Source organism: Rhamphochromis longiceps, linkage group LG17, assembly GCF_057381845.1.
Source record: "Rhamphochromis longiceps isolate RC_006_pf linkage group LG17, R_longiceps_female_GT1.1, whole genome shotgun sequence".
Lineage (NCBI taxonomy): Eukaryota > Metazoa > Chordata > Actinopteri > Cichliformes > Cichlidae > Rhamphochromis > Rhamphochromis longiceps.
Window position 1 is genome coordinate 34383687 of NC_140573.1, and position 248333 is coordinate 34632019.

Genomic DNA, 248333 nt, shown 5'->3' on the forward strand with positions numbered 1-248333 from the left:
GAATTATTTTGAATTATTAATGGAAGCAAGCACAGGAGATCCCCTTTGAAATAAGAAAAATCTCTTCACATTTTCTGATCGACTTTTTTGACATCCTCAGTTAAACTTTGTAACACTTTAAACCTTTAACCTGTGGCACACAGTGCTATAGAAAACAAAAGCATATAGTTTCCCTTCAAATGTAAGTGTTGTCTTTTTAAATCAGCACTGCTTTTTTACACCTGATGCTGCATCTAATAAAAGACACCGAGGGCTCAAAAGGAATGACTACAGAGCTACCGGAGAAGAAACGGTACCTAGCTTGAGCTGGGCAGCTGTGAAGCAAGCGGATACATTTTGACCCAGTTCTGACTCGACATAACACAACAAACCAAGCGTAATCGCACTAAGATGAGGCCGGTTAGGTTTTGTTTCACAAAACAAAACCTAACCAGCCTTTTGTCTTGCAATAGTAAGAAATAATTATGAAATAATTGTGACCTCTGGGCTTATTATCTCCTGACAGGACAAAGGAGGATCTAAACGAGAACACAGTAGAACCAGACTACTTCACTTTCCTTTTAGAGCCTTAAATGCTTGCACAGTACTGCATCTAAAGTGTATACACATAATTTGTAGTATGAGAAACAACATGTGGGATATGGTTCTAAAGTTTCAGAGATCAAGATTTCTGTCAGACTACAATAATTATTTAAAACTAATATTAGAAATTTAAAAAGAACAGAAAAAGGATGTGTTGTTTCCTATTGATGACAGTAAACATAGACAGCAGCCATGGCTCAAATTGGTTTGTGTGATTATTAACTAACGATCTAATTATTGAATGTTTTGAGAAACCAGGCCGAGCTCATTATCGTTAATAAACAGAGACAAAGAGACAGGAAAGCTAAAAAAATACCCTCTCTCCTACCTCATAATTGGGAAAAGGGGACAATTATGAATAAATACAAAAATAAGAACAGATATGTACACATTTTTAATAATATGAACTATAATAATACTTTCAACATTTCTTCAAAATGACATAGAAATCTTTTTTTTTTTGCTGAAAAAAAACCTCAAACCCTCAAAGGTCAAAAACAAAAACAAAAGAATGATAATTTATTATACAAAAAAAGCGCCATCCAACACCTTAATATTAATAACAATAATTCCATTTTTGGATGCAAGTCCAGGAGTTTCTTGCAATGTTTAAACCAGGACGAAGGGGAAAAAAATACAAAAACATTCTTAAATTAAATCTGACTTCTTCCTATATTGAAATACAATGCATTGATGTAGCGTTGTTGGTAACACAGATGTCTTCTTCTTCCCTTGTCTGAACAGGTTCTTGTGTGGCACTGCTGGAGATGGCTCTGGAATCAGCGAACAAGGAAGGAAGGTGAACTGAGGGCAGTAAGTGCACTTTGAACACAGGCATGCTGGGATGAGCAGGGAGCATTGGGGGGCAGGGGGACAGTAAATAGAGAAATGGACAAAGTTGTTTGGTACAGAAAGAAAGAGGTTAAAGAAGAGGTAAATGCTGGATAAAACCCAGCTCATCTCTTTTTAAAGCAAAAGGAAAAGAAAAAAAATACAAATAAAAAATAGAGAAACACAAAAAAAGGGGTGGAGCCACTGAGGTGGCATAGCTGAAGTCTGAGTCCTACAGTAGTCGTGTCAGTAGGTCCTTTAAACATCAAACTCCCCCAAAGAAATCACAGTTATCTTTCCACTCAGATTTCTGAAAATAAACTCTGGTTATCCCCCTGCAAAAGTCAACAGTGGTGGTGTCATTAACAGTGCCTTAAAATTCCCTTATCAGGAGGATAAAAGGTTTTTGAAATCCTGTTCTGTAAAGACCACAACGGCGCGGAGCAGCTTTCCATCAAAATGATCCGTACTGAGGGATAAGTGGTGGAAGCCACTGCCAGCCAACTGTGGGCAAAGACTTCAGAGTCCCGCTGTCACAGCAGGTGAACTGAACTGTTTTTGGATAAAACAGATGTGACATGATGAAGCAGTCTGATTGGTGCTGGAACTGGAAGAGCGGTGAGGTCAAAGGTCACAAACGGTGGTGGCCTGAACAGCTGCCCAACATTCTGTCCATTAAACAGGTTTCTGTCAGTGATGCAACTTGGCCTGTGGAGAAAAACGCACACTTGTCAAGTGATTTTAATTTCTTGCCTGTAAAGCAGCAGTTTCACAGCAGATGGAAGTTTAATTTGTAATTTATTAATTTATTTGCACAACACAGTCATTCATTCTTGAGAGCTAATGATGATATCCATTTAATAATAAGCATATATTTAAAAATCACTTATTAGCTTGCAACTTTTGTTCATTAATCAAAATCTGCAACAGTTTATGTTTTAGTAGAGGCGGTGACAGTGGTAGAGGAAAAGTCTAGGATCATCCCCTCAGGACAATGAACCAAAATCCAAGTCTAATGCATCAAAGAGTGACAAACATAGGCGTGACACTCAGATTTACGGAGAACATCACCTAAACTGGTGGGTCTCCCAATTTCTGAAAATAATTAGAATAAACAAAATTTTGACCACGCATACAGAGTATTGAACCACCCCTCATACCTTTTTTACCTTTATTCTTATTATTTTATTTTAGGAAAATGGGAAAGAGGTACAGCAATGAATTGAAATATTTGCAAAACACTTGAATATGTAATGCTGTATATAAGACAAAAAAACAAGTTGTATAATTCTAACAAGGCAGCCCTTCCAGTGAGACCATTTCAGATGAGGCTTCAGTGAACAAGAGGTGGATCAACTGAAGAGCCAAATGCATCTCTCAGGTCCTGTGTCAGGCCTTTGCTGGGTTTTTGTTTTTCCTGTTTCTTAAGGACATGACTTTCAGACACTGCTCAGATGTTGTAGAGAGTTTTTAGGCCTGACACTTCTTTTGTGCTTTTGCACAAAACTGCATCTACTGTCATTCAAAAACAAGATGGAACTGAATTTGCTCAGCTGTCATCACTGTAACTTATATCTCTCACTATTTCAAGGACCACCTGATTTTAAGTGGTCACATAACAACTGCGCAAACTTCACCTGCTCATCTATTCACCACTGAATGGTGAAGTATGTCTTTGCTGTTGACCATGGGTCAATGACTGGAGCTTCTTGTAATAAATGCTGAAGGTCTCCTACACACCAGCTCTTAGCTGACTATCAGACTTCCTTGAGAATTCAAAACTCAGCACACTAAAATATATTCCAGGTAGTAGATGACTGCTTACCTGTCTTGGGGATTCAGGCCCTGAAGCTAGTATCCCCCCGCTATCGCTTCCATTCCCAAAGAGGCTATCTAACCCACCCAGTCTGCTCAGCTTGTTGCCCTTTCCTCTGTAGGAGCTGGGACTTCGCCTCTTCCTCCCTTCTGCTCCTCCCCCATAAGCTAAGGGTCCTGTGGGAGGAGCCATTGGTTGGTGGGCAGCTGAGGTTGGTTCCCTGTTAGGTGAGTAGGGTATACTGGTGCTGCCAAGTTCACGACTGGAGAGAAGCAAAAGAAGGAAAACAGTATGTTGTGTCTACATACACAATAAGTATATTACATGTTATATGAATATACAATATGTTGAACTAAGTCTGCATTCCCTCTGACTACAATCATGACTTGTTATCCTCTAAAAGAGAATTTAATGGCATAACATGTAGGTATAATCAAATATTTTTGGGAAATAAAACATTTACTTCTAAAGTTAAATATCAAAGTACAGTTTTTACAAGTTTTCAAAATTGTGGCCTCTTAATGAAACTTTTTTTTTTTTTTTTTTACATTTTACTGGGGACTCACCTGTTTTGCGATATGTGGCTTTGAGGGCCATCAGCTTTAGATAGCCAGCCCTCTGAGCTTCCCCAAAGTTCGCTATCCCCATGACCAAGTCCCTTTTTCTTGGCTGGGGAGGCAGCTGTCCCTCCCGAGCTTTGTAACTGTGAATGAAAGCTCCTGTCGTTCCTTTTGTAATTATCCACAGTGGGAAACAAGGAAGAAGAGGAAAATGAGGAGGAAGAGTAGGACGTTTTTTTTCTCTTCTTAGTTCCCGCTACGGGTTCCTCCACGTCTTTGGATGGACGACTTGCTTTATGTGTGCCGTTACGGGCTTTGCCCTGCGCGAAGACTTGGGTGTGGGGTTGCGGGGAGTCTCGGATGTTAAACACCCCAGCTGTGGATGCAGACTGAGGAAACGTGGCGGTGTACGAGAGGGAGTTGGGGAGGGAGTTGAGCAGACAAGAGGTGGGAGAAGGGGCTTGATGTGAAGGTATGGAGGATGTACCAGATGGGGAGAGGAGGCTCTCAGCAGCCAGAGGCACCTTCCTGAAACATGAAGAAGAGAATCTTACAAAAGAGAAATGTACCAATAAAGTTGTTTTACTGCCAGAATAGCTTGTAGGAGACCTTAAGTAACAATCAATATGCAGTATTTTACTGAACAATGGTTTTCTAAGCTCATTTTAGTGTCTTCCCCTCATTTCATCAGCCTCCTCGGCTATTTTTACTTTACTTCCCACGATTAAAACTCAGAAATTATTTATCTATTGTGATTGTGCAATCATTAACTGCATGCAAACCTGTTCTTTTTTTCCCCTCTATTGTTGCTAGTTTTGATCTTTGATTAAAAACTTACAGGCTTCATGTGTGATTTTTTTTCACCTTCTATTGTTTAAAAAACAAAACAAAAAAACCTTCCCGTCTAAAAAATGAAACAGAATTTGAATCTGTTTTCCACAGCTGATGAGTTCATCCCTTCCTCTCACATCTTTCCATTAAAACATTACATTTTGCTCATCTTTACCATTTCTCACCCATACCTATTAACCTTTAAGCAAAATATGGTAGTAGAATAATCAAAGAATACACTCGCCTCCACATCTGGGCGTTGAGGTGTTTCTCCACCATGTTTTGGAGTGCCAGCCTCATCCTGTCCCATCGCCTGTCAAACACATAGTGGCCTCTTCCCATCAGCCTGCTGCTGAATACGCAAAACTGTAAGAGGGAGAAAGAAGACAGCTCAGGTGAGAATGTTATGAAAGAATCATAAAGGAGGCAAGGCGAACGATTCTGAAAAGAAGAAGAGTGGAGGAGTAAAAAGCAGTAAAAGAGGCATCAAATGATGGAACCAAAGAGATAAGCTGTTTTCACACATCAGCTCTGGACAACATCAGGGGAATTAGGTTGGGACACTGCACCAAGTTGTCCTTTCTGATACTGAGCTCAGAGCAGGAGGCAGTCTGGTTCAGATTTGTTCTCAATCCAGGAAATAATTCTTTTGGTTTAGGCGAAGGTGCTAACTGGATACAACGCATTCGAGGCAGGGCGAAGGGCGTGAATTCTGGCCATCAGGTATCATAAAGACTAAAAAAGGTGTTAAAATAATGTAATTTTAGATAAAATTACATCAGATATTTGTGTTTTCATGTCTACGTAGGTTGGGTAATGTCTCAAAGTGAACTAGACAACAGTCCATATGTAAAAAATGCCATAGATGAAGAAGAACAGATGCCTAAGAGAAAAACAATGTTAAAATATTTTTAGAATTTGAGAAAATAAAAAATATAACTGGAACTTTTAACAGGAAATATACAGTACAGTGTACAATTTTTATGGATAATGGTAACTTTTAGAACCTCCCATTAATCTAACCGCTCAGGTCAAAACTGACTATGAAGTGAGAGCTCTGACTTGAAGAACTATAATAATCAAGCATTTCTTTAAATTTAGTAAAATGCAGACTTTAGGAGTAAAAAAAACATGTCTGCATCAGCTTTCCATATATTTTAATAATATTATGGGCACTTAGTACTCGCCATTTTAAAAGGAACAAAAGCACATGCCTGGCAAACTTCCAATGTCAGCATAACTTCAGCAAATTAATACTCCCTACCAATGAGCCTATACACAACCTGCATGTGCGCCTGTACAAAAACGGTGGTGCAAAAAAATGGCAACACACTTTATTTAAAGGTCTTATTTCTAATCTTTATGCCAGGGGTCTCAAACTTAAATGAGTTGCGGGCTACTGCTGGCACTGTCACCTAATTGGAGAAAACACCCACAAATATTTCCAAAAATGTAGTGTTTTGGTTTTTTTTTTAATTTCAAATATTGTATAACAAGAAAAAACTCAAAATTGTTATGTTTACACATAACTCTCTCCCTGAACTAACACAGCCATTCGCTCATCATGTTTGTACTGTCTGCTCATATTGCCTTCATATTAAATAACTTTTTGCTTTTAAAAGAACCTATTTCAACACTGCACTCAACAACAAACAAATTCCCTAAACTTCAAGGGCCAAATAACATTATATTTCTTCACGTCAATATATGGGACCCACATAGTGGTGACGTGGGCCGTGAGTTTGAGACCCCTGCTTCACGCTGGCTGATTGCTCTAGCTTTAAGGATAATACAAACTGGGTAAGAGTGTGAGATCAACCATTTAACATAGATCACAATCTCTTTTCCAAAATAGCAAACTTTTCCTTTAACACATACTATTAAGCTACACCTGAGGCTGAACTGGAACAAAAATATTTCCGCTAAATGACATATAAAAGCAGACCCTGCAGGGATAAAATAGGAGATAGGATGACTAAAACTTTTGTGAATTGGTTACTGAACGCCCTGAGGTTATGGAATAAGAAAATGCATGATAGTGCAGCATTACTGGGTCCTTCTATTTTACCCCTAAAGGCTGCGGGTGATGACTGGAGTAGTGAACAGCAGGTCTGTCAGCATCCTCTGGATCTGCATCGCCCTCGTCGCTGGAAAGTCGACTGCTTTCTCCAGCAGCGGTCACCCAGCTGTGGGGAGCTGGTTCTGGGTTAGGGGCCTGGACAGGAGATGCTACCGTGAGCAGAGGACCTGAGGTGGAAGTGGAGGAGCCTCCTGGAACCCTGGGACAAAGGGGTGAATAAAGTAATGAGACAAAGTGGGTTAAGGATTAAAGAACTGGAAACATATGGGACAGAAAAACAAAAATTAAAGAAAAGAGACAGAACAGGAGCCGTGAAAGGGAAATTTAAATGTGAATGCAGAAGACGAAGAGTGTAAACAAAGAAAGAAGGAAAAAGGAAGCAAACTCCAAATAAGTTCATTTTTAAAGAAGGGTTTTGTGCTCTAAATAGAAACAGGATATACGTTTTTCACAACAATTTGACATAGGGTGATTTTTCTGCTTGCTCACTTCTAGCAAACTGTGTCTATAGCATCCCCTGGTGGAAAAGGGTGCATCTGTCTGAAGAAAAAATGCTCAAGTATGCAAGTGAACACAATCTTCTCAAAATGACAAGTAAACATACTTAAGACTAAAATAAATAAGCCATTATTTCTGTTTAGAAAGCATTCCCTTTCTCTAAAAGAGCAGTTTAACTTCAGTAGCCAAAGTTTAACAACATAAAAATGGCAGAAGTACATAGAAAACTATATAAAGTAGGCATTATAATATACAATGCTCCTGAAACACACTCCTCATTTTTAAAGCTGATTAGAGTCCTAAAGCTTTTATTATTTGCATATTTAATACTTTTCACATCCTTTGTACCTTGGTATGTGTGCATTTGCCAGCCGCAGCTTCAATGTGGAGAGAGGTCGTCCATTGGGGCAGTGAGACTTGCTGGGAGACGAGCTCTCTTTAGATATAATACTCTGGCTGGAGCCTTCCTTCCCTCCCTGCGCTCCGTCCTTGTCCTTATCCTTTTCTTTCACTCCATCCTTCTCCTTCGCCCGCCCCTTGTGTTCAGCCAGGAGGATGTCAAAATGTTTCCTTCGGCCAGGGACAGCCCGCCGGTGGGTTAAAGAGTGAGTCTGCAGCAAATGAAAAAAAAAAACCAAAACAAAACAATTATTTTATTCTTTTATTCCTCTGACCGTTTAGAAATACTGGGTTATTTCCAGAGAGACTTTGTAAATGAAAATATTGATCTGTGAAGAACAGACTGTACCACAAACACACTTCACTGGGATTGAATGCTGCATTGAGAGAGGCTCAAGACACGACTCTTTGGTTTCATGATAGTTTCCATAACCTCACACTGTATGTGTCTACGTCACACCACACAAACACGGGTAAATATTACCTGTGCCTATATACCGTTCCAGGTACTTTGGAAGGTAACCAGCCATCAAACATTTGGTTTTCCAATAGATATTTACCAAACAAGGCAGAGAGGTTGCTTTAGACTGCCAGGCCTGCGTTTGGAAAGAAAAATACTTCCTGCACTTATTCAAAGGGAGCAGCCAAGGTCTGTGCATCTTTAACCACAAGGTCCCAAAGGTTTATGTATCACATTTCTAACTATCCTGACTATTGAATACACATTTGAAAGAAAATAAAACTTTTAAAAACTGAACAAGATGCCAGTGTTTGGCGTGCTAGTCGAAATTATGGTGATATATTAGGGTTTTCTGAAGTTTGAAGTAATGCTGAATTCAGAAAGAAAGGGGAAATCTGAACACTGACAAGTGTCAAATATAAGTTAATTTTAATTTAAAGATCCACCATGACCACTGCACTTTCCTCCCCCATCTCCACCTCATCCTCTTCCTTGTCACCCAAAGCTTCATCCTGACCTGAAATCAGGACTCTAACATCAGAAAATGTCCATAAACATGCCTATTTATTCCTGATTAGATTATTCCAGATTAGACATGTGACATTCCTGCCTCCAGATAGCTGACACTGAGCTGCCTGGTTAAAAGCCAATGTCCCTCTGATCAACAGTTTGATTACATCCTCACATTGTGTGAGAGTTTATTTGCCAATTGCCTGAGTGTGACAACATTAAAATCCATTTTAACATTATTTTTTGTAACGCTGACAAGATAGCCATCATTGATCTGAAATGAGCTCCAGTGACTCATCAGCCCATACTGGACACATTCACAAATTTTTACAGCCTCGGATGCTTCACAAACAGCACAAAACCATCGATATTAAATTTTACATGTTGTAAATATGTTTGGTGTTTTTTTGGTTTGTTTTGTGGATAGTTTGGCAATCTGCCCTCTAGCTTATCAAGACAAAATGCTATGTGTCTAGCGATGCTGGACAGTAGATCTGAACAAGATTACTTTGACAAACCACTCCCACATGAAAAAATGGCAACAAATTAGCCTGATACATCTTTAATTACTTAACCAGTTTGCAGTGATTAGTAAAGCTCAGCAGAGGTAATTATAGGGCAGTAAAATAGAGTATTACTTCTTAAGATGTTTTAGCCTCATCCAACATCTATAATTACCTCATCAGGGGAAGTGTAGGCCCTGTAATGCCTGAGCAATGCTACCCCAGCATTAACTGAGAACGGGTGTACACACAAGAGAGGCAGCCAGAGAGCTAGATATGATCATAGCTGTGGTCGGCGTCTTTCAGTAGCGACATTAATGTGCCCTTTAACGCTATTACTCTCAGAAATTGTGGTCAGACAAAGAGCAGGAGGGTCAGACGTTACTATTATCTCCACAGAAAGCACGCAGAGGTTGAGAGTGTGGGTAACCCTGCACTTGTGCGTTTATTTGCATTACCTTGCAGGTGAGAGACCGTGTGCAGGGTCGTTTGGTCTCGGGGTCCTGCACTCCGCAGTGCTTGTTGGGATCAAACACTCTCCCTGCAAAAACAAACACAACACAGAAACACACACTAGAGTCATCTGGTAATTTCTTCCTTCCTTCCTTCGAGTATCAAATCACATTTGATGGGAGTGGGAGCGCTGCAACACCACGAGCAAATCAATTTTCCTCTTCTGAGACAGCAGTTCACTCGCGTCCTCGCTCACATTTGTCTGTTCACATGTTGATTCATGTTCATTTGATCATTCAGTTGTGGTCTGAGGCTCCTCTAATAGCACCAGTCTATGTGACATTATTAGCAGTCCTTCCAGAATCAAACAAAAAAAACCAAACAAAAGGAAGACTCTTCATACTGTGACAAATTATTCTTGACACGACATGCTGTCAGCCTTACAAGAGTCACTAGTGACTGACAGCCGAGCACACGCTCTCCAGCCTTAACGAACTGTATCCAGAGGGGAAAATTTGCACTTGTTAATGATCTCCACCCCTAAAATTTAAGGCCAATTTCTTACCCGAGTCTCTGATGTATGTTGTAGGAATAATATTAAAATGTATATGATGAAATGACTCTAGTAAGAGTGGATGAAATACATATATGTAGTTTGTGAGGGGCTGCCAGTTATGATGAGGACTCAGCTCCTTATCATAACAGCAGTTTCTTCTGGCTTGAGTTTTAACATTTTTAGCAGTCTCTGTCTTTGTTGTTTACCCACTTGATGTCCAAAAAGTTAATTATACTAATTTTCTCTCTGGTTTCATTCTTATTATTACAGCCAAAATAGCTGATTTGGCTCCTCACCTTTGAAGTCAACTTTCTCTGACTGGCAGCCCTTCAAAAACAAAAAGCAGTGTGCCTGGGATGACAACATTAGAGACACAACACACACACACACACAAAAAAGTACCCGACAAATGATTTTACTTGTTAATGGCATCAATTACACAGATATGCTTAATTGATGAGCGCGTGAGTCTTGAATTGCAAAACAGAATTTTATTTTTGGAATTAATAAATTTAAATCAGCCTTTCAATTAGTGTTCTATTATTTGTCAACTTGAAATGTCAAACCTAACTATTTAAGTTGGGTTTGACATTTAGAAAGAAAAAAAAGACAGAAAAAGCAGTTAGTTCTCTACTCGGCCTACATTTGCAGACAGACAGACCTTTCCTCCACACAGACTTGCAAATAAACAGCAGCCTCCAGTCAGCAGGTTATCTTGAACAGTGTTACTATCACAGGGCTGTAATCTTGTGCTGGCCTTTCCTATAATCCCTGTAATCGTTCTGTGTTTGCAGTATGAGACAGCAGCTCCAGTGGATATATCCAGAGCAACAAACACGCACTCAGACATAAACAAACTCACATGCACGCTCCCTCAGTTCTTACAAACTTGATAAAAAGAAGTGAGAGAGAGAGAAAGCGAGACAGAGAAAGGAAGATGATCGCTGTGAACAGAACCTGAGCAAGACAAACCAAACAACACCAAAAGCAGAAGGTCAAGAAGAGCAAGAAACAAGACGAGTGACGTGCAGAGAGAAAAAGATGCAGCCGGGAGCCTGCGAAATAAAAATTAGGATAGAGCATGAGCTTGTGAAAGAGAGAGAGGAGGAAACAAGGAGGTTGAGAGGCAGGCGGTGTAGAGTGAGAGGATGGAAAAAAAAAAAAAATGTAGACGCACAGGAGGTGGGGAAAATCTCTCAAGAAGACAAGCAGCTTTTTGGCAGTAAGAGCTCGTGAATTAGAGGGTGTAAATCAGAGGCTCAGAGCATAGAGGCACTCGGTGCAAACTGAGAGAAAGACTAGTGACAGGAAAAGAGGAAGAGAAGGAAAAGCAGCATAGAGAGATGTGACACAAAAAAAAAAACCCCAAACCCTGAAATATCAATAGGAAATCTTTAACTTTACAGCCACATGTGTTTTCACCCCTTCTTATACAGAATGATCCAGTCAGTTAACTTGCACATAAATGTGAATATGAAAGTAAAAAAGTTTGGGAGTGAGAATTAGTAAGAAAGCTGAGATCGGCAGGCAAGCAGTGAATAAAAAGAAAGGAAAAAATAAAGGAGAGAGAAATCCATTAAATGTAGGGAGGTGTCTGACCAATTCCGAAGCTCACAGTTTCACACGCTGCTGACCAGTGTGCCGCTAAACACTCAGGCTGGAAGCTGTCAAAAGAATACTGAGGAAAAAGTGCACGAGCTTATCTGGGTGCAAGTGTGCGGTAATGTAGGAATTCTAATGTAAAGCTCAGTAGGAATTAAATGGGCAAAGGCTGAATTATGTAACTCTTGCAGCACAGGAATGTCAATCGTCTAAAGCGTCAAGAATCAGTTTCTTGAGCTGCAGGCTGATGGACTGAAATCCTAAATCAACCATAAAAAAGGCAGGAAGGAAAATGACTCAATATGTCACAGTGAAACACACATGCAGTAAGACTTCTGCTGGATTCCCCCCCCCTTCCTAAAAAAATGAAAAAAAAAGAAAGAAAGTGCTAACCTGAAAGTCTTTTGTGACTCCTGGAGGGAGTCTTAGTTCCATTCTGTTGCTTCTTCTCCAACGGTGACACTGATGGCAAAGCTGGGAGAGCAACAGCTCGGTGAGAAGGTGAGGGTGACAGGGAGGATTTCCGATCCAGCGGGGAGGGAGACGGCGTTGACGCCGCCCTTCTGTCCAGCGGGGAGCGAGCTGGACTGGGCCGCTTATCTAGAGAAGATGGAGGCGTGATGGATCGCGGCGTGGATGGTCCGCTGCTGCCACGACCATTTGTGAGCTTTTCACTCGATCGCTGGGAGGCCTGGGTAGTGAGGGATGAAGGCTTATGCGAGGAAGGGGAGGAAGAGGAAGATGTGAGGCGCACGTGTGTCGCTGAGTCGCCTCGGCTTAGGCACGGCATCTTCTCCAGGCTTACGACTGGCAGCGACACGCTGGAGAATAGTGGGAAGAGAGTTGCAGACAACTTTTTTTTGCAATTAATGAATAAAATGTGGGATTTCATCGGACTTAGTAACAATGTTATCGTATTGTGCACGCACCAGGTCTTGTTCCGTGCCCCCTTGGGCGGGTACACAGCAAGTGGAGCCTTGCTGAAGCGGGAGTGAGGGTAATCTTTAGGTATCCTGAACGCCAGTGTCTCCCCAGGACTGGGAGCCACAGCGGGAGGCACTGTGGATGCTTTGGGCTTCATGGCCAAAAAAGGACTCCTGGAGGGGACTGGGGAGCTGTGCTGCTTCTCTAAAACAGATCAAGCCCAAAAGAAAGAAAGAAAGAAAAAAGCTCTTATTCATGCATGACAAAAATATGAATAATAAAAATAATTTGACAATCAAATTTGACACATTATGACAATCAAGACAGACCAACAAGAGCATGCACTGCTAGTGTGACTTGCCTTCAATTAGCACCGAGTCTTTTTAAACCAACTCTACTCTGCTTAGTTGCCAGATGGCTATGTTGTAACACAGGGGAGAGCAAATCTGTGGCTGAACTTCTCCACAAAAAGAAATTTCCAATCAACTAAAGGATGCTTTTCTCTAATTAGCAGTATGCCTGACACCATCTGAAGTGTCCTTTTCGTGATGACCCCCGACCCCCCCACACCCCACCACAAGAGCCAACAATTACAATATTTTTGACCCAGATCTGATCAGAATACACGAGTTGGAAAAAAGTAAGATGCTGAGAACACAGAAGGAAACATAGACGGGAGTAAATCACAAAGCAGCAGGGAGGAAACACGGAGGAGAGGAGAGGAGCTCACACTTACGGTTTTTGCTATGCATGTCTTTGTGGGATCAGGGTGGGTGGGGGAGTGGGGGTGTGTGGTCCAGGACTGTCTCTGTGTCTGTCTCACAGGGAAACTATATCCCAGCTACCTGAATGAAAACAGAGGATTGAATATATCGTGAGCACTGAGCACAAGGCAGGGAAAAGACAGAAACAGTAAAACGGCGCTTTGGATAGCTAGTAGAGTATACAAATTAGGTGGAATGCCATCCTCTTTTTCTGTTTCCCTTAAGGCACGTCACTTCTACAAGTGAGCTAACTAAAGTTAACCAACATCTGCAAGACTTCGCTCAAAGATAAGCTGGAGAAAAGCTGATGTTAATTTTGGGATGACAATAGTTTGAGATCCCATCACTGGCAGGCTTTACTGTGACTTGACTCATTACCTTCTGCTTATCAAAAATGAACACTAGCATTGTTAAATAGCTGAAACTATACCTGTTCATACGCATTTGCAAACACTACTGTGCAGAGGCACGGATGTGGAGGCAAATATAAAGTTTTCAAAAGTCAGGCATCCGCGAAATATTTTATCATTACTTTGTGAGAGCATAATTTGCATGTGTGGGTGTGTGTGCGTGTGGCAGGTGTGTAAATAAGCCAGTGGAGGCAGACCTCCACAGAGGCAGCTGTCTTCAGAGTACTAGGATCAAAGTCCAGCGACACATTCACAGGTATGCACCTACAACAGTGCAAACTTTGCACATTAAATCTCTCATTATTTTACATTATATTAAGTAGTTAACTCCACTGTACGGTTCGATGAGGCTGCGCTGCAGAAATAGATGGGAAAAAATTGTGTCTAATTCAGGGTTACTCTCCGATTTAGGCATTGTATTATTTTCCCAGGAATGAAAAAGGTAAAAGAAATCTGAAGAAATATGATATCAGATTTCTTGTGATTATTCAGCCAAGCCACACACCCCCAATACTCTGTGATTCGACTGGTTTATACGATGTGTATACTATATTTTATTTGCTTTATTATACAAATAGCTTTTGCTCATGATAAGACAACAAAATAACCTGATATAGAACTTAAAAATAATTCTTAACAAAATGTTGCAAGACTTTTAAAATCTTTTATAGCTGTATGTGACATAATGATCAACTTTTCCCTCCCCAGAACAGCCTCAGATATATATTTTATATCTTATATATCAGAACTCATCCAGGGAGTAAGGAGTCAGTTAGGAGTTAATAACACTAAGTTACCGTACAATACATGGGCGAGTGCTCAGGCAAGGTCACTAAGCCACTCGACCACAAGGGCACCCTCCCTACTACACTCTCAACCTGCTGGTTGTTATGGCAATGCAGAGAGCCCCAACGGCTGCTGATAGGCTCTTGACTCATCCTGTGGGAGGAGCCAGCTGATGATGAGGAAATACAAGTTCTCAGAGCTCAGCTGGGTTTGTTTACACTGACAGAGGAGCAGGGAATAGAAGTAGAGAGAGGAATGGCATGAGAAAAATCTGAAATACAGATGAAGATTCTCAGAGTGTGCTGGAGTCAAAGGCAGTGGACTTGGAATTTTAAAAAGAGCAAGTTGTTTGGGATAAACAGTGAATTTTAAAAAAGGCATTATGGATGTATACAGAGCATGTTTCCAAAAATACCCCTACTGAAGAAGTTCCCAGGAATACGGACAGACTGACATACTGAAGAAACACTTCCTTTTTTTTTTTTTAAAGGATATTTTTAAAATATTTCATCTACCAGAGGCTGAACTTGCATGGTTTCAAACATATCACAATCACAAGCAGTAAGCATGATGGATACAAAGTTATATTGCATCAGAGAGTGGTAACAGCAGCTCAAAGTTATGGGTTGTCATAGTAATACACAAGAAAAGAGCAGTGAGAAAGACTGAGTGTCACAGCAAGTGATGGAAAGATTTCTTATTGTCGATGCTGATCTGAACCCTAAACAGAGTCTGAAAAAAACAACGAAACAACAACGACAACAACAAAAATAGACTGATGCCTAACCTGGGAGGAAAAAAAATATCACTGTGGAACAAATATTCTGGTGAACATGCCACAGCTGAACATTTTTTCAGCACACGATCAAGTGTCTGTCTTCGAAGATGGACAAACAAGTGTTTTGTATATTTAACATATGCCAAGTTTTACCTCTAGATTAAAAATTTAAATCAGTCCTGTAGTTTATCTGCCTCCTGGACAGACACACCAAGCCCGTTCTCACATTGACTCCTGACATTACAAACAGAAGCTTTTACAAATGAGACAGCCACATCCTCTATGTTTAACAGGAAGAGAAAAATGGAGCATGATTTTCTGCAGTTCCAAAGCTTAGATTGCACTGCTGGTTTTCAAAGAATGATTTAAGTTAGCTATCATAATGTTGCGCTACTTGTCTCATTAGATTTTTTTAAGTTCATTTTATACTTTAAACTTCTACTTCTTATTGTAGCGAAGCAGCATTAAAGTACCTTAACTGCTACACTAAGTACTGCAGCCAGTTAGACACTCATGTACATTTTTTATTCTGTAAATATAAAAAAAATTGGGAGCCACTTCTCTCTTGCATTAAGAGGTAAGTCAATTGCTCACTAATGGGCCCTTCAGCTATGGGGGGGGTTATCACTTTCTGTATCTACAGATATGTATATTAGGGCTGCCACGATTAGTCGACTAGTCACGATTATGTCGACTATTAAAATCGTCGACGACTAATTTAATAGTCGACGCATCGTTTGAAGCTTTGTAAGATCACAAAGGACGCAGGAATAATAATAGTAGGATTTAAGAGTGTAATAACGGACTGAAACAGAAGATGGCAGCACTGCATGTACAAGGATGCCAGCTGCCGTTAAACCCCGAAGAAGAAGAAGCTGTGTCCCAGAATTAATAGCGCAGCCCAGCGCAGTTGTCAACAATGGCGGCAGCTAGTTAGTTTTAACTTTACTCTTATTATTCTTTCTGGGTCACAAAATAAACCTTTAACATATTTTCAGGCGAGAATGTAGCTGTGTAAACCTCAAATATCTGCTCAGTTTATCAAGACACCACGTATTTTCAAAAGCGCTCCGACGTTTTCGGAGACGTCTGTTACCCACTAGCTCGTTAGCTAGGCGGGGGCAAGGCTAACTAGAGCCGTGAGAACACTGGACTCCCGGCAAATCGTTTTCAAACCCACCGCCGTCTTTCGCTAGTCAGGTTAAACATATATATAAGTCACTTAGATAACTTAAAAATGTTATTGTTTGGCTTTCTTTAGTATTTTATTTGTTCCTGAGTAAATCGGTTTGGCTGAGATTAAAGTTATAGTTTTTGCACAGCTAAAACTGTCAAGCAGACAGCTGATTATCAGAAGTGTGAGACGCTGGAGAATATACTCCGGTGTCCTGTTATATTTTAGAAAGCAAGGAGTTTATTAAACTTCACCGAAACAATCTGCAAATTTCATTAAAAATTAATAAACTACCATCTTGTCTTTATTTTTAGTTAGCACAAACACTTCAAGCTGTAAGCTAATGATAGTTATATAAGACCAGATGCTGCTGGTGCAATAAGCTGTACGCTGTACGTCCAATGGATGATGATCTGATTAGTCGACTAATCGCAAAAATAATCGGTGACTAGTCGACTATCAAAATAATCGTTTGTGGCAGCCCTAATGTATATAGAAAAACTCTTCACTGTTGAGAAAAGTCTCTGTTAGCATCTGAGATGATGTTAAAAAATATATCAAAGCCATGTCCTTCTCTTCTCTAAAGTGCAGACAAAAAAAAAAAATTAAATGTGAAGACACTTCCTCAGATGTACACTATCAGTTGGCATTTTAATTGGCCCATACCTCAGCTAACAGCATGCATACAGCCAAGCCACAATAACAATACCACAACTGTGGCGTGAACGAAACTCAACAGAAAATCTGTGGTTAAGGGCAAAACTTTCCAACATCAGCCAAATAACATGTGCGCCACAGCCCGAGAATGCACATTTTAACAACAACAACGTCAAACACAGAAGCGGCCAAAACACTTGTTAAAGGTAGAAATGGTTGTGATCTGCTGCTCAATTAATTCCCCACTACAGAGAAAAGTTGGAAAGCGAGTAAAGCAACCAACAGAAACAACATGAACCTTTTCATCATGCACTCAACTCACTCAGACACACAAAAGCACACACAGCAGGGCACAAGCAGGAGCAAGGTTAGAATACAGACGCTCAGAAGAGTGAAGAGAGGAAACGGTAGGAAATGAGCATTAAAAGAAATATCTGAACATACTGTGGAGACCTGATTTATTTAGGGACGTGGCTTCAAAAGCACAGCTCATTTGTTACTAAAGTAGTTGTGACTCTTGCATTTTGTAGTTTCGAATGCTTTTCAAGACTCAGAGGTGCAAATTAAATGCTGTTAGAAACACTATACAACTATAATTACCATAATATAGTCATCAATCAGCTAATGATAGTGGCATTACTGGCAGGGCATACCAGAGACAACAAATAATCTAGCCCAGACTTACTTCCTGTTCCACGTGGAGGTTATTGCTTAGAGCCAAACTATGAATGCAGATAAACAATCAGATAACGCCATTATTTTCCCACCCATGTGTTTCCTTTTTGCTGTTCACGTGCACTTTTATCGGCACATGATCAAAGATAATCAAGTGTCGTTGCCAAAATATCGTCTATTGCCCACAGACACTGTAGAGATAACATTTATAAGATTATAAGACTAAAGTTATGAAATCATACTTTTTTCATTGGGAAGGGTTCATATGAACATCGTGATCTGGTTATGAAAAGCTTTAAGATTCACTCAATAGCATTAAATATTGTTTCCTTGCACATTTTTGTCTTTACAAACTCACTGGAGTGAACATGCTGCTAACACTGCCAGAGTAAGGGATTTAGCTGATATCCCACTGGGCCATTTATGCTAAGAATATACATGCTTGCTTTACTCTAAGGAGATTTAAATAAACAAATCCACTAAACAGAGCAAGCCTCTGATGTATAAAAGAAAGTATATGTTAACCTTTTAGCACACAAGACTCTGCATATTTAAATGCATTCAGTGTGCGTTCTAGCTTTAAGTTATCTCTTCAAACACATCAGAAATGAGCAGCAAACTGGGCATGTATAACTAGGAGCCACTGACCCCTGAGGCAGCCAATCCCCTCCTCGTTCTCTGTGCATGAGTGTGTGTGTGCACGTGCATGCATTTCGGTTTATGTAAGGCCTTAGTGCCGTTTTGATATACAGGTCAAGCATGAAAGTTAATCCCACGATGGATACACACAAAATCAAATACAAGGCAACTGCGATGACTAAAAAAGATACTACTACAGGGTCAAAACATTTAAAGCAGAATCCCCGGCAGGGAACAATGGCACTGTGCTTGTGAGGATGCTGCAGTGACATGATTAGGATCTACAACAATGGGAGGAAATGCATAAAATATCATAAGAATATCCTGACAGCGTGAGCTCCTAGAGGCAATCTACTCAACAGAGGTCAGAAAGAGGATTTTTCATGCCATGACACACAGCGGTTGTGTATATAAAGCTTATTTAGGTATGCAGCAAGCGACTCAACTACAGTAACTGAACTGGAAGACTTACAGGTCACTGCAAAACTAAAACTAAAAGTACATGATGAAATCCACACTGAATTCCTCAAAAACCAGAGTCTCCAACTAGTCAGTATGTGAACTGCCCTGCTGGTCTGCTTGGTGCCTGACTATTATGGTATTGTGGCCTGGAGGATCACTTTGTTTTATAGGGGAGCTCTCAGGAGATTCCCACTCTCGACTGTGTGTTGTGTTTTTGTGTGTGTGCACGAGTGTGCTTCAGACCTGTTGTCACCCGACCGTGTGTGTGTGTCAGCAAGTAGAAATGCTGCCAATGAGAGAGAGGAGGGGGCCTGCAGGGGGCAGGAGCAGGGACAAAACAACACTGGCTGCCAGGAGTCTGTGAGAGAGTGTGTGCATGTGTGTCTCACAATACCACTGACCTCTTTCTGCTGAGAACCAGAAAGTGAGAATGCGTGTGTGCATGAAACTTCACAGGCCTCTCTACTCATAGGAAGAAATAAGTGTGTTAGTGTATGTGTGTGTATATTAAGTGTGACCATGCCCCCCCCACACACACACTTTCCGCACAAACAGAAAGCTCAGGCTAGAAGGAAGCAGCAGCTCACGGGCAGATGTGAGCGAGCTCAGTAGAGCCACAATCAAAAACAAACAAGAGGTAGTTGGACATTGTGAGGGGCCAATGAGGTCTGAACAAACAAGAATGTTTTAAAAAAAATAGACTAACAATTATTTTCAATTTGTTAGTTTCAACAGTTAATTTACTATGCAAATTCCTGTCAGTGTTCTGCTACTGGAAACTGAATTACCCGGAGGAACCTACTGGGGGATTGATAAAGTTCTATCTATCTATCTATCTAATTTAATAAATATAACAACAACTGAGCAACTTTGTGAGCTACTCTCATTGGGCTGCAGTCTCCATAGCGACCACATGCTATGGTCGCATGCTTCCTGCCTGTGCAAGAAGCATATGCAGCTTAGCACAGTATATACGTCATGTTGCTATGATACATATGATGTATGCATCATGGTCTGGATCCAGACACTCACTTCATGTAAGATATGGAGGTATTTTTGAGCCTCATGTAGTCTTGAAGTACTATTGTTTTAACAGTGGAGATGTCCATTAAATCTTTTGTGCATGTGCCTATTGTTTTAGATAAAAATGCATATACACAGTTTCTGTAAATAATTTAGTGTATCATAGCTTTGATCCATCTGCTGAGTGTTAGAGGGCAAAACTGTATGATGTCTATTTGCACAGAGGGAAAGTAGCAGGGAGGTCATGTTTGAAAGTGCCTTGCAGGGATTCACAGAATTTACTTATTGATCTAAACCGCTCTGTGTGCGTTAGAGCAGGGCGATATGGCCAAAAATATTTATCACGATATATATTTGAAAATTTGCGATAACGATATAACCAACGATATAATTGATGCGAGACAAAATACAACTCCACAACATTACTAGCGCAAAAAAACAACCTTCCATTTATTTTCACTTAAACAAGAAGCTGGTTTTTATGTACATTAAAGCTTTATAAAAATGTAACAGTGCAAATGCAAATTCCTTGCTGAAAGTTTAACCAAAAGGCATTTCCAGTATAAATGGGCTGACACATCCTGAGCATAACCATGTATAATATCCACTGAAGTTAAAAAGAGGTGCTTTGCAACATTAAACTGCAGTGTGCAGTACGTATTTTTCGGACCATAAGGTGCACAGGATTATAAGGCACATTAAGCGAAACAAAGCAGTCAGATAAATCAAACTTTATTAAACTCATTCTTCTTGCTTCCTCCACTTCTGTACCATTGATTCATTAATGGTGAATTCTCTGGCAGCTGCTCTATTCCCATGTTGTTGCAGTATATTAATGACTAACCTCGTATTGTGGATGGATTATCTCAGTTGTTCTCCTGACTGAAGTTTGGTCCGTTTACAGCATCCTGCCATGCGATTGCATTTGTCTCTAACTATCAGGAACTTTAACGTTAACTTTTATAGGTGGAAAAGTGTTAGTGTTCGTCCTCCAGCTTCACTGTTTATGTTATGCTAACATAGCTGTGTCGCTAGCGATCACGTAGCACATCATTATATACCAGCTAGCCCAACTTCAGTAACCCTACAAACGTCACTGCTGTTTAGTTTCCTGTCTTCATTTATGTTGGAAGTGATAGCAGAGCTGTACGTTTGATTTTTTTCAGAAATCTCTCAGTCAGAACATGCAATATCATGCTTAGGTAACTAGCGAAACTAGCGAGCTAACTTCCGCTAGCTTCCTGCTAACTTCTAACTCCGTTAAATGTAATAACTTTTGTTTTCATGGATGCCTGGAAGTTAAACTTTATAGTTACACCTGGTAAAGCAGCAATGCTGATCGTTTTATTAAAGATGAAAGAATTTATACAGTTTTTAACTCTAAGTGATGCTGCAGTGTTGTTTGACCTGAAGCATACGGAGTTTAGGACCCAGATTACTCCCAGATTTAAGAGCATCTTAGTCCGACAAATATGACAATAACAACGGCCGCTTGCATGTTCTGCAAAAAAATGTGCTTTGTTGTGTATCTGACGGACAAACACCAAACCAGTTCCACATCACGGAAGTTGCACCATTTTTACAAACCAATTCTGGTTCATCTGTTTCACTCAACAATCGGCCATGTGCGTATGAAAACAAAGGCACTGCGCATGCGCGTTTTACTCCCATTCTATCGCGATATTTCATTTTCCTATCGTTGCCTAACATTATACCGGTATTACCGTGAACGGTATAATATGGCCCAGCCCTAGTGTGCGTGTCCATGTATGCATACGTTTGTTTCGGGCTTCTTGTGGGACAACACCATACTCCCAAGCGTGTGCGTGCAACTTAGTCAAGTGTATGATTATGCCCTGAAGTTTTATGTCCGTGTAGTTTGCCTTAAGGGGTTTGTGTATGTGTGTGGCTTACCATAGTGTGTGAGAATGCCCTGAGGAGTGACCACCTTACTGCAGACATGGCAGACAACAAGAGAAAAATCCTCCAGTGCTGGGCACTGGCTGTAGACAAGCATCTCTGAAAGAGACAGGAAAAGTAGGTGCCACAATTATAGAATGACAGAAGCAGGCAGAGGGAACAGACACATAGACAGCAACTGAATATGACATATTTTGGCAGAACAGGGATGTATATAAAAATAATAAACATAAAGTCAGGATTGTTACACGCAGGATATTTAGAGACACTTGAGCTGAACAATCACTTGTCATCAGCTTCATCTTAACAGAAACCTCAAACACAAACCTCCCATTGCCTGGCACATTCCAAGCCAATGGAAAGAGTAGAAGTCTCATGCCTTCTACAGGTCAGTCATCATGACTATTGGCTAATAATGGGAATACCTTTACAATTTATATTAAATAGTAAAAAAAAATAAAAATAAAAAATCACAATTTCAAAAGCCACAAGACAAAAAGGAACAAATCTTTACAATTTATTTTATTTTATTTGTTAGGAAAAAAACCCTAGTTTGATTAATTAAATGTGAAATGTTTATGTACACATTTAGTGATATTGTGTTTAATATCATCTTTAGACTTCAATACTATATGAGGCTTTAAAATATGCATCTTCGGACCAAATACTAATTATCTAATTTTTACTACCAAAACCAACAATCTACCACAGGCACATGGATAATTAGTGTCTTTTCTAATTACTACACAGACAGACCTTCAAACACACTAGCTAGAACAAAACACTGTAGGTTACACCCCACCCCCTCAGGGAAAGTTGAAGATTAAATTAAATATTGAGAATCCCTCTCCCCCATATATGTCCAATGGAAAACATCTATTATCTCTTCTGGCTAAGCTTTGAGAAGCTAATCTATCTGTACCTAAAAAAAGCTCCGCTGTCAGAAATCAGAGCTTTTTATTAGCAAGGGGCTTAAGCCAGAATCACTCAGCAGAGGTTGGATGTATGTATGTGCATGTTTGTGTAAGGTTGCAAAGGAAAAAATAAATAAATAAAAAAAATTATACATATATATATATATATATATATATATATATATATATATATATATATATATATATATATATATATATATATATATATACACACACACACACACACACACACACACACACACACACACACCGGTATTTATTTTTTAAAAGTGGGGGTGTCTGACAGTGAGTGTCGTCAAGATCTTACATTGCTAGCAAGTTTGTTGTCATCTAGAAAAGCACAGACAGGATGTCATGCTTAATACTAGGGGTGGGTTTTGATGATTGATTTATCGATTAAAATCGATTCTCGCTTGGATAACGTGATATCGATTCATTAAAATCCTGAATCGATTTTTAAATATAAATTTATTTTGCCCGAAATGCCAGAATCTCAGGTTAGACCTCACAAAATTTCAACAACCACCAAACAGCTAAAACAGTCAATGAGAGCAGGTACACGGATTCTGCACAAAGACGTAAACACAAAGCGCGGACCCGCCGAAACATCAGAATCAGTGAGATGTCGCCTTTCTCACCCGACGGCACGGACACGAGCTGAGAGCCGACAGCTCGCTGATTCTGATGTTTCGGCGGGTCCGCTGTTTACGCCCTTTTTGCGCTGATTCTGAAGCTGCAGGTTTTATCTCTCTCCAAACAATATTGACTAAACCAGCAGCAAAAGAAGCAGCAAACTACGCTTCACATAAACATCGTCATGAATTCCCTCTTACCTTTGCTGTTTTGCTGCCACCACGATAAAAATCACACTACATGCACAGCTCTCTCTCTCGCTCTCTCTCAGTGTACTTCAAGAACAGTTTCCCGTCTAATAATCTTTTTTTTGCATTATTCGCTTGCTTGTTACGCACAACTCCGTTCTTACAGCGCTGTCGGACGCTGTTTTTTTCCTTTTACTTGCTTCCGAAAAGAAAGCCTCATGTCTGCCGTTCAATACGCTACTGAACAAGTTTAAACTTTTTAAAATTATGCAAAATTGCAAAACGCTTAGCTATGTCTGTAATAAAACCTCTGTAACGTTGCTCTGCTTCACTTCAGCAGCATCAGGTAATGTTCATATGTTCATTAATAGTTTTCTTTCGTTTTCGATCTACTACAGAATATTTTTATAAAATCGCAGGCCAGGAAAATCACCTTCATGTTTTTCTGTGTTTTATCCTCAGCTACTTTGACACAAAGGCATCTGCTGTGATGCTTACACCTTTGATAATGTGTCAGCTTTCTTTTTATAGATATAAAAATATAGAAATGTACTGATGCATGATCTGAATTATAATATTTCTGACTGTCTGAGGCAAAATTTCCACGATTCAAATTGAATCGAATCAAATCGAATCGAATCAAATTGAATCGTGGATCGAATCGATTCTAGAAATGAGTGACGATACCCAGCCCTACTTAATACATATCAGAGTCTGTGTGTGTGTGTGTGTGTGTGCGAGAGATGTATAAAAGACAAGGTTATTTAAGGTCACGGAAGGCCATATTATACACTATATGTTATGTGCAGGTGGTGCATGTGGGTTTCATTGCTGGCTAGTGTCACATTCTTCCTCGCCCTGAATGTTGCAATTATATTATTATGTTAAACATATACATGCATTTTTGCTTAAAGAGTCTCTGATGAACTTTGTTACTACCAGATGACACGTACAGGCTATGCTAACCACAGGCCTCTAGCAGGCCTGTGCTTCCTTTAACCGGTTTGCACTTGTTTGGTTTCAGAATCGTGCCAGTCGTTTTAAGATAAGATAAAGTCCCACACGTGAGACATTTTTTGGTCACGGCAGAAAGTACAAGTTAAGAGCAGTAAAAATTAAAGAAAAAAGAAAAAAAAAAACAATAGAATAGAATAAGACAAGATAGAATAAAATACTTTGTTATATTGGGAAATTGCACTTGATACTATTACACATCAGGGAGACAGGGAAAGTTATCACTGTGTAGATATGTCTGTGAAGGTTCATTGTGTAGAGTTTGTGTTTAGAACCTACTGTCGCTCACTTAAGACTATACTTTTAAGCACAGACTCGCACACAAAGGAGGAGCTTATGTTTAATTCAGCAAGACAAAACCTCAAGAGACAAATGAGCTGGGGCTAATGGTGGTTCAAACATGGAACGCACATTACAGAACTAATGGGCCAGGCTAGTCTTTGTTGGATACAGGCTATATGCTACAGTTGATAAGAAAAAATAATTCAACTCTGCAGCCTAAAAATTAGAGCTTGAAGCAGTACTCACTTTATTTTAAATGTTAGCAGCAGCAAAAATCTTTGTACACAGTGCACAAATCCCCTGGCACTATTGTATATAATCACTCCTATACCGATACCAATGCAGATGTTTGAATACCCAATACTGATAACCAATATATTTTTTTATTTATTCTTATTGTTATTTATACCCTGCTTTAGCTCTCCAACACACAATGCTTGAACATTTATCCCACAGATAATTAATGCAAATTACATCTAGGACACATATATTACTGACTAATGCGAAACCTTTGTGACCTTTCCAGTTTGGCTTATCTATTTGTGGTTAAGTCAGTTCGCAAATGATGTGGTGTCTTTATTTCTGAGGTGAAACGCCAGTAAATGTGAAAAAAGTTACACGGGGCCCAGACTCATGTTGCTCAGTAATACACAGCAAAACAAAAGCATGGCTATTGCTATTAGGTCTGAGACTGAAAAATACTATGCTCAGAAATGAACTCCCCAGAACATGTCAGCCAAGCCTCATTTAAAAACTTGTTTGACGCTAATAAAAACAATTTAGTTCCATTACCGAAGCCCAAAAAAACTAAAAAGATTTTTAGAGTCACTTTTGGCTTGAGTATGACTTTTCATTCTGTCATTTGTGGTGCAGAACACGTCACTCTGGTGACTGACGGTGCCTCTGTGCATTTGCATAAAAGGTCATTACTCAGTAGGTTAACATACAACATACTGAGGCTGTCATTAAGTGATTACTTCAGAGTAATCACTTAATGCTTGAAATGCTTAATAGTCACTGGGAAGCATATTTGGTGATAAAGCAGAATGAAAGCTAGGATATTGTACTATTAAGCAAATAAAACTGACCATAAATTCCAAGCAATGTCTATTCAATCTGATGAGCACTGCAATGGAAAACAGCTCCACATCTGTTGCTCAACAGTTGCAGTAAAGTAGTCGGCAGATGCTTTGAACAAGCCCATCTGGAAGAGGAGAATATTTCCCACACACAAATCGAACCATTGCTCTTGGATTTAGGCCACAATTCAAACTCTCTTCTTCTAATGTTTGACAAACAAAGAACTCCATTTCATTCACCAACAAATAAATTATACTGTTTGCTTTTTCAAAGAATTGCTTGATTGATACCACAGTATGTTAACAGGCCAGCGGTTCTGTGTGGAAAAGCAACCTTTAAATAATGTGAGTGCTGTCAACACATTGATACGAGGTAAAAATGTAATATAAGCAACTGAAGTGAACCGTTTTTTGTTTACAAGTTGATCAGCACAGTTCGTGTCTTTCCTGTGATCATTTTCGGAGGAAATGAGCACACGCTCTCATTATTAGGAAACTTTTGCCAAGACAACGTAAAACTATGACTCGATTTTTGTTTTCTGGCATTTCGCAAATTCCAATGTATAGAGCAACATCAAAAAACAGAGCACTTTAAAAAAAGAAAACAACAACAAAAAGGAAGTAATTCCCTCTGCAACTGCCAAGTCAAATGCAAACTATGTGCATATTTCTTCAGTCTGAATTATGTCTGTGTGAGTGTGTGCCAACTGCCACAGTCTGCCAAATGACTGACAGGCCAAAAAAGCAGACTCCAAAAACATCACTCAGTAGTGAATGAGTATGTTTCGCGCAACTGAAGTGATCCATCATTAGTCAGTGATCAGTAAAGCTAATCAGTTTACTATTGCAAAATGAGTGTATGGAAAGAATCCTACACAATATTCATTTAAAAAAATCAAAAACAAAACAAAAGTGGTTACTAAGGAAGGGTTGGTTGACTAACAAAGTATTAAGGCAACTGTAACAAGCAGCAACTCTGCTCTGTGGATAAATCAATTAACTTATCTCTGGATCGCGTTTCCATTTTGCACCATTACCATTCCAGAGGCGGCAATGTGCGAGATTGACAAATTCAGCTTAAGTTGTTCTGTGAACAGCCTCACCAGATAATTATTGCTCCGGCACCAAAAGCTCTGATAGTATAAACAAACTGACTAGCGTTGGCAGGCAGCTAATGTTGCAGAACTTAGTCTGCACACACGCACACCCGTACAGCCAAATTCACCTCTTTTAAAAATGTCCCAGATACAAAGTTCAACATGCTGGTTAAACATTTGATTGGTGCCAACAATAAAACTGTAAAGACATAATGTCACGAAAAGTGTTTACAAATGAGCTGTGGAAAGGTTAAGTAGTAGTTTTAAACATTTTATGATTGCAACGCTACTGAAAGCCACTTCTACCTAACGGTACAGTTTAATTCAGACCATTCCTTTCGAAATTATGTGAACATTAAAAAAGTCTGGTTTAATGTAAGAGTAGGGTTGATGGTTTTACTAGAAAATCAATGTTGCCAGAGTGTATTTACAATTTACCATCCAGACTAAAACTTTAACATTTTCTAATAAAGAACAGAGGAATCAAAGTTTTTCACTTGTTTCTTTTGTGCTTACAGACTTTCATTTTGATGATGCTTCTAATCCATGGTGTTTTTTAAAGGTTATATCTCAATCTCAAGGTTAATTTTTATAGTTAATCAATGATTTATTTTCAGTTTTCCTCTGAAATTATTAAAACCTTTATTTCTGGTTAAATATAGACTTTTTAATATTTTTGTCTTTATAAATAACATTTGCAAGCATATTTGAGCATACATCGTGTCTGTGCAATCCGGGTATGACAGGATAATAGTCCAAGGAGCTATCATTCAGTTTTCCAAAACTTTTACCACTCAACTAGCTTATACCCTACTTCTATGGCCTTATCAAACCATTTCGCACAAACTAACAACTTCCTGTCTCGGTTTCACAGCCAGTGCTCTTTTAAGGTAAATAAAAGTTCCCTTAAAGGGAATATGTAGTTTCCAGGCACCTCTTTAGTGTGCCTGGCACCAAGTAACCATTTCCTTCAACCATCTGCACTTGGGCTGAGACCTGCTGGCATCCCCAGTTCAGATGAAGCCATAAAACTGGCAGCTAAGTATCGAAGTCTCTTACTATAATACACAAAATCTCTCTGTCTGGTTTTTGTCTGCAAGACACATATCCAAGAATTGATCAACCCAGCTTTTTAATACAAGTACATCCCAGGCCTGAAACTTCTCATCTATATTAGACAATATGGCGTCATCACGATCCTAAAATGACCTATTTGTAGTGTTTATGCACTTATAAGACCTTGTAATACTATCACAACAGTAACATCTAATTCAGCAAATATTGATTATTTTTGATTGTTAGCTTTACAGTATCAGTATTACTATACATCATTAGGCATGACAGCTTCTGAAGTAAAAGTTACAATAAAAGTTACATAAATAAAAACAAATGAATTTATGGTAAAAGGGATTCTAAGGCATGAGAGTCAGTCTAGCCCACAAAAATTAAAAATAAATAAATAAATAAAGTAAATTAAAAAAGAGACCTTTTTAACCAATATTTCATTATATGCTTTTTTCTCAGGCTCATGTTATTGACATTTATTACTAAAAATTAAACAATGGAAATATAAAGCCATAATGAAAAAGGACAAGCAGACCAAATAACGCAGTAGTGTGGGTATGTACTAGTTTATTTCTTTAGTCTCACTGCTTGGTAGGTTTTGTTTGCTTCACAAGTGACCCCTTTGCCCATTTATTAACCTCTTTGCAGGTGTTTAGAAACTGAGTGACTGGACTGAGTTTCTCTTGTACAAAAAGTTTTTTGTTTCCGTTTTATGAACTAAATTCAGAAATTCCTGCACGGCTGTCAGAAACTCCAGCGGCACACTTCGACATGACTCATGGCACACCACTGACCCTTGCAACAGCACATCTGGAAACAACTGTTCTTAAACTGTGACTTACCAAACTTAACTTAAAAGTTTCAAACATCAGAGGAAGCGCCACAGACAATGCACAGTATTTTATCATAGCTTATACAATATCATAAGTCACCCTGTAGGTGAGAATGCTGCAAACAGTGTTCCCATTCCAGGTAGGTTTGGTGAGGGACAATTGTTAAAGCATGCTTACAGAGATGCTAAATCATAATACAGTGTAATCAATCATTTTTTATAGCAATGAATACAGTCAAAGAACAGCTACATTCACTAAATTGTCACCCAAAGCATTGCCATAATAATGTCATGTTTTAGGCGAATCCCATTTCGAATAAAGTGAGTAGTAAACTGCTATTTCAAGATGAAGGACAGCAGAGGCTGCTGGACTAATAAAACTAAGCTGATTTTGGTTGGCATTAACTCCACTGCACACAGGGAGTGAAAGAGAGACAAAAGAGACAACCATAATGACCTGCACCACACATCAGTCACTGCCAAACTGGCCTCCGTATTTAGAAATGTGCACACATGCAGATGAAGTCAAGTGGGTTAACACATAATATATGAATCAATGATGAATCACTTAGTAGTTGATGCAAATTCACAAATAAAACATTAAAGCAATGTTTCCCTGTGTTTGTGAGGCTCGTGAGACTTGTGAGGCTCGTGAGCGTGTGTCTGCATATCACTCTCAGCAGCACTCAGTGTCATGTTGCCAACAGACCAGCAATTCTGGAAACACCGCTCTAGTCTGGCTCTGAGAGAGGGGAAGAGGAGGCATGTGAGAGTGTGTTTGATAGAGTGTGTGTTTGATAGAGTGTGTGTGTGTGTGTGTGTGTGTGTGTGTGTGTGTGTGTGTGGGGGGGGGGGGGGGGGGGGGGGAGGGGGCTTTTGGTATTTGACCAGTGAGACTGAGAAGAGTTTCCCCGGCTCTGCATGTGCGTCAGTGTGCTCCTACGAGGGCTACAGCACGCTTAACCTCTCAGGGATGACTCAACTGTGTTAGTGTGCAGCGCGTGCTCCCATGGGTATTTATACATGGTGAGGTGTGAAGGAAGCCCTTTGGCTCTGTCCCTAAGGAGGGTAGCAGGGAGGCACATACTGCCTGCTCAGGGGCACGCTCTTCACATGCACAAAACCGACGGCTGCACACAAGCTAAGCCAATCTAACAGATTATGAGTCACTGATTGAAACCATCACCCTCCAACACATAGATACAAATACAACAAATAATAGCCCATCACATTCAAGCATAGTTGTTTGCTGTTGATGGTTTAGGCAGTGTAAATATGTGACACAGGAAGCAAAAAATATTGATCCTATAATTTGCTATAGCTTTGCCAAGACTCTATAGATCACTTAGCAGTTTTTCAATTATATACCTTCCATAATGTTTCAATTAAAAGCTCTACAAAGACATCATCAATGCAGTCTCTTCTTTTGCCTTGTTTGGGGTAAGAATATCTGATGATGGAAGATCCAGAACAACATAGTAGATTCCATTTAATTCCCTACTTTAAGGATTTCACAATTTTAGTCTATTTCAAAGTTAGAAATCGAACAAATGTGTTTATGGCTTCTCAAATCTGCAGATTTAAGCCTTTTCTTGTATTATATGCAAGTAAACAAGACTCCCCTTGCTTCTAAACTATATGTCAGTTTCAGTTAAATATCTAAATATATCTTCTTGGTCTCTAATAAATTTGTGTCGGTATTTTTTCATAATTCGAACCTTTTATTTTGAAGCGATTAATCGATCAAAGTAGAGAAAAAAATCTTTTTCAGTCCCAGATTACTGTAAAACACACCTGCAATCAGAAAAACACACACACGACCTGTAAATATAAAGTACAGCAGCAGCCATGCAAGATAAATAAGATTTCTGAGAGAAGTGGTCAAAGATGGCACCATTAATGCTCCACAGCATGTGCAACAAAACAATAACAAACAACCACCGTATCTAGTAGTCTAACTTCCCTTACCTTCTCTGCGGAGCTTCACGGCTTCACCAAGGCAGTAAAGCTCTTTCTCGCTGTTATCCAAGGACGGGTCTGCGTCTGAACAAACAAAACAAGCACTTAGAAACACGCAGGGGCTTTCAGGAAACTTTGGGGGGCCCATGCGTGGAGCCCTACTGCCGCTCCTCCTGCTCCGGGGCTGGCTACCACCAGAGGATAGCATTAGCTTGCTAGCGCCTACGCTGGCTTCCTAAATCAAGTGGAGCTGTCAAAGCTAACAAACTTACAGCTGGACAGTTGGGGGATAGCATTACTGCACGCGACAACGACACAAACTCCGAGCGGTAACCGATAGCTTTGCTCGCGCGCATTTGTGCACGACTGTTAAAGCAACACATCAATATTGCATTTCGTAGTAATATTATGACAGTTACTTTGCTGCGCTCTGACAGACACCCTGCATGGTGGAGGAGCTTACTCAACTCAATCACAGACAGTTGGACCACGCACTTCCCGACAGTTTGTCCGCAAAAATAACAACGCTACCCGTCGTGCGAACTTACAGTCAACAAAACGTAATTTAGCCGCACTGACGAAGGAAGACCAAGGCTCGCAAAGGAATGTATCCGGACTTGGTATTTGGCGATCCAGTGTCGCCATTGCTCTTCCTTCTTGTTGCTTTGCTGAGAGCCGTTTTTTTCTGCCTCTCCTTCGCACGCAGCAGGCGAAAAACGAAAGAACGAGATATGCTGACGTCGTTCTCGTCAGGCTTCGGCGTTGTCCGGCAACTATCGGCGGGGGCGGTTGAGGGGCTGAAAGACAGGTACAGTATGGTTATTCACGAGTTCAAAAGTTCAGCATAGTTCAGGTAAAGCCAAAAACCCATCATCACCATTTCCATAATTTAAATATTACACTAGGCTTCGTTATAAATAAATAAATGCCTTTTTTTTAAAAGTATTTTTGCAATAGCATGTTTTAGTAATATTTGCCCTTCAAAAAGCTAAGAAAAACTATCTTCATGGGGGGAAAATATTAGAAATTACCTCGATGTATTCAGCCAATACTGCTAAATTTAAAAATCTATATTTTTAAAGTCCACCTGTCTCTCTACAGTGTTGTGAAAAGTACTCATTATGTCTGAGGTTGTCACGTTTACATGTTTCAGACAATCAAACTAAGTTAATATCAGACAATTTTTGAATATTGATATCATTTATTACAGCAGAAAAGCTATATACACAATTATTATTCAACAATTAGAAATAGACTGGGCAAAAATGACATCATGGGAGAGTTCCAAGGAGAAAACAACTGCTGAGCAAGAAGAACACAAAAAACTCTTGATAATCCCCAAGACAGCATTTCATAAAAATAACATCTCACCAAAAGGCAAAAATGGTGTTGGCAGTGTGATGGAAGTTTTTGGAGTCAAAAGTCGATTAAAATGCAGATATAAATGCTTTTCTGTGACCTTAAACAAGCTGTCCAAGTCTCATTGGCAGTTATCACAAATACTTGACTGGAGTACTTGCTGCCATGGGTGGCACAACCAGTTATTAGGTTTATGGGCCAATTACGTTTTCACTCAGGGCCTAGTAGGTTTGGATTAAAAGCTGCAAACTAAAATTAAATTAAAAGCTGAATTTTACTCAGGTTATCTTTGTCTAATATTACGATGATGTCTGGGGAAAGATCCTTGGTCTTAGTTTATTGGAGGGACAGCTCAGGTTGAGTGGTTTGGGGACAAAGTTAGGGAGGCAAGTTGAAATGGTTTGGAGATGTCGAGAGGAGGGGTGGTGGATATATTCATATATTCAGCCAAGGATGTTGAATATGGAGCTGAAAGGCAGATGGAAAAGAGGAAGACCTCAGAAAAGATTCATGCGAGAAGAGGATGCTAGGGATAGGGCCAGATGGAGGAAGATGATCTGCTGCTATGGTGAACCCTGAAGTGAGCAACCAAAAGAAGAAGAAGAAGAAATCTTTTTATGTTTTATCTCCATTCATTATTTATCCTCATCTTCTCTGAAACACAGTGAACATGTCAGGAACCTTGGCATTATTTCTGGACATTGAATTCAGTTTTGACGATCATATCAATAGGATTGCTACAACTAATGTCTATCACTTAAAATCTATATCTATGGTTAAAAAATTCTTACCTCAAACTGACTCTGAGAAATTGCTTTCATATCAAGCAGGTTCAATTATTGTAATGCTCTCTCCAAATCATTCATAGGATGATTTCAGCTCATTCAAAATGAAAAATTTGACTACACTACCCAGTAATCAAGTTACATCATTTATTCCAGTTCAATATAGAGTTACCTTTGAAATCCTTTGATTAGTTCACAAAGCTCTCAATGCTTTCACCCTCAATTATATACCCGAACACTAATAGCTCAATACAATAGGCTTGTGCAGGTTGAGCTCATGGCATTACAATGACCTCTTGTGGTTAAAAAGAGAAGCTGCATTCACTGTGCAAAGAAGTACCAAACAATCGACTGGTGTACTTTTAAAACATTAATAATATCTTCTGAAGTAAATCATGTTTTTACTTATAAATGATTTTGGATGATCTCAGAGATGAGGTGCTCTTTGTGAGTTTATTTTAAGGTGTGTGTATATATATATATATATATATATATATATATATATATATATATATATATACATACACACACACACACACATTTTTTGCCAAAGAAAAATAAATCACGATTGTGTCCCTTTTCTCACAATATGTTTGTCGTTTCCAGTATGACAGCGATGATTAGGGATTAAGTACTCTCTGTTACACTTCCACTCCCACTTGATTGCAAATCGGTCTTGTGTTCTGAAACCTGAACAGAACAAATGGATTCAGATCACACACAACATACAGTCATCTTTTTAGGCAAATCAGAGGGGGCGTGAGAAAGACAGAGAATGGCGGAGATTACAAGGAAATGACAGCTCAGAAATGAGGGCAAGGAAATTGACTTGATTAGTTTACGCTGATGTGTCAATCAGATGAGATACAGACACAAGCACCGAGTCTGTGCATTCTTACATTATAATCTGTGCTTAAACACAATCCTTCCTGTCTTGCTTCCTGACACACACACACAAAAGATGACTCAGTCACAGTGTTGTGTTTATTTCCCCACATCGAGGTCCAACGGCCGATCAGAAGGTCACAGGACAATATAGGAAACACAGAGTGCTATTTTTACACTCAGCAGAGGACACGCTACTGGTTTTGTGTTACATGCTACTGGTTTTGTGGGGGGGGGGGGGGGTTTCTTATATAACAAAAACTTTAGTGACACAAAAGTGAAATAGTTCTTTTATTTTAAAAGGCTTCTCTTGTGGGAATGAATGTAGGCTTGCATTCATACAAAGACTAAAAGAAACGTCCTCATTTTTTTGTTTTTTTATTGGAAAAAAGTACATCCAAATTGTGCATGTGACAGAGTGCATTGCATAAGAAAAATTGGCAGGTTAAATGTAAAGGAATCATTAAAAAAAAGAAGAAGCTATAGCTGATTACAGGAGTGCAGTGGCATAACCAGTACACCAGACACTTGCTGTTTCACTGAACTTTAAAGTTAAAGGAATAGAAGGAATGAAACCACCCTACACAGAGACAGTCAAAACACAATAGAAAGGACAAGGAGAAAAAATAATAATAATCAAAAAACACATCTGGATATACTGAAAATGAGAAATGATACAAAAATACGACACAGTACTTAAAACACAATACCAGCTCACCATTTGGTCTGGGGAAAAAAAACCAAAACAACTATGGAGAACAGGATGGACTAGTTTAAACAACGGCACAATAACAGGCTTAAAAATCACATAAGAGATATGTAGGAAGCTTAAACCAGGATAAAAGAAAATAGCGCTTTGGCTGAATATTTTCGCTGCAAAAAGTGATGAAATTAACAAGAAAGTTGAAAATGCTTTAACTGGTACCTTTGAAGAAAAGTGTGACTGCACTGCATTTGGATTAAAGAAAGCAACTCTCAAGTATTCTTCATGGATTTATGCTCACAGTGCTTAAAGAGACAATTCACATCAAAAATCAAATTTACATATTTGCTTAGCTGACTGACACCGTGACAGGATGTAAACAGACAGGTTGTGCCCTGTTTGTTGGACACATGGTAGTACGCCTGGGGAAAAAAATGTATATTTGATTTTGAGGGTGAATTGTTCCTTTAATGCAACATTGATAAAATCACACAAGCACCTCATCAGTGCAAAATAAAAAGGTCCTAGACTACAGTTATTTTAACCTTGGAAATAAACTAGGTCAGGCTGCTTGCCTGTTTTTTACAAAGAAAAATCCGTAAGGATAAATGGTTGGCATGAGTCGAGTTTCATAGAGACTTCAGTGATTCCCTCTTTCTGACACTAGATGGTATGAGGGAGTCAGTTAACTGATGTAAAAGAAATGGTTTTGGAATGAGGCATATCTTTTTAATCTACAAATATTTTTGAAAAATGTGCAAATACAAGGCAAAATGTATATTACATTTTGCAATATCGATCACACTCACTTTTGTAAATAAACACATTTAGTTACGGTTAACAAGGAGTCATAAAATGTGCTTTTCACACTGCCCTTAAAGCAGATGATCTTAGATCTTAGAAAATAAAATGTCCAAGTGTGGTGTCACAGAGAAAGGGCTGAGCACCTTATGTTCATCTGTGTAAAAATAAGTGTAATAAACCTCATAAACTCCAATACTTCTATGAAGACCAAATCAGGTCATAGGATTCGATCAGCGGCGCATTTAAAAGGATTTGGCATGCTTGTTGCATTGGTGCTGCTATTGTGTGTGGATGGCTTCTTGTCTACCACCTGATACCACATCAGGTCATATTGGGTTACAAAACACCAATGCAAATCTGTACTGCTGCAAAACTTAACTGCAGTCAGCAGTTTAATATGAGCTACCCATTGATCCTTCACTTTGTGTGTCTTCATCACTTTCACAGAGTATTTGTGTGTGTGTGTTTATGTGTTAAAATCTCTTCATTTCTCCACGTGTACTTAACATGCACGCATACTTTTTGTATGTGTATGTGTGTGTATGTGTATGTGTGTGCGTGCGTGCACTTAAGGGTGATTTTCTGTATGTGGCATGTGCATGTTTTCTGTGTTTTGTACTGAGTCTTTGTGTGTATCTGTATGTTAGATTGGCGCAGGGACCTGGTGCCTTCCTGGTCCAGGTTGGGATGAAAATTTCCGGGAGTGCCAGCGAGTCTCTTTGTACACAAACCAAGCATTGAACGCCCACACAAGCATGTTAAGGTAGCCAAACACCTGGATAATATAGACAAAAAAATAATCATTAGAAATATTTTTTTTATATCAATGCAATATTTAGTAATGTTAAAACCAATATTTTTTTAGCTTTCAAACACACAAAGCAGAAACAGATTTCCCGAACATTTGTTGCCATTCCAAACATGCCCTCTGGTGGACAAATGATGAAACATCAATCAAAGGTGCTGCTCCTGTCTATTCTATGCTTTACACATTTTCATTTATTGGCACTTATAAATGCTGATAATCATATATCAGCAAACAGTTAATATCAGCTGATTATTATTTCATCTCACCACAGATATATTGAGGGTCCGCATGTTAGCAAACTCCGTGACCTCACAGGTGATGTTGCTACCCTTACAGAGTGCCAGCGTGCCACTGATGCCTTCAGTGTCTGTGGCACTCTTTACATTCTGCAGGCCTTTAGCCCAGGCGGATGAACACACCAGCCACAGGAAAACCAGGATCGCTGTGATCACAAAGTCCTGGAGAGGAGGGTAAATACATGAACAATTTCAATACATTTCAAATCAGGCCTTGCATCAACTGGGACAATTACAGGAGGCAAGATCAAGACTCACAAAAATGGGTCCAAAGTCAGAGTCCTTGTAGACGTGCATGTAGCCTAAATACACCAGCAGAGCTGCCATGCTGTAAAGGAAGCAGACAATGCCAACACCTACAAAGAACTCCGCCGAGGAGGCCGAGTCTCCCATCATGTGTGTTGTAGTGACAGAGTGGTTACAAAGAGTCGTATTTTTATCAATGAGCGGGAACTGGCTTAACCTGGGAATGATACAGAATAGACAGAATAAATGGGTAATTTCTTATATAATTAACTTAAACTGTACGTGAAAATTAAATATGTTGAAATGCTCACCTAAATGGGTATTGATACATGGCATTGAGAGTTTCATTACTGCCATCGCCACAGAGGATAGATATGACGTTCTTCCCTGAAAATCCACCGCAGCAGCCAAAAGCAAATATGGCTGTGAGCTGTTTGGACAGTAAGAAGATAGTGGCATGAGAAAAAAGTTATTAATAACATCAAAACCAGGAAAGCATAGGCTCTGGAGAATTTCTAAGTGGTGGGATTATGATCAGCATGTTCAATATAAAGAATTGCCTGAAAAAATACAACAACTGAGCAATTTTTACAGGATCATAAAAGAAGAGTTTCAAGAATTTGAAAGAGAGGATCAAATATTGGGTCAGTGACTTTCTATTTGCCATTGAAAAAAGATACAGAAAAAAACATCACAGCACAAATCAAGTATTTCCTTTAAAGAACCACATCATTTTTTCAAAACGTAAAAATGTGACTTGCATGGTTTCACTAATCCTTCCACTCAGCTCTTAAATTCTTTCTTGCAGAAAAGCATCTGATTCAGCCTGCTGACCATGTGACACTAATGCTCCCCTTTAAACCAACACAAACAGAATTCTTTTAGTGAGGGTGGCTGCCACTCAGCTCAACCTTTAAACAAGGTTAACCAGTGATAATAGAAATCACTGAGCAGCATGATGGGTAACAATGATTTCAAGTGAAAATAGGCACCATGTGTCGTGGAAAGCTTCGTATTTCAGTGCAATAAATAAATAGCTCTTAGATTTATGACTTTTAGATTTTTGACTGCCCTGTGACCACTAATGTTGCATTTAACAGTTAATATGGTGAAGATCACAGCAAATAGAGGCTTCCATGTTTGCACATCTAGCAGACATGCTGCAACGATATGCAATAGTAACTTACATTTGGAATTCTGTATCTGGCTACACGGTAATCTTGAAGTAAAGTTCAATTTCCTTTTTCCTCTGTTTTGGTCTCCACCGACTATTTATGGAAATCTGTGGGTCTTTCTTTGGCTAATAAATATTACACTAAAATTATTATCTAGTTACTAACTTTGCTTGTCTCTTGTGGTAATCTTATATGCAACCATATTTTTGTCCTAAGCTACTTTAAACTATCTCTTGGGAATGCCTTGGTGTCCCCCTGGAAGAGCTGGAGGTGGCAGAGCATTGGGGTGTCTGGGTACTTCTGATTAGGCTGCTGCCCCCACAAGAAGGATGATTTTGTAAAAGGCTGTACATAAATGATGACAGTGGCTTTTCATGTCTTTAAAAAAAGGGTAATTGAGGAAGCATTTATTTACTCAAATGCTAGTTTCCAGCCTTTTCAAATACAGGACAATGTTAATTCTGTAAGTGCAGTCCCATTGGGTGCGAAATAGGAGATAAAGCAGGGTAGAGTGTTTTTTAGTTACAGTGGTCCCTTGCTATAATGCGGTTCATCTTTCGCGGTCTCGCTGTTTCACAGATTTATTTTTTTTTGGTGCAATTTTTGCACGTTTTTTTTTCTTTCAGCGCATTGTGTTCTGTGTCCTGATTGGCTGTAGACCATTGTCAATCAATCTCGTGCCGTGTCTCCTGTACAGTACAGAATGCGTTCAGTTTGTCAAGTTGACATAAATCTTTGATCGCTAGTAGTTTGACTCTGAAGAGCTGTACTGTATGTTTGTAACTTTTCTCCCCAACGAACACAACAATGTCGACGAAATGTTTTGCACCCTCAAAGGCAACCGCGGGTGCCTTTGGTTACATTCTATAATACTGGACTTATTTTTTTAATTAAACAACTACAATAGAATGATACACAAAAGCCTGCTGCTTCAGGTATGCAACTCACTCTTTGATCTCTTTTATACCATGTTTTCAAACCCTTTAAATCCATAATTTAGTCCAGATGAGTTTGCAAGCAGGAGGCATAGTACCATTAGCTAAACTAAACTGAGACCAGTGTTGTAACATTGCTTCACAGCCCAGCTAGCTCATATGGCAGAGCATGAGACTCTTAATCTCGGGGTCATGGGTTCAAGCCCCATGTTTAAATAATTGAGTGACAAAGAAAGGGAAGAATTAGTTCTTGCTTCCACTATGAGACTCAAAGCTATGTTGCTGTCAGGCAGTTTATCACTATGTTGATATTTTTCTATGACTATAATGAGAGAATGAATTGGAATGGAATGAATGGAATAAATTCTAGCTGACAAAGACAGGCATGTCAACATTTCCATTTTCCCTCAATCACGTTTCGTATTGATCATCAATACAACCCCAGAAGAGAGAAGGGCTAAAGTTAGAATTGTTTGCTTGTTTTTGTAATGTCAATCTTGACTTAGATGACACCGTCAGCTAGCTTGTCAGGATGGCCGAGCGGTCTAGGGCGCCAGACTCAAGGATAGATACCGTCCACAAAAAAAGGGACTTCTGGTCTCCAAATGGAGGCGTGGGTTCAAATCCCACTCCTGACAAAATTTTTACTCTCCAATTTCAATCAAGCTGTTTGATTACAACTCATGGAATGATTGACTCTTCTTAAAATGAATCATCAGCTCCTTTGTTTCATGGAGTTTGAGAGGTTTTCTGTCCACCACAATGCAACAATGTTGATTTCCTCCTGAAGATGGAGGCGTAGTCTGCAAACATCAACACAGGTTTCTTTCCATGTCTGTGAAAGCAGTCAAGGGTGCACAGAGTGAACAGGAAGAGGGCTGAGCATACAACCCTGAGGGGGTGGAGGAGGTTTAACTGCCTGTGCAAACTGTCTGAAGTCTGTTTGTGAAGACATCCAACTGCAAAGTGTGATACTTAACTAGAATGTGCCACTTATTTCCATGGAGAAACATGGACGAATGCTTAGCTAAAATCAGCAAAAGGATTTTTGGAGGGAAATGGCATACTCTGTGAATTTGTTGAGTTTTGAATGAAAACGGAGCCCAGCTTCTGTAAATATGTAGGCACAGTAGTTTCTGATTTCAATCTGTTCAGTGATTCTGAGTCTTATTCATTTTATATCCCTGCTACAGAAAACTGACCATAATTAGAAAGGATAGAGAATAATGTTAGATTAACTCTTATACCAGCCCTCTACATCCTTAGTCACAGCAAAGTGAAAAATACATTGAGATTGTGCAAGTCTTTAGGTGTAGTTGTGATGTCATGAGTCCTTTTGACAGCTGTCAGGATGGCCGAGTGGTCTAAGGCGCCAGACTCAAGGATTCACTCCTTCCTCATGAAAGGGACTTCTGGTCTCCAAATGGAGGCGTGGGTTCAAATCCCACTCCTGCCATGCCCTTTTTCTTCTCACATTTAATTTACGTTTATAAAACTTTGTGAGTAAAAACATATTAAAAAAGGTTCATCAGCTCTACTAATCTACATCAAATTGCTTTCTTTTAGCTGAAATCAGTAGTCAGATCCTTAGTTTTGTTTTCTGTTAAGCAGTAGGTTGTTTTCTGTGCTCTATACTACAAATTGCTGATTTCCTCCTGATACAAAGTCTCATTATTGTCACTCTGGATGATGTAGTACATAAACCTTCCCAACAGGTTTCTTTTCTGGGTGCCCCATGATTCTCTGAGTGTGCAGTGCCCTCAATTTCTAACTCACATCCACACCTTGCTTGTTTACTGTGAAGTTGCACTAAAATATATAAAATATATATTGCACTAAAATATATTCTAAAATATATTCTAAGTTGCACTAAAATATATTCTATCCGTGCTCTGAACGGATAATTGGAGGTGAGCTTCCCTCCCTCCAAGACATCTACAGGAAGCGGTGCCTGAGGAAAGCGTGGAGGATCATCAAGGACTCCAGTCACCCCAGCCATAAACTGTTCAGACTGCTGAACACGTCATAGACACCTCAGCTTCACTACTGGAACTTCAACATTATGCACTCCACACTGTATATAAATGCCACTTGTTTTGCACATATTCAACTCTGTATATTTTATATATTTTATTATTATTATTATTATTATTATTATTATTATTTTATTTTTTTACTATTTAATTTGTAAAAATGTGTATACACACACACACACACACACACACACACGTAGGAAAATATTTAGTATACACATCCAGAAATGCATACACTATTATATATTGTACATATATTTATTAGTTTCAGGTTGGCCATTCTTGTATTTTGCTCGTTTGTGTTGTTGTGTTTGCACATCTCTGTTGCTTGTGGGGCTCGCACACAAGAATTTCACTCGCATGTGCTGTGCCAGTGTGCCTGCACATGTGATGTGACAATAAAAAAAAAAAAAAAGTGATTTGATTTAAGGGGAGGGATGTTCAGTTTTTTAATGATTTATAGCAGGGGTATGGAACTCCAGGCCTCGAGAGCCAGTGCCCTGCAGGTTTTAGATGTGTCCTTGATACAACACAGCTGATTTAAATGGCTAAACGACCTCCTCAACATGTCTTGAAGTTCTCCAGAGACCTGGTAATGAACTAATCATTTGATTCAGGTGTGTTGACCCAGGGTGAGATCTAAAACCTGCAGGCTCTCGAGGCCTGGAATTCCCTACCCCTGATTTATAGCCTGCATGTATTTAATTAGCATCCCATTTAGTTACAGATGCAGTTTGCTAACCCTCTTGATCATAGATGTTCATCAACATGCTTCCTTGGACTATGAGGATTTTTTTAAATAAATGCTTTTTAAAGACCAAACAATCCATTCGTTTTCTTCCACTTATCAAATTCAGGATAAGCAGATGAAGCTACAGCACTCTGAGAACCCAAAGAAGCAGAACATGACATGAAACAAACTGAGGTTCTTTCCCCCACCATCACCAAATTAATAATACCTGAGATAAAGGTGGATGTGAACTGGCTCTGTATCTCCTTGTACAGGGAGTCTACAGACTGAAGGCCAGGAAGTGGTTTGCATCATGAAAACAAAGAAATGGCCTTTGAGCCCATAGAGAATGTTTCCTTATACAGAAAAACATACAAAAAAATCGGCCCATTTAGGAGGACACACCAACTAAAACCTTTACAATACTTCAAACTCACTTCCTGAATTCTGTTTTGTCAGCAAAACTGTATCACACACGGTCACGCTGCAAAGTGCTTTCAACGGGGGCAGCTGTCCTTTAACGCTTTATGTACACCACAAACCCCCACACCTCTAGACTTCTCTCCAGATGTTTCTCCAGATGTCACTGACTGCCACTTCCTGTTTTTTTTCTCTTTTTTTCTTGGCTAAAATTACATACTTCTCTCAAATTGTCTCTGCCTTTATGAACTACTGCAAGGGCCAGCATAGCCCAAACACACATTGGCATCTTCTTAAAACACTGTGACTCTCTAAAAACTGTGGCAACACAGCAATACCTTATCAGTCCTTAGTCTCCATTTGTTTGGCATCCAAAACATCTGCAAACCCCTCAGTGCCAAATTATGGACATTCCTGAAACTAGAGCTCATAATCGAGCTGTGAGGGAGAATAAACAATCCACACACACAGCACCTATTCATAATACGCAGAAGAAGCTACCATTTATTTGTTTTTTTGTATGTTATAAAAACGACCTGAACTGATAAGGAAAGAGAATTAAGTGCTTGAAGAAGGAGGGGTCTGTACTTTGACAAGCTGTTAAGGAAAGACAAATTTCCCAAAAAGTTAGAAACGTTGGCAGAAAAGCAGTATAATCAGCACTTCATTTCTCACACAGTAGTCGCAGAGCTCTGGTCAGTCTGACCACGAATCCCAAATCCACTTGAGTGTGTGCACGCCTACTCGTGTCACTGTGTTTCCCTCCAGAGGCCCTGCACAAACTGGCTCTCCATATTTAGCCAGAGAAATGTGGTGGAGTCACGAGTCCATAAAGAGAGAAAAAACGCTTTATTATCATTCTTATTAAACAACGATGAGGGAATGGGGGCATCCTTGTAGCGTTTGTTATGCTGAAGACTCCTCCCTGTGTCCTACTGTGTGGGAGATAACATCTTGGGTGGTACGACTGTTCAGGACGTGCCAGATATGAGTACAAATAAAGTGGCATTTGATTCAATAAACAATTTATAAGGGAGATGAATTCTGGATAAAAAACAAAACCTGTTTGATAACCTTCAGTTTTCATGTTACATTAAATTTTGTTCTTAGATCTACTGAACGTGCTATCACCTGAAGGCAGGATACTTTCTGTAGGCTGTCTGTAGGATTGTGTGTTTAAGAGTTTGCGGGGGATGCCCACACACACACACACACACACACACACACACACACACACACACACACACACACACACACACACACACACACACACACACACACACACTAATTCCATGTTAAAAATATCTTTTAGTGGGAAAAATTTGGTTAGGATGTAGTGTTTGTCACAAAAAGTGTATCCATCCATTCTTTGTTGCTTATCAGAGTCTGGATTGTAGAGTCCAAGTCCAGGAAGATGCCCCAGCCAACTCCTTCAGCTCTTCCAGAGATTGGTCAGTGGGGGGGCATTCCAAAGTCAACCAAGAGATGTAATCTTTCCCGCTTGTCCTAGGAGCTCCTCCCAGTAGGACGTGCCCAGAACACCTTTCACAGAATAACCTTCATATTGTGTCCATGTCCTCTCCTGGACTATTAGCACCATCATGTCGGTTAAACCTCTTTATTATTGTGTGAATACCTGCACACGTTTCATCATCTAGCCCCACGTAAATGAGAAATGACTTTGTGTTGTATAAAACCAACACTTTCTGAGTCAGATGACTGAGTGTTACTGTTGCCATAAAGCTCTTCCAGCCTGTGTGTGTTATGAAAAAATAGAACAGCTGAGGGAAAGCGTTGCCGGGCTGGATTCCTGACCCAGTTATGCAGAGAACAACTGATCGCTGGACTTTCCGCAAGAAATCTCCTGCATGTTTAAGTGAGTGTACGTGTAACTGAAACGTTTCAGCCACAAGCAGTCACTCGGAGGTGAATTATTGGTAAAAGATGCATTAATATGTAACTGTGTTGTCTGAAGGGCAGGCAAGTCCAGCTGCACTAATCTGCACCACTTCAGCAGACTTTCTTGTGTCCTAGAAAAATGCTGTACACATTTGTCTAGAGGCCTTACATTATTTCATTCTAACCATATTAGTGCTTTTATCTTATTTCTTCTAGTGTTATAATGAACAACAATTAACCTTACACATATATATACGTTCTTCTTGGCTTAAATTCAAACCTCAACCAATGTTTAATCAAGTTGTAGTCATGCTTTTGAGGCTTAATCTAATAATCTGCTATAACGTTCTAACTAGTGTTTTTCTTTCTTCTGTAGGGAGAAGGGGAAACCCAAGAATCAAGGAAGAACTGGACCTCCCTGTCCTGTGGGTAGGACCCACACTCTCCCTGAAAACTCAGAAAATACGCGTACAATAGTTTGCGTCCAACTTACCCACTCCACCAGTTTGACGAAGCCGAGGGGCTCCTTCAGGGGCGACAGGTTTAGTCGAAATCCGGTCATCATGATTGTGCTTTTCTGATCCAAAATCTTTATCCAGCTGTTTCTAAGCTGTGGATGTTGCTCCAACAAGGGAAGGAAAAGGGGGAGTAGACAGAGTGACGTGGTCTCTACTGCTAACGCTGCAAAAAAAACAGGGAGCAGATTCAGTTTTACAATCCAACTTCTCATCCCACCAAAAAGGAGATCCAGTGTCTCTAGCGTGGAAGATAAAACGTTCCACTCGTTTAATAATCTTTAAAAAAAACAAATATTAATTTGAATGTCCTTATTCGTCATCTTTTTTTTTCTTTTTCTTTTTTTAAATTTCCAGTGTAGATCCGCTCTGCGCTGGTGCTGATGCTCAGATGGAGCGGATACGCGCGTAAAGAGTGCCAAAACTCGCTTTGCCTTTGATCAGAACGCGTGCCGTGTATTTGGTTACAGGAAAATCATGGCTAAAACAAAAGAGAAAACCTTTTTAGTTTGGGGGGGTTTTTTTGTTGTTGAGAGAAGCGTACTTTCCCCCGAGCCAGGTAAAATAAAAAAAAATAAAAACCGCAAAGACAACTTGGAAAACCCTACAGCTGCGAGATAAGTACCGGGGTTTTACCGCAGAAAACCCATGCAAATTCACACCAGGAGGCACGAAAGTTATCGTTAACTCACTTCTGAGTGCCAAAAAGTATCGAAAGTGTCCTATTGGGTTCTCACTGGATCCATTCTCCAAAAAGCTGCCGCCCCTTGCGCCGTTTGCACCAACTGTGCACCGCCCCTTTAGTGCTGACTGGGTCATATGACTCTTAGCAAAGTGCAAGGGAAGAATTCTTGACATTTATTTACTATTAAGGATGCGGTGCAAGGACCAGTTAAAATAAAGGGATATTACGCCACATTTTCCACAGCAAGATTCAAATCTAAGGCGTTCAGCACATGTTTGGAATCACTGGACAAAAGCAATCAATTTCTCATCATATCATATCAAGTGATCTGGGAGGTGACTAGACTCTTGCACCTCATCTCAGATCACTGTTCAGACTTTTAAAAGTAGCGGACCCAGAGTAGCGGTGCGCTTCTAAATAAAGCTGGGGTTTTCGATTTTCTTGGAAGGTTGAATGTCTGACCGGGAAAATTCACGGGATGGGAAAGCGACTGGAACTGTGGTTCCTGAAGTCATTCTCAAGCTATTAGGCTGATATCAGGCAAATATGCTAGATCATAAGGTGCCCCAAGTTATTCTCTAGCAGTAACATATAATTAGTAACATGCTCGTGACGATTTTTTGTATTAGTTTTTAGCTTTTTCAATCAAACCAAGGAGCAGTCGCCAGAGCTATAAAATTAATCGAATTTAGAAAACTGCAGTGCCTGTAATGACCACTCGGGGTTGGCTCTAAAAGCAGATAGAATCACATACAGTAGATCGATTCCTGTCAAAAATGTTCAACTTTACAGAATTAAAATTATAAGAAAAAATCCAAAACAAACTGATGCAGTCAGAGTGGCTACATTCAAATCCATCCATCTGAAAATTGTATTAATGGAGTGTGAGGAACACAAAGCCTGCCTGCTCATTTAGAGGAAGAAACTGCAGGAGAAGGAATTCCTATGTTCAAATCTTTACCGCAGATAATATAAAAGCTGGAAATAACCACCACGATGTCACCCATTAGTTAGTGAAATTCTGTTATGAAGCCTTTATCTTGGGCTTTCTATTGTGAAACCACGTGTGATGGACGAGGAGTTGTTATAATTGGCAAGTTGTTAGCCAGTGAGAATATCCTGCCTAAGCCTTAGAATGACCATAATTTACAAAATGACACTAACGCCCTGTTCAATTTGACTTTAAACTTGTGATTAAACTTAAGTTCGTGATGAAACTAGGAAAGTGTTTTCTGAGGTCACAGAAAGGGAGAAGAGGGATGTTTTCCAGAAGTCTTCCTGCACCCCTCTGCTGGTGATTAAAGTGAATGCAGGTTTAAGGCACATTTGAATAGTTTTTTACTTTTCAGTACTAAAAGCTGCAGTCATCTTTTATACTATTAACTTTATCAGGATTTTAAATTTTCAAATAAACATTATAAAGTCAGCATTTTTAACTCGTTGAATATACAAACTGTTCCAACCTGTGATTAAAGATTTACTAGGTTTAAAGAAACATTATGATTCAGGAGCTGCTGTCACTTGGAGAAAGAAAACAAACACCAGCCTCCTGTGTTAAAGTCTGATGCCTGGTTGACCATTAAAGCTCCAAATGTGGGCTCACTGTTTAATGCCTTCCTACGTTGCTGCTGTAAAAATATCTAAGGCTTTATCATTAATTTCAAAACAGTGGGGATGCTGTGTAAGATGTAAATGAAAATAGAATGCACTGATTTGCAAATCCCATTAACCAACAGTTTATTCACAGTATAACACAGAAAACATCAAATATTTAAACTGAGAAATTTCACTATTTATACTAAGGCTGGAAGAGTAAGTAAATTTTGAAAAAGATTAAAAAGATTGAGAGACTCTGAAGACATCTCTATGCAGAGGGGACAAGGCCAGAAATCAGTACTGGATACCTGCAATCTCTGGGGCTTCAGGAAGCCCAGCATTAAAAATATGACATGATTCTGTCCTTTAGATCACTGCATGGGCTCAGGAACACTTCCAGAAATCACTGTTTATTAACACAGGTTAAGCCTCTAGCATGCAAAGAAGAAGCCATATGTGAATGTGATCCAGAAACACTGGCGTCTTCTCTGGGCCAAAGCTCGTTTAAAATGGATTGAAGCAAAGTGGAAAACTCCCCTGTGGTCAGATAATTGAAATTTGAAATTCTTTTTGGAGAACATGAACGCCACATCCTCTGGAGTACAGAAGGACCATCCAGCTCGTAAGCCTGCATCTCTGTTGGTATTGGGGTCCATTAGTGCCTGTGGAATTAACAGCCTGCACATCTACCATTAATTTGAAATGTATATACAGGTTCAAGAGGAACATATGCTCCCAACCATACATGTTTTTCAGGGCAGGCCTCACACATTTTAACAAAGCAATGTTAAACTGCATACTGGATCAATTACAACAGCATGGCTTCATAGTAGAAGAGTCCGGGTGCTGAATTGGCCAGCCTGCAGTCCAGACTTCTCACCAGCTGAAGCCTTCAAACAAGAATTGGAAAACATTCCTCTCCCAGAATTCCAGCAGCTGGTCTCTTCAGTTCCCAGACTGTCGTTACACAGCAGTAAACATGGCCGTGTCGCAAGTATTTTGTAACGCTGCCATCAAATTCAGTGAATGTGACGAGCCAATACTTTTCCTAAAATGGTATATTTGCTCATTTTTAAACATGTGATGTGTTTTCTGTGTTCTTCTGTGAATCAAAAGCGGCTCTGTAAGATTCCATATTCACGACTTTGTGTTTTCAATGTACATTTCACACAGCCTCCCAGCGGTCTCTGCATTAGGGCTGTTAAGTCGTTTCGGAGGCACTTGTTGGAAAGGCCAACGCTATCAATGGAAAAACAAAAAGGAGGCGCGATAAATGAAGCACTTCAAACTGACAGGGTGGCATCTTTAATCAATGTATTGTTGACAACATAGCATGTTATGTTAGTTAAAATATCATTTGTGCTGGGAGAGAATTTGGAACAATCAACATATACATACAAGTAAAACAACAACAACAGAGAGAGGGAAAAAAAATAGTATCCACAAACACTTTCATTCATTACACGCGCACACAGAGCACTCCCACCGGACCACACGCCCACACAAACAGAAGCTAAAAGCTCGACAGTCGCACTGCTAGGTCTGTCAAGCAGTTTTGGATATTCTTCTGTTGGTACAAAAATGATCGTTTTGACAAAAATAATAATTTCATCAAGTGTGGTCGTCTCCCCTAACTTGCCCTCTCCACTTTCAGTCAAACTACTTGTTTTTATGTACAAGTGAGAAGGCAGCATGGCCGCATCAGTTGTAAATAAGGATATTTACCGCTAGATTTCTGGCATATTATTGGTTTTGTTTGTTTTTTTCCTTTGTCATACAAAATAATATCTCTCTGAGGTAAGAACCGAGACAGTATCAAAATAGTAAAATGAAAATTTTACTGAATGTAAAAGGACTACAGGTTCATTACTTGCTGGATGACATGACCTCACGGATAACAGCAGCGGGAAGAAGGAAAAAAACAAAACAAAACAGGAAGATTGAATAACGGTCCGATGTTGTATCAGTGTGTGGTTCGCTCAGCTTGTCTGTGTTTGAGCGCGATGGCTCTGAGCCAGTGGAGAGGAATGGGAGTTGGTGACATCACAGGCGTTATCAAGGTTGGTTACATTGGGGGGGGGGGGGGGGGGGGGGGGGGAGAGCAGGGTCAGTGTCTGTGAGGGAACCTTTAAGAAAGAAAGAAAGAAAGAAAGAAAGAAAGAAAAAAAAAAAAAAAAAAGGAGGTCGCTGATGCTCTAATAGCTCCGGTGAGGCTGCTGCAGCTCTGTGGAGCTCCCAGAGGGCGTAGCGTGTGAAGTTATGAATGTGAAGCAGCTGAGTGTCTGAAGAGCGGGAACAAATTACCACCTGGAGGCTTTAAAGTTTAAACAAGACAGCCTACAGCCGGGGCAGCAGCTCTGTGAGAGTGCCTTTGAGCCTGAATTACCAGCAACGCTCACGATTACAGTGTCATGTGATTACGACTAAATCAACCCCGTGGAAGGAATCACAAATGGCAATCCACAAACCCGAGAGCTTCAAATGTAATCCTTTTGGTGGCGCTACGTGAATTATGAGGAGCACCAAAGGATTTATCTCCTGTGGACTGTACTGAGATAAGTCACTCTGGTACTTTCACAACTTGGCGACTGCTATTAAAAAAAAACAAAAAAAAACGCAACTCTCTTTGTCCTGTGATGTCACCAGCTCCTAGCGCTCTACTAGAAAAATCCCTTCACTCTGAAAAAGGCCAACTCAGGAAATGACACCCACCACAATCTGGCTAAGATGCTCTGAATGGAAAGTTGATCAACTCCGAAAGGCATTAGCAAGCGAAACCCCCATTTACACCAGGGCAATAAATCCAAACCATTCCTCCCCTTCAAAAGTTAAGGCAGTGATACTAAGGGGAAATGCTTCTCTGACCAGCAACTATGCTCCACCGACTACCAATGCATAGCTGGTGCATGTTAGTGTCAGAAAGTACTCTCGCTTTTTTAATTTTTTCATTTATAAACCTCTTGTTTGCCAAAAAGTTAAACTAACTCTCCACTAGACTGTCACAACGTCTCCTTTCAGAATAAAAGGCCGGGAAGAATGTTGTTTTATTCCCACGACAAACAAGCACATTTGCAGAAAAAGGAATAGCACACAGTCGTTTAAAGGAAGAAAACGTCTCTCTCACCCCCCCACACACACACACTCACTCACATTCACACACACAAAGACATCAGAACCAACACCGAACAAACATCTCAGCCAAGGCGCCACATATATGCACGTCATCTTTCAGAAACACATAAGGTTTTTGTCCTCTTCATTCCAGTGAAGACGATTTCTGCAATGTATATTTTTTTCACATCAACTCTTGGTCTGATTAACAGCAAAGAGTGGCCATTCACCATCATGAAGACCTAGTCCAAAAAACCCCACTCGTTAAAGTTCAGTGGGAACCATCTAATCTCTGGGCCTTTTTAATTTCCGATCGATTTAAATGTCTATTACTGAATGATTATTTGAATGTAATCAAACCTGAATCTGAAAAATCAATAAGAATTACAAAGAAAAAAAAAAAAGTGATTTATTAAACTCCGTCTTCCTCCATTTGTGATTTTTGTGGTGTGATTTGGATTGTAGATCAAACCTTCATGATGGGAACGCGCTGTGGGCAACATAACAGTAAGTAAATGATCAGATATACCTCCAGAGATGCACCAATAATTTTGTGGTGGGACAGTGGGAGTACTTGACTTAAATATTGGCCTACTGTAATTCGTTTTGTTTATTTATTAATTGTAACTATTAAAAAGCAAGAACTGTGGAGGAAATTAACCTTTCATTACTCGTGCTCCATGAACGCTTGGTTCATGATTTTTCCTTAAGTCCAAGTGTAATCGGTGCATTGTGATATACCGTGATCGTTTTCTTGCTTCACATAAAAGACAACGCTAAGTAGATTCAGACATGTATTTTTTTTCTAAACAGTTCTGTACAGGATACATGGAGAATGTTAACTCGTGTGGGTGTGGCTTCCGCCAGGTTCTTTCTCACTCATCTCAGGTGCATTCGGCACGTGGCCGTCGAAATGCTCATTCAAAAAACCTACAATCATCTCAAGCGCCCTCGCGCGTGTGGCGTCACGGGAAAAGGTCTGTCGCCACGCCTCCTACCAGCAGCCGGACATATTCATTAAGCTGCAATGTAGCCGGCCTATCAGTGCAACGCGCTGGTGATCAACTTAGGGCAGTAGCACAAGGATTTGAATGTTCTAACATCACAATCACAACTTCTCTCACATCTTTTTCTTTTGCTCACAACAACACATTTTCCTTCTGTTCCCGACTCCCACCCCCACCCCCCGACTCTAAAGGGCTTTGTCACTGATCTGAGGCGTTTTTAAAGCTTCCCCACTCGGCTGGAGAACAGAGGGTGAAAATTCAGGAATTTTAAGGAAATCTGGAGTTTATAGGGACATACTGAGGGATTCTCAGGCTTAAAAAGTGGGGTCTATCAACAGTGCACACTACCTCCATTCTCTAGGGTGACAATGGAAGCCTACAGGTGAAAGATTGAAAGGAAAAGGATATTTTTTTGGAGGGTGGGGGGTTTGGATATTATGTGGGGATTAGCAGGACTGCACTCAGTGCAGCAGCTCTTCAAGCTCGCTCTCTTTGAGCTTAGCATTGTCTCTGACTTCGTCAAATGTGTACATCTTCACAATCTTCCCATTACGAAAGACAGTGTGCAACAGGTCCTGGAGGAAAGAGTAAAGACAAAACAACAAAAAAAGTGAGAACGGCAGTGTTCGTATGAAATCAAATTACATGTGAACAATCAAAACAATTGAGTAAAGAAAAGGGTTTATAATAATAATAATGGATTGGATTTATATAGCGCTTTTCAAGGCACCCAAAGCACTTTACAATGCCACTATTCATTCACTCTCACCACGTGGTGTGAACTCACCACGCCATACTCCTCCAGATCGCCCTTGCCCTCCTCCAGAGTGACAAAGTCTCCGCTCTGGGTCCGGTGTAGAGACAGACGACCTTTCTTCGACCTCTTGTTGGGATCTGCCACCGGATCCTTGAACACGTTCACCTGAGATACAGCACAAAAAGATCTATGTCACACTGAAACAGAAAGGACATCCCTGAAAAGTCTGCCTGGGATCATGGCTGAATAAATAAAGATTTCCAGAAAGTGCACTTAAACAGCTACAAAGCCACCTAACAAATGTAGACCCATTCACCCGGTCCTCACCCCTAGTCCGTTAGTGACCACGTAGCTGCATTTGAATGAGCAGTTGAGCAGATCTCTGGTCAGTTTCTGCAGCAGAGCCCCTCCGGACCCGAAGGTAATGTTCTCAATGGACCATCTGTGTTGCTTCATTCCCTCCACAATCTGGGAAACAAATACACACAATCAAACCTTGCTGCTGCCTTCAAACTTTGAACAGCTGGCGCCATGTGCCTGTACCTCTTGCAGTGTGTTGATATCCACTCCATCTCCTTGTATGACTCTAATGTAAGGAGGGAGAACCTTGAACCCTTTAGAGTTCTCCTTTGGTGCAAACTTCTTCCCTAGAATCTCCAAAACCTGTAAACAGTCAAAGAAGAGAGGATGGAGGAGGAGGTACAGAGAGGAAAAGTTGAGTTTCCTGGCTGGGTTAAAGACTATAAATGAAAGTAAAGCCGTTTGTGTGACCGCACCTTCAAAACCGTATCGAGCGGGTTTCCTGAGTCTGGTCGAACGACGAGCGGGGCGTCTGCGCTGCGCATCTCGATCAGCGCCCGCAGGTCTTCTCCCCAAATCTTCTCGCAGGCGTTGTAGATGTCGTAGCTGTCGCTGACTATGGACACAGGCACGCTGGGAAACTGCTTGATGATGTGCTCGAAGGCATCTTTTTCATGGTCTTTCCCCCACGCTGTGATGGTACTGCAGAGAGAATGGCAGAGCTATTAAATATACATCTGAAGAAGAGTAGACAGGAAAGACCAAACACAGTGATTGAGTGATAATGTCCCAGAGTGTCCAGAAGAGGGCGCTGCACTCCAGGTTTTAGTCTAAGACGAGCCCAAATATGATCTTACAGGTACTGTACAACAGCTGTGTGTACTTCTGATGCTGGCGTTCTTCTGCATCGCCTAGCATCACCAGTGTAGAGTCAGACAAGGAGAAAAAGGTGATAGAACCCACACAGAGCTCCTGATGAATACATCAAATATTAATGTTAATGCATCACGCACCATGATAATAAGGTAAGGTAAATGGAAAAGTGCAGAAAAATATGAAGATCTGGACTTTAGGCTTATTAGGTCTTGGACAGCAGATGCTTGTAATGATCATGTTGCTTTGTTTTAAGGATTTGGTGCTCTCTCCATTGTGTTGTTCCAGAATCCAACTTGGCCCTGAAGATAATTTTAGTTTAATGCGCTGCAGCTCCTGAGCTTCTTGGCACAACCCCAATACATGAAACGTGTGCAGTGTGCACACACTGCTGGCACTGATTTCTTCAAACTAAGGGTGACACACCTTTTCTCTTAAAAAAAAAAAAAAAAAAATCAACCCTCCCTTTTCCTCTGGAATATCACTGCGACTCCTCCCACCGAGGAGGTAGAAACGAAACCGATTTCAGGAGGGAGGCCATTGCATAACAGTTGCTATAACAACTCCAGCCACTATCCCACAATGCACTGGTATGGGGAAGAAGGGTGCGCTGGTGCAGCAGTAACAGCGCTGGCGGCCAGTAGGAAGCTGCTGTGTGTGCGCGCATGAGAGCGAAACAGAAAGGGAGAGGTGTCTGTAAGCAGGATAAATGGAGAGAGATGTGCGCCGGGGCAGCAGCCAATCAAAACTCTCACTTCCAGCTAATTACAGCACCATTCACCGAATGAAATAGACGAACCAGATAATGACTGCGAGGGTGACCAAGCACAAGTCAGGAGAGAAAATTAACACCATCATGAGCCAAATGTTGAATAAATATTCACTCTGGCTGACAAACATCTCTACATCAACAGCTTTGGCACATAATTAGGTGTTATTTGAAGAGAGTTTCCTTCTCTGTGGATGAAAAGCTGGATTTCAGAGTGGGCTCTTGGCCAAACTGTGCACCATTTCATCAAAAGCAGCAATACAGATGAAGACAGCTGAGATTTTCCAAGAGAACAGGTGAATGTGTGGCCTAAATGCAGATAATTAAAACTGTGTGCAGTAATTTAGCAACCTGCATGAGCTGCTTAAAGTTTGTGTAAATCTTGGGAGTCCCTTGAAAGCAGTGTTTCTCAGACACCCGTCATTACATGGAGTCTGGAAGTAAATCTCTAAACTGTGCGGTCGTATCTGCAATAAAACACAGCTCAGAACGGTACACTGCACAGACAAATATTCCATCTCTAAGCAGGAACATAAAGTCCTTTACAGATTAACACTAAATAAATAAGGCCAGTAAAGTAAAGCGTGTGTGTACCTGTGCTCGGCAGCGGGCACTGAGAAGCCTGGCACAGGGTCCTTGGTGCCATAGTACTTCTTAATGACTCCGATGCCAGCGACCGTGTCTGTGCCCTTGAAGTTGACCAGATGGGCGGAGGCTCCTATGCCAGCAGTCTGTGAATAAAGAGGATAGGGTGGGGGTTAGGGACCTTGAAGTGCTGTAAACAACCTTAAAGTAGAAATAATGTTTCCCCTTATTTTCTCATTTATAGATTTGCAATTGCAGATGCTCTTTGATGGCTTTGAGCAGAGAAGCCCCGCCCACCTCCTGTTCAAACCTTGCGTTTGCAAGGGAGAGCAAAATGTGGACTAGACCAAGTCTTAATTTTCTTTGTTTTTGAAATCTCTGATGAGCTTTATTGTCCTTGTCCTTAAATTAACCAGATTTAAATCCTTTAGCTTTCTCCATACCTCTTGTGAGGACACGCCTCTGTAGCCGAAGTCATGTAGTTTATACTCCAGCCCCTCCAAATTCCCCGAAGTCTCTAAGAGGTACTTGGCAAGGATCTTCTTTTGCTCTCTAGAGTTGGTCGCCACAGTGATGGGATACCAGATCTGAACCAGGATGGTCTGACGGAGAAAGAAAGGAGAGTTCAGTTCACTTTACTGGATATTTATAAATTGTTCAGGGTGTCATTATGCTCTAAGTTTTTCCATGTGCATTTATTATAGCAAACAAGCAGGTTATCGGACTAAATATTCATAACAGTTAATGGTAAGCAAAAAAGAAAAAAGCAAGCATAGTCAAGTTTTTTTTCCCCTGCAGGCAACAGACCGGTGAATGTCTGGCCCAATTCTTCTGCTTTCCCAATATTTAAATGGTACTAAAACCCCAAACTAACAGGCTCAGAGGGATCACAGCGGCCTGCTCATTCACCAAAGACAAACTCTGGGAAAAGCACATTCCTTGTTGCTTCATGTCAACTCTGGACCACAGTCAATGACTTTAATATGAAAACAAGTGGCTTATCTGTACTCTCCACCACCTGGGAAATTTTAGGAATACATAGTTCCTGCAGTCTGAAGCATAGAGCGTGATTCTGTGAAGATCTGCCAGTCAGTGTTTTGCCCTCGCTTTCTAAAGCTCTCCTCCTTGTAAATTCAAAATCCATTTTGTCAAAGCAATCATCAGATTTAAGCTGCGGTAAGAACAGATGATGCAGAAAAAGTTTGATAGAAAGAGAAACCTGTGGAATATGGTGACAAGAGGATTATGAACAAGAGCGCTAAACTAACACTATGTAACCGCTTACTGCGATTTAAACATTTCATGTTAGGAATGACAACCAAGTACTATGCTATGTAGGCTGAACCTTATTAACAGCAGATAAACACACCAAGCAAGACTAAAACTCTAAATATAACTAAGGCTATAAAAATTCTCTGTTTACCTAGCTCACACTCTTTGTGCCTCCTAACACTATGCGGTGTGTTTCTACCTTATAACACTGAGCAGGTCACATGCATCCCCAGCCTAATTATAATTCCATAATATGGACTCATGTGACTGCCAAAGAAAGTCCAAAGTCCATGTGTACGCACACAGACATGCATTTGTAAGGCTATCTCTGCGAGGACATTCACTGACATTTAGCCCCCGACCCTGTCCTTTAATGCTAATGCCAGCCTTAACCTTTAAAACGAGTCTCAGCACTTAAATAGCTCTTGTAGGGGTTTCAGGAAGACCAAAATATCCCCACTCTCCACCTCTGGAACGCATGTCTTCATAGAGGTACACATAAAGCTTGAGCTGTAAATTTCTTACAATAAAACAAAAATGCGCATGTGCCTGTTTGTTTCCTTGTCCGCAAACTCCTCCTCGACTATAAGCAGTTGAGCAACCAAACTTTGCACAGGCCACTGAAAGTTCTTATTTATATCACACATTATCATGTCCCTTTGTTGCCTAGAAGGAACAGGTTAAAATGACCCACTGGTAGCATTTATGCACTAATAACACTGTTTAAAAGAACTGTATCATTTTTTTATTTCACAACAGTAACATCTAATTTATATCTTAGAAAAGTTGAGTTACGCATGGGATTTTATGATGTCAAGATGACATTGTGTTGCATGGCAACAGGCTTAATCACCCTGTTTTGAGCCTTTATACACATATTATACCTTATAAAAGCATCTTATGTCATTTTTATCTACAAAAGCCAAATGATACACACCTAGCGGGGTGCTAAAATGCCTGTTTTTAATCATACAAACGCCATCTTTTTTCAGTGTGATTAAGAGTATCGGTTTGCCAGCTGCACAAACAGATCAAACAACACTGTAGCATGGGCATGTAGTAGTTATAACCAATTCTACATTTGTGTGGTAAAAGATTAAGTACAGTGTAAGCATTGTTACACTGCAATTTTTCTATCATTGTCAGGCGACAGTTTGTAAAGGATACCTGCTGCCACGGTAAAATGGAGGGGCAGTAAGAGCAACACTAAGAAGGAATGCACACCCTACACACAACAACAACACAACTACTCTGTCAATGTCCCAGAACAAAATGGACGGCGATAAGGAACCACAGAGCGGGATGAGAATGGGGAAGGCAATGGCAAAAAATAAATAAATAAAAAGGACAAGAAAGCAATAGAGAAGAAAGGGGAAAAAATGATGTGACAAAGAAGAAAATGAGAAAATCGAAACAAGAAGGGACAGCAAGAGTGAAAGGGAAAGAGATAAATAGAGTATGACCTAGTGACGCAGCTCAAGGACACCAGTCTGTGGCTAATTTTACTTCACAGCCATGAAGAACGACCCCCATGTGTGTCTGTTTATGTGTGTATTTAAATCAACCAGAGAAACTTACCAAGTGTGTGTATAAATGGGTTTGTGGACGTGTCGTCACAGTGCTCTTGGCTGTAGGTGACCTCAAAGTACTATGCCATTACAGAGTCGAGAGTGCGCGCGTCACATAATAGCTCCAAACGCAGACCACTTTCAGGATACATTAGACTTTCTGAACATACTAATATGCTGGTAAGTGTGTGCATATAGATTATAAAAAGGTTTTTTGCATCAACAGACAAACAAAAGAATGCCGTTTCTGATTAATCACGGCGTGATTCATTTGTAGGAGCAGTCAAATGTGATATTTATGAACTGGTTTGACATGGTGAAAAAAAAAAACCAGCACAAGACACGACAGCAGTCAGAAGAACAGAAAGTGAAAGTGAAGTGCAAGAAAGTGCTTGTTCCGCCGAGTCATTGAGGACAGCCTGTTCATGCAGCATTAAGTTCATGATAATCCTGATCTCAGAGTCACACTGTGGATCAGCTCAGTGTAAAAATGCAGTACTCAAACTACCAGAATAAAGTCACTCAAATCTACTTAACTTTCTCTGGAATTTTATGTGAATTATTTGTGAAACCTACAGTATGGTTACAAGACATTTGCTAAATATGCTTATTTGTTAGATGGAAATAGTGACATCATTCGTCTGTGTAGTAAAAAATAAAACTAAAGCTAATTAGATCATCGTAGAACAAATAGTAGAATCAGGAAAAGCACAGGTAGTCTGGCTGTGAACAAAGGTAAAATATGACATCATTACAAGACAAAATCAAATATGATATAATCTCAAAAAACTAGATCTTCCCTGCTATTTAAAAGCTTCTTCACTGACTTTGGGAAAGTCGATGACCTGCTAACATTAGCTAATGAACGGAGTCCGCAAATCAACAAGCTTTCACCGCCAACAAACACTGAACAGAAAGACAAGATAGCATTTTGCCAGAAACAACTTTAGCCAGGGAGTAAGCTAAGATGATCTAGCCAGCTGCTACATTTGCAAACTAGCAATACTGCTATTAGCTATACGATAACTAATATTAGGTTAAGTTTTTATACAATGAATCTCATCTAATCAGATGAGTGACAAACACTGGGAAAACTACAGCAGTGGGGTATTCAACACCTACAGGCGCCATGCTTTACTTCTGAGGGTCACAACAGCCCCCTCCCAATCATCTTTTTTAGTAGCAAAAAATAATCTAATCTAAAAAAAACCTAGCAATAGCTTGCTAGCCACCTAGCTATAACTAGGGCTAACCAATAACTTTAACTTCATCAGCTTTTTGAAAATCTCCATCCTGTATTTAGTGTTGACTCAACACCACAGGCACAAATTTTGGTGACCGTTTAGTTACGTATAAGCGATGTACATAAACGTAATCAGAGAATATAACTTGAAATATAAAAATTAAATACAATTACCATTTTTTACAAACATAATAGCAGCATATGTGACGATGTCTGTGCAAAGATTAGTTGAAATTAGTCGAACCCGTTGAAGAGGAGATGGGTTAGATACAGACATATATTCATATATGCACTACAATCAATACAGTAAGACAACAAATCAATAATTTCCACATTAATGCCCCAAGGCTAACTTTAGCTTTCTTGCTAACAATACTACTAGATAAAATACTAAGTGACCATAGTTCCATGATACTAAGTCATGAAGCAAAAAGTCATGTTCATTTTGGACAGCAATAAATTCTGTAAATATACAAAGCAATAATACTCAAAAGTGATGCAGGCCTGGCTATCCAGCTAGCTCTAACTGAACTAGACACCATATATCTGACATTGGTAGATTTGTTTTGAAGATATAAATAATCACATTAACAGTATATGCTCAGGTTATTCTGTTGATGTGCAGCATATCAGTTCATGGCAGTCTTGTATAGTCTCGAGTGGAGCCAGCTCCTCACCCTGACCTTTAAATAAAAGGGATCACGCATTATGTTGTAGTTAAGGAGTTTAAAATGGGCTGGTAGGTGGCTTTTGCATGCCTTTTACGGAGCCACCAAAGTGGTATCAATATTTTCACCGTGCTCTCAACAAAGAAGCGATTAAGTGTATTTTTCAGAACCACTGAGCTGTTTCAGTCTGCAGCATACAAAACTCAATTTACACTTCTTTTTTTGGCGTCAAAGAAGTGTAAGTGTACAACAATGACCATATGAGCCTATTACTACTACATTCTTTGACTACTCAATGAAATCTCTACACTATACTTTTGCTGCAGTTGTAACACAAGTATGTCTCCAAGTGGGTATTAAGCTATGAACTATGGCAGAATTGCAACTCAGTGAGATTTAAGAAATCATGAAGTGTCACAGGGCATGCTGCCAAACTAAATTGTTTATGGCTTTTATAAAACTATTACCTCTCTATTGTAATAAATGGGACCTAAACGTTGCTAATGTCTTCCTTCTTCTATTAATTATCAAATAACCATTAAATGGTATCGCTAAGCCTAGCAATGTAGTTTTAGTAGCAATGTGATGAGCACATAAAACATTTCACTGCTATTTGAGGGCACAGGGGTATGAAATTTACGAGGGCTTTTAACTTGATAGAGCTCTTCCAGTAGTTACACTGTGAAGGGGTTCTCCTGTGATTTAGCATTACACTGAAAAGCAACAGAACCCCACAAGACAGATTTAAACAACAGTCAAAATTCTGTTTTTTTGTTATAGATTACACATAAAAAGTACACCTCAAATCCATAAATGAATAAAACATGTCATGTCAGGGCCCTCTCAGATCCCACCCTGACCCGTGTCCATGAACCAAACGTACCTCCACCCAGTTAGTGAGCCAGTAGCATTCGGGGTCTGTGCTCTCCACTGTGAACAAAACATTGCCTCGAGGAATGACACTCCCCTCTGGCACCGCCTTGATTTCAATGGGCAGGTGTCCGTTGTATTTCTGTAAACACAAAGAAATGCACACAAATATATAAGGTTACCAGCATCACCTTCCTGGATATATTAACAGATTTATATCTAAGCTATAGCAAAAGATTTTCAGAGGTAAGCCATTTACTTGGAAGGAAAAGTAAATTAAAGGGAAGTATTATGTTCATTTCCATAGTTTTAAATTGTCGATTAGATTTGCATATTTCAGTTTAAATAGAACAAACAAACAAAAAAGAAAAAAAAAACCCCAACAAATTCCATCGAGGACATAACAGTAAGGTACACATTTCTATCAGAAAAAACAAAAGCAAAAAAACTGTATTTTTGGTTGCCTGAGGTTGTGCTGTACTTGGCTCAGCACTATATTTTAATTGCAGTTAGAGTGGAATCTTTAAAGTAGGTTCTTACTATTTTTGTTTATTTGTTAGTAGACTTTAGACTTTTCTTTGCGTCTGTTAAACCTAACATCTTCTACACACAAATAATACATTATCCAGTGAAATGAACCATGTATTAATATTACAAACACAGAAGATTAAAATGTTTGTTTCCTAGCAACAACGTTAACGATATTATTTTATTATTAGCCGTAGCCACTACTTTGACTAACTAATAATTGCTAATAGTTAGATGGCTAAGGCTAACATATACCATTCAAATTAACTAATGTTGTTGAAACTGATGCTTTACTGACCCCTCAGAATTCCTCATATAGTGCTGCTAGTGAGGGGGAGGGGCTGAGTGTGTGTTCCTGTTGGTCTGGTACTGTGATATGTGTCAAACGGAGGAGGCCATGACAGTTTTGTGTCTGTACTGCTGCAAACGAGCATCTGATAGTGGCATCCTTTTTAGTAATGATTTTTTTAAACAATCAGTTTTTAATTATTAAAAAAAAAAAAAAAAAAAAAAATGCCTTAAAACAGTTTTCTAGCAACACACCAAATCTCCTGGTGACCTCTAGCTTCTCTGATGTGCGACACATCAACACCACAGCGTTTCATGTGGTAACATTACGATGTGCTTGTTTACATGTACACACAATTTTTTCCTTAATAAACCATTTCCTGAAACACTCTGTATTGTTTAGGAAACCTGTCTACAAATATACCTATAAAAATGTATCATATAGGAAAAAAGACAAAAATCTTTCAGTAATCTCTTACCTCCAAAATATAAGTCCACCCCTTCTCATTAAAAACATCATCCTGGAAGTGTTCCCTGTAGACCTCCTTCGCCTCTTGAATCTTCTCTGGAGTCACTACTTTTCCTGGAGAGCAGGAAGTAGGTGGGGAATAAAGGAGGAAGCGGGAGACAGTACAGACAAAGAGGTTGGTGAAACAAACACCGCAGCACTGGTGTGCTTCTCTACTGTCCACCACGATAATCAAGTTTGAAGCTGCTGAGAAGGCATCTTTGTTTGGAAAACATGTGACACAAACTACATCCTTGTCTCATTTCAAGTCTGACTAGTTTCTAGTTCATGGAAACTATGAAACACAGCATACCACAGATGGGAAAGGATCTCTAAGGGGATACTGTGGTTTATTAGGAAATGCAAAAGAAAGGTCTGACAGTCTGAGAAATAAAAAAAAGTGTTACATGTGTGTGCAATCATTTTTATCGATATTTATAAAATCATGAAGTGTAAGTGGAGCTAGCTGCTTTCTTTTGTTTCTAGATTTTATACTAAGCTACTTTAATGTAACCCTCTTTCAACAATGCATTATCGGGTTAAATTCTCTGAATGGTGAGGTTTTCTTGTAGCTTTGGGTAAACAGAGGGTCTGTTTTTTTTTTAACTTTCACTTGCTCATGAAATCAATTCTGTTAGAGGATCGAGGATGCATCGCTGGTAGATGGCCTAATCGCTGTGCTCCGAGCGATGCTCTGCCGAGCCAGCTTTTCTCCCTCGGACAGCGAAAGAGCAGCTGTGCTTTTGTCCTCTCCGTCTCTGTTCTCTGTTATCCGTTGCACTCTCTCCACACCTCTGTTACCACACCATGAAATCCGCTTAACAGACATGAGGGAGATTCTTTCGACACTCTCTCTTGCCCTCTCTTTTGCCTCTCAGGACGTGAGCGTCAGCGTTAATCATCTTGAGTTAATTAGGGCATAAAGTGTTTTGGGCTTATTTCAGGCTGGTCTTGTTTTCTCATTTCTTTCCCAACCTGGATTCTTTTGTGGTATGTTTGTTTTGTACGGCCTAATCAATGTGAAGCAGCACGCTGCAGCCTTGCTGTTTTTCGAATGAATAAAAGAACTGTTGCTCCAGGACTCGATAGAAACCACCTGCCCTGCTGAAGTGTCCTTCAGCAAAGCAATGACTTTGAAAAGCCTTAGGCACACTGCTCTGCAACTTTCCCTGTATGCTGACCTTGCCCTGTAGAGGGAAGGCCAAAACAATAGAGTGCTCCCACAGGGACCAATCAAGTACTATAAAAGGCCCTCCAAAGTCTGGATGTCGACTTTTTCAGCTACACTTACCGTAATTGTCGGGCTATAAGCTGCTACTTTTTGCACAAGCTTTGAACCCTGCGGCTTTTAGTCAGGTGCGGCTTTTCTATGGATTGTCCATGATTTTTGTCATATCGTAAGACGATTTGTTTTGTTTGTTCCGCTGTTGTACGGCACTACGTTGCCTGGCGGAAGGATTGGGGTTCAAGAGTGGTATGTTAGTCACATGTCCGTCCGGCTGGACTGCTGCATGATGGAGAGGAGGACTCCGACACTGACAATGAGGATTTCTTTGGTTTTGAAAGTGACAACGAAGGAGAGAAGCGGAGAGTGGATGACGAAGCCATCCTGAGCCTGTTTGTATCCGACACTGGAGAAGAGGACTTTGGTGGTTTTAGTGCGCAGGAGGAAGAGAAAGATGGTGGTGAATGACTGACTTTTCTTCTTGTTAAAGCCGTGTCACTGCACCTGAGCCTAAAAGGTAGTCCGAATCTATTTTTCTGGTGTGCTGTAGGTTACTGTTATGTACTACATGTGCAAATATGTACCCATAACTTGTTTTTCAAAATATTAATAAAAGGGGTGTCTCCAAACAGCCATCTCTTTCCTGACAATTCCCTTTGTGCATATTCTCTTACATATGATAAGTCAACATTGAAACACCTGCGGCTTTTGGTCAGGTGCGGCTAATGTATGTACAAAACAGGATTTTCCCCTGATTTTAGCTTGTGCGGCTAATATTCAGGTGCGCTTTGTAGTCCGGGAAATACGGTAATTTTTTTTTATTAACCAGTAAAAATCTTTCGCCTGACTAGAGACTGAGGCTTGCTGGACCACAGCAAAATAGCGGTTGTGTAAACTGCATTCACAGCACTAGAACCATAACATCATGTGCACAGCTTGCTTCCATGTCTTGGTTGTGTGATTTAAGTATTGAACTGTTACCCTTATTTAATTTAAGTGGACTGGAAGCACTTCTATTTACGCAAATATCACAACGCGGTGGCTGCATGTGACCAGACTCCCTCCCATCTGTGTTTATTTGCCATTGAGAAGCTTGGACTTAGTTGCAAGGTCATGTTGACTTGTTTAGTCTGGCTACAGAGCTTTTACTTAAACAAAAGGCAAACTTACCTTTTAGATATTTGTGCAGGATGTACTGTAGGCCATAAAAGACAGTTTTGTCATATTTGACTTTTCTGTTTTTGCTGGGGTCTGTCCTCTTCTCGCGGCACTCGAAGTAAGAGTACACTTTACTCGTGTTGGGGGGGTACTGTTTATAATGCGTTACCTGCCAAAACAGAGCACAAGACAAATTAGACTGGCCATAAACAATGACTAACCAGTTTAACCGGGTTAGGAGAAAACTAAAACAAGAGCAGTCTGATACCGCATACCTCTGCCACAGCTGAAAATTCCCTAGACACCATGCATGAATAAATTTCTGGATCCAGGAACACTAAGACAACATCTCCAATTTATCTTATTTCAGTCTGAAATACATTGGTGAAGGTGTACTCACTTCTAAGTTGAGTCAAACCCCATCCAAACGTGATCACTAACTACTTTATTTTTTATTTAGTATGCATGTGTTAACATGCCACCTAGAGCTGGGCGATAGAACGATAACGATATGTATCGCGATATAACTTTTACTCGATAGAGAAATTAAGCTATCGCGATAGACCTCGCCGCTCTTGTCCTCTTTAAAAAAAAAAAAAAAAAAAAAAAAAAAAAAAAAAAAAGGTCAGCCGATCCAAATTCAGTAGCGCAGAGCTGAACCAATCACAGCCGCAGCGTCACGTCGCGTGACTTGCTACGTACAGCACAAGTGCCAAGCCGCACGTGTGTGTGTTTGTTTGGGAAGCAGCCAGCGCATAATGGAGGAAATGAGTGTGCCGACTAGAAAAATCAACCGAGCATGACCGAAGAGAAAACCGATGATGGTTCCAATGCCGGAGAGATTGTCGAACGGAAGAGCCATAGAAATTCCGTAGTTTGAAGGTATTTCGGCTATTTCAAGTCTGACAAAAAACAGAGTAGCGTGCACTGTAAATTGTGCCGAAAGCAAGTCTGGAAATACAATAAACTGGTGCATGCGTCACACTGTGCGCCACGTTATTGTTTCGGTGAAATGAATTTCTACAATACTGTTACTGTTAATTCTACTCTCTGCAGTGTTTAAATGCTTACATATACACACAGTTACTGTCCCTCCACACATACGACTCGGTTCTGCTTCTATGCCGCAGCTTTGTTTACTTTTTCCCACCGAGGCTTCTAGACTTCTGATTGGCCAACATTTCTGCACGGTTAGGAATCTAGCGCCACCTGCTGCTTTGGCATGTTCATAGCAGCGTTTTCCTTCATTTCTGCCTTTACGTGTGAACGGGATTATTTTTTAAAACGAAAAGGGAAAATCTCCGTTTTCAAAAATACCCGTGTACGTGTGGACGTAGCCTCAGTCTCTGACTGGAAGCGCTAATTCGTCATTCGGCTTTTGTCAGACTAAAGTAACTGTTAAAACTGTTTGAAAAGCTAAGCTATACAACAAGGAGAGACTGAGAATTTCCTTTTAGTTCTCAGTTTATTTGATATTGACAAAAGTTAGTCAGTTTTGTCTGTTCTTCTGTAAAACAAACTAAGATTTATTTTTAGAATTAATATTTTGTTTCTAAGTGGAATTGACAATTTAGTCTGTTTCATTTGTTCTATTTTGAAACTTAAACGCTTTAGCGGCTGCCTTTTGTGTAGTTTGCAATATTTGCCTTTATTTATCTGAAAAAGTCTCATGTTCCTTAAGTACATCTACCCTGTTGAACTTATGGGAAATAAATATTTAAAAACAAGCTGCTGATTATTTCACATTTTACTTGTGAGCAACGGCACATTTAAATCTTACAAATATAGTTATTTGGCTTATATCGTGATAGATATCGTTATCGCCTGAAATGAAAAAAACATATCGTGATATGAAAAAATCTCATATCGCCCAGCTCTAATGCCACCAGTGCAAAATGACTCATCTAGATTTTATCATTAGTGTCAAGAGGCAATGGGCCTGTACTGTAGCCCAGTTTCACAATGTATCTTGTACATTTTGCACTGTAAAATACTGCACAAGCCCACCATTCGAAGGAACTGATTTTATCTCAATGTGTTTTAAGATTGTGCAAAATATTTAGTGTACAGGGAATTTGGACCAACGCATAATGACCAACACCCTGCTTGATTTCAGGGCGTCGATGGGATTTCAAAGGAAAATTGCAGCATTTTCAAACTGAAAAAAAACAACAACTTATCTTCCACAGAAATGAAGAAATCCCATAGAATCAATAACTTCTTACCAAATAAACACATTTTCACAACTTATCTGATTGCATGAAACATTTCAGTTCGTAAAAGTGTTTCAATGTCATGCATTAAAAAAAAAAAAATTACATTCAGGGAGAAAGAAGTCGAATTTGTCTCTCACACATACACATTTTCTCTATAAAACGGTTGTTTGGAGCTTTATGTGCACTTCTAGTGAAAATTGAATCCCCAGTGTCTGCAATCAAGTCAACAGCTTAAGGCAAGTCCAGACATGTTTCAATAACAGACTCTACTATCATACCCATATGATACAGTCTCACAAAAAGGAGACGATACATAGTCAGTGGTAGCCATCAGTCATTAATTAAATCCCTAAATGAGCTAATGGATTTCTAGAGTGCACTAAAGGTTTAACTCCTACCAGCAACGCTCCTACCACAACTGAAGTGCACTTACATTTAGAAATTATATTCCTGCCTCATCATGTGTCACATGAGAACCTAATGTGTACACAGTCAAAGTACAAGTCACAGTACAAGCAAGAGTCATTTATTATTGTTAGACATTAGACTCTGATCAAACATACCTAGAGACTGGCTGGTGATCGCCTTGGTAAACACTAGTCACCAAGGAAAAATAAGTACTCAATGACCAGTTGGCGAGTTGTTGCTATGAAACTGATTGCTAAGGCCCAGTCACAAAAACTCATAGACAGTGCAGACTCAGTGGTAGCCTTCAGTTGCTAGGGAAAGTTTGATTGCTGACAGGTTGGCAAGTGGTTGCAGTAGGCCGTCTGCTTTCGCTAGGATGTGAAATTGATTCACAAAGGAGTTTACAGCGCTGCAAAAAAAACAAAAAAAAAAAAACACCTTGCGATGGTTTTGGTCACTAACAGCTTGCGTGCAGTTTGTACGCTGACTTTCCTGAAAACACTAACTACTTGATAAGCATTACTGAAACTCTAAAAGAATGTTCTCCATTTCCAGTTTGACTCCCACTTTTTCCAAGTTTGGTGGTTCTTTATCTTGATCATTAATATGCAAAGGGTCATGACCACGACCAAACAACATCTGGCAACAGATGCCAGGTGAGACTGAAGAAGTCACTTGGATGAGTGACGAAACATTTTTCCCAGAAAACGCTACGTCCAGATGAACAGAATCAACTTTTGGAGATCTGGCAACACAGAAGAGCTAATTCGTCAGGCCAGGACTCTACAATCTATTCACACCTACAGGCCAGTGGCCACTCTTTCAGTGATGAGGATGTACACATCCTGGACAGGGAGGAACGCTGGTTTGACCGCGGAGTCAAGGAGGCCATTTACGTGAAAAGAGAAAGGCTATCTCTGAACATCTTTCGCCATCTTACAACGCCGTGATTGCAGCCATTCCCCAACTCTCTGTGAATGATACTCGTGGCTATTGATCAGTGGTTGTTGATCAATGGTCATGACAATATCCATATAAAAGGTCAAGAACTGACCTCACAGCCCATTGTTCATTCATTGGGCTAGTTTCAGTCAATATGCTAATACACTCTTTAAAAGTTTGGGGAAACCTGCAGTCAGCTGAGACTGAAGATGTCACTCGGACAAAATGTTTCTCCCACTGAAAACGCTACATCCAGAAGAAGAGAATCAACTTTTCGGGCGTTCCTTACCCGGATTACTCCGCATGCATCAAGACATTAAATATACAGTAAGATACAAAACTACTTGACACCCACATTGAGTATAGATGAGATAAATGTCAATGAACCACTCAGTTACTCTGACCCCCATATGTGTCCTTTCCTCTGGGCTTTCGAGGACTCAAAATAGAGTCAAGACACTTAACATGACACTGAGTGCAACCACGTGTGTACATATTCATTGGCACCCACTGTATACACACACAAACACACAACCAATGCTTTAGAATGGCAAAACTAATCAGAGTTTCAAAGCACAAGCAGTACGTCCAATATTATTAAATGTCAGCAGAGGACACGCATGAATATTTGATTATAAAACATCCATCTATTGTAACATGAACCTAATTACGACAAACAAGACCAACAACTGAGTTACACAATTCAGTTTTACAGTAACAGTATCAGTAATGGAAGGAGGTGCATGTAGTGGTAAAACCACAGAGTGCCATCACTTATCAGTACCTCTTAACTCTAAGGAGATGTTTGTTAAGTAAATCTTACTATTTTCATATATGAATAACTGGTAAGCAGGCTCTAGGTTCATAAATTTGAGGATATGATATTTTGAGTACTCATTATACAATGACAAGCTCATTCAGTCTGGGTTTTGTACTGAAAAAACTGATCAGACACAAACGCAACTGAAGTAAGGTTTGGGGTTTGTTATCTGCTTCCTCTTTTTCCTTCCTTCCTCCTTTAAAACTCTGATGATACTGAGCTAACTGAGGGTGCAATGATTCCAGGATAATTAAAATCAAAAACACCAAACATACACTGACGCTTATCGTCTATGACAGCGCAGAAAGTTAATGCAATGTCAGTAATTTTCTCACACACAAGTTGCCATCTATAAACATCAAGTAATTCCTCCTTTGCTCTTTCGAGAGACTGGGAAGGAGATGATGAAGGCAGCCTTGTGAAAACGCTTGGACGTTTCACAAAAGTTCCTTAAATCTATTACCACAACCTTTTCCATCATCACCACGCGTGAAATGCAGTACATGCAGGGCACTGTCCCATTACCTGAAGTTAAGAGTTCAATTCAAAGACAAATAATGGAACAACACATACTGACAGTTCAGTTAGTCTGGTTCCAAAGATAAAATCCAACTCTGCAACACTGGGCTTGATCACCTCTCCGTAGTGGCACGTGAAACAGTTCTCTGTTGAAGTGGCTTTTCAGCTTGCAGCCAGTTTTCAAAGACGCAAACAACACATGCAGTTGGTCTGTCCAATCAAGACACGCTGGAGAACCAGGTGAAAGGTATCAAGAATTCTGATTAGGAAATATGAAGCAGGAAGTGCCGGGTTAAGCCGGACAGTAGGACCCGAACTTTCAAAATAAGAGCAAGGGGATGCATTAAAAAAAGAAGAAAGAAGTGCTAAAATGAAACCCCAGATACTTTAATGTAAGACCCTGGATCCCTGCTTACTTTCTCACCACCATTCACTCTGGATTTAAGGGTCAGAAGAGTGTAATATGCAAATGTGGTCACATGGTGACAAACTAATGTGGCTTTTCTTTAAAAATCTGTGCTAATAATAGAACACAATATAACTCCTCCCTGTCAAACAAGCAGAGATTTTTTGAATGCATGCTTCCAGACAATAGGCCGGCGTGCCTTTGGGACAGAGAGTTTGCTTTTGAATTCAAGCACACAAAACACAAAGGTGCTCAGGTGGAGTTTGTTTTTATGTCCTGTGTGTGCCTTCAGTTGTTCTGAGAGACCAGCGAGCATTTCTTTGAATTAACCTTTCCCTTTGGTCATGCACGGCCAAGCTACACATACAAGGTAAAGCTGGGTGACAGGTGTTGCAACACAAGTAAAACTTGCCTGCGCTGCAGTGAGGAGACATTTATCTGTACTGTCATTTGTCAGGCATTTGCTGCTTCTCCCTGGGCTTTAACTATCACTACTTGACTGAAAACACGACTTCTAACACAATGCTGTGCTTTACTTTGAGCACACTTTGTTGCTACCTAACAAAAACATCTGTAGCCTTCTTCTATTTTATATTATGCAGCTCTTTGTGAGCTTTCTTAAGTTACAAGGAAAAACTGTTTTCTGTGAATGAAAATGTGTGTCGGCTGTATTCTGATATTTGACATTGTGGTGAAGCGGAGCAGAAAATGCTGGGTCTTTGTTTGAAATCTACTTTTTGTTTTCTAATAACTTGAATAAAGTCGGGTCAATGAAATATGAGCCTTGTGGGAGGATTTAATGGACTTTATGTAATTGTTGCATCAGGAAATATCCGATACTCTAGACTGAGTTTCCCTGTAGATGTCTCATAAAGGGGTTAACTACATATGCCCTTTATTAAGGTAGTCAATCCAGATACTTTAGACTTAGTTTAAAATGAAAGGAGGTGCCAGAAAGCTAAGACTTTATAGAAACCACTCAACATGAAACTGCCACCTCTTTCAAAGGGATGTTTCTGCTCATAAAAAACAAAACAAAAACACCCACACTATATAATATACATATACATCCACTTAACACCAGTCAGCAGTGGTGCTGGCTGTTCATCAATAATCCCAATCGATCAATACTTCTAGAATCAGGTATACGTTTACTTTCATTTTTTTCTATAGTGAAAGTTAAACTGTAATGAAACAATGAAATGAAACCAAAACCACTCATTTGGATGAAATGAAAGGTAAGGTGTGACTGTGCATTACACACCGACGGGAGATTTTGCAGGTATTTAAGTGAAGATTTTGTTTTTTATTTCCTTAGTAAAAAAAATTATGATATGGCAATGCAGCTGATATATATGGGTACAGAACATGAAATATTGAAGTATAACTGAACAGCACACTTAAGAGATGTTGTAGGCAAATTAAACCACACTAACATTAGTGATAACACAATGAAACACAATGAAAGTACATCCATGTACACATACATTTAAGATGTTAGTTTGTATCATTAGACTACATTACCAAGTTTTTTTTCATTCATTCAGCTGGTGTACAGCTCAGTCTGAGCCTAGGTTTTAGTCGAGGTACTTGGGCTTCCTGCCTCTGCTGGTAGCCCCATACTCCCCTCTCCTGTCATTTCTGACTTTCTTTCCTATCATCAGCATCACCGAATTGCTGAATGGTGTCATGTGGCAGTTGACCTGGCAGCCGTCCAGGCAACCACTTGCTACGTGAGCTTAAACAATACTCTAAGATCATTTGTCCTCTGTTTATATTGCTGGTTATCAGCGGGTTGTTTCTTGTCGTTAGCCAGTGTATAAACACTTACAACCCTTACCCACTGCCAAACATCTTAAACCCGCTTTGAAAGTCTAGCTGCCTTGTGATTCCTTTTTAACTTTCGTTTTCTCGTAAGTTATGAATTGCATTATGAGTGGTGCGAGCTAGCCCTATAGTGGCTAACACGACGTCGAGCTAGTGTGACTGAGCTTTTGCCCATGTGCAGTTCATACAGCACTTGCTAGCTAGGGGCTAATACTAGCTTTTTTTTAAATATCAATACCCTTCATCTCTCTCTTGCGCTCCCTATGCGCTAGCTAGCTAACTCAGCTAGCTGCGGACCATTATGACTAGCAATCCGAGGGGGGGACTGGTATGGTAATAGCGATCTTACATGAAATCTAGGGGAAAAAAGGATGCCTGCATTGTGAATGTGGTACACCGTCTCTGTTGTACCAGCCCTCTTCTCCCTCCCCCAACTAATTTGGCCTGCGGTGAACCGATGGATACCGGCCACACAGAACAGTGTGATGGCCTTGGGACTGATGATGAAACCACCTTGACTTTGTCAATTTTCACTCTTAACGACTCTCCCTTCACCTAATGCCTCGTTCGCCCGAGACCATCACGGGTACCGTACCTTGTATGAATCGGTCGCTAGCAATATGTTGAAGTCGGTGTCTCTGTGCTCCATCTTTTCCCTCCTTGGTTGTGAGTCGCAGCTGTCAGTAGGTTGTGTTACGCGCCGTGCTGCCGGAGACTCTCCAGCCTTGTGTGTAGCCTGGAAGGGGCATAGAGAACGGGCGGGGGAAGGGGCGGGGACTCGGGGGCGGGCGCATACGTCACACCGAAACTCCGACGTTCGTCGTGTATATCCGGAATCACTCGGCTATATTGCGCGTTGGGCGCTCTTACATGCAGTTCTCAAGCTGAGCAGATGAGGGCAGTATTGGCCATCAAATACAGCTCCAACATAAGCTTTTGGACCTGCACCGTTGCTTGATTTATCGATTGATTTATTGTAGGAATTCGAGTAAATCTTAATTAAAGACCCTGCACGTCAAAATATTTTAATTCATTCACCCAGTGTACAGAACATCACATACTAGGTTCTTTCACCTGTAAGAATAGTAATGGTTAAAGTTGTCTCACCTTCAACAGGTGAAAGTAAAAAGGCAGGTCAATGTTGGATAGTGACGAAAACCATGCACATTTAACGTGAAGAAGCAAAAGTGAGTGAAAACACCTAGAGTACCTCTGTAGTGATGTGGAAATCACAACAGCACATTAACTGTACACAGAAGTCTGGTTTCAGAAGATGATTGATTTATTCCCCTTATTAGGTAGATGCTCATTATTTTTAATCTTCTGAATAGGTCTAGATATCACTAACGTACAGATTGTTTTGTTATGTTTTTAGAAGATGATACAAAGGTAGAAACACATTTTTTTTCCGATTTATCTTGATATCAAAAAATGTGTTGGACCTGCTCTTTTCCCACCTTTTGTCTTTTTTTTTTCACTTGAACTTTATTCTCCCTATAGGCTGATATGAGCTCTTTTTAGTTTAATTGACCCCTTTTATCACTTTGCTGTACAGCTGTTCGAGGTTATAAGAAACCATAAAAACTCATTCATGGGTTAATGATGTCTCACCAGTAGGTCTTGAGGTATTTCAAATATTAATTTCATTCAGTTTAAAAAAATGAAGGAATGAGATGGTCTTTGAGAAGTTTCTATAAGCATAAATACACCAAATACATCTATTTCGAGTTTATGGGTGGTTTTAAGTTTTAAAATAATCATCAAAAAGATGGACCTAGAGAATATTAAAATAAAAATAATTTAATCGATTCATAGCTGCATTTTAAAGATCCCCACCAGCCACGCCTGAAGCCAGAATGTATAAATATTTAACTGTTTTTCATTTTGAAAATTCTAACTACAGGATGGATGGTGTTTCTGATTGTTCCCGCTTTTACAGATTTTCACCACGCCGTTGTTCCTTCCGCTTTCTGTTTTTGGAGTGTAGCGAGCAATTAGTGCTTATACATATTACATTTAACATTAAAATGTTGCCATATTGGATTGAAAATACACGTAAAAAGTCAACCCCGTGGGCTCGAATGTACAGAAAAGAGGACACATGTATGACACACCACTGTGAAGTCCCTTGCTCAGCAGGCTGCCAGCGGCGTGAGAGATTCCAACCCTCCAGACTGATGCTCTCCTCGGCCTATGGCAGCGACATACCGGCTCTGTGATCCCACTCGAGGGAGGAGCTACCTTTAGACTAACGCGACGTTTCCGCATGTCAATAAAAACTTTGTGAAGTCAAGAGGAAGAGCTAGATAGTTAAAGGTAATATTTGTCGGAGTGCTCTACTCTACTTTCAGTTTTCAAGTAGTAACAAGTTTCGGTCACATGATATGGAGCCTGAGCAGATCCGGGCTGTAATTGCTGCCTCTTTTCAAGGGAACTAACTGCAGAGAGTATTTTTATTGGTATAAAAACCAAGGGACAGTAGGAGCAGATATGTTGAGGACACAGCCAAAGTTCGACCTGCACAGGGATGTGGTGTCTGATATCCTCAGGAAGGAGGCGTCGGTCTGCAGAGTAGAAGGTGAGGCGTTCAGGTGCTAACGGTCAGCGTCCTTTCGATGACGGCCAGGTTTTAGTTGTTTTCACAGATAAACGAATATCTCACATAAAAGTAGCGGGTTCAAACGAAGTCGTGTTCTTCGTTCTTTCTATGCCTTTATCGCAGCTTTACTGTTATTATAGCCCCCCATAGGCAGTTTAGCCTGCAGTGGTAAAGTTCCTGTGATTTGTTTATTACTTCTTCTTTTTTTTCTTTCTTTTTTTTTTTTGACCACCAGATGGCACTATTTCATCAGTTACCGCACACTTAAATGCAGGGGAGATGAAACAACCTCCCGTTTGCTACAGCTCTTAGACTCAGTAACTGGAGCATAACTCAAAACATCAACAGAAAACATCTAAAAACAAACAAACAGAGAACTTAAAATACATCGTGAAAATAAAATGTTCCATGTTCTTGCTAGATGAAATATATGATAGTTGTTATTTTGTAGACAGTGCATGATGTCTAGTTGGGTTACTTTTAGGGTTGCCAACCGTCCCTTAAAAAACGGAATCGTCCCGTATTTAGAAACAAAAGTACACGTCCCGTATTGAGCTAATAAGGGACGCACTTTGTCCCGTAATACAGTGAGAATCAAAAGTAGTCTATAAATGTTTATGGAATTAACGCTTTGTTTGAAAACATAATTCCCAGCCCCTCTCCTGCTTTGTGACCAATGAGCTGACAGCACACTTATGACAATTCGAGTATGACAATTCAGATTACCGCTCATCTCATTGGTCGAGGAAAGGTCGCTTACGGAGAAAATACCGGAAGACAACAGATGACCACAACAAGAAGCATGGCCAACAGGGAAACAAACGCCGTCACTGCGGTGCAAGTCTCGGACGACAGTACACCTAAAGCTGGGCAGACACTGTGCGATTTTTTTCAGTCACGTTATTCAGCTCCTGCTCAAACTGCACGATTGACTCGCAGGGGTTAGAAGTTGGTAGGTCACGATGCAGGTCTCACACTATACCGCCCGATGCTCTGATGAGACCTGAGTGCTCACACTGTGCCTCCATAAAATGAAGGTTATAACAGAAAATCTGTCGCTCTCTCTCTCTCTCTTTCACTCACACAGACACACCACCACCAACTTTGCTAAATTGCTAATGAAAAACATTGATCAGGCAGCTGTGATTGAGCAGCAGTGTAGATCCAACTATTTTCAAGGTTGTTGTGGTCGTGATAATTTTGTGAGGCCACATCGAAAAGGCTCGGATGAGCTTTCCATAGTTCTACAAGTTGTGCCTCCATCGCTGGTGTCCAGATCACACGCTGCACAGCCGTGCTGCTCCGTCTTTTTCCACAGACGTTTACGTGTTTGCGCGTGAGCAGTGTGAGCGGCTGTGTCACCACAGCCGCTTCTCGTTACCCCACGTATACTAAACGATGCACGATGAAGGCCAAAATCGGGCCGATCACCAAATCGGTCGCACGACTCAAAAATCGTCTCAAAATGGGCCAAAAATCGCACAGTGTAAGCCCAGCATTAGAGCAGCAATGTTTGTTCGCTCAGAGAAAGAAAAAAAAAAGGCTGCAAAAGTACAGGGAGGAATGGGAAAAGGAAAACACCTGGCTGGAAAAGTGCACGATAACACATATAAAGCGCACTGCACTGTGTGCCAGCGCACTTTTTCCATAGGCATGCTTCTATTGGTGGGCACATGAAGAACATGAGGGGCATGAAAGCTCGGGGAACCCTTTACCAATTTTTTGTCCGCCAGGCCAAGGCAGAAGCAGATATGGTATGTAAACATTGGTTTGTTTTTTTTAAACCCTCTGGTTAAGGATATGGGCATGTGCAGTGAATATCAGCGCTATGTGGCCAGAAGTGTGATAATATAATTTATTTTGTGTAATAAACAACTGCAAGGATAGATGATTACAACAAATAGATGACTAATACATAAAAGTAATACATATTTTAATAATGATGATGAGTTATGATGCGTAATCATGGGAACAAGTGGGTTTACAAACAGGAGCAGCTGATTAGCATTAGAAAAGCTGAAATAATACCTCAACTGAAGCCAACTGTACTAAATGCATATGTGCACTGTTACAAGAATATTTTTCGTTCTATTGTTTTCTATTAATTTATATAATTTTAAGTTAAGCAGGACAGTTCTTTTAAAGAAAGATTTACTTATATTCTCAAAAGTTAAGCATGACAGGCTTCTGTTTAAGAAAGAGACCTGTTTTACTGTGTTAATGTTGTCATTGTGAGCTAAAAATAAATGGCTAAATGATCATTTGTTTCCCATATGGTCATATCACAAAGAATATGCATCTGCTTAAATCAAATTCAAGTCAAATGGTTAAAAAATAATTTCACACACAAAAAAAAGAGCTACAAAATTCACCACACTGGGAAGGGTGAACTGGGTTGCCCGGCCCTGGCCACGAGGTGTCCCTTATTTATTTTTCAGGGAGTTGGCAACCCTAGTTACTTTATATATTTACAGGCCTCTGCTATCAGACACTCGTTAGCTTGCGATAACAATCTATTACAGAGGGTAATTCTACTACTTATTTAGTATGTTCTGGATAAGCAGTGGGATGAGATAATAAAACAGGCCAGGCAATAAAGTGTGTGTTCTGTGTCTGAAGAATACTCTGGAGCCGTCGACATTCGTATTGTGAATTTTGAAAGAGATGGGTGCATCCTTTATTCCTGGAAGGTAAGCCCACAGTGAAGGCATTGCATATTATGTGTTGCACATGTTACATACTGGACACTTTATTAGGTATGCTTTAATGGTGCTGAGCCCGACCCCATTTTTGCCTTCACAAGTGCCTTCATCCAACAAGCTGCTGGAAACATTACTCAGAGATTTTGGTCTGTATTGACACAATTGATGCTAATGGCCCATTTCACCCCATCCCAACAGTGCTCTGTTGAACTAATATCTGGTGACTGGAAGCAGTTTGAGCACAGTGAAGTACAAAGTGCACTGAGTGCTCAATTAGAATAAAGCAGCTCTATATAAGCTTCAATTCATTTACCAGTACAATTTTTCTGAAATACTCAGACCAGTCTGTCTGACACAAGCAACCGCAACACTTTTAAAGTCACTTAAATCAATTTCTTCCTCAGTCTGATGCTTAGTTTGAACTTCATAGGTTGCTTTGACCACATCTGCATGCCTAAATGAAGTGAATTGCTGCAATGTGATTGGCTAATAAGATATTTGCATTTGCATGTCAAATGCTCTGTCTTGAACTCACCAGATGTCCCATTTGTCAGCTAACCCCCCAAAAATAACACACTGTTGTGTGGGTTACTACACCTCTTAAGTGGCTGTTCTGTTAAATACAGCATTTTTATGCATATATTTAAAAGCTGCTTGTGTCAGTTCTTCATTGAAGTCGTACTAAGTCAGATATTTATATCTCAGAAGTAATTTTTTTTAATGGCTCCAACAGTCATCTTCAAATGGAAAATATCCAAAGAAATCTAGATTCGTTTTATTTCGCCATGTATCTGCTTGACACATTTAGTACTTTTGTGGAAATCTTGGGCTCCTCGGTAGAATGTAAAATATAATTTTCTGTGTTGAACCACGCTCCTCTGCACAACATAAATTTTTAATGATGGACCCTCCAAGACTGTGTGGGTTTAGGAGGTTAAAGACAGTGTGCAGCCTGCAAAGGGAAAAGAATCTCTCTTTTTTTTTTTTGTAGTGCAGGGTTTGAAATTTTATGCATGCCTGGTTGCACCTTGGGTTTCAGAGCAGACGCCCTTTTATTGAAAACCTTTTGAATGCAAAAATGTGAAAAATGAATCGATGGTTTGAAGCGGGGCAGGTCTTGTCTGGATGATCTGTAGGGTCGGCCATGGCAATAAAGAAGTCAAGGATGACTTTCCATACATGCTGATGCGGTGAAGACAGCAGACTGAAATTAAATACTTCTTCTTGGTAGATTAAGATTGTACAATGTAATATTTTAATTAGTGAACTAATGTTCTCATAGGGAGTAACAGGTACCACCAGGATTGGGAAATATGACCCGAACAGCAAGAAGAATAAGGTACTGTGTTTGTGTTTGTGTGTCCCTATATTACTCCATTAAGTTTTGCACACTTTGCAATCATGCACTCATTCTCATGCGACTGTGCGCATGTGTGTTTTCCCCAACAGCTCCTGTACACATTTGACAAGCAGGTGTGTGTCAGCAGCTGTTCCCTGAACAAAGAGGAGACACTGCTGGGTGAGCCTCTGTCTTGTGCAGATAATGAATTATCAGCAACAACACCGGCTTCTTGAACTCAGATCAAGTTTAAATGCCCGTGTCGAGAAAGCAGTTTCAGATCATGCAACGCACGAACCCACAAGTACAAGACGAGATGATGCTGTTCGGATGCTGATTAGTGCCTGAAGAACCACCGGAGACATTATTGTGGGAAATATGTTCCAATTCAGTCATGTGACATGCCAACTTTGCTTTTTCTCTCCTAGCTGTCAGCTTGGCACAGAATGCCAGAGGAGAGGAGCGCCTCAAACCAAGTAACATCCCTTTTCTGTTTTATCCATAGACTGTGACATTAAACCTGTCTTAAAGCAGTGATTCTCAACCAGGGGTACAAATACCCCAGAGGTTATTTTTGGCAGTAGCCAGAGGGCTTAAAAGTACACATTTAAAGTAGTAAATTTAAGTGTGGCCTAACTGATACTAGCTGAAATTGTTAGCAGTATGGACAACTGAACAATATTTTATTTGGACCCAAATTCAGGATGCTGAATTAGAAAAGTTATCAATGAGAAGAAAACTTTATCCTGCAGAAGATAGCAGGATAATCAAGTAGAAGCCTAACAAAAAGAATCATGCAACTGACAAAAAGCCAAGACAAAACAGGGGATTGGAAATGCCACAATTGCAAAAAGAAGGACAAAGGCAGGAGGTAAAACTTACCAAAAAAATGTGTTTGAATTGCCAACTCATTCACAAGATAAATTGTCAGACTTTTTCATTGCCGTTCTAAATTTCAGCATTAATATATAATGCCCCATAAAGTAGTGTGCAGAAGCAGTGCACACTGCACTCCACTGACTGGGACACATGCACCAAGGCGTGTTTGTGTCAAAGAATGAAATATGCTCTGTGCAGTATGTTGTGAAGTGGCTTGCTTATGAAGTGTTTTTGAGAAGTAACAAGCATGCACGCATGATTGGTACAAAATAGCATTGTAGCAGTTTTCATTTAGTTAGTGATTACAGTGGACCCAAAGTATTGTAATGTGCAAAAGTAATTTCTTTACATTTTATATTTCAGTTCAGACTTTCTTTCTTTTTTCTTTCTTTTTAATTTTAAGTTGAGCTTGAGGTTTTCTAAAGCTCTTTGAAAGTATTTCTTTGGAAATTAGCTGCTTCTCAGTCCAACTCTGGTACGTCTCATTTTCAGAGGAATTTTGTCTTTGTTAAGACACTTAACACTGACCTATGAGTCACTCAAACAGAAAAAGTCTTCTGTTTTATCAACACATAACAGGGAACTCAGGAAAGAACCAAGATAAAACAGTTTGAGAGACATTAACACATTGATTCCCCAAAAGCAAACTTGACATATTTCAGCATAGTGTACAGTGTGTCCATATAAAATGTGAAGAAAATGGACAAGTGAAAGACAAAAGAAGAAGTGCCAGGCCTAAAATCTAGCTAAAAATCTCAACCTAAAAATTACACTGTTTGTCTAAGAGTCCGTGTTGAAGAATGAAGGTGGTCACACCAAATACTAACTTTGGAGTTGGTTAGATTTGTACAAACTCTGTTTTTGCTTCAACTACAGCATGTATTGTATCCAAAAATAGCAAAAATGTTGTAGTGCAGATGTTTTGTTTTGCACCAGAGATAATTAGGGACGTCTGTTGCATAACTGCAGCAGTGCATCCAAAAAGTGTCCATAGTGTATCAACAGCTGCCTGGACTTACTCCCTTGTTAATCCGCTATGTAGCAAACACTGTGTTTTGGATGAGTGTGTCAGTAAACAGGCAGATTTTTCAAAGAAAATAAAGCAGGAAATGACTGAAACAGAAAAATGACCGGCAAACACGGACACACAGAAAGACAGAAACACAGCAGACACTAAAACTTAGGAAAGATTACGATCCAAACCCCTTAAACTTTGGCATTTGAAATATCATGTGGAACAAACAGTAAACAGCCAGCTTCATTAACTATTCTGCAACTAAAATTCTACAACTATGACTATTATTACTGCAGTTTTTATTATTACCTTTTTATTACCTATTTTTCATCTGTTAGCCAATGGTAAGCTGAAAGCATTTCAGAAATGGATCAAACTGATTTAAAAAGATGTCAAGTAGTAACGTTTTCAGACAGTTATTCCATTCCATTCTAATATAGCACTATTTAGCTAAATATAGCTATAACAGCATAGTTCTAGCTGCAAGCACAGCAACCTCCACCTACACAGGGATGTGGTGTATATTTTTTAATACTAAAAAAGAGACTAAACTTAAACAATAGAAACAAAGTATCACTCTTAGTATCGATCCAATACCAATACAATACCAATATATAGATACCAATACGCCATTGGTGTCTATACTATCGATATTTGATTATTTAACCCACCTCTAGTGGGGAAACATCATAAAATAGCCTGTTAAATTAAAATCAAAACTTTCTAGATATTAGAATAGTTATGGCTGTAAGAAAACGTGATTAAATGTCTTAAAATAAGACGGGCTGTCATTGCAGCTCTTAAAATATTCAAACAGTCCAGTTGACTTAATTAGAAGCCTATCTATAGATAGGCTCCTTTTTGCTATGGCCTTTTAAGAATAACTCAAAGATAAAGTTTCTAATGAAGATAAGCATAGTGACATTTACTTTTAAGTCAAATAATCTTCCCTGGAAAGCATAAACATGTTCCTTTATACTGAAAACAAGATCAGCTTTGAACTTAAATTTAAATATCAAATTATTATGCACGGTTTATTCTGAAGTTTTTGTACTTGAGTTGGAATAAGGTTGGGAACCACTTCCTTAAAGCAGTTTAAATACACTCTTTTCCTACAGCATTTTCAATCTGTGAATGATATTAACCCTAGCCTGTCTACCTTTGTAGTATCAAAGTGCCTGACTCTCCTGATTGAGATCCATCCTATTAACAACACTAAAGTCCTCAAGGCAGTGGACTTCAGAGTCAAAGTGCAGGTAAGAGTGTTTCATTCACATTTCACTAACAAACAAGCGCTTACGTCGCAGTTACGAAGCGTTAGTGCTCAGAGGGCATGACTGTCATACTACATATCTTTTATGGCCTCTAGCTTACGTTCTATCACTTAATTAAAGTCAGTGTACCCACTTTTCTCCACTTTCTCTTCTACAGTCATGCCTTTTCATCAATTTTGTTCATAGCCTTGAATAAAAAGCAGCAAATTTTCAGCTTCATCTGGCAAATTGTTGGAAACCACTCGTTTAGTTTTCCCGTGGCTTTTTTTCCCCATAGTTCCTCCATCATGAAACTGACAGAAGATCAGTGCTGGAGAGCCATCTGCTGCTGCTCACTGAAGATGGATGTAAGCAACTGTGTCCTTATGCTGGCCTGCATGTGTAACAAGAATCCAGAGAGAACTATGATAATGCATAAAAAATAATACATACTGTATATTCTACCGTACATTCTTCCATTTGCATAATTATCATTTTGTGTGTTTAGATGTGGATCTCTACCACGTGATGCTAACGAGGCAGGAGGGATATAGAGTGGTATGCTACACATTGCTTTTTTTTCTCATGAAGGAAGTGTTTGCAGATAGTTGACTCATCTGAGCTATAAATTGCATGCAGGATTTCATGGCTGGTAAATTCTGTGCAGTTCTGCAGCGACATAAATTCTTTCCAAGGGTGCACGAATTTAGTAATTAATAAGCAAAACAGTGCAAAGAATATATTGTTTCAACCTCCTTCTCAAAATACACTGCACGTCTTCTGCCAGAGACTTGCATTAACAATTCATTGTGGCTGAATTCAAATGTTTGTGTGTTGACCAGGTGATAATGAACCCCGAACGTTTGTCCAAAACGGCAGAGAGAATCGTGGAGGATTTTTGCTGGGTCCAGTGGGACAGGCACACGCAAAGACTCTACTATCTCACGTTTAAGGCAATGCATACAAACTCGCATTCAAATTTGGCAACAGATACCCTGGGACTTGTTTGATTAACGCAAAATGTACGGCTCGTCTTTTGCAGGAAAAGTTTCTGCTCCGAAGCGTTCAGTTTTACCCAAGCTATAACTGTGAAACTGTGGTATGCTATCTTTGTGTCTTATATTTTAATACATGCCGCTCTTTGTGCTCTGTATTTGTTGTTTATGCTTTTACTTTGAAATAACATACCGCTCTGATAACAGTTCGAGCTCCCTTTAGAACTGCCTGCCAACTCCTTCCGCACAGTCAAGTAAGGCAACTTTTAGCAGAGTATAAAATAGAAATATGTCGGTTCTATATTCTGCATTCCTTTTGAACATTGTTTTTGTGTTTGTGTTCGTCTCGATGACAGGTTTGCAAATCTCGGTTTCGACCATTATCACACCGAGAGGCCGGAGCAGGAGCTTGTTAAGTTGCAAGTATTCACAAATAAAATAGGTAAGACGTCCTCACACACATCCATGCACCGCATGTCTGTTCACATGCTTATTAGTCTCACATTGAAAAGTCAGATTATGAGACTAATTTGATACATTTGTGCGATTCCTATCCCTCTTTGTAAAAACAAGAAGGTAAGTCTCCGCCTCAGCTCACCTCCAGGGATTAAAAATCTTGGCCAATTCACAATTTCAGTGATGATTGAAGGATTTGTGGAGATGATCACTTTATAATGAGGTTCTGACCAATTTCTGAGATGACTGTAAATCTTACAAGCCTCCTTAAGTTTCAGAGGTGTTTTCCAATAGCATCACAGCTGATGATGCTTTTGCCAGTGATTAATTCAAAAGCCGATTTGTTCAGCCGATCTGTCAGTTCCTCTCATCATTGTCATCCTTCTCACTTAATATTTATCTGTTCTGGCTCATGCTGCTGTCCTGGTTATATTCACACTCCTCAGATTTTTGTCCTGTATTTTTTTTTTTTTTTTGTGCTGCATGATTAAACATAGACGGTTTAATGGCATACAGAAAGAGGGACAGAATCGCATTGACTATAGATGAGCTGCACTGTAATGAAGCTGCTTTATTTGAGCTTTAATGTGAATACAAGAGTAACATCTGCCTCGAGCAGCTTGTAAATCTTTCAGGATTTACTTTCTTATACTGACTTTCATCCATTACTATTAATTAGGGAAAAATCAGACTGCAGACTCGTTCTGTATGTTAAAACCTTGTATTCATACTCAACCATGAATATAAAGTGGTCAACACATTTCTCTCTCAAGCATGAATTTGTAGTAAACAGTACATTTCTTTGTGTGTATATAGGTGGGTAATAAATTAAAGGAAGCCTGGAACCCTTTGCTCAATCCAGTCTGGTACCAGCTATACCAGAGTGATCACCTTCACCTTATGATGAAACATTTTTATGCTGATGGAGCGTCATCATGCTGATAGCAGCGCTCCCATCAAGGGAATGTTCCTATAAGTATGACAGTGGTCATATGCTATGGCCGTCAGATTGCAACCAAACTGAATACCTGTTTGGAAATTTGTATCGACATATTAGATAGTGCTAGTTCATCACCACCATCATCAAAACACCTGAGGTGGGTGGGATCATTTTGGGGGGCGAAAGACTTAATCAATGCTAGAGAGTGTTCGGCTCTTCTGACAGCATGATGTTGTGCAAAACTTTAAGATTGCTTGTTTATTCTTTTAATTTGGAACCTGTCTTACATAATTTTGTTATACACTTAGATACACTCATTGGCCACCTTATTAGGTGCACCTGTTCAGCTGCACAATAATTACAAAAATGAGAAATCATAATGGGAACAGTCAGAAGAGAATGACCAGAAGGCAATAGTAAATAAAAACCCCCCCAAAAAAACCACCACTGACAACCAAGGTATGCAGAAGAGCATCTCTGAACTCTACAGCTGCAGAAGACCACAGCAGGTGCCTCTTCTGACAGCTAAGTACGGGAAACTGAGGATAGTGTTTGCAAAGGCAAAATTGGACAAGATTGGAAAAATGTTGCTGGGCCTGATGAGTGTCTATTTCTGATGCAACATTCGGATGGTACCGTCAGACATTGGTTAACCAACATGTAACATGGTGGTGTAATGACATGGGAAGTGTTTTCGTTGCACACTGAGCATTGTTTAAACACCATGGCCTCCCTCAGCATTGCTGTTTCCAACATATCACAAAGCTCAGATCATCTCAAATTATACTCAAATGGCTTCCACAGTCACTTGGTCCAATACAGCACCTTGGGGATGTGGTGGACCAGGAGATGAATGTGAAATTTAAGATTACTCATGTGCAGCTGACAAATCTGCAACAAATGTGTGATACTACGTGTCAATATGGACCAAAACCTCTGAGGAATATTTCCATCACCTTGTTGAATCTTGGTGAAAATGGGGCGCAACCCCATACTAGCAAGGTGTACCTAATAAAGTTTCCAGCAAGCGTATATTTTTATATACTGCCAACTGTAAGAAGCTCGTAATGGCATGCATATGCACTGAAATGTTGTTTGTAGAATTTTAAAAGCATCCATAGAAATACATTTAACTTTTTGGATTAAGTGAACACTCTCCTCATTTAGATTTTTTATTTTTTTTACACAAAGAAATGTGCTGGTCGAATTATTTCAAAATAATATAATCAAATCAGAATTCCAACCTTTAACAAGGCATGAGTAATTTTTACAATTACTACATGGCTGACTCTATAACCTCTGAATATAATCTCAGTATTTCACTCTTATTGCTTGTCCTATTAAAAAGTAAGTAATGTTAAATATTAACAATATGAATAGAGTATATGGTATAATAATATATGACGATAAATCGGATCTAATTTTTCCATTGGTTATCATGAATAATGCCACGGTTTGATCTGTAACTTCCCTGTTCTGTGCTTAACTCTTAGGAAGCATGTGTGTGTGCTATACCCAGCCTCTTCAAGACAAACACGAACTTCTCTACACCGTGGTTTTAGTTCACAAAGGTGTGTCTGTGCTAGCTCCTAATTTTCCCCTCCCTATCTGTTACTGCCTCTTTTACAGTTTTTATCTCGAGCACACGGAGACAAATGTGTTTTTTTTTAACTTCCTGCAGACTGCAGCAAGAAGTTCAGGGTGTCTCTGGGCAGTGATGCATCGCCACAGAAAGCCACCCAGCTCCATCCGCTCTTCATTCCCATAGGTCATTGCGCACACATCTATATAATACACACACACACACACACACACACACACACACACACACACACACACACACACACACACACACACACACACACACACACACACACATATCTGCATCCTAATATTTGTGAGTTTTTAGGTTGAATTTCAAATAGAAACACAGGGACACCAAATATAGATGAATGTGTTTATCTGCACAGAGCCCAAGAAATGCCTGGTGTGCCTGAAGCATACTAACTGACAGTGATGCTGTGTGTTTTTTTTATATAGGTTACTACATCCTGGTATACCTGCAGGGTTATTTCCTCCACTGTATCAACACCAGGCAGCAGGAGATGCTCTGTCACTCCCTCTTTCTCTCTGGTAAGGCAAGTTTTGTCGAAAGAAATAGTGCCTGTGCTAAGCAGTGGCAGAAGTAACATTTTTTTCTTTCTTTCCCCTCTGTAATATATTCTTGTTTATTTCTCACATGACTTTTAAACGAGGAAGCTGCCTTATCTGTCAATAAGACGTGCGCCTCAAAATAAGATGATTTAACTCGGTGTCTATGCCTTGTTCTCTGTCTGTCTGACTCCACAACATGCAGGTCGTGATGTGAACCTGGGCCTGCAGTGTCAGTCAGCCAACATCACAGTTTTGCATGCAGAGGATGAGTCCAGCGCTTGTCTGCTGGACCAGGCCACCGGCAGGATTCACAGTGCCGAGCTCAGCCCCGCCTACCTGCTGAAGATCCTGCGTTCAGACACAAATTCTAGGTGGGCATGACTCAAAACTTAGAAGAGGAAGAGGAGTGCATAGGAGAAGATATAGGCAGGAAGGTAGCAGACAGGCTTTTGTGTGTGTACACCTGCAGTGTCTTTCTGAAATAAATTTAGCATTTACTTGAACTTTCGCCAGGAGTCACCTCCTAGCTCGATAAAGATGCAGCAATGGCTCTTTTCCCTTTTTGTTTAGTGGACAATTTTTCATTCTGTTCACTTTTGAAACTTAAATCCACTTTTTTAACAGCATGCATACATCACATTGTAGTACCTGACTGCTGGCTCTCTGCCTGTGTGTTTGTATATGCTTTTTTCTATATTATGGTGTATTTATTATATGTCACCTGCATTCAAGGTGTCCCAGCAGTAAGGCTGACCCTCAGCGCCTGGCTGCCCTCCACTGCCTGCTGGTTTACATGGGAACTGACCCAAACCTGGAGCTAAAGGTGCGGATGCACATAGAATAATTGAGTTTAGTTTAGTTTAGCTCTGCAGAACATCATCTTTGTTTTCCAGCACATTTAAAACAAAATGACTGTCTTTTTGTAGAACATAAGTTCAGGAGGAGAATAGTCATTGATTTTTATTGGGTCTTAAACAAACTTACAAGATCAATAAGTTCTCCTTGAAGTGGAGAACGCACAAAAAAGACAAGATAAATAGGCAACAAAGTGGAGAATGCAGCTGTTTGAATAAGTAAACATTCAAGGTCAGTGTTAGGCAATTTCCCTAAAGAACTAAAGATGTACAACTGAGAAGAAGTGAGTAGATAAATGTAGGAAAAGGCGCTCTTTCTGCACTTTGGTGTAAATGCGGCAGGTGTCAACCTTGAGTTGGAAGCCGGTTAGCCAGAGGGAAGAAGACAGAGAGAAAGACAGAAAAGATGGGATGCTGTAATGAAATGGGAGAGAAGAGAAGAGAAGTGGGCAGAGATCAAACAGAGTTAAAGACAGAGAGAAAGGGAGAAAGTGTTTTGTTTTGGCACGGTGCTGTGACTCAGACTGTATCAGTGTTACTACTAAATTAAGATGTTCTAGATTGTCATAAATTCTTTCTTTAGAGGTTAAATGAGTCGCCACTCGCCAGCTTCATTAGTGCAAGCTATCAGTGGGAAATTGGACACCATACAGAACTTTTATATCCTTTGTAGACTCTGCACCAGTGTAGTCGAGGCTTTGATAAAGTGGCATAAAATGTTCATAGAGTTTGAAACTTTAATACTGGGAATACTACATAAATGAAGTTACTCTGTTTCTAACTTGTCTTCTGACTTTACTTCAGCTCTGACTTATGCTACAGGGCGAGGGTCTTTATACATCAAAGCAAGATCATACAAAAAATTATTATCTGTGATTACAGCTGTCACCAGCTATTACCAAACACAGTACCCAGCTGACATCAGGATGCTCACAAATGTAAAATGCTGAAGTGCTTCCCTCTTCAGCATAGGGCGTGTTAATGAAACTATGTTGTGTTAGCTAATTATTGTGGAAAGTGGCCATCGCAGTTTAGTGTAGGGTTGCCAACCGTCCCTTAAAAAACGGAATCGTCCCGTATTTAGAAACAAAAGTACACGTCCCGTATTGAGCTAATAAGGGACGCACTTTGTCCCGTAATACAGTGAGAATCAAAAGTAGTCTATAAATGTTAATGGAATTAACGCTTTGTTTGAAAACATAATTCCCAGCCCCTCTCCTGCTTTGTGACCAATGAGCTGACAGCACACTTATGACAATTCGAGTATGACAATTCAGATTACCGCTCATCTCATTGGTCGAGGAAAGGTCGCTTGCGGAGAAAATACCGGAAGACAACAGATGACCACAACAACAAGCATGGCCAACAGGGAAACAAACGCCGACACTGCGGTGCAAGTCTCGGACGACAGTACACCTAAAGCTGGGCAGACACTGTGCGATTTTTTTTTCATTCACGTTATTCAGCTCCTGCTCAAACTGCACGATTGACTCACAGGGGTTAGAAGTTGGTAGGTCACGATGCAGAGTCTCACACTATACGACCCGATGCTCTGATGAGACCTGAGTGCTCACACTGTGCCTCCATAAAATGAAGGTTATAACAGAAATTCTGTCGCTCGCTCTCCCTCTCTGTCTTTCACTCACACAGACACACCACCACCAACTTTGCTAAATTGAAAAACATTGATCAGGCAGCTGTGATTAAGCAGCAGTGTAAATCAAACTATTTTCACGGTTGTTGTGGTCGTGATAATTTTGTGATGCCACATCGAAAAGGCTCGGATGAGCTTTCCAAAGTTCTACAAGTTGTGCCTCCATCGCTTGGGTCCAGATCACACGCCGCACAGCCGTGCTGCTCCGTCTTTTTCACCGACGTTTACGTGTTAGCGCGTGAGCGGCTGTGTTGACACCCTCACGACCGATTGATGATCGGGAGCTGGTCGTGAGGTGTTAATCGCTTCTCGTTACCCCACGTATACTACACGACGCACGATGAAGGCCAAAATCGGGCCGATCACCAAATCGGTCGCACGACTCAAAAATCGGCTCAAAATGGGCCAAAAATCGCACAGTGTAAGCCCAGCATTAGAGCAGCAATGTTTGTTCGCTCAGAGAAAGAAAAAAAGGCTGCAAAAGTACAGAGAGGAATGGGAAAAGGAAAACACCTGGCTGGAAAAGTGCACGATAACACCTTTAAAGCGCACTGCACTGTGTGCCGGCGCACTTTTTCCATAGGCATGCTTCTAGTGGTGGGCACAAGAAGAACATGAGGGGTGTGAAAGCTCAGGGAACCCTTAACCATTTTTTTGTCCACCAGGCCACGGCAGAAGCAGATATGGTATGTAAACATTGGTTTGTTTTTTTAAACCCTCTGGTTAAGGTTATTATGGGCATGTGCAGTGAATATCAGCGCTATGTGGCCAGAAGTGTGATAATATAATTTATTTTGTGTAATAAACAACTGCAAGGATAGATGATTACAACAAATAGATGACTAATACATAAAAGTAATACATAGATGAATAATGATGATGAGTTAAGATGCGTAATCATGGGAACAAGTGGGTTTACAAACAGGAGCAGCTGATTAGCATTAGAAAAGCTGAAATAATACCTCAACTGAAGCCAATTGTACTATATGCACTATATGTGCACAGTTACAGGAATATTTTTTGTTCTATTGCTTTCTATTAATTTATATAATTTTAAGTTAAGCAGGACAGAGTTCTTTTAAAGAAAGATTTACTTATATTCTCAAAAGTTAAGCATGACAGGCTTCTGTTTAAGAAAGAGACCTGTTTTACTGTGTTAATGTTGTCATTTTGAGCTAAAAATAAATGGCTAAATGATCATTTGTTTCCCATATGGTCATATCACAAAGAATATGCATCTGCTTAAATCAAATTCAAGTCAAATGGTTAAAAAATAATTTCACACACAAAAAAAATAGCTACCACACTGGGAAGGGTGAAGACAACTGGGTTGCCCGGCCCTGGCCACGAGGTGTCCCTTATTTATTTTTCAGCGAGTTGGCAACCCTAGTTTAGTGGTAATTAAAATGAGTTCAGAATTTGCAAATTCATATCATAAATCTCGACGCATTGCTCTCTCCTAGCTGCGTTTATAAGTTAAAAGAATTGGTATGGCTAATACTGGCCCCTGTGTTTACTTGGCATGGAATAGACACTAAAATTTGCAGTATTGCACACCGCTACCACTAACGTCCTAGCATTTGTTAATTAGCCCTTATTATGTCTACTGACCTTTTGGCCTCTTCTTATAACAGTGCCACAGGTTTTGGAGCTATAAAAAACATCAGAAGTATGCTTAGCTAATTTGCGTTCTTGCTCTGAATTACCTGAGGAGCTATTTATCAGTTCACCTTACTTAAGTTGTTAGCTAACACTGCCTAGCTTGGTTAGCATGGTGCATTAACACACCATATGGGTGTTTTACAGAGCTAGAGGTACTTGCTAATGATTACTAGCATACAGATAAAATATTAGAATCTACCTCACAAAAAAACAAACTCGCTGTTACAGTGAACTACAAGGCATATTTTTTTTACCAGACATTTGTATTAAATATATACTCTAGAAGGCCCAGTTCAGAGACTTAATACCAGAGAATTAGCAGAGGTGACACCTAAGCAGACAATTAACAGCTTCTTGTGAGGGCTGTGACCTCAATAGTACATTTTGTATCTTAATAAACTTTAAATCACACTTTAAACATGTTTATTTCTTTTGTAAATTTGAGCATTTTAAAATGGGAGGTTACAACTTTAGACTAATTTTTAGTCCAGGAGGTTGCAGCTTTTTTAAGTAATCAGCTAACGAGCGATGAGAAGCCAGGACAAGACAGGTGTTTGGTTACTTTTAAAATGACTTTTGAAGCTAACGACCTCTCTGCTAACTTCCGGTATCACTCCCATCAATTAACTGTTCACAAATGTTGAACCATTCCTTTAGGGGATAGGAGAAAATTACCTGTCACTTTTTGAGGTCACTGTTGAAATATACATGAACAGCAGAACTAGAAACTAATCTTTTACTGGTATCGTCTCCTTATGTTTTTATCATGTCTCTAGGTTATTGAATGGCTGTGTGACAACGTGAACACCTTTGAATCTTTTGATCAGATCCAGGAGTTTATTTTAGGTCAGTGGCAGCTGGAGAATGAGTACACAGTTCTCCTGAGTATCACTTCTCCTTTCTTTTGGAGTCTCACTGCTCTCTTACCTTTTTATGTGTCTTTCTGTTTGTGACTGTAGATTGTTTGCATCTTATCTGCACTAAGATGAATGGTTTCATCAGTTTTGTTTGGCTTTGGTGCCAGTGGCGCCACACGCAGATATGTAGAGTTTGAAAATAGTTTTGACTTCTCTGAAACCTCACAGACACATAGTTTGCACAGACTACTGCAAATATGGTTAAGTCCAAGCTGACTAACAACATATTTGGCATTCCCTGTAAAGAAATCCTTGGAATAGTATGTGATGATATTTTCATATTTAAAACATCACCCAGAGAGTCAACGACTGCCTTGGATTGTAAGCAGCTGGCTGCATACATTTGCATTTAATTGGCACTGCAATAACTATTTCACCTTGCTGTTGTATTAAGAAATAATATTAACTTAGGTGTTATCATATAGTATAGGAAGACAATAATTGTGACCTAATAAAGGATACATTAGTACATTGTCATCACTCATATATCCTATTGATAGGGGTGAGGCATGGGCTGAAGTGCCTCATTTACCTTCTAACTATGCCTAGATAAAACACTCTACATGTTTAAAAGCGAGTTTGTCTGTTCTGTCTCTGATGGCCTGTCTGTCTGCCTCTCACACACAGCCTCGTTGTACAGAATAAGCTACGAGAAGGCTCTCAGCTTGGATAAAATCCTGCCTTACTCCTCTGTATTCGACAAGAAGGTACCACACATATATACATAACTTTGTACAAGCAATACCTTGACATTTGCAATTGAAAGTGGCAACTCAATGTACAGTATTATACAAAATCTTCAGCACCCTCTACCCCTCTGCAAATTTCTTTGTATTGTGGTATTTATTGAAACGTCAACATAGATGGAAAAGGTAAAAACACAGTTTGTACAAATCTAACAAGCTTGAAAGTCAACATCAACACAGCCTGAACTCTCTTGGGCAAGCTTTCTTGTATTTTCTTTAATTAGTCCTCAGGAATAGTTCTCCAGGCTTCGTAAAGGAAATTCAAAGCTCTTCTTTGATGTTTGCTACCTTTTGTTTGGTTCTCTGCAAGTCAAGATGATCCACACTACTTCAGTAATGCTGAGGTCTGGGCTCTGGTGAGGCCGATCCATGACTGATAGTGTTCCATAGTGTGTGATTGTGGTTTTTTTTTACCCAGGTATTACATTATTTACTGTATTGGCAGTGTGTTTGGGATCATTGCAATGCTGAAATATGATGGAGTTGGCAATCAGACGTTTTCTAGGTATTGCATGGTGGATCAAAATGATGATGGTACATTGTGTTCATCATTCCATCAGTTTTGACATGATACCTGACACCTCTGGCCTCAAACCATAACAGAGCTTCCACTGTGTTTCACAGATGATCATAGACACTCCCTGTTGTACCTCTCTCCTGACCTTCTCTGTACATACTGATAAAGATTTGGGAAAGAAATGATTCAGTTTTATTTACACATCTGTTTCCACTGCATTTCTAATCTACACTGCTTTCTCCACTGATTGTGTAATTTGGCATACCTCAGCCTTTTCTCCTTGTTTTCGTTTCTTAAGAATGGCTTCTTGTCAGCTGAGATCATTTCTGTTGAGGTTTCAGCAAACAGTAGATGGATCCACTGAAGGGCCAGACCTCTTTGGATCTTTGGATCTCACTGGAACCGTGTAAAGTCTCGGGTGACATAGGATGGAGTTCTTAAGGACATGATTTTCAGATACTATCTACTGCCGTTGTCTGGTTTCCTGAACTTTTTTAGGACACAAAAAAACCCACTTCTCTGAAAATGATGGACTGAAAATCAGTGAAAATGCACCTAATGTCCAAAGAAGATCACTCTTTTAAAAATTCCAAGCAGGCCTGGCCCCTTGGAAGCAAAATATAAATAACTGACCGGCCACAAGACTTTTGCACAGTACTGTTAGTATTGATTTAAATGCAGTGGACGCACTTGCTTTTGAGCCATAGACTTTTTTTGTATTTGTGCTCTAGGAGGTGCCAGAATGTTTGCTGAAGGTTCCTGGTGTGTTTTGTACCACAGAGATTCAAACTGAATCTACCTTCAAAGGGAAGGTAATAACACATTTCTCACACTTGAAGTCCTGGAGTTATTTTGAAACAACATGACATTGAGCAGCACAGTTTTGTTTTGAGAAACATTTAATAAAACTAAACTTTAAAAAAGCGATTAAATTGAGAGATTGTGTGTTGCATTAAATATTACCCATACAAATACAAATCACTGAAATTAATGCAGATGTCCATAATACATTTATATGTAAAACAGCGTGCACCGCTCCGATGTAATTATCCTCGATTGTTTTGCCCTTGCTTTGTCGCTGTTGCGGTGCCGCTTGCTTCTGTGTACATCTGTGAGCAGGCCAGGAGTCTCCAGGGCTTCTGGTCAGAGCTGCAGTGGAACACAGAGAGGACAAAATATCTCGATGCCGATCCCAACCCCCGATACAGAACCTCACACATGCAGGCCGACTGGGACAAAATGGTGAGTGTGGGTGTATGTGCATGCCAAAACATCCCATGTACTGATTGACCGTTAATCACCCATGTATCTGCATGTACATGAAATGCATCTGATCTCTGGTAACTGTTCAAACATGATCTTTGATGTGTGGGTGTGAATGCATGTGAGAAAATGTGCACGTCCTTGTCAAAATACCGGTGGGGTATTTTGTGAAACAATGGAAGCGTATTTTCAGCGTCTCTCATGATGGGTGTTTGTTTCAGAGGTCCGAGAGGAGACCCTCCAGCCAGATGAATCACATAGAGGAGAACACAAAGAAGTAGGTCTGCCTCCCACATGAGATTTGTTAAGAAATATGCTGCAGACTCACAGTCCTGAAACGAGAGGAGGGGGGCACCTCTGCATTATGTTCCAGTGTTTTTAACAATGAGTTCTGAAATTAGGCACATTTATCTCTAATGAGGTGCTCCCAGGTCAACATTTTACAGTGGTTTCATTGTAATGAATGTTTTCAAGCACTGTGCCCTTAGTTTTCACAAGCATAGGCTGATTGGCCTGATGGGGTAGCTGTGATTGGTTGTTAAAATCGAGTTTGAAATTGTCTCAAATTACAGCACTTGTCACAATAGCTACAAAAACTGGCACACAGCTCCAGGTTATTGCCAAAAAAAACAAAAAAAACTTGAAATGCGCTCATCTTTCAAGGATGTGGCTGGTATAATTGCTTATTCGACCTGAACAAACAATGTTTATTTAGGTCCCTATCAATGCTCAGTGCCAGTTAGCTCTAAGCCCACTTGTTCCAATCAAACACAACCCCTAAAGACTGCACTCTCTGGCCTAATTTATTAAAGACTTAATTTATAGTCCCACAAATGTGTCCCACTTAAATAGGACAAGCAGTCTGTGCTAAGCCTTTGCCGCCAGAGTTGTGCTCTCACCCAGCATCTTTTTCCATGACAAGATCCCTGCATCGACAACCCGTTGTTTTAACATTAGACTATGAAAGCAGATAACTTGCCTGTAAAACTCCTAAGTACCTCACTGATCTACTCACTTAACATTAACATATGGGAAAGCTTAAGTCTTCCTTTGTTTAGAAAGGTACAACAAACATTGGACTTCCAACTTCTGGAATACTTTGCCAGATAATGAAAACCTTCCTGTTTTATGATGCATGCATGGTTGACACTGAGTAAAATGTAACTAAAAACAGGATGCAATGATTTCCAAATTATTCACAGTAGAACATAGAAAACATACCAAAATGTACAAATAAAAAACAACAACAAAAGAAACATGAATTTAATGGCAGGAACACAATTTAAAACAGTTGAGACGGTGCCATGTTTACCACTCTGTAGCATCCCCTCTTCTTTTAACAACAGCCTGTAAACATCTGAGAGCTGAGAGGACCAGCTGCATGACTTTTAGGAGAGGAATGTTATCGCATTTTTATCTGATAGAGGATTCTAGCTGCTCAACAGTCCTGGGTGTTCTTTATCACATTTATGAGCTGGTGAAACTATTGCTAGTAAACCATTCTGTTGTAGTATGTTGTAGTTTAACATTGTCTTGCTGAAACATACAAGGGCTTCCTTGAAAAAAGGGAAAAATTAACTGGATGGGAGCATGTGTAACTATAATACATGTATATACATTTCACCATGATGGTGCATTTCCAGATGTGCAAGCTGCCAATTCTATATCACTATTATACCCCATGAGAAATAATACCATAAGAGATTCAGGCTTTTGAACTGAGGGCTGAAAACAAGCTGGATGGTCCTTCTCTGCTTGATTGCTGAGGACGAATTAAATTTCGATTTGTCCGACCTCAAATCAGTTTACCAGTTTGCCTCAGTTCATTTTAAATGAGCTTCGGCCCCAAGAAGACAACAGAGTTTCTGGATCATGCTCACGTATGGCTTCTTCTTTGCATGATAGAGCTTTAACCTGCATCTGGCTCGTACAGAGATTTCTACAGATTCTCTGAATCTTAATATTTATGCACTGTAGCTAATGAGATATTCAGAGTTTTTTGCAATTTTACATTAAATAATGCTATTCTGAAATTGCTTCATAAGATGTAAACACAGGTTTTTGCTGATAGGCAGAGCTTCACCGCCTATCTTCACTTCTGATAAACTCTGCCTCTCTAAGATGCTCTCGTTATACCCAATCATCTGACTTTGTCCAGTTGACCTAATTAGCTGTAAAATGTTCTTGCAACTGACTCTTTTCAGTACCACATTTGATATTCTTAGTTTAACAATTTCATATATATTTCCCGCGTCCTTTTCTGAATAACATATGGGTTTGTGAGATTTGCAAATCACTGCATTCTGTTTTATTTGCACGTTACATAGTGTCCCAACATTTTCTGAACTGGGGTTGTGTCTGATTTTCCATTCGTAACTTTTAGGACCCCTTGGGAGCCTCTTCTCAGAATTGGATGTGAGAAGTTTAGTTGCTATAATCCAAGTCAGAGTAAACTAGAAAACCCCAGGGCTGTATTTCAGTATGGAATAACAAACCTGATATAGTCACTTTCAAAGTTAAAGCGTTAAAAAAAAAACACAAAAGTTGGCAGAACATCCTAACTTAGCTTATCGTTTTTAGATGATGTGTCTATTTGGGGGTTAGGCTGTTGATATACAAGCTGGTGCAAAATTTACACTCAGCTTTTTGGCTCTTGTGTTTTAACAAAATCCAACCGCACTGTTGACTTTGTTACACAGACTCAATTAGTCTATTCTGTTTTTCCTACTGCCAGAACTCATGAATCAGTTCAGAGGGTTACTGATGTGGTGCTTTGCTCTGTGTGAAAGTAACACCAGTAATAGTGTGATCGATACGGTTCTGAGACAGCTGTAGAAAACATTTAGTTCACCAATCATAATGTCCACTCTTTTACTAATCAACCTCTCTTTGAACTTCAAGCTTCGAACTTCAAGCACACAGCATCCAAGCTTTATAGTTATTTTTGGCACAAATGTAACCACTTAGCAGGAATAAAAGAAGTCTGCATAGCCAGAAAGTGAAATCATAACTACAGCCCTTTACCATTTGATGATGACTGAAAGTGGACACATACCTGCATGCACCATAGTTTAAAAGCCTGCTCTGTTTGTTTCAGAGAGCCAACCAAACACCTTTTTGGTTTATAATTAGCTTCCCCCAGGCAAAACTCTGGAACCTGCTTACAAACTTTTTGCTTTCATAGTTTTTGCTGCACACTGCAGCAAATGTAGAATTATACTCCCTCCTCAGCTTACAGCATAAAATGTAAGACTCTTATTATAATGCTGGCTTGAGGGATTGTTTTCACAAAAAGCTTTGCTTCTTATTTTGTAGAGTTCTATCAATGGTGGACACCTGGAGTCTTGGTAAGATGGCATAAGCACACTGATGTCGCACACAGACCCACAACATACACAAGTACACAGACATACTGCAGCATGGACATAATAAATACTCAAACATAGACTTATAATGTAACTCTATACTGTGTGTGAGTATATTTGGGCTTGTGTATTCTTATGAGGCTCTATTCACGCTCACTGGAGTGTGTGGCTAAACAAAACTACCTCACTAATTTATCTTGGAATGAGACAGAGACGAAGGAGGCAGAAAAGCAAAGAAAGAAAGAAAAAGAAAAGCCAAGAGAAAGAATGCTATACATGATTACATAACACTGAGGAGCTTGGTACTTGCATATCCCGCTTTCTCCCTTATTTTCTTTCCCTTGTCACGTGTCTCTCATATGCAGTATGACGCACGTAGCTCCAGTGCAGCTGTTACCTGTCAGACACAACACAGGACGTTCTCCACACAAAAACACACACACGGATAATATACCCACATCCTCCCTCAGATTGATTTTTAAAACACACATATGATTGTGTTCCTGTTTTAACGTGTAAATAATAGCATACTTGTAAGAAGCTAATTTCACTGTAAATAGTTTATGATTTGGTATTTTATTAAATCTGTTATGTGGGCGATCATGACTGCTGGATTTTGTTGCATTGATAGAAGACGTTTTAAACTTTTTTTTAAATTTTATTGCATTGAATTAGTGATGCAGATTTATGTGCACAGATACTATTCTCCAGTTTACCTCTCTTTATCTGATTCAAGGCAAGGCAAGTTTATTTATATAGCACAATTCAACAACAAGGTGATTCAAAGTGCTTTACAGAGACATTAAAAAGAAATAAAAAGCATGATTTAAAATTGATAAAAAAAAAAACAGTAGATAAAATCAGTAGTTAAAATGTTAGTTTTGAAATTTAAGCTTAAAAGTGTGGATTTGGTGCTTTATTTAAATGCAGCTGAGAACAGGTGAGTCTTCAACCTGGATTTAAATAAACTGAGTGTTTCAGCTGATCTGAGGCTTTCTGGGAGTTTGTTCCAGATATATGGAGCATAAAAGCTGAATGTAGCTTCTCCGTGTTTGGTTCTGACTCTGGGAACTGATAAAAGACCGGATCCAGATGACCTGAGGGATCTGGAAGGTTCATACTGGGTCAGGAGGTCACTGATGTATTTTGGTCCTAAACCATTCAGAGCTTTATAGACCAGCATCAGAACTTTAAAGTCTATCCTCTGACGGACAGGCAGCCAGTGTAAGGACCTCAGAGCTGGACTGATGTGGTCCACTTTTTTGGTCTTAGTGAGGACTCGAGCAGCAGAGTTCTGAATGAGCTGTAGTTGTCTGACTGATTTTTTAGGTAGACCTGTAAAGATGCTGTTACAGTAATCAAGCCTACTAAAGATGAATGCATGGACTAGTTTTACCACGTCCTGTTGAGACATCAGATCTTTTATCCTTGATATATTCTTGAGGTGATAGTAAGCTGATTTTGTTATTGTCTTAATGTGTTTTTCTAAGTTTAGGTCTGCATCCATCACTACACCCAAATTTCTCGCCTGGTTTGTGGTTTTTAGGTGTATAGATTGAAGTTCTCTGGTGACCTGTAATCGTTTTTCTTTGGCGCCAAAGACTATTACCTCAGTTTTGTTTTTGTTTAGCTGGAGAAAATTGTGGCACAACCAGTCATTGATTTCCTCAATGCATTTACCAAGAGCCTGTACAGGGCCTCGGTCTCCTGGTGACATTGTGATGTATATTTGTGTGTCATCTGCATAGCTGTGGTAGTTTATTTTGTTGTTCTTTATAATCTGTGCCAGTGGGAGCATGTAAATGTTAAACAGAGGGGGTCCCAAGATGGAACCTTGGGGAACTCCACATGCGATACTTGTGTGCTCAGATGTGAAGTTACCTATTGATACAAAGTATTTCCTGTTTTCTAAGTATGTTTTGAACCAGTTTAGTACAGTTCCTGAACGACCTGCCCAGTTCTCCAGTCGTTTGAGTAATATGTTGTGGTCAACTGTGTCAAATGCTGCACTGAGATCCAGTAAAACTGAACTATTCATGCTAAAGTGTGGTTTAAGGGATGGCAGTATTGATCTGGCTGGACTCGTACAGTTTCCTTGTGAGCAGGGATGTCATGATATCAAATATTTATAGAAATTAAATACACACATATGATAATATGTGGCTCATTTTTCCAAGCTTTCTATCAGTATTAAAACATTATAATTTTAAAGAATTATTTTTGGCCAGGAGAGTCACGAAGTTAAAATTTAACACCATGTGGGTCGGGTTCTTTTTCATACAGGTCTAGGTGGATTTGGATTTTTTCCTTTAATAAATGAGATCATTTAAAATTGGCATTTTATATTTAATCAAGTTATATTAAAATTTGATGATCTCGAAGAAAATACAAAAGAATATATTGAGATTGAGATCACTAACTGATGCAAAACCAAAGAGACTAAATTCAAACGACTCTTCACGAATTAATTTCCAGTGTCAGTATTGTTGATGATTATGTCAGCAGTATAGTTTATTATGGGACCCCATCTAAACCATCCACTTATTCAATTCAGGGTCACGGCCTACATGTAAAACAGCTGATTGCTTTGAACTGATAAAAGGCGTACATTGAACCTGGCAGCACAGTCTGCAGGTTTGCTGTGCATTGCAAGCACTTTTTTTTCACATCTGTAAAAAACATTTTTTGCTGTAACATCAAAAAGTTTACTTCTTGCATGTGTGAAAGGGATCAAAAGATGTGTGTATTTGTGTATGCACGCATGTAATAATTCATCTAAAGCTGCAGTGTGGTCCACTTTTGTGAGATTGACATGAAACAACTTCACCATGCCAAAATACTCTCGCACTCACACACACACACATGGCGGGACTGCAGCTTCTTAACCCCCAAAGGTTTGGGATTTATTTTTAAAGCAAAAAATGCTCAAAAAGAATCTATTAATATCTTATATTCAGCTTTTTTTATTATAAATTTAAAAGCCATGAAGAAATCAGACTTTTTGGTTTCTTACATTTCTACTGATGGCTTGTTTAATGATGTTCCAGGACTCACATACGTGCCTACCTGCGCTTGATTAATTTGGCATCGCTTCAGCATCAAAGCTATCTTCAAACGCCCCTTTTATGCGCACACGTTTCACTATTGCCTGCTCTCTTCTAGATAAGAAGCTGGTGCCGCTTTTCCAGGAGGAGGATCATCAACAGAGGGCATTCATAGGCCTGGTGAGTGAGCGGTCAATAGCTGCATCTTCGCAGACATACAAATAAAGTGGACTTCATGTCCAGAAGTACGTTTGATGTATTTTTGCTGGGGAGTTTCAGTTACTACCAAAAAGAAGCTTAATGTTACTACGCAGACGGTGATATTTAACCCTCTCAGGCTCAAATTAAACTTTTTGTTGCTAATGCACAACCAAGTCCTGCAGTGGTACTTCTGAGTAAAAAAAACTCATAAAATATGTATGCGGGGTAATCAGGTTGTTAGTTTTTAACTGTTACAAATCTGCAACGCCTGCCTCGAGAGGGTTAAAAAAGTGTGTCTCTAAATTTGAGGAAACAGTTCGGGGAGATCCTTTTTCCTTGGTTTGTTCGTCATGATCTTTTAATGAGGTTTTAGGAGTGTATTTCTAAAATCAAATAAGACCACACTGTTACACCACCGCCATCAGGCTGAACCACTTATACAAGGGAGGAGTGATCCATGCTTTCCTGTTGTTTGCACTAAATCCTTGCAGAAGAACTTGAGGCTCATCAGATCAGAAAACATTTTTACAGTCATTGCCCAATTTTGGTGAGCCTGTGCAAATTATAACCTAAATTTCCCGTTCTTTGACGACAGTGGTGTGGTCTTCTGCTGCTGTAGCCCATCTGCTTCAAGGTTTGACTTGTTGTCCATTAAGATGTGCTCTTCTGCATGCCTTGATTACTTAATTGAGTTATTTATTTTGAGGTCAAAGCAGTCTGCCCATTCTTCTCTGACCTCTAGTATCTAGAGAACTGCTGCTTTTTTTTTTTTTTTGGACTTTTTCTGTAAACCCAAGAGATGGTCCCAGTAGGTCCATCTCTTGGGTTTACAGTGACTTTAAGTGACAGTGGGATTAGCCTCACACAGGCCAATCCCACTGTCACTTAAATGTTCAACTTCAGCAGCATCAACTGATTAGACATTTAGATTAACAAGAAATTCCACAGCTTTACCTAATTAAGTGGTCCATGAGTGTATATTTGCAGCAGAGGCTTAGTTGGTAAAGCATGTGTCAACAGCATCGTCCTGATCTGCATCTGATCTGTTCAGATGTGTAATAGATGTGTTATCCCCCTGCCAACACTAACTATACTGGTGTATAGTAAAAAACAAGTTGATTGTAAAATGCATGTGAAAGTCTCAGATTGTTTATTTTACAGCTTAACATCTCCTTGTAGTATTTTTTTTTCCTACACTGTAGGTTGACATACAGGCCACCAAAAATCTATAGTGAAATGCTGACAACCAATTATTGTCCTCCATAGTCATCTTTAAGGTGAAGTTCCCGTTCTGCTTCAGATGAGTCAACACTTTAAAAAAGGGCCATCTTAAGGTCCCTGTCCTGCATTTTCCCCCCCACAGTACATCGTTTGATGGACAATTTCATATCGCCTAGTTTTCCCTGTGCTCAGCATAGTTTCCAAAGAGCAGATAGCTTCAATTTAATGGAGTTTTGTAGAGATGCAAGCAGTCTTTTAGCTATTCTTAGAATGACCCAGTCTTGCTATCTTCCTCTCTTTTGCCCTCCATCTCTTCTTCCATTTTCACATTTTTTAGCCCATCTCTTTCCTTTTCTTGCCATTCACTCTTTTCGTCTCTGCTCACCCCTTTCCTTTCCTTTCCTTTCCTTTCCTTTCCTTTCCTTTCCTTTCCTTTCCTTTCCATGCTTAAATCAATTTCATAACATATTTGAGGGAAGCTTTCGAGGTGAACTCATTTTGACCCTGCTGAGTGCACTGCAAAGTATGCTTAAAACACACCAACTTTCGCTTGACGGCACTCACACACACTCACACACACTCACACACATACATGCACATAAGTTAATTTGTGTATTTTTTTTGCATCCCAGACAGTTGACAAGCTTCGAGAACACCTCAGCAGACACCTTCCTCAACTGGGGAAGAAAAAGATTGACTCGCTGGTTATCAGCTATGTAGCCAAACTGGTTAGTACACATTGTGTGTGTGTGTGTGTGTGTGTGTGTGTGTGTGTGTGTGTGTGTGTGTGTGTGTGTGTGTGTGTGTGTGTGTGTGTGTGTGTGTGTGTGTGTGTGTGTGTGAGAGAGAGAGAGAGAGAGGTGTCTAGGAGCTCTGTATATCCTTTTGGATCTATTTTTTTTAAAAAGATTTTTCACTTTTGTCCTTTTTTGGGGGATGTATCGTCACACTCCCAGCAAAGATTACACAGTGTATAAGTCAGAGAATTTTCACTATAACTAAATATTTGACTATCCATTTTAGAAAACCCCTCTAGAAGCTGTCAGGTCGCACTTACAGTCCTCTCAGCAGCCATCACTTCTCTCTAAAGACCCCTTTGCTAAATCCATAAATCCACTCTAAAAAAAAGGGGGGGGGGGGGGGGGTGACTAAATTTTTTCTCTGGTGTTTCTTTGTGCGCTGCAGACACCTGTTGATTTTTGGAGTTACATGAAACAACTGATGGGACTGTCTATTGTGTCTGATGTGTGTTTATAAAGACATTGAACCGTGTCAAGAGATCAGCGCTCAACAGGCACTGATGGAAAAACTGCTTTGAACTAGCTTTACAAAATACCGTTTACTTCCCACTGGAAGTAGCTGAAATGCTTCTAGTGTTAGAAATATAGTTCAGGGAAGTAAAGCTACTAAAAAAGCCACTTTACTAGAAAGCCATCATTTGTTTTGCAGATCAGTAGTCACATTTGTCATTTTTAAATGTGACATGTCAGCAAAATACATCTGTCCATTGATTTCATTAGAAAAAGTACCAGCTTCAAAAAAGTTGTAGCAAGTATAGTAGTAAATATAGAATAGTAGGTACTTCTAACATTTAAGAAAGCCCAATTTAAATAGTAGTCTTTTATTATTAAAAAAGCATACTATTATACTTTTGTTTGGCAACCATAAGGCATGCTGATAAGCTGACATCAACTGAAAGTCAGATATTTTATTTTGAAAATCAGATTTTTGCAGGATGTGTTAATTTTGTAATGCTTCTTCTAAAACACCTTCTAAGCAGCAAATAAATAACTTGAGGCTTTTATTTTGAAAATGTCACGGCATTGAAAACAAACAAACAAAAAAATCACTATTTATTTATTATGTATTCTTTTTTATTCATTATTACTAAACTCCAGTGATCGCTCTCCTGGTATTCTGGGGGGAAAAAGGTAAATTCAGTAAAATCTCTAAAGTTTGGCATAACAAGAAGTTCCCATGGTCTTTTTCTTTGCAACCAGGAAATAAAAAAACTTAAATATAACTGATACTTCTGAAATGGCATGAACAACTTCTTTTGACATAATGGCAATAATCAGTATTACTGGGGAATTTATCCATGATGAAGTCGTCACTGTGAGCACTGAGCAAACCTGCGGGGGTAGCTGCTGGATAATTGCATTGCCTGGGTAAGCCTTCACAGCAGCTGGGATCACGATAGAAAAAATGAGCTTGTCAAAGTGAGCGCTATTAGAGTAGAAATGGGAAAAATAATTAGAACATAACATTTTATTTTATAACCCCAAATATATTTAATAAGTATTTTCAGCAGTTAAATGCACAAAATACAAAAAGACAGTAAAAATAACTAAATTAATTACTATACGAAGCCCAGTATTTTTTCTTATAATGGAGTATATATTCAATTTAACCATTTGATGTGTTTGTTTTTATGTTTTATTGTGAATAAAATCGTTGTTTAGAAGAGTTTTAGAAAATTTTCCCCGTTTTTATTGAGACTTGCTACACAAAGCACAAATAAAATTTTCATTAAAATGTACAGCTCGTGCAGATAGGATCTGCACATCCAAGTGGAAAGACTTTCTCAACCTGTGTTCAGTATCAAATAGAGGTTCTTGGCTCTGTAAAGTCAGTTTTTAGTATTCCTGGTGGGTGAGTCCCTTCACAGTTAGGAGCCCCTTGAAAGCAGACATACGGCATACATCAACACAACAGTGTTAAATCAGGCCAAGGGTAAGGCGGGAAGTGAATTGAAAGCAGGATGCATTATGTTTTGGGACATTACATTGTGGAATTGTAAATAACAGAGTATAAAAAAAAAAAAGAAATAAAAGAAGAAATCCTCTCTGTTCATCTGCTCACAGTAGGATCTGTCGATGGCTCAGCTTGGTATGGTGGGCTCCTGAGCTTTAACCTGCGCCTTTGGAATGAAAATGATTTTTTAAATAATAATTTCTTTTCTTTGGTTGCATGAAAGTGAACATTTGGATGACGGACTCATTTAAAAGATGCTCAAACACCTATGAGAAACGGGGGGGGGGGGGCACATTTGACTTTAAGCTCACTAACTGACTCACATCAAGCTGACTCATGCTTGAAAAACTCAGGGTGGTACTACAAAACAGAACATCTCCCCTTCTTGTTGGTGCTTATTGAGACTAATGGTTACATTGACACAGGGGAAAAGTTGGCAATGAAAAAGATTACAGCTTTTAAGAGCTGGGGAACTTCTGTTATGATAGATTACAGCTCGGCAGTACATTATTGTCATAGTTATTTATTTCCTGTCCCCGTTGCCACAGACAACGGAGATGCATTCCTTTTTATAACACAGCCAATGTCAAGGCAAAGAACAACCACACTAATAGCCGAATATGAATTGCTAAAAAAAAAAAAAGTATTGCAACTAATAGGCTGGAATATACTTACTATGCAGTAGAAAAGTTGCTCTCTACCCAAGGTTACTAAACTTTTTGCTAACAGGAGACCTACACGGGTAAATCCAGCTTCCTGTCTGGGCCGAGGTTCATTAAGACAAATTGGCGACTTTATAAATTGGAGCAGAAGGCCGCAGAGGGATAACTGTGTTTGTGTGTGTGCCTTTAAATCACTTGATTGCCTTTTGTTTGACCGTTTTCTCCACAAAGACGCTGCTCCTGCATCAGCAACGAGCTGCTTGAGCTTCTAGGAATTTGTTTTGTTTGAAAGGTTGACAACCGAGTACAGTTTCTAATTTTTGGAGAAAAATACTTTGAAATGCGTGATGAATGCAATGGTCTTTTGGGGCATTCCTTTCCTAATTTGTGCTTACAGTGCTGACAAAATGGGCTTTAAGAAAATTCAAAAAGAAACGGAGAGGAAAAAGGATTTAAAAGAAATTAAAGATAATAAAGAAATAAATCCCCAAACAAGAAGCACTCTGAGAACTCAGCCCTCCACCAAAGCAGCTCACTCTCTGAGCAGTATTTACTTTAAAGCAGATAATATTGTATTTTTATATGTTCATTTGTTTTCTTTGTTCTTTTTAAATGATCTTTAATAAGGGTAGCATGACAGATGTTTACTTTAATTACACAAACATTATGTAGGAGTAGATCATAGGTATCGATTCATAAATAACATGGACATGAATAACTGTAGCTTATCAGATAATTTCTAACTGACTAAGCAGCATGAAAGAAAGGCAGATGCGAAATGTAAAAGTGAGGTCAAAGGTCAATTATGACCTGATATTTGGATGCAAACTATAATGTGATATTTAGAATCTTTATACAGCAGTATGGTTTCCAAAATGTTGCCCCTACAAACAAAGGCAGTAGAATTTTTAAGAACAGTTTTAAAGATAAAAGACATTTTCTGAAGGTTTATTTGACCTTGAAGAAGAGGTCAGAGGTCAAAAGTAACGTTAGAATCCCCATATATTGTTCCTTTTATGTCTATATGTTGTTAATACAAACAATGGCAGTAAGACACAGTTTTATATAGCTGTATATAGTAATATTACCATTTTGGCCTTCACATCAGTCTTTTGAAGGAAATGTTAGAGGTCAAATGTGAGTTATTATTTTAAATCTGTATAGATACAGTGGGGCAAAAAAGTATTTAGTCAGCCACCGATTGTGCAAGTTCCCCCACTTAAAATGATGACAGAGGTCAGTAATTTGCACCAGAGGTACACTTCAACTGTGAGAGACAGAATGTGAAAAAAAAATCCATGAATCCACATGGTAGGATTTGTAAAGAATTTATTCGTAAATCAGGGTGGAAAATAAGTATTTGGTCACCTCAAACAAGGAAAATCTCTGGCTCTCACAGACCTGTAACGTCTTCTGTAAGAAGCTTTTCTGTCCCCCACTCGTTACCTGTATGAATGGCACCTGTTTGAACTCATCATCTGTATAAAAGACACCTGTCCACAGCCTCAAACAGTCAGACTCCAAACTCCGCCATGGCCAAGACCAAAGAGCTTTCGAAGGACACCAGGAAAAGTATTGTAGACCTGCACCAGACTGGGAAGAGTGAATCTACAATAGGCAAGCAGCTTGGTGTGAAAAAATCAACTGTGGGAGCAATCATCAGAAAATGGAAGACATACAAGACCACTGATAATCTCCCTCGATCTGGGGCTCCACGCAAGATCTCATCCCGTGGGGTCAAAATGATCATGAGAACGGTGAGCAAAGATCCCAGAACCACACGGGGGGACCTGGTGAATGACCTGCAGAGAGCTGGGACCAAAGTAATAAAGGTCACCATCAGTAACACACTACAACGGCAGGGAATCAAATCCCGCAGTGCCAGACGTGTTCCGCTGCTGAAGCCAGTGCATGTCCAGGCCCGTCTGAAGTTTGCCAGAGAGCACATGGATGATACAGCAGAGGATTGGGAGAATGTCATGTGGTCAGATGAAACCAAAGTAGAACTTTTTGGTATAAACTCAACTCGTCGTGTTTGGAGGAAGAAGAATACTGAGTTGCATCCCAAGAACACCATACCTACTGTGAAGCATGGGGGTGGAAACATCATGCTATGGGGCTGTTTTTCTGCCAAGGGGACAGGACGACTGATCCGTGTTAAGGACAGAATGAATGGGGCCATGTATCGTGAGATTTTGAGCCAAAACCTCCTTCCATCAGTGAGAACTTTGAAGATGAAACGAGGCTGGGTCTTCCAACATGACAATGATCCAAAACACACCGCCCGGGCAACAAAGGAGTGGCTCCATAAGAAGCATTTGAATGTCCTGGAGTGGCCTAGCCAGTCTCCAGACCTCAACCCCATAGAAAATCTGTGGCGGGAGTTGAAAGTCCGTGTTGCTCGGCAACAGCCCCAAAACATCACTGCTCTCGAGAAGATCTGCATGGAGGAATGGGCCAAAATACCAGCTACTGTGTGTGCAAACCTGGTAAAGACCTATAGTAAACGTTTGACCTCTGTTATTGCCAACAAAGGTTATGTTACAAAGTATTGAGTTGTATTTTTGTTATTGACCAAATACTTATTTTCCACCCTGATTTACGAATAAATTCTTTACAAATCCTACCATGTGGATTCATGGATTTTTTTTTCACATTCTGTCTCTCACAGTTGAAGTGTACCTCTGGTGCAAATTACTGACCTCTGTCATCATTTTAGGTGGGGGAACTTGCACAATCGATGGCTGACGAAATACTTTTTTGCCCCACTGTATATGTTGACAATACACACCACATTTGTAAGGCTTTTTGTCGATTTTCAACCAATAAATCATTAGGTTGATCTTGAAGACCTTGCCAAATTTTAATGGCTTGTTAAAATGACCTTACTCTACCACCCTGCAAAGTTAAATCAGAATTCATTCAAAACCTTTAAATCCACTATGGAAACTAGAAAAAAAAGTAATAATACAAAAATAATAGTTTTCCTTTGTCATAGTTTCCATTTAAAATTGTTATCACCCTTAGCGGGGGTTCATATTTTTTCATGGCTTTTAAAGATACAGAGTTTGGGGGGATTTATGGTGTTATTTAGCACAGACGGTGCAGGGGTAAGTTTAACATTATTTAAAACTTAATAAAGCATCGTCAAGAAGTGGGGGGGAAAAGCCCAGAGGAGCTTATTATTATGTTTATCCTGAACACCTTTTTGACTTTTGGGTTCGTCTGTTACATAAGTGCAGCTAATTCCCACCCCGAGGTGAGTGGAGGATGTTGGCTGCTGGCATTTGGAGCAGCTGGCGGAAGGTTTCCAACTGGTGTCCAGGATATGGATCGTTTTTCCTGTTATTGTACAAGTGAAAGAGTGATCACCTGTGGAAAAAAGCCCATGAATCTTTCAGTACGGGCCGACACGTTGAGGACGGGTCGAGTGCATTCGTATGATCCCAAGCGTGTGGCGAAATAATATGGGCGAGTGTGAAACGTGTTCACATCCTGGTGCACTGGGGTTGCACTTGTTTACTCGAGATGAAAATGGGAAGTAGGAAAAAAAAAGGGAGAAGTGAGGAAACTGATCATAGGACAAGTGTAAATTTCCATGAAGCGAACATCACTGTCGCCACAGCAGAAAAACATGTCGAAACTTTTTCAGATAAAACGCCCTGCTTTGCGCAAAAGTTTACAGGCTCACAAATCATTCGAGTTTCATTTCATTTGAATCTAATCGAGCATATGCGGCTCAAACGCTAAGGTGTGTCTCTGTCTGTGTGTGTTTGTGTGTTTAGTTGGAGCTCATCAGACACGTGCTGGAGTCAGTCTGGCTGAAGTACAAACTCGGCCCTCGTGTTTTGTGCTTGTGAGTACAAATCAGTCATGTTTCCAACTAATGTAATATAAAGTGCAGACTAAAGGTGTGCAATCATCTCGAGGTATGTGTGCACCATCATTCCCCGTCACGTGTGTGCCCACATGTGTGTATTTGTGTTAACCTCTCATCACATGTGTACTCACCTTATGTAATGTTCTTATCTGAATTGTGTGTGTGTGTGTGTGTGTGTGTGTGTGTGTGTGTGTGTGTGTGTGTGTGTCTGCGTGTGTGCGTGCGTGCGTGCGCGCGTTCCAGGACGCAGCAGGGCAGTCCGGCCGAGTGGTCCGTCTTTCACTTCATGCTTCGGATCCTGGAATCCACCCGGAGTCTCTGCCTGCCCCTCCCACCCGGTATCACACACTTTAAAACTAGCTGTTATAATCCGGTCTGCCTCTGCCTCAGCCAGCGTAACAATGTGTGTGTTTTTCCTCTGCGCTAATGTAACCAAAAATATGTTAAACATTTAACAATATGCAGACATGAGTAAGAAAGTGTGAATGCATTTTAATCATTTGGACAAATTTTCTGGAGCCTAAGCACCAGCGAAGGCTTTCTGTGCTGGGATCATAAACTGTAAGGGAATGGGGGGGGGGGAGATGATGAATGCGAGACGTCAACACACCCTTAACACTGAGGCTGGAGGTTTAAATGTCTAAATGAAGTGAAAGTGTAACGCAGCAGGCATACTGAGCGTGTATCCCTTTGGTAAATAAAAGTAAGAAATGCACTCCTCTGAAGCTGAGCAGTCAGCTGAATGCTTTGTTCCATTTGTTTTATGTCAGGCTTTTTACAATACAATACAAAGACTGAACAAATAAAACTGGTAAACATGAAAACGGGCTAAAAAGCCTGCAGGAGAATTTAGGAACATAAAAAGCAGATGCCTCCTTTGTGTTTCTCCAGGCTATCACACCTTGTTTGCCGTGTTTGCTGTGCGCTGCCTCCCTCATCACACCTTTCTGCAGTACATTGACCACGGTTTCCTGCAGCTCACCGAGACCTTTGTGTCTCGCCTCATGACGGGTAGGCGCTTGCTCTCTTTTGTATTAAGTGCTCAAAAGTTTCTAATTTTGCACTGATTTCGTAAAAAAGAGAAGATATACAGATATCCTTCTTTGAGGTCAGAGGAGAATGAGCAAACTTTGAACTGACCCATCCCATATGAACAGTTCAGGCTGCTGATTACAGTGTAAAGATATTTTCTTGGCACAGTTAGTACCAACTGAGCCTCATTTAAATGCCCAACCTACCTGAATATAGTTGCTGACCATGCCCATCCCTTTATGACCACAGTGCATCCATCTTCTTCCACCAGGATATCATTCCATGTCACAAAGCTTGAATCATCTCAAACTGGTTTCTTGAGCATAACAGTGAATTTGCTGAACTCGCAGTCGTTAGAATTAGATCCACCATCAGAACAAAGAGGTCAAACCTGCTCCTAGCAAGTTGTACCTAATAAAGTGACTATTCAGTGTAGTTAATGCATTTGATTTAGCCTTAAGTGCAGTTTGCATTTAGTGCTAATGTTAACACGCTAAGCTGCAAACTAACACTATAAATGTAACTTTTCATTCTTCTCAGGTTGTCATCATCGCTGTGTAAAATGCAAATAAAGACAGAATGCAATGATTTGCAAACCTCATGAAACCACATTTTGTTCACAGTGAATCACAGACAGTATTTAAACTAGAACGTTTTACTACTGCATGACAAATATTAGCTCATTTAGAATCTGATGGCAGCAACACATCCCCCCAAAAAGAACTTTTGCTGTCACAGTGCCATCCTCAAATGCAGAGCAACATATGCTCCCATCCAGACAACATTTATTTTAGTGAAAGCCTTGCACGTTTCAGTAATACAACGCTAAGCCTCATGCTGCATTTATTACAACAGCATAGCTTAGTAGTAGAAGAGTCAGGGCGCTGAGCTGGCTTGGCTGCTGTCCAGACCTTTCACCCACTGAAAACATCTGGAGCATTATGAAATAAAAAATATTCTCCCAAAATTCCAGCAGCTGATCTCCTCAGTTCCCAGATAAATACAGACTTTTGTTAAATAATTGTTCGACATGTTTTGATGTTCTATTGTAAATAAAATATGGGATTATGAGATTTGAAGTCAGGAAGTTTACCGTGTCATAAAACTACATTAATACTACAAAGATGTTTTGTATTTTAAACAACATGCTGTTAGCTATTTAGAGCCTGTGATAAATAAATATTGCTGCTCTACTTGCTGCTGTTAAAAATAACTTGTCTGTGCCTAGTGCGGCTAACAGTTACAACCCAAAGCTGCGTTAGAAAATAAATACTGGTCCAAAATTCTGTACCAATCAAAATTAAAAGTTGATTATCAACCAAACAAAACATTTTGCAGTCTTTCTAAGTTGCTCACTCAGTTAGAGAGGGTTCACGTGACGTGTTTGGAGTCAGAACCATATTTCGCATTCATTAAACAGCACATAAATGCACCATAAACATTAAAAGTCTGATTTTATTTGCTCAAAACACAATAAGTCTCATCTCCAAATAGATCTCCTTATTAGATCGTTTTATTTTTTTATGTGTCCATTCTTTCAGTGAAGCAAACAAAGTTTGAGATTTAAAGAACCAAAATAACAGATCTATCTATTAGTTTTGGATGTGGTACAGTGTTTTGGCCATGCAATGACATACATTGCTACATTATTATATATTATGTAATAAACTGTAGAGCAGGATGGTGGCAGTCCAGTTGCCTTGCAGCAAAAAGGTCCTGGGTTTGAATCCACTGGCTAGCTTGTTTCCCTGTAGTTGGGTGTTTTTTCTCCGTGCTTCCTCCAACAGTTCAGATGAGTTAACTTAACTGGGTTTTAAATTGGCTGTAGGTATGAATATGAGTGTGAATGGTTGTCTGTCTCTATGTGTTAGCGCTGCGATAGACTGGCGATCTGTCCAGGGTGTAACCTGGATTTAGGCTCCAGCCTAATGGGTGATAAAATGTGAAGGCAGAATAATCATACCACAGGAAAATGAGCTAATCAGTCACTTTAGTATTTAACTTGATACATTTAGTCATTTAGTCACACAGTCCAGTAAAAAAGATCCAAATTCTTTTGTCCATACAAAGGATCCATATTTTTCCATCAGTTTTCATGGCTATCAGGCCACATTAGAATGAGGAGGCCAAAAATATGGGAGAACATATTAGGAGCTGTCATCAAGAGACATGAAGAAGCGGATTTCCTTATCGGTGCTTTCATGTAGAGAGGCAAAGTAATACAGTAATGGGTTCAGAGAGTGCTTGAAAAAGTAAAAACATTCCATAAATATGAACATTTTGCTGATGTAAAGCAGTTTTTCCGGTGCTGCGAGACGCACAGTCACATACGCTGTGCGAAACATCAGAGCAATGACAGCAAATACCAGGGAACCAGCGATGATGTGAAGAAATAACTTGGTAATCCTCAGCTTTTTCTTATCAAAGATTTGAATTCGGTTGATCCCTCTAACAAGTAGTGAGTAGCAGGTCAATGAGACGACATGGCTGATAACTGTGAATGTGATGTAGATACATTCTTGTACCGGTGAGAAGCTGAGATTCTCGCAGGAGCCCTTATCCGTCCACTTCTTAATTTTCACCTCACTTAGGAAAAATATACCAAGCAGGGCTCCGAGTAGCCACACAGAGGACAAAAAAATCTTCTGCTGTGTCGGGGTCACTTCGATCCACTTCTCACGGTGCAGAACCTGGCAAATGAAAAGGACATTTTTAGATTAAAGTTTGCTGCATTTTTCATTCACTGATGTGTTCGTGGGTATTGAGCCCACACCCACCCATTCAATCTGGATTTCATTCTCTAGAAGAATTGGTGTAATATTAAATATTACCTTTATGTGATCAGTGGTTTTAATCCCCACACCAATAAGAATTATAGTCACTGTTATTTAAATCTTGCCTGCAGTGGCATATTTTAAAGGGTATCGTTCTATTTGTTAAGCTTGTACCTTTTTCTTTTTACATTTATATACATTTTATCAAATTGGCATCATCAATACTGTGCTGGATTAAATATTAGAAGTTTCTGTTTGCACTGTGCGCATGGATAAACAAGTAAGAAAGAAAGAAAAGTTAATAATGATACGAAGAAAAGCTCCTACGATTTTAAAGTGGGTTTATGAATGGAAATTGGGTTATAATAGTATCCTCAGGGGAATATAAGATGCATTTAGCGATATCAGTGTTTGTGTATTCAGAATATGACGTTCACCTCATGCAATACGGCTCTTCCCCTTCGCCTTTCCTTCAGCTTTCCTGCGCCCCACTGGGGAGTCTTTTGGCTTTCTCGTTTAGCTTTGTCTTGCTGGCTTATTTGTTACAGACCATATCTGGTTAAAATGCCGGTGGGACCAGTGAGGTACATTACTGAGCGGCAGGGATTATTCTCTCTTGTAAAGTTTATCTCGTCTCAATGGGGTTTTTATTGGAATGTATGTACAGTATATTGGAACCAGGAGGAGATTAAGATTATTCTTTCTTCCATTTACAGTAGTGGAACTGGAAGAATAAATATTATTGACTCTGTCATGTAGGAAGCATGACAAATGCTTCACTTTGGAAATAATTTTACACGTATGTGAGCCAAAGGAAGGGCTTGGCTTGACGTAAGAATGCCAAAGTAGATTTTCATTTGTTTCTTTTACTGTTTTTATTTGGCTACCTTTCTCTTTTCTTTCCTTTTTTTTTTTTTTTTAAAGAATAATTGGTTAATGTATGTGAACAATGGAAAACGCTCTACAAATCTAATGAGCTTGAAAGTCTGAATACTCATAGGAAATTTTTCTTGTAATTTCTTTAAGTAGTCTTCAGGAATAGTTCTCCAGGATTCTTGAAGGACATTCAAAGCTCTTCTTTGGATGTTGGCTGCCTTTTTGTTCTTTTCTCTGTCAACATGATCCCACACTGTTTCAAAAATGCTAATGTCTGGGCTCTGGAGGCCAATCCATGACTGATAGTGTTCCATTGCGCAGTTTTCTATACAGGTTTGCATTTACTACATTGGCAGTGGGTGTGGGATTGTTGTCGTACTGAAAAATGAACCTGCTGCCAATCAGACTCTTTCCAGATGGTATTTCACGATGGATCAAAATCTGGTGGTATCTTTTTTTGTATTTTTCAGTCCACCAATTTTGAAAAAAATCCATCTCCAAACCAGGGGATAAGGGATCCACTGCGTTTTACAGCTGCTGTAGACACTCAGTGTTGTACCTCCATTTTGACCTCTTCTTCTGAATATACTGAGGATGATTTGAACAAAAATATTCCAAGGTTGGACATGTGGCCACTGATTTTCAGCCCAGTCCTTGTGTAATTTGGCATACCTCAGGCTTTTCTCCCTGTTTCCCTTCCTTAAGAATGATTTCTTGACAGCCACCTGAGACTATTTCTGATGAGGTTTCAGTGAATAAATCAACTAAAGGGCCAGATGCATCTCTCAGGTCCTGTGTCAGGTCTTTGCTGGATTTTTTCCCCCTATATCTTAAGGACATGACTTTCAAATATCATCTGTAGATGATAGTTTTTAGCACTTTCACTTTTGTGCTCCACTTTTTCAGTTTATATAGATTTCATCTAACAAATCTTAGGAATCACATTGTTGGTGCAATATTACTATTTTATGCCTGTCAAACTGTGATATTGTTGGTATTTTTTTTATAGATTCAACTAGAGGAATGGGGATAAATGATGCATTTTTGTGATTGTGCTTGTAACAAAGTACCCAAAGATAAAAACTGGTTATTTGCTCAGTTTTTTGTGATGTGTAGACACAGCACTGGTTCATCCCTGTAACCTTTATATGCTTGAATGATTCAAAGATCAGTGTTAAGAGGCTAAATTTAAAAAAACAATAAAGCAAAACAATCCCAAATGGACTGAAAGTAAATGAAAAGCTGCCAATGTCCAAAGAAAAACTTTGAAAGACCTTCAGAAAGCCTTAAACAATTGATTAAGACCACATTAAAAACTTTAGGAAAGTCTGGCTCATTGGAAGGAAAATATAAACAAATGTGCGGTGGCTCTTTTAGACAGTACTTATAGACAGTACTGTACATCTGTTTTTTATTTCCCAAGATAAGAAACACTCTTAATTGACTCAAACAAAAGTCCTACTTGTGATCTTATTTTCAGAAAAAATGACAACATATTTAAAGGACTGATAAATACATACCTGGTAGTACCTCTGGATGCTTATCAGCACCGGAACGTTTAAGTTGGTGGTGTTGCAGAAAAATAAGAGATAAACGAGAAGTTGACAGATTGAATGGTTTAAATGTAGCCCGGTCCAGAAAACGATGCTGCCGACCACCAGGATGAGCAGACAGAGGAGGTCCGACAGTGCCAGGTTGAAGATGAGGTGCTGCGACATGGAGGAACCGCGCAAATTCTGAATGAGTTTCCCTGTCACACTGATGTTTGCCAAGATGCCGAGTATGGAGCTTAATAGAATAACCACACCAGCAGCAATGTACCAAGGATCGAGGCACGATTCTGAAAAGAAGCAGTTGTGGAATGTAGGTAAAAAGAAGAGGATGGAGGAGGTGTTGGAATGGTCTTCGGTATTCATTGTGAAGTTGAAAGAGAAAGATATAGCAACAGTGAGACTTAATTAGATCTGAAAGAGGTATAGCCCATGTTGTATCCAACTCAGGTGTGTGACCTACATGCTGTTTTGCACACACCCTAGTGGTTTGTGGTCTTGAGGTATATTTAAGGGGGGAAAAAATCACATGTAAACAAGAGCTTTTTTCTTCTTTTTCTTCTTTTGTTTATGTATAATACTTCACAAGGGATATTTAAAGTTAAGCTGCATGTACATAAGAAGACAGTCGAAGGATGTGCCAGTCACAAGTCAGTGTCCTTTAGCAATTTCTAGTGACAAGAAGCAATATAACCACAAATTATGTAAAAAGGAAAGTTTTTTATTTTTGCATATCACTCTTGAAAAGTATTTGATCTAATGCAGAATTCATAGCTCATTCACAGTCCACTCCCAGAGGAAGCAAAGAGACCCAAAACATAGCACCACCACCTCCATACATTTCAGTTGGTATAAGTTTATCCTCCTGAAAATCTTCCCCTGTGTGTTTTCTATCAGTTCTATCTTTGATTTGTCTGCCCAGAGTATATTATTCAACAAGGCCTTGTGTTTATATTTTTACCAAACTTTTAGGGTTATTTCTTCTAGTGTGGGTCTCCCATGTGGGTCAGAATTGTTACTGCACTACAATCACCTGCAGATCCTGGGAAGAAATCTCTTAGAGACATATGCCAGACAGTCTGCACACAGGCTGAATCTGTCTGTTGCAAATTCATTCAGATTGAAATTAATTAGAGACCTTTTTAAACCCACAAGCATCCATAAATGTCCTTTGAAAGACACTCCTGAGTAGAAACCCCAGTGACGAGGAGTATTTGAAGGTGACAATGAAGGTAGGAATGATGACATAATTTACATTTTATACAGTGTATTATTTTTGAGGAACAAAAGTTTGCCTTTTTTAAAAAAAAAAGAAAGACTGCTTGTCCGTGTGTTGACAATAGCATTTAGCACAAAGGAACACAACTTCTCAGAGTTTTTAATGTGGCTGTAGATTTCTGCAGGTGTTTTGCGAGCCATGGATTAAGTGTAGAAAAAGAAGTATTTATTCTAGGATTAGGTTTAATCCATATCTGTGAAAGGAAGCTTCTGTGTTTATTTACTTTTATCTAATACCCAACTGCTTTACTGTAAATACTACACATTTTTACTTCTCTTTACCAGATATAAAAAGCTTGTCTTTTCAGTCAGTAAAGCAACTGATTATATTTGCCATTTTGAAAACCACTGTCACCACAGATCACAGCTGCTCTAAACTACTTTCTGAATTACCCCAGAAACCTAGAAAACGTTCATACAGTGATAAACAGATGTACATGCGGACCAGCTTTCATGCAGATAAAATACATTTTTGAAATACTTTGCCTAGCAGTTAAACTAGCAACTCACCAGGACTTATGGATATGTCCCAAATCCATAATACTAATTGTACACAGTATGCACTACATTGCAATCATCACAGCATTTTTAGCATTTAATATATATATACTTAACTAGGTACACCATTTATGTACAGTGAACTCATTTTTATGTTAAAGGAACCGGTTTAAGAGCTTGAGCTTTGTGGCATGTTGCATTATCGTGCTGGAAGCAGCCATCAAAATATATTGTCAAAAAAGATGGACATGGTCAGCAACAATAATCAGGTAGACTGTGGTGTTTAAACGATTCACTATGAGTACAAAGGAACCCAAAGAGTTCGAAGTAAAATATCCGCCACACCTTTACACCAACTTTACACCACCGGCAGCAGCCTGAACTGTTAATACTGTTAATTTTTATATAGTCCGAATGTTGCAGCAGAAATCGAGACCGATCAGACCAAACGGCGTTTCTGTTTTAATCTTCTTTGTCCCATCTTGGTGAGCCTATGCAAACAGTAGCCTCAGTTTCTTATTCCTTGCTGACAAGAGTTTCACATGGTGTGCGGTCTACTGCTGCTGTGCATTCAGAGATGCTCTTCTGGATACCTTAGATGTAACAAGTGCCTTCCTATGATCTTGAAGCGTCTTCACCATGTTTATACGCACCAATGCACTGTATAAAAACTATAAAAGTATGTATGTATGTATAATACAAAAATCAACATGACATAACAGCTTTATAGTAAAAGGAACTGACACAACTAGTGCCTCAAAATACCTTTAGATGTTCTTAAAACTGACTTTCACTTCACTTTACTGAACTGTCACTGCCAGCTAACCTTTGCAAACAGAAACAAGATGACTTTTTAAAGTTTCAGTACTTCTGGTTTTCTGTATGTTCCCACAGGTTACTGTAACCTCTCACAGTGCTGTGAACGGAAAACGTAGTTTGTGCTTTGCATTGCGAGTACAACAACTCACTCTCAAAAGTGGGTGATCTATGTTTGTTTGTGTTTTTTCGTTTAATCATAAACCTTTCTCACGATCAGTATGAAGTATAGGTTTGGGACAAACTGTGTGTTTTTCACTCCTCAGTGAGGTGTGTTTAATGAACCTACCTCCTGCTGCTACCTGCTGCTGCAAGCCAACTGAAGCTCAATCAAAGATAATGACTCAAAACAGATAGGCGTCAACTTATATCTGTAATCGGTAAATCATTTTCAGCTACATATACATGCTGCTTAAATGATTGATTCTATTATGATGAAAAGCTGAAATGAGGAATAGTTGGACAAACACACACCTGTTATGTCAGAATGCCACCTAAATGTAAAGTAAAGTAGCTCGTAACCACTGAAACTGTTAAAGAGGTCACACTACAGAGCTGTGGGTAATAAGGGAGCATGTTTGCAAGATGCTGCAGTTATCTGACTTCATGAAGAGCGCATTGTTTAAAGGCCAAACATTTTTGACTTGTCACAAAGATCAACAGACCCAAAAATCAGAATCAGAATCAGAATACTTTATTGATCCCTGGGGGAAATTATTTTTTGTTACAGTGCTCCATTATAAACCAACATAAACCAACATCAAGACAAGACAGACAATACGCTAACTAAGAATAGTACAATATATACATATATATATATATACATACATAAGTCACTCATAAATAAATAGCTGGAAAAGAAACGTGTAGTTGTAGCAGTAACCAGTGTGTTAAGTGGATGCGTTGTACAGGGAGATGGCCACAAGCAGGAAAGATTTCCTGTGTCGTTCAGTGGTGCTTTTCGGTAATCTCAGTCACTCACTGAACGTGCTCCTGTGACTGACCAGCATGTCATGGAGTGGGTGGGAGGTGTTATCCAACATTGTCTTTAACTTGGACAGCATCCGCCTCTCCGACACCACCTTGAAGGAGTCCAGCTCCATCCCCACAACATTACTGGCCTTGCGGATTAGTTTATTAAGTCTGTTGGCATCTGCGACCCTCAGCCTGCTCCCCCAGCATGCAACAGCATAGAGGATCGCACTGGCCACAACAGACTCATAGAAAATCCTGAGCATTTTCTGGCAGATGTTGAAGGACCTCAGTCGCCTCAAAAAATAGAGACGACTCTGGCCCTTTCTGTAAAGTGCTGTGGTGTTTTTAGCCCAGTCCAGTTTATTGTCAATGTGTACTCCAAGGTAAAATATCTGAAGATGAAATATTTCAAACAGTCTGAATGTATTCAAAGTTGGTGTAATTGGCTCTGCGTCATGTTCTTAGTATATTTTTACTGAAAGTTCTCCCCATTGTCCCGATTCGCGATGTTGAGAACCAAAACAAAATATCAGAAGCCCAGAAGGATGCAATCAAACAGATGAGTTTATTGAACACACGCGTGGGAAGATGTACACTGCAAAACATCAGATGTAGCTCTCCACCCAAAAATACACTTCAGATTGCTTTTATAATGTCAGGGTTGGTTAACGCCCCTTCTCGTGTTGTACAAGAACATAATTTGTATTTTAAGAACATCATTTGCATGTTTTATAGACAATGAGCAATTTTAAGAGATAAATGCAGACACTGAAGTTCCCCTCTCTAGCATCTTCTCCAAATGTGGCGATGGATCCAGGCTCTGACGTTTCCCAGGGACTGGTCCTCCTTTTTTGCCCATCTTCTGTCACCTGTTACTAAGCAAAACTCAAATGCAACAAGAAGCCGGATACATTCAGGCCTTCACTCAAGCCTGTTTCTAGATTATATGTATTATATGTGTTTTGTAGGCATGTACGCAGTTTTAACCTTCTATAGCTCCAAGTCACTTACACAATAGATTGTCTGGACATCGCGCCAAACAAAGCTTACAACCTCCAATTAATTGACTCTTTAATTAGCACAAAGTGCAATGTGTGTAAAATGATCTTAGCTGTACCTGTAATAAAAAGGTTAATGTAATGCCAACAGCTTCAATAAATGTTTTACTGAAATGATGATTAATTTGATTAATGTAATGGTAATGACTTAATGCAAAGTTAATTAATGCAATGGTGATAATGATGAGTATGAGTAGCAGTAAAATATTTTTCTTATTCCACACCATCCAGTCAATATACTGTATATATGTTCTAGATATACAACATTGTAAGATTAGAATGCTGTGTTCAGAATGGCAATGCTAAAATCCTGCTGTTAAGCAGGTTTTACCATCTTAATTTGCCACTTAACTATATAAAAGTTAGTGGTAGTACATCCAGTGGTTTTTAGCTCAAACCCACCAACTTCAGCCCTATGAAAGCTTTGGCATGGTACTGCACTCTCTAGGTGCAGTGCAGAGCTCTGTAGTTCCACCTCTGCATGCCATTTAAGAGCAATGTGTGAAATAATTGGATCCTGCTGGACTTGAGACAGTCCAGCAGTCCAGCAGGTGGTGGAGAGAAAAATGCTCCAGAAGCTGAAATAAGTTATGATCAACCCTACACACCTGCCTCATGCCCTGGAGGTTATCAACAGCAGAACCTTCAGTCAAAGACTGATTGCACCAAAGTGCAAGTCTAAGTGCTTCCGCAGCTCCTTTATAACAGCTACTATAATAAAGTTTAATGCACATTAATAATAATATGATTTTAGCCACACGTTTGCATATTTTCACATTGGCTGTTTTATTTATTTAAGTATCGTTAACTTTATTAGGAATTAATATTGCTTTGCTGCTTGGAATGTGTGGAGTTATATCTGTGCTGAAACTGCTGTCGTAAGTGGTTCTAAGCATTAAATTAGTAATTAGTACTCACGTGTGAAGCTTTTTCTGCTTGTTTCAAAGTAAAATATAAGTAAAATATATTTTACTATTACCCAAAAGGTTAATTCTATTCACCTGGACGTAGCGTTTTCAGTGGGAGAAACATTTCATCTCCCACTGACGAAGAATGGGCTGTGAGGTCAGTTTCTTCATCATTAATATGCAAATTGTCATATCGACTGATCAACCACTGATCAAGGACCATTGATAGTGATCTTGATGCATAGGTTTACGGTAAACATCAAATTTTAATTGTCCCCTATTAGATTAGGTTGGGAAAAGCTGGATTCAACTGGATGTAGCTGAAAACGCTACATCCAGATGAACAGAATGAGCTTTTTTAGATTTCCTTACCTGGATGATTGAGCATGCATCAAGATATTTGACTATTTATTTATATTTTCTATTCGTTTTAATCTCCTGTAATAAATGCGGCACTTGAAGGAGCATTAAGAAGAGTTTTACATGCCGTCTAGACTGAGTGCTGAGGATTGTGGAAATCTTGATGGTGATATTTGCATTTATTTCAAGTGAGGTGTTGCGGTATTTTTTCTAGCATTTGGGGTTTGTCTTCAGTAGACTAATTAGCAACATGTCATCTCTCTGTTTCCTCTGTGTGTTTAGATTTGGACAACAGTGATGCCAATGAGAGGCTGAAATTCAGCATCCTTAAGAGACTTCCTGAGGTATGTGCATCTCTGCAAAGGCTTTTTTCCAGTGTCTTAATTCCTAAAACAGTACATTCAAACAAATGTAACAACTCGAAGTCTGCAAACTAGGAATTTAGAGCAAAACTACAGCCTGGAAGGAGCAAGGAGTAAAAGAATATAACAATGCACAGGCTATTCTCATCACTTTTATTAGTGGGGTGGGGGTGGAGGGGAGTTGTCATCTTTTCTCGAATGGTTCTCTACCCAAACTTCCCATTCCGATCCAATTAGGATTTTGAAGTTATTTTAGGTCTCATCTCCCTCAAGCCCCCCTCAAGCCAATCACAGAGCATTTGTGTAACCAACTGGTACGAGAGTGAAGGCGCATGTGAGCGCAGAGGGTTGGGGAGTGGGTTTCCATACATAGCTGTCTACTGAGTCTGTGTCTGTTTATGTCCTAGCTCTTGTGTAACTTCCACGTGTTCCTGTGTGGGTACAGTATATTTCTTTTGTAGCTGCGGGTGTGTTTGTGCATGTGTGTGTGTGCATTACATCTGCACTGTGAACACAGGAATGTTCAGTGTTTAGCTTCTCTGTTCTGTTTCCTGCCTGCTACACTTTTGCTGGTTGGGTTTTGGCGGGCAGAAGAGATTTAGCAGGTACAGCAAACACACTGAGTTAGAAAACAGGAGATGTAGGAGATTTCACCTTGACTAAGCCCAACACCTCTCATGATTCCCATCCTGTGTGTGCTTGACCCCCCCCCCCCCCCCCCCCCCCCCCAACCACCAAGGATTTCCATTAAATGTTTATAAGCAATATTTGCACTGTATGAGGAACACCAGGGATCAGAATGCAGTTGAACCAGCTCTTTTGTCAATTCATGCAGGAATATTATAAATGCTTACTACAGTTATTGTGGTGGGACTAAACTAAAACAGGATACGCCACAGAAACTCATTGCAAGAATTAATTTTTAATGAAATGCTCCAGCTGCCAGATGTAATTGTGGCCTGGCTAACTAAAATTAATTGATAAAATTGTTGCTGCATAAATCAAGATTAAATGTGGCGACACGTCTCACCTAATGCCACGTGTCAGAGAGGTTCCGAGACAAAAAAAAATTAATCCAACTTGCGGTTACTGAAATAGCCTCCTGAGGTTGGCTCCAAAAATGAGTCAGTCCAAATAGGCTCCCTTGTTAACACCAGAAATTAACATGTTTACAGCCTGGTACAGCGATGTTTTTGCTCTGCTGCTAATTTCCTCCCTCATGACCTTTTTACTTCTTTTTTTTTAATATGCTCCCTGGCCACGTTGTTAGGTACACTGATTCAAATGCTTGTTAAAGCAAATTTCACATGGCAGCAACTCAAAGCGTTTAGGCTTGTAGAAATGAAAGACAAGCTGCTGAAGTTCAAACTGAACAGAAAGGTGATTTAAGTGACTTTGAAAGTGGCTGTTGGTGTCAGGTGGGCTGTATTTCAGGGTATTTCAGTAAAATGGTAAATGGATTAGTGCTTAGATGCAGCTTTTTTACTCTAACTGAGCATTCAAAGCCCTTTTTTACTACTCACTCACCTTTTTACTACAAGCCTCACTCCCCCAGTCAAACACCTACATTCATAAAGTGCTTTATTCTGTGCCTAAGTGCCTTCTGTAACATTCAATCTCACATTCTTACTCAGATGAATGTATCGGGGCAACCTGGGGTTCGGTATCTTACACAAGGATACTTTGACATGCAGGCTGGAGGATGTGGTGATCGAGCCACCAACCTTCAGACTGACAGACAACTCAGCCATATCTCTCGAGCCACAAAAATCCTGCAGAAAATGCTCATCTACTTTGATTTTCCAGCACAACTATATATTTACAGAAAATAGTCCAGAAAAGAGAAAATCTCCAGTGATCAGCATTTCTCTTTGTGAGAGGTGCCTTTTTGACGCCAGAGGTCAGAGGAGAAAGGCCAGATCGCTTCAAGCCAATAGGAAGGGAAGTAATTCAATTAGCCAATGTTTGCAACCAAGTTATGCATAAGAGCTAGGGGTGCAACGATACTCGTATCGATATTGAACTGTTCGATACAGTGCTTTCGGTTCGTACCCATATGTATCGAACAATGCAAAATAAATTTTTAATTTATTTTATCAACTTTCCTTCTGACGATGCTGTCTGTGTTGAGCGCTCAGTGGATCTGCGCTCGACAGTGCAGCCTAGGCGGAGTAGTCCAACGCAGATTCACGCAGGGCAAGCTAGCAAGACAGAAGTTAAGCTCTCCTTGCAACATGGCAAATTGAACTTCCCCCACCCTCATTCAGATCTGGCGTTTGGAACTATTTTGGTTTTCATGTGACGTATGACCCTGAAGTTAAGCGCGTCATGGAGTAAAATAAAACAATATGTTGGATGTACCACGCAAAGCTCAATTACATGGGTGGGAGCTAGTGTGTTAGCGCAGTTAGCTCGTTAAGGTGTTGGCCGTCCAGCCCCATGCACGGGCGATCCGCGGTAGCTCGTTAACAGAGATTTGCCGTGTTGTGGCGTTAACGTCATTTCAACGAGATTTACGCTGACAGCACTAGTGGGAACACAACAAATATGACTGCACATTTACACCGACATCATCCTAGTGCAAAGACAAGTGGAAGCAGACAAAAACAACAAGCACGCATGCTACAAACTTTACCCGAGTCAGCCGTTAGCACATGATTCTTCTTATGATATGTTTAATATGCTGCTGAGAATATAGCCCAGAAGAAGCGTATAGTATAGCTTTTATTTTGGAAAGAGCCATTTCTCTGTAATAAACTCTCTTTTCCAAAGATGAGTGATTCCTCAATCAGATACAGGGCTCGCAAAATCGCTAGCCCGACGTCCCGGGGCTAGCGATTTTTCCAGTCGGGCTACCAAAATCTATCTCTGCCCTGCCCGTTGGGCTATCGTAGGAAGAAAAAATATATGTCAATGGTTTTGCATTCTTTCGGAAATGTAGCTGGGTAATTATGTCATTGGCATCGGTGAGCCACTGCCAATATATGACATACTGAAATCGCGTTTGAATTTGCGCTTGTTTTTTGCTTTCACTTTGCAATCGCGCAAACTGTGTATTGGTGAGTGATAATTTGCGCACCAATTCCTCTGACATCGTCTTATCAATCGTTAGCTTACTATGCAAACATGACAAGTGAAATCTTCTGTTTGTACAGTTATGTTTTGTTTATGTTGCCATAGTGACGGGTGACGCCCTCTCGCTGCGACGGTGTGTCCTTCCGGGGTCAGAGGGCGCCCTTTGTGTTGTTGTTGTTGTTGTTGATGTGCTGTTGCCGCGCTGGGCCCTGTGCTTCGTACGTCGCTTACTACATCCAAGATCAAATGAAACATCCAAGACCAAATCATCGCGCTAACTCTGAGCTCGCTATTCCGGTTCCCCGAACACACCTGTTGTTGACGATTAGTATAGCTGGATGAAGTAATGTGAGATCACTGGGTGGCCCAACAGGGGCTACGCATCGATAGTAGAAACATTGATCGGCAACCCTTTGATTGGTCGGCGAAAATGTCGAAGGAGCGCGCTCGGTATTTTTCGGCAGCAGAGCAAGAACTCTTGAGTGAGGGATTTCAGGAGTTTCAGAGTTTAATTAAAACGCAAGGGAACACTGCAAAGGCTGCAAAAGCAAGGAGAGAGGGCTGGCAGAAAGTTGCTGACAAATCAAACTCGTAAGTAATTCAATAATAACAATAATAATGGAGTGGATTTATATAGCGCTTTTCAAGGCACCCAAAGCGCTTTACAATGCCACTATTCATTCACTCTCACATTCACACACTGGTGGAGGCAGCTACGGTTGTAGCCACAGCTGCCCTGGGGCAGACTGACAGAAGCCAGGCTGCCATATTGCGCCATCGGCCCCTCTGGCCAACACCAGTAGGCGGTAGGGTAGATTTATCATATCACACCATATTATCCAATATTATATTACATTATATTATATTATAATATGTTATATTATATCCCCTTTCACATTAGAGCCACAACAGGACCCACTAGAACATGGGAACAAGTAAAAGTGAAATATAAGAATATTCTACAGAATGGTAACATTTATCACTTATATTGCTTGTCGTCTCTTGGAAAGAGACCCTGGAATACTCTGTTTGTTTGTTCATAACAGCAACCAAGAAAAGGGCAGAGCAAAAAAAAAGACAGGTGGTGGTCCTGCACCCCCTCGTCAACAAGTTGGTTAAGTGAATAATACCCTCACGGGAAAATCGATATCTCTCTATGAGCACACTGTCGCGCTGAGCTAAAGGATCCTGTCTGTCCCGCAATATACGCTGAATTCTGAGGACTCTCCTTATCAATCTTGCACCTTCCGCAATGGGTTGCTCGCGTAAACGGACAGGATATGACTGCGACAGACTTCCCAAATCCACCTTCGCTTTTTTTTTTTTTTTTTTTCAAAATCTTTATTTAAACATCAGTACAATACAAAATGGAATTAAGCAGTATTACAATAATGGTGATGTACTTACAGAAGAATTGTATGCATAGATAAACAAATACAAGAACAGCATTCAAAAACAACAATAGAAACATGCTAGGGGGAAAGTAACTAATCAAGCCAAAGAATAAAGTGATTGAAAGATCTTGATTTTTTCACAAACACCAATAGTTTTTATAGCTTTTGGGTTAGTGGAGTTCTTAATAGAGTTAAGATACTGTACAAGTTCAAAGGAGAATACATAGAAAGAGGGATGTCTTCCTAAATATTTGGACTTGTGAATATGAAATTTAGCCATTAAAAGTAACAAGTTAATCATATATCTGTTATCAAAATTGAATTGTTTTTGATTTTTGTGCAGACCAAACAAAACATATTTCCAAAACAGTACAAATCCTTTAAATATATTTTCTGAAATAAAAACACATAAGCTCTGCCAAAAATCTTGTACAAGGTTACAAAACCAAAAAAGATGTGTAGTAGATTCCTTGGAAGTTTTACAAAAGCTACAGCTTGTATCAATGTCTAATTTGAATTTGCTTTGAAGATAATCTTTAGAAGGATAAATTCTGTGTATTAATTTATAAGAAATATCTTTAATTTTGTTGGTAATTAAAAACTGATTAGGGAGTTTCCAAACTTCGTTCCACATAATACCATCTGACAGCCGGTTCCAGAAAAAAATAACATATGGTAGCGTGGTTATGGTACTCTGAAATAAAGCTCTAATCGATTTATTGTTGTTTTTAGATTGCTTAGAAAAGCAAATCTTGCCAACAAAAGTTTGTATGGGAGATGTCAACGGCCTGTGGAATGAAGTGATATTAGGTTGATTCTTAAACAGCATACAAACCCCTGATGGTATTGAGCCAAATACTTTGGTATAATCATGACGATTTATAGCTAAATTGAAGTGTAAACAAAATTCTTCATAGGAGAAAAGCATACCATTTGAGTCAAATAATTGGTTGACTAAAACAATGTCATTCCTAAACCAACTATCTAAGAAGAGAGATTTTCTTTTAAATAAAACATCCTTATTATTCCAGATATAATAACTGTGTGGACTAAAGTTATGCTTGTAAATAAGGGTCCAAGCTAAAAAAGCTTGACGATGAAAAGCAGAGATCTTTAACGGGATTTTATCAATATCAAAATTACAAGTAAGGAAAAATTCAGTGCCACCTAACTTAGAAAACATGAACACAGGTATAGCATTCCAAATGGAAGTAGGATTAGTAATTAGATTCTTCAACCAATTTATTTTGAATGTGTTATTTAAAGTGTTAAAATCTAACACATTAAGTCCTCCGTTGACATAGGAGTTCATAAGAACTGTTTTTTTAATGTAGTGTGTCCTATTTTTCCAGATAAAGTTGAAAATTAACTTATCAACCTCTTTTATAAGCTTTTTATCAAGGTGCAATGCCAATGCAGCGTATGTAAGACGAGAGATGCCTTCTGCTTTAGTTATTAATACTCTGCCTTTTAACGACAAATCTCTTAAGAGCCACTGATTAAATCTGTGTTTGAGTTTCTCTAGAATAGGATAAAAATTTTGAGTTATTCTACTTTCCTGGTTCTTGGTTATTATGACACCTAAATAACGAACTTCTTGTTTAAGTGGAATGTTACACAAAGCTGTTTTCGAGCAGTCTTTTATCGCCATAAGTTCACATTTAGGAATATTCAAGTATAATCCAGAAGCTTTGGAAAATATAGAGATTGAGTCAATAGCAATAGAGATTTGATGTTCATCTTTTAGGAATAATGTAGTGTCATCCGCTAACTGTGTTATGAGTAAATCTTTGCCAATTAGCGATATACCTTTTACATTGCTTGATTTCATATGGTTAGACAATAGTTGGGCAATTAACAAAAACAGGTATGGAGAAATGGGACAGCCTTGTCTTATCCCTCTTTGTATGTTAAATCTGGGTGAAGTACCGTTTGTTAATTTAATACTGCTGTTACTGTTATGGTATAATGTTTTAATCACTGTAGAGAAGTAAGAGCCAAAACCATACTTATCCAGAGCTTGAAATATAAATTCATGCTCCACCGTATCGAAGGCCTTGTAGAAGTCTAAAAATAATATGAAACCATTGCAATCTATGAGGTCAGAATAATCCAGAACATCTAAAACCAATCTGATATTGTTAGTTATGTGTCTTTTGGGCATAAAGCCAGATTGTGTTTCATCAATAACAGAGTCAAGAACCATCTTAAGTCTGTTAGCTATAATTAGAGCAAATACTTTATAGTCATTATTTAGCAAGCTAATCGGTCTCCAATTATCAATCATTAATAGGTCCTTATTAGGCTTCGGGATCAATGTAGTCAAACCTTGATTCATCGTAGTGGGAAGCTGTTGGTTTCCTATGCTTTCTGCAAATACCTCAAGAAGAAAGGGAGACAACTCTTCAGAGAAAGTTTTATATAATTCAGCAGTAAGACCATCCGTACCTGGAGATTTATTATTTTTCAATAGCCCAATTGCAACTTTGACTTCTTCTAATGAGATGGGTTGATCACATAATATAGATTCTTCTTGGCTGATAGATTTAACATTCAGCGATCCTAAGAGATGATTTGCATCTTCCTGAGAAAATGTAGAACTATAAAGTTCCTTATAGAAATGACTACAATATTTAGAGATTAATCTGTAATCCTCTGTTATAACTCCATTTATCATTAATTTGCTAATATTATTTATACTTGAGTGTTTCTTTTCTAAACTGAAGAAGTAATGGGAGTTACGCTCACCTTCTTCAAGCCATTTAGATCTTGATCTGATAAAAGCGCCTTTTGCTTTGTCTGTGTATAAACGATCTAATTTATCTTGTAATTTAGCAAGGTTCATTTTATCCTCTTCAGTTAAAGTGTCAATTCGTTTATTAGATAACTGTGTGATTTGAGAAATTATATTTTCTTCCTCCAATCTTTTGGATTTTGCATTAAGGCTGCCAATCTTTCTTAAATATTTGCCAATTTCAAATTTTAATAATTCCCAGTTATTACCATATTTTAAATCTTCTTGAGCTATAGACCAAAAGTTTGAGATCAGTTCTTTAAGATCCTTTTTCACATCGTCTTTTTGTAATAATGAGCTGTTGAGTTTCCAGTATGTAAATTTAACAACAGAAGAATTAGGTAGAGAAGTTAGATTTATTTTAATATATATGGCTTTATGATCTGTTGCTGGAGAAGGCCAAGCACCTACATCTATGCTATTGCTGTCAAAGCTCTCTGAGACTAACCAAAAGTCTATCCTTGAATGTCTCGAGTTAGAATTGTTGCACCAAGTAAACATTTTGGACTGAGGAAATTTGAATCTCCAAATGTCTGTAAGTTTCAGGCGTACCATAACAGCCTTCAATGTGGTATTAATTCTTTTCGAATGTCCTGGAGGAAATTTATCTAATTCAGCATCCATAATACAGTTAAAGTCTCCACCTAGTAATAATTTTGCATTTGGAAATTTATTTAACCAGCTAGATATTTTTTTTTCAATCGTCAAAAATAAATGATCATTTTCTAGCTTCGTGTTAAACCCATATATGTTAGTAACAATTAAGACTAAATCATTATATCTTATGACTTGACATATGTAATGACCTGCAGAATCACATTCTGTATGTAAAACATCCCCATTATATCTGTTTTTTAGGATTGATACCCCAGCTGATCGTTCAGTTCCATGAGATAACCAAATAGAATTTCCCCATTGAGATCGCCAAAAACTAACATCGTCGATAGTAGAGTGAGATTCTTGCAAAAACACAAAGTCAGATTTAAGTTGCTTTGCATAAAGAAAAGTGGCTTTACGTTTTAAGTTGTTACGAAGACCCCTAGCATTAATAGAAACAAAAAACAAAGAACACAAGTTGACAAAGAAAAGATATGTATTAAAAAGTAAATTGAAGATAAACTTTTTAACCTAACACTGAGATCAGCACTAGAATATGAGAATGTTCACAGTATAGAGTAAATATATATAAAAAAAACTTTAGACGCCTAATAAAAGCATAACAAAAAAGGTTTTACCTATTTAACAGTAATTTGGCTTTTTGCTAACACCAAAGAGCAATTTAGACAGCCAACTATTAATATCTACAAATATCAGGCACATCAATATAAAGAACACCTTGTAAACAAACCTGAGAAGAACTAAGGGTCAGGGAATATTGAAGAGTTTATGTGTGAACTTCAGCACCATTTACAAAGCCTCGACCTCCAATAAAGTAAGCAGACTTCCCTTCTTCACGTGCTTTCTTTATAATGGGCCACAGCTTCAGTCTGTTTTCTTTGTCCTCTCTCGTCAGGTCTTCAGTAAACCTCAGATGATTATTTTGAAGGAAAGTATTATTCTTGGCAGCTTTCCACACCGCATCACGAATTCTTCTTGAGATGAACCGGATGATGATCCCTCTGGGTCTCGGGTCATTTTGTTTTGGTTTTCCCACTCGATGAGCGATGTCTAAGACCTCTGAAAACTTTTCCTTCTCCGCAGGTAGAACCGTTTGGCATATCCCAATCGCCTTTGCGCGCACATCTTCCTTCTCCAACTCCGGTACCCCATACAGTCTCAGATTCCAACGGCGGTTGTAGCGTTCAACTTCAGAGATGCGTTCGTCACATTTCTGTGTAAGCGTTTCGTTTTTCTCAACCCTTTTCTCAATGACCATAATCTTATCACTTATGTCCTTTAAGTCCGTACGAACTGTTCCTACCATTTCTTCAATTGCGTCACTTCTGGTGTTGATCAGATTAATCAAAGTGTTGACCGCATCAGCTTTCAGGGAATCGTCATCAGAGTGACTGGTAGACAGTGTTGGTTTTTTAGCCACTGGAGGCTTGGAAGGCGTAACTGGTAGGGGTGGAAATTCTTCTTCAACCATCTGCTGACACTCCATTTCTCTTATGTAGCTATGGTCGCTAGCTAGCATGCTAGTTGCATGTGGTTTGCCCGAGTTACTCAGCCTTTTCTGAGCAGATTTCGACATGTTGTTGTTGCAGAATTTGGTTTCAGGTTTAGCAGGTTTAGTGTGTTGATCATCAAAAAAGTCTTGAAAGTTACAAAGACGTCAAATAAGCGTTGTAAAAATGCTTTATATCTTTCTAGTGCTGAGAGCTCGAAAAGACACTCCTCATCACGCCGCCATCTTGCTCGGCCCCTTCGCTTTTATAGCCGTGGTCTCTCATCTTGATTACACGAAGTAATTTACAATTACTACTCTGAAATATGAATTACATCTGTAATAATCACATACATGTAATAGAATGTTAATAGTACATTTCCCTTTTTTAGGAAATGACCTGTATGTATCTGTGTGAAATCAATAAAAGGATCAAGTGCTGCATTATCTTTAGTTACATTGATGTTATTTATTTATGGTGAAACAGTGGTGGAATATCGCTGTTGCTTTCGTATGAATGACGCGGACATACCTGCGTGGCCGCGATCTAATCCTGTTTACACGCTTACGGCTCTGTTGCTATGACAGCAAGTCCCGGATGGGCTTCGGGGAACCGAACGATCCAGGATCACGCGAAATCGTCAACAATCTCATCCAGCTAACTCACTTAGCGCGAAGAACGAAGAACAGGCCCCTGAGCAGTTAGCTAGCGGCAGTGTTCTTCTGCAGATGTCAATAAACGGCTGTGCTCCCTGGCTAGCTCACGAGAAGCAAGACCAAACGACACCTCCGTCTCCTCCTTGTCTGAGCTCGCCACATTGGTGTCAGAAGTGGGATGATGGTGGCACCCCATGTTCTGACCCGAGTGACTTGTGCGCCAAAAGAAGGCACCTGGACATTTGTAAAGTGAAAGCAAAAAACAAGCGCAAATTCAAACGCGATTTGAATATGTCACATATTGACAGTGGCTCACCGATGGCAATGACATAATTACCCAGCTACATTTCCGAAAGAATGCAAAAGCATTGACATATATTTTTCCTTCCTACAATAGCCCGACGGGCAGGGCAGAGATAGATTTTGGTAGTACGACTGGAAAAATCGCTAGCCCCGGGACGTCGGGCTAGCGATTTTGCAAGCCCTGTGTTACAGGCATGGCCCTTTAAGGATGAAGCCTGATGGGAAATGTATTCGGGATGTGTGTAGCGGGACTGCCTGGTGTGTGTGTGAAGAGAGAGAGCGGAGCAGGGGAAAAGTAACGGTTAGCTACAGAAGAGACGAAAAGAAAATAAATAAAAGGAATATAATAACTCCCTCGACAGCCAGAGTTGTGTCGGCGATGCTCGCTGTGAGTAAACTGTTTCAGCCCACTGTACGCGGTGTTCGTGCCTTAGAGAAGAAATAAAGTTCGGTGAAGCAGTTTCCTACGCCTCCTTCGATCTTTTTGCTAGCGGAGTTGACCTGTATAGTAAGCTGTTGCCGGCTACGAGTCAGTTACGGAACCTTCAAGTAACTGCCAGAGGTTTCCTTACTACGGTTCGGGGCCGCGGATCTGGCGCGGTAACACCTGTATCTGATTGAGGAATCACTCATCTTTGGAAAAGAGAGTTTATTACAGAGAAATGGCTCTTTCCAAAATAAAAGCTATACTATACGCTTCTTCTGGGCTATATTCTCAGCAGCATATTGTAGCGGGTCAGGGCTGTTCGGGGTTCTGTTTGTACAGTTATGTTTTGTTTATGTTGCCATAGTGACGGGCGACGCCCTCCCGCTGCGAGGGTGTGTCCTTCCGGGGTCAGAGGGCGCCTTGTGTGTTGTTGTTGTTGTTGTTGTTGCTGAGCAGTTAGCTAGCGGCAGTGTTCTTCTGCAGATGTCAATAAACGGCTGTGCTCCCTGGCTAGCTCACGGGAAGGAAGACCAAACGACACCTCCGTCTCCTCGTTGTCTGAGCTCGCCACATTGGTGTCAGAAGTGGGATGATGGTGGCACCCCATGTTCTGACCCGAGTGACTTTTCCCCCGCCGGTCGTGACCGGCCGGTGCGCCAAAAGAAGGCACTTGGACATTTGCAGGACTTTGTGTGCGGTAATGGGGTCGTCTGACCCCTTAGGTGTGGGCTATGTAGCGGGTCAGGGCTGTTCGGGGTTCTGTTTGTACAGTTATGTTTTGTTTATGTTGCCATAGTGACGGGTGACGCCCTCTCGCTGCGACGGTGTGTCCTTCCGGGGTCAGAGGGCGCCCTGTGTGTTGTTGTTGTTGTGCTGTTGCCGCGCTGGGGTCCGTTCTTCGTACCTCGCTTACTACATCCAAGATCAAATGACACATCCAAGATCAAATCATCGCGCTAACTTTGAGCTCGCTATCCCGGTTCTTCGAACACACCTGTTGTTGACGATTAGTATAGCTGGATGAAGTAATGTGAGATCACTGGGTGGCTTAACAGGGGCTACGCATCAATAGTAGAAACATTGATCGGCAACCCTTTGATTGGTCGGCGAAAATGTCGAAGGAGCGCGCTCGGTATTTTTCGGCAGCAGAGCAAGAACTCTTGATTGAGGGATTTCAGGAGTTTCAGAGTTTAATTAAAACGCAAGGGAACACTGCAAAGGCTGCAAAAGCAAGGAGAGAGGGCTGGCAGAAAGTTGCTGACAAATTAAACTCGTAAGTAATTTAATAATAATAATAATAATAATGGATTGGATTTATATAGCGCTTTTCAAGGCACCCAAAGCGCTTTACAATGCCACTATTCATTCACTCTCACATTCACACACTGGTGGAGGCAGCTACGGTTGTAGCCACAGCTGCCCTGGGGCAGACTGACAGAAGCCAGGCTGCCATACCGCGCCATCGGCCCCTCTGGCCAACACCAGTAGGCGGTAGGGTAAATTTATCATATTATATTACATTATATCCTCTTTCACATTAGAGCCACGACAGGACCCACTAGAACATGGGAACAAGTAAAAGTGAAATATAAGAATATTCTACAGAATGGTAATATTTATCACTTATATTGCTTTTAGTCTCTTGAAAAGAGACCCTGAAATAATCTGTTTGTTTGTTTATAACAGCAACCAAGAAAAGGGCAGAGCAAAAAAAGACAGGTGGTGGTCCTGCACCCCCTCGTCAACAAGTTGGTTAAGTAAATAATACCCTCATGGGAAAATCGATATCTCTCTATGAGCACACTGTCGCGCTGAGCTAAAGGATCCTGTCTATCCCGCAATATACGCTGAGTTCTGAAAACTCTCCTTATCAATCTTGCACCTTCCGCAATGGGTGGATCGCGTATACGGACAGGACATGGCTGCGACAGACTTCCCAAATCCACCTTCGCTTTTATAGCCGTGGTCTCTCATCTTGATTACACGAAGTAATTTACTATTACTACTCTAAAATATGAATGACATCTGAAATAATCAAATACATGAAATAGAATGATTAATAGTACATTTCCCTTTTTTTAGGGACTGACCTGTATGTATCTGTATGAAATCAATAAAAGAATCAAATACTGCATTATCTTTAGTTACATTGATAATATTTATTTATGGAAAAACAGTGGTAAAATATCGCTGTTGCTTTCTTATAAATGAAGCGGACATACCTGCGTGGCCGCGATCTAATCCTGTTTACATAAAGTAAACCTGCTCCCGAGCAGGTTTACGCTTACGGATCTGTTGCTATGACAGCAAGTCCCGGATGAGCTTCGGGGAACCGAACGATCCAGGATCACGCAAAATCGTCAACAATCAAATCCAGCTAACTTACTTAGCGAGGTACGAAGAACGGACCCCTGAGCAGTTAGCTAGCGGCAGTGTTCTTCTGCAGATGTCAATAAACGGCTGTGCTCCCTGGCTAGCTCACGGGAAGCAAGACCAAACGACACCTCCGTCTCCTCCTTGTCTGAGCTCGCCACAATATTTTAGTTCTGCTGAGCCAAGTAAGACAGGTCAGGGTGAAGAAGTGACAGCCAAAGAAAAGCTTACCACAAAACGGAAAAGTTATGACAAATCAGACTATAAGGCAAAAAGAAAGTGCAGCTTTATGGTTTCATGGACAAAAGAATTTCTGTGGCTGCAATATGACAAGTGAAATAACCAGGGCTGCACATAAGTGGTGCGCATTTGCTGTCAAAATAAAAAACGGGCACAAGATAAGAAGTTTCAACGTGCGTTTGCATACATAAGATTTTCAGGAGGAGGACAGACATTTTGTCATGGTCCTGGGCCATGTTGGCCCAGTATTCTTGGTTCCTTGTATTTTCGCTCCTTATTTAGGCCATGTTTTCTGAGGTGTCCTGTTGTGGTGTTCCCTAAGTGTTTTTCCCTTTGTGACTCTTACCCCCTTGTGCCCCTCTGTGTATTTATGAGCTCTCGTCTCTCTTTGTGTTTATTCCATGTTTCCCCCAGCCTGTTATGTCTGTGTTCTCCCCGTGCTCTCTCTCCTCCTGTCTGAACCTCTGTGTACTTCCTGTTTTACTTTGACAGTCTCTCGTCAGTATGCGTAATGTTGTGTTCACTCCTGCCCTGTCTCGTTATGTTTATCAGTGTCACCTGTGTTCCCCACCTGTGTGTAATCTCCCTGTGTTCTCTGGGTGTATTTAAGTTGTGTCTTCTGTTATGGTAGTTGCTGGTTCGTCTGTGTTGTTTCCCCTCGGTCTCCCTGCGTCTCTTGTGTATTTCCCCGGACCTCCCTGCATCCTCGTTTCTGGTTTGTGTTATTAGCTTACCCAGTTTAGGTTTCCGGTTTCTTGTTTTTCCACCAGTGCTGTTTTGTGCCCACCGTTGTAAATAAATATTCACCTGCACCAGAGCTGCCGCCTTTTGGGTCCTTTTCTACAACTCCACACGGCTTGCCCTGCAAACCGTGACAGAACGAACCAGCCACCATGGACCCAGCAGCAGTCAATCCGTCCGAGGAGCTCCAGGATGACATCGGCTACAATGTGGAGATCCTCCTCGGGCTGTGGCTGGAGAATCCTCCGTACGAGCTTCGCCGCGCCGTGGAAGGTCGGCTACAACGGCTCTTTTCCGGCCTGCCATGGCTACTAAATTCACTTCCTCCGACCATGCAGGCTTTTCTCCGGCACACACCCCACCTTCTCTCAGCCACTCCTGCCTCGCTGCCCGACTCGCCGGATGCGATCTTGCCCGGCCCGTCGGAGCCGTCTGCGGGGAGGAAACGCCGATCGCGCCGCAAGCGCGCCACCCCACAGCTGGACGTTCGGACTTCTAATTCGCCGGCTGTGGTGAGTGAGGACTGTTTTCCATTTGCGGACTGTATGACTGTTCATTCAGGGGCGGTGTTCTGTGCGGCAGATGACTTTGTGAACAGCATATCACCTCCCCCGCAGCCACTCTCAGCTCAGTTAGCTCCCCCGCAGCCACTCTCAGCCCAGTTAGCTCCCCCGCAGCCAGTGCCACCCTCAGCTCAGTCTCCAGTGCCACCCTCAGCTCAGTCTCCAGTGCCACCCTCAGCTTAGTCTCCAGTGCCGCCCGTAGCGCAGGCCCCAGTAGCTCCAGTGCCGCCCGTAGCGCAGGCCCCAGTAGCTCCAGTGCCGCCCGTAGCGCAGGCCCCAGTAGCTCCAGTGCCGCCCGTAGCGCAGGCCCCAGTAGCTCCAGTGCCGCCTGTAGCGCAGGCCCCAGTAGCTCTGGCTCCAGCATTACCGGTTCCACTCGTTCACTCCATGCAGGGAGAAAGCCTAAGTCCTACTCAAGGTGCTTTTCATGGTTCAGCCACCATTGGCACTGTTTGCCGCTCCAGGGCTTCCCCAGAGGCTAGGTCCCAGTCCTCAGCTGATTCTGGACCCCTGGAGTTTAAGCAGCCACCTGGGAAGTGCCCCGTGTCAGTGCTGTCTGAGCAGGGCCAGTGCTCAGCACAGCACCCATTTCCTTCATGTCTGCCAGTGGACTCCATGCCTGCTGGCTTTGTGATGGCTTCGGCTGGAGGGTCCAAGGGGCCCGTCCAGCCTTCGTCTCGTATCTCCGCTGGAGGGTCCGAGGGACCGCTCCGGCCTTCGTCTCGTGTCTCCGCTGGAGGGTCCGAGGGACCGCTCCGGCCTTTGTCTCCTGTTTCAGCTGGGGGGCCCGAGGAGCCCGTCCAGCAGCCTTCCTCGTCAGCTGGTGGTTCCGGAGAACCACACCAGCCTCATGCCTCGTCGGCTGGAGGGTCCGAGGGGCCCGTTCAGCCTCCTGTCCCCGCTGGAGGGTCCGAGGGGCCCGTTCAGCCTCACGCCGCGTCAGCTGGAGGGCCCGAGGAGCCTGTCAAGCCGCCACCTGCGGCCGCCTCGTCGTCGCCTGGTCCAGCTTCATCCAAGTCTTCGTCCTCGCCTGGTCCTGCGGCCTCTGCTTCTGCTACGCCTGGTCCTGCGGCCTCTGCTTCTGCTACGCCTGGTCCTGCGGCCTCTGCTTCTGCTCCGCCTGGTCCTGCGGCCTCTGCTTCTGCCCCGCCTGGTCCTGCGGCTGTTATGCCGCCGCCCAAGCCTCGTTCTGCACCTCGATATCGCCGGCCATTTTCCGGGCCACCTGCTGGACGTCACCGCCGTCGGGGTCGGCCCCCTGAACTGCTCCGTGGTCTCCTTCGTCGCCGCCGCTGCCTTCCGCACGGCCGGCCCCCGGACCGCCATTGCCTTTTGGGTCCTTTTCTACAACTCCACACGGCTTGCCCCACAAACCGTGACACATTTGTTTAGAACTCTTAAAGATGTCGAAGAAGCAAGCTCCTTTAAGGAATTACTGTGATGTGCCTCCACCTCCAAAGAAATGTCAGAAGGAGTCCGAACCACAAAAGAAGCACGTATTCTCGGAAAAGTAGTTGCAGGAGGCGAGCTGGCTTCAAACAAATGATGAACGCACAGAGACGTGGTGCGGAATGTGCCGTGAAAATTTAATAAATGACAAATTAAAAAGGCATGAACATTTTTTTTTTGTATCGAAAAAATGTCGAACCGTGACACCAAAGTATCGAACCGAACCGTGAATTTTGTGTATTGTTGCACCCCTAATAAGAGCATCTCTGAACGTACAAGATGTTGAACTTGTGAGCAGAAGCAGCAGAAGAAGACCCCACTGGGTGCCACTGTTTTCACTTAAAAACAGGAAACAGGCTACAATTTGAGACTGGATGGTGGGATCAGGACTTGGTGTAAACAACATGAAAACATAGATCCATCCAGCCTTGTATCAACAGTCAGTGAGACTGATGTTGGTGCTTTAATATATAGCCAATCAGGACGGCTATATCTGACAAACCATCCAAAGTAGGATGGTTTGTCAGACATCACTGTAAAATTATCCTACCGGTAGGACAGTTTGCCAAAGCTTCAAGGCAGCTTCAAGTTTGTTTGGCCGGGCCTTCTCAAATCTGTGACGGAATGGGCAGTGGCGTGCGTTCCATGCCAGCGATGGCAAGATTTATGTATATTTGACAAGCTGAAGGCATTCTGTACTGTACAGGAGACACGGCACGAGATTGGCTGTAGACAATTGTCAATCAATCACGAGGCAGAACACAAAGCACTGTAAAAAAAAAAAAAAGAGAAAAAAAAAAGGAAAAAAAAGCATGCAAAATTGCATAAAAAAATCTGCGAAACAGCGAGGCTGTGAAAGGTGAACCGCATTATAGCGAGGGACCACTGCATATGTATCTGTAAATATATTCAGTAAATATATGCTGTGAGTCTAATGGAGTGAGTTCATTGTCAAAGTTTATATAGTCAGGTGTTATGACCACAGTGTAGCCATCCTATGATGCCTGCACCCAGCAGCATAACCTTGGTGAATCTAAGCCACACAGAGCTAACGCAGTCCTGGCAACAGGCGGTTCAACTCAGTAGTAGACTACCCTAGCAGCCTGTTGTTATTTCCGTCCTGAAAAACTAATTTCTTCATATTCATAGTTTGCAGTATTCTGTAGGTGTAATAATCCCTATACGAAGTTCAGTCATATATTCCAGTCAGGTATGAAGTTTATAAGTTGCCCAATGCAGCATCCTGTTTAGTTATTTTGTGATTAAGTAATGAGTGCAGTTGTGTGGAAAGAAGTTGTGTTGAAATTGCGACAAAAACACTAAAAATTAAAGATGCGTATTTCTCTGAAACCCCTCATTAGCAGTTCACACCACAATAATGGTTTTGTGTTCCAGTTGGCAAAATAGAAAGGGACAGGTGTTCATAAGCTCCAGGGATATTTTTTATTTTGACAGCATGAACTACATGCCTAAAATATAAACTCGGTTATGTGTGTGTGTGTCTGTGTGTATGCGTAGCCTATGGTGAAGAGGATCTACCACATGTGGGATCATCCTGTCAGTTCTGCTTCAATCTCCAGAGATTATGTCAAGACTCTGCTGGAGAAACACAACAAAAATAAGGTAACACAGAAGAGTGTATCACACATGCCAACTCTCATACACACCCTAATCTCACAGACATTTTTAGAAAGTTATTCAGGCATTTAAAAAACAGAAAACTGAGAGAAATGTTTGCACTGGAATGTGCCACCATTTGTTTTTGATAATAAATGCATTATTTTTAAATCCTCCAAAAATGGGAATATATAACCATCCCAGGAGCTATGTAAGGCTGTTGTTTTATGCTTCAAAGCGAATGTGCTAACAGGGTGGTGTTGACCTTTACTTTATGGAAATACCATCAATTTTGTGGGTTTTTGAACATAAATATAGACTCTTGCTAAGGGTCAGTAGGGAGAAGTTGAATTCTGTTTAATTTTATGTAGCTTTGGGCTAATTTTGCAGCTGCCGAACCTCGGTACCTTGTGGCCACTGATTGAACTACGAATCCTCTGTATACCAAAGTGTTCTAGAGTCCAGTTTGGACTAAGCTTTAGCTTCATGCAACGGAGCAGTGATCACAAGCACACAAGTGCAAATCTACAAGTGTTGCTGTTGCTCAGTCAAAGATCAGGCCTCACTCAGATTGAAATGCTGTGGTTGGACCTGTGCATGAATGGATGCCCATAAACCTCCATGAACTGAAGCAACACTGGAACAATAAACAATGCCATGTTGTCAGTCATCTGAGGTTATTTTTACCGCCTCCTGTCTAAAACCTTAGAACTGAGAGAGGTGTACTTCCTTTTCACCATGACTGTATGTTCTTAATCAGTAGTTTTTAGTGTTCCCAATGTTTTCAATGCTTAAGGCATGGTCTTTTCAATTATAAACCCTCACTGAACAGGCATTTAGAGTGTCCATAGGTTATCTTTCAGACCCACAAGTCTATTTATGGTTATATTAATCAAATAATTATACAGAAAAATATGCTTTTTCTCATTTTTTAAAAATAAAGTACTACCAGAAAGTTTTTTTTTTTTTGGTTTATTTGTTTCTGCACAGACATAAAAAAAGACATCATTACTGAACGTGGTAAAGCAGTCACCCACTGATTTAGTCGGATGTGATGCTATCGCCAAGTTTCAGTCAGCTAATTGGCTCACAGAGAAGGCGTGGAGAGCCTGTGACATTTGGTGCAGCGATAGTCTGTTGGTGCCTTAAAAGTTAAACTGCAGCCAAGTTTATCTTAGAGAAGAGCTAAGGTGACTCAGTTTCTGGATTTGCTGCAGATTTGTCTGACTGTTTTCTCAAAAATAAGGCATAAAAAAAACCCTGAAGTTGTGCTTTTTATTTTCCTTCCTCCTTAGGGACTTGCATTCATGGGCACAGACAAGCCTGGCTTCAGACCTGAGTTTGTGCCTCTTACCTACCTGGCAAAAATACTCTCTGATATAGAGGAAGAAGGTATTGTGTGTGTGTGTGTGTATGTGTGCGCGCTTTTGTGTTTAGATAGAGGCCTTTCGAGGATTAAGACAGAATGTGTGTGCATGTGTGCGTGCATGCCTGGCCAGAAAGCAACTCTGTACCACAAAGTCTGCTGTTCTGTTTTCTATAAGAATCTGTCTCTTTCTGACTCCGAGCAGGTCCGAACCCCTTCGAGGAGCAGGAGAACGTGGACGCCAGGTTTGTGGAGGAGACGGCTCTGAAACAGACGCTAATTCTGCTGGGCTTCGAGAGAAAATGATAAACGCGCAGAGGTGGAGAGGGACGCGGGGCGGATGGATTGAGAGGGAAAGAGATGGGGAGGAAAATGTGTTTGAGAGACCAGTCATCATCGAAGGGGCCTCGAGGACAAGTAACGGATGGATGGATGATGGAAGGAGGGAGGGCGAGAGATGAAAAATGAGCGGCGGGATTGAAAGGCAGAGGCGTAGACATAAACAAGTTCTCACTGTGCGATGATGAATTAGGGTGGGACGGAGGGGTAGATGGATGGAGATGCTCAGAATAGGAGGCAGAGTCATCACCCCAGTTTTCCCACTTGCTTTTCAGGAAAGAGCTGAGATGGGTTGCGATGTGCGAGGAACAGCTGCAGCTTTACGCAAACCAAACAAATTGTTGGCAACAGCAGAAATTAGAATACAGTAACCAACATGGGCACACCTTCACTTACGGTTTAATTAAACTTTGGGAAACTTTTTTTTTTTTTTGAAATCGAAAACTGCAGGCAGTTATTTGCATCGTCTCCTCAGCTTCTCTTCTTGCTTTCATAGAATTTATGAACATTGATGTCAAATGCTGTGAATGGTAATTATAAATCACTTGTTTAACTTGCCGGGCTTCCTGTAATGCTGCTGCACCCCATCAACTTGATTATATGCTGACAAAAGCTTTGATGGTTGTGGTTTGATGTGGTCAGTTGCTCTGGTTTTAAAGTGGACCTATTATGCTTTCCCTTATTGTCTGTCATGCATGTGCTGTTACAGTGGTGGATGCTCACATCAAACATGGCTGGAGTTTCGAATGATTAAGTCAGCATATGTGCAAGTTCTCTGTAAGCGCCAAAAGCTCAGACAGTTTCCAAGTTCAAATTCAGAATTTCAAATACAACTTACAAAAGAAAATTAACAGAACTTTTTAAGCACTGTGATTGGCTATTCTTTGTATAAATGCAGTTCTCCTTCAAGCATCATTCAGTATCCTCCCTATGGGAAGCGCCCTCTGCTGTCACCATCATGTAAGCTCCACTATTACCATGCACAGCCCAATCACTTCAAAGAGACTGGGCCCCCACTGATCCCCTTTATGAGAGCCTCTGGCCCCACACCAGGACTTCCCGCTTTCTGCCCTGTGGGGCAGGGATAGCTCAGTAGGTAGAGTGGTGGCCCCTGAGCAAGTTACCGTCCCTACACACTGCTCCCCGGGCGCCCAATGGCTGCCCATTGCTTCACTGAGCGAATGGGTTAAATGCAGAAAGGAATTTCCCCACGGGGATCAACAAAGTATACATTATTAAAGATCACTAGAACTCAGCCATCAGAGTAGTTTGCGAACATAGGTTTAGCCCCAACCATCTGCTGTTCAAACCTTTTGTGTACATGGAGCAGCCAATCGAAAGAGCTTCTTAAAGGGCCACTATAAGGAATTATTATTGTTCAGAACTGTGACTCATCCCAAATTCAAGAATATAATATAAAATATGAGGCTGGAAATTAGCATAATAGCTCCCCTTTAATGCTGATTTATGCAGAATGATTTGTCTCTCTGACACCACAACTACATATCTATATGTTCATTGTTTGTAACACTTAATAGCTCCTGTTACCAAACCAAAATAAAGAGAACATAGGCACCTTTACACAAAATCACTCCATAACAGGCAGTAAGAGTCTGCCTCCACACACATGTTCAGACGTGTGCTTTGAAAAATCGTGCTGTAAATGTTCCTAATCCTTTCAGTGCCTGGATGTTTGCACCCTGCGCATCATCCAGCACTGAATTCCACAGATTATTTACATGTTGTGCTTTGATTGCAAAACCAGTGCTCTGGAAACAGGGATCTCTCAATCGCTCATGTTTACACCGAAATGTAAATAAATGTTTTGTCTTTTTTAAATGGTGTCTTTTTTTGCCTCACTTTTAAAGAACATGGCAGAGACACAAGCTTTGAGGTAGGCGATCTGCGCACTGCTTCCCAATGAATTTTGATGACAGGATGAACTTAGCACTTTTGGAGCGCGGGGATAAATTAGGAAAAGACGTCTGCTTTCAGTGACATAATTTGTAGCGTGAAAGGCTCTGTGGAAGTGAGCTCTGATTCTCGAGAATATCTGAGTGTTTTGGACAGGCTCAGCAGACCTCCAGTAAAGTCAGGAAATAATCTCAGCGTCAGTCATCACACGCGCTGACTCACATTTAATCAGGAACACACCCATCAAGCTTTTTCCCCCCCTTTTTCGTTACATAACCCACAATGTTTTATTAGCAGCTTTCAGCTTCATCACTTTTGCTGCTTCACCTTCAGTCCTTTCTCCTGTGGGCATTTCCTCTTTTAAATGTGATCACTCCTCACCTGATTGCCCCTATCGCACTCTGTTATGCAGTCAGTGTTATGTAGTCAGCTAACAGTTTGGGGCTAAGTTAATCTGACAGCCCTCAGCGTCAGCGTGCGATGGATGATCACACACACATCACACCAGCAGGTCACCTCCTTCGGAAGTTGACTCATGCAGAGTGTTGCGCAAAGCTGGTTTATGCCATTCATTTCCTGTCAAATGAGTTCAAGTTCCTCAAAACCACTTGTTTAGCATTTTTTTTAAGCTTTTATACTGACAGTAGGGAACAGGTGGAAAAGACACTGGACAGGTGGAGGCATGAACTGGAGAGATGAGGAATGAAAGTCTGTATACAGTACGTGTGTGACTGAGAGGGACACTGGTGTAACAGTGAAGATTTGAGGAGGAGAAGTAGTGAAAGCAGGGAAGTTGAAATACCTGGTGTCAAACATCAAAAGCAACGGAGAATCCAAAAGAGAGCTGAAGAAGAGAGTGCAGGCAGGGGGAATGGGTGGAAAAAGGTGTGACAGCGGGAGAGGAGATGAAGCGAAAGGGAAGGTCTGCAAGATGGTTGTGAGACCTGCTGTAATGTATAGTTTTGAGAGGGTGGTGCTGACAAGCTGGAGGTGTAAGAAGATGCTAAGATTTTTACAGGTAGTGACCACAGTGGACAAGATTAGAAATGAGTGCATCAGAAGGACAGCTCATATTGAACGCTTTGAGGACAAAGCCAGAAAGGCAAGGTTGAGATGATTTGGAGGGGAGAGTAGATATATTGGGCAAAGTATGTTGAAGATAGAGCTTCCAGGCAGGAGGAAAAAAATTCATGGGACGTCGTGAAGGAGGGCATGCGGAGGGTTGGTGTGACACAGGAGGATGCTAGGGAGATCAGCAGTCCCCAGCCCCCGGGCCATGGACTGGTCCATGAGTCATCTGGTACTGGGCGGCGAGAGTTGAGGCTCGGGTGTGAAATTTATGGTTTTCAGGGTTTTTATCGTTATTTTTTTAAATTGTTTTTCGTTAACTTGGTTTCCCTGGGTCTTTTCCCATGTGTTATGAATAAATCTTCTTTTTTTGCTTCTGTTACTGGTTTTATTTTGTTGTATTTATCCATGACACCTTAAAGGCCGATCCGTAAAAACATTGTTGAACATAAACCGGTCCGTGGCACAAAAAAGGTTGGGGATCGCTGATGTAGACGATCCTCTTTGCTGACCCCTAAAGAGAGCAACTGGAAGAAGCGTTCCAGCAGTGGTACTCAGGTAGGCTGAGGCAAATAAACAGTGCTCAGTTTGTTCTAAGGATCCCAAGTGTCCTATTTTTTTAACAGCCTTTTATTTACAATTTTGGTGAGCCCATGAGTAGCTCTTCTTAGCTGACAGGAGTGGCGCCCAGTGCGGTCTTCTGCTGCTACAAGATGCTCTTCTGCACACCAATCTGTCCATTTTTACTCTGACCTCCAGCATCAACAAGGCATTTTGCCCATTTTTGGACAACTGTCTGTAAACCCTGGAGATGGCTTGTGTGGGTAAATCCCAGAAGATCAGCAGTTTCTGAAATACTCAGACCATCCGTCTGGCACCCGCAACCAATTTAGACCCTTTCAGGGCAGTCACATGCTTAGAATCTGCAAAACAAGCTAATACCAGAACTGCTTTAATCTCAAAGATCGAAAAAAGCTTCTGGTAACTTTTTAGTTTCAAAGGCAGTTGACTATGTTTTCGATCACTAGTCACCAACTCTGAACTCTACACCCAATTTAGATCCCCCTCTCTTATCCCTTTGACTCTCCTCTGCTGCCTTCCCCCTTCATTTAAATTCTCCCCTCTCTTTGTCATTCTCTATGCTCTTTCAGTGTTTGAGCTTCCTCACCGTATTTACATTTATCATTTCAGGCATTAAAGGAGACACTCCCAGCCTTGCATAGAGCTTAAACCCATTGCAATTTATTCGGAGATTACAAGCATGAGGGATGAAACAACAAGAGTGAAGAATACGTAGAAATATTCCAGTGGCCCTGAGAAATGAATTTATCTTCTAGAGAAAGGTGGTAAAAGTGTGATGATGCTTTTGCTAGGTGGAGAAAAGAATACAGAAATACATTACTGAGTCTCCTTGTCCTCCCTTCCACTCTCTTTTACTTTTTAGCTTTACTGTAAACAATCAAATGCCAGTAAGGGAACCAAAATTACAACCAGATGCAGGCCACAAGAACAAGCTCAGAGCAGCCAGCACACAGACATGCACATGTTAGTGAGAGCAGGAAGAAGGAGTGTGGAAATAAATAACACAAATCAATGAAACACATGTTCCTTTAGTGTGTGTGTGCCTGAAGTACGCCAATAAAAACAGAACAGTCATATGGTTCAATATGTTGTCCTTGTCCACAGACATGTCTTCTATATTTCTATGGATTTGAGCTCAGGTTTGCGAAAGTGTCTCATGTTGGTCCCTGGTTGGGAGGGTTTGAAGGGGGCCTGGGCTCCGTAGGGTTTGGGCAGAGGCAGCTGAGCGTTCAGCGGGATGTACGCGTTGGGACGTGCTTCGGCTGTGGTGTACTCGCCATTAGGTAACTGCCTCCACTCCTTCTCAGCAAGCTGCACACACACACACGCAAGAATGTACCAGAAGCAGTTTTAATATTTGATGTAAGATTGCTTGACCTTGGAGTAAATACTTCAATTTCAGATTATCCTGAATTTTAATCAAGTAAATGGAATAATCAGTTCTGCATTTTTTTTTATATCTCAGCATGAATGCAAAAGCAAAGATGAACAGTCGAGTGCATGAGCTTGGGACAAAAAAGCTGATTAAAAGTTTAATTTGTGTTTTTTTCCTCCTGTTTTTCTTCATATTATACCTCCAGTGATTGAAAACAAACACGACGTGTGCAGAATTTCATATTTTGGATTAAATCCTGAGAACAGCAGCACTTGCAATTATTACAATTTTTTTTAAATTTTACTCATTATATTATGATTTATTCAATTTTTTAAACAAAAAAAATATCAAGAAAAAAACGATCCACATTTCTGGTTATTAATGAGGTTGACAGCCTCCGCTGGATCACTGAGTGCACGTTCCTGTGAACTTTTCCTCAAATGACAAAAACCAAAAGGAATGTTGTGTAACTGAAAAGAACAAAGCAAGGCCTGCCTGTTTGAGTATAAAGGTGGTCGTGCTGACTAAAGTACAGTCATTTTGGTTTGCTCAATTTCATCTTAAATCAGATACTACAGCTGACATGAGGCAATCTGTGCACCCTGGCACACAGTGTGTGAACCAAACCATGGATTTAGGGGAAGTCACTTTGATATACAAGCTATTAACAACTTTCTTTACCTCTCCTTTAATCATATTTATAACAGTAGGTATAATAAAAAGAAAAAGGAATAGCTGCATCTTGGAGCACTGATGTGTGGAGAGCAGTGAGGAATTTAGACCAGTTTACCTACCTTCCTATAAAAATATGCCACCCTTACTTCTTATCAAACACCCTTATCAAAGCAGCATTTTTTCTTCCACAGTCTTGAGCCAATCATCATTTCTTTGCATTTTTTCTTGTAACTTTTTCTTTTTAAAGCAGTCTTAAGTAACAGTTCTCCACACTTTCAAAGTTATGCCAAAACCTGTTTAAATCCCCAGTGTGTTTGGAGAAGGGCAGGAGAGAGGTCATCTGTAAAGCACAGCGGAGGCTCTGTTATGGTTTGGGGCTGCATTTCAGCCAGTGGCGTTGGGAGTCTTGGTGAAATCAGGTGAAAGCAGATCAGTACAGTCATACTGTGATTCACCATGCAATATGATCTGGAGAGCATCTGATTAGCTAGTTTCATTTTTCCATTTTGAAAATGATTGGAAACACACTGGATACATACCTACATAAAAACACTATCAGTCATGCATTGGCATCCGCAGAGCCCGGACATCAACATTACCTCATTACCTAAACATAGCCCCGAATGTCCTTCAAGAAGCCTGGAGAACTATTCCTGAAGACTACTTAAAGAAAAGACAAGCAAGCTGCCTAAGAGGGTTCAGACACTTTTTAATAAATCGCTGCACCTTTTTCCCATTTTCCCAACAAAACATAAAGAAATGAGAGTTGGCTTAGTTTAGGTATAGTACTGTGTTCACCCCATAGTACTTCTATGAGTAAATGCAGACTGGTAAAACAACAAATTGTGCAAATGCTTGTGCATATATTTGGAGCTATTTCCTTTAAAGCTGCTTACATTTTACATATCACGAGCTTTTGGGGGTCTGCTGCTTCGCTCAAGGACACTTGGACAGATTTATTTTGCTTTTTTTTTGTGAGGGGGGAGGATTTACGGTGCATGCTGTGACTGTTTATCACCACACAGCTACTTACTGTTTTCTTGTTACTGTGACCTTATTAGCTAAACAGAAAAAAGCACAAAAAAGTTCAATTTTATATATGGGTCTGTGTACAGATTAAACAACAAGAGTTAATGTGTTATTAGTGAGCCTCCGGCTCGAGTTAATGACACATGACCTTAAAAGTTTTTTGCATACTGTGTTAAAAACTAGTCACTGAAACTGTTAAGAGGCTGACAAAATTGATTTGATCCTATTGTGGCTGATGGATATATTTGTAACGATGGCGAGCTCCTGCTGAGAAAAAAAGAGAAAAAAAAAATCAAGTTCAAGTGAACACGCATCCTCACGACACTCCAGTCCTCTCTTTGACTTTCACCACACCACAGCATGCAAATTAACTGTGCCTAAATCTCACGGACACTTCAAAGAGATGGCGATTTTCTCATGCATAAAGTTTATCCGCTGGCGTGTGATCTGAGGAGGGCACGCAAAGCGAGAAATAATGGCTCTGACCGCGAAAAACATATCAGAAACTGCCACAAAATAAACAAGAAGAAATATCTGCAGACATTTTAAGAAGTTTAAAATGCAAAACTAACAATGACACCCCTCCAAAATTCTTCAGATACACTAATATTTCCACATCTGCAGGTTCCTTGCTGTTACTTGTTTTGGCTATGTGCTTGCAATTTACTGTGGTGTCCTTTTTGATCAGTAGCTATAATAAAAAGGGGAGAAAACAAATGGCTGCAGGCAGCTGGACTGGTTTCAGACAGAGCTGATCTGTGTATGTGCTCCTTCTTTGTGTAGACAGCCGCTAGTTTTGTTTGTCGCCCGTTCAGCCTGTCATTTCCTGTTTTTTTGCAGATTCTAGTTCGAGTCTGTGCGTGGGTAGCTCTCGCTCACGCTTTCACTCACAGCCTTTTTGCTCTGGAGAGTCTTAATCGACTCCTGCCCCTGCAATGTGTCCCTGCTGCACTCTTCTCTTTGCCACTCTATCTTCTTTTCTTGTCCCTCAGTGCTCTAATCAATTTCTGACCAGTGATCTTTGTGAGTCTTGTGTGTTTCTTTACCCTCTCTTTCTCCTCTTTGTCCCTCTGTCTCCTCTTCTTGTCCTGGAGCATCTTCCTCCACTCCTCCTCTTTCTCAGGGTATGGTGACAGGCCCTGCTCCAGCCGCCGCTGGCTCTTGTCCATCTGGAAACACAGGACAAATGGAAGGAACATTCACTTTGTATTCCTTTCACTTTGTCCACTCTGCACTCTCCTGGCCTGATTCAATTTAAGCTGCACCCAAAAACAGATGGTTGTATTAGTGTCAGAATCCAGGCAAAATTAAGCCTTGGCATTTTCTGCTTCTAGCTGTGTCTGCGGTGCACTGCAGGCAGACAACTGCAGGGATTCTTCAGGTTATTAACACAAATCTCCTGAAATATATAGAAGGCATGAGGGAAATCCAGTCATTTTTACCTGTTTATTTATTTATTTTTTACTGAGAAACACAGCAGTGGGGTTTCTGTTGAGACCAGTTTCTGATTTTCAGCATTTCTTGGTTGAATAACGCGATGGTGCCTCATTATTTTCATACTTAAGCTCAACAATTATACTAATTATGATAATGGACTGATTGCTGAGTCACTAAAGCATGTATGAAAAGTAAAGCCTGTGAAGAAGTGCCTTAAACTTGCATTCTAATTGCCAGCAGGGAGTGACTCTTGTAATCGTCCCCCCCCCCAAAAAAAGTCCAGTTCTCATGAAATTTGTAAGAAAATGACCCTGAAGCGATCTATGATCTCAGTAAATGGCTTCCGACTTCGGCTGCTTCCTTTAGCGGTCACACGGTAGATCATCTCTATATATCTCACCCTATCTCTAGCATTCTTCTCTGTCACACCCACCCTCTGCGTGTCCTCCTTCACTACACCCATGAATCGTCTCTGCAGTCGTCCTCCTTCTGCCTGGCAGCTCATTAGTGACTACACTCTTTAGTTACTACGCCTCTGCACATCACCCTTGTTCTTGAAAAGCGGTACCAGTACACATCCCCAGGCATCCTCTCACGCTCCAGGATCGTGTTGAACAATCTGGGCAGAAAGTCCACTCCTCACCTCCACAGGTAGGTTATCAGGACTCTTCATCCTCTTCATAGCTGCCCTTATTTCATCCTTACTAATCCTCTGCATTTCCTGATTCACAAACTTTCCTCCAATTTGTCCGTTCTCTCACATTTTCCTCAATTAGGAGCTCCTCAAAGGAGTCCTTCCATCTTCAGTACACACTGTTTTCACTCATTAGTAAGACCTCAATAAACACTTTCTTAAATAATTTATGGACTCCGTTTCAAATTTCAATTCCTATTTTATACGACATGTTGCTCATTTTGTAAACCGCGCTACCATTTTTACTAAAATAGATACATTAGAGTAGACAAGATGTTGATGATCAAATGGTCAAGTTGAGGTTTCAAAGTAGCAGTCCACAATGTCCTGATGGCTATCGCAGCAACCTTATGTATAATGTGATCAAATATTTACTATAAAAAAAGAGTATGCTTTCTGTAGTATTCTCACTTTTTTAGCTTTTTGTTCTACATTTGTTGAACTCACACTAACCTCTACCTGGTGAACATGTAGAGACTGATTTAGCCAAATTATGACCAACAGCAGCAGTTCATAAATAAACCAATAATCAAGCTACTGTTAGTCAGAGCCACTACATACACATTACTTACCCTTAATGGAAGTGTAAAAATGAATGTAATAAGCCTCTTTGGTTGCTATAGTTACAGAATACACTGTAATGCTAGCTGCTACTTGTTAGTACTTAGCTTGCAGTTAGCCTGATTGAAAACCTCCTTCTTTGGTCTAAAATATGAATAATTGCTGAAAGGGAATGAAATAATAATTAAAGTGGCTCACCAGGTGTATTTACACATTTCAAATGTGTAAATACGTCCATCTATTCAGGCATTTTCTTCCTGCTAAATATTTTTCTCATAGATTCTTTTCAGAAGAGCAACCTGGTCATCTATGAGGTTCAGTTACAAAGACGTAAGGTTATTCTAAGGACATAGGCAAGATAAGGCTATAGACAATAAACTTTTATGTTCTGTCTGATTCAGTTGATTTGATTTGGCAGTTTCAAACCAGGCACCTGCAATAATATACCTCCCAAAATTTGTAATGTTTAGTTGGAATTGAACCGTCAACCTTTTGTTAGCCAAGCAATTATATAAACCAACATACTATAAAGCCATAGTTTAAAGCATACATAAATTCTGTAAATATTGAACTGCTAGATGTTGATTCCACAGATTCCTAATAAAAGATGGACATTGTCACCCATGAGTAAGGTCTAGTTATGAAATCTTGAGTTGTTTTGAGACTGGATACGATGAGCCAGTGCTCCCTTCGATCGTGATCAGTGAGTAGAAATAAAAATAATGGGAAAACCAGTTGGATGTGCAACTGTGGAGTTGCACATCCAAGAGCTCGGTGTAGATTTCTGGATCCCTTTGTTGTGGCTACATGTGTCCCCCCCTGACCTGTAGCTCCTTCTCTTTGATCTGTTGTTGTAGAGATAAAGCAGCAGCTTGCTTCATGGAAAGTTCTGCAGAAATGGCCATCATACGGTGGTTGGTGTTGATTATGTTAGTTCGGAGCTCATTCAGCTGGAAGCAGAGAACACATAGACAGAGGCACAGAGTAGATCATTCTTCATAAATGTTCAGTGTCAAGCTAATCAGAGAGTGTAATGTAGTGTACAGGTCTAGTGTACTGTGTCCTGCCTCTGGGATAATGTTTTCAGATCATTTGTCCTATTCTCAGAGATCCAAGTAAACCAGTTTAAACTAAAACTGATTTTCATTGTTGATCAAACAACAGGGTCACTGAGACCTCATGAATTTCCTCTTTAACTTTCAAACATCACCAATTAGAAATCCCCATGTCATCGTACTGGGTCTGTGACCCAGTGTTTCTAAGTTTCTGGACCACAAGGTCATCCTGCAGAGCTCCTTCGTCTGCGCTATTGGCCAGGTAGCGGGCCTGTAATGGGCCATCTCTGCTGCAGGGCACACCTTCTGCCTTCTGAACTGCTAGGTCTTTGTTTTGGACTCTTGTGCTCCTTGCTTCAGTGGTTTTGCTCTGATCATTGCCATGCCGTCCCCGTTTGCTGTGTGTTTCCATGTTTCCCTCATTTCCCTTGTTAACTCTTAGTGGTAAATGTCTAGTTGTTTATTTCTATTTTTTTGTTCCTAGTTTCTTGTTTCTGAGTTTTCCTTTTTTAGTGCTCTTATGTTTAAGTAGTCACAGCAAAGGAGCTACTCAAAGTCCTGCGTTTGGGTCCTGCCTTGCATGCCATACAGTTATACATGACACCCCAAGATTTTCTCATGTTAACGTTTACTTAGCAAAGGAATTTTACTCTCACGTTCTTGGGAACGCAACATCCCAGTACACCTGGAGGGAATTTCATTAAATCTAGTTAGTTTGACTCGAGGATGAACTGATGAGAAGTTGGTGGTCAAATATCACGTGTCCTTCACTTAAGAATTAATAGACTGGTTTCAACAAAATTTAACAGCACTGTCTGAGGAGATGACAAATGATGAAGAGATGGTCTTTTAGGTTAACTACAATGTGACACTATGATGTTCTGCAAAACCACCCAGGACCGTTGACCTTATTTCACATTTGGATGAATGCTGAATGAATGACACTAATCTCTGTGCTCCGCCTAATAGATCCCCTTAAGGTCTTCAAGCAAGGATGTAAACTGCAACTAGAGTAGTTGCCTGTCTACCGTGTGAGGACATTTGAGCTCAAGATTTTCTTCATTTCAAATTAAATTCCTTTCAGTGCTACTGGGACTTATTTCTACAAATGATTATGGGCTATGAAGCTTGTTCCACTAGCTTTTGATGAGGGTATTTATAGCCGAAGAGGAAAAGAAGAGCAAGTGGGAGTGTAAAGAAACTGTAATGCTCAGTGAACTCCCAAATGCTCACTCTGCACGCTCCTCACATGGGCTGCACATGCTCCTCAAACAATGCGTCAGTGTGTTTGTGAGGGAGACAAAGAGAGAGATAAAAGACCACGCTGCAGATAACGGGTGAATAATATGTTTCTCTGTATCTGAGAGTATATTGTATTGTGTGGGAGTGTGTGTGTTTGTCTCTGTATCACCCTATGTGTGTCTATATGAGCAGAGCTTCTTCTCTATGTATATACAAGAGTCTACCTTCTTTGCCAGTGAGAGTCTGTCCTCTTGGCAGTTGTCAGCTTGCTCGCTGAGTGGCTTTGAGAGCCGGGTCACCTGGTCCACCAGGAGTTCTTTTTCCAGCAACTGCCTCTCGCGCTCAGCTAGATTCACCTCAAGCTACAGTGCAGAGACAGAGCGGAGACACACCTTTTTTGTATTCCCTTTGAAAACGTTTGCAACAAAGTAGTGTTTTAAAAGTGTCGCGTACCTGTTCAATTTTCTTGGCCAGTTCTGCCGTTGATAGGTCTTTGCCCTTTAGCTCTTTGTAATCAACTTTTCGCTTCACACCCTCAAGTGTCTTGTCCCTGGCTTCTGACAGCTGAGAGACAGAAAATAAGAGAATTACAGACGAAAACAGACAACAAATTGACTGTGGCAGAAGTCAATAAGCTATTGTCACTTGTATCTAGTAATTTCCAAAGGTAAATAACTGGAAAATACAAAGTAAGGATCTAGAATTAGTCTGTGTGTGTCTGAGTGCTTTGTTCTCCATGGATGGAAGGTACTCGTTGCACTGGGGATTTAAGGGCTTTTTTTTGCTAAACATAGTGCCTACATGGAAGCTACTTCCTGCTACATGACAAGCCAGTGGCAAACTGTGATAAGAGAAACCACAGTTTAAAAAGCTACAACATCCCTCCAAGGGCCTGTTTTTTTAATTTAGTTTTTATTTTCTGACATCCCCAAAGACAGCAGAAATAAAAGGGGAGGCAAGGATACACACAAAAGGAAAAAAACACACTAAGAAGATGAGGCAAAAGGCTCAGAAGCAGACAGGATGACAAGGCGTTAAAGTTAAGTGAAGGGGCAGGGCAGGCATGTTCGATCAATGCCTTTAGCTAATGCTCATTCTGAAACAGCTGCAATTAGCGAGTGGAGACGGAGTTAGAGGTTTGCCAGAGTAAAAAAAAAAAGAAGTGCACATGACCTACAAAGTGCTTAAATGAATGACAGAAAATTAACATATAGAACATTAATTAAAGTTTTGACCTGTCTAAGAATAATGAATGGGTGCCTGCTTTGCTTTTCTGGTCTAGTCCACATGGACACACAGTGCCACTGGTTTAACGCTATTCCAGTAACATGCAGGACTGGAAATGCACCATGAAATGCAGCAATGTCATAAAGTCTGGTAGGGAGAAAAAGGCTAACAAGAATTAAAAATTACAGTGGAAAGTTTAGGAAAATACCAAATAAACCAGACTGAATTCAGGAGAAAATATTACGCACTTGTTACTGAGCACTCAAAGCATTTTACATGAATGCCATAGCACTTTATGCATCTTACATCCATAGTCCAGAGGACCCGGAGGAAACACACGCAGGTACAGAGAAAACATGCAAACTCCACATAAAGAGGGATCAAGCCAGGAACCAAACAAAATCATAAAGACACAATGTTACCTCAAACCTACGACTGGTCAGTCAACTTCATGAGAAAAAGGCTGTTCTGATTATGAAGACAAAGATAAATAGTAACTCAGGTGCCCACCTAACCTCAGCGGGGGCTAGAGATGGAAATGGGCATTTAAGAAAGCTGTAGTATCGTAACAGTGAAGTTAATATAAATCCAAAGCAAGATAAAGGTAAGATATATATATATAAATAAATAAAAATATGAATCTCAGCTGATCAAGGAGCCATGACAGGCAACATAAAATGAATGTAAGCAGAAAATAGGAACAATGAAAAAAAAAAAAACTGCGATCAGTTGATAGAAGACAGAAAAAGGAAAATACATGAGAAATATTAATAGATGCCTGGGGACACTGAAGCAAATATAAAAGAAGAAGAAGTGATTGATTATACAGTGCGAAGTAAAGAGAGAAGAGTTGAAGAGAGAAAAAGAACACGTGGAATAAAGTACAGAGGCGGTCTGACCTGACATGACCTGCCTTATGAAACATCAGCTTCAGTCCATTCAACCATACTGAGTATACAGGTGTGTGTGTTTGTGTGTGGATATATGCAGCAGTGTAGGTTGATGCGCCTGCATCTAATGTGAGCGAAGAAAGACAGTCCGGAACAACGTGATGATTCCGTCCTTCATAGATGGGATTAATGAAGCCTCTCTCCTATAGTTGGGCAGCGAGTCTGATTAAAACAGACATGGGTGATCAGCCTATTAAAAAGCCTACTGTCATATGAGTCAGGTTTTAACTTAGTATTAAAGCTGTCATGTGATAAGCCAAGGTGTGAGCTGGGTTAAAGTTACTGAAAAGCAAAGACAGAGATAAGAGTGGAGGAAATGTACTTGGAGAAAGTGATAAAAGGCTGACAGACAGAGGAAGATAAAGTGAGAAGGAGCAAAAGAAAGGCCAGAGTCAGAAAAAGGAGATGCGATAGGATGTGAAAGCAGACAAGAAAGGCAGAATTAAAAAGACAAGAGATGCTGAGAAACAGGAACTGGGGCTGACCAAGAGGGACCCGGGATATGTGCACTTCTCACAGAGAATATGACTTTGACAACAAAAGCCTGTTCGTGGTATGAGGAGTTGAATACGTGATTACATCATCTGAAAGCTGAAATTAAGCAACAAATCTGATTCTGTTCCCTGCTCGACATGCAAATGAAGGTCACCAAATCGTCTAGAGGGAATACGAGCTGAAGTAAGACTTAGAAATCCATCAATTCTGATGTCAGGCTTCTCAAACAAACCTTAAAATAAAGTGCTTAATTGCAGTATATAGTACCGCATAGTACCCAATGCCAAATAGCGTTTCAGAAGTATTATTATGCTCAAGTTCTTTGTCTGCTTTAAACAATTGCAACTGAGCTCAGCAGATCATGTCGGAATTGGAGCTAATAAATGCTGGACGACTTTTACTTTAATTGAAATTACTCCACTGCAAAAAAAGAGAGAATGGATTTGTACAACTGGAAATGGTTGATGGCTACACTGGCAGGATCCTGACTGCTGGGTTAAGCTTGATTTTTTTTACATGAGATGAATCCACAATGAGACAGTCTACAAAGCACTAGATTGGTGGTGGGGTTTCTGTGCACTTTTTCTCAGTGCTGAGCTGATCGTGTTAAGAGTTGGAGCTAATAAATAATTAACAACAGTTACTTTTACTGAAGTGAAAAAGAAGACTTGGGGGATTATAAAACACAGATAGTCAGAATCAAGAAACAGCTATATGGCTACAGAGGCAGAATACAGAGTATTGCGTTCGCATTGTCAGCAAGCTGGATGCTATTACAGCCTATTGCATTTTGTTTCATGGATGCAATGTCTTTGTACTAATCAGTATTTTGTGTTTATTGGGAATAATTTCACCAAGAGGTCCAATTAGAGTTGTTAAATGCACACTGATTACTGAGGGGTGTATTATAAAGCGATATTAATGAGTCAGTGAACTGTACCAAGCTTTAAGGCTCTTTTTTATCTGGCTGTATCACCATAGTAACTCATGATAAACACATAAAAGCCCTGCTTTTCTTCATAGAGACCTGCTGACAGTCCTCTTCTGCGGCCTCCCATGGAGTCCTCTCACAACTGAGCTTTTGCTTCCACAAGTGCTAAAGCCACAGTCTCTCTGATGTCTACTGCTTCAGGAGACCCCATGGCCAAGCAAGCACAGAAAGTGTCCATCAGCAGACTGAGAGCCATGCTGGTCTGCAGGATGCTACCACGACTGACTAATGGAAAAACAATCAATAATAAAAATAACATCAAATTATCTCGCTGTGGAGCTGTGAAATGGATACAGCTGTTATTTTACACAATGAGCATTTTTGCTAGTTTTTCTTCCTGCTTTCAAATAGGCTAAACTTTATTAATATAGTAGGTCCATGCTTTACACCACTGCATCTGAGACTTTGCATTGCTCATATCACAGGATATGTTTCCATTACCTGGATTTACTATGGTGAACTGACTTGGTGATACAGGGAAAGATGTATGGCTGAAGTAAACATTGAAATTTCAAGTAATAGTCAAGAATAACTGAGAACAAGAAATGACAAAGAAAGTAAACAGAAAAGAACTAACTATCAAAACCCAGGAATCACAACAATAATATTGAAAAAAATCAGCACATACACCACAAGTCACAGCAAACAACCAAGCTAATCTGTAAAAATGTCCTGAATGAAAGAATGAAAGAAAAGTTTTTTACTCAAGAAATGTTTTTTTTAATCTCAGAGCTTTAAATGAACTTCTTTAGTTGTCAAATTCCGACTGCGACAAATATGTACTCGATTCTGACTTGACTGATTAATCTGTGTTGCACCCTCATATGTAACCACCCTAAGTCACTTAAACAGTACATGATGGATGGCACAAAGTGTGTCTTTGATACCCTCCCTCTCCTCTCCCCACTCTTCAATCAATCTTCTTTTTTCTCTGTAGTGCCCTCTCTTGTGGCATTTTTATAGCCGTCCTCTTCCTTCTAGCCGTATACACACTGACGTACGTCTCTCCCTTTGTATTCATCTGTCTCTGTTCTGCCTGCTTGCCTGCCTCTGTATTCTTCATCTGACAGTCGCAAATAATAGCTGCTTTCTTGGCTCATGACTGCAGTAAAACATTGTAGATATGACAGCATCCGAGCAGCCTACCATTAGCATATCATTTACATAATTTCAGCTCAGGTTGAAATTAACATGATGGCTTAAAAAGCTTCATAATAGATGCTACACTGAAATCCTGAAAGTGTAACCATAAAAAAAACAAATAATGACCTTATTTATATACAACGTCCACAAATTGGTCTTCAAAAAGCCTTGTAATTAGATAAGAGACAAAGGAACAGACCAGTAAAGCATAAAGGTCAGCAAGTTAAAATCATATTAATATAATACGATGATGTAAGGGTAATTAGAAAAATATGGGAGTAGAGCAGCTCAAAGGAATTTATATATTTATGAGGACCAAGCACAAGTTACAACTAAAAACAATGTCAAATAGAGGAGATTTTTTCTTGTCTCTCTCTCTCTTTTTTTTTTTTGAAATGTCTAAACAATGAAATCAAAATGAAGAAATATAGCCACCACATTGACCAGGTCACATAATGCAACTAGGAAGGAAGAAATAAAAGCCAGATGTACATTTTGACAGGAGATTTACAAGACGATTCAAACTCTGCCAGCATGCATTTATCAGGCAAGTCATTCCACAGCCTTGAAGGCTGACAACGAAAAAGCCCCAGCTTTCCACTGTGAGATGTACCAATGGTTATAAAGTATGGGTTAGGCCTGCAGACAACCTCAGGCTATAGAAAGGCAACTAGGGTGAAGCAAAACCATACATAACTTAAAGTAATCACTGGTTATTTAGAATTAATGACCCCACAGTTTAACCACAAGCAAAACCAACTAAATAAAGTGGCGTGTACCTGATAACATTGTAACGACACAAAAGAAGCAAAAAGCATTTAATTTGTACTGAAAGAATTTGGGTTTTTCATTGTGTCTGGAAAACAGATGGAGAAACTGTGACTGGTAATCTGTTGTTTGATCCATGAATTAACTTCGTGATGGTTCCACAAAAATATGTCACTGCTGAATTATTGTATCGCTGTACCGGAAATACATTTAACCTACATCCCAACTCTCAAGAGTGGCATTTCATGGGGGCTGTGTCATGTGTTCCTGTGTGGCTGACAAGATTAGAACCAAATATACACGACTCTGAAGCAGCGCTGAACTCAAAATGCAACTTTATTGATGGGCTCATGCGGATAAAAAAAACAAAGGAACTTAACCTGGGCAGACAGTAGGAATTTGCTAACTAAGAAATCACATGGGAAACACGGAACATACAGGGCACACAGCAAGAGGGAACGAGGCACAAAGAATGGGAGACAGAGGCAAAACTACAAAAACTACATACATGAACACAAGTCACAGAAGACAACAGTTATCACAATGAAACAGGAAGTCACAGGAAGCTGGCTTAACTTAGCGAAGGCCACGACACTGGGACATCAAGGAACCCAGATAATCAGGGAAGATGAGACAAAGGGAATTAAGCTAGGCATGAAAGCACAGGTACTCCGGCTTCCTCCCACCGTCCAAAGACATGCAGCTTGTGGGGATAGGTTAATTGGATAATCCAAATTGTCACTAGGTGTGAATGTGCGAATGAATGTGAGTGTGAATGGTTGTCTGTCCCTGTGTGTTAGCCCTGTGACAGACTGGCGACCTGTCCAGGGTGTACCCTGCCTCTCGCCCTATGACAGCTGGGATGGGCTCCAGCGCCCCCCACGCCCCTGAAAAGGATAAGCGGAAGCGAATGGATGGATGGATGGATGAAAGCACAGAGGGTAAAAAGACCACCAAAGCAAGACAGGAAGTAACTAAACAGATGGCAGACAGAAAGGTGAACTTCACATATGACAAACCAAGGACAAAACAGACATGGGACTAGGACAGCCTGGCTATGAAAAAGTCACACTCTCATTACACATACATATAGGATCTTGGGGGTGGGCACAATCAAGGAGTCCAAATTACCATCAGGGTGTATACCTCACCCCTGACGTCGTTGCCCACCTCTCAATTTTAAATACACTTAGTCATTGAGGGCTAGCAGGAGGGACTATGCGCTTACCTGCTGCTCCTTGGCAGGTAGCTCCATGCCCTCCTGGGTTTTAATTGCACCTTAGAACACATATGCATCAACACTACAATGAGCGGGTGGAGGGAGGTTTGGAGTCCTCTCCCACCCCCATTCTCTGCGGCCTGCTGGAGCGGGAGGGCTAGTAGGAGGAGTTGGCCGTCCGACTGCGGTCTGGGGTGTGGGGCCTCCCTGCTGCTGCGGAGTCGGGGTGGTCTGCCTCTCCCCACCGCAGGGAAAAGGGTAACACCACCTGGGTCTGGGTGCAATTCCCCCCTCCAGGGGCAAGGGTACCTAGACCCGGTTTGTAGAGTACGCTTGGGGAGTGTGATTGTGTGTACAGCGTCTCTTTATGTCTGTCTCCACGTTGGTTGAGTGTGGAGTGAGTGCATATGAGAGCATGAGGGTGGGAATGGATGTTTGTGTCTGTGTGTGCCTGTATGTCTGTGTCTATATGTCAGGTTGGGTATCAGACGCCACCTCTCTGGGGACACCTCAGGCCCTCCAAGGTTTGGAGGCCTATCTCCACCCACCACCACTTCCCCTGCCGGTGGCGGACTCCCCCAGGTGTCGGTGTGTTGGTGGTTCTTTGTGTCTGGGGGTGGGCGTCCGGGTACACACCGGCTCACTCCTTGGCGGCCGCTTGTCGGGGCCTGGGGCCTGGGGCTCGCTCGGGCCCCTTTGGAGGTGGGGTGCCCCCGGCCTCTCGGCCTGGGGCTCGGTCACTCAGGCACAGCTGGGGGCCGGCGGAGCTCACGGGCGCGTCACTGCAACTCCCCCTGACTTCTGCTCCGCGGCTGCTGGGCGAGCCCTCATCTGGGACTCTCCTCAGCTCTTACTGGAACAGTGGCGCGGCTGCCCCTCTGTTGGTCTTCCATGGTCTCTTGTGTTCTGGGGGCCTCTGGATGTCTGGAGTTTTGATCTCCTCCATACCCGCTTCACACCCTGGAGGACGGGGCTGTGGCCCCCCCACACTCCCTAGCAGATCATTACATGGAGAAACCTTTGGAATGCAAGCATGCTGATCCACACAGGTATGCACACATGGGTATTCACAGACGCGGACTAAAGCTTTCTTGGCTGCTGCCTCAAAGCACACTGTGCGCTGTCTATCTTGCGTGCTGCACAATATCGTTTATTATTTAGTAAATATTGATATCTATGACTAGCTAGTTTATTGTGATGGTGCTTTGTTTTCTCTATTATTATGTTGCTCTTTGTTGTTTGCTGTCTCCTCTGTTTGTTTTTTTTGTTTGGTTTTTTTTTTTTTCTCCATACAGATGACCCAGGAGTTCTTTTTTTTTTTTTTTCTCTCTCTTCCCCCCCTTCTCACCGTCTCTTCTCCCCTTTGGTTTTCTTTCTTTCTCTCCCCCTCTTTCTCTCATTTATTCCCCCTGTCCCATTTATTAAAAAAAAAAAAAAAAAAAAAAAAAAAAGACAAAGGATGAACTGAAGCTCTGCCATCACGTAATGTCGCATACTGCTGTTTCTGATGTCATTTAAAAAAAAAAAAAAAAAAAAAAGTAGAAACATAGATATCAAAACTAATAAGTACTGGGAAGTAATACTACAATCAAGAGACTAAAAATCCAGACCTAGACGTTAAAACACTTTAAACTAAGGAACTAAGTTATGGAGCAGTTACATTAAAGCTGCATTTCAGTCTAATTACCTCATGAATTTCAATGGTATTGACGTGAACTGATAATACTTGATTGTGATTTACCTCTCTCACATTCACGAGTGTTTGATTTAACGTGAACACACTTCTCTCCACTTATGCACTCACAGAAAGTGGATTCACCCTCACTACATTATTCTGTTTATGTGCCCGTTTGATTTATACCTTGTCGTTGCTTGATTTTAATAATAATAATAATGGATTGGATTTATATAGCGCTTTTCAAGGCACCCAAAGCGCTTTACAATGCCACTATTCATTCACTCTCACATTCACACACTGGTGGAGGCAAGCTACAGTTGTAGCCACAGCTGCCCTGGGGCAGACTGACAGAGGCGAGGCTGCCATATCGCCATCGGCCCCTCTGGCCAACACCAGTAGGCGGTAGGGTAAAGTGTCTTGCCCAAGGACACAACGACCAGGACAGAGAGCCCGGGGATCGAACCGGCGACCTTCCAGTTACAGATATGCTTCCCAACCCCCTGAGCCACGGTAGTTCAGTACTTGCTTCACAACTCATCTTTGTGTATCATATGACTTTTCTTTTCAGAACTTGTACAAAGTTGAGAGTTATTTCTTGCTCCTTTTGCTCTCTACCTGTTCCCGCCATCCAATATACATGAACTTCCACACACATACTGTCAAAGCGATTTTTTTGCCAAAGGGTTTCCCAGTAGTAATAGGTTCCAGACACATTGGACGAAGATTTAAGGGGGACAGAATATGACTCACCACTATAGGGACAGTGCTATCTGTCACCAGCTCCACCCTATTATAAATCCACAACTGACTGTGTCTTTGTATGTCTGTGGGATTGCTCATGCAACCGTGCATAACAGAAGTGTAACCAGTCATTAGATGACTGTTTGTTCATCGACATTTAGATTTCACAAACGCTGCGCAGATCTCGGTGTGCGCACTGATGCGTGTGCACCTGTACGCGTTTGAGACGTCGACGCGCCCGCATCTCATAAACAAGCAGCAAATTTAGATTCCGACCACAACCTCTGTTTATTTTGCTGCAATTAAAATTCCTCAGAGCAAATGGAAGCCTCAGAGTATATTGAACTTCAATAGTTTCACAGATGGCCCAATCTATCTTTGTCAAAATTTCCCATCAAAGGAAAGGGGGGGGTCTGTCTGCAATGAACAGATAAACTGGTCACAGATGAATACAAATACACAATATATATGATAAATCGACAGCAAGGCAGTTGCATGGAGATTGAATTCGCATAGAGAATGAATTTGCAGGGAGAATGAATTGAGCTGGCGAGCCTCCTGCAAAAGTAGAGACCCCCATGATTCACTTTTTTGTACCCGGGGGAGCTAGACGGCTGTACGAGTGAAAACTGTAATTTAGAAAATGATTTGCTGTTTACACACAGATGAGAGGGAGAAGTATTAAATAACTGGGTGGCTGAATGGCAAGAGAGAGGAACAAACATAGACTGATAAACTAATTAAGGAGATAACTGTTGATACTAAAAGTTTCAGGAGAACCACATCTATTCAAACGTGATAAAGCTAGTCTATAGCCACGGCAGCAGCTTTGTGAGGATGTGTGCTCAGCTACAGCAAGGCTTTCAGCTAAAATGCTCATATTAACATTGCTAAAATGGTGTTATGCTACAATGTTTCTCATCTTACTTCAATATGTTAGCATGTTAACATTTGCTAAAGAGCAAAAGTACAGCTGAGACTAAAGGAAACAGTATTTGTTCAATAACTTGGGAATCAAACATAGACTGTATATGAAAGATGGATATTAGTGTCTGCATCTGCCATCAAGTAGCATGTGTGTTTTTAAACCATATCAATGACCTCAGGAAACACTTTATTGGTCTCACTTGCTATTTTCAAATCTTATTTGATACAATAAAGTTTGTTTTGTAAAATGATGGACCCATTTTAAGTAAAATACATGAGATAGAAGGGTATGCATTACAGTGTGGCTACCTTGTGATTGACATATGCTAACCTATGAGCAGACAGTGTCCTGTTTTCTCAGTTAGATACACCCAGGGTGTGATTTTTGTTTTCTGCTCACCTGCAGGGCGTCACGCTCTTGTACAAACATTAGCAAATCTTTGGACAGGGAGAGAGGAAGCTGGTTCCACCTATTAACATCAGCAGCAAACTTTTGGAGTTTTGGTTCTGACTCAATAAATGTGTGAAAATAAGCCTGCTCTGTAATGTGCTGGTCACAGGTTTTAAGTGTGAATGATAGTCAGGTCAGGGTTGGTCTGTCTGCACAGAAGAGGGGCCGTTCCTCTCTATTGGTCGATTATAGCATCTCCAGCAAAACTTCCAAACTGTGCATATCATTTTTTTTTCAGAACAGCCCTTCATAGGCAGGCATTCTAACAGCAGGATGCCAGTGACAACAGCCCAAGCGCATAACTGCAATTCATCAAGTTTAATAAGAACATTCAGAATTCAAGTTTGTAGGAAATTATGATGTAATTGATTAGGCAACTGCTTTACAGTCAGCAAGAATATTTATAGGATAAACACCATGTTGAAACAGCAGTGGAATAACAAAAAGATCCAGATCAACTTCCCTGTCCTAAAAGTGCTAAAAGTGAAAGTCAGATATGTTTTAGACACAATGTTCAGAATTAAACTGTACTAACAACCAGAACTGCCAACCTGATGGTACCGGTCAAGGTAAAGTCAGCAGGATTTGTGCTCTGGGCCTCATGAAAATATGTATGAAGTTTTAATAAGTCCAACTGTTGCTGAGCTATTTCAGTCTAGCCCAAATAGACCAGGCAAGCTGCCCTGCAATCCTCAGAGTCAGAGACCTAACATCGATGAAAATATCCAAATATATAGTTAGTTTGTGTGAGGAAGAAGAACATAACAAAAGGCTGAAGTTGTGAACACAAGTGAAAGAAAAATCCTGGTGGAAACAATAAAATTCAGGAATTTTGTTGAAAACAAAGTGTGGGAAAGAGTAAAGAAACTAATGAAACATGAGTGAAAGCAAAAAGATGGCATCATCAGGGCTCCCTGTAGCAAACATAAACAACAGAAGGAGTAAACAGATGGACAAAAAGGAGAGGGGTGTTTTTCAAATGAGCAGCACACGCTGAAGTCTTATCCAACGTTATGTTCATCCAAAAGAGCATAAGACTTGGATAACATACGTCTGGTCCAGCAGTAACTGTAAGCCAATCACTCTGATCCAGAGAGGTAACACACCCAATCCCATGATGTAGCTGCTGGAAGGGGAACTCGGTGCATGTTTGTGTGTCTGTTTCAAATTTCTCTTCGTCTCTGTGTGCACAGTGTTATCGTTTGGGTTTTTCCCCTTTGTTTTAGATACTTATCTTCTTTCTGAGTATCCGTGTGTGTCTTGAACTTTATTTGGCAAGTGTCCATCCTTAAAATTTCCCTCCATTAAGATCTGCTCAGCAAAATGAGGCTCTCATCTGACAATAGGGAAGAAAATTCCCCCCAATCTTCATCCCTTGTGTGGCTATTTCAAAATGTTTTGTTTTAAATTGTGAATAGATGCATGCCTTCTTCCACTAGTTTGTCCAAGCAGACACCTCTCAAGCATAATCAGTCTTGATTATGGTCAAACTACGAATGTTTACACTTTAATGAGCACTGAGTCCTGTCATTAAAGTAAAGCGAAAGCCTTCCCACACAGCATGTTTACTAGAGTAATTCAGAAGTCTCTTTGTGAGATAAAATGCTGAACGTGTTTCAAAACAAGGACCTGCTCATTAGTGATGTTCTGAGTGTCTCCACTGCTCTATGGGTTTTATTCTAAAGCACTGCACTTAGCTGTTCTTGCTGGAGTTCCCCTGGCTTGATAGAGACAGTAAAAGTTGAGCAATAATCTGTAAAATCTGACACCATTCAACTCACATACACCCGCAGTCATACACTCCCTCAGACCTCTACGGATAAAAAATAAATCGCGTATATTATTTTTATGACAAGGAGTAATGGGAACACACACACCTAGCTGGACAACGCATGGAAGTGCTGTTGAAGAAAGTCCCTGGTTTGCAGATGGACCAGGCATGCTAACGCGAACACACCTACAGACACCACATGTGCCAGAAGATTCTCAGGAAAATCTGTACTTTCACAGCATCTCTTTTTTTTCATGCTAGCTGGCAGGTTTAACTACATTCAGAGAGGATTTTGAGTCCACGAAGCAAAGTCATTTCATGATATAGTCATGGTTGCACTGTTGGAGAAATGTGGGCAGCAGCATATTGCACCTCAGGCACCAATTAGTGGCTATATTAGCAAAATGCCACTATGGAAAGCGCAGGGACATTTTATAGGATGCAGTGCTCATTCAAGAGTATATGCCTTATGGGTGGCTCTAACATTAGGCAATGCAAAAATGTCTTGAACTGTACAGTATGATGCATTTCCAGTTTTCATTTCTTGTTAATAAGGAATAAAAGAAGACAGTAAGAAAAGAGAAGTGGGTGTTGTGAGACTGTTGCCGGAACACTGTCAGCACTGTTTACACAAGAAAAATGAGTTTAATGAAGGATTTCTACATCTTCATAGAAATCTTGCATTCTCAAAACCTGTTAAGCATGCAATAAGTAGACACATTTTTCCTCCTACTCTATAACTTCTCAGGTAATTAGTATGCATTTCCACAAGTTTGGTGTAATTGCTTCCTTTGTGGACGGACTGTTAACCGTCTGTGTGAGGATGAGTGTGTAGGTTTATCTAATGTTTTTCTACCTCTATTTGGAGCATTGTAATCTCCTCCTCCAGTTTCCTCTTGAGGAGTACATCTTTCTTCTTCAGGTCTATCTTCCTCTTCTCCTCATTAATCGCTAACTCCAAGTCTCTCATGTCCTTCTCCAGGGCCTCCAGAATCGAGTTTCTTTTAGTGATAGCTGCCTCCTGGATGTTCACCTTCTCATAGTAGTTACACAAAATCTCTTCATGTTCCAGGAGCTGGATTCCTCTGTAGATTTGAGAAGTGCATATAGTATATACGAGCTTTAGGTCAATATGTAAGCATTCGGGTAGCCATTACTTGAGCTTTAAGCTATGAACATACAGGAAGTTGCGCCGCTGTATGGCAGTTTTGTGATTCTTGTTTATTTCCAGCAGAGTCTCCTGCTGATGGCTGATCATTTGTGTGAGCTTCATTAGGTCCAGTTTGTTGTCCTCACACTCCTGATTTATCCGGCACTGCTTCCCGGCAGCCTACAACAAGTCAGAGAGAAAGAGAAAGTAATAAGCATGTTCACAGCATCAGAAACAAGATCGGTACAAAGCACTTAATGACCCTCAGAAAAGTCTGTTCTAATTTTTTTTTTTTTTAATGGTCAGTGGGGTTCAGTGCGACAGAACTTTGGACGTATCAGATTTAATACAGTACATTTTATGTATTCATTCTTTTAAAGTATTTCTTCCATGTTTGCCCTTTCCTTAGATACTTGTGTTGTCCTTTAGTGTGATGGAGAGAAATGCAGAACAGGCCATGGTCAAGCACAGACCATTTAGTCAGTGTCCTCGAAACATTCGCAAGAAGAGGAAGTTTAAAAAGGAGAAAACACCAGGAACTCAAGAAAACGGCTGGAATGTTTGACTTTTGGAAGTGGCGGGACAAGCTGGCAAAATGAAGCTAAATAACAGGTGGTGCACACAATTGGAGCGAAATCTAACAAAAACAAACAGGGAAGACCAGAACAAAGACCAGAAGTAAGACTAACCGAAAAGCTAAAAAACCCCAGGTCATTTTTAAAAGCACATCACTGTTATCCACTGGTCATCACTCATCAAACTCAAAGCCAGCTCTGCGATGAAGGTTTTTTGGGCCAGAGGTATCACAAAACACAGACGTGATTTTATGTTTTTAACTGAAACTTGGTTGGACCAAAGTAACAGTGGAGCTGTTCTCATCGAGACGACCCCTCCTAACTACAGTTTTATCAGTGAGGCCAGGGTGAGCAGGAGAGGAGGAGGGGTTGCTGTCTTATTTAATGAATCATTTCAATGTAAGCAGCTATCTCCTGGAGGTTTTCAGTCTTTTGAATATGTGGCTTTACAGCTGAAGGCCCCATCCAAAGTTGTGTTTCTTAATGTTTACAGGCCTCCCAAATACTGCACAGACTTTTTTAATGACCTCAGTGAACTGCTGTCTGTGATCTGTGTTGATTTCCACTGTGTAATTATTGTTGGGGATTTTAACATCCATGTCGACAACCCTCAGGACAAAGGGACTAAAGACCTGAGTAACACTCTGGGCAACTTTGGGCTGACTCAGCATGTAACAGAGGCCACACATAATAGAGGACACACTCTTGACCTACTGATCTCCAAGGGCCTGAGCAAAGAGAGTGTAGGAAAGCTGAGCGCAGATGGAGAAAAACAAATCTCCAGGTTCATTATGACATCTATAAAGAGAAACTTCACAATTATAATTTACAACTGAGGAGTGCAAGAAGGTCCTACTTCTCTGACATCATCACTAAAAACAGCCATAATGCTTGGGTCTTATTTTCTACAGTTGACAGGCTAACAAACCCTCCTGTGCCAGTAGCAGCTGAACTTCATTCGACCATGGCCTGCAATAACTTTGCCAAATTCTTCACAGAAAAAATCCAAAAGATTAGACAAGCAATTGGTACATCAACAGCAGATCCAGAATATGTACTGTGTTCACCGAAAAACTGTTTAAACACCATCAAACAGTTTCACCCTATTAACAGCAAAGACCTGAAGACATCTTAGGTCAACTGAACTCCTCCTCTTGCTGTTTAGATGTCCTGCCAACAAGTTTTTTCAAAAAGGTCTCAAAGACTTTAGAGTCAGACCTGTTACAGATCGTCAACTTTTCTTTAATGTCAGGTGTGTTTCCGGAACCACTAAAAACTGCTGTAATCAAACCTATACTGAAAAAGGACAATCTTGACAAGACCCAAATGAACAACTACAGGCCGATCTCAAATCTCCCACTTTTAAGTAAGATCATTGAAAAAGCAGTTTCTCAACAGTTCAATTACTTCTTAAAACAGAATAACTGCTATGATGCCTTCCAGTCAGGTTTTAGACAGAACCACAGCACTGAAACCGCTCTGACCAAAGTGTTTAATGACATATGTCTGAATACAGACAGTGGAAAAATGTCAGTCTTAGTTTTACTGGATCTCAGTGCAGCATTTGACACAGTTGACCACCACAACATATTACTCAAACAACTGGAGAACTGGGCAGGTCTTTCAGGAACTGTACTAAACTGGTTCAAAACATACTTAGAAAACAGGAAATACTTTGTATCAATAGGTAACTTCACATCCGAGCAGACAAGTATCACATGTGGAGTTCCCCAAGGTTCCATCTTGGGACCCCCTCTGTTTAACATTTACATGCTCCCACTGGCACAGATTATAAAGAACAACAAAATAAACTATCATAGCTATGCAGATGACACACAAATATATATCACAATGTCACCAAGAGACCGAGGCCCTGTACAGACTCTTGGTAAATGCATTTAGGAAATTAATGACTGGTTGTGCCACAATTTTCTCCAGCTAAACAAAAACAAAACTGAAGTAATAGTCTTTGGCGCCAAAGAAAAACGATTACAGGTCACCAGAGAACTTCAATCTATACATCTAAAAACCACAAACCAGGCGAGAAATCTGGGTGTAGTGATGGATGCAGACCTAAACTTAGAGAAACACATTAAGACAATAACAAAGTCAGCTTACTATCACCTCAAGAATATATCAAGGATAAAAGATCTGATGTCTCAACAGGACCTGGAAAAACTAGTCCATGCATTCATCTTTAGTAGGCTTGATTACTGTAACAGCATCTTTACAGGTCTACCTAAAAAATCAGTCAGACAACTACAGCTCATTCAGAACTCTGCTGCTCGAGTCCTCACTAAGACCAAAAAAGTGGACCACATCAGTCCAGCTCTGAGGTCCTTACACTGGCTGCCTGTCCGTCAGAGGATAGACTTTAAAGTTCTGATGCTGGTCTATAAAGCTCTGAATGGTTTAGGACCAAAATACATCAGTGACCTCCTGACCCAGTATGAACCTTCCAGATCCCTCAGGTCATCTGGATCCGGTCTTTTATCAGTTCCCAGAGTCAGAACCAAACACGGAGAAGCTACATTCAGCTTTTATGCTCCATATATCTGGAACAAACTCCCAGAAAGCCTCAGATCAGCTGAAACACTCAGTTTATTTAAATCCAGGTTGAAGACTCACCTGTTCTCAGCTGCATTTAAATAAAGCACCAAATCCACACTTTTAAGCTTAAATTTCAAAACTAACATTTTAACTACTGATTTTATCTATTTCTGATTTTATCTGTTTTGATTTTATATACTGTTTTGTTTGTTTGTTAATTAGTTTGTTTGTTTGATTGTTTTAATCAATTTTAAATCATGCTTTTTATTTGTTTTTGTTTCTAATGTCTCTGTAAAGCACTTTGAATCACCTTGTTGTTGAATTGTACTATACAAAAAAACTTGCCTTGCCTTGCCTAGCACTGAAAGAATCCTGAATCTAAATCTGTGGGAGAATTCTTCAACAGCAAAGATGGTACAAGTATAACATCCAGGAGAGGAACCTTCTTAAAATGTCATTTGGGTAATCAAAGTCAGGAATCTTTTCACGTTTTTTGTGGGCAGGGATAGCTCAGTAGGTAGAGTGGTCGCCCCATGATCGGAAGGTTGGGGTTCGAATCCGCTGAACGGCTACCCTGACCTACCCCTGAGCTAGGTACTGTCCGTAACCCTTCACCGAGTTTTTTTGATTCCTCAGAGGCAGCCGATGGAAGACAAAACACTGCTCCCTAGACCATTTAACACTTTATTTCACTTTCACAATACTTCTAGAAGGGAGATGCGTCCTGCAAGACACGTTGCCGTGGATCTCAAAATGGTGACGGGCACCTGACAGTTTTATTACCAGGAACCTTTTCTAGTCTAAACAACAGCATTTCAGTAAGTTTCCACTACAAGTTTCCACTACTATCTACTGCTCTACAGGCAAACATGGGTGAGAGTCTACGACTGAAGGACACCTATTCTAATGCCTTTATTATTCAGGGCTGTGTCCACTTAACACTACACTATATGATTATATGGCAGTTTGATTAATATGAGATTAATATATGGCACAGTAATAAAGCACTTCAGGTAAGATCATTCTAACAACAGTGATAAACAAAAAAAACCCCACACGTTTTACTATAAAATGCTACCAATGAGTTCACCCCTGTCTTATTTGTGTCTGTACACAACTTTGGATGTCTCGCAGCTCATTTAATGTTTGTTTAAACTGTCTAAATTGTGATACTGCCATACTGCAAAGGGTGTGTGTGTGTCTGTGAACCTTGGAAATGTCATTGCGTAGCTTGTCCCTTGTTTTCGAAGTATTAGAGATCTTCATACGAGCCTTTGAGAGTCCTCTGAAATAGGCGTATATAAAGGGAAAAAGATAATAATTACACACAGAAACTCAATAAAACATAACTCGTTGCACACAGCTTGACATTTTAACTGCTATTATAGTATTTGGTTATGACCACATATCCTAAACACACCTGTCCTTGTTGATGGCAATGGTTCGCTGGATTTCCGATTCATTTTCCAGGACCTTAATCTGCTCCGTCAATTCTGTGATCGTCTGTGAGGCCATCTGTTTCAGCTTGACATACTTTTTCTTCTCTTCCATAACCATATCGGACAGCTTAGAGTACTGTAATATTCTGACGAGGTAACAAAACACAGATTAGTAATGAACACATTATTTATCTACAACACAAACTCCCAATCCAGAACAACTTCTTTACACGTTACACTAATGCTTTGTATTTATACTTCTTAGACTTTTAGGTCTATGTGCGCTTGCTAAATAAACTATGGACAGAAATTTTGTCATCAACAGATGCTATACTCCTAACAGAGTAATCTTAATATCAGTGACTCATATTCATTACAAGTGATCAGTGGATCACAAAATTATGAAAGAACCAAAGTCTCACAGGGTTTAAAATGCATCTAAGACGTGTGTGCTGTGACGAACGACGGCTAAATGTGAGAACAGAGAGGAGATACACTGTCTGATTCCATGTCAAGTGCAACCACTTCAAACTGAACTCTGCTGCTTTGACCTTAATGAATGCATTGTTTAAAAATCTGCTTTTATACTGGGTGGTGCTTTATGCATTAGTCTGTGTCTGAACACTGAAGTATGACCAATTAGAAAGAAATGGTTTTCTACCAAGACAACATGCACAGATGTCTGAATTAATTGTGGCTGCAGATATTTTGCAGCTCAGAGGAGCCAAACATATAACATGGAATCAATTATCAGTCGTGAAAAATGGTTATATTAAAGGAATATTTCACTGAAAACCAAAATCTACATACTTGGTGTGAGTTTTGTGCTTTTGGAGACGGATATTTGCTTTAGTTAAATGGAAGTAAATGGCACTTAAAATGTCAAATTTATCCAAAACCCTTGTGGCTCGTGAATATGTGAGAGGACATGAACATTAACAGAGTCTTCCTCTGCTGAGTTGTAATGTTATCTAGCATTGTGATCCTTTTGGAGAAACACAAAGCTAGAAATAGGTAAGAACTCAAAGCATACAGAAAACTCGAATAGAGCTTGTTTTTCAGCTACTGAAGATAAAACAGAGAGAGGCCCACAAACAAGCAGCAACTAAAGATGGCTGCAGTAAAGTCCTAGCATAGTATCTCGAGGGAGGAAACCACATCTGGTGATGTCCATGGATTCTAGACTTCAGGCAGTCACTGCAAAAGTTCTGATATTTAAATTCATGCTACTTCATCCAATTACGGATGAAAAGATGGATGGATAGAGCAAAATGAGGTACACACATCAAGGATTTTGCATCGGGAAATAAAAATGTAATAAAATGCTTTTATTTCAGAGAGAGAGCCAGACAGAGACAGTAACAACAGTTTATTTCTTTAATAAACTGTTGTTATACAGTTTATTTCTGAAATTAACAACATAATTAACAACACTATAACATCGTTAAAAAAAACAAAACAGGTGCACCTGCGCTGTAGCATAGTGTTGAGCTTGTTATGGTCCATGATGATCAGGTCTTTTTCTTTGAGCTCGTGCTGGATGCGCTCGTTCAGTTGCTGTTGGAAGATTTAACAAGGAACAGCATCATCATCTGCTGTGTGTATGCACGTGTGTGTGTTTGTGCCAGATATCAAACTTCCCTTGTGCCTTTAAAATAGCTTCCATTTTTAAACTGTAAGTAAATGAAGGATAAACAAAAATTCAAATGACTGATCTAACAGTCTTTGTTTTCTTTGCAATTTTTATTTTTAAGAATTTCTCATTTATTTTCGAGCTGGTTTCTGTTGATCCAGGATTTTCTTATGTACTAATTAAGAAAGAGTCGGTGAATCTTTTATTAATTAAAAAAAAAACCGTAATAATTTATAAAATGTTTTTTCCTCAATCCCAATATCCCCAATATTATTAATGTAGAAGACAGATGCGCTCTTGCTCGCTGGTTTCTCGACTGTCATGCTAACATCCCAAAGTATCTAAAATACAAACCCACTGATTCTCACACAAGTCTAGTTGAACTGCTCTGTGTCTGCATAAATGATTATATTATGCACTAAAATGCACTAATGATGACATAAAATGTAAATAAATCGGTGTGCATGTCTGTGGGTTTAAACTTCACCTCGACCCTGAGCAGTTCACGGTGCTTCTGGCCTCTCTCCTCTGCTTTGATTTGCGTTAAACATCTCAGGTTATGGACCTCCTCTCTGAGGCGGTTTGAGTCACTGAGCAGCTCCTGAATGACCCGATACTGCTGCTTTCGCTCGCTTTCCTCTTCAGCCGCCAATAGCTGTTTGGGAACAATTTAGGAGCCCTTTACAGTTTAAAAACACCTTAAAAACATTAAAAACCGAATGATATTATGGATCCCCGGGGCGATCACTGGAATCAATTTTCTCTTATTGTGTGTCATGAACAAAATATGTAAACAGAAATCTCATTTTGTCCCTCATTTCTTGAAATTAAGATACAAAGACATGAAAAACGACTTAGTGAGAACTTTAATAGTAAAAGTGCAAGACCCAGAAAGTGGAAAAAGCCTGAGATGTTTATTAAAACTAACTAATATTATAGCATATTATAATTAATATTATCACTCCCAGAGTAAATATGAAAATTTCTTTGATTGTTCATACTGTAGCAACCATTTGTGAATAGCAGAAATTACTCGTGTAGTTTTTTTTGTCTGTTTTTTCTGTATTTAAACACTATTTATTATTTATTGTTCTACTTTTTCCTTTTTCTAATATATCTCCAATTCTCCAAAAGTTGATTCTGTTCATCTGGACGTAGCGTTTTGTGGGAGAAACGTTTCAGTGGGCTGGTTTCAGTCATTATGCAAATGTGCTGTTTATAAGATTTGGGGAAACCTGCAGTCAGCTGAGACTGAAGAAGTCACTTGGATGAGTGACGAAACCTTTCTCCCACAAAACGCATTGAGAATGCATCAAGATATCTCCAATTTGCTTTTTCTTGCTCACACTTATTCTTGCTATAATGTGAATTTCCCCAGTGTCAGATTAATAAAGTCTATGTGGTATTTAAAGCATATCTTTTGATAGGCTGGAGACGTATCCAGGGTATACGCAGCCTCTCGCCCTACTCCAGCTCAAACTGCGACCCTGAATTCAATGAGCAGAAGAAAACGGATCGATGGTTGGCCCTTACATGCCCACCTGTTTTTCAAAGCTGACTTTGAGAGCATCAACCTCTTTCTGAAGTTCCATCCTTTGCTGAAAGCTGGCTTCTGTTTTGGGGACAGCATCTAACTGAAAATTCAGAAAATGAGAGTTTTCTTTCAGTATAAATTGGCAAGTATCCTTTGAATTGGGTTCAAATGCAATGTTCTTCAGACCACAGTGTAAAGAAAAAAAAACACCATGAGGATTGAGTCCTAATCTTCCTACACCCAATATCTAATCCGGGCAGTGAATATTCAATCCCACAAAAAGGCTTACTAAAAAACAAACACAACAGTGTTAGATTATTTGATCTTATAACAGCGTCTCGTTTTTAGCAGTTTGATCTCCGCAGCCGCATATTTTATAAAAGTTTGGAGGGAGAAGAAGACTACATCAGTAAGTTCAAGTACTTCAAAAAAGATAATGCAATACCATAATTAAGTTTCATCTGCATACATAAAGCAATAAATATTCATTATTAGCCCTCTTGCTGGGTAAAGTTTGAGCACAACAGTATGAAAATATTAAACCCATCAATCACATCGCGTTCGATTTAAATGTGATGAATTTCTGTGGTAAAACCACAGACTCCTCCAAACAGTTCAGTTTCATTACGTGCGGCTGTTCGTGTGAGCTATTCTTGATTAGCAAACTGAGTGAATCATAATGTTCAGAAGCGTTGTTTCCTTGTTTCCTCAATGTGCAAATTCCCAGATGTGTCATATTGATTTCCTTTCATGCCATTATGTCCTTTTGAGATGTGCTGATGCATTTCCAATCAGCCGCTTGTTCCTCTTCCTTCCACTTTCTCGTTAAAAAATGCGCACATCAGAAAAATGACAGGAAGCTTGGTCTAATATAAATCAACAATTTATGTGACAATACAACACCTGTGTCAAAGCCTGGAAAATGTTCCAAATCTGTTGTTAACTCCAGTGAGAAGATGAAGAGAATCTATACAGTACTGTGAAGCTTTTAAGTCGCAATTACAGGTGTTACATGTACAAAGGAACCACAGCAATCACACTGGACACTTTAACTGCTTCACCATGTCTTCATGTGAAAGCAACATTTCACAGATCACCTTTGCCTTTAACTTCTCGTAGATATTCCGCATGTGTTCGAGCTGCTCCGTGGCTGCGGTCAATGCGTGCTCCATCCTGTTCAGGGCTTGCATCTGCCTGTGGATAAAAAACAGGCCCCTTTTAAATATTTCATTATCATGACACCGACTCTCCAACACTAAAATCTATTGTTTCACATCTAGCTAATTATAAAGTGCTGCATATGGTTTGCTGTCAAATATGATGGTTTTGAACTGTGTTTGAAATGCAGCTAAAGACTCACCTCTTGTTAAACAGCTGTTAGACTTTAAAACATTTGCACACTGATGCAGAAAAACTGTAAAACTACACCTGCCACTGCTCAAAATGATGTATTTTTTATACTTAAAGGATCTTTACTAGGGGTGCAACGATACTCGTATCGGTATTGAACCGTTCGATACAGTGCTTTCGGTTCGGTATGCATATGTATGAACAATACAAAATTTGTAATTTATTTTATCAACTTTCCTTCTGACGATGCTGTCTGTGTTGAGCGCTCAGTGAATCTGCGTTCGACTACTCCGCCTAGGCTGCACTGTAGAGCGCAGATCCACTGAGCCTTCAACACAGACAGCATTGTCAGAAGGAAGAGCGCAGGGCAAGCTAGCGAGACAGAAGTTAAGCTCTCCTTGCAACATGGCAAATTGAACCTCCCCCACACTCATTCAGATCTGGCGTTTGGAATTATTTTGGTTTTCATGTGACATATGACCCTGAAGTTAAGCGCGTCATGGAGTAAAGTAAAACAGTATGTTGGATGTTCCACGCAATGCTCAATTACATGGGTGGGAACTAGTGGCAGTTAGCTCGTTAACGTGTTGGCCGTCCAGCCCCACGCAGGGGTAGCTCGTTAACGGAGATTTGCCGTGTTGTGGCGTTAACGTCATCTCAACGAGATTAACGCTGACAGCACTAGTGGGAACACAACGAATATGACTGCACATTTACTCCGACATCATCCTAGTGCAAAGACAAGTGGAAGCAGACAAAAACAACAAGCATGCATGCTACAAACTTTACCCGAGTCATTTAGACAGCCGTTAGCACATGATTATCCTTATGGGGACCTGATATGTTTAATATTGTGGCGAGCTCAGACAAGGAGGAGACGGAGGTGTCGTTTGGTCTTGCTTCCCGTGAGCTAGCCAGGGAGCACAGCCGTTTATTGACATCTGCAGAAGAACACTGCTAACTGCTCAGCGCGGCAACCGCACAGCAACAACAACAACAACACACAAGGCGCCCTCTGACCCCGGAAGGACACACCATCGCAGCGGGAGGGCGTCACCCGTCACTATGGCAACATAAACAAAACATAACTGTACAAACAGAACCCCGAACAGCCCTGACCCGCTACAATATGCTGCTGAGAATATAGCCCAGAAGAAGCGTATAGTATAGCTTTTATTTTGGAAAGAGCCATTTCTCTGTAATAAACTCTCTTTTCCAAAGATGAGTGATTCCTCAATCAGATACAGGTATTACCGCGCCAGATCCGCGGCCCCGAACCGTAGTAAGGAAACCTCTGGCAGTTACTTGAAGGTTCCGTAACTGACTCGTAGCCGGCAACAGCTTAATATACAGGTCAACTCCGCTAGCAAAAAGATCGAAGGAGGCGTAGGAAACTGCTTCACCGAACTTTATTTCTTCTCTAAGGCACGAACACCGCGTACAGTGGGCTGAAACAGTTTACTCACAGCGAGCATCGCCGACACAACTCTGGCTGTCGAGGGAGTTATTATATTCCTTTTATTTATTTTCTTTTCGTCTCTTCTGTAGCTAACCGTTACTTTTCCCCTGCTCCGCTCTCTCTCTTCACACACACACACACACACACACACACACACACACACACACACACACACACACACACACACCAGGCAGTCCCGCTACACACATCCCGAATACATTTCCCATCAGGCTTCATCCTTAAAGGGCCATGCCTGTAACACAGGGCTTGCAAAATCGCTAGCCCGACGTCCCGGGGCTAGCGATTTTTCCAGTCGGGCTACCAAAATCTATCTCTGCCCTGCCCGTCGGGCTATTGTAGGAAGGAAAATATATGTCAATGCTTTTGCATTCTTTCGGAAATGTAGCTGGGTAATTATGTCATTGCCATCGGTGAGCCACTGTCAATATGTGACATATTCAAATCGTGTTTGAATTTGCGCTTGTTTTTTGCTTTCACTTTGCAATCGTGCGAACTGTGTATAGAGAGCGACAGTACTGATTGGTGAGTGATGATAATTTGCGCACCAATTCCTCTGACATCGTCTTATCAATCGTTAGCTTACTATGCAAACATGACAAGTGAAATCTCCCGCAGCAAGCTTAAACATGTGAGAGGTTGATCGCGCAGAGAATCGCTGACCGTTATATTTTAGTTCTGCTGAGCCAAATAAGACAGGTCAGGGTGAAGAAGTGACAGCCAAAGAAAAGCTTACCACAAAACGGAAAAGTTATGACAAATCAGACTATAAGGCAAAAAGAAAGTGCAGCTTTATGGTTTCATGGACAAAAGAATTTCTGTGGCTGCAATATGACGAGCTATATAATCGGGGCTGCACATAAGTGGTCCGCAGGTGCGCATTCGCTGTCAAAAAAAAACAAACAACGTGCACAAGATATGAAGTTGCAACGCCTGTTTGCATACATAAGATTTTCTGGAGGAGGATAGACATTTGTTTAAAACTCTTAAAGATGTCGAAGAAGCTCCTTTAAGCAATTACTTTGGTGTTCCTCCACCTCCAAAGAAATGTCAGAAGGAGTCCGAACCACAAAAGAAGCGCGTATTCTCAGAAAAGTGGTTGCAGGAGGTGAGCTGGCTTCAAACAAATGATGAACGCACAGAGATGTGGTGCAGAATGTGCCGTGAAAATCCCACTCTAGCGGACAAAAACAGTGCTTTTTATATAGACGCAATCGCGCGTTGCAACTTCTTACCTGGTGCGCCTCTTTTATTTTGACAGCGAATGCGCACATGCGGACCACTTATGTGCACCCGTGTAAATAACATAATGTTCTGCCGGGTGTGTTGTTGGTTTTCTCTCGATTTCTGAGTCGACAAGCGCCTTTGTTACTGGGACCAGTCATTTTAAGAAAGGCCCCATTAGAAGCCATGAGAAATGCAAGAAATGCATTATTGCTCAGTCTGCAATATCTTTCCCAGAACAAACACCAATTGCAAATAACATACTAAAAATAAACCTGAAAAATCTGTTTAGAACAGCGTACTATGTTGCAAAGAGTGAACTACCACTGGCAAAATTTAGCAGTCTTTGCAAACTTCAAAAAGCAAATGGCCTAGATCTTGGTTCCACTTGTCTCTTACCCGTGACTTCAGCGGAAATTTCAAATTCAGGATCTGACACAGACTGATTCATGTCCTACACAGTTCTTACAAGTTCATAGAAATTTCTGTTCAATTAGAACCAAGTATTTGAGTTGATGATTGTAATTTTTATACAATGTTGTAATTTGTTTTTCAACAATTTTTTGATTAATGTTTTGTTTCCTTTACAATATTATACATTAAAGTATAATATTGTAAAGGAAACAAAACATCAATCAAAAAATTGCTCTCTTTTTTATTCGGGCTACTTACATTTATTTTGGGCTACCAAAAACTGAAGAGTCCCTGCCCGAAGGGCTACCAGGGATTTTGAAATTTTGAGAGCCCTGAGATATATTTATTATTTTTTTTATTACTTTTGTTTCAGCAACATTAAATTTAAAAACTGTACTTTTGAGTTAAAATATATATTTATAATTTTAATAAATGACAAATTAAAAAGGCATGAACATTTTTTTGTATCGAAAAAATATCGAACCGTGACACCAAAGTATCGAACCACACTGAAAAAAAGGGACTGGCCATCTCTTGGATTTATGTAAGCATCTTGCATGTATTTAACACAATTGCCTCATGTTTTAAAGATAAATGTAACTATATAGTGTAAAAACTACATGATATGCAGAAAGGGTGTATTAAATTGTTCATATCATGTTCAGGTGAAGTAAGTCAATAAGATAGCAACGTTAAATCTCGTGAAACCACGCGTGATTTCATCTCGCGGGCTTTGGATCGTGGTTTAAAAAATGCATCCATCTCAGTCAAGTCGAGCAGCCAACTCTACGTTTTTTGGTATGTCTTGATTTTTTGAATTAATGTTTACCATATTTCAGCCAAATGTAGTTAAACGTCTAGAGTGCCGCCATGTAACATGCTAAAAAAGAGCCGTTAGCTTATTTGCTGTTTTATCTGTTGTCAAAGAATTGGCGCTTTTTCATTTGAATTTGTCTTTGGCACAAGAGCCGTAATATCACATTAAACCTAATTACGAGGCACTCACAACATAATTTGGTTTTCTGTGTGAATAGATTTGCCAACTGACTCTTCAGTTACATTGTGTATTTACTGCACCGTGGTGTTAGTGAGATTTTGGACATTGAACAGCTTTAGCTAATATCATCAGTGGCATTATGCTAGCTTACATCCCTACCCTTCCTGCCCTCACCTGCTGTCCTTTTGTTTTTGTTTTTTTTTGCTGCACATTGAGAGATTACCTCTATTCTGCATTTCACCAGGAGTCAGCTGATGGATTGTGGGTTCAAGGTGTTATGGTAAGAAAGTATATTCTATTTTCGCTTAAGGTTTCTGTAACTTAATTATAATAGGTTTTTTATAATTATTAGGTGCATGCATACTCAAATAGACCACCCTATTAATACAACTGAGAAATCCAAAATCTGCCATAGGTTTAACCTGTATGTATTGTCAGAAAGGTGATTACTGGACTCACATTAATGCACACTTGAACTAAAATGAGGTTGTAACTTGTGGGTTCTTGGGTTGCAAATCAGAAACAAACATCTTTGGATTTTTTTAATCCCATAAGATCTGGAAACACAGTTTTTATTCAACAAAACATTACTGATTAACCAAGCACAGTGCCTGCTGTTATTTCAAAATAATTTTATGTCATTTTAGATGAAATGCAGCATTCCAGTGCATCCCAACCTTGCCTTTACAGTCAAGGTTTCTGACGGAGCTGAGTTTCTCTCTGACAGTCTGCTGAAAGTGTTTGGGGGAACAGGGCACAAAGCTAAAGGATGTAGCTGCCATGATGACAGTAAGAACTTTAAAATTCTTTAACTACAAAGTGTATATGTATTGCATTAGGTCAGTAAAAGATTTTTATGCTGCATCCATTGAAACAGTCAACTATTACCCGTGAGTACTGATTCCACCGAAAGGATGCCATAATTTTCGTTATGCATTTACTGGCCCACTGAGAAAAATTTATCTTTTTAAAAAAATAAATGTTCTGGAAACTATATATCCATAAAGTTGATGTCAAACAGGAACTTTTGATATTTCTTTGTAGATGCTGGTGTTGCATGTTGACTGGTTTAAGTTTTTGTCTGGGATCATTTTCTTCTGTGCTACTGAAAAGTTCACAAATCTCTGTTTTCTTTGTTATAATACTTTAGGATGACATTAATGCTCGAAGGGAGTCTCATCAAAGTGCTCCGCATCTGTGTGAAAGACAATTGCAACATCTTGGTGCAGGAGTTCATGGTGAGTGTTTTATGAGTAGATTGTGGCTTTGCAACATTTAAAAATGCATTTAGTTATCCACTTGATCCTCATTGGACTGGTTAGGACCAGTAGTCCTCTTTAATAATTTGAAGTTCACATGAGGCCTGGTAGCGAACTCGGCCGCCCCCCCTTGAGGCCCCACCCCCTTATATTAGGGGTCACATCAGTGTGAAAAAACTTTAAATTTGTCATTCTAGTGAACAAAGGAAAATCCCACCAATATTTACATTAGGTTTTGTTTGAAAAAAAAAAAGACCAACAGCTAACCAAATTGTGGGGCTGAAAGTCTAAATTCTAACATCTTCTGAGTGACATAACCTGGATTTCTGATGGGCCGGTGTCTTTCTAACAAAAACTAATGTAAAGCATTTGAAATTATTATGTTTTTCACTCTGTCTTAGAAACTCTGTTAGACCATGAATGGCAGCATGGCAGGCAACTCTTTGGCTATAGCTATTTACTATGTTGCTTGCATTGGTTTAAATTACTCTAACATTAGAACTGGTAGATTCAAAAGAGATGAGTTTAAAAAGGAATCTTAAAGAAATGTTTTGTGTTTAACCAGGACTTGACTGAGGCCACTGCACAGATTGAGAAAACCACAATGAACATCTGTCTCCAGAGGATGCACCAGGCAATGACTTTTCTGATGTTGGCATCATCATCGAGGGTATAGTAGTTCTTCAAGATCTGGATAACGTGACCTTTGCAGTAGCCATGCTGTTTGGACCTTTTTTATTCCTTCAATATGAGTTACCCATCACAACTCTGCTACACTTTTGAGGTGATTCAAAGGGTGGTAATGGAGTTGGATGCAACTCAGCTCTCAAGAAAAACTCACAACTAAGACAAAACTGCTCCTGCAAGGAAAGCTCACTGTTATGCATGCAAGCTGATCAGCTCTAGGTGAGAGGACATTTAAATCTCACACTTGTTCTGCTGCATTTTTGAAGCTCAATTCCAGGAACAGATCGCAGGGTTCATTTTTATATACTCTGCAACTGCCATGAGGACGAGCCGTTTTTCTTGTTGTTGTTTGTTTTTCCTTTTGCTCTGTACAGCATTTTGGCAGCATTTTTAAATTTCTCTTTGTATTTTTTCTTTCTTTTACTAGTGAAGAGATGTAGCATGAACAGTTATGCAGTCTAAATATCCCATATGGGTCGTGTGAAATGGTATTTTCAGTTTCATTCAGTTGAAGTAAAGAACGTTGAATATTTCTAAGTGTGCTGTTTTGAACCAAGATGTCACAGTATGATCAGTGCTGTAATTTTTGACAGTCACTGTATCAATGTTATTTTTGCATCTCTTGAATAAAGGTTTTGACCTGCAAGTGCTAATTTCTTTAGTTATTGGGGTAAAATGGGTAATGTTAATAGGAAGGTGTTTGCCAATTCAGTAACCTAATTTAATGTTAATGGAAACTAACATTACCTCAAATTGTTTAGTTATAATTGTTGTTTAACTGAATGTTTAACTGATTTGTTCTTTCCCAACATTTTTCAAAAGAAACAGTCTAATTTCTTTGCTGTGATTGATTCCAGAGAACACGGAAGAACTGACATTATTTAACTGTTGATTTATGTAGATTCAGTGGAGGAGTAATGTCAGTTTAATTCTTTACCTACTGTCAATGCAGTGAAATTAGACATTTTGTTTTGAAAGGTTACTGGTGGATGCCAGCAACCATCTTGGAAGAGAACAATACAATCTGTTATAAGGCCTCCATTTGAAAATTGTGTATTTGATACTAGAATATAATAGCAAAATGTAATTTGAAGATAACATGTAGCATTTAAGTGACCAAGTAGTATTGGGTAAAAGTTATTGAATGGTGTTGGGATAAAGTGAGAAAATTGTGAAGGATTAAAATATTTCAAGAGCTCAAATTACTTCATCAAAACATGTTTAAGTCACATTTTATCAACACAAATTGCACAGGTTTATTGAACATGAATAAATTGTGTTAATTTAACTCAATTGTTTAAGTTGCTGCCAAAGCAAAACATCTGTGTGCAACAAATGTCCACCATTGAATTAAGTAAATCCAACAACATATTTTTTTCAGTGCAAACCGAACCGTGAAGTTTGTGTATCGTTGCACCCCTAATCTTTACAGTGTATCATTAAATGATTTATAGCATGACTAGGTTTCCCTAGTCATGACTAACTGACAAACCATCTCAAGCCGTTTTATATTGTAAGTCAAAGACCCTTTAATAATACAGAGAAAAGCCCCAACAATCAGATGACACCCTATGAGCAAGCACTTGGTAACAGTGGGAAGGAAAAACTCCCTTTCAACAGGAAGAAACCTCTGGCAGAACCAGGTTCAGAGAGGGGCTGCCACTTGCCGCAAATGCTTGGGGATTAGGGGAGGAAGACAGGACAAAAGACATGCTCTGGAGGACAGCCAGAGGTTAATAATAACCTCATGATTAAATGCAGAGAGGTGTATAAACACGTAGTTAGTGACAAAAGGTGAGTGAAGAAGAAACACCTCCAGAAGAAGCCTCCAGCAGCCCAGGCCTATATAAGCTTTACCAAAAGGAAAGTTTCAAGCACAATCTTAAGTAGAGAGGGTGTCTGTCCCCTGAATCCAAACTAGGAGCTGGTTAATTAAAAGAGCAGGTTCTCTAATATTGTTAGATCTTTGCCTTAAAATATAAAGCACCTCCAGGTGACTGTTGTTGGGATTTTGCACTATATAAATTAAATTGAATACCTTACTTTTAAATACCTTAAGTAAGCCAGTAACCTAAGAGCTAAGTGCTCTATTGGGGTGATACAGAACTATGAGGTCTTTAAGATAAGATGGGGCCTGATTATTCAAGACCTTTTATGTTAGAACATATATGACATAGACACCAGCAGTGGCAGAGAAGACTGATTTAAACTACTAAAATAACACGTGAAGACGCTAACGCAAATGCTAAATGCAAACCTAACATTTCTGTGTTCAGAAAAAGGTCACCGTCAAGGTTCTCAGTATGTAAGGACTAATTTCCATGTGGAAAAGATTACTCGTGAGATATCACTCTGTACCTGTTTTTCTCCTTGAGCTGCAGAGACCGTCTCTCATACAGATGCTTTCTGTCACACATGATGTTCTGCAGTTTCATTTCCAAGATGCCTCTGGTAATGGGAAAACACAGTGACACGCATGACAAATATCCTATCTGAACATACATTATCTATCTCATGAAGAAACCCAGCCGGGGGGGGGGGGCACAAGCCAGTGCAGTGTGCTCCTAGTCCTACGATTGGTGAAATGTGTCAATTAAAGGGATATGAGTTGTTAGCACTACCTGAAAAGCACTATGTTCGATTCCCTAAGAATAGTCAAAGTCGCTCAGACTAAATGAAAGAAAAAAGAAAAAAAAAAGTACCTGTTGCCCATAAATTCATTCAGCTCCTCCTTCTTGATCTCCTGCTCTTTCAGCAGCTGCCTCTGAATCCTCTGACTGGCCTCCACTTGGACCCTCAGACCCTCCAGCTCTTGCATCACGTCCTCCTTCTTCATCCTGAGGGAATGGTTTCGCTCATCCACCGCTTTTACTTGCTGCTCAATTTCTGAAATCTCCATATTTAGTGTTTTCATCTTCTTCATTGCAGCTCTGGTATTTGTGTTTCAGGAATTGGAAGAAATGTAAAAAATAAAGAACGAACGCAAGTATGAGAACAGGATAAAAGTGTGCTCTAGTGCATATCTTATGAAATAACAGCATGCGCATGCATCTTTTACATACACCCCACAGTACCCCTCAGCTTTGTGAATTTGAAATTACAAGTCAGCGCTGAAACAGCTTATACAGACAGTTCCACCGCAATACTCGCAAGCCAAATATTAATTTAAAAGAAACATAAAAGGAACTGCAGTGACGCAGCAAGTGAATCATCCTGCAGCTGCACTTGAATTACAATAAAAAGACTGATGCCTGAAAATTTTTGAGAATTTGGGTAGTACAACAAAAAGTACCCCTCATTTCAGTTCTTTATTTGGTAGTACTGTAGATCAAAAGCCAGAGAATCTGCAGAAATGTAAACTGAAAAATGGTTTTCAGTAGGAAAAAAAAGGACTGATATCCAAACAGACATTTACACTGAGCATAAACAATTAAAAAGAGAAAATCTTTCCACTATGAATCTTAATGGTTCATCCAGATACTTTTATTTTGTTTGTGTACGAATTCCAGATGAAGGGGTGGAGGCAGGTTAGAGCAGTGGCTTTTCGAAAGTTGCTCCAGCTGTCTTTTCTTTTCTGTGTCTCTGAAGCACCCTAGCTGTCTCATTGACATTCCTGGAATTTCTAACTATATTCTCCTTGCTCTTCCCCAGCAAAGATTAGGAGGAGTTTACTAATATACTTACTCCTTCGTCGAGCGTTTCCTTTCAGCCTCCTTTAAAATCTGGTCAGGTATTCTGATGAGCTCGGCCTTCTCAGCCTTGTAATACACATGTAAATGTTCACATGTAAGAAGGCAGATTTGCTATTTTATTGATGGCACCCTATAAGCTATTCCCCCCTCATTCGCACAGACCTCTTTGAGCTCAATGAGAGCCTTCTTATCTTCCAGCTCATTCTGTTCTGTCAATATCTGCTTTTCGTGGGTTTCTATATCTTCCATCAGACTTCTGTGAGGTATAAACACAAGTACATTAACCTCTGGAACAATTTTCATTAAAGGCGTGATAATAAAGTGATAATATCTGCAGTTAGACACAAAACAAACTCACACAGAACACAGATAGTGGTTAATGCATGTTAAAACTTCATCATCATATAATACCTGATTTCTCGCTGTCTTTGTGCCACCTCTCTCCTCAGATCCTCATATTGATCCTGCATGACCTCTGTCTTGTCCTCTTGCTCCTAGAGGACCCATAGAGCGTGTAAACCACAGACTGATAATACAGAATTATCAGGTACATTATAACGAATTGAAGCTCACACTTCGTATTTTTCAAACTGGTGGATGGGTGAAAGGATAAAAATGATTATTATACACAGTGAGCGTTTTTAAGTATTTCAAGTTAATGACCCAGACTGACAAAATCAAGAAGCCAGAGTTTTTCCAGATTTTTTAAATCTAAACTTTTCAGAACAAACCAATTGAAATTCAACATTTTTTAAAAGTGCTAGATTACTCTGACTTTACTTTATTTTAAATCTAATATACTGGTTCAACATCTGACTCAATCTAGTGTATATAAAAATAACAATACAGTAGGTTTCTGATTTTTTCAAGTGTATGTGGCATATATTGTAAATAGTGAAGCCAGTTGAGACGTGCCTTAAATTTGGATTCTTTAAGTTGCTAAATTCTTCTAGTTGGTTCCAATGAGGTAGAGCAGGTCATCTGTAAATTGGAAGGTTGGCGGTTCAATCCCTGGCTCCAGGGAACCAGGCAAGCCAGATACCCTTGGGCAAGATAGTAACCCCAAGTTGCTCTCTAATGCATCCATCAGAGTGTGAGTGTTAGACAGAAAGCACTTAAGAAAACAAATTACCTGAACAGCAAGCACGCCACCGGCAGTGGAACTGATTACTTCTTTGGCCCTGATGATCTTTGAGTTTAGAGTTTTATTATATTTTTTAATAACTTGTTTGGTTGGTTAAATACTACCCATGAGCCTCTTTGACTCATTAAAAACACTTTTTGAGTTCAGGCTAATTTGTAATGATCTGGTGCTGCACTCCAGAATTAAAACGGTAGCATATAAACACATGCAAATGTTATTAGCACTGCCGCTGAATTTATTCAGGAAATTTTGCAAAGCTCAGACTCTTTTGACATCAGCAGCACCAGCAATAAAATGTAGAAAGTTTGATGAAATTTATAAATGTAGTGCTCCTTGAGAGTAACCCTCGGGGTTGTTTGGCAACATCTGATAAAATGTTCTTCACCAAAAGTGTTGCTTGTTATTGTTTATCATTAAAATAAAATCCAAGGGTTGGAAATGCTACGTTATGGTGAAATTATTAATAAGAATTTGGCCTGTTAGGTCGATTTGTTATTAATGATTAAATCTCATTCCACTTGTTGCCCTCCTTTTTGCTACACTGGAATAAAAATGATTTAGCTTCATACTGCTTGAAATGACAGTTCCCGCTCTTCATATGGAGGGATTACGCCTGCATAGAGGCTTAAAGTAAAACTCATATTTATCCTCTTTCAAGACCATTGTTGGAATAGTAATCCACACCTCTGAAACTAGAACTGGATGGTGCAATAATGAACTTACAGCAGGTTTCATCTGAATTTCATTCTCTTTCTCCAGATACTGCTTCTCTTCCCAGAGACTGCAGGCCGGTGAGGGTAGGTGAAAAGTGTAGATCACACGAGAATACAGGAGAATGTGGAGAAGAAAACAAAATTATCGGGAATTTCAAGAGGAATAAATAATCGTTTTCAGTTCTCAATTCAACAAAAAGAGGAACACACTGACACAAACCTGCATTTATATTGTTAAAACTTGACTAATGTGCAGTTTTCAAAAAAGCAAATGAAGCAGAATCAACATATTATTAAAGAGCATGCCAGATACGTTGCATTAGTATATTAATATAAAACACTTTATTCTATACTGGCAAATACACCAACAGTGCTAAACACTTCATCCTATAGAAACAGATAAATTGTGTCCAGCAAAGTTTGACTGTGTATATAAAATATAATTTCTTTGCATTTTTCATCTCCCCGCGGCAGATGTTTTTTTTGAGCAGTTGATTAAAGTTTTGTATGAAATAATTTCAAGTCAGCTCTGTCATAATGAAAAACCTTACTGTACAGCTCACAAAGTGAATTATATTAATCTTCCTGACAAGCTGATATATTGGATATTAAGTTATACACAAAAACAACTATAGAGAAAAATGCAGGAAGGCTGCAAAATGTGACCGAAAAAATGTGCTGAATTCCTGCGTATCTGTTTGGCTACAGATGAAGGACGCAGTGATTTTAAAAGGCATATTTGCATGGTGAGCATCTGCTTGTCATATGCAGACTGATAGCCATGTGGACAAGTGAGGGGAAAGGGGAATAAGCAGGAGAAAAGGCAAGAATGGGGGGAGAGAATATCTTAGTCTGGAGGCGATGAAAAGAAGGGTGGCAGGAGAAACCGAGACGGTGGGAGTGCAACAGAGTTCACCAGCAAACGCTGTCACAAACAATATGCACAGTCAGAATGTAATAATACCTATGACTGCATCCTGGGAGAATGCTCTGCAATTGGTTTTCATTTAATATTTCAATTACTGTCCGGACTACAACTTTCTGCCTGGGTGTCAGCACTAAAAATCACTGTATCCTACAGATCGTATCTTTGCCGCGGAGTGGTGAGTTTATGTGCAGTGAGTGGTTTTATATTGCCAGGGCGATCTGGAGTCACTGCAGTGCAGGAAAAATAAGTGTGGGGATTGAGTAAATGAGATCTTTTAGCAAAATCACAACAAGCTTTTCTTCTTCTTCTGACCTCTGACTGTGTTTTATTTGAGTTTTTTCTAAATACAATTAACAGTATTTGTGAGGGGTTCAGTGCCAAAAGCCGACCTGGGAGGCTGCTATAAATCTGACTACCAGTTATAAACAGTCTCCACCACACAAAGTTATTTCTTGAAACTTAGAAACTCTTTAGATTTTTCAGAAAACTTTTTAATCAGTCAACTTTTATCCTTCAATGTAAGTTTAAGGTTTTCATTATTTTTTTTAGTAAGCTAATTTTCATATACATCTCAGATGCCCCTTTCTTGCTCTTTAATCATGCTGAATGTCTTTGCCTGGCATTTATTTTTAACATTGTTTTCAAGGATTAATGCTCATAATGTTTGGGAACCACCAGAGAGTGTTATCATGTTGCTTAGCAATGTTCCTCTAAACTCCCTTTGCCACTTGAAAAAAGTTGAGTTTGTGTACAGAGGAAGGGGAGATACTCGAGCGAGTCTGGTATTTTCCATTTCTATGGGTGTGTTTGACCTTTTGCACGAGCTGGACTGAGTGAGTGGTGAGGAGGAAAGCCTGTCATGAGAAGCCAGCAGGGTGAGAGTAAAATTGGTTGCGATAAGGACAGAGACTTATGGGTCTGAAAGAAAAGGATAAGAGACGAGGAACAGAAAGTACCAGACTGGTGTAAAATAAAAAAAATAAAAAAAAACACTAACAGTGTACAGAGCTCAGATGAGTAAACATCTTACATCCGGATTGAACACAAATCCACTTGAGGCTGGTATTTGTATCAGTAATTGCGTACATCAAGTTTTCACCATGCGGTAACACTGAGGAAAGCAATAGAAATGATGTAAATGCAATAACGTTCAGTCCTAAAGCAATGTTTTTATTTCTATTAGTGTGGAAGCGCGCTGTTGGCCAAGTGCTGCACAAACACAGCACCGATTTGATTTGAGTGTGTTTGTGTCTTCTACTCTTTCACCTTCTAAATTCAATAAAAAGATGCTGCCTCATGTAGCTCACTTCAGTGTTTGGTCCCCAGTTACCTGACTGTGTGCTACTGCGGGTGTGTGCAGTGTGTATGTGAGCACGCTTGTGTTTGTGTGTATCCTCCAGTCAGTTTGTGTGTCCACTTCTCTCTTCACCACTGCAGTTTCATTTCTGTGTTTTTCCTTTTACCCTCTTGCTTCCTACTAGTGTGTCACTATTTTGCGTAGGTGTGCATATGTAACTTCCTGTGTCTTTGTTTGATTCATTTGGCGTTTGATTCAATACCTGATTGAAAATTGAACGTGTAGCCTCGCTGATTGTAGTAACAGTGTGTGTAAATGAACACACACACACACACACACACACACACACACACACACACACACACACACACACACACACACACACACACACACAGATATACACTCACCACTTTAGCTGGTGTTGTGCCTTATATTCTCTCTCCTCAGCTGCTTTTAGTTCATTGCATGCCTGAAGGAGCTGTTGCCTCAGTTCATTGACCTCACTTCCTGGCTCCTCAGAGGTGCTCTTCTCCTCTATCCTCTCCAACTCCACCTGAAACCTCTTCAACTCAGCCCGACACCTCTTTGCCTCTTCTAAAAGGTGGATTTCAGAATCCTGGGCACTGTTGTATGGAAGAGTGATTTAAATGTGTGGTTTTATTTTGTCATTAAACAGTAAATATCAGTTCAGTATCACATAATCTCCACGAGGACATGCCAAGTTTTCTGCTGTCAGTTAATAATGCAGTTATTAATGCTGTTTGTTTTAAGCTAGCAAAATCCATTTAAATCCTTCTAAACCTAGGTCCATAGTGCAGTGGTTTACATATTCACCTAATAAGCAAAATAGGCTCAGTTTGATCACAGGAGGAGACACAAATCCCTTTCAGGTTTGCATCAAGAAGGGTATCTGCCAAATCACAAAACGCAACCTGCTGTGCCGACTCTTTGTGAATAAGTGAGCTTTAAATCTATATAAACCTAATGGGTCTGATCAGAAATTATTATACACAATCATTTGTAAAGAGAATCCAGTGGAAAAAAATAGCCGAACAGCTTCAGGCCTCAGTTAGCAGGCCTGTTAAAAGTTCATGACAGCACAATTAGAAGAAGACTGAACAAGCATGGCTTGTTTGGGAGGCTTGCCAGGAGGACACCATAGGCAGCATTGCTTAAGTTTGTAGAGCTCAATCTGAACAACAATCATAAGAATATGAGAACAATGCCCTTTGGACAGATGAGAACAAAACGTACAGAGCCACATTTGGAGAAAAGCACAAACTCATACCAACTGTCAAGCATGGAGGTGGAAGGGTGATGATTTGTGCTTTTTGTGCAGCTACAGTACATAATACTGGACACCTTGTAGTTATTGAGTGGACCATGAACTCCTCTGTAAAAAAACAAGTTTCTAGAGAAAAATCTTTTGGCCGTTTGACAGCCAAAGCTTGGCTTAAACTGCTTAAACTGGGCCTGGGCAACAGGTCAAAAATCTCAAGCCCCAGTCAAAGTCCAGACTTCAACATGACTAAAGTGCTGTGATGGGACCTTTAGAGAGCTATGCATAAATCAGTGCCTGAAGTAATTTTGTGAAGAACAGTGGGCCAAAATCCCTCCACAACGATGTAAGGGGCTGATAAAGTCATTGTGAAAATGACTGCTTCAAGTTATTACTGCTAAAGGTGGGTCTATAAGCTGTTAAATCCTGGGGCGTAATTAGTTTTGTCACTGATTTACTTTTAAGCTAATAAAGTTCAACATGCATAATCAGCTGTCCCAAGAAACTAAACGTAGAAATGTTTTAATTAGTGCTGTCAGCGTTAGCGGGTTAACGTGGATCACCCCGTGCGTTAACGAGCTAACTGCGCTAACACGTTGACGTCGTGCAGCGTTGCTGCGTTATGAGGTTATGGCGTTAACGTCATTTTAACGAGATTAACGAGGACAGCACTAGATTTAATCAGAACTAGTGTTCAAATCAGGATACAATAACAGTGGAAAAGAAATATGTCTTGAAGATTTTCTCTCACTGACAAGTGTTTCAGCCTATACAGCAGTTGTAGTGTCTGTAACCTCTTCACACTTCCTCACCTGCATTCTACAATTCTCTATTAACGTAAACAAAGCTGCTCTTCTCTTCTGAAAGTACATCGAAGATTTTAAAGGGTAAACAAGTGAAGCGTAACTGGATCTGACAAAGTGCTCGTTTTGCCCAAGGAAATGTCACTGTAGTCAAAAAGTGATTCCAAAGTAGAACACACAAAAAAAAAAACCTGGTTTATCAAACATACCTCTTCAAGGTATCATGGAGGAGCTTGTAGGTAGATTTCAGTTTGGCAGCTTTGGTCTGGCTGATTCTGCCCATTGACAACAACTAAAGAACACAAAAAGAATATTAGTTTAACATCATCATGAAATTAAGAATGAAGAAAGATATCGGAGCTACAACAGCATTTACACTGTTCGGGCTCAAACCCTCCTGCTAGGGTTTGCCAGCTCAGCTGTCATTATCAGAGAAAATCTGGTTGCACCCAGAGCTGCCTGTTCAAAAGGACAAATTAATAGAATATCACATCCTGCAGAAACCTCTTGTCCCCATTCCACCCAGATTCAATATCCAAAAAGATAAAACTGCTAGGAAACAGAAAAACAGAACAAAAAACAAATCTTATGACCAGTAAGCAGTTTTCTTTAATATATCTTGTGACAAATTAAGTCCAAGAAGTTGAAAGCTAAATCAATAGATTCCATCTTCAAACATCAAAATAGTCCGAAATGAAACGAAAAAGAAAAAAACTGAGATCAGCCACAACAAAGGGCAACCTCCCGATATCCGTAAAAGGATTCATCCCGAGTTGGGGTGAATAAACCTTTATCGCCGCAGCAGATATCAAAAAATCAGAACACTTTATCGAGATCAGTAAGAAAAATCAAACAAACATCAAACTATGGCCAATCTCAAAAGATCAAGAGCATTCACTGAAAATGGCCCATATATGATGATAACTACAAGCAATTGAAGACAATCAATCCTTGAATGATTAATAAAGGTTTAAGATAAAAAAAAAATACACAGCTGGGAAACTTTGGAAACCAGCAAAACAAAACACAGCGCAGATGAAGATATCAGGTCAAGAGCACTGCGAAAGGGAAATAATCTGCAAGAGTTGTGAAATTTCTCTCCTCACAAAGGGAGTTGTATGTGTGTGTGTGTGTGTGTGTAACGGTGATAGAAACAGAGGACAGGTGTTGTTCCGGGCTTATCTTTAGAACCAGGTTGGTGGAGAGGAGGGAGTAATGAGGGATAGCCTTGTCTGTATCAAACAGCTGCAGAACTGAGGATATCTCAGGTCGGACTGTGTAGCAAGTAATCTAACGGCAATGAACACACACAAACGTTTTGATCATATATATATACACACGCACGTGGGCTGATATCTCACCTCGACTACAAACATTAGGGATAGGCGATTATGTTTTCAGATTCATCCTATTAAATTGTTTATCTGGCTATTGTCAAAATTGCTTGAAGTACCCAACCACGTTCCAAGGTCCGAAAGGACAAAGATATGAATGTTGTGAATGATTTAGATTAGGACTCTCTGGTTAATATGATTTATTACAATGTTGTTTTTTTCTGTTTTTTCTGGTTTTTGGAAGGGGGTGGGGTCAGTCCCAAGGTCATATCAGTGTAACTACAACTGTGGCAGGTGGATCATCCCAAAATACGTCTTGAACTACTCTTTAATAATGACTTAATTGCGACATTGAAACTAATTTACTTTAAAAAAGGATCTGACGCTAAATTCTACACAGCCATTTGTGTTGTCAGCAGCACAGATGACACCAGTGATGGAACAAACATCCTGGCTGTAAACTGGGCATTTATCTGAGAGAAGCAGCCTGAAGCGCTTCCAGGCAGACTCTCTAATTCTGGTGCCAAGACTTATCTTGAGCAGCGGAGAGTACTGGAGGCTTTTAAGGGGTGGGTGCATGAGGCTCACATGTGGCAAAGCATCTCTGAAGTGAGGTAGAGACAATTACTGGAAGATATTTACTCAGGCATGAGGACGCACATCCAGTGGCTGTCCATCTTTCCCCCAACCTCCGCACACATACGCGAGCATGTGATCTGTGCTGCAGAACAGCAGGAAAATGTTCCAGGAATACGAGTGTGTAGTGCAGCAGGTATGTGGAGTGTGTAACAAAAAGACACTGTGGGCTTTAATACTCTGCACCCTCAGGGAGAAAAATAATGACAATAGCTACGAGGCAAAGCCATGAATTCCATGACATGATCTCTCGCTCTCTATTTCTACCGTCATCTCCTCATATCGACTGACTGAACTGGAGTGAAGCCTACGGCCAAGCTGGATCTCTTTGTCAGGAGAAGTTTTGTTCAGGAACATTTTCCTTCCTGGAGTGCCAGGTTTTAAACTTATTCTGTAGAAACATAACATCACTTCTGCAGAAGTAAGCCATGTAACGAGGCAAAAAATGCTCCAGAATGAGTAAGAAAAAACAACTGCACATTTTGTGGTTATGAATCACATAAGAAATTGAAACCATAGCTATGTCCCAGAAACAAACAATCAGTGCCAAGTTCATGAACCCACAAAAAGAAGCCTCCAAGCATCCAGCCTCATGTAGTCACTGTGAGCCCTACAGAGTTCATGCTAATGGCTTTCATTGCTTAATCATTTCTATAAGATGCTCCAGGAGGGAGGCTCATTCATGAGTAATGTTTGTGATGAAGTATGACTGCAATATTAATTATGACCATACAAAAACCACTGAAAATAACCACAGCACCATTTTTTCATTACATACAAAAGCAAGTGTATTGTTCATTTGCTGATTAAGAAAGGCGTCATGATCTGTTTACATATTTAAATAAACAATATAAACCCATTCATAAATCCATTATTGGCGACTTCATAGCAGTTTTGAAACACAAAAACCATGTGCAAGCTCATGGATGTCTGCAGTTTGGTTAGATTCATTCAGCTCCATTCCTACACATTTATTGTAATAGAGTGACAGACCGCTGTTTTAAGGGATTCGGTTTTGGAGGTGATCTTCAAATTCGTTTTCTCTAGTGAAATCCTTTTGTAAAGAGTTTATAATATAGTGAGTGTTGTGTGTGTCTAGTAAAGTATAACCTAGTTATTGACATGGTCCAATTCTTCACTAGTGAGTGCAAGTGACAGCCCAATACAACTCAACACATCAAACCTCCACGGATAGCAGTTCACTCGCTTTCTTCAGCTGTCAGGAATATAAAACCTAACTCTTAAATCTAATTTCTGCTTTGACACTGTTGGATTATGCACTGGGCATACAAGCTAATGGTGTTTCACACAAATGCAAGCTTTGTTAGCCCGATAGCTAGCTGTTGTCTGCTTCACCAGATAAATAATAATAAATAAAAACGAATAAAATATGATTGTGTCTAATAAAAAAGTTTGGTCTCCTCTGTAGATGATAATTTGGTAATGTCATAAATTAGTGCGACTGCTCTTGTGATTTGGTGCTATATAAATACACTTGAATTGAATTGTGTGCAGTCATCGTATCAAAGTTTCTAAAGTTTCGCCCTCACTAAGCAATCCAACGCTGTTACCATGGACCAACAAGTCCATGGTAACAGCGACCTGTTACCATGGACAGGGTTGCATTGACAATCCAACACAATGGGCAGCACATTGAACATTTTATAAGTGGTCAGAAACTTGTAAATAACTCATGAAAGAATAAAGTTGCGTTGAAACCAAGCACACCATTGTTTTTCTTGTGACATTACCAATAAGTTTGAAGTGTCACATGGCCCTCTTCCTATTGAAAAAACAAAAGTTGTATCCAAGATGGCCGACTTCTATATGGCCACCATGGTCACCACCCATCTTGAGGAGTTTGCCCCCTCACATATACTAATGTGCCACAAACAGGACTTTGATATCACCAACCATTCCCATTTTATTACGGTGTATCCATATAAATGGCCCACCCTGTACACAAAACTGAATAATAAAATGACAATGAAAATGACAATTTCTACTGAATCACTGTATTGCGACACCATCGTTATCATAGGGATGTATTATGGTAGGAGTGTATCTTAAGTTACTCTGTGATCACCACCACTACAGGAGACAAGGTAAAGTTTTCAATGAGAACATAAATACCTAAACATATTGCTGAAGTGCCAGCCAAGGCATTGTTCATTAAACTTAAGCCTTGCAAATTCCTGATTTTGTATTTATAACATTTCTGTTTTCCTTCATTGAAAAACTAGACCTTCTTCCTGATGAATCATTAAGTGGGTAAAATAAAGAGCACCTTCAGTTAATCACATTCACCCTGACTGGAAGTGAAGCTACTTCAGTTAAAAAAAAGCTGTTTTGTTCTTAGTAAAATGTTGCACATGTAACGTGCCTGCTGTTACATAAAACATGCTTTTCATTACCATATTTTCGCCACACTAGAGAAAAAGAATTGAACAGCTATTCCAAACATTTCCTGACATGACACATAAAAGCACTGTGTCAGAAATGCTCCAGACTCATAATCACCAGCAACTGAACACCAAAATAAATAAATAAATAACTAACTAACCGGTAGAAAGGTGGAAACAGAGTACTGGGGAAATCATAGAAATAGTTGTGCAACAATGAAAAACAAGTTTAAACCAAGCGCGCTGTCTGACTTTGAACATTGTGTAGGCAGGGGGACCTGCAGCTGTCCAGTCATCGAACAAGCACTCAGGACAGGTACAAACAATTGGCTTTAGTAAGAAACGCTAAATATGAATATGTATTTGAATTTGTGTCCAAGGACAATCCAAAGGGCACCTTTAAGATATGGTTATAGAAGCTCTCTAGTGCCATGTCTTATTTGAACTGAAATGTTTTTCTTCATGTTAATGTAGGTTTGTAGTCTGCAAGTGTATTATAGTGCAAAAATTAAATCTTATCACGACAGCGTATCAGTACACACTCAATGTTCAGAAAATCTCAGCATTCAGGTGAAACTCATTTTATAAAAGTCTCTAATGAATGTTATGCTCAATTTGCAAGATCCCAAGCAGGCTCAGTAGGTGAAAGAAATCGCCAGCTTAAACAAACTGAAACAAACCTTTTCTCTGGTACTAAACCATATATATACAGGAATTGAGCCCATCCGGAGACAATTGAGAGACTTTAGCGCAGTGGATGTTATCAAGTGTTTTCAGTAACGCTTTGGAATCTGAACCAGGTCAACGAGGGGTCTTTAAATGTTAAAAACTGTGGAAAAAAAACAGCATAAAAAAAAAAAAAGAGCAGTGAGTGAATAGTTCCTGTGGACTGAGTCATTCTGCTCTTCGGGGAAATGAGCTGACTTGAGAATATGGCAGGATGGCAGCATGCATGGACTGCAGGCAAAGGACTCTGCCTCTTTCTCTATCTACCAACCACCACCAATCTTTTTTTTTTTTTTTACAGTGCTGTTGATATGGTGTTTTGCATTACGCAATAGTGCTGCCCCTCCCATCCTCTGAAAATCAGCACATTCCCTCTCTCACATCCCTTTCTCTACCTCTCTCTCCCTCCCTCCCTCCCTCCCTCACTTGTCCTGATATTAATGACACAGCTATCTGAGGCAGCGGCAGTTCCCCTGCGCTCTTTCCCTCCTGCAGACTGCACTCATACACATGCACACACTCTCTTACACCAAATAAGATACTGGACACACATCCACACACTTACACGGGACATCTGCAGGCACACACACATGCACACACATACAAAAACACTACTATACACTCCAAGTTCATATCAGAGGCAGCCACAGACGCTTTCTCTTTACACACACTTATTTAAAAATCTCACAGAAGGATGAGGACAATTGGACTTTGCGTTTGTGCTGGTCTCCTGCTTACAGGCACCTTATTACTCAGAATCAGCCAGGCAGCAGACTTTCCTGGTAACTCTCACCAGCGATGGGACTCTAGAGGATCCTACCATTTGGGATTTGAGTCTGGTACTCCCACTTCTTGCCCTGTCAAACTTAGACCTATGGGCCAGTGTGGGAGCTCTGGGGCAGAGGACGGGGAGGACTGCCCTTACCAGATCACTCTGCCTCCCCTCACCATCCAGCTGCCCAAGCAGTTCAGGCTGCTGGAGAAGACGATGAAGGAGCTGCAGAGCCTGAAGGAGGTAGTGAACAAGCTGAAAAGCGGGTGCCAGGAGTGCCGTGGGGCACGGGGCAGCGGAGTTTTTGGACACCAGCAGGCAGACCAGATCCCGATTCAGGGGGATGCCGGGGAAAAAGTGACGGGGCAGGAGGTGCAAGGTGGATCCAGCCAAGAAGAGAGGGGAGATGGGATGGTTCCTGGAGCTACTGTGGATGCCGCAAGACCGGGTTCAATTTTTGGGAAACCTGCTCCGAGCCAAAACATGCAGGAGATGCAGGTAAGAGGCAAAGTTAACACTTACAGGAAAAGATATAAGACTGAACCAAGGAATAAATCATTTACCTTACAAATACACTTGGTTGAGCTCAAATTTATCATTTATTCACCTTGATCTAAAATTGTTTTGGTATAGTTCAATACAGCGTGCATTTTCTGCTACATCTGTAGAGCACAGAGGTGTGTACAACATGTGAAATAGTAGCACTGCACCATTTCCTCTGTTTCCTCTGTTCCATTAAAACCCTGCAAATTGTCAGAAAGCCAGATCTTTAGCAGCTTTGTGAAAGTGTTAGGGGACACTGATATGAAGCGCGTTTCATGCTTCCAGTCAGATGCGCCCAGCTGGAATGCAAACTGACCAGATGTCAAAAGACACGCAAAGTCCTACCTGGCGCCACTCCGCCAGGGAAAATTTCTGGTACAATAAGCAGGGTGGGAAAATCGGAGTTAGACACCAGCCCAGTGACAGTAAATTTCTGCCGTCTGGTAAGCTTATTGACTCTCACAGCCACTTTGGCAGACAGCCAATCGTAACGCAGACTTTGTTTCCATTCTAAAATTCAAATTGGCTGGTGAAACAATGAAGGAGGCTGGTGACTTCGGTAATCTGCCTGCTTTGTAGTGCGTGCCAAAAATAATTTCCTTCACGCTTGCTCTGGCCTTTCTCAGGTGAAGCTGAATAGGATGTCAGCCAGCCTGCGCAATGCCAGGAACCAAATCTCAGCTCTGCAGGGTCGACTGGAGGGAATCAACCTTCTTAACATGGAGAATGTACAGGCTATAGTGGACAGGCGGGTGGAGAACATCACCGGAGTGGTCAACAAGCTCAGCTCCAGCTGTACCACCGAATGTCCAGCCCAGACTGGCCCTCAGTGTAAGCTTACTTTTATTAAGATAATTAATAATAATAATATTCTCTACATTGTTATACTTACCCTCCATTCCTTTGGTCCTGTTATTTTTCCATCTGATCTTGTGATCTGCCCTCTCCATCTTCCCAGTGACAAGGGCTTTCAGTTAAAAGAGAATGTGTTTTTCTGTTATGTTTTATTCTGTTATATCTTTGCCATTTCATGTTTCGCCCCCCTTTTCTCTTCTGTTCTTCTCATACATTTTTGTAATCCTTCTGAGCATGATCAAGAGTGCACTTTTCAATTTTTTATTTCCTAAAAAAAAGATGTTATTATTGTAATAAAACCCTGTTGGTTAAATAAGTTTAGCAGTTCAGGGTTGCAGGGGGATATATTTTCTGGCATAGGCTGTATTCAATCATTCCTGAGTGGACATTATAATCAACTTCAAAAATAATCAGAGTCAGGGTGTTTACTTTCACCCAACAAGACCTTTCTTCCTTGGAAATGAAAAGTGAAATCTATGTTGCCAGTGTCCTTGTCAACCACACTCACTGGTCTGTTGCAACATCTCTCCTCCATTACTGATATGAAGAATATTATATATTTAGGTGTAGTCTAGATTTGAGAAATGGAATTTTCCATCATCTTAATGCGTACCAAAAGGTTACTGTATTCATTACATTACTGGAGTGGAGTGGCTGGTTCAGAGTAGCCAGTGCACAAATGGACAGAGTGAAATAGCTTTAAGTTGAGCACATACTGCACTGGAGTGAAGCAATAGAACTTGGTTCAAAGTGAGAATTCACTTTAACTCTTACATAACTAACCGAAGTGACCCCTCACTACTCTCCATACGCACAAACTCAAAAAGGGAAGGCAGAAAAAGACCCACACTTGAAAGTAGGAATGCACACATAGTGAAACTCTGGGCCGATACACATCGACAGTGAAATGCTTTAAAGTGTAACAGCATCACGCTATCTTTGAACAATTAGCCAGCATGAAATTGATTCGAGCAAAATAGATGAATATCACTGACACCAGTAGATGCTGTTGTACTTGGAGATATCAGCCAACAAACCAACACTAGCTGATATCGATATTTTGCAGATTAATCTGTGCTTCCCTGCTTGGAAGTTTTATGACCGTTTAAACAAGCCTGCGATATTGTATCTAGAAACAGTGGGGGTTGCAGACTAGCTAAGCAAAACAAATACCCCACTTTACATTGATGTAAAAGCTATTTTGGATGCGAGCACAGTAGAAATGCAGGGCACTTTCAGAAAGCAAATACTATCCAGTACTTCACTATGAATGTTACACTATATTGGGGCTTTTATGTAGAAAACAGATGTGAGCTTATTTCTAAGCAGATTAGCTGGAACAGTGGTGTGAAGGGAATCCCATCCCTTTCTCTTCTGTTTGCTTCTCCAACTTGCTTCTTTCTCCATCAAACCTGATCATTTTTCCCCTCCCTTATGCATTTATCCTCAAAGCATCTATACCCTCTCCTCATTTTTCCTCTATTTCATATTTCTTTTTCTATTGCCCTACCTCTTACTGTCTCCCCCTCTTTAATTCTCTTTCCTAGTCCCTTCTCTCTGCTTCCCTCCCTGCCTCCTTCTGGAGGTCATGCTCTTGGATGCTCATTACTGCATAAAAAGACAAGCGCTCATTATCTCTTGCCAATACCACAAGTAATAATGAAGGCGGCTTTCCTGACACTACAGTAGTCACAGATGGCACCCAGGGTCAGTAGCACTTGTCTTTCTACATCTATCTGCTTTGTTCAGGTCAAGAACTGGATAAGCATCCGACTTCAGCTCAGGAGACCGTGCCTAATGGTGTCTGAATTCCATCCAAATGTAGCAGAAAAGAAACAGCTGCTGTTACTGAGGAAAGCGACCAATACGTTGTGTTAGGGTGTTTCACAAGATCACTCAAATTAGAAATCGCGATAAAAAGTTACTCCAAAAGTTGCTAAATGAACATCTTTTAGAATTTTTCTTGTCTTAAAACTTTCAAACCAGATGCTGATCATGTTCCTCTGCGAGCTCCTAATGGGCAGAGTAAAACAGACTTTCACTGATAAGAGTTTCCTGGTTATTTACCACAATGTCAAAAGTGTTTAGTGAAGCAAAAAATAAACTATCTAGCATTTTAACTAAAGCTACATAAGGCATTTCTGGCAGGTTAAAAAATTGCTGTAGGCCTTTTACACAAACTGCACTGACAAATTTTAAAAAATGCCAACTTTGTGAGGACCGTAACCATCATTTAACCCAATGTAGAATTGCAATTTCACCATTAATAGGGAGTAAAACTACATTTGTCAAGATGCTGTTATCACTCTAAGTGCTCTAAGCGTTCATTTTCGCTCATTTTGCCAATTTCCATTTTTGCAACGAGCACTGATCTTCACTTTCACTCCTGCAGGAAGCATAGAAATTCATGTCCCTGTTCAGCTACATTAACTCAATCATACAAAATGAGAATAGATGTTCAGTCCTCCATCAAGAACTGCTCGTTTGGAAATTTGGTGTCGGGCAACTTCATAAGGGAAGCACAGTTTTTTTTAGTTTCTTTCCATCAAAACTGAAGTAGTATAAGCAGTAGTATGCTATCGCTTTCGATACACATTTCCTCAGTTGACATGAGGCATACTTCTTGATAATAATTGTCTTCCTTTTATGAGAATCTCTTGTGTGGTCTGAAGTCAAACAGGCAAAGCGCCAAGAGTCAAATCAGTCTGTCAAAATGTCATCTATAAAAAGCATGTCAGTCAATATGGCGTGGGACTCATCAGCCTATGTCAGTCGACTTGCCAGTCAAAAAAGTGAGTAAGAAAGAAGAAGAATGGGGAAACTTTGCTCTGGTAAAATTGTTTGAACTTTCCCCTCAGAGCAAAACAACATATGAGTCATGTTCCAGTGCTTTGTCTGACTTCTCACTGCTGTGGGATTTGCGGGGAAAAGTCATGACATAGGCTAAAATTGCTGCTTCGATGAGTTTACAGGGCCTTCGTTGTCAAGGTTAGAATAGTAATGTGGGTACCAGGCTTTTACCTCACGCTGTTTCTCTGCTGTCCACAAACAACAACTCAGAAATGAGTACATCCCCTAGCGGGCTTTGTCCTTTTACTGTAAACATACACTGTTTTGGGATCATTTTCAGAAATGACACATATCACTTTCCTTGTCCCAGACCAATTAGCTATTAATTTTCCTCAACAGTCACATAGACAGCCCATCAGCCAAGAGTTTTTCAGGAACGAGTAAGTGGCTGATATTAGAGTTATTTAGGTCAGGCACATTGCCAGACGTACTGAGATGGAGATCACTCTTGTCTGTCTCGGGACACTGACTGCCCAGTCAGATAGATGGGGACAAATAGAAAAGAAGATGTAAAGTGGCGACACTGCAGTCAGACGCTGAAAGTGAGTGTGACACTGAAAGAATTTACGGGTCAATTCTTTTGTTGCCAAATGCCGACCGAGCTGTTAAGGTGACAAGGATACATTTCAACCTTGCGATCGACTCCCATATGGAGTGATTTACCATCTGCAGCTATTTTGCACTTGAAGCATTCAAGTGTAATGTTGTCAGAAAACGAAGTTGCTTATTTAGAGAGCAAAATAAATGTTTGTGCTCCATCTGCTAGTTCAGTTCCTTTTAAAATAGAAATACAACTATCTACAGCAACATGCATTTTTCATTCTACAAACACTGTTCACTCCCTACACCTGTTTTCCTTCCTATACCAGTACTACTGCTGGGGTATGAGCACCGCCTACCCCAGCACTATTATAATCTACTGCACCTCTAGAGAGATTAAGGACTATGAGAACATTGTATCATCAATGGAGCGCATCTAACACTCAAAAGGAGTCCAACATGCTGCCTGCCCAGTGTCAGGACAATTTAGACCCAAGGTGCCAGTGTGCATGGAGGGGGTATGGCTCTCTAATCCAGTTTTACACTTTCCCACGTTTTAACAAGACTGTTCCATTCACTTCCAAAATCCTAACTGACAGGAGTCTTTGGACCTTGGTTTTGGATTGATTCGGTAGCCTGCAATGCGACACAAGGGATGGGAGGAAAAGGTAGACGAATAAGTGGCCAGGTAAAAAAAAAGGTGCTCAGAATGCATTGAAGGTATACAAAATGGACCTGTGTTGTAGCACGTGGGGAGATTAGAGGAATTTATCCCCTGGCAGAGGCTGTTTCTTCAATGGTTCTAAATACTATATTTCAGATAAGCATGGATATATTGTGAAATACATATTTCACAATCAGCTTGTTTTTAATGTTATTTTATACATAATAAATGGTTAGGGGAAGATGTCTGACAGGCAAAAAGAATGTGGTGAAGGGGTGTTTTTGTGTTTGAATGCATTCCTCTTAAATGAAGGCAGGGATGAGAAATTCCACACTGGATTTCCTACTAACCTATCTCATTTTCTTTTCTCCAGCCTTCCTCAGCCTCAGGGCCTGTTTCTATTACTGTCTCAGGGAACAATGCCAGACCAAAGTGAAAATATTACTGAATATCATCCAGTAACATCTGGTTATAACTACTCTCCCTTCTCTCTTTCTCACTGCCACCCATGCAGTCATCTTAGCCCCTCGGGACTGTTCAGACTACAATGTGCTGGAAGTGAGGAGGAACGGTATATATCGTGTGACACCTGACGCTCGCAATGGGACGTTTGAGGTATTCTGTGACATGGAGTCCTTCGGAGGTGGCTGGACTGTGATACAGCAACGCCTCAATGGGTCCGTCAGCTTCAACCGCACCTGGGCTGAGTATAAGAAAGGCTTTGGGAACCTCAGGTTAGTTATTTTCTTTACCCCTCCTCCCCCACAATTGGGCATTCCTCTGATAATTTACGACAAAGCATGCTCAGCATATCCAGGATATCTTTTCCTTATCTTGCTTCACTTATTCAAACATCAGCAATCAGCCTAAGCAGTCACGCAACGGTGGTTATGAACTGCATAAGTAAACCCAGAGCTTTCCAATATATGAACGCATTCACTCAAATTAGTGTTTAGATGTGTATATACTACAGTGGTTGCCTTATTCTTTCACCTGGAGGCCTAGATGTCTGAGAGCCATGTTCCCCAACAATATATTAAGGCTAATAGAACAATAAAATGGTTTATTGTTCTATGGTCTGCAGCGAAGGTAAAAGAAAGTGAAGGAACAACGTTGCTTTTAAGAATCTAGATTTATTACTGAGGTTCATCGAGTAAAGAAAAAGATCCTAGATGCCTAGATCCTTTTGAAAAACCTTTAGGCCCTCTTACTATCTGTGCACCAAGGTCTAAGCGATCCTCCAGGAATGGTGATCCTATTTTCCAAGGATCTGATTGGTCAGTAGATGGTGATTTCATACATGTGGACCTCTTATCTTGACCATAACCTGTTGTGGAGCAGGTTAGGTCTGCAGCACAAGTTACCATGGTGATAGTAAGACTCAAACTGCTTTTGCAATACTGAAAACACAGGATTAAACTCAAAGTTACCAGACGTTAAGCCCAAAAACTGCTTCTTAGTACAGGAATCTGTCCAGTTATTGTTTACAGTCTGAATCTGAATGTGTATAAACCTTTTAAAAACCCAATAAAAGGCTTAATCCATACACTTTTCCCATAGAAATAGCATTAGCTGTCAGAAGCAACAGATAAAAGAAACAAAAACATCCCCTTTTGAAAGACATTCTTAGAATAACGAAATGTGCCACGCATCATGTGTATCAGTGAAGCCTTAAGCTAGTGAGAGCAAGGTTCTTTGTTCACAGAGAAGCTTCAAAGTTTACGCTGCCAGCTTGCAACCAAACTCCTTACATAATGTATCTGGTTGCAAATGCAACGACTGACACTGAAAACTCTTTTTAATGTCATGTGACATAGTGACATTAAGCAGGTCCAGCCAAGGTTGGACAACTTTTTTTAATTAGCATGCATTGTTATATGTCAAGCCTGTATCATTTTAAGTCAGCACTACACACTACTGCATTAAGTCAAACTCAACTATTTTCTGAACCCTCATTACACTAGAGCCTACCACATGCTCATCTAACTAGCTGCAAGCTATACAGTTTGAAAGAATACACAAAAACAAGCAGTTTGTTCAATGTATTTATTTTTTTGTCTTGCTAGTAGGAAATTGTTCATCTATACTGTTCTTTTACCAGTGAATTAGAGCTCATTTAATGTCATGTGCTACAGAATACTTTTACCAAAACCTGAGAGAGTCTAATCCCTCAGTACTTAGGAGCTAATGATGCACACCTGTTCTCTATATCACTGTTTGTTCAACACCTGTTTTCATTATCAGTGATTGATTATCATGCATAAAACTAAGGGGACGTATAGAGATATTTAAAAAAGATCAGAACTTTTTCCTGTGTGTTTTGGTCTTTGGTCCACATGATAACACTGTGAGTCTGCCATATTTGTAGTGCTGTTGTATGTACAGGAAGGACTGTTATACCCAAAGTATTCAAAGTGGAAAACCCAAGTGCTGCATTCCATCATGCATTGCGTTGAAGTAAAAGAGACAGAGTAAAGAAACAAAAGAAAGCAGAACACTAAATAAACTGCCACAAAGTATTTAGATTCATCAACTTGAGGAATTACACTCTGTTCAATGCACTTATCAGAAATATGCACATTATTAGTCACTTATCTAACCGATGTTGATCTATTCTGCTCTAACTGTGTGACAGCGTTGATGTAACAAGACAGAGAAAATGAGGCAAATATTATCAGAAGCCATTTTTCCATTTTGTTATTGGGCTCGCTATTTAGCTTTCTACATAAAACTCCTTATACAGGGAGTAGAGAGTAGTGAATGATCACAAGTACAAAAACAACATTTTTGGCTCATAAGGCCAACAAGAGTTTATGGCTTTGAGGTCAGGGTAATGCTGCCTGTTGGTTTGGCATGCTCTTAAACCCCATTCATTTCATTTTTATCTTTTTGTGCAGACTTATTTACTTAGCAAATGAAGGAGAAAAGGCACCATTTTCAAAAGAAGACTCAAGTTACATGTGGACTAGGCCTTAGGGAAATGATGACCACAGTAGATGATCTGACCCCATTTCAACTGATCATAAAGTTGCAGATATAAAACAAATTATTCAAAACAACCTTCTGAGCATGTCTGAATATCCAGCATTAAACTCCCACTAAAAGAATGTCTCCTCTCCTCCTCTCCTGTTTTCCTCTATTGGAGTACACATGCATTTTGCTAAAAAAATTGAAATTCTAACATAGTATGTGAGCTTTATATATATATATATATATATATATATATATATATATATATATATATATCAGCATGCCTCATTTTGTTCCTTTCTATCCTGCAGAGGTGAGTTCTGGCTGGGCAATGACCATATCCATTTGCTGACAAAAGCAAAAGATATGATTCTGCGTATCGAGCTAGAGGACTTTGAGGGTGTCCGGGAATATGCAAAGTATGATCAGTTCTATGTGGCCAATGAGTACCTACGCTACCGTCTGTCTGTCAGTGGATACAGGTACAGGGTTCACTTCTGCACATGCAATATTTCTCACTCTCAGTTGCTGCTAGAACACCTTAAACTGGAACAGCACACCTTATATATCAATGTCTCATTACAGTGGGACGGCTGGGAACGCCCTCAGTTTCAACAAGCACTTCAACCACGACCAGAAGTTCTTCTCCACACCCGACCGCGACAACGACATGTACCCCTCTGGGAACTGCGGCGGCTACTACAGCTCCGGCTGGTGGTTTGACGCCTGCATGTCTGCCAACCTCAACGGGAAGTACTATCACAAGCGATACAAGGGAGTCAGGAATGGGATCTTCTGGGGAACGTGGCACAACATGTCGACCGAGTACTACCCCACCAACTACAGGCAGGCTTTTAAAACTGTCAAAATGATGATACGGCCCAAGAACTATGGTCCTTAAAAGGACAGGTAAATATTGGTGAGTGCAGTCATGCAGGCAAAGACAAAGAAAATGGAAGAGCAAGTACATAAGGACTCAAACACACATACACTCACTAGTAGTCATGCATTTACACATTTACACATGCGTACGTGTGCACATAGGACTATAAGTAGTTTGGTGCATTAATGATAACAATAATTGTGAAAAATTTAAGTGTGCTATTACTTTTCCACTCTAGTGAGTGTGGCCTTCAAAATGTTGGATTAAAATGATGATAATAAAGGACAATGGACTATGAACAATGATGGACTAATAAAATTCTTTAAAAAAAAAACAAAAAACTCCAATGCAGTGTAGGCCAGCCTCCTACGTGGGCCATAACATTAAATTGAGGGTTACCAGAAGAGATTTTTTCACTGGTCTTTGACATTTTTTTTTCTCTTTCTGTCCTGCTGCCTCCTGCCATAAACCCAGCATAGAAACACAGCACAGCACATACTAGTAGTAAAAACTAATGAGCTATCACTTTCTCTGCTGTAAATGATTTTGTAATTAACAGCAGCCACCCAAGTGAGGTATACGAGAGCTGATGATACAGTTTTGAGTGGGTCCGATAATCATTACGAAAGACTTCAAGCTGGAGAGTCAAACTGTTAGAAAAATTACAGTCAGTAATAAATGTATAGCTTTACTTGGCCCTTCTCTGGCATTTATCTCACTGCTCTCGGGCAGCTTGCCGATTTATCATTACCCCATACCACAGAAGACATCCCAGTATAAATACGCAGCATCCAATAAATTTCTATTGAGTCATGTATGTGTGTGCATTCTGCATTATTGATGTTTAACTAGAGTCTTCTTGAGAGCAGCCACGAAGCAGGACATTGCAGTGAGGAAAAAAAATGTGTTTCCAAGCTTTGGATGCACCGAATTACTGCACACTTCTCTATGCCATAATCTGTAAAATCTTCTTCTTGTACAATACTGCTATCTACTGTTAGGAAACTGTATAGCACCATTTATTTCATTTTATACACACTGTAAATGGGAAGGATTGGGGAAAGAAATGCTTCACTATGAGGATGTGTATAGTATTTATTTTACTTTGAGAGGTATGATAGCTTTTATATGATACAATGGTCATGCAGTACAGAGTCTAATGATTGATGACATTTGAGTAATGACAAGGACTAGGCATAATTGTGATCATTCATAGTAAATATCTGCGTAAAATTGGAATTCTTTGTGTGTATCAGATTGATCTTTTCTATCATTCATATTCAGCTGTTGTGCCAATAGATATGCAATTTTTTTATTGGGGGAAAAAAATTAAATTAATATTTCATGGCTGTGTTGCACATTTCAATGTTCGGTCGGTTTAAAATCCTTTTCATGCCTGCTCCACTTGTGTACTGGAATCGCCTTTCAAACGAATGTATACAAAAAATGTATACAAGTTTCGCATGAGTGTCTTTGAAAGTGTCTGCCGTCTAGTGTCCGAGGCTGAATGAGGCTTGTAAAAATGCAGGATGAGGTGCTGCATGCCCATAACAAATGGGTTTATGAGGTGTTGAACCAATAAAGCCACTAAATAAAAGGCAGATTTCATATTGGCTTCGCAGAAGATGATAAAACTGTGGGACTGTGACTTTACTGTCTGTTTACTGTCTGTGATGATAAAGTTAATAAAAGTGTTGTGCTCATTCACAGGATGACTCCTAAATATTCACTTTTTTTCACACTTAATGTTTATGACAAACACTTTAACGCACATTATGTATGTGCAATACTTTGTTATCAGAAATTAAACTGCAAAAGAATGGAGGAAATAATAGTCCTGAACATTAGCCTTGTGCAAATACATGCATCTATATCATATCTGATACTATTTTCTTTTCTTTTGAATCATGGCAGTTAAATCTGCCACTATAACTATCAAATAGGGATGTGTCTGTGAAGGTTCTCAGTCATCCAGGTCATCGTAGTCAAAGGAGCTTGCAAAGAAAAGCGTCTGGACGTCCAGACGCTTTTCTTTGCAAGCTCCTTTGACTATCAAATAGGGATGTTTGTCTTTCTGAAAACAATTTAAAAATGCCATTCACAAAATAACAACATAACAATGCACATGATTGTTACCTCATCTAAACACTGGGAGGCAGGACTAGCAGAGACCACAATGGAGGCTGAGGGCTGCTTTTCTGGGAGTGAAGCATCGGGTGCAACGGCCACTAGAGGGGTGTCCTCCTCCATTCCCTTATCCTCATCTTGCTCTTCCACTTCAACTTCTGCACTCTGAGGCCTGCATTCTGTCTCCTCCTGGGATGGATTCACTAGTGATTGGATCAAAACATAATAATATTGAGGACAGAAACACACTAAACAAACATTAGTATCCTACAGGCTGCGTGGGACAGGAATCCGAAAATATGTAAATATTTGTTACACCAAAGTCCTGGCACACAGTTTCAACATTTAATGGCCTTCCCTATGCTTGCTTACCAATAAATAAAACATAAGACTAAAAGTGGGCAGCACAGCGGTGCAGTGGCTAGCACTGTTGTCTCACAGTGACCTGTCCAGGGTGTACCCCGCCTCTTGCCCTATGATAGCTGCCATCGGCTCCAGCCCCACCGCGACTCCGAGAAGGATCAGCGGAAGAGGGTGGATGGATGATTAGAAGTTTTGTATGTGCGGAACACACCGAATTAGACATGCAAAAGCCTGCTTTTATTCTGAAGGATTACGCTTCCGCCGGTGAACACCGGAAATCAAAATCAATAAATATTATTTTTAAACGTAGATCCCACAAAGTAATTCGTGAGCACTGTCCTAAACATATTCAGAAAATTTTAAGATCATGTATATTATTAGACCTGTAAACGTCACACGGAAAGCGTACCTTTTCGAAAAACGCAAAAAGACCAAATTATGACAGCTTATCGGCTATAACTGGTGCTAAGCGGCTCCAGCTTAGTTTCTGCTTCTAAATTCTGCTAAGGCACACGAGAAGGCCATAAAAATAGAAAAAAAAAAATGGGCTAATGTGATACGAAAAGGTGTATACAACATAACAATACAGCACAAGTGTACAACAAGTGTGTTGTTCATTTAAAGCATGCAGAAACTTACTTATTAGCCAGTTTACTTGCTGTGTCCGGTTTTTTGGTGTTTGTTAGATAAACAAGGAAACACATTCCTTATTGTTATATCTCTGGAGTCTTCGCAGGCCTTTAAAATAAAAAAAATAAAAAAAATTTCACAGCCAATCTCAGCAAAACCCAATCACCGACTTTTCACTTTCCTGGTGTGTTGTGGTTACCATAACAACGACGCTATACGTCCACCTTAACATAAGGAGAAAGCCTTGAATTATTTCACCTTCACTGAAAAGTAATGCGCAAGCTATGGTTATTTTTTCTACTTATCTACCGTTTTCTCCTGTTTTGTTAATACACAAAAATCCCAACGGACTTCATTCAATCCGACAATTAAAAACAAAAAACAAAACTTATTTTACACTTGCAGCGCATGTCCTGCAGATGGCGTTAAATTACAGGTTAATTACCCCTTTTTTTTTTTTTTTAATCTCTAGCGCTTTATCGTCATGTGTAATAAAATTGGCTCCATGGAACAACATCAGTGGCCAGCTGGCTGAACACCCTGAACTGGTGAGTGTTGAAAACCTTAAAATGATATCCAGGGTGAAAGATGGCAGACATTCAAAGTCATTGTTCTCCTGTGTTGTTGAAAATTTTTTCCCACAGTGGACTGTGGGAGGTGGCATGACCCATAACTTATTCCCGGCAACAGCTGCTGAGATGTGTTGTCTCAGCAGTATATGTATGTGTGTGTGCATGCTGGTATGTGATCCGTTCAAGATGTCCCATTAGGAAAGGATGTGATATTACTAGAAAAGTTGTGAGTTTACTAGCACCAGGAAAGAGAAACCTTATTGGACTTAATTTCTTTAGGGCTTGGCAATCCTCAAACATTTGTTATTTGTTGAATTTTATTTTACACTTACTTGGCATGTCCAATATATCTATTGGCTACACACACACACACCACAAAAAAACAAAAACCAACTCATCTTCTAAGTGTGAGTTCTTTTTTTTGTCTAGAAAAGTCATAAATTGTGAAGAGTAATGCAGTCATGTGCATTCACAATGCCATGTGTGCACCCAGTGGAGATGCAGATTCATACATCAAAGCCCTGACAACACACACATATACTTTATTAGGTAAATGTTGCTAGTAGGGTTGGACATAATTTTGCTTTCACATTCAATGCTGGAAACATTCATTTAGAGATTTTGGTCCATATTCACATGATAGCATTATGTACATGCTGCAGATTTGTGGGCTACATATCCATAATGCTAATCTCTCAAATCTCAAAGGTGCTCTATTTGATTGAGATCTGGTGACTATGGAGACCATTCGAGTACAGCGAACTTAATGTCATGTTCAAGGCCCCAGTTTAAAAATCATCTGAGTGTCAGACAGACAGCAGGAATACAAAAGAGGACCCAAAAGCAGACTCAATAGACTGTTTCTTTCTTATTAGCAACACTTCATTGAACACAGGGATCACTGTAGTTAAAGCAGGGCAGTGAGAGGTTTTACAGGTGTGTGATCCACTATGAGGCAGTGATGAGTCATGTCTGCACACAATATTTGCAAAGAGGAGCGATGAATGATTGTTTACTTGGGGTCGCGGAGAGCTGGGTTTCCTAAGGGTGGTGTGGTTTTCCAGGTGAGTGTCAGAGTGTGACTGAATGAGTGAAACAAGATGTCCAACATTTCCTTTTCTTTCTCAGACTGATGGGGTGTAGTGGTGAGCAAGTGTGTGTTATACTTGTATAACTATGCATGTGACAAATAAAGAACCTTGAACCTTGAACCTTGAGGGCAGGCAGGTGAGGTATCTTACCTTTTCTTTTTGCTCCCGACAGCCGAGGAGGAGTGAGCAGCAGAAGCCAGCAGGTGAGTGCTTGAGAGTTATCCAGTAGGCAAGGAAGACCAGTGTCAGAGGAAATCAGGAGAATGATTGAAGAGTGTGACTGTTGATCCAAGGCCAAAGATGACACCATCAGCTAAAACTCTGCCAGAATGTTGAGAACTGAGCTGGTCCTAAAGTACAGCCTGGCTGATTGCCATCCTATCAAGCTCAAACTAGTCTGTGCAATCTCCTCTGATCTCTGGCAGTCAAATGGGATTTTCAGCCAGAGAACTGCTGCTCAGTGGCTATTTCCTTTTTTTCCAGACCATTCTCTGTAAACCCTAGAGGGGACTGTGCAGGTAATTGACAGTAGATCAGCAGTTTTTGAAATCCTCAGACCAGCATCTGGCACCAACAACCATTCCACATTCAAAATCACTTAAATCAGCTTTCTTCCCGATTCTGATGCTCAGTTTGAAATTCAGCAGGTTGTCTTGAGCATATCCAAACACACTGAGTTGCTGCCATGTGACAGAGCTGATTAAATATCTGGTATAACACACAGTTGAACAGGCCTAACTCATGAAGCAGCCCGTAAGTGTTGGTTAGTGAATGCACACAAACAGAAGCTGCCCCTTCAAATGTGCAGTAATACTTACATTCAGATATGTACTAGACTTTTTACTGGCATCAATACAGCAGCAAATTTGCCTGTTACTCATTTCCACATGATGTCCCACCAACTGATAGAAAGTTGGTTATTCAAAGGGTTTTTTTGTCTTCAAAGTCATCAGCTAAAATGAGATCTTTCCAGTTTGTGACATTTATTTATTTTCTGCTACAGATATAACAAAACAGGGGAAAGGATCAGTGACAACAGCATAGCCCATATAAGTAAAAAGCTGGAGAATGGAAGGATAATAGTACCCGCACCCCCTTAAAGAACAAAATTCATTTTTTAGCTTACTTGCTAAGCAAACATGTCAATAACTTAATAACCACCCCCTCGTTAAATCTAAATAAATCTTCTAGTACTTTGGAATAAACGTGTTTGACACAGTCACATTTCCAAATTAACCCTGAAAATCTTCCAACAGTCTGGATATGTTATCTCTCCAGTCCTGGCAGGATTTAGTTTATTTTGGTATTTAAAAAAAATGTCCCTAGATACACCATATTTGGGTAAATAAAACATGACCCTAAAATAATCTGTTCTCGGGTGAATAAATCAGGATTGCCATGTATTGTGGAAATTTGTGCATAAAGCTGACATTTCTTTAGTTGTTGAGCTAGTCAGTGCTTTACATTCGGGTGGGGGGGGGCTCCTTTGACTTTGTTCATATTTTGCTGATGTAACTAACATTTCAAGTGTCAAAATATGCTGACTACATATGTTATAAAAGTCTGTTCCACCATGTCTTCTCATCAACCTAACCATAATTGCTGGCTGAGGATTTATGAGTTAGATTTTTTTTCACCACAGTTCAAAGTAACTCCTGTAAAGTTCGACAATCTACAACAGATGTTGATGATGCATGTTGTGTCAGGCAACACGGGGGACTTAGCAAGGCAGAAACAAGGATTACACACTACGTGCAAGTGATCAAGATCGGATTATGGATATCGATGCTAGTCTTGTGTGAAGGAAAATAAACATCCACCTTATTAAGATGTGAAATACTCAAACAAAATCTGTGCTGACAGCAAATCCGAGCACAGTTGGGGTGCCGGGGGTATTCCCTTCTCCTCTCTTGCGTTTTGTAATACAGGTGAAAAACCAGTGTCGCGCAATGTGCATGCATGTCCCATCTGTGTTTGTTTGCTCCAGGGCTCACGTACAAATCAGGTCATAGGAAAAAGTGACTTTTATGCAACATGCAGACTCCGGACCCCTGTTTTATTGCAGTACTGTAGTCACAACAAATGCAACTTGGGGATTTGGTGTAATCTTACAAAACCCTTCACCACCACAACCCTCGCTTTTCCTGTTGGAAAACAGCTTCTAAATAACTTAATTAACACACACACACAGACTCAACGTGTGTTGTCTGTACATTTAGTGTGCTGCTAGCTTTTTCTTGTCCAATAACCTTGTAGACAACAACCGGAGACAGTTTTTGAACAGATGGTGAAACCAGCTTTTGTGCACAGTCGTTTTTAAAATAAAGTTTGTGTCCATGAGAGATCTTTACCTGAATTTTAATGATAGAATAAGATGCAACAATATTGCACAAGATGATACGTGATGTTGTGATTACTGTAATTTGTTTCACTCCCGGGATGGAAACTTAATCCAGCTTCCTTTTGTCTTTAATGTTGGATCAAACTTCACACTGCTGAGCTGGCATTCGGTGTAAATATTTTTGCAGCATCAAATCTCGGTTGAGCAAACTACTTAAAACATAAATCACTGAGGAACTCAGCACTGCTGTTGGCACACGGTGAGGCTGATGTCATTATTCAGAGTCTTGGTGGGATCTCTGTGGAGATTCCGGGATATTGTTCCATAGTGAGTCAGTGGACAGAGAGAAGGCTCAAAGGAAAACTGTTCTGCTGTAATGCAAACCGTAAGACCCCCTTCAGCTTGAACCACTGGCTCTCATAAAAAAAAGGGGGGAAAAAGAAAAGAAAATCAACTATAATGGACAACCTTGAATATGTTTTCAGTATGTCTACAGGAACTGGCAATTGGGGCCATATGTGTGAGTCAGTATCTGTGTACATTTTAGGACACAAGCATGATTTTTAAAGAATGTTTAATCATTCATTTGTATTTTATCATTTGCATCTTTGAAATGTAGCCTCTGAAGTATAATATATCAAAAGATTTATATGTGATGTCCTTATCATGTCAAATCAATCAGATATGCACTTTTCATTTACAGCTTTACCTTTCTATGCTGGATTACACAATACAGTTTACCACACCTATTAATTGAGAACCTTCACAGACACACCTATTAATTTTCCTATTGGGCCACATGAGAAACTTGGACAGTTGTTGAGGACCGCACCAATAAACTGATCTTAAGTCTGCTCAGTATTAATTTGATGTATTCATAAGCTTACTGGTGCAACCCATCATAACAGTTCCAGTTTATCATGTGGCCCAGTGGGGAAATGAATTGCCCACCCCTGCCTTACAGGATGCACTGGATCTTTACTTGGATCTGTATGGCTGTTGAAATATTCAAAACATTCACTATTAAAACCTGTCAAAGTGCTTTACTCGTTCATTTTAAAGAGAATACTTCAGTTATTAATACTACTAACCAACATCTGGTGTCTGTGATCACAAATATTTAAGGTCTTTGATTGCTGAGACTTGCCATTACAGGCTTTTTGGATGAAGTAATGTCTTCATAGATTCACTCATTTAGAAAGTCTACAAGCAAAGACATGTTAGAAATAGAATTATATTAGTTTTAACATGTTTTAGGGTCATTTTGTGGTATTGTTAAAGTAAAATTTTAATGGTATGAGTCTGTTCCTTACTTTGATGTCTTTTTTTTTGCCATTTTAGGTTGCTGTGTGTTCCTCAGAAAGCCTGTTCCACTTCTAAGAGAATTAGCTAACGTTTGCTGGTGCGCATATAACAAATATCGACTCATCTGTCTTTAGCCATTTTGTACTTGGAATCTGATGGAAACGCTTTGCACATGCATTTATATTTCTTCTACTCACTCCTGGTGAAGCCCCACAGATCTTGTGCAACAAACAGATTTGAACAGGAAGTGGGAGGGACATTTTAGGCAAATATCCAGACGTTTGTGCCAGAGATGGCTGTACATAGGACAATCTTTCTCAATGATATGATGCATATCCTAGATTAGAAAGAAAATCTGAAACAGAGCCTTTAGAGACAATTAAGAATTCCATACACTGATCCTATTTTTGGAACCTTTTGGATCGAGCATCCGCCGTTCTAAGAGTATAAATTTTATATCACAAGAAAACAAAGAAAAACAAAATAGTTATATATAGTATATATTCATACCATCATGTTAGTTTATACTGGAATTTTCTATGCACTTCTATCATTAGACACTTTGCTGATACACTTTGGAATTTGTTTTCACTTTTTTTGTTTTTTACATCAGCAATTTTGTGTTTTGGATTTCTATTGTGTCTACTCATAAATAAATACCTTCTCCCGCCACATAAATTCCCTCAATTAGATAATCCAGCTCATTTACCCCGTTAATGCATCAAACAATGACTGTATTTATGCTTGGTGCATATAAATGTTAATTCCTGGAGCAAATCGATGGAAAAAGCATTGTTTAAACAATAATTACACATCTTTCTGGGGGTAAAGAATGCCGGCCTAGCTCGCCACTAATTGAAAGGCTGAATCTACTTCAGTTATTGCCTTTCACTTTAAATGCCCACTCTAATTATATAAAACTGGAGTCTACTGACTCACTGTCTTTGTTCACACAAAGGTTTTGGGATTGTAACGGAACCGTGTGTGGTAAAGAAAGTAGATTTCATCCCACAAGTCTTTATAGAGGAGAACGGTGTAGCAAAAAACCCTGCTATCAACAAAGTAATTCATGCCGTTATATGCAGTTGTGTGAAAAAGAGAGTTTTCACAGGACTCCATGCAGTCCTTTGAAAAACAAAGCACTGCTTCAATAGGAATTAAGAAGTAGCAGCCAGGTTTTGCTAATCAAATGCACTTGATTAACTGATCATCAGTAATTGTGTCAGTAAATCCTTATAAACGCAGAGGTTTTGGCAGCTTGCCGGTCTAGAGTCTTAAGGTATGTGTTAACACAAGGCATTCCCCGAAGAGGGGGTCCCACCAAATTCACCTCCAGGTTCAGATGATTTTTCACACCTATACTTCACTTATTCTGGTCCAAATCAGTCGATGAATTTGAGAACTTGTAGCTTTTCCCTGTCATTTGTTTTGTTTTTACATAGAAAAAAATCCAACTGAACTCCAAGGAAACCAAAATGTATCACTAAAAACCATGTGAGAATGTTGGGTCCACTCATTGGCCAGATTGGTGTCCGGGGTGGGAGAAACAGAAGTAAATATAGGAAGAAGATGTTGTGTGAGAAAATGGAGAATTTATGTTCATTTCACTGCTAGTTGCCAGTGCAGACTTTTGCACTTTTATTCTACTTTTCCACACGTTCACACCATAAATGAAACACTCTGGAGTTTGTTTGGAAAAGTACCGAGGCTAAAAGGTCTCAGTTTCAGTTGTTTTGGTCCTCACCAGTGCGATTACTGTGTTCACACCTGCACAAACGAGCTGCACCAAGGGGGAAAATGAAGTTTGATTTAACACACTCAGACGCCACAGGCCCCGCTTAACATGTTAAATGCTAAAGTTCATGACAGTACAATCAGAAAAAGAGTTAACTGAAGAACGGATTGTTTCTTGCCAGCAGAAGGCCGCTTCTCTCTAAAAAACATTACAGCCTGGCTTAGGTTTGGAAAGTTCAGTCTGTACAAACCACAAGACTTTAAACTTTGGTCTTCCTTTGGACAGACGAGACCAAAGTGGAGATGTTGGCTATAATGCACGGCACCATGTTTCTGTACAAATACCTCATATGTACCAACTGTCAAAAATGATGGCGAAGGATGATTATTTAGGCTTGTTTATCAAAATATTCTAGAGTTGAATGTGAGATGAATCTGTGCTATAACCAAAGCTTAGCTAAAACTAGCTCTTGCAGCAGGACTGAAAATGAAAATAATCAAGGTGTCCAGTCTTCAATGTGAATGAAATGTTGTGATAGGACCTTAAGAGAGCTGTGCATAGATGAATGCTAACAAACTTCAATGGACTAAAGCAACATTGTAAAGAAGATGTGGCATAAATTCCTCCACAATGATGTGAGAAACTGATAAAGTCATTACTTCGAATTCTTGCTACTGACTGCCAATAGCTACTGAATCATGGAGTGTATTTGTTTTTCATTGGACTGCAAAGAGTTTCCATAGAGAAAACTCCTATATCCTCAGTTTAAACATTTGTCTGTAAAGCTTGGATTGAAGTTGCAGCCAGTTAATTGATTCCAGGTATCTGGACACCCCCCCCCCCCCCCCCCCAATGACCTGTGAAGTGGATTTCTCCCAGGACACTACAAAATGGCCTTGGGGATTAGAGTGAAATTACCACAACCTTCCAGTTTCCACTAGGGAAGGATAAAGGGTCCCCTATCTATTTTATGGCTTCCCAGAAACCTGTATAAATTATACAACCAAGGATCTTGAGGTTAAATCGGAATACTGCTAATAGCAAATAGGCCACTAAAATATGTAAAGTTGAACAAAAATACAAGGACAAGTTGAGGACAAGTTAAGTGCCACTAAAACCACTTTTACAATGTAGCAAGTTACCTTTGTTCATTCAGAGAAGCCTGTACATTGTAACCACCGTATGAGTCCTGGCTTGATATAGTGTGTATAGGGTTTACTTAAATACACAGACAGAATTTGAGCTTGTGAAACCTTCACTGCACATGGTTTTTTGTTGTCTTCCTTTCAGCTGCCATTCTTCTCTCTGCTGGACACATAAAAGAGTGTGTTTTGTCTCCTATGACCCTTATGTATAAGCAAAGGTCAAATAAACAGCCAAATAAATGGATACATGTAAAACCTTAAATTAAAATGTAAAAATGGTTGGAATCAGAATAGGTTTGCTGTATTGTAGCCACAATTTAATCATTACAAGTTTTCACAGTGCAGTGTAATAAATAAAAAATAAAAAAATCACAACAGACAGAAGAAAGTGGAAAAACACAGTAATTGATGTCTCGTCACCACAGGCGAAATTTAATGACCTGCTAACATCTGTAGCTGACCCCTCCTTGAGAGTATCAGTCTCCTTTATTGCTAACACTGGAATGCCCTGTGAGGAAAGTGGGTAAAAGAAGGAAAGAAAGAGCATATGATGTGTGTTTGTGGAGTGTAATTTGGCTTCTATGAGTGTGACACACTGACAAGGATGGAAACAATTAGCTTCATCTGTTCACCAGATCTGGAGGATAGCCTCTCTTTACATACATGGTCGCGTCTTAGAATTGTGTGTGTGTGTGTGTGTGTGTGTGTTTCCCACAGATCCACTGGAGAAATCCTCCAGGACCGTCTGGCTTCCTTCCCTTTTATCCCAGCCACAGTCGTCAACAGGCAGCCACATCCTCGCAAACGCTGCCCTTGCTGGTCAAGCTGGTTAAGACTATGGAACATCTAAGATACAAATCTTCTCCTACTGTTTTCTATTTCTATCATAATAAATTCCTTCATGTCCCTCATGATAAATCAATTTCTCTGTTTCTGTTTCTCTGTTTCATTTATCAACACATATTACACTACATGAATTCCCTGCCAGAGACTGAGCCATAAGGTTTAAGGTTAACTCGAACTTGTCGTAACCTAAAACCAAATCTTCAACCTAAAATTACATTTGTAACATGACAGGGACTTGCTTTATGTCCCCAAAAGGAAGGCAAATACAGATTATGTGACTGTGCACACAATGAAAGTAAGCACCTGCCTTCACAACATCTACCACCAAATATAAAAGACGATAGCAAAATCCCTCGAGGAAAAATAGATGTTCCTTTAAAAGGTTCAGTTGGGCTTATACTCCAGGTCCATGTTGGAAAACCTCTTCACTGTTGTGGAAATTTGTGCATGTGTGTTCAGCACAGTGGCCACAGAGTGATACCGTGATACCTCTTATTAAATGAAATCATATAGGACTATACACAGTGAGGTTTTTCAGTAAAGCTGCATTAAGTAGCTGTAAGATTTTTATTGGAACAGGAACATCAGGGACCAATATCTCAAAATTTCAACTTGCAATAACAGAGTTTTGGCCACCCAAAGGCAATGGAAACACAGTGTAAGCAAAGCACAATATCAGCTAATAGATGCTAATTGCACATCTGCTCACATAAAAAAATTTCAGCATTTGGAGCTGTGTGTTAGTTGCGCTCATCATCATTTTGAGTTATCTACTTCTGCCTTAACCACAGTGCTAATACGAGCTAGTGCTAAAAAATGCAAATAATGATGAGCTGAAAGATGTTTGAATATTCAAGCTGAGGTGAGCTGCAGAGTTTGGCAACTACAATATAAACTACTCAATACATGAAGATACTGATGAATTTTAAACTAATACACCATCCTAGTGTGTGAATGTGTGTGTGAATGGGTGGATGACTGGATGTGTAAAGCGCTTTGGGGTCCTTAGGGACTAGTAAAGCGCTATACAAATGCAGGCCATTTACCATTTTTATTTACCATCCTATGACTGAAGAGTATTAAATCACAACGGTGAAATAAAAGCCTTTCCAGCACTGACAAGGAATAACTTTCAGGGAAACCAGTGGGTTTTTTCTGTTTCTTTTTTGTTAAATTTTTTGTAAATTATTTTACATCCCAAAAGTACCATCTTCTCTTCTCCTTTGTTTCATATATAGTTTGCAAAAATGTACAAACCACAGAGACAGACTATAATTTTCCATGGTCAGCGCTGCCATTTTGAAGAAGGCACAGTTTAGTTTATAATGATCCATCCGCTACTTTTTTAAATGTGTTTTTTTCTCTCTCGCTCGCTCTGTCTCTCCTGCCTGCGGTCAGAAAAAAAAATTGCTGGAGCTTTTTAGGTAGTAAGGAGGGTTTTCTGTTTAGTCCTCAGGGAGGAGCCTGCACTCCAAAACCAAAATTATAGACTGCAATGCTCAGATTGAGGGGGAGACAGAGAAAGCTCTGCTACAATGCTGCAAACATCTGACCTTCAAAGGACAATTAAGCTCTTAAATTAAAAACTTGTGAGAAGCCTCAACTTTTAAACAGAGAGCGATAAAAAGAACTAGCCAATAGACAAATCATTAAATGTGAATGTTTCTATACGTATCTGCGACCTCTTAAGTGAAAACACTAAGGCTTCTTAAATGGGTTATGACTAACTGCCTGTCTGTCTCTCAGTTTGAGCTGGAAACCGACCCCCCACAACGACCATGTCTTCGCGGTGTTATGCGCATTCCCAAATCCTTCAGCCACCACTGTTTTGAGAACGGCTTCTTGAGTTCTCTCCACGGCAAAACAAAAGCACGAAGTATATAATAGACGACCACATGAACAGCTTGTGTTAAGACGGGGAAATCGTTTTGTAGGAATTTTATTTGAAGTGACGGATGTAAGTCCACAATGTAAGTCAACTAAGGGATCCCCTAGTCATCTCTAACCCTTATTTATCTGGGGAACATGTTATGGCCACGCAATTCAAAGCTCATGCGTGTAAAAACACGTCTTCCTTTATTGTAAAGTAATATGCAGCTCGTTACACTGCACCATATGATGCATAGCAGACTCTTTTTGCATTCTTGGCTCATATTATCAATTCCCTTTTGAAACTTATGAAACGCCTAGAAAACAATGTAGCTGCATTATTTACATCACTCGTTTGCTTTCTATTAGTTAGTTGGTGGAAAAAAAATCTTTAACCACTCTCCTTCTAATGTCCTGTTTATAGTTGTTTGAAACCTTTACGCTGTTGCTATCCCAAATGAAACTCAAAAGGTCTCTTCACAGGGAAAAAACCTTATGATGTTTGTAATTTGAGTCTTAAATTGTAAAATGTCATTACACGTTCATGAACAATGCCCTTGTTTCAGTTTTTAACTTAGCAGCCATTCATGAGCTCAATGAAGGACAACAAGACTTGAATTTTGATTAAAATATTAGAGATTTGGAAGAAGAAGAAGAAAAAAAAAACTCAAAGTCTTCCATGAAAACATGTGAATGAAGGAATGTTAGTGGTTTGGTTCCATTTTATGGCTTTTATTTTATGGTAGTAGTATTGGTTTAGTTCAAAGACATTTGCAGACAAACATATTATAGTTCACATGCATGTGTACTATATTGTACACATAAATATAAACAGCCTACCAACTGTAAGGGTAAAAAGTTTCAATCCTGAGTTATGGGCACAAACTGGTGATATAGGTTAGTGACTGTAAGGATAAGGTCACAGGAATCGGCCGCTTTTGGCAGGGTCGCCCTTACAGAAGCTCAGTGTTTCAGGGGGCTTCCCCACGTCATATGAACAAGGTGATCTTGGCTATCATGGCAATGTTTCAGTTTTCCCCCAGAATCCAATGAAATAAAATCTCTTTTCAAGCTCTGTGGCACAGAACAGGAATTGCTTGTGAAATGTTTGGTTACGGCTTTTCGTTAGGGCAAGAGGAAACAATGATGCCTACAAAACTTAGTTTGGGTCACTTAAGTACTCTTGCTCTTCCTTTGTTTCTCTCTGACCTGTTTTCCATCATGTTGCATGGAAACATGTCGACTGACATCATTGCAACCTTTGACCAATCAGTTTTATTTATTGTGGTGTCTTGGATGACATGTATATTACTATATAAAGAACTGGGCTTTCTGTCACTCAAAGATGCTTCCTGTTGTTCAGGCTTTCCCCCACAAATTGAATACAGACGACTGAATTTGTAGTACAGTAACAGCACACATACAAAAAAAGACTGTTGAAAAAACTAAACAAAAAAAAAAATTGGGTTAACAAGCTCTGAAAATGCAGCTGACTATGTAAGAGGTTATGGGGGACTCAAAAATGTTAGATAAATAAGGAAATGCTAAATTCTGAGCCACCTCCTTTTGAAGGTCTCTTATCAAACTGATTTTTCAAGGAACGGTCCACATGATCTATCCATTACTTTTCCACTGCAGTAATTCCACATGCCCAGCACCATATGACACATATCTTACTCTGAACTGAAAGCCACACAAAACAGAAACAGGGACTTTAGAATTAAAAGCCTATATCACCAAAAGCACTTATCATGAAACAGTATTACTTTGCCGTGATATTGAGCTGGATGGAACAACGGAAATAGGAAAAAACAAAACAGAAATAGGAAAAAACACAAGGGAAGTATTTCTGGGGAGACAATAACACGACGGACCAGTTGCAGGAACCCAAAACATGCTAGGTGTGTTTTATCATGATTAATACTGATGACAGATTTTTAGGCTAATAGTTAGGCTAACACACTTACCTCTCATCTATTCTTTCCTCACAAAACCAATAGAACCTCCACTTCTTTTAAGTGTCTCTCAGCGCAATTCTTAGTATATTTTGGTTCCTGCAACTGGTCCGTCGTGGGAAGAAATACTTCCCTTGTGCTTTTGGACATGTGTTTTTTCTATTTCTGTTTAGTTTTTTCTCATTTCCGTTGTGTTTTGTGTGCTTTTGCAGCATTTTTCTTATTGCTGGTGTTTTCTTAAGTTGCAGTCCATTTGGCCTCTCAGGGCCACCATAGGTATCTCTCAGGGCAGATTTTATAGAATTCTGAATTTCCAGAATATTCCTTTAAGAAAACAAAACAAAACAAGAAAGCCACAAAGCTGCTGCTTTCTTACAACAGACAGCGCATAGACACACACACACACACGGGTCTATGTGGTATGGAGGGACTATACTACGTCAATCCGCCCGGTGGTGGTTTAAGTGGACTACCATTTTCAAAGGACTTAGAGCCAAGGGAGCGAGGTTAAAGTGTTCGAAAAAATCTGAAAAAAAATTTGGGTCACTTCAGACCTCATACACTCCCTATAGAAGTCTAGATACACTGATACACATCAACCAGATTCTATTGTGTTTTCTGGAGACATTGTCCACTTGACAACAATGTGTTTTATGAGGTCCAAAAAAAAAAACAAAACAATATTGGGTCTTTAAAGGGACAATGATGTAATATTTAAATAGCTCATCATTACCATGAATACACATCTGACAGGACACAGGATTACTGGAACATCATTTTATTAGTGTTCTTGGATCTGAACATTAATTTTAACCATAAATAAAAAAGAAATCTATGGACAAAAATGCCCACGCTTCCCACAGAAATATAAAAATATAGAAAACAGAAAAATTAAAAACATTTAAAATGAATTTTAATAGTCTAAAGGTAAATATTAAGGGGAGAAAATATGCATTTATAATTTTTTATTTTAAATATAACCTGTCAAAAAAAAACCCTAAATAAATTAAATGTAAAAATTATGAAATACAAACTACTTCTGTAATTAACAAGAACTTTTTTTTTCTTTAAACAGAACATCAGTGTTAACAACAATTGGCAATCTGACCAAGATGTAAAACCACATCTGGCTAAACAGTTATTTTAGTTCATTTTTTTCCTGCCTTTTTGCAGTTAATCCTCTGTTTCTTACAAAATCTCGTATGTTTTGAACTGTTCTTCCTGCCAACACCGGATCTTCTACCAATTTGCAATGACTGCATTCATTTTTGGTGGCTAGTTTCCCTTCGTTTATGTGGTCTTTAAAATGCCTCATCACTGCAGCAACCTCAGCCTTGGACCACATGTTTTTGGGAGCTCTTCGGGAATTGTGGGATTGAGCAGCATTTTTCTCTGGAAGATATATAAAGTAGTAGTAGTTAAAACAAACAAAAAACCAAACAAAAAAACAAAAAACATTTGGTGGTTAAAAGAATGGATGCTACCCTGTACTAACTTCTGAAATGTGTTGCTACCATCAATATCAAAACGAGCTAAAATTCTCTTTGAAAATTTATCAAATTTCTAAAATGAGACATTTAGTGTTCCGCTGTGAATAAAAGACTGAATAAAAAGTTGAATAAAAGTCTCTTGATGCATGCTCAATCATCCAGGTAAGTAAATCCCAAAACGTTGATTCTGTTAATCTGGACGTAGCGTTTTCAGTGGGAGAAACATTTTGTCACTCATCCAAGTGACTTTTTGCCACCACTCTGCAGTTTGCCATATGTTGCAAAGTGATGAAACAATAATAAGCTTAGAGAACCAACTGCACCCCTTACCTTCAGAGGGAGCAGCAGTCTCACTTGCTGCAGGCATTGTGAGTGGTCCTTCATCTGCTGATTACACAATTTGATTAAGTTTTAATATTTGTAACAAACATTTTATCCACAGAAACCAAGCTAGTGGTAACTTACCACAATCTACAGTGTCTTGGAGCTGCGCTGTGTTTGTGGAATCAGCTACTGCATGTACAGGCTCACTGGTGCCACACGCCAACATTGTGAGTGCTGTGTCATCATCATCTGATTCACTCTCACTGTCCTTTGTTTCAGCATCACTTAATGCAATTTCATCTAAGAAATTGTGGGAAAAACCCCCCAAAACACCAAACACAAACCCCCCAAAAACCTCACATTAACGAGATATGACAAAATACAGAACAAATACTGGAAATTATAGTACATAGTTTTACTATTTAAGGCCACCACTCTGCAGTTTGCCAAATGTTGCAAAGTGATGAAACAATAGACTTCAAGAACCTTAAATCATGGACATTTAACAGAATGGTCTGTGCTTTTAGGTTTTAATTCTGTTGATAAAGCATAATATTCAACTACTGCCCTAATATTTGCTCCTTTCAATACAAACCTTCTATTTTGATCTCATCCAGTGATTTCCCCTGGATCTGGGAAAGTTGTCCTTTTTCCAGTGTTAAAAGCAGTTTGGAAATCTTGGCCAGCTGTGTTGTGGGAACTGGTAATCTGTAGAATTCGCGGTGAACGCGGATATCATGACCCAGGAAATCTGCAACCTGATCAAGTTCGTTGTTTTTCAAATTAAGGACTTGTGAGAGTGTGGCAACATGTTTTCTGAGCTGTGTCGATCTTAGATACTCAGGCTGCTTTGCTCCACACTGGTGTGCATGAACACGCAAGGAATCCATTCCTCTGTAATGACTCATTGATCGGGGTCTTGCAAAGAGGTAGATATTAGTGCCACAAATACCACAGTCAGGCCTCCTACTAACCAGTAGTGACAGAGCATCCAGCATGCTTGGTGTTAGCAGAACTGGAACATTTCTGTCCCTTTTTCCCATTATTTCTATTCTACAGAAATAGTTACAGAGTCTGTTCCATTTCTGAGAGCCCCATGGCAACATCTGTGTGGAGTGCTGTTTTGTCTCTTTCAAGAAAACTTTTGAGGCGCATCTTTGAAACCTCTCCAGAACGTCTTCGGTTGAACACAATGATTTGTGAGAGTGTAACTTGTGCAAGTTGGGCATAATTCTGAGCTGTGGCTTCGTTCTCCAAGCTGCAAAAGGCACTTTCTGCAGATTTTTGAAGGTAGTGATGGAGAATCCGAACATCTTCTGTAAAGGGCAATGTTGATGGCTTGTTAAACTTTGCCTCACTCAATGTGTTCAAGGCACGGTGAGACACCATCTCAGACCATTTGGAGACATACAACTTCTTTAACGCATCAGTGGACTTGATTAGGGCTTCATCCTCTGTCATGAGGGCACGACAATGGATAATGTCAGACATTTTATGCAGTGTATGTCCCAGTTTCAGCGCAAGGCTTGGAGTTTTGTATGACAGTGTCTCTTCATCAAAACCTGAAACTTTCTTTACTGCTTGCACAACTCTCTGGAAATTAGCAGGCTTAATAGCTTCTTCCATGTTATGCACTGAGAATTCTGTGCGCAGACACAACAACAAACGTCCCGCTTCACGAAGCTTCTGTCGTATATAATCATACTTTGTAGGGTCTTGTCCATGTTTATTGTAGAGGGACTGGGCAAACTGAATAACAGTAAAGTCATTTCGCACAGCTGAGGCAATCTCATCTTGTTTCATAACAGCAAGAACCTTCCAGACTCCACTTGACACCTGCGGATAACACTGAGACTCCAGAGTTAAAGCCAGGCCGAGTACTTTGGTTCTTCCAGGTTTTTTATCCGTGTCATCTTTTGGTTTGTTAGGACATCTGCGGACATGTCTCCAAAGATCCTTGCGAACATACATCCCTTGACAATAAAAGCAATGAGCAAACTTTCCCTCTACTGCTTTAATCTTGGGTCTTCTCTTCACTTTCAGTGGTCCCACTCCACCATGCAAAACTGCAGCATTATGCTTAAAATTTCCCTTATTTCTCAATTTCTCTAACAGACTTTTACGCTCGTTTGAGTCTCTAGGCAGGGAAAATGCATGCACAACATCAGGAGCCGTTTTGTGCGTTTTCAGGTGGCGGGAAATTTTAGCTTGTGGTTTGCCACAAAAATAGCAGTAATTTCTTTTACTTAAAGTCATTTTTTCTGATTCAGTTTCGCAAAGCTCACTTTTATCTTGTGGCTTGTCCTTTGTCAAGTTGTGGATTAAATTCGTTGAATCTGATTGTTCATGCGCTTTGGAGATGTCATCTTGGCATAGCAGACCTTTTGATGTGCTTGGCAATAATGAGATGTCTTCATCTGAATCTTCATCATATGACTCTGAATCTGGCACATATTCTTCTTCTGATATGCTGTGGTTGCCATCATCATCGCTTGATATTTGATCCAGAACTGAATGTGGCAATCCATCCTCCCCTGAATATTCAGAAATTTCTTCTTTCTGGAATGTAAGAACAAAAGTTTTTTTTAATTGATCAATACTTTAGACAGGTAAAAAATTAAACTGAAAAAAAGTCAAGCCAAATATGAATGGGATACACACCTGTGTTGACTGGTGGCAATTCTGATTTGCCAATTTTGCAAGGCAAGATTTGTGCCAGACCCCTAAACAAACTGAAACACATTTTGATAGACTTAATTTAGCTTTGCAGTTCTATTTAAGTGAAGTAGTTTTTTGTCAAAGCATTGCAGTAATGTCAAATGCTGAAAAAAAAAAAAAAAACAAACAAAAAAAAAAACTGTTCACATTAAGGATATTTTAATGACTACACATACACTGCTAATCCCCCCCCCCCCCAAAAAAAGGACATCCCAGATGTGAATGAAGGAATTATTCTTATTAAATACTTTGTTCTTTAGGTAGTTGAGTGGCATGAAAGTGTGTAGTTGAATGTGTGTGGCCTCCAGATGCCTGTACGACTTCCCTACAATGCCTGGGCATGCTCGGGATGAGGTGGCGGATGGTCTCCTGAAGGATCTCCTCCAAGACCTGGACTAAAGCATCTGCCAACCCCTGGACAGTTTGTGGTGGATGGAGTGAGACATGATGTCCCAGATGTGCTCAATTGGATTCAGGTCTGGGGAACAGGCGGGCCAGTCCATAGCATCAATGCCTTTGTCATGGAGGAACTGCTGACATACTCCAGCCACATGAGGCCCAGTGTCGTCTCGCATTAGGTGGACCCCAGGGCCAAATGCACCAGCATGTGGTCTCACAAAGGGTCCGAGGACCTCATCTTGTTACCCAATGACAGTCAGGCTCTCTGGCAGGCACAGAAATGCCACCCCTCACCATTACTGACCCACTGCCAATATGATCATGCTGGAGGATGTTGCAGGCAGCAGAACGTTCCCCACGGCATCTCCAGACTGTCACGTGCTCAGTTTGAACCTCCTTTCAGCTGTGAGGAGCATAGGGTGCCCGTGCTGAAGTTGCCAAACTTTGTGTTTTCTGGCAAATGCCAAACATCCTGCATGGTGTTGACTGCAAGCTCAATCCCCACCTGTGGATGCTGGACCCTCAAGCCACCCTCATGAAGTCAGTTTCTGACCATTTGAGCAGACAGATGCACATTTGTGGCCTGTTTGAGGTCATTTTGCAGGGCTCCTCTTGTTCCTCCTTGCACAAAGGTGGAGGTAGCGGTCCTGCTGCTGGGTTGTTGCCCTCCTATGGCCTACTCCACATCCAGGTAGCACCTCCATGCTCTGGACACTACACTAACAGACACAGCAAACCTTCTTGCCACAGCTCACATTGATGTGCTACGCTAGATGAGCTGCACTACCTGAGCCCCTTGTGTGGGTTGTAGACTGTCTCATGCTACCACTAAAATGAAATCACCGCCAGCATTCAAAAGTGACCATAACATCAGCCAGAAAGCATAGGTGCTGAGAAGTGGTCTGTGGTCACCACCTGCAGAACCAGTCCTTTATTATGGTGAATTGACTATAATTTCCACTTGTTGTCTACTCTATTTGCAAAACAGCATGTGAAACTGGTTGTCAGTGTTACTTCCTAAGTGAACAGTTTGATTTCACAGAAGTGTGACTGACTTGGAGTAACATCACATTGTTTAAGTGTTCCCTTTATTATTTTGAGCAGTTTATGTTATGGAATGGGGAATTGAGGACAATCCCAAGTATACCATTTTTACAAGGTCCTGCACCAATGAGGTAATACTGTATTTCTTTAATTAGACGTGACCACCCATTAATTAAAAAGGGAGCAGTGTTCATTTCAGCTAGTCTTAACTTGTTGAACTCTATTAATGCTTTTTACTATACACTGTACCTATTCACTAAATGTCTCACCTTTGCACTTATAGCCAAGCCACTTGAGGGAGGAAACCGGTCCCACACACTGAATGCACTTGTCCAAAGATGATATTGTTGTGCACACCAGACGATGATTGTGACACTGTTAGCAAAATATTGCAACATTTATTTGTTTTGGACAGTTGGAAAGGTGTGTTTTCAATTCAGTTGCAGATATCAACTAATAAACTTCGTCCATGTAAATCACATCACACCCAGGTGACTGCCAAACACACACACACACACAGCATCCATAAAGAATGATGATAGATTAAATTATTAGTTCATTAAGTGGTACACTGGATTATATTTACCCTTTCAGGCTCTGGATGTTTCAGGTCCAGATCATTGTTTGGAAAGCTGTTTGGTTGCGGCTTTAGGCAGCTCACAGTCTTCTGAATCTGGCTGGTCTCCGTCTTCGTGTGTAACAGATAGAAAATGAATATACAGTGCATTTTTGAAGAGGCTTTTGAAACATTAAATAAACTGTATGAGAAAGATAAGTTTCAAGCTATTGTCTTTAAAATATTCACTGTCATGTATAGAGAATTTAAGGCCCTATGATTAAGAGACAAATAGTCAGTGTGATTTCTTTATTTTTTAAGCCATTGCTAAAGGAGTAAAACAATCACCTGTAGCAGCAACGAACTGTCACTAGGGCCCATTTATCTTCGAGGGACAAAATTTAAAATGAATCTAACTAAAGAGGCTACACAGCAAAATCTCCAGTGTTAAATTAACACTAGAGAGTGTCTATATGGGTCCACACAACACTGTTGAGTGTTGAATTAACACTTTTGACAGTGTTATATGTTTAAAAGTAACCTAGTCAGTTTTGAAGATTAACAAAGACTAACACTGAGCAGTGCTGATTTTCTAACACTGGAATATTTCTAACATTTTGAGTTATTTTCCAGTGTTAGAAAATCAGCACTGCTCAGTGTTAGCCATTGTTAATCTTCAAAACTGACTAGGTTACTTTTAAACATATAACACTGTCAAAAGTGTTAATTTAACACTCAGTGTTGTATTTAACACTCAGAGGTGTGGACCCTTATAGACACTCTCCAGTGTTAATTTAACACTGGAGATTTTGCTGTGTAGAATCACATTAAACATCAATCACTGTTAAAATTTAGAAACCGAAAGCCATTTTTTATTTCTGCATACCTGCTGATATTTTTTTAGTGCTTTTAGAGGGCTTTGATGTGGCAGCCATCACAATTGCCTGTTTTCCATTAGTACCTACCCCTGTTTTTCCAGTAGGTTATAGTACCATGTAGTTTTTCAGTAACTACTGCAACCAAGGTTCCAAGTGATCCAAAGTGATCAGAAAATTTGACATAGACTGAATGCCACCAGGTGGCTGGTCAATGGTGTCACTTGATAAGTTATGAGTGTGCCTCCTTCGTGAAAATCCAAGCCATCATTTTTGAAACTCTGAAATGTTTGAAATAGCGACCAAAATTAACAGCGTGATCCCTGAATTGAACACTAAAGTATAGACTGAGCAGCAGGCATTTTGTCACCTTGACGTCCATGCTTGCTGTGGCATTTATATCACTGGATGCTCGGCTGCATTGCTATAGTTACCCCAGGCACAGTAGGTGATACTCAATTTCAGTGAAAAACTAGATGCCCTAAGTCACGTTAAGCCAATTTGAGTAGGTACAAATGTAAAAATGGCTTAGGGTATGCAATTTATCAGTTCCAAAAAGTACAATTGTAGAAATACCTTGCATCTCCAGAGCCAATCCGAGTCACCATAATTATAGTCTATTTCTTCACCTGGACTTATGTCTCTGCTTGCAAATAAGCATAGATGGGGCTTTCCATTGATATTTAATATTTTCATCTTAGCACTTGGACTGATGTGGTTGTCGTTGACAAGTCTGCCTAATGACCCATCTTCTTGAGATGCATCCACACTGTGGGGTTAGGCAAAAAAGTATTAGCTTAACTAGTTAGGAAGCTTTTTTTTCATAAATCAAAAGCAATGTGTAATTTAATCTTAATCAAACTACACTGATATAATACGCACCACCAGAGTTTTCCATCAAACTTGAATTCAAACATGAACACCTTCAGGCTGTCATGATAAACTCTGTGTCTCTGCTCACATTCTTCTTTTGTTATGAGTTTACCTCTGTATTCCAAAAGAAAGTCTCCTTTTTGGAATGGAACAGTCGTGAAAATGCCCCGACCTGAATTGCAGAGGCATACCAAGTGAGTGACAAAAGACAAAGTGACAAACTCCAAATCTAATCCAAACTAAAGACCAACTTACCTTTGAAGGCATTTATGTAGTGGATATCAAGTCCCAGTTTGTCCCTTCCAGCAGAAACATGACAGACTGCATCCTCCCGTGGAGGAATGCGTCTCCTTCGCATGTTCTCCTGTACGTTTTGATTGGCTGTATTACCAAAGCATATAAAGTATTACGATTATCGTCATCATTGTCATCATCATCAGTAGTAGCAGAACTAGCAGTAGTGTAGTTTACAGCATAAACACAGCTGACTTATTCATAGTGCTAAGGCCTAGTACTCAAAATGGCGACATGTGACATTTCTGTAATGGCGACTGCAGAGAGTGATACAAGTACTGAGAAAGCTTAGGCATCAAAACTGTAAGAAGTTTTTTCTTCAGGCATATAAATAAATAAACGACTAAATACACTTATACCCTTGCTTTTATTTTAGGGCTGTCAGCAGAATGGACAGACATTGGACAAACTGCCCGAAATTAGCTAACAGCGACATCAGGGATTTTGACTCAGACTGCGCTGGTTTAATTGTTAATCGCGTTAGTCGCGATGTCGGCATTAACACGTTTAAGCCACAATAATGCTTTAACACCGAGTAAATCCTAACACGGGTTAGCCCGCTTTATCGCGTTGACGCGGTTAGTCGTCAGCCCTATTTTATTTACTCAATGACAAACGCTGGGGCCGTTTTACTTCTTCAAAGACTCACTAACAGTCCATAAAGCATAAATTAAACCAGTTTAATATAGGCCTGTGCACCTATAATTTCATATAGTATTAAAGTCATGGTGCATTTTACATTAAAAAAGGCTTACCTTTGTGTTTTTAATCAGTCTTCGTATTGCCGTCGACATACACTTGTTAAAGGGCACGCGCGCGAAAGTTGTGGCGCCGTTTCCTGTAGGTACCGCCTATATATATAGCCTACCAATCACAATGACTTCCGGCCGTGTGTATTGAAAATGTGTATTAAATTGCAGTACCTACACACATCCACTCTAACTCGAAACGTCGCTGTGCAATACACTGGAATACACAAAAATCAGGTGAGGGGTATAGGTGGACTTTTAAGAAAATCAGAAAATCTTTTAATTATAGTTTAATAAATGAATTTACACTACAGTTTAAGCAAATACAGGTCAAAAGATAAATAATGACCTCATAAGAAGTAGAAAAAATTATTATTTAGACACTTAAAAATGCATTTACAAGTCATGTTTTAGGGGGACACATGAATACACAGCAAAAAGTCGAAATGTCCCCGGAGCCCAGGTACAGCGCAGGTCAAATGTCAATCCATACCACATAGACGCACTCACACACACACACACACACACACACACACACACACACACACACACACACACACACACACACATATATGTGCAGACTTTAGCTTGTTAGTGTTGGAACACAGATGTTCTAATGAGAAGTTACCCTTAATAGTAAATCACTCTTTGACACGCCATGAATGTATTTCATTCCAACATGCAAACACTCTGGCAGATACTGAAGCTGAGTACACCCTAAATCACAGATTTGAAGAAAACACCAAGAGATCCTATATCATATAACAAAAAGATTTATTTATCTCACAGCAGTGAGCAGAACATGTGAGCAGAGGTGTATACACAGTTTGTATAGACAGACTATGATGTGGGACAGTTTTCTACTTAATGCCTAAACTGTTTCACTCTTTGTCTGTAAGAGAAAGACAGAAAACAAGTGTGAATTTTTCCCCAGAACACATTACGCGAAACTGTCTAATAGAGTTCTTTGGAAGTTGAAGGAGATTTTGCAAAAACAAAAAAAAAATACTATGCGGTATCTGTGGTGCTGACTCGGCTTATTTTCAAGTGGAGATGCACTCAGCCAAGAAACGGTTGGTTCATCTCTCAAATGATGTGTGTAAGAGAAACACTTGTGTTGGATATAGGTTCACACAAAGTGGCTGACACACACAAACACACGCTGCAGTCTTTTAGATGAAATTAAGCTTTGGCCAAAAGTCTTGAGTCCCCCCTCATTCCTTTATATTATGCTTCCAAGGAGCTGAACTTTCTCGTAATTATTTTAAAGTGGTTTCAAACAAAAGTTCTCCAGTCTTTCTGAATGTCTGAAAGTATAGAGTAAAAGAAGAAATGGTAGGCCTGAAAAGATAGCTGCTAGAAATTTTGCACTTAAGGAAAAGAAAAAACAGCAGCCACCTGACACAGGATATTGGAGATGCATCTGCACCTTCAGTTGATCCATCCACAGTTCAATGAAACCTCATCAGAAATGGTCTCAGGGGAAGGGTGGCTGTCATGAAGCCAATCTTAAGGGAGGGAAACGGGGAGAAAAGGCTGAGGTACCCCAAATTACACAAGAACTGCATGTTTTTTATGCATTGACCTCTGGTGTCTGCCATGCATTTTCTGTGGCTTTAAAGGTGTTACACAGGCTATTTTGCATAATGCTAAATTAATGCTTTTTAACCACTAGGAGCATGTTTATTAGACATGTAATTTACCAGAAAATGTGCTGTAATATCTAAAAGGGGATATTTTCTCCAGCTCAGGCAGCTATGTTCACATCTTTCACTGTTGTAAACAGACATCCAGTTAACGGAAAGAGTCTAATAACTATATTTTAAGGCATCAGATCATCATTGACTCACAATACTGTGCAGTCAGGTTTATAATGCCTTAAACAGCTTTGGGCTTCATGGGTAAGAGAAACTTGGAAGAATTCCAAAATGCATTAATGCTCCTTATCCTTATCACCACAGTGAGATTTGCAAGAGTCCAGCCAATATCAACAATTTTACCTCTGCCTTATCAAAGCTGTAGATTATTAGCTAGTAAGCCAGTTGTAAAATATCTCTGTAAATTAATGAAACATAAATAAAGTGCAAATGCTACATTGATTTTAGGTGGCCTCTCAAATTAATGTGCCAGATGTAGCACATCACATGTGCTTGGCGCATTATTACATTTTCACACATCTCATAATGTTGGTCATAATTTACTCTTCTTTTGTTTAAGCAGCTATTTCTAGACTGACACTAAAGACACCCCGTGGACATTTGCAACATTCCGATTATGAGTAATCTCAGTTTGGATTACATTACAACATGTACGGTATCGTAGCTAGAAGTTATGGCAGTTCAAGTAATGACATGACAACAACTGTCAGCCCCCATTTCTCCCCAAAGATTTGGCTTGTCTGAGAGAAACATGAGCGGGTTTATTGGACAACATAAAGCGCACCTGGACATCGGCATGATAGAATTTTAAAAGTAGACTGGATTCGCCTCATGCGAGTTTCTCTTCTCTCCCCCAAAAGGCTTGGCTTGGAAAACTTTGCCTTCTTTTGTGGAAAAAAGAAGCAGGGGAGTATGATGAAAGCTTACCATTGGTATAAATTTGACATGTTCAAAGACATCTGGAAGGTAAACAGAAAGAGGAGAAAAGAGAGGCTAAAATAAAGGGTCAGGAAAAGAATAAACTGAATAAAATGATTTTAAAAAGACAAAAAAAAAAGTCTAGGATATACAAATGGAAAATGGATGAGTGAAAATAGTGAGGGAAGATGAGATGAGTGATGAGAAGGGATGTGGGTTGAATAAATGTTTTTGGACATAGCTGGGATGGGGGGGAAAAACAGCCTCCAGAAAAGAGGAGAATGTTTTGCAGACATATTTTAAACTTTCATGGGAATCAGCAACATCCTCTTTGGCTTAAGACATACAGACCATTTACTCTTTCACAGTTTGACTATGCAAAGTTACAAGTTCTTTTCTATATTGCAAGTACAGTTGAACCACAGTCAGGTTTATTACAGCGATGAATGATTTGTAGACTATAAAATCATAAACAGCCTCCTTTTATGGCTTCTGCTGAGCTCTTGTTCTAACCCAGAACACCGATGTTAGATGATTACATCCCATGGAAACTATTTCCAAAGATCACACTTAATATTTTGAAGTAATTATTCCAAAAATATCCATGCATGCCAACTGCAGTTTAGCTAAGGTGTAACTATAAGACTACTCTACTTAAAACTACAGCGAATAAGCCCATAAACTAAACTGTTTGAGGTTCTTAAAATAGACTGCATGAGTGTGTGTATATATGGATGATTTCTATCTTCTTTGTTATGTTTTTGTCCACTATACTGGGACAGCTGCTGTATAAAGCTGGCTGGCAACACTGACAAATGGCCCATTGGGTGGCAGAAATCAGAGTACTTCCCACAGCAGTTTAGGCTTGTGATCTTGATTAAATCACAGAGTATGCATGAACATACTGGTATATAATCTGGTCTTTAGCAGGTGATAAAATCAGGTAAATACAACATAAAAAACCTTGACATATTAGATTGTATCATTTTTTATTAAAAAACAAACAACTATATCAAAATGTTGAAGCAGTGGGTGAAAAAACGTGTGCAACGTAATTGCAAATTTTTAGAGCAGTACAACATTTAAAGTAGCATTTAGTACAATATTGCATAGTAAGAGCTTTTATTTTTATGATAACAAAGATAAAAAATAAAATCCACAGTGCAGAGTGTGCTTGAGAAACTGTCGGACAGTTTCTGTGTGCATCAGGTGTGCACTAAGAGAGTGCCAAAGAGGAAAAACATCAGTGTGCTTAATCTTAAAGAAGGGTTATTAAATCATTTCCAAATAATTTAAAGTCCATCGTTCAGTCCATCATTTACTGAGAAAGACTATTCACAAGAGGAAAACATTCAAGGCAGCTGATGATCTTCCCAGGAGTGGAAGTCCAAGCAAAATCACCCCAAGGTCAGACTGTGCAAGCCACAGTTAGCATGTTAAATGTTAAAGTTCACGACAGCACAATTAGAAAACGACTGAACAAGTTTGGCTTGTTTGGAAGGGTTGCCAGGAGAATGTTTCTTCTCTCTAAAAAGAACTTGGCAGCATAACTTACGTTTACAAAGTTAAATCTGAACAAACCATAAGACCTCTGGAACAATGGCCTTTGGACAGACAAGACCCAAGTGAAGATGCTTGGCAATAAGGCACAACACCATTTTTGGAGAAATCTAAACACAGCATATCAGCATAAACACACTGTAGCGCAGTGGAGGGATAATGATTTGGGCTTGTTTTGCAGCAGGACCTGGGCACCTTGCAGTCATTAAGCTGACAATGAAGTCCTCTGTACTTCTAGTTGTCTGTACTCATTTGACTACTCTAGAGTCAAATGTCACAATAGCAAATCTACAGCAGAATGGCTGAAAATTAACAAAGAATAAAGAAAGGTATTGCAATCCGGTTGTTCAGTCTGACGTCACTAGCCGTGTCTGGGTCTAAACTCCGCTGCAGGTCCATATATCAAACGATCACTGTGGCATTACTGAGAGTTGAAAAACTGTCTAAAGTCTTTCATCTTTAATAAAATGATCAGCGTTCTGCTCTACCAGGTGTAACAATTGAGTTTAACATCCAGGCATCCATGAAAACGGAATTTATGACATTTAACGGAGTTAGAAGTTAGCAGGGAGTTAGCTCGCTAGCTTCTATCTAAATACAATATAGCATGTCCTGACTGCGGGGTTTTGGAAACAAATTAAAACGTACAGCTCTGTTATCACTTCCAGCATAAATGAAGACAGAAAACTAAACAGCAGTAACGTTTGTAGGGTTACTGAAGTTGGGCTAGCTGGTATATAATGATGTGCTGCGTGACCGCTAGCGACACAGCTACGTTAGCATAATATAAACAAGCTAACTTCTTTTTCCACTCGATAAAAGTTACCGTGAGTGTTCTCGGTGGTCAGGAACAAATGTAATCGCATGGCAGGATGCTGTAAAAGGACCAAACTTCAGCCAGGAGAACAACTGAGATAATCCATCCACAATACGAGGTTAGTCATTCATATACTGCTGCATGGGCTGGGCTGTAGTTACATCCTAAGGTTTTAAAAACTGAGCTTAAATAAATGATTAGCGGTAATAAAAGCCAAGGGAGGTCAACAGTGATCACTGACTGTTTTAGGAGCTTTTTGAGATCAAATAGAAGAAAATACATAGCATTAAACATGTTAACAACACAAAAGCCATATTAAACGCAGACTACTTTAGACCCGGAAGTAGGATTCGTCGCGTCATCACTGAACAACCGGATGGCCCTGTAAAAGGCCTCAGACCTTAGCCTGAAATGGTATTATGGGAAAGCTGTGCACTAACAATGCCTGGAAACCTGAATAAAATTAAGCAACACTGAAGGAGATTTCCTGTACGATACCAAATTAAGCTAGGCAAGAAGGGAAGAAATGGCATTCCTACTGCTCACATAGACAGAGAACCACATAGATGAGGAAGAGAGCAGTGGGAAAACAGGGAATAAGAAGTCAAACCAAGGACAACAACAAATACAAAGTATTGAATTTAGTTTTTTATTAATAATCCACAGCCTTTAGAATCTATTGCATTTGCAGATAATTGAGACATATTTTCCTCTGGAGCTGTGTATTTATGTGTGGACTCATAACACAGACCAATGATTCTTGGAATATCCAGTTAAATGGAATGACATGTGATACATCTTCAACAAGTAATTTGGGTTCTGCAGAGCATGTTCCTTGTTTTATGTGTCCTTGGATTAAAGGCTTAACGATGTCATCATAGACAAAAGAGATAAATGAAACATGCAAAAAGCAGCTCTGCTTTAAACAGGAATTAGATACAAAAATTGGGGTAAAAAAGCATTTAGTGGCAATGAAAGCAATAGTGATTAGCAGCTTGCACGGCTCATATTTCAGCTTGAAATGTTGGCTTAAAAGGAAAAAAAGACTGAATTATGTTCATCATTTTGTAACATTGCACTAGTAGTTTTGAAACTAAAACTGCTTCCAGATCGCATACGCAATGATTGGTCTTGATTTGGAGAGACAAGTATTGGTACACAATCAATTGAGAATATTATTAAGGTATATGTTTGCACTGGCCTGCACCAGTTACCAGTCACTTTGTGGAGCATTGGACTGCCACTACCTCATAAGACTTTGTTGTTACACTATCTCTTACCGTACATTACCAAATCTCCATTTGCACTACTCTGCCTGGTTTGCACTCAATGTCATTTACTCATTATATTGTATATTGTATAGCTTTCTTGTTATATGTAAAAATTGTATTGTATTTATTTATTTAAATTTTACTTTTTAATTATTTTACTTGCATTTTTAATCACTCTTATATTTAAATGTTCATTTGCTATTTTATCTAGGGATTGAGAGTAACGTAGTTTCTATTCTCTGTATGTCCTGTACATGTGGCAGAATTGACAATAAAGCTGACTTTGACTTTGACTTTGACTTAAATTCCGCTCTCAGACAACAAGAGAAGGATAACCTCTAACAATAGTAAGAAATCTCCCTTCTATTAGGCATTAGCCTTAACAGCATTAAGTTCTACAAAGCAAGACCACAGGTCTAGCATAATGAACCCAACGCTTCTTGTAACAACGTCTCTTCTTCATCATAGCATGTTTCCTTCTTTCTTGATCCTCCCCCATCTGCCTATCAGTGGCAGAGCAGTCTTGTAATGTGGACAGACGAACAGCTGTGGTATGTTTGGACAGTGCTGGCCTCCACAGTATGGTCTCCTTGGTAGCAGAAGGAAGTGCAAGAGAGGTTCTGTGAGAACTTTTAGCAACATCAGGATTAAGTGGGATTTTTACCATGTTACAACAGAAGGTGATGGTGAAGTGAAAGTGATTATTTTTCGTCTTTTCTATCTGTGTTGGACTGTCTGCAGGCAAAGCAACATGCTATTTTCATCACCCTGCCCTGCAACATTTGCCAAAAACCTTAAGTCTGTGAATGTCACATTTTCCCATATTGCCTCAAACTCATAATTATCCATAAACTATGTATCAATGGAGCTTATCCCAGCTATCCGGGGTAACATTCAGATTCTGATATACATATATTTATATTTATTTTTATTTGTTATCAAAAGGTGAGACCCTTCTCCCTCTGGTGCACTACACAGACTCTACCCCACTCCTAGAAAAATTTATTTTCCTTACACAGATTCTTCAGTCTAACATGTGCTATTGTGTTATTAGTTAAACCAAATTTACTCTTTGAAGGGGGCATGTTGAAGATTTCCATTTCATGCTTAATTTTAGTTATTGACAGGGCCATTGCATCAGAAAAACGAGTGGAAACACTGAAACCAGATAGTTAACACAGCGGAGAATTCATTCCTGGTCTCGGGCTGATGCAACTTTTGAATGTTTAAGGTGATTGAAACCATTTTAAGTTAAATGTAAGACACTTGAGAGCCAGAGAACACATCTGGGTGTACTCAGTGCAGTACATAATATAGCCTGCAGCTCCTTGCTATACTTGAGTAAGAATAGCCCATTCTCTCATTTTCCTAGACATACTGTAGAATAGCTTAGCAACACAAAAATTCAACCAGGAGACGACAAGCACCACACATTTCTGAGAACAAAGCTAGTTCAAAATGACTCATCATTTAGTCAAAAGGAGATTATTATCTATATTTGATGGCATGGGTCTAGGCAGTGGCAATTCTAGAGTCTGTTAGGGGGGCATCTCCAGCCAACGCTCATCACCATTATCTTATAAATAAGCTGACACAAGCTTCAACAACAGGAACTTTAAAATAAATAAATGCAGAGCTATATATGGACAGGCAGAATGAAAACTTATAGTGGACTTTTAATAAAATAATCCATAAGATATTGCGTCCAAAATGTCCAAAATTCCAGAAGGTTTAGGAAAATCATGAGAATCCAGTCGTTAAGTGATGACGTGACGAATCCTACTTCCGGGCCTAAAGTAGTCTGCGTTTAATATGGCTTTTGTGTTGTTAACATGTTTAATGTTTTGTATTTTCTTCTATTTAATCTCAAAAAGCTCCTAAAACAGTCAGTGATCACTGTTGACCTCCCTCGGCTTTTATTACCGCTAATCATTTATTTAAGCTCAGTTTTTAAAACCTTAGGATGTAACTACAGCCCAGCCCATGCAGCAGTATATGAATGACTAACCTTGTATTGTGGATGGATTATCTAAGTTGTTCTCCTGGCTGAAGTTTGGTCCTTTTACAGCATCTTGCCATGCGATTACATTTGTTCCTGACCACCGAGAACACTCACGTTAACTTATCGAGTGGAAAAAAAAGTTAGCTTGTTTATATTATGCTAACATAGCTGTGTCGCTAGCGGTCACGTAGCACATCATTATATACCAGCTAGCCAATCTTCAGTAATCTTACAAACGTCACTGCTGTTTAGTTTTCTGTCTTCATTTATGTTGGAAGTGATAACAGAGCTGTATGTTTTAATTTGTTTCCAAAACCCCGCAGTCAGGACATGCTATATTGTATTTAGATAGAAGCTAGCGAGCTAACTCCCTGCTAACTTCTAACTCCGTTAAATGTCATAAATTCCGTTTTCATGGATGCCTGAATGTTAAACTCAATTGTTACACCTGGTAGAGCAGAACGCTGATCATTTTATTAAAGATGAAAGACTTTAGACAGTTTTCAACTCTCAGTAATGCCATAGTGATCGTTTGATATATGGACCTGCAGCGGAGTTTAGGCCCAGACACGGCTAGTGACGTCAGACTTAACGACCGGATAGGAAACCAAACCAACCAGAAACATGATGGGAGATAACAAAGCACCGCCAGCAACAAAGGACTGACCGGGTTAAAGCACACACACTGAGGGGAAAAGGGAAGTGGAGACAGATGCAAGGAACAACTGGAGAAAATAAGATGAGGGAAAAAATGACAATAGTTTCTAATTAAAACAGGAAGTAAAAAGCGATTACTAAATGGTGCAAGAGACACTAATGAACTTAATAAGGTGGAAAAGACACGAGACGATGGAACTAAACTCTTAACAACCAAAAACTGAGAACAGGACTAAACAGCAAAATAGATAAAGAATATATATATATAATATATATAATATAACTTATTCTATAACTGCAGTTAAGAAAATGGAGCGATGGCAGAGGGAGAAAGCCAGAAGTGAGGATAGAAGCTTCAAGCCACCTTACATGAAAGAGGGAGAAGTTAATGAGAGCAGATTGGATATTAAAAAAGTCACACTGAGGAAATTGTGTAAGTTATAAAATAAAAATGCACTGTGAGCTTTTATTTCTTTTATAAAATGTTCTCTCTTCTGTTTGAATTCAATCTTTGACGTTAAGAAGAACTCATTTTGCTGCAGAGGAGCAGAGGGAGCAGAGAGTCTTAGGTCAATGCAATTCTGCTTGGAACAAACTACAAAGATGTTCCTTCTACTCTTTCCAGAATGCTGTCACTTTTGGTTTGCTTCTTGTGCAGCTGTGAAATAAAGTAATGTGGAATGAAAGCGTATTATGGTTCGCAAATGATGAGCTGATGTAGAAAGACAGGTAAAGTTTGGACACGTGTCAGGATTTTCTTCAACATTTTCAGGGAAGTCAAGTTATAAATCTAAGGGCAAGTCATCTAAAATAAACTAAAGATGAAGCATTTCAAACGGAAATAAAACCCCAGCAAATAAATAAGTCTGTGATATTTTCATATTCACAGCTCAGTGTAAAGCGCTTTTAAAAACAGCAGACCAAAGCAGTAATTAACCACAGTCCTTCTAATTAAAATGGTTTATGCTGAAATTGCTTTACACAACAACACTGAAATTTATTTTGACATCTTGAAGAAGTTATGGAATTGGCCTTGATATCTCCGAGACAGAGCTATTTGGGGTTTGTGGAAAACTGTTCTACTGCTTTCCCCAGTTTTCCCCCTTTATGGAATAGTAACTGGCGACACAGCCAATATCAGCATTGTTGTCTTGATCTTTTAAATCTTAAAAATAGAAAACATAGAACAAAGTAGACTACTAATACAGACTCTGATCAGTGCTAGAAACATTTGCAGCCAGTCAGAATTGTATTTAAATATGCACAAAAAGATACATCTGGCCCCAGCTTGCACATATTATTTTAAACACCTTATTATCTGCAAGGGTCTTTCTTAACACCACTCATCTGGCAGCTTCCTTAGGAGGTCAAATGATTCGTGCAGATTATTTTTAAATGAATGTATCTATATTTTCTTTCGCAGCACTGAAAACACCGAGCTTCCCTGGAATAGTGTTGGCTTGGTAGAGGAAATTTCCGGTCCCGGATAACTTGTCCTGGTGACCTCATGGTGCACTCCACACAGGGAGTACAGCTATGTTGCCTAAGGGATAGTATGTCTTTAGTTTAAGCTTTTGTCAGGTTGACTAAAGTTTGCATTGTCTTTGTTCAAACTCCCATTTTATAATCTTTGGTCCTGAGGGAAAACAGAAAGGAAGATAAGTTGGATAACCATGCCTGCCTCTCTGGCTTGTTATTTTATCTCATTGGAGGAAAGCGCTGAAATGATGGTAACAACTCTGAAATGGGATATGGCCATTAGAGGAATAGAAAGCATGCTGGTTTAATTTGGAACTTTTATTAGAACTTAGTGTGATGATTTTATTACTATGTCCAGTCTGTTTTTTATTTAGTTGTGCCTACCTAATAGTGATATGTATCAACTCCTCAAGTAGTAAGATGGAAATAATTGCAGTAGCTAATCTAAAAAACTAATCCAAAGTCTACAGCCACCCCTCATTTCTTGATATTTTGCTTCCAGACTCTTGAGCTTGGGCTCCAGACTCTTGGCTTTGAGCAATAGGGCTTTTTTTTGTCATCTCCAAAACAGTTAGACCTTTTTTTTTTTTTTTTTACACCAACAAGGTGATTCCCAGGGAGCTATTAGCTAAAATCTTGGTGTAACCTGTCACGGTTTGGCATGGCAAACCGTGGGGGGTGTGGGGAAGGAGGACCCAGGCGCGGTGCTCTATGCATTTATTTACAGTGATGGAACTGATACACAACAATAATACATCCCCGTGTGCTCCCGACTTCCACTCCGTGTCTTCTCCCAGTGTTTGTGCCCATGTGTCTGCTCCCTCGTGCCAGTGCACTCTGTGTCTGCTGCCCTCTCATCCAGCAATCCTTCCTGGGAAAATAGAGGCAGTAGTTAGTACCCTCAGTTCACTTGGTAAGCTCACACTCACAAACAGACCAGCTGGAGAACTGACGGGAAGTCTCACGAAATGATCCCACGCCGGTGGGAGCTCCAAGACTCTCTTAAGTAGCTCCCCCGACGAGGCCTGATCAGCAGCAGGTGTGTGGCTTCGGGTGTGGCCAGTCCGCCAGCAGGGCCACACCCACCAGGCCTGAAGGCGCCCGCAGAAACACACACACACACACACACACACACACACACACACACACACACACACACACACACAAGCAGGGATAACGAGGGACAGCAATACAAAATATATATTATAATATTAGTCCATAACTGCTCAGGGATTCTGGGTCGCTCAGACCCAGGACCCTGACATAACCTTAGTTTTGGCATATGTATTTACTTATTTATTTACACACTGAACTTGTATAGATTATAAAATAAATGTATGCTTCATAATATGTTTTGCACTAATATTGCATGCTTTTTACATATCCTACAGGGCTCTCAAAATTTCAAAATCCCTGGTAGCCCTTCGGGCAGGGACTCTTCAGTTTTTGGTAGCCCAAAATAAATCTAAGTAGCCCGAATAAAAAAAGAGAGCAATTTTTTGATTGACGTTTTGTTTCCTTTACAATATTATACATTAAAGTATAATATTGTAAAGGAAACAAAACATTAATCAAAAAATTGTTGAAAAACAAATTACAACATTGTATAAAAATTACAATCATCAACTCAAATACTTGGTTCTAATTGAACAGAAATTTCTATGAACTTGTAAGAACTGTGTAGGACATGAATCAGTCTGTGTCAGATCCTGAATTTGAAATTTCCGCTGAAGTCACGGGTAAGAGACAAGTGGAACCAAGATCTAGGCCATTTGCTTTTTGAAGTTTGCAAAGACTGCTAAATTTTGCCAGTGGTAGTTCACTCTTTGCAACATAGTACGCTGTTCTAAACAGATTTTTCAGGTTTATTTTTAGTATGTTATTTGCAATTGGTGTTTGTTCTGGGAAAGATATTGCAGACTGAGCAATAATGCATTTCTTGCATTTTTCATGGGTTCTAATGGGGCCTTTCTTAAAATGACTGGTCCCGGTAACAAAGGCGCTTGTCGACTCAGAAATCGAGAGAAAACCAACAACACACCCGGCAGAACATTATGTTATTTACACGGGTGCACATAAGTGGTCCGCATGTGCGCATTTGCTGTCAAAATAAAAGACGCGCACCAGATAAGAAGTTGCAACGCGCGTTTGCGTCCATATAAAAATCACAGTTTTTGTCCGCTAGAGTGGGATTTTCACGGCACATTCCGCACCACATCTCTGTGCGTTCATCATTTGTTTGAAGCCAGCTCACCTCCTGCAACCACTTTTCTTTTGTGGTTCGGACTCCTGACATTTCTTTGGAGGTGGAGGAACACCAAAGTAATTGCTTAAAGGAGCTTCTTCGACATCTTTAAGAGTTCTAAACAAATGTCTGTCCTCCTCCAGAAAATCTTATGTATGCAAACACGCGTTGCAACTTCATATCTCGTGCGCGTTTTTTTTTTTTTTTTTTGACTGCGAATGCACACCTGCGGACCACTTATGTGCAGCCCCGATTATATAGCTCGTCATATTGCAGCCACAGAAATTCTTTTGTCCATGAAACCATAAAGCTGCACTTTCTTTTTGCCTTATAGTCTGATTTGTCATAACTTTTCCGTTTTGTGGTAAGCTTTTCTTTGGCTGTCACTTCTTCACCCTGACCTGTCTTATTTGGCTCAGCAGAACTAAAATATATATCCTGCTGCTTTTACACACACACTCACATAACGGTCAGCGATTCTCTGCGCGATCAACCTCTCACATGTTTAAGCTTGCTGCGGGAGATTTCACTTGTCATGTTTGCATAGTAAGCTAACGATTGATAAGACGATGTCAGAGGAATTGGTGCGCAAATTATCATCACTCACCAATCAGTGCTGTCGCTCTCTATACACAGTTCGCGCGATTGCAAAGTGAAAGCAAAAAACAAGCGCAAATTCAAACGCGATTTCAATATGTCACATATTGACAGTGGCTCACCGATGCCAATGACATAATTACCCAGCTACATTTCCGAAAGAATGCAAAAGCATTGACATATATTTTTCCTTCCTACAATAACCCGACGGGCAGGGCAGAGATAGATTTTGGTAGCCCGACTGGAAAAATCGCTAGCCCCGGGACGTCGGGCTAGCGATTTTGCAAGCCCTGTCCTAGATTATTATATAATTATTTACTTTACTATCATTTACCTCACCTTATTAATTTATGTGTAACATTTAGGGTATTTATTATGGTCACTTTTGAGTGGTAAATTTGGTTCCTAACTAGTAGTGCCTGTTTTTAGAGTTCGACATGCTCTGAATGTCAGTTGGGAAGAGATTGGAGTAAAGGTTGAGTAAACTCTGTCCTGCCCTGTTGGTATTTATGTGATACTTTTAAGAGAAACTGTAGCCCACCTTACACCCACAGCCCACACAGAATACTAATGCAGCCAGAAATGACGGATACACTGGCATGTCCCAGGGTGGTGAGCATACTTAGAAAAACAGGACAGTGATCAAATTGAGGATTAAAGAGAAGAAGTGTCAGGCTTAAAACCCATCTACAACAGATGAACAGTATTTAAAAGTCATAGGAAAAAAATCCAGCAAAGACCTGACACAGAACCTGAGAAATGCATCTGGCCCTGCAGCGGCTCCAGCTGCTGTTCACGGAAGCCTCATCAGAAAATGGTCTCAGTCGGAGGCTGGCTGTCAAGAGAAAAAAAAAGGGAGAAATGATGAGTTATGAATCACACAGTGAAGTAAATTAGTGGCAACATGTGTTATGGATAATTGAATCCAAATTTAAATTTCTGGTTCAAGTCAGTGTCAATATTTTCAATATTTTGTGGAGGAGGTCAAAAGAGAGGTAGAACAGTGTCCACAGCCATCAGTAAAGGCCCCAATATGAATTGGGGATCTTGTCAAAAATGATGGAATAATGAACACAGAAAAGTACCAACAGATGATATTACATGATCCACATGCAATACCATCTGGAAAGCGTCTGTTTGGCAGTGGCTTCATTTTTCATCATGACAATGATGCCAAACATAAGAGAGAAAGTTCAGGCTGTGTTGAAAAAGATGGTCGTACCAAATATTGCTCATTTTCAGTCTCATTGGAATTGTACAATCTCTGGTTTTTTATTATATGCTGTATCTCTTTGCATGCTTTCAATAAATCACCTATTTCCCATTTTCCAAGCAAAATCTAAAGAAATGGGGGTGGCTCAAGAATTTTTCACAGTGCTGTTCATAAAAACACATCATCTTGAATTCAATACAAGGCACATTGTTGTTTATGAAAATAATGTGTTTGATTTATTAGAATTTTTTTTATTGCTTTTGAGCTTTTGGCAGAACACAGAACAACAAATAATGAAGACACTGAAAAGAACTTACATTTAGAATAGTTTACGATTAAGAATAACAAATTCTCTAGTTTTATCTCTGAATTTGGTCTTCACTAAATCCACGGTACAAAATAAGGCTCTTTCCTGCTAAATCTTCCACTGTGTTCTCTAGCTAGTGGTTAAAGCTAGGCATTAGCTAGCGGCTAACCGCCTACCATTTGGGTATAGCATACCAACTGAGCTACGGAGCTAGATGGCTCACAACATCACTGTATTCATTTTTCAAATAAACAATGAACAGAGGAGCATGAGGCCTGCAACCAATAAATGCTGTCAGTAGTCATTATTCACCTTACTCTCAGGAATACTTTAGGGATGAACCATGGTTTAGAGTTATATTGAGAGCTGCAACATACTGCCATGGAGACATTGCTCATATTTGTCTAGAATTATCCACAGCCCAGGGTTTAAACCAACACTGTCACTTATTTAATAATCATTGCCAAATTCCAGAAAATATTACTTACAGTTCATCATGATGTGATTCAAATCTGCCGTGGCTCTCGGGATGACAAATTGTGACAGCAGCTGATGAAGAAAATATATCCAAACAATCTTCTTTCCACCCTCCTGTTAGCCTCGATTAATGGTCAATATTACGCTAAACGCAGTTACAGCTAAGCAATGTATTAATCAGCGGAAAGCACGGAGCCGAAGGCAGTTGTGTTATTGTCTTATTGATGTCTATTTCTCTATTCTCAGTCCAATCTTCATTTGTCTGTTTGCGAAATGTTATGATTTTTAATCCACAATGACATCCAGAGAAACACACTGTCACAGACACCCAGTTAATTACCCATGTGAGAGCAAAAAGTATGTAAGAATGACTCTTTTTATTTCTTCGAGTCAGTGTTTTGCTCTCTATTTCACTGAGTAAAACAGCCATATTCTACCATTCTGGCATCTTTTACTTCCTTAAACTCTTCTTCAAGTACAATAAAGCAAACGGGGGATGAAAAAAAAGCAGGAGAAGAAAACTGAAGAAGAAAAGCGGAAGCGGCTGAAAGATGACAACGCAAAACAAATTAATCACCTAAAGGAGTGGAAAGAGGAGGAAAGGGGCATGTAAACAGTGAGGAAATAAAGAAGGGGGGGAAGAAGGTGACGTGATTTCCAGAGCAAAGGAGTTATTAATGCTTGTTGTCTTTGAAGTGAGCAATTACCTGTGGAGTGTGTGCTGAATCACTGCTGTACACTGACAGAGTGTAACAGAAGGGATTCAGTGTGCAGCACTTTGCTTAAAATTGGATCTACATTTATAGCCAGAGCAGATGGAGATACTGGGTCATCTGGTTTGTCTAAATACTTGTATCCGCATGAACAGCGTGTACATGTGTTGCTTCAGCATGCTTCCAGACTGTTATGGATTGCGGCCAGGTAGAGAAGCATGGGACTCAGACAGAACCAAGGTCAAATAAAGTCAGCCAATACAAATGAGAAGAAGAGAGCAGAGTTAAGTGACTAAACATGCAGGTTATTCAAGGGTGTCTCATAGGTGGTACAATACTAAAAGCTTACCAATATCTCTGATGTTGTTGCAAAGAAAACATCCAATATGTGTCCTCGTGCAACTCTTCAATTACTTTCAGTACTGCTGCTTCTCTGTGTGTCTTTCACACCCCCATTTCACAGGGAAAAAGTCTGAATGAAATTCAGCTTTAACTTCATTTGAATGAGGAGAGATCATTAGGAAAAATTAAACGTAATTAATCAGTGTATTTGGAGATTAGACTCCGGTAGGAGATGAGTTGCACAAAGCACAGTCTGAAAGGGAGAATGACAGAGAGCATAGATTTAAACCCTGCAGCGTAGATGCTGATTGGTTCAAAGCAGGCACGCAAGAAGATGATTGGAGCAGAGTATTGAGCTAGACAGCGTGGGTAGCGGTAGTAATATGAAGAACAGACTAGCAGCTGAAAAGCGATTACAGATCTTAATTGCTGAACTTCCGCATAAGCTTCATTAGAAAGCTGTTTTTGTGTGGCTAAACAAAAGGCCATAAAAAGATTAGATGAATTTCTTTGTTGATTTAAGCCTTTAGTTCCCATTTACTCCTGTATAGAGTAGAATAGAAATATATAGAGTGATTTTATAAGCTTTGTTTTGCTTTGTTTTTTAAAGCCATCTATTAGAACTGCTTTATTTTTAGAGCTATAACCAAGTATAAACACAACTTTTAGCTGCCTTGTCTAATAAAATTAAATATTCACACATTTTGCTTTCATCAAAGATTATTTTGGAAGTTTCTACACCGTTTGGAGGTTATAAAAACGTTTTAAATGGATGCAGTGGATTGTCAGGTTGACCTGGCTCTCAAAGAATGTTTGAGACATTTTAACAAGGCACACATCCTTCATCTCCCCACTGGCAGCACAGCTGGCCTGGCACACAAACAGACCTTCTCATTCCTGGGTATTAACAAACACACATTCAGGCAAAGGTTTTCTGACTGCCCTGCAAGCCTGCTTTTGTGCATGTGTGTATATATACTTAGCTTCAGTGTATGTTCATTTACCACTGTTAAGTAGACAGGTTATATAGCCTTTTGAGAAACTAAAAATGCTTTGCATGTCCCCATACCTGCTGTCCTACGTACTAAAAATAAGTGTTCTGTTATAAGTACCCCCAGGCCTTTTGAAGTGTTTGCCAGTAAACAATCCCTTTAAGAAGCTGCAGAATGGTGGTCCTAATATGGAACTGTTCCACTCAGTGTTGATCTAGAGACCAGAAGTGCTGAGCAGTATGTTGACTATCAGGGATTACTTGTCTCCTACTAAATTAAACTTCACAGATCAACAAAACTGTCACGGTCCTGGGTCTCCTGACCCAGCGTTTTTAGTTCTTTGTGATTTTTGTATTATTGTACTTGTGTGTGATTTATTCTATGGCTTCTAGTTTTGATCCCTTGCCCTTCATGTCTCTCTGTGTCCCCTCTGTTCTGTGTAATTGTGTGTCTTTGCATGTTTGAGTTTCTTGTTTTCTGTCACTCTGCATTGTGCATTATGTTCTCATGGTTGGTTTTTTGTTACTCTCTCTAGTCTAGTCTCTTGTGTTCCCAGCTGAGTATTTCCCTGTGTATTTTGGTTCTTAGACCTCTGCCTTATGGTTTATGTCTCTGTATTTCTTAGTTGCTGTCTCCACTGTGTCAAGTTCGCGTCTCTGTGTGATACTTCCTGTTTTACTTTGATGGTCCGTGTCTCATGTGAATGCGTCCTGCTTTGCTTGTCTCGTCAGTCCTGATTTCTCCCAGC

The 248333-nt window shown here is 40.0% G+C and overlaps 8 protein-coding genes, 1 long non-coding RNA gene, 2 other non-coding genes and 1 pseudogene across 21 annotated transcripts; 5 read left to right on the plus strand and 7 right to left on the minus strand.

Annotated features, from left to right (window-relative positions):
* Window positions 1–415: 415 nt before the first annotated feature.
* atxn7l1 (ataxin 7-like 1) lies at window positions 416–31641 on the minus strand. Of its 3 annotated transcripts, XM_085386456.1 has the most exons (12): window positions 31526–31641; window positions 30987–31061; window positions 21888–21992; window positions 12611–12809; window positions 12075–12502; window positions 9529–9611; window positions 7547–7809; window positions 6689–6899; window positions 4865–4986; window positions 3796–4317; window positions 3239–3491; window positions 416–2121 (listed from the first exon to the last, which is right to left on the minus strand). In XM_085386456.1, the coding sequence occupies exons 1-12, from the start codon at window positions 31620–31622 to the stop codon at window positions 2104–2106; spliced, it is 2376 nt and encodes a 791-aa protein (XP_085242582.1). In that variant the 5' UTR covers window positions 31623–31641; the 3' UTR covers window positions 416–2103. The 3 variants fall into 3 exon arrangements, with proteins under 3 accessions (XP_085242582.1, XP_085242581.1, XP_085242580.1); XM_085386455.1 differs by lacking the exons at window positions 21888–21992; window positions 31526–31641 and adding an exon at window positions 13342–13450; XM_085386454.1 differs by lacking the exons at window positions 30987–31061; window positions 31526–31641 and adding an exon at window positions 13342–13450.
* A 3097-nt stretch (window positions 31642–34738) lies between these two features.
* sypl1 (synaptophysin-like 1) lies at window positions 34739–45361 on the minus strand. Of its 2 annotated transcripts, XM_085386912.1 has the most exons (6): window positions 45263–45361; window positions 44549–44736; window positions 37175–37293; window positions 36876–37080; window positions 36588–36779; window positions 34739–36288 (listed from the first exon to the last, which is right to left on the minus strand). In XM_085386912.1, the coding sequence occupies exons 2-6, from the start codon at window positions 44618–44620 to the stop codon at window positions 36157–36159; spliced, it is 720 nt and encodes a 239-aa protein (XP_085243038.1). In that variant the 5' UTR covers window positions 44621–44736; window positions 45263–45361; the 3' UTR covers window positions 34739–36156. The 2 variants fall into 2 exon arrangements, with proteins under 2 accessions (XP_085243038.1, XP_085243037.1); XM_085386911.1 differs by having other exon boundaries at window positions 44549–45343.
* On the plus strand, window positions 39500–39611 carry trnal-caa (transfer RNA leucine (anticodon CAA)). Its single transcript has 2 exons — window positions 39500–39537; window positions 39566–39611. It is a non-coding gene; the product is annotated as a tRNA-Leu (tRNA).
* trnal-caa (transfer RNA leucine (anticodon CAA)) lies at window positions 40319–40429 on the plus strand. The gene is made up of 2 exons: window positions 40319–40356; window positions 40384–40429. It is a non-coding gene; the product is annotated as a tRNA-Leu (tRNA).
* A 2779-nt stretch (window positions 45362–48140) lies between the features above and the next one.
* On the minus strand, window positions 48141–71471 carry nampt1 (nicotinamide phosphoribosyltransferase 1). Its single transcript, XM_085385989.1, has 11 exons — window positions 71315–71471; window positions 63594–63750; window positions 61170–61273; window positions 59888–60016; window positions 54697–54855; window positions 54263–54399; window positions 52503–52728; window positions 52270–52389; window positions 52054–52194; window positions 51757–51891; window positions 48141–51544 (listed from the first exon to the last, which is right to left on the minus strand). The coding sequence occupies exons 1-11, from the start codon at window positions 71366–71368 to the stop codon at window positions 51431–51433; spliced, it is 1476 nt and encodes a 491-aa protein (XP_085242115.1). The 5' UTR covers window positions 71369–71471; the 3' UTR covers window positions 48141–51430.
* A 1500-nt stretch (window positions 71472–72971) lies between these two features.
* Window positions 72972–143796, plus strand: gsap (gamma-secretase activating protein). 4 transcript variants are annotated; one of them, XM_085387921.1, is made up of 32 exons: window positions 72972–73297; window positions 75938–76008; window positions 77303–77359; window positions 77470–77539; window positions 77788–77835; window positions 80421–80509; window positions 80805–80874; window positions 81015–81064; window positions 81349–81459; window positions 81549–81605; window positions 81709–81755; window positions 81858–81950; window positions 84395–84468; window positions 84579–84665; window positions 84938–85030; window positions 85254–85422; window positions 85784–85874; window positions 89998–90067; window positions 90766–90845; window positions 92133–92213; window positions 92521–92643; window positions 92886–92941; window positions 95980–96011; window positions 99192–99253; window positions 101128–101223; window positions 107697–107767; window positions 108035–108129; window positions 108683–108802; window positions 120199–120260; window positions 137920–138024; window positions 139314–139410; window positions 139590–143796. In XM_085387921.1, the coding sequence occupies exons 1-32, from the start codon at window positions 73210–73212 to the stop codon at window positions 139688–139690; spliced, it is 2616 nt and encodes an 871-aa protein (XP_085244047.1). In that variant the 5' UTR covers window positions 72972–73209; the 3' UTR covers window positions 139691–143796. The 4 variants fall into 4 exon arrangements, with proteins under 4 accessions (XP_085244047.1, XP_085244048.1, XP_085244049.1 ...); XM_085387922.1 differs by having other exon boundaries at window positions 72973–73297; window positions 81858–81943; window positions 84391–84468; window positions 139590–143794; XM_085387924.1 differs by lacking the exon at window positions 72972–73297 and adding an exon at window positions 75001–75072 and having other exon boundaries at window positions 139590–143795.
* Window positions 110856–114448, minus strand: LOC146650047 (uncharacterized). The gene is made up of 2 exons (XM_085387791.1): window positions 113994–114448; window positions 110856–111513 (listed from the first exon to the last, which is right to left on the minus strand). Exons 1-2 carry the CDS (start codon window positions 114387–114389, stop codon window positions 110971–110973), a joined length of 939 nt encoding a protein of 312 aa, XP_085243917.1. The 5' UTR covers window positions 114390–114448; the 3' UTR covers window positions 110856–110970.
* Window positions 143797–143819: 23 nt separating the features above from the next.
* On the minus strand, window positions 143820–210301 carry ccdc146 (coiled-coil domain containing 146). 4 transcript variants are annotated; one of them, XM_085387918.1, is made up of 24 exons: window positions 209970–210107; window positions 208166–208264; window positions 207173–207366; window positions 190071–190153; window positions 188187–188402; window positions 185565–185622; window positions 184109–184191; window positions 183860–183953; window positions 183690–183763; window positions 182708–182935; window positions 182364–182453; window positions 173695–173791; window positions 172605–172697; window positions 171551–171718; window positions 170899–170987; window positions 169412–169576; window positions 169201–169276; window positions 164898–165046; window positions 164573–164801; window positions 151809–151919; window positions 151580–151717; window positions 149883–150008; window positions 147413–147535; window positions 143824–144598 (listed from the first exon to the last, which is right to left on the minus strand). In XM_085387918.1, coding segments are annotated over exons 2-24 (2883 nt in total). In that variant the 5' UTR covers window positions 208167–208264; window positions 209970–210107; the 3' UTR covers window positions 143824–144400. The 4 variants fall into 4 exon arrangements, with proteins under 4 accessions (XP_085244045.1, XP_085244042.1, XP_085244044.1 ...); XM_085387916.1 differs by lacking the exon at window positions 208166–208264 and having other exon boundaries at window positions 143822–144598; window positions 209970–210301; XM_085387917.1 differs by lacking the exon at window positions 209970–210107 and having other exon boundaries at window positions 208166–208339.
* LOC146650049 (uncharacterized) lies at window positions 177574–180488 on the plus strand. The gene is made up of 4 exons (XR_014908180.1): window positions 177574–178339; window positions 178707–178848; window positions 179210–179297; window positions 179884–180488. It is a non-coding gene; the product is annotated as an uncharacterized LOC146650049 (long non-coding RNA).
* Window positions 195428–205377, plus strand: fgl2a (fibrinogen-like 2a). The gene is made up of 5 exons (XM_085387126.1): window positions 195428–196229; window positions 196901–197105; window positions 201698–201917; window positions 204465–204635; window positions 204739–205377. Exons 1-5 carry the CDS (start codon window positions 195654–195656, stop codon window positions 205052–205054), a joined length of 1488 nt encoding a protein of 495 aa, XP_085243252.1. The 5' UTR covers window positions 195428–195653; the 3' UTR covers window positions 205055–205377.
* Window positions 210302–221823: 11522 nt separating the features above from the next.
* LOC146650051 (uncharacterized) lies at window positions 221824–224706 on the minus strand (annotated as a pseudogene). The gene is made up of 4 exons (XR_014908239.1): window positions 223425–224706; window positions 222971–223129; window positions 222836–222889; window positions 221824–222407 (listed from the first exon to the last, which is right to left on the minus strand). The product of XR_014908239.1 is annotated as an uncharacterized LOC146650051 (transcript).
* LOC146650052 (uncharacterized) lies at window positions 224692–229747 on the minus strand. The gene is made up of 8 exons (XM_085386125.1): window positions 229550–229747; window positions 229304–229466; window positions 228998–229190; window positions 227577–227678; window positions 227260–227365; window positions 225491–225561; window positions 224771–225388; window positions 224692–224709 (listed from the first exon to the last, which is right to left on the minus strand). Exons 1-8 carry the CDS (start codon window positions 229650–229652, stop codon window positions 224692–224694), a joined length of 1374 nt encoding a protein of 457 aa, XP_085242251.1. The 5' UTR covers window positions 229653–229747.
* Window positions 229748–248333: the final 18586 nt, after the last annotated feature.

Coding starts and splice junctions, on each gene's coding strand:
- atxn7l1 (XM_085386456.1), bottom strand. CDS start 31,622: ATGGCGACACTGGATCGCCAAATACCAAGTCCGGATACATTCCTTTGC. Junction 12,810..21,887: donor GGGCATTCTCACACACTATG/GTAAGCCACACA, acceptor GATCTGTTTTAG/AGAAGCAGCACAGCTCCCCA. Junction 6,900..7,546: donor GCAAATGCACACATACCAAG/GTACAAAGGATG, acceptor CCTTTGTCCCAG/GGTTCCAGGAGGCTCCTCCA.
- sypl1 (XM_085386911.1), bottom strand. CDS start 44,785: ATGAGAAGTTGGATTGTAAAACTGAATCTGCTCCCTGTTTTTTTTGCA. Junction 36,780..36,875: donor CTGACTTTGGACCCATTTTT/GTGAGTCTTGAT, acceptor CCTCCTCTCCAG/GACTTTGTGATCACAGCGAT. Junction 36,289..36,587: donor GGACCCTCAATATATCTGTG/GTGAGATGAAAT, acceptor TATATTATCCAG/GTGTTTGGCTACCTTAACAT.
- nampt1 (XM_085385989.1), bottom strand. CDS start 71,368: ATGGAGCACAGAGACACCGACTTCAACATATTGCTAGCGACCGATTCA. Junction 63,751..71,314: donor TAGCGACCGATTCATACAAG/GTACGGTACCCG, acceptor CTGTTTTGGCAG/GTAACGCATTATAAACAGTA. Junction 52,729..54,262: donor GTGCCCGCTGCCGAGCACAG/GTACACACACGC, acceptor TTCTCTCTGCAG/TACCATCACAGCGTGGGGGA.
- gsap (XM_085387921.1), top strand. CDS start 73,210: ATGTTGAGGACACAGCCAAAGTTCGACCTGCACAGGGATGTGGTGTCT. Junction 85,031..85,253: donor TCACTCCCTCTTTCTCTCTG/GTAAGGCAAGTT, acceptor CACAACATGCAG/GTCGTGATGTGAACCTGGGC. Junction 92,644..92,885: donor AGGCCGACTGGGACAAAATG/GTGAGTGTGGGT, acceptor TGTTTGTTTCAG/AGGTCCGAGAGGAGACCCTC.
- LOC146650047 (XM_085387791.1), bottom strand. CDS start 114,389: ATGAATACCGAAGACCATTCCAACACCTCCTCCATCCTCTTCTTTTTA. Junction 111,514..113,993: donor GCATCCAGAGGTACTACCAG/GTATGTATTTAT, acceptor TTCATTTGCCAG/GTTCTGCACCGTGAGAAGTG.
- fgl2a (XM_085387126.1), top strand. CDS start 195,654: ATGAGGACAATTGGACTTTGCGTTTGTGCTGGTCTCCTGCTTACAGGC. Junction 197,106..201,697: donor AGCCCAGACTGGCCCTCAGT/GTAAGCTTACTT, acceptor CCACCCATGCAG/TCATCTTAGCCCCTCGGGAC. Junction 204,636..204,738: donor CTGTCTGTCAGTGGATACAG/GTACAGGGTTCA, acceptor GTCTCATTACAG/TGGGACGGCTGGGAACGCCC.
- ccdc146 (XM_085387916.1), bottom strand. CDS start 210,129: ATGGTGTCATCTTTGGCCTTGGATCAACAGTCACACTCTTCAATCATT. Junction 190,154..207,172: donor CCTCCCAGTGTTTAGATGAG/GTAACAATCATG, acceptor TGTGTTCTTTAG/TTGTTGTCAATGGGCAGAAT. Junction 183,954..184,108: donor CAAAGACAGCGAGAAATCAG/GTATTATATGAT, acceptor TATACCTCACAG/AAGTCTGATGGAAGATATAG.
- LOC146650052 (XM_085386125.1), bottom strand. CDS start 229,652: ATGCGAAGGAGACGCATTCCTCCACGGGAGGATGCAGTCTGTCATGTT. Junction 229,467..229,549: donor CTACATAAATGCCTTCAAAG/GTAAGTTGGTCT, acceptor TCTGCAATTCAG/GTCGGGGCATTTTCACGACT. Junction 227,366..227,576: donor AACATCCAGAGCCTGAAAGG/GTAAATATAATC, acceptor TTTTGCTAACAG/TGTCACAATCATCGTCTGGT.